The sequence below is a fragment of the Diabrotica undecimpunctata genome, chromosome 9 (genome assembly GCF_040954645.1).
Source record: "Diabrotica undecimpunctata isolate CICGRU chromosome 9, icDiaUnde3, whole genome shotgun sequence".
NCBI lineage: Eukaryota > Metazoa > Arthropoda > Insecta > Coleoptera > Chrysomelidae > Diabrotica > Diabrotica undecimpunctata.
In genome coordinates this window covers 54,368,186-54,652,457 of record NC_092811.1, presented here as the reverse complement: position 1 = coordinate 54,652,457, position 284,272 = coordinate 54,368,186, and the positions used below count along the sequence as shown (strand labels likewise).

At 34.0% G+C, this 284,272-nt stretch overlaps 3 protein-coding genes and 2 long non-coding RNA genes across 9 annotated transcripts; 2 read left to right on the top strand and 3 right to left on the bottom strand.

The window, feature by feature from the left end:
* Window positions 1–43,938: 43,938 nt before the first annotated feature.
* Window positions 43,939–218,495, bottom strand: Sec71 (ADP ribosylation factor guanine nucleotide exchange factor Sec71). Of its 3 annotated transcripts, XM_072543516.1 has the most exons (18): window positions 218,070–218,494; window positions 201,450–201,752; window positions 193,780–194,099; window positions 188,065–188,225; window positions 169,264–169,717; window positions 164,181–164,612; window positions 150,515–150,568; window positions 139,857–140,122; window positions 137,257–137,817; window positions 129,600–129,868; window positions 118,029–118,300; window positions 112,760–113,012; window positions 110,728–111,003; window positions 106,204–106,411; window positions 90,834–91,225; window positions 74,743–75,037; window positions 62,068–62,380; window positions 43,939–54,817 (listed from the first exon to the last, which is right to left on the bottom strand). In XM_072543516.1, the coding sequence occupies exons 1-18, from the start codon at window positions 218,191–218,193 to the stop codon at window positions 54,683–54,685; spliced, it is 5,088 nt and encodes a 1,695-aa protein (XP_072399617.1). In that variant the 5' UTR covers window positions 218,194–218,494; the 3' UTR covers window positions 43,939–54,682. The 3 variants fall into 3 exon arrangements, with proteins under 3 accessions (XP_072399617.1, XP_072399618.1, XP_072399619.1); XM_072543517.1 differs by lacking the exon at window positions 150,515–150,568; XM_072543518.1 differs by lacking the exons at window positions 43,939–54,817; window positions 62,068–62,380 and having other exon boundaries at window positions 74,739–75,037; window positions 218,070–218,495.
* Window positions 218,496–218,932: 437 nt separating this feature from the next.
* Window positions 218,933–223,924, top strand: LOC140450090 (uncharacterized). Of its 3 annotated transcripts, XM_072543514.1 has the most exons (4): window positions 218,933–219,462; window positions 219,793–222,051; window positions 222,107–222,318; window positions 222,597–222,857. In XM_072543514.1, the coding sequence occupies exons 1-2, from the start codon at window positions 219,195–219,197 to the stop codon at window positions 220,125–220,127; spliced, it is 603 nt and encodes a 200-aa protein (XP_072399615.1). In that variant the 5' UTR covers window positions 218,933–219,194; the 3' UTR covers window positions 220,128–222,051; window positions 222,107–222,318; window positions 222,597–222,857. The 3 variants fall into 3 exon arrangements, 2 of the variants coding, with proteins under 2 accessions (XP_072399615.1, XP_072399614.1); XM_072543513.1 differs by having other exon boundaries at window positions 219,793–222,318; XR_011951955.1 differs by adding an exon at window positions 223,788–223,924 and having other exon boundaries at window positions 218,940–222,318; window positions 222,597–222,949.
* On the bottom strand, window positions 222,957–224,977 carry LOC140450091 (uncharacterized). Its single transcript, XR_011951956.1, has 4 exons — window positions 224,719–224,977; window positions 224,377–224,660; window positions 223,945–224,165; window positions 222,957–223,746 (listed from the first exon to the last, which is right to left on the bottom strand). It is a non-coding gene; the product is annotated as an uncharacterized lncRNA (long non-coding RNA).
* Window positions 224,978–259,676: 34,699 nt separating this feature from the next.
* Window positions 259,677–275,759, top strand: LOC140450089 (uncharacterized). The gene is made up of 2 exons (XR_011951954.1): window positions 259,677–259,926; window positions 271,501–275,759. It is a non-coding gene; the product is annotated as an uncharacterized lncRNA (long non-coding RNA).
* A 2,261-nt stretch (window positions 275,760–278,020) lies between these two features.
* Window positions 278,021–279,637, bottom strand: LOC140450789 (zinc finger MYM-type protein 1-like). Its single transcript, XM_072544462.1, has one exon. It carries the CDS (start codon window positions 279,635–279,637, stop codon window positions 278,021–278,023), a length of 1,617 nt encoding a protein of 538 aa, XP_072400563.1.
* Between the last annotated feature and the right edge of the window lie 4,635 nt (window positions 279,638–284,272).

The window sequence follows — 284,272 nt, the reverse complement described above, 5'->3', positions numbered from 1 at the left end:
AGTATCGTGGGCTACGTTTTTGAATGTCTGTAATAAATTAAATTTATCAATTTACGCACCCAAAAAGGACCAGTGTAATGAGTGCACCATGTACAAAAATAAAACCCTTAGTGAAGAAGATTATCAGAAACACAGGAAAAAGACGAGAGATGCCTAATGCGGCTAAGGAAGCTGATAAACTTATAGCTTTAAAAAATGAGGACTTTAAATGTTACACAGTAGATTTACAGGCTGTGTTACTTGCGCCTCGCTTAAATGCTGCATCGTATTACTATAAAACGAAGCTAAAGGTTCACAACCAAGTTTATTACAACCAGACCACAAAAAGTGTTTCTTGTTTTGTGTGGCATGAGGGTGCAGGTGGGCTTGAGAGCGATGTTTTTTCCTCTATTGCTACTTCTTTCTTATTAAACGAAATTGCCCAGACCGTGCCAAAAAAGATTATTATTTGGAGCGATGGTTGTGGCTACCAAAACAGACATACCAAATTATCAAATGCCCTACTGGATATAAGTATGAAAAAGAAAATTGTCATAGAGCAGAAATACTTAGAAGTTGGGCATACACATATGGAGGTGGACTCTGTCCATTCAGCAATAGAAGCCAGACTCAAAAATCGCAAACAACTTTTGGTTCCCGCCGATTATCTTTCAATCATTGAAAGTGCACGGATCAAGGATTCGTACAAAACATTTTACTTGACGTATGAAGATTTTTTTCAGTTCGAATTGAACTATTATAGTAGTATAAGACCGGGAATTAAAATTGGAGATCCATGTGTAAACGACGTTGTGGCTTATCAGTACACTCCAGAAGGTGTAATTAATTTTAAATTAAACATGGAAGATGAGTGGACACCCCTTCCTAAACGACCTAAGCGATCAGAGAAGTTCGAACGCTTAAAATTGTATGGATTGTAAGGAACCATGCCCCAGCAAGTACGAACACCTGCAACAGTTACTACCATTGATCCCAAGTGACTATAGAGACTTTTATACTAAACTTCCATTTAAATAATAACAGTTGGTTTTTTATTTATTTTTTAATAATTCTTACTATTCTTATTAAGCCGTTTTATCTAAAAATACTCTTGTTTAGTTAATTTTTTTATTTCTTATATGCCTACTATTAAAATTTTTTGTGCATTAGTATAGTTTTTTATGCAAAACCAGTAGTTGACAAATTATAACAAATTTCAATTATTAATTTGTTTCATTTGCAGACCAATTTTTTTTTGTGTTTTTAATTTATGGTAACTTGAAAATTAGAAACTTTTCATCTTTACCCTGGTACCTACAACAGGAGTGAGCCCAGGTGCATACTGCATCAATCATAATTAATCTCAGTATCTTACGGATACACTAGTGATATGTGCCAAATCTCAGCTCAAAAGCTTCTAATTTACTTAAATGATATGGTCGATTTCAACGTTAATTCATCAATGCAATTTATTTTGCCAAAATAGGATAACAAAAGGTCGTATATCAACTTTTATGGTAAAATTATGCAAATTAGCTTAAAATTATAATAGCATACGTATTTAAAAGCAAATGTAATTACCATGGTAAATTACTAAACGAAATTGAGCAAATTAGCACAAGAGAGGTTTTTTGTTGCTCCTGAAAAGTTTGCTATTTTTCATATACGACCTCTTGCTTTTACCAAGACAATATTCGAAAACAATATTTTACGGATGCCGACGGCTACGGAACGTGTCGAAACCTGTTGGTACGCATAATGTGAATTATGCCGTCGTTTTCTCCTCGTTGTTTATTTACGTATTTGTTTGATTTTTATACAGAATACCTATTTAAAAAAATAATTTTCGAGGCTATTTTGTCATTTATGCATGCGTTTTTATTCCTTTGTGACAATTAATCACGGAAGTGATAAACAATTAGGACTTCTGCACGGAAGTGATACCTCTTCTTTTTTAAAAATACTCTTTCGTTTGATATTGTTACTAACGATGTATCGAGTGCGAGAGAGAATAACCGGTCACGTAGGCAAATTAGAGGTGGGACTACGCCAGAATATTCTCGAACATAATACTTTTGGTATATATAGGTAACAATGTTAGAAGTAGTATGAGTTGTTAAGATACTACCGAACTGTAAAGTTATAAATAAATATATGTATATAAATTCGAACCGCTCGTTTTATTTAATCTCGCTACAGTTGGTGTCCGGTGTGAGATTTTGAAAATAAATTCAGTAGTGACTTTTGAAAAAGACTTTTGGACTTTTGAAAAGTATTGTTCGTCGGGAACATCCGCGTAGTTCGGCAGTGATCTTTGTACGAAAGAACATTTAAAAAGTACGTGTGTGCCTAATCAAAGATGCTGCTAGTAGAACTTTCAGTAAAACAGTTGCGTGAGCAATTAGAAGAACGCGATAAAGACTGCAGTGGATCCAAGAAGATACTCCAAGAACGACTGAAGACTGTGCTTAGCAAGAATGGAGACGACCCAGAGACATTCCAGTTTCAATCAGCAGAAGAAGCCGTTTTAACTAAAATAATTGATAATAAATTCGAGAATGTTTCCAAAAGATTCGATGAAACGTCGCAAATGATAGAAGAATCTTCTAAAAAAATGATGATAAATTCGAAAATATGTCTAGAAGAGTCGACGAGAAATTTGAAAATGTCTCGCAAAAAATTGAAGAATCTTCTAAAAAAAATGATGATAAATTCGAGAACGTTTCCAAAAGATTCGATGAAACGTCTCAAATTATTAAAGAAGCAGCTAGACAAAATGACGAGAAATTCGTAAATGTCGCTAGAAGATTCGACGAGACTTCTCAAATAATTAAAGAAGTATGTAATCAAAACAACGAGAAATTTGAAGAAGTCTCAAGAACATTCAATAAAGTAGAAGAGATTCACGACACATAATATGAGATTCAAATTGCCACCATTTGATGGAAAGTCTTCTTGGTCCATATACCTTAGACAATTTGAAGCTATTGGACAGAACAAGAAAAAGCTGTTTCCTTGACTGCTGCTTTACGAGGTGATGCTGCGGATATCCTAAGATCGATTCCTAAGGGTCAAGAAAAATGTTACCAGACCTTGTTTACTCGACTAGACAAACGTTACGGAGATGCTCATCTACAACAAGTCTACAAGGCGCAACTAAGAAGTAGAATTCAACGAGCAAGTGAAAATTTGCAAGAGTTTGAAGATGTTGCTCGTATAGTGCGGTTGGCTTATCCGGAGGTACCAGACAACATTTTGGAAAAAATTGCGGTAGATACCTTCGTCAATGGGTTAAAAGAAAGTAAATTAGAGAAAGCTTTACGACTAGCAAGACCGAAAGTTCTAGATGAAGCGCTCGCTATTGCCTTGGAGGAACATGAAACAGCTAGTCAAACTTCACGGAGCCATCGAGTAAGAACCATTGAAGAAGACGACGAACCAAACGATGAACGTCTGGAAGAAATGGTACGAAAAGTAGTTCGTAACACAATGCCGAAGAGACGCGAGCCCAGATGTTGGAATTGTGGTGACGTAGGTCACATTCGCCGTAATTGCAAGAAGATGATACAATAGTCGGAAAACTAGAATGGGTCGACACCAACGGGCAACTGCCGACCTCGAGAAACACAGCCCCCATAGTAACTGTGAACATTACGTCCTCCGGTGGAATTCATAGCTTGTACATCGAGGGTCGTATCAATAATAAATGTAGATCGTTTTTGGTAGATACAGGTGCAACAAGAACTATTGCATGGCCAAAAGTAGTACGAGGCCATCTTAAATTATTGCCTGCAACAGTAAAGCTTAGAACAGCAACTGGTGAGATAATTAATACATATGGCGAGGCTAATATGTCAGTATCCATTGGCCAGACCACAGTGAAACATAGAGTATTAATTGCAGAGATCTCCGATGAGTTTATATTGGGGATGGATTTACTAAGGAAAGTTGGGGCTGTATTGAATGTCAAAGATGGAGTTCTCGAGATCAGTGGTGAAGAGTTGCTGTTTCATGAAGACAAAGAAGATGTTATCAGCTTAATAAATACTTGTGACGTAACAATACCCGGTAATAGTGAGAAAATTTTGATGACCAGACCTGATGGTTACTGCCGAGAGGGAAGTTTAAGGATGGTCGAAGATGTGATTAATGCCAAGTTCCTAACGGCAAAAGCTTTGGTGAGAATTCGAGATGTCGTTCCTGTAAGAGTTATGAATTTAAAGGGAACTGCTATTAAGTTAAGTAAAAGAACTTTGATCGGACAGTGTGTTCCCGTGGCTTCGATTTGTTCCATGAATACTAATGAGAAACCGTCGAAATCCAAGTATCCAAAGGAGCTTGTTGAGTCGATGATTAAAACGTGCCAAGATCTTGATGATGAACGAACTAAAAAAGTGAAATCTATGCTGATAAAATTTCAAGATGTTTTTGCCATTGATAAGAAGTATAATGGCAAAACAAGCATAGTAAAGCATAAAATTAATACCGGAGACGCTCAGCCAATAAGACAACAACCTAGACGATTTCCATTTACGAAAAGAGATGAAGCCGAAGACATCATCAAAGATATGAACAAACAAGGGGTAATTGAACCATCAAACAGTCCATGGACATCAGCAGTAGTGCTAGTAAAGAAGAAAGATGGTTCAACACGTTTTTGTATTGCCTACCGACAGCTCAATGCGGTAACTAAAAAAGATAGTTATCCTTTGCCCAGAATAGACGATACCTTAGATACACTTTCTGGTTCTCGTTGGTTCTCCACACTCGATCTGAAAAGTGGATATTGGCAAGTAGACATGGAGCCAGCTGATCGTAAAAAAACCGCATTCTCAATAGGATTAGGGCTTTGGCAGTTCACAGTTATGTCCTTTGGTTTATGTAATGCCCCAGCCACATTTAAAAGATTAATGGAGGCAGTTTTAAGAGGTCTAACATGGAAAACATGCCTGGTTTATTTGGATGATGTAATTGTAGTTGGAAGATCCTTCGATGAACATGCCAATAATCTGACAGAAGTCTTTCAACGATTGCGGGCAGCGAATTTGAAGTTGAGTCCGAAGAAATGTCACTTGTTTCGGCGAGAAGTGAAGTACTTGGGACATATTGTAGCAAGTAATGATGTAACAGCTGATCCTGAAAAACTTGCAGCAATTAAGGAGTGGCCAGTACCAAAAAATACGCAAAATTAGAAGTTTTCTTGGCCTATGTACATATTACCGACGTTTTGTCAAAGGATTTGCCAACATCTCCAAGCCATTAACAAAGTTGACCGAAGAATGCAAAGAATATAAATGGAGCGAAGAGTATCAAAGAGCTTTCGAATACTTACAAATGGCTCTGATCAGCGCACCGATTTTAAGCTACCCTATACAGGCAGGAAAATTTGTGTTGGACATCGATGCAAGCAACAGTGCAATAGGAGCTGTTCTTTCCCAAATCCAAGATGGGCAGGAGAAAGTCATCGCTTACTTTAGCAAAGTCTTGTCGAAACCAGAAAGAAACTATTGCGTTACCTGGAGAGAATTGCTTGGCGTAGTGAAGGCTTGCGAGCATTTCCATAAATACTTGTATGGCAGAAAGTTTCTTCTTCGCACGGATCACGCTGCTCTAGAGCTGGCACCGTCCATTCAAATGCTGATGCCCTTTCGAGAACGGCCATGCAGTGCAAATTGTAATCACTGTCTTAAATTAGAAGAACGACTTTGCGCCGTGAGACGAACCACCGTCATTAATGATTAATGGCAGCCTCAACAGCTACAAGACGCTCAACCAGATGATCCATGTATAAAAAGAGTATTAGATTGGATGCGTCGAAGTGAAAGACCTTCTTGGCAAGACATTAGTGCATGTAGTCCAGAAGTCAAGTGTTACTGGAGCCAATGAAATTGCCTAGTGCTAAAAGATGATCTTCTGTATAGAACCTTTGAGAACGATGATGGTACAGAAACTAAGCTTCAGTTGATTGTACCTAAAAGTAAAGTGTCAGAAGTATTGCGTCAGTTGCATGACGGTGCATCAGGTGGACACTTTGGTATCATGAAGACTCTGCAAAAGGTTCGAGAACGGTTCTATTGGGTGAACTGTAAAGATGATGTAAGAAGATGGTGCCGGAAATGTGAACTGTGTGCAACCAGTAATGATCCAGTTGGTAAAAAGAGGGCACCCATGAGACAGTACAATGTTGGTAGTCCTATGGAAAGAGTAGCAATCGACATTGCAGGTCCACTTCCAGAGACAAATGATGGAAATAAATATATCCTGGTAGCCATGGATTATTTTACGAAATGGACTGAGGCCTATGCGATACCAAATCAAGAAGCTGCTACCGTGGCAGAGGTACTTGTTAAAGAATTCTTTAGCCGATTTGGTGTTCCTTTGGAGATCCACTCCGACCAAGGGCGAAACTTCGACTCAACCCTTTTCCAAAACGTTTGTAAATTGATTGGTGTCAATAAGACCAGAACGACACCCCTACATCCTTAATCAGATGGAATGGTCGAGAGAATTAACCAAACAATGGGTAAACACCTGTCCACACTCCAACAGGCCACACTCCAACCTGCCTGATGTTAGGTCGTGAAGTTCGTTTACACTGCGACCTAGAGTTTGGCTGCAGACCTTCCGAAGAACATGTTGCAAGCGAAGATTATGTCGACCGCCTGAAGTTAAGAATGAATAACATTCATGAACTTGCCCGACAACACATCCAGATAGCCAGTGACAGAATGAAAGATCAATATGATTCTCGATGCAAGAGTGAAAGCTATGAAGTAGGTGATCTTGTTTGGCTTTATAATCCACAACGTCGTCGAGTATTGTCTCCCAAACTACAAAGACAATGGGAAGGTCCGTATGAAATTAAAAAGAAAATAAATGACGTAATATACCGAATTAAGAAGTTGCCGAAAGGTAAACCAAAAGTAGTTCACATAAATCGTCTTGCACCATATGCTGGCTCAAATGAAACAGAAGAAGCACGAACCCTTCAACATGAGATCAAAGATGACCGGCGACCAAGCTTTAATGAATTTATGACAAATTACGCAGAGAGAAAACGTGCTAGATTCGGCATGACCACAGAAGTTCAGCAGGATCTTTTTAGTGTTCCGCATAACGTCTCTCTAGCCCACTGTGTTGCCCAAGATCTTGAGATGACTAAAGGAATCTCATCCGTATTTTATAAGAAATTCGGTCGTTTGGACGAGTTAAAAAACCAGCAGCCTAAAGTTGGAAGAGTACTGAGATTAGAAGATGGTTCTCGATCTTTGCTGTATATGGTGACCAGGAAGTCGTATACAGACAGGGCAAGCTACGAGGATATATGGCGTACTCTAACTAATTTGAAGAAAATTGTGTGCAATTACGACATCAAGAATTTGGCCTTACCCAAAATAGGCCATGATACTGTGTGTTGCATTAATCCGATGAGATCGTATCCTTAAACGTCAGTAGACTGTTATTTCTTTCTAAAGGGTTCATGCAGAGCTGGAGAGTCCTATAGATTCCGCCATCCTGTGCCTACATATAGAGTTGCTGATCGGGACAGTCAGATTTAAGAGGGGAGCAGTGTTACGAACATGCTTCGGGCATGGCCCAGGTAACGGTTGCATTGCATCTCTAATACTCTTCAAAAAACTTCGCGATGTATCGAGTGCGAGAGAGAATAACCGGTCACGTAGGCGAATTAGAGGTGGGACTACGCCAGAATATTATCGAACATAATACTTTTGGTATATATAGGTAACAATGTTAGAAGTAGGATGAGTTGTTAAGATACTACCGAACTGTAAAGTTATAAATAAATATATGTATATAAATTCGAACCGCTCGTTTTATTTAATCTCGCTACAATATGTATGACTTTGTTAAATGTAGTTTTTTGTTTTTTAACGAAAGGTGTAATTAAATTTAAAATATATTCAAAACTGAATCCTATTCATTCTAAAATATCCATAATATTTTACATCCTCATCAATTAATTCTTTGTATAAAGTCCAGTATTCACCTCCCTTTTTCCTTTCTCTTAGCATTGGATGCACTTCAAACCTTCTTTTTACTACAGTTTTTCTTTTTCATCGTTAAGTAGAAGAGCAATTGCACATAATTTTTGTCGAGAAAAGCGAGATTATATCTTCACCGAACCAAACTGAAACGTTCTATGTATGAAAATGTGAACGCGCAGTCCGATTGCTGGACTGGAAATGCTACGTGCCGGAAACTATACGTGCATGATAATATGCCGCGACCTTAACGCGATATTTCACGCGATTATTCCGCTGTCTGTGCTCGGTGCCACTTCCGGCTTCAGTTCACTTGATTCAAACGATTTCTTCAGGTTGGACCGGGTCCGCGGTTTTAGTTTAATTAATTTGTACATAGTTGTATATTTAAAAATGTTATAGTTCACTTTGTCCATTACATAAAACAGTTAAAATAAAATATTTGCTTTGTTTAGAAAAGCAAATAATTGCAGTCCCACAACAACTTAAATTAATACACAAATAATAAATTTCCATTATCAAACCTAAAAATAAAAAAATATATTTTCTAATCAATTTTTCAAGTTGCTATGTAAAAACATTAAGTCGACTTTACACTACATGATTTTATCATATGACAATATTGTATCATATATATTTTATCATATAACATATCATGTGAGATTTGTTATGATTCCTCGTTTCTATGATGTTTTAAAAAATCGTGTTTACACTGAATGATAAGTTATGACTTATGATATGGGTGACAATGAAGTTTTATTGATTTTTCTTTTTGTTTATGGATTCTAACTCGATGGTTTATGGTCACAGAGATATTAGACACAGTATAGATAACAACCAGAGTATAGTGGTATATACCATCTAGTAACGTAAGTGCCGGAGAAAAAGTGGGGAGAGAGTTTCTATGTTCCCAATTGTATATGGAAAATAAATATAGTCATAAAATAATAAATAAAAACTTATTTTATGCCAAAATATATTCTCTGTCCAAAAATGTAGTATCATCATCAATCAGCCCTAAGTTGTCCATTGTTGAACATAGGCCTCCTCTAGACTTTTCCATCTGCTTCTGTTCTGCGCCTCTGCTATCCAATTGGTCACGATTCTTTTGAGGTCGTCGGTCCATCGAGTTGGGGGTCTTCCTCGGCTTCGCTTGTCAGCCCGTGGTCTCCACTCAAGCAATTTTTTTGTCCAACTGTCGTCTTTCATTCTTGCAACATGTCCTGCCCATCTCCATTTTTGCCTTGTAATATGTTCGATAATGTCTTCCACTCCGGTTCGTCTACGAACTTCCTCGTTTCTTATTCTATTTCTTAAGCTTATTCCAAGCATTGATCTCTCCATCTTTCGTTGTGTCCTTCTCAATTTTTCGGCTGATGTTTTTGTGAGAGTTAAGGTTTCTGCTCCGTATGTGAGGACTGGTAGAACGCACTGGTTAAAAGCTTTTCTTTTTAAATGGATCGGTATATTTGTTTTAAATAGGTCTCTCATTTTTCCGAATGCAGACCCAGACTTATTCTTCTGAGTAGCTCGCATGTTTGGTTATCTCGCTTTAACCTTATTTCGTGACCCAAATACACATATTTTTCCACAAGTTCTATGGGCGACTTTTTGATTTCTATTAGCTCATTGGGGACGAGATTGGTCATCATTTTTGTTTTTCCATAGTTTATTTTTAAACCGACTTTCTGGGTTACTTGCTGTAGTTGTTGTAGCATAACTCTGGCTTCTCCTAAGTTGTCTGTTATGAGAACAATATCATCGGCATATCTGAGATGATTTAATATCTTTCCATCGATGCTAATACCCTTTGATTCCCACTCTAGCCGTTTAAATGCGTACTCCATAACTGTTATAAATAGTTTTGGCGACAAGGTATCTCCCTGCCGCATTCATCTGCCAATTTTTATCTTCTCAGTCATGCAATGGAGGTTAACGGTTGTTGTCGCATTTTCGTATATATTTCGAATAATATTTGCATACCTGTGATCTATTCTGCATTCTGATAGTGCTTTTAAGATAGCAACTGTTTCGACTGTGTCAAATGCTTTGTGGAAGTCGACAAAGATAAGAGCAAGGGGTCTGTTATATTCGATAGACTTTTCAACTAGAGTTTTAAGGCATTGCAAATGGTCGTTTGTTCCGTGTCCCGCTCGAAATCCTGCCTGTTCTTCTGATTGATAGAAATCGAGTTTTGCTTCTAATCTGTTTGTCAGTATTCGAGTAAAGAGCTGGTATAGGTGGTTAAGCAAACTAATTGACCTATAGTTTTCGAGATCTGATTTATCCCCTTTTTTGTGGAGGAGGATTGTAACCGAATTCTTCCATTTACTTGGTAAAATGTAGTATACACTTATACAATTCTATATACCATAAATGTATAACATATCTGATAGAGACATATGTTTTGGTACAGGAAAAGTTTTTATTTATTACTAGCTGACCCGGCAAACGCTGTTTTGCCTTATAAATTATTTCTAGTTTCTAGATAAATTCTAGTGTAGACAAAAAGTTCCTTACTGATTATAAGTGTGTAAGTATGTGGTATATGCGTGAAGTGGGCGAGGAGCGCTATGAACGATAAGGGAATATAAAAATAACAAACGCCAAACAATATAATTTTCAAGTTATTATAGTTTATTACTTAAAATTACATATCACATATTAATTACGATAGTAACCCTAACAAACAAAATCAATCTCTTAATGCTATAGCGTGAACAATATTTTTTGTTAGCCCATCTTTAGCGAGCACAAACAAACTGGATGGTTTACCCACTCCAGAGCACGCTACATACAATTTCCCGTGTGAAAAACATGGTGTACTCAAATCTAAGCCACAAATAGACATCGTTTGGCCTTGGGATTTCTTGATTGTCATTGCACTAAAATAGCCATACAAAATAGGGGTTGATGATAAAAAAGTAAAAGTTAAGGGTTGTATGTATTTTTTAATGTAACATTATAAAAAAAACAAAAATAAAAAATTTCGTCGAAAAATTAAAAAAAAAAAAATAAGGGTGAACAACCCTTATCACTTAGGGGTATGAAAAATAGATAGTAGCCGATTCTCAGACCTATTGAATGCGAATATAAAATTTTGTAAAGATCGGTAAAGCCGTTTCGGAGGAGTACGGTAACTAACATTGTGACAGGGAAATTTTATATATTAGATTTTATGACTATATCTGTTTTCCAATACATTAAACAATCAACATAAAAAACAGATATTCTTAAAAATTTATTTATTTCTGTAATTTATAAGATTTGAGGAATCACAGAGGTATAATAAATTATATAGATCTAAGTCATCACTGCCATTGTGGTGGTCTTCACCTGTATCCACGAAACTAGGCTCCATTCTGAACTTAACCATCTATTCACTGCAACCTGCAAAATGATATATGGAATTACACACAAGCAAGCAACCAAAATAAGTAAGCCCTACCTGCAGAGACTTGCATACCCATATGGACATTCAGGCATACAATTCATTGAGGTGAGAAGGATTGGTCCTAGTAAATTAGGAACCACTCCTTCGAGCCCCAAAAATCGAGTGTGTGGTGTGTGTGTGTGTGTGTGTGTGTGTGTGTGTGTGTGTGTGTGTGTGTGTGTGTGTGTGCGTGGGTGTGTGTGTGCGTGGGTGTATGTGTGTGCGTGGGTGTGTGTGTGTGCGTGGGTGTGTGCGTGGGTGTGTGCGTGTGCGTGTGCGAGTGGGTGTGTGTGTGTGTGTGTGTGTGTGTGTGTGTGTGTGTGTATAAACATATATAAATAAAAAATAAACTATTTTTATGTGTAAAAAGTATTAAAAGTAAGTTTTATGTGTAAAGTAAAATATGTAACTAGATAAAATAAAAGGAAAATATACCATTTTTCAAAGTAAAACACTTGCACGTCACGATGTATACAAAGTGACGTCACTTGTATTTAAAATTTCCAGAACGTCAACCTTAGAGTTCAAATGTTTCTAACACAGCTAATACTACGAAACCCATACGGAACTGCTCGATCTTTCATAGGCATCAACATGGTGTAATAATCAGAAAAATGTAATCATCATTATATTGAAAATTTTAGAATTATATTGATTAAATAACCAAAAACATTTATTATTATTAATAATATAAATTTTATGAAATACCTCTTTAAGTTTAATATTAAACAAAATAATAATTTTAATTAAATAAATTAGATAATTGTACGCAACTGATACCGGAATACTTCAAACTTTATTGACAGTTCAGCGTGTGGCAAAAGTGTATAAAGTATTACCGCTTTTTTAGAGTAAGAATTTTGTTTATGTTTTGATTTCTTACACAATTTGGTCATAATATAATATATATTACTAAATTGTATTTATAAATACATATTAAATTTAGACTAATAGCTTTAAAAGCTAATTATTGTTGTGTATTGTGATTGTGCTATGTCAAAACAAATAAATAGTCTGTAGAAACTGATAAGCTTTCATATAAGATAGATAATTTTGAACAAGAAATAATGCCGGGACATCTTTACTATTACAGCCCTAAAAGAGGTAAGTTTAAAATTTAGAATATATAATTTTGTATTAAAATGTTTTCTTATGTATTTTAGTGTGTTGCAGTAGTCTTAACTAAGTGTATTTACTATTATATAATAGTTTGACAAATAGTTGACATTTTAAAAATTCCTCACATACTAACTATTCTGATGTTTTGGCAACGCTGTGGGGTTCTGACGTCGTAAATCTTGAATGACGTGCAAGCATTTTTATGTGAAAAATGCTATATGTGACTATGTATAATTAAAGTGAAATATGTAACTATGTACTACAATGGGGAGTGAGACAAGGACACACCATTTTTCCCAAACTGTTCAACCTTGTCAAAGGGCGATGGAGCGTGCTATGTTGGGCGTTTCACTACGAGACAAGATCCCAAATCGCCAGCTACGACAAAGACCAGGAGTGGCTGATGCAGTAGAGTAGCAACACTGAAATGGAACTGGACAGGTCACGTGGCTCGAATGACAGATAATAGATGGACAAAGCGGATACTGGAATGGAGACCAAGAGATGATGCCTACCGAAGCAGAGGTCGTCCACCAACACGTTGGACTGACGATCTAAAACGTTGTCATAGGAATTGGATGCAAGAGGCACAAGATCGAAATAGATGGAAAATTATGAGGGAGATCTATGTCCAGCAGTGGATAAGCGAAGATTGAATGATGTTCACCCTTGTTCTAGAAGACATTTTTAAGAAATTACAATGGAACAACAAGGGTATAAGCAGCATTTCTATAAACTTAACAGCACAAGGTAGATACAGATGGAAGCAATTGTGAGAGAGGAGCAGATGGAAAATGTTTGATGGTGAAGATATTGTATATGTAAAACAATCAAAAGAATTTTAAAGATTCCATATGAGTCCAGTAAATAGAAAACACAATTTTATTTGTTTACAACAACATGGAAATATGAGACTGTAAACAGAAATTATTTACAAAAAAAGTAGACACATTTTTTGTAAAAGATGTATACAATATAAAAAGCATAGGATATTATTAATGAAGAAGCTTTTCAAAATAGATTGAATAGAAATATAACATACAAATTGTACAGTTTTATACTGGAAATAATTTAATTACATTTATCGCCTGTACCTACAAAATTGTTTTCTCCTACTTTCATATTTTCTATGAGCAATTAATTTCATAGGATCTATCCTAGTGCATTCTGGTTTACTTTTAAGGAAGTTAATAAATTTCTGGTCTCTGCCATTTACAATTGCATTTACACTTTTACACCACATATACAGAGAAAGTCCTATAAATTTACATATTTCCGTCTTACTACACTATCATAGTACCCCCTTTTATTTTGTTCCATTTTAACGATCGTGGAACAATGTTTAAAACTTTTTTTACAATTCAATATGATTACAATTATATAATTACATTCGATATGAAATACAACAAAGACAAAACAAAATTAAATTTGCAATTGCGTACCAACACCATTATTCTTTCTTCATTTGTGTTCTTCATTAACTTCACTTCAATTCCTTCACGGCACATGCGTCTCCCGCCCGCTATGTCATACCCCCGTATAGAGTGACTGTAGCGCCGCCGCCATTACGTACGAGTGGAATCGTCAAAACAGACTTCCCCGACGTCCTATCTCTCTTGTACTACTATTTTTTTATGTACTATGGTAACAACCACACATACTATGAACTAACTAAAGATAAACCCACGCGCACGCAATGAGTCTATCTCTTTTGCACGTGTGACGTAACTTGAACAAATATCACCAGAAATGTTCTATCTAGTTTATCTAGTACGTTGACAAATAAATGTGAGCACTTTTAGATAAAATATATTTAAGAATATTAAATTAAACTTGTAATTATGGTGTTCTCTGCAGTGGTAGGTTGTTCCAGCAACAAGAATAAAAAAAAGCAAAGTTATTTCTGATTGTCGTTTCTTTAGATTTCCAAAAGAGAAACAAGTTCGCGAACAATGGGTTGTGAAGTGCTCTCAGCAACATAAGTTTAATGTAAACACTGCAAGAATATGTTCGAACCATTTTGTGGAAAGGGATTTCTGTATGAAAGAAAAAATGTTACGTTTGTCTCAGAATAAGTGGAAATTAAAACGTGATGCAATACCTTCCCGTTATTTAATGAAATTACCAAGAGCGCAGACTTCTCCTGAACAAAAACGATATTTACAAGTAGAAAAAGGGCAGAATAGGGAATTCCTGACGTTGATGGGTCCATCACTCGATGTAGAAACACAATCGGAAGTATATATACAATGCGGGCGGTATTGAAATGCCAATCCTTAAGTTCTCTAGATTCATCCTTCTAAGAATTATGACGTATCGGAGATGGGCTATTACGTTACACTGCTTCACTCTTAGATCTGAGCGTCCAGATCAGCAACTGCAGATGTAGGCCCAGGATGGCGGAATCTACAGAGCTCTCCAGCTCTGCATGAACCCCTCATGAAGAAATAACAGCCTACAGACTTTGAAGGACAGTTTCTCGGAAGATCACTTCAAGCATGCTTCTGACAATCTTCTAGTCCATATTATCTAGTGCATGGCCTATCTTGGGTAAGGCCAAATTCTTGATGTCGTAATTGCACACAATTTTCTTCAAATTAGTTAGAGCACGCCATATATCCTCGTAGCTTGCCCTGTCTGTATACGACTTCCTGGTCACCATATACAGCAAAGATCGAGAACCATCTTCTAATCTCAGTACTCTTCCAACTTTAGGCTGCTGGTTTTTTAACTCGTCCAAACGACCGAATTTCTTACAAAAAACGGATGAGATTCCTTTAGTCATCTCAAGATCTTGGGCAACACAGTGGGCTAGAGAGACGTTATGCGGAACACTAAAAAGATCCTGCTGAACTTCTGTGGTCATGCCGAATCTAGCACGCTTTCTCTCTGCGTAATTTGTCATAAATTCATTAAAGCTTGGTCGCCGGTCATCTTTGATCTCATGTTGAAGGGTTCGTGCTTCTTCTGTTTCATTTGAGCCAGCATATGGTGCAAGACGATTTATGTGAACTACTTTTGGTTTACCTTTCGGCAACTTCTTAATTCGGTATATTACGTCATTTATTTTCTTTTTAATTTCATACGGACTTTCCCATTGTCTTTGTAGTTTGGGAGATAATACTCGACGACGTTGTGGATTATAAAGCCAAACAAGATCACCTACTTCATAGCTTTCACTCTTGCATCGAGAATTATATTGATCTTTCATTCTGTCACTGGCTATCTGGATGTGTTGTCGGTCAAGTTCATGAATGTTGTTCATTCTTAACTTCAGGCGGTCGACATAATCTTCGCTTGCAACATGTTCTTCGGAAGGTCTGCAGCCAAACTCTAGGTCGCAGGATAAACGAACTTCACGACCTAACATCAGGCAGGTTGGAGTGTGGCCTGTAGTTTCTTTCACGGCCGAGCGGTAGGCCATTAGGAATAAATGAATGTGCTGGTCCCAATCTCTTTGATGTTCTGATACAACTTTGGACAGGTGTTTACCCATTGTTTGGTTCATTCTCTCGACCATTCCATCTGATTAAGGATACAGGGATGTCGTTCTGGTCTTATTGACACCAATCAATTTACAAACGTTTTGGAAAAGGGTTGAGTCGAAGTTTCGCCCTTGGTCGGAGTGGATCTCCAAAGGAACACCAAATCGGCTAAAGAATTCTTTAACAAGTACCTCTGCCAAGGTAGCAGCTTCTTGATTTGGTATCGCATAGGCCTCAGTCCATTACACATTCAAACAGGTATTTATAATTCTAGGATTCTTCATAAATACTTATCAGTAGTTAATTTTATATGAGTAATAAGTATACTTATTACTCATTAGTGACTACTTACGTCACTAATGTCTTGCCAAGAAGACCTTTCACTTCGACGCATCCAATCCAATACTCTTTTTATACATGGATCATCTGCTTGAGCGTCTTGTAGCTGTTGAGGCTGCCATTGATCATAAATGACGGTGGTTGGTCTCACGGGGCAAAGTCGTTCTTCTAATTTAAGACAGTGATTACAATTTTCACTGCATGGCCATCTCGAAAGCGCATCAGCATTTAAATGAACTCTTCCAGTCCTGTGTTCGATCTCGTAATCATATTCTTGTAATCGTTCTAACCATCTTGCCATCTGGCCCTCTGGATTACGGAATTGTAGGAGCCATTTTAGAGCAGCGTGATCCGTGCGAAGAAGAAACTTTCTGCCATACAAGTATTTATGGAAATGCTCGCAAGCCTTTACTACGCCTAGCAATTCTCTCCTGGTAACGCAATAGTTTCTTTCTGATTTCGACAAGACTTTGCTAAAGTAAGCAATGACTTTCTCCTGCCGATCTTGGATTTGGGAGAGAACAGCTCCTATTGCACTGTTGCTTGCATCGGTGTCCAACACAAATTTTCTTGCATGTCTAGGGTAGCTTAAAATCGGTGCGCTGATCAGAGCCATTTGTAAGTGTTCGAAAGCTCTTTAGACACTCTTCGCTTCATGTATGGAGCGAAGAGTGACAAAACGTCGGTAATATGTACATAGGCCAAGAAAACTTCTAAATTCGTGTTTATCTCTTGGTACTGGCCAATCCTTAATTGCTGCAAGTTTTTCAGGATCAGCTATTACACCATTACTTGCTATAATATGTCCCAAGTACTTCACTTCTCGTCGAATCAAGTGACATTTCTTCGGACTTAACTTCAAATTCGCTGCCCACCATCGTTGAAAGCCTTCTGTCAGATTATTGGCATGTTCATCGAAGGATCTTTCAACTACAATTACATCATCTAAATAAACCAGGCATGTTTTCCATGTTAGACCTCTTAAAACTGCCTCAATTAATCTTTCAAATGTGGCCGAGGCGTTACATAAACCAAAGGGCATTACTGTGAACTGCCAAAGCCCTGATCCTATCGAGAATGCGGTTTTTTCACGATCAGCTGGCTCCATGTCTACTTGCCAATATCCACTTTTCAGATCGAGTGTGGAGAACCAACGAGAACCAGAAAGTTTATCCAAAGTATCATCTATTCTGGGAAAAGGATAACTATCTTTTTTAGTTACCGCAAGCTTTGGGATGTTACAAGCGGCTTGAGGATTGAAAGGATCTTAATTAACGAAACGGTACGTGTGTACCCAAGATGTTCAAGCTTGAACAAGTTGGCGTCCGTTGTATTGCTTTGTGAGGTAGCATTTGAGTAATTTTCGTTAAGACTAGTGATCTCAAAAAGGTTAACCGTGAATTATTGGAAGAGTTTATTCAAGAATACCAAATTTAGCCATGTCTTTAACTGGATCTCTTTAAAAAGATTATCATAACAAAGCAAAGGGGGATGCAGTATACAAAATATTATTAGAAAAATCTAGGTTAATTGACGTTAATGCCGACAAGGATGCAGTTTTTAAAAAAATAAACTCCTTAAGGACTAATTATAGAAGAGAAAAGAAAAAAGTTGCGAACCACTTTGGAATGAGTGCAGATGAACGTTATGAGCCCACACTTTCTAGTGTCTAGGTCTAAGTCCAAGTCTAGTAAGCTAATGTGAGAATAGGTTTCTTTTTCATCAACCATTGTTTACACCGCACCGCAGGCTTTTTTTTTCTTTTTCTTTTTTTCACAAGAACAAAGCATAGCTCACACGAGTAGCTCGCCAAAGCGAGCGTATCATCGTCCGAGCTCGACATATTTTATTAAATTACCTCTATTGTGCATACTTGTACAAAAATATTGAACAAGCACGCTGGACAAGCTTGCAGTTATGTTTGTAACCGCCTTTTAGTTACGCGCGCGAAATCAATGTTCAATAAAATTTGTATCGGCTCAACGGATAAAATTCGATATCTTTTGATTTAAGTGACCTATCGACAAAAATCAAGATGTGTTTTAAAAGTAAAGAGTTCAGCTTTCGTATGTAGTTTTTGTATTTTGCCGCAAATAAACTAATACTTTATACAGGCGTTAAATAAATAAACGTGGCGCGATTTTTGCCATTTTTATGATTCTCACGATATCAATACAATATATCCCTTTCATTGACTGGTCACTATAAAGTTTTGATTACTAGAGCCTAACCTTTGAAATCTACAAGCTCTTCTCTTGAAAGAGAATCTACAAGCTGTGTGAAAGTCAAATTTCCCCCAACCATTTCGGGTTCACAAATGCTGTTGGTACTAGAGAGGATTTGTTCTCAGTACAAGTCTTATTCCAGAGATGCAGAGATGTCAACTGCGACGTATACGCATGTCTGGTTGATTACGAGAAATCGTTTGATCGAGTACGGCACGCCAAGTTGATGCAAATACTAAAAGAAACAGGAATTAACAATCAAGATCTGAAAATAATTAGAAGTCTGTACTGGAATCAGACAGCAAATCTCAGAGTCGAAGGTGACCACACTGACTATGTGAAAATCATGCGTGGCGTGAGGAAAGACTGTATTTTGTCTCCTCTAATCTTCAATCTGTACTATGAAAGAATATCTATCGAAGCTTTGCACGAAACTGAAAAAGGTATTCTACTAAAAGGTTACCGGCTAAACAACATCAGATGTGCAGATGACACCATAGTATTTGCGAACAACTTAGAAGACCTACAAGTTCTTATGAACAATATGGACTCAATATAAATGTTAAGAAGACAAAGCTTATGATAATTAGCAAGAAAAGAATAACAGAAGGTCAACTCTACGTCAACCAATCCCCTGTAGAAAGAGTGACGCACTACAACTACCTCGGCACCATAATAAATGAAGAATGGACCAACAACCAGGAGATTAGAGCACGCATCTAGATCCATCCAAAATCCAAAGATCCAAAAGCTAGATCCACCTTCAATCGGATGGGGGCCTTCTTCAAGAGTCACAACTCTTGATACAAAAGTAAGAATGCTGCGATACTACGTCTTCTCTGTCCTTTTTTATAGTGTTGTGATAAATTGTTGTATAAGATATGTGCAGAAAACTGGAAGCATTTGAGATGTGGCTATATCAGAGAATGCTTAAGATTCCGTGGACTGGCCGAGTCACAAATGAGGAGGTTCTCAGAAGAATGAATAAGAACCGAGAGGTACTGAAACCACTATCAAATCTCGAAAGTTACAGTTCTTCGGACATATTATGCGAAATGAATCCAGATATTCTCTCCTTCAAGCCATCCTGCAAGGAAAAATATTTGGAAAACGAGGTCCAGGAAGAAGAAGAACATCTTGGTTAAAGAACCTCAGAATCTGGTTCAATACAACATCTGTGCAGTTTTTCCGCGCTGCTGCAGTTAAGATAAAGATTGTCATGATGATCGCCAACATTCGTAACGGATGGCACTTCAAGAAGAAGAACCTTTGAAACCTATAGCACGAAATCTTAGTTTTAAGTTTGGACGAGAAATGTGAGGCATTTAAAATATGCTTAAAACCCTGGATTTAAACTTTCACACAACAAACGATCTAAAATATTTAAAACTTTTTTTAATTACACTAGTACGTTTTTTAAAAGAACAAATTCTGCGATAAACTACACAAAAAATGTCTTCTTAAATGCATTTCCCGTGACGGGTGATCGTTTGTAATGTAAAACATTAAATTCTGCGTTTTTTATTCATATTTTAAAGGCCTCACATTTGTTACCACAACTCAGAATTGAAATTTCATGTCATAGGTTTTAAAGATTGATCTCTAAAAATGGAAATTTTACTACAACTGGTCAATAAAAGTAATACATTTTATTATCTCAAGGGAATCGTAAAAATTGCAAAAATCGCGCCATGTTAATTTATTTAACACCTTTATAAAAATTTAGTTTATTCTTGATTTTCTTGAAAAAACTCATCTTGATTTTTGTTGATATGAAATTTGGTTCAAAAGATATCGAATTTTTACCGTCGAGCTGATACAAATTTAATTGAACATTGATTTCGCGCTAGTAACTGACATGCCAAATCGACGGTCGCTTCAAGCGTTGTTTCTAGGAGAACGGTTCATTCTACACAAAAAATGTAGATACATTTTTTATTTGAAATATTTTTTTTACGGTGTACAGATTCTTGGTAACTCAATTTTTTTGTGTTTTTACCCCCTGCGAGGGCGGTTTTAGGGGGAAGCCCAGGGGTAAAAGTGGTAAACGTTTTTGCATCTCTTTTGGGGTCCGAAAATTAATATTCTCCGTAAAATTCAGCTTGTTCGTATCATTTTTAGGGGTCAACTCTATGACGACTGGACTACTAGAATAAGAAGTCATGGTAAAATGGCACAGAATCTTTTCGGAGAGCCTTTTGAACGACTTGTAGTGGATATTCTCGGTCCACTTCCGATGACAGAGAGGAAACAAGTACTTAATGGTCGAAATGAATTATATTTCAAAATGCTTGAAAAATGTGCCCCTTCCTAATCAAGAAGCGACTATAATAGCAGAAGCATTTATAAGACACGACGTATCAAGATATGGAGTCCCTTTAGAGTTACATTCTGATCAAGGACCAAATTTTGAATCAGAATTATGGAAAAAATTAATGAAAATCTTGGGTATTAAGAAAACTCGCACTATGACTCTCGTAGTTTGAAGCTTCAAAGTGATAAAGCTAAGGCCAAGCTCGATATGCATGCTACTGGTACAACTTTCGAAAGAGGTGACCCAGTATGGTTATACAACCCCCTCTCCCCCGTCAGAAAGGACTTTGTCCAAAACTTCAACTCAACTGGGAAGGCCCGTACACCGTCCTGCAGAAAACATACGATCTACTCTACAGCATCCAGTTTTCAGCTAGAAGTAAACCCAAGTAGTTCATATCGAGAGACTAGCTCCATACCATGGAACTGATTCACCTTTTTGGCTTCAATTGGTCCTGATAGTCCAGTTAGCCGCGACGAATATCTATAAATAATGGAGTAGTGTTACGACAGTTCCGTGAGATTTATTTTATATAGAAAAAGTCACTTGACGAAAAGAAGTAATGAAGAAGTCTAGAATTTTCGAGATACCATCGAAAATTCCTGAAATGTCTAGTGAAGTGTGGAACGTAAGAAAACATATAAAAACATATATGTTGTTGACTGTTGACGTAACAGTTGTGTTTTGAAGTTTATAGTTGTTAGTCAGTTAAAGTTGTATTGAGTATTGTAAACAAGTTGGTGTGGAATAAAGCTATTTGAAAGCAGTCTAACAATGCGATTGGCAGATCCTGGGTTTGACCTTTATGTAACCGAGCCAAATAAAGTTTCGTTACGGTGAGGCCACAAGATTTTTATTTCTTGTTTTAACGACTTTTTTCTACAAAACTTATAGCATTTTCATTTTACCCCGTATATGAAAAAATATTATTAATTTATACATATTTAGTCTGATAAACATTTTTAGTCTGTTTATAATAACACAAATAGCTTTTTCTTCTGATATTGATTCCGCCTAGATATTTGCGCGTCAAATAAATATGAATATTTCCACTTAGGTTGGTGAGAAAATGTATGCTGAGAAGAGATTGATTTTGGGAGAATGATGTCACTCTTCGACAGATTGGCTGCCAAAGCAGTCGGTTTCATTGTTTGAGTCCAGATTTTTTTTTTAAACTCGTGGTCGTTATTCGTTTTTGTCATTGGAAATTCGTTGGTAAGCAGTCGGAGAGAACGAATTGGGGTTTGAACGGGAAAGGATCTTTTTTGGTGATAGTTTCAAAAACCGGCAAAGGCTATAGCGGGATAAGATGGTCAAAAGTGCTCCCGCACCTATCAGCACCGCGACTTGTGCTTTCAATAAAGCATATAAAAATATGACTTCATACAAATTTTTAGCTTCCCAGAGGCCATAGAACCTCTTAAATCTAAAAAAGAAGCTTTTTTCGACTTGAAAAGAAAAAACTTCTAGAAAAAATGATGAAAGATTCGATGAAACGTCTCAAATTATTAAAGAAGTAGCTAGACAAAACGACGAGAAACTCGAAAATATTTCTAGAAGATTCAACGAGAAATTTGAAAATGTTTCTCAAATGATGAAAGAACCTTCTAGAAAGAACAATGAGAAATTTGAAGAAGTTTTTTAAAACATTCGATAAGATACAGAAACATGTAAACGATAAGATAGAAGACGTAGAAGAGAAGATCAAACAATTAGAGGCCATGATAAGTATCTTTAGAAACAAATGCATTTAAACCTCCTTCAACAAATCCTGAGTCACTACCAATATTTCTAATAATAAGTCGTTTTCCCTTTCCATATTATGGGGCTTTTAAACCTGTCGACAAACCATCTAGGAAAATTTTTGTCACAGTTGTGCGCCATAAAATGATTTCTTATTTTTCAATAAGGATACTATTCCTCTTTCTCTTTAAATACCAAAGTTCATGTCACGTAAAGTACGTAACAAAACACGTCTCGATATTTTTGGAATATTTTCATTAGATTGAAAAGAAAAAGCAATTTTTTTTATAGTTGGTAATTCGTTTTTGAAATAAAATACATGTACTGCACGACGAATAGCCTGTTTGGTTGTATCATCCAATTTTATCTGTTTTTTTCCTCTTGTCTCAACCTTTAAAGTATTATTATCGTTTGTTTCATCGTCTCTTTTAATTACTCTGTACACACGAGCTTCTGAAACTTTTGTCAAAATACTGCATAATGTAAAAGTACGTTTATTGACGTTTCAATTTCCACTTCGGAAATCGTTCTCAAAATACAAACATTAGTAAATTAAACAAATTTTGTTTTTTTGTTACTTAGTGAAAAATTCTTCTAAAAATATATATATATATTAATATATATATATATATATATATATATATATATATACATATATATATATATATATATATATATATATATATATATATATATATATATATATATATATATACCGGTATTTAGGCGACTCGCCCTTCCGGTAGGGATCTATGGAGGAGTATCACTGAGCCGCAAGCCCTTATCTCTTGCCGTACTGCTCCACCATAGGCCGATCAGACACCAGCATATTCTAGTCTAAGCCGCAGATTCATTTAGAATTTTAAACTGCTGCGTTAGCCTTTTTGTTTTCTGTACACCGAGCTGGGAATCGAACCACTCGCAATGAAGCGAATGAGAACCGGTCCGCCCAGCCCGCTTGGCTATCTGACCGACCTTCTATCTTCTAATAATACATTCTACATAATGTAACTACATCACTTACCTTCATATTTTTTTCTCTGGCTCGAAGTCCTTCAAACACTTTACATTTTTGGTAGAACCCAAATCTTTTCCGAAATATTTGAACAGTTTAAAAATAGACCAGTAGAATTATTGAAATGTATTTAATATAAAATGGGATCTTTTCTATCTGAACGTATATTATTTGGGCAGTCAGAAGAAGAAGGTTTTTGTAAATTTTTAAGAGATTAAACTAGAGATTAAATAAGTAACTAATTTGTTTGTTAAATAATAATTAAATTTTCTCCTTTTGTCGGAACAAAAATTTTTTTTTTAAATAAATGTCCAATTTTACTAGCCTGGAAAAAATAATTAAAACATTAGTCACTTTCTAAAATTGTGATATTTGATTGTAGTGGAAGTGAAGTGTAGTGTACACAGAAAGGAAGTATATGGAGTCATACAAGATAATTAATAAATCTCATTTTATTAAGCTTTTGTCGTTTTAATGAAATTAACACAAACAATATCGTATATTTCTTCAATATATACATATTATATTATATATATACATATATATATATATATATATATATATATATATATATATATATATATATATATATATATATATATATATATATATATATATATTATTTTTACAATGGGTTTAAAATTGAATTTTGTCTACAAAAATTAATAATAATAAATATAAATAACATGGTATCAACTAACTACAGTCAACATAATTTGGATGAACACCTAAATCAATATCGATATTGGCTGTTAAACCAAAACACAAACAATTTCTATTTTCTAAACAAGGAAAGAGGAATATACATATATGCAATAAAAGAACATCGTTAACGTTTAAATAAGACAAAAAATAAATAAGAACAAAAAATATTATTTTATATAGAGAACTTAACTCGGCAAATAAATCCTTTCACTGGGAAGGTAAAGTAGCCGCAAGCTAGGAATAATTAGTGTATTTTTATTTAATGTTCAGAGTTTAGAGTATTAAGTGTATGTGTTCACACCCTTCATAGTTGCTCTAAGAAAGTTATTGTGAGAAAATAAGAATTTGCTTTGGTTCTTCCTATATAACGGACACTATAGACCAGGGAAATAAGCAAAAAAAGTACCCTGTTTGTGACACTCGTCCGGCCAGGCAACCTACAGTTGTTTTGAGTAGTATGGAGCTCTATAACAAGAACCTATATGTGTTTTGCAGACGATTTTTTGGACTTAATTAATTAATAACAAATTAAGATCAAAAAACGGTAAATTTTCGCTTTTTTCGTCTATCAGCACAAAGTAAAGCGTGTGAAACAAATTTGAGAAGAGAAGAAACTTAAGTCATATAAAAACCTTCAAAATGGCGTTTTCTAAACGTTCCTATCCTTATTTGTTGCTTAGACGGTTGCAAAATAAGTCAAAAATTTCGGTATTTCATAAATATTAATAACTTCTGCATCGGTTGGAATAGAATGCAAATGATAAATGCAGAGATGTGTATATTTGCAGACGACATAGTATTAATTGCGGAAACTGCATAAAAACTGAAATACAACTTAGAGAAATGAAACCTAGAAGCAAGCAAATACAACTTGCAAGTAAACAAAGAGAAGACTCAGATAATGAAAATATCAAGGAAAAAAGGGACGGAAGATCAAATAGAAGTAACGATAGACCAACAAAAAATAATACAGACAAATTCATACAAATACTTAGGAACAGTAATCAACAACAAAGGAGACATCGAGGACGATCTTAACAACAGAATGGAAAACACAGGAAAACTATTCCAAGCACTAAATAGACAATTCCTTAATAACAGAGAAATATCAATAAAGACCAAGATGACAATATACAAAACAATATATAGACCTACAGTGACATATGGAGCAGAAAATTGGATATTAAACAAAAGATATCAGAGCAGAATTCAGGCAGCAGAGATGAAATACCTCAAAAGAACGATAGGAGTAATAAGAACTGATAGAATCAGAAATGAAGAAATAAGAGAAAGACTCAAAATCAAACCGATACTTGAGTCAATCAAGGAGAAAAAATTGGCATGGTTCGGACATCTAATCCGGATGGACAATAATAGACAAGTAAAAAGAGTGTGGGACGCCAAACCAATAGGGAAGAACAGAAGAGGAAGACCCATTAAAGAATGGAACAGTGACTTCTCGCAGATATTGCAGAGTAAGGGTAAGACTTGGCAGGAAGCAACACAGATGGCATCCAATAGAAAGGAATGGAGAAAGTTCGTTAAGAGCTAGGACACCTCAGAAGACTGTCAAATATTGTAATTTAATGAATTGTATTTTAAACAGCCCAACACCGAAAGGTACAAATGGGTCTACTGATTAAGTAAGTAAAGTTAATACATCGTTGCGTTTCGGGATAAACATCTAAACTTTAACGTTGTAAACACATTGTTAACCCAAAGTTTACCATGGGAAGTTGTTTATTTATAACAATTTTTCAACAAATAAAAATTTTATTTTTGATTGATCTATTTCTTTTTTTTTATATTAAGCAAGTACCCGTGGTATACTTTGGGTAAACTTTTTACTGTACTATTGAAGGAACCATATTATTCCGATTATAATAAGATTAAGATTGTGGTAAGAAATAAACAATGTGTTTCAAACGTTAAAGTTTGGACGTTCGTCAAGTCTATATATTCAAAAAAGCAACGATATATCAATTTGTGTATGTATATTTTAAACTGACTTTTGCAATGTAACATCAAAATAAAATTGAGCATTTTTAAACGAATTGACTTAAGCTTTCATCTCGTATTTTTTGTTTTTTTTACATTTGATGTCCAACCTATTAAAAAATGGCTTCGAAACACGCTAAAATTGTTTTTTTCGGCTATTTTAGTAGTTTATTTGGCCTTTACGTTTAAAGTAAGTGTTTTACATAAATATCATAAAAATCATTTTCATCTTGAAATAACTCTCAAATTATTAAAAAAAATTGTTATAAATAAATAAGTTGCCATGGAAAATGTTCGGAAAACCGGCGTAGCATAGCATATTGGCATCATAATAATATCGAATAAAACAAGTTTCATCATGTGGATATGAAATCGAACTTTTTCGACAAAAGACACACGCTTAGCATGCTTAGCAAGAAATAAAGCCTAGTTTATCTGGAATTATTTATTTTGCAAGCATTACATACACCAATAATATTTTTAGAAATAATTTAATGGGATAATTTGTTTTTTCATAAAATCTAGTATAAATAAAATATTTATGAAGTTTATTAAAGAAGTCTATATATTAATCGTAAATATTTATTTTTTACATTAAAAATTACCTCAAATATTTCTAAAAAAGAGTAAAAACTGAAAAACAATCGTTTAAAAAAATTAGGTGGTTTATTTAACAACCGAATTATTTAAATAATACATATTCGTAATGTACGCAAAAATTACATACAAATTAAAAAAAGAAACGTCGAAATCTACAAACAAGAAACAGAGATATAGTTAACAGCTCCTTCCCCTCCTGCGCTCTCACTAGTTTCAAAGCCGACCAATTTTGAGGACCATAATTTTGAAGCTTTGTGAAAGATTCCATTAAAATTTAATCTTTTTCGAATTTTTCACGGTAAAACCCTACAGATTGTTCTTTCAGATGACCTAATTAGGTTTCTTAATACAAAGCTGCTATCAATTTACAAAAAAAAGGCACTAACTTCGTCCCAAAGTGTCCTAGGTCAACTTTTTTTCTTTTAAATTTGTAAAAAAATTCAGGCTGTCAAAATATGAAAAAATCAGTTCTTTTGCAGTCAATGATTAAAAAGTTATTCTAATTGTTTATATGCGAAGAATTGACATGTTTTTGCCAAATTATTTTGCAATATTTAAAATTATTTTTCCTCATTTTTTTTTAAATAATATTAATATAATAAATATTCTTCTTTTAGAATCTATCCGTAGATTTAATATACCTATTTAATTTTCTGACTTATATTGTTGCAAAAAAATTTAATTTGGGATAAACAAATTAAATAACTTTTAAACTCTTTGACCGATCGACTTGAAATTTTAATTTTATTTTAAGCAACACAAGACCCAACATTGTGTGTAATATAAAGGTTATAACTTTATTTTAAAAAAAGTTATTAACATTTATAAAATACCGAAATTTTTGACTTATTTTGCAACTTTCTAAGTAACAAACAAGAATAGGAACGTTTAGAAAACGCCATTTTGTAGGTTTTTATATGACTTGAAGTTTCTTGTTTAAAAAATTTACTATTTTTTGATATTAATTTGTTATTAATTAAGTGCAAAAAATCGACTGCAGGAAACATATAGGTTCTTGTTATAGAGGTCCGTACTACCCAAAACAACTGTCGGTTGCCTGTCCGGACGAGTGTCACAAAAAAAAGCTTATTTCCCTGATCTACTATACCTACAAGATTGATTGGTGGTACACATTTCTTTACTTGTACATTTAGATATATTAATAACACCAAAAAAATTTGAATGAAATTGCACTTGTAAAAGAAAAAGTCGATTAATTAAAAATCGTTTTTTAACGTTATTTACGTTACAACTACAAATATTGTCTTATGTTTGGATTTAATAAGAATTTATAGAATTTTATAGATGTCCATCCAAAATAGCTCACAACAAACGCTTCAGACTCTGTTATCTCAGTGTAAATATTTTGCTTGGCATATTTTCCCGTCACATTGTTAAGCATATCTTGGCTGATGTGCACCCAAAGTAAAGGCAATAGATACCATAACTAGTCAAGAGCTTCAGGTTGTGGTTTATATGTATCTAATGCCCTTTGAAGTTAATTCTAAGTGAGCTCAATGCAATTTAGATAAGAGCTTGGGGAATGGCAAAGGTGGAATAGCTGCATTGTCGACCTTAAATTACAGTGAGATTGAAAGTCTTTATCCATAGCTGCGTGAACATTTTTAATAACATTATTGATGACTTCCTTTCTATAAATCACACTGTCATATTGCTACTCCAACCCAATAACTCTCTGTGTCCAATAAAACTATATTAAACTCGTACTCTAACAAAACCCCTTCAAAATGGATAAATTTTCTGGATACGGCGACGATTGGCCTACTAGCCGTCAAAGAAAAATAAGCTGAAACTTCGTGAAAAGATAAATACATTGGAGATTATTCATTTTAAAAAGCATCTAATACTGTTCTGTCATAGCTGCGTCTACTGAAATGTTAAAGACGGATCACATGCTATGATTTTTTATGACGGGTATTCTCAAGTTAAAGTTATTTTAACCTAATCGAATGAACTCTCTTACAATACAATCGTCCCAGGAACGCAACTCAACAATATTGGCAATATCATTTTAAAGTCGCCTACTTTAAAATATGTAATATATATCTGAATTGTCAATATAAATGAGACAGATAAAATTAAATTATTAACAGAATTTTTCACCAAGTAACAAAAACAAAATTTGTTTAATTTATTAATGTTTGTATTTTGAGAACTATTTCTGAGTTCTATCTATGGGAACTAAGAATGGTCCTCAAACAAAATAACAATACTGCTCCTGGTAAAGACAATATATCTTATTCTATGATCTCTAATCTGACAAATGAACATAAAATCCATCTACTTAATGTTCTAAATAATATTTGGCAGAAACAAGCACTAATTCCAGAAAGCTGGAAGGAGTATATTATAATACCTATAAGAAAACCTGGCAAATGTGATGACGATCACAATTCATATCGCCCAATATCTCTAGCTTCTTGTCTTCTTAAAACCCTGGAAAGACTAATTAAAAATATTTATTAAAATCCTTTGTAAAAGGTATATATTTAAAACACCGTCTCAGGACTAGCAACTTCACGTGGAGTCATATGTCGCCATGTTACCTAATCCAACGGTAACTTTAACATCTTAATATTTTATAAGAAATACTGTAAACCAAATGTAACTAATTATTTTTTAACGGGTTTTTACCCATATATTTAGTGACTACATTCATGTACTCCTAGACACTGATGATGGAATATGGATTCCGAAAACGTTTTGTCTAACATAGCCCGTTTGGGTTTTTAAATATATACCTTTTACAAAGGATTTTAATAAATTTTTAATATATGGTATATAGCCAACTACAGGAACGTAGATTCCTTGTGGATTTTAATTAAAAATAGATTAGAACATTGGTTAGAATTTAATGACATTCTTCCAAACTCCCAATTTGGTTTTCGCAAATTTAAATCCACTCAAGATGCCATAACTGCTCTCGTAACAACAGTTCAAGTTAATTTCACGGAAAACTCATCCACTGCAGCTGAATTTCTAGACGTATCATCTGCTTTTGATAATATAAATTTGGATATCCTTGAACAAAAGTTATTGTCAGTCGGGAAAACCTATAGGTATAACATCCTTTTTGAAAACTTTGTACTAAGAGAGATTGATTTACTTAAAAATCAATGAGAAAATTTTTTCTCCTCGGTTGTCCAATATAGGCCAGCCGCAGGGAAGTGTTTTAAGTCCACTTTTATATATGTATTTTATATAATATAGATTTAGAAGTCATTGTTCCTATTAACACAAAACTACTACAATTTGCAGATGATGTGGTACTCTATTCATCAGACAAATCAATTGATGTTTCTAAAAATAATTTAACAACAGCTATTTCATCAATACATGCATATTATGAATCAAATGGATTAACATTATCAGAATCCAAAACAGAAATCTGCTTCTTTTCTAGAAAACGTAGAATTCCAGAAGGATATATAAATTGTGGTCAATTCAAATTTCTAATTAAAAACTGTGTCAGATACCTGGGAACTTATTTAGACAGAAAGCTTTTGTGGAAAGATCATATTCAACATATCATTAAAAAAAAACGAAAAAGCTATGAATATCCTAAGAGCTTTCTGTAAAACAAACTGGGGCGCAGATCCCAACATTAGTTTAATGTTTTATCGATCTATGATACGACCAATTTTCGATTATAGCTGTCACTTGTATGGAAACGCATCGAACACCCATTTAACAAAAATTGAGGCACAGGTATGTGCCTGGAAAGGAATGGAAATTGAAGCTGTTGAACCGCCATTGAATTTACGGAGGCAGTATCTTACCGACAAATATATAGCTCGTACCATTAGCAGAGACCAAGTATTTCTCAAAGATATACACAATCTGGCTGTTTGAGATTTTACTAAAAGGTATTGGTTTAAGAAAAAATCTTCACTCGTGGCGGTAAGCTATAGAAATCTGTCTAAATTCAAAGAGGTACTTTATAAGAGTCATCTTCCACCAGTATATACTGAAAAGCCTCATGTGCTGTTCTCAATAAAAATCAAGACAGAATTTCTCAATGATGTCCAAGGCCCCATGTTTAACGCAGAAATTCAGAAGAGATGGCCTAATTATTATTATATGTTTACTGATGGTTCAAAAAAAGGAAATAACACTGCTTGCGCAGTATACCAACAGTATTCTGGACAACAGCATAAATATAAGTTGCCCGATGAAGTCACTCACCATCTACACATTCGAAATGCTGGGTTTAAAGTTTGCTCTTTCTCACGCTTTGACAAAGGAAATAAAGAACTGTGTAATATTTACAGACAGTAAAAGTGCAGTAGAAAGATTATGTGTAACAAATAAATCCAAGCAATTGACTTATCTTGATATAGAGATTTTAAAATTGTACTACGAGGTTTCAAAGCTCGGAGGAGAAGGTATTATCGCATGGATCAAAGGTTATTCTGGGATAAAGGGTAATATAATAGCAGATGCTTTGGCAAAAGAAGCACTATCAAGTGGAGAAACCATAGACAACAATATTCTACCGGTGTCAGATATAGATGTATGTAGTAAACATCGGCTCAAATTAAAATGGCAAGCCAATTATACGGAATCCGAAAGACAGTTTTTACAGACATTTAGACATTTTAGACAGACATTTTTTAAATAATGGCAACCCACACTTCTTAAAAATAGGTGGTTTGATTCAGAGTCCAACAAAAGTTTTATTAAAACTATTAATATGCTAAGGTCAAATCATGCTCTAACACCTTCAAGAATGTACAAAATGAATCTAGCAGACATTAAAACCGTACTTGTGATAAATATGGAAATTTAACACATATCCCATTAGAATGTGTAAACCAACAAGGAAATATTACATGTTTTTATGAAACCTTCGAAAACTAAATGTCTGTTTCCCATTTCACATAAATGAATTTTCTCTGGAAACGTAGAAATCTTTAATTGTATTTATCAGTTAATAAGAAATTGTAAATATAAACTTTAAACAATATAATGTACTAACCATAAAATTAAGATAAAACCTTTTAATAATAATAATAAACCTTTTAATACGAAAAAATGAAAAAAAAAACAAAAAAAAAATGGGAAAAAAGAGACAAAAAAAAAAGAAATAAAAAAAATGTAAAACAAAATTATTATAAATACAATATCAAAAAGTAATATTAAGAAATAAAAAAAAAATAAAAATAAAAATACAAACAAAAAAAATCACAAACAAACAAAAAAAAAGAACAGTCAAAACAAGTCAATTCTTAAATTTACTTTTAACTTACATTTAGTACTAACTCGAACTCTGATTGTTGTTCTGTGAATACAAATTACAAAATAGTCTGCTCAATTGGCTATGCCAAGGCCATTAAAAAAAACTATTTCCGAAGTAGAAATTGAAATGTCAAAAATAGACTTATTTTAAACTTATATTGCGGCGTATTCCCAACGAAAATAGCAATTGCATTAACATGCCACAAGAAAATAGCTTCAGAACAGTATTAGATGCTTTTTAAAATGAGTAATCTCCAATGTATATCTTTTCACGAAGTTTCAGCTGCTCTTCTTTGACTCCCTAGTTTGATGGCTAGTAGGCTAATCGTCGACGTATCCAGAAAATTTATCCATTTCGAAGGGGTTTTGTTAGAGTACGAGTTGGATATAGTTTTATTGGACATAGAGATTTATTGGGTTGGAATAGCAATATGACAGTGTGATTTATAGAACGGAAGTCATCAATAATGTTATTAAAAATGTTCACGCAGCTATGGATAAAGACTTTCATTCTCACTGTAATTTAAGCTCGACAATGCAGCTATTCCACCTTTGGCATTCCCCAAGCTCTTATCTAAATTGCATTGAGCTAACTTAGAATTAACTTCAAAGGTCATTAGATACGCACTAAAATGTAGAACATCAGCGCACACAAACCATGCGTATTTTTGTTTTAGGCAATATTATTTTGCCTACTTTACGTACCATTTTAGTTAAAGTGTTAATCCCAGAGCGACAAACCAAAGCAATTCAGTAAAGTATTATTGAACATTCACGCTCAGGAAATAAAAACCTTAAAATCTATATCTATATACACTTGCCTAATCTCGGCGTGAATAATTAGATTAATAGCATATGGCTCTCTACAATATTAACTTCCTTCTTAACATCACGCTACTAGAAAAACTTCTTACAGTGAAAATTCTCACTAAATTCTATACAATTCAGACACAGCCAAAACACTTAACAATGTATCTTTCAAATTATTGTCGTAACAAAGTTCCAATAATTTTTGTAAAAAAAAATATTTACAAACTTTATTTACGTCCACTTAAATCGAGACTTTTTTTATGTCATTTTATGCCGTTTTATTTTAACACTAGCATTATCTTTTGAAGAGTAGTTTATATAAAGGGTGCTCCAAACATGTTTCTTTTATTAGGTACTAGAAAAACTTTCGACATACCATTTACATTATTATTACTTTCGAAAACCCGTCATTTAAAAAAAAAAAAAAATATATATATATATATATATATATATATATATATATATATATATATATATATATATATATTCAAAAAATGCCTTAATATATAGTGTTTCGTTTAAAAGAACACAACTTTGGTTCATTCCATTGTTCCGACTCACCCTATATAATCGAAAATAGTTTTAAATTATAGACGCTTTTGATATACATCAGTTTTGTTTCAAACAGTTGTACAATGTTTCAAACAATGTATATACTATTGCTATATGCTTCAAATACAAAGAGAGAAAGCTTTTAAAAAGTACATTTTTATTATATTATTTAATGGATCCTACAATTTTATGATTTATATAAGACACAAATGAATTAATATTTGTTTCTTTTGATATAATTGCAGTTAATTATTAGAAAATTTTTTTTGGCGATTGCCCTTTGATAGGTTAGCGGCTAGATTTGGCAATAGAGTCAGAACCCTCAAACCACCAGTTGTCAGATTGCAACAGATGTCTTTTTAACTTTGTTATTTATACACTAATATTTTATTATTTACTTTTTCTTTTTTGGTAATTCTATTAATTTTTAATACAAGACACCAATATTTCGTTCTGTCAAACTCATTTGAGGCTATCTTCATGAGGACCAAATGTCCCATTTTTTATATACTCCATAATATAGCCGTAATAAAAGAAAGCCAGAGGTTTAGCTCACCCTTTATATATGCCTAATGTATATTAATTGAAGTGCCAAATAAATTATCACTCCTTCACGGGCGAAAAGAAAGAATTTAGCCATTATTGACAGCTCTTAAGTGTAACAATATTTGTTTGTTCCTCACCACTTAGCAGATTTGTCAAACAAGGTGATGTTGGAAAAGTGGTAAAAAACAACAACAAAAGGACTGATAATCGATAATTCACTCAATAACAACGAAAACAATACGTGATATTCATTAAATTTTTAGGTGTAACGTAATTCTTACTTTAAAATTTATAATTTTCTAAAACAGAAAGTAGCAATCGAAGATTTCTAGGTGTTTTAAACTAAAATTCAGAGTTTTGCTTAAATATGTGCCTTCTAAAGTTTAAGTCCCCATTAAGCGATATGGGGAATCTAAAATTGTATTCCACGACATATCGATTCATCTAGACAAGACCCTTTCGTGAACTGGTTTCTTAAACTCAAAATACGAGTAATTAAAGATATAGTCTTTTCTGTTTAAAAAATTTTATTCAAAATCCTTTATAAAAGGTATATAATTAAAACATCCAATCGCGCTACATCACAAAACGTTTTCGGAATCTATATTCCATCATCAGTGTCTCCTAAAAGTATATAACCACTTTAATTAAAGAAAACATGAAATTTAAAATTTTAACCAAGATTAATACAAACTGTGGTTAATACTTACTAGGTGTACATGTTTTGAGCCACTAAATATTTATGTTAAAACCTGTTAAATGTTATTAATTTAAATTTAGGTTACATTATTGGATCTTATCCAGGCCGTAGAAGAATGTCATGGTTACGTAATTTGAGAGAGTGGTTTGGCTGTACCACTAATGAACTCTTTAGGTCAGCTGTAAACAAGGTCAGGATAGCCTTGATGATTTCCAATCTCCGATAGGAGTGGCACAAGAAGAAGAAGCATTGGATCTTATAATATGTTATGATGTTAAAGTTACAAGTGGAATTGATAATATGGCAACGTAATACTCTACAGGAGGTTGCTGGTCCTGAGACAAAGTGTCTACGAGGACTTGTTGATAGCAACTGATTGAAATGACAATATTGACATGTTAGGACGGAAGTCGGAACAAAGCAGTCAGTGTAACTTAAGGTATTTGTCTAAATATGACAGTAGCCAGCAATTCATGAAATTCATAATTCAAACTACAACATTGATGGTTGCTACTGTTATTTTATTATAATTTTAACTTATTCAATTTTTAAATATTGCTGGCTACTGTCATATTTACACAAATACCTTAAGTTACACTGACTGCTTTGTTCCGACTTCCGTCCTAACATGTCAATATTGTCATTTCAATCAGTTGCTATCAACAAGTCTTCGTAGACACTTTGTCTCAGGACCAGCAACCTCATGTAGAGTCTTACGTTACCATTGTTATCAATTCCACTTACAACTTTAACATCATAACATATAAGATCCAATAATGTAACTTAAATTTTTTTTTTACCCAAATATTTAGTGGCTCAAAACATACATATTTAGTACACCTAGTAAGTATTAACCACATTTTGTATTAACCTTGGTCAAAATTTTAAATTTCATGTTTTCTTTAATTAAAGTGGTTATATACTTTTAGGACACACTGATGATGGAATATAGATTCCGAAAACGTTTTGTGATGTAGCCCGATTGAATGTTTTAATTATATACCTTTTATAAAAGATTTTAGACAGCTGTCATCGAGTGCCATAATCTGTGGACTAGTACGCACTTCGATACGTATCGCCTCGCCCCGAATTTTCTTATTGGCTGGTTAACTTGAAAATACCATATAAATAGTTAAACACTTATAAATATCGGTGATTTTCAAGCCAGCCAGTTCAGTCCTTGGGCTCCCCTAGAGCATAGCGCTCTAGGGGCTCTGCTTACTGTTTTCTTAGACTGTGTGGCTGAGTTTCGTTCTACTGTACCTATTGTTTTATTTCAACCCTATTAGTGGTTATAGATACAATACCTTGTCTTTTAAAGACAGGGTAATATTAAACAGAGCGTTTTTCGTGGGTTTTAGGCCCTTATTTATCCCCGAAAAGATAACACAGTCAGCTACAGGAACTTAGTTTCCTTGTGGATCCTTGTGGATCCAAAGAAATAATTATATTACACCAAGCGCCGAGCCGGTTTAACCAGTGGTCTTTTTGGGACTGTAGCACCGGGCGGTTGAAGGTTCTCTGGCGGTACACGCGAAGTGCGTGCTGTTCCGAAATTATATGGTTATGGTAAAATAAAATTTGCATACAAATTCACGATATAATAATAAAATTTTGTTTTATCATTAACTTTGAACCTATTTTGGAGACTTCAGAATCAGTGCCAGATCACTTATAAGTATAGTATCACCTGTTTCAAAAGTATTAGAAGATAATGAAGCAACCACCAGTAACTCGGGTAAGGCATATTTAAATTTTTTGTAACGAGGCTAAAATGAAAAAAGATAACGGTGCCTTTACAAATGGTAATTAAAACAGGTCAATGACAAATAATTTTTTTTATTTCTTTTCAGATCCAAAACAGGATTAACCTAACTTTAAAGATCCAACACTTTGGCATGCTTGCCATAATTATGCAGAAATGATTCTAGAAAAATGGGTCGATCAGAATCTTACAGATATGGACTTTTCAATGCACAAAAAGAAATTTCGGCGAACAAAACGGGTATGCCAGTAAGCAAATATTTTATAAAAAACTGGTTAATGGAAGTGGTTCGCCGCGATTGGGTATTTATTCCGAGACCACTGGCAATATATTTTGTATTTATTGTGTCTTAGTTGAAAAAAAGAACCAATTTAAAACATGATTTTTATGGAATAAAAGTAAGGAAAGATTTGACGAACATGAAAGATCCAATCATCATATAGATAATCCGAAAATTTGTACGACTCGCTTATTAAAGCAAGGAAGAGTTGATGTAGAACTCGAAAAGGAAATTAGCACTGAGAAAGAATATTGGGTTAAAGTACTAGAATTATAGGTGTAATAAAGTTTCTGGCTTCCAAGGAATTGGAATTTAGAGGTACTCATGAAAGAATTGACGAAAAACGGAATAGCAACTACTTAGTTTTACTGGAACTATTGTCAGAATATGATCCATTTTTATAATAAAGAATCCACCCTAGGTATATTCATAGACATTGAGGGAGTGTTTGATAAAACCACATTTCCAACTATCACCCAACAGCTCAACGTCAGGAATGTTCCCCTGGCCATAAGCGAATGGATATTCAGTATGCTCTCTAATAGAGCAATAAGCATAAATGTAGAAGACGTTTCTGTTAGAGGCATGATTACGAGGGGGTGTCCACAGGGAGGGGTGCTATCACCACTACTCTGGAACATAGTTCTAGATACCCTGGTTGATCAACTCAACAGCAACGGTTTTTACACAATAGCCTATGCAGACGATATGGCTGTCCTGCAAAGCGGTAAGTTTGAGAATGTGAGAGATCACAAGTTGCTCTTCGACTAATAGAGACATGGTGCAAGGAACACTCATTATCTATAAACCCTAAGAAAAGAGAGGGCTTAATATTCCCAAGGATTCTAAACTACAGTCTAAATTTTTCTGACGAGGTGAAGTACCTTGGTATTACCCTTGACCGGAAGTTACCATGCAACTCACACTTAGATGGTAGAGCTAAAAGAGCATATATTGCCTATGAGCAGTGTCGACGAACGGTCGGACGCACCTGGGGCCTCACGCCCAGGGTGATCGCCTGGGTCTACACCGCTGTCATTAGGCCAATGCTAACTTACGGATCTATTGCTTGGGAACCAAAAGTGCTACAGGCAACAGCGATTTACAAACTAAACCATATTCAGCGGATGGCTTGCATGAATATAACAGGTGCCATGAAAACAACACCAACTGCTGCAATGGAGTTGATCATTGGCATCACGCCTCTAGATATATATGTCAAAGAGGTGGCTCTAGTGATAATGATGCGACTGCGCTTAGCTGGTGCAAACCTTGATGTAGGAATGGGACAATTGAGAACTCGTTTCTGGCGGGGAGAGCTGGATGCGTTACCAGTACTACAGGCAGGCTGCGACTCAATTGAACCAAAGTTTGTCTTTAACATACCCTACAAAATTGAAACAAGACAGTGTATGGAGACAAACGTGGCAAATACCTATTGCATATACACCGATGGCTCCAAAATGAAAGAAGGCTCAGGATGCGGGATATACTCCAGATCACTGAACCTAAGAATAAAGTGGGGTATGAGCAAAAATGCCAGCGTAGTTCAGACAGAACTGACTGGTATCTCCATAGCCGCAAAAGAGATAACCCAAAAAGGTATAGCAGGGAAAACTATAATGATCTGCACAGATAGCAGACAAGCGCTACTAACCTTGAATAGACCACGTGTCACATCAGGTTTAGTAATGGAGTGTCACGAGTCACTAACTCAAGCTTCGGATGGTAATACCATCATCCTGAGGTGGGTTAAAGGACACAATAGGAATAAAGGCAACCGCATTGCTGGGACCTGGATATCTTTTTGGTTGGTCAACTACAACAATCGCGGAAATTGTCAAATGTCACTCCCATACGCAAACCGTAAAAAGATGGGAAGAAGGGAAAGGATCTAAACTTGCCAGGGTAACACTAAGTAACCTTGAAGAGTCAACATCATAGAAGTAGTTGGGAATGACCAGGAAAAATCTACGTTTGGCAAATGGTTTTTTAACTGGTCATTGTCAACTACGCAAACACCTCCACACACTGGGGCTAGCAGACACACCTCTATGTAGGAAGTGTGAACGAGAAGACGAAACTGTAGAGCATGTCCTATGTAAATGCCCAGAGTTATCGTTAATACGAGAGTACGCGTTCGGCGAGTCCTGGCCCACACCTGCCCACATAAGAGAGATGTCTCCTGGTGACTTGTCCACCTTCCTAGAAATGGCAGGATGGACAATGAGCTAAGGGTGACAGCTCCCTGGGAGGATGCACAATGGGTCATATGTGGCCCAAGTGCTGTGAAACCTAACTCGCCCTCGCCACTCTACAGATACAGATGATCCATTTTTAAAATATATTAATAAACGAGAAAATTACTGAATATTTTATCCATTCGAGTCATTGATGAAATTGATAGGCAAATAAAAGAAACCAAATACTATTCTATACGTGTAGATTCAAGACCTGGCATAACATACTACGACCAACTTAGTGATTTTGAGATATTGTAACAATAAAGGGAATCCCGTGAAAAGATTCGTGGGATTTTATAAAAATACTGGGCATAGTTCACAAAAACTTGAGGAAACAGTTATTGGGATGTTAGAGTCTTTGAAATTAGATATTAAGAATTGTATAAGCCAGTCTTACGACAATGCCAGTAATATGAACGGCAAGTATTCTGGTTTGCAAGCACGTATTAAAGTTTACAATGATTTAGCATTCTTTGTGCCGTGTGCTGCTCACTCTTTAAATTTGGTTGTCCAAAATGCAGCAGATTGTTGTTTGGAAGCAACATCTTTTTTATGTTGGTACAAGCTATCTACAATTTTTTCTCCGTGTCTACATACAGATGGGAGTTATGATCTCATGTAATAAAGGATTCGACTGAGGATTCGGGGCAGACACTGTAAAGAGCATTTGAATTTTTGTTTAAACTAAAAACTACGGAAGATGAAGATATTTTCAGATCAGCAACCAAATTACAAAAATAGACACTCCTTTAGAATTGGTACAGGTTTCATACGAAAATAACTTAATATCTTTGTTTCCAAACGTTAATATTTGCCTGTGTATTTTTTGTCCATAATGGTCGCAAATGCAAGTGGCAGCGCTCCCTTTCGACATTAAAAAGGTTAATGACCTACTTAAGAAATGCAATTTCCCAAGAAAATTTGAACTTCTTAGCAGTTTTATCCATTAACGAAGACCTGCTAAATGAATTAAATATAAATCATATTATCGAATACTTCGCTTCAGTAAAAGCAAGAAAACAAGATTTTAAATAGTAAAGGTATTTGATTACCTACCTGTTTGAATGTTATTAGGTACATTTTTATTTTACTTTTTGAAGTTCGCCCTTAATTTTTTTCTTGTATTTTGTTAGTATTCATTTAAGTTTGAAATCAAAAAAATTGTAGTTGTTTTCCTTATTTTAATAAACTTGTATTCAAAATACCTTTGTTGAATTAAAATAAAGTTAAATATTTTTGAGTCTGGGCGTGGCATCCGTATCAGCACCGGTCGGCAGACTGATTACACCTAATTTTTTTTATTATGAACACTTAATATTGTTTTTAGTGTCCTTAAGTGAATTGTCAGCCCTGAGTTGCTTTTTTTCTCCGTAATAGTAGCGGTTGTCTTTCTTTAACGTTTTTTAGCATTTTTTCCAACCGTCTTATTTTACACACATGCCTAGTGGTAAGAAACATGTTTACACTATTACGAGGACTTTCACTTCACCCACGAAAAGTCATAAATTATCAGGAAATCATTTTTCACTTCCAATTTATATACAATTCGCTTTTTTTGCATATAATCCCAATATTTAGGGTTTTGCTGTTTAACTAATCTACAAAGATTACCTGTGTTTACCATGTTTTATGGTATATCAGCAATCGGTCTGTTGAAAATAAAATTTGTTTTATGTCTCAATATTTCTAATGTTTGTATTTTGAGAACGATTTCCGAAGTGGAAATTGAAACGTCAATAAATGTACTTTAACCTTTAATTGTGGCTTATTCCCATTTAAATAGTAATTTCTTCAGTAGACAACTTAAATTTATTATAATAAATATTGGATATAAACTAAGTGAATATTTCAATACTTACAACTAGAAGAGTGAAAATTTAAACATAATTATAAAAATTTTTACTCTTTTAGTTGTAAGTATTGAAATATTCACTTTTTACATTGTTTACATCCAATGATTATTCTAATAAATTTCCAGTTTTCAGACGAAATATTGAGACATAAAACAAATAGAGTTTTATTTCCTACAGACCGATTGCTGATACTATAAATCAATATTTAACATAGTATGGTGAAATATATATATATATATATATATATATATATATATATATATATATATTAATCTAGCCTTTGGTGATTTTACATGAAATACTTATTATTTCATGTAAAATTTCATGATTATTGTTCATGTATCATCCAACGTATAATTTCCAACAAAATCTTCTAAAGCAATCAGTTTTGTTTTTTTTTTTTTTTAATGGAAAAGTCTTATATCACTTCATTAAGTACATTGGCTTAAAAGAGAAAAGCAAGGAAGAAATAAACCAAACTCGATAGTGTTGTGATCAAAAGAATATGTTTGTTGATAATCATCCAGATATCTCAGAAACCGTTCAAAGTTCTTTTAAATTTATTACTTTTTTGGAAATGGCGTCTATTAGCAGGAGTGACGATAATTTAAACAAAAGATCAGAAATTCAAAATCTAAGCAAAATTAATTTTCCATATACTTGTTATATTTTTTCAGGTATCTGTTAATAATAAATAACTTTTCTTTTTTATTATTAAATGAAAAAGAATATTTAACAAATTTATTTAATAATTTATTAAAAACTGTAAGTTTGCATTCATAACATTGAGGCTTATTTGTAATTGGTCGCTATTCTAATTTATTTATAATTCATCAAAATTTAATTGTTTTTTGTTTAAATAAGTTTTTCAAAATTATATTTTAAAAATGTAAGAGAAACATTTATTAGACAAACTAATTTTTAAAATAATGTTTTTTAAATATGTGTAGCAACATAATTTTATTAACCAAACTAATTTTATTTGGTGTTGCAATTATTAGTTCCACTCTATAAGATATTTTGTATTTTTTTAGCTCTTGAAAAGAATTGTAAACATAATTGAAAGATTAAGATAAAGAATAGTTACCTAATAGCCCCCTTTTTATTGACTGCAACCCATCTAAACATATTTATATATTTTTTCCAAACGAGTCACAAGTACTTCTTTTTTCTTACTCATATATATATATATATATATATATATATATATATATATATATATATATATATATATATATATATATATATATATATATATGAAGAGTAAACGGAAAAAACAAACTATGTCCATTTTATAAGAATTACAGGTAATCAACTTATTATTTTGACAATATCCGGTTCCAAACACGTGCTAAATTGTACGTGAGTAACCCTAACGGTGTCCAAATAACAAAGCATTGGAAAATACCCATACTGGTTAAAACAAACGTTATCCACGCGGTACTGGTAACAACCGACATAGTCCAATTAGTTGCTAGCAACGACCAGTTGCCTAGTTGCCTAGTTTTTTTTGTTTATGGCTTGGACAATTGTCATTCAGCCAGTAGCAATCAACATGAACTTTATTATCGAACTATTTGTTGTCTTCTAAAGATTTTATCCGTAAGTGTCCGATAGTTCTGCAGCAAGTAAGAGAACTTCGAGTGATGAAAGAAAAACGCGGATTGGTTTTTTACTGAATTACTTATAATGGCATTTGGCCAAAAAAAGATCAATAAAATCTGTTGTTCCTAGAAAAATGAAAGATGACGAATTTGAGCTACTAAGTCAAGCATACTATGGACCATTACCAATTTCCCAGGCTGAGTATAACGATATACAAGTGTTTATCGATTTTGTTTTTCATAAAGAATGTTATAAAATATTGTTATACAAATGAAAAATCTCTATGTAAGTTTATGACAGAAATGGACATCGTTGATTTTTAACAAGTTATTTGCAACATTAACGTGTTTTTATTTGGTATCAACTAGAATCTAATAATCTTAAGTTCAAATTCTTTTGTTTAGATATTAACAAAATAGTAATAAACTACTTAGCAATATTGGCATGTAGTTTCATTTATTTCTAAGATCGTAACAAACGGTTTGGTGAAGTTAATTAGCTTTTTTCTGTAACTTTTGTGAGTTTGTTTTCCCGCTTACCATTCATATATATATATATATATATATATATATATATATATATATATATATATATATATATATATATATATATATATATATATATATATATATATATACAAGAAATACTGGATATTATTGACTGTCGATATAAACAAACAACACAGTTTATTAGGGCTGCAGTCAGAAGGTTTGGCCGGGATGTTACTGAAACATTCTTTTGACTTTTGGTCTAGCTTTCGGAATTGTTAAGAAAGAAAGAAGGAATAAAACAATTCCGAAAGCTAGACCAAAAGTCAAATGAATGTTTCAGTAACATCCCGGCCAAACCTTCTGACTGCGTACACAAGACGCAACATACTACGTATTATCAAGGTTCTAGGTTAAAAAAAAAATTATTAATATTTATAAAAATCCGAAATTTCTGACTAATTTTGCAGTTTTCTATGCAACAGGTAAGGATAAAAACCATTTAAAAAACGCCACCTTGAAGTTTTTTATATGACTTATAAGCTTTTTACTATCAAATTTGTTTCAAATCCTTTATTTTTACTGATAGACGAAAAAAAAAAACGAAAGTTTACCGTTTTTTATAGGTTATTGTTAAGTCCATAATCTTAAAACAACTATCATTTGCCTTGAAGCTGGAGGGATCCACGTCGCGAGAAAAATCTTATTTCCGTGGAGTAATGAGATTGTAGTCGAAACTATCAGTTTGAGGAGCTTGGGAAAACTTACTTTTAGGAAAGGAAAATGAGGAAAAAGTTTGTTTATCAAGTGTATTAATCTAAAGGAAGACTAAGTTAAATAAAATAAACAGAAATATAGGTTTTTTACTTAGACTAGATTAATATATATATATATATATATATATATATATATATATACATTCACGTAAATTGAAATATATTACAAATCCGCTGATTGTCGTGAGCTAGCAAAAACTAGCATGAGACAACAAAAATCCGTAATTAGTTAAAAATGACAATTAACATCAATAATGAAGGCACGTAATAATTTTTTTTTCTATAAATATGTATTCATTATCACTTAGAATGGAATGATTTATAAAACAATGGTATGTACATATGAGGCTAGTAGAGGCTCGTATTTTTTAAAGTGAGTTAAAATTGATGTGAAACTGGAAAAATAGACTCTACCAGTTTTATACAAATGTTTTGTGTATCATGTATATCAAACAATGCTCCAGTAACGCGTTCTTATATCTCCTAAAATATGTGATTAGTTTTTTTCTCATAACCCGGTTAGCTTTTAAGCTATGAAGTGCTTAAAAACCTATTTTTTAAACCCTTATTTTTAGAAGGGTTGTGGTTAAAAGGGCTTGAACGAGTCACTAATCACGAGTGAATACAAACATTAGCCATATCTTAACAAATTTTTGTCTTACAGAAAAGCAAAACCTATATTGTTTTACTCTTCAAAATTTTTCACTAATACTTTTTAAGTTATTTTGAAAAAAAAAAGTTATTTTGATGCTAGTACTTTTTCAAAAAAAAAACAAAACAAAAATAAAGCTTTTTTAAACACTTTTGATAAAGCTTTGATGAGTTTTCCCCGAAAGGTGCTTCATTTTTTGGTTATTTCCACGTTGAAAACATCAATAATTTGACAAATAAGAACCTACTTTTCAAAAGCTACAACTCTGCTTCTACTGGGTCTAGGGACTTCATAAGTAGGGAAAGTGCGGGTATTGCCGCCCAGCGGCAAATACCACTCACTCTATGAAATATGTTAAACTTAGAGAAATAGTAACTTTGACAACGTTGAAGTGACCCCACGATACTACTGACAGAACCGAGCAACGAGTTCGCCGACCATAAGCATGTTTAGTGGTCTGACAGAGGTCAACGTGTTTTGTGTGGTGCCACTATAATTTTTACGTGCTCGAAAATAATTTGTGAGTAACTTATTTTTATACTTAATTTATTGACTTTTTATTAATTAGTGACCGGTCCTCTTATAAATGTGGACCTAAACAGTTTCTTTCAATATTTTGACAGTTGACATTTTGTTTCGAGACCTACAGTTTTTGAATTCAATATATTACTTAAGTAGGTGGCAATACCCACACTTCCCCTAAAACATTTTTTTTGTTTGTGATAAGCTACATTTTTGTTAAATTTTTTTTCCAAAAATAAGTACTTTCTGAGTTATTTGCGAAAAACCGTCTGTAACGGTGGTTTTTATTTTGAAAACTGTGGTCGAGTCCAAAAGTGAAGTAGAGGACAGGAGGAACCGAAATCCAAATTTTCAAGCAATCCATCTTGACGGAGAAAATTATACTCCAAAATGTCATTTACAGGAGCATAAGAATACAAAGCTGCTTTGTGTTAAACAGGATATTTAAAAAGTTATACCCAAGTTTCAATGAAAATCGTAACAAGTTCAACGCCCTGGATAATGGAAAGGTACAAAACCAACGACCTGTTTAGCCATGTAGCCATAATTTTAAGTGATTTTGTTAATACTATTTAAATCTAATACAGGGTGTTCAGACTTAATCCAACCTTGCAACAACGCTCCTTCCTCTTTACCCTTGCTGTAACACCGCGCTGTCTAAACTTTGAGTCTGTGAGAGATTGCACACAAACAGCCCTCTCTTACGTTTCAACTGCCGAACGAAGCAGCCACACCGATGAATAGTCCGATCACGTATTAGTTACTGTAAGTTATACTATTTCTTATACAAAAGCACAGAGCAAATAAATGGCAATTTTGTCATCAAAAGAATTATTTAAAAATATACTGTTTATAATTGTAATACAGTTCTACTGAGTAAGAGCATCTTATTTAAATCCATACAACAAAAAGAACCACCGCTTAATGGAAATAGGCCAAAAGTCGAAGGAATAATCTGAAGTTATTCTACCTAATTACTTTTACCCAGCCGAAATATTTATTCAGCTACACTTGGACGGTGTTAGAGAACCCCTCCCGTTCAACAGTGTAAGTCAAAAAACAAATTCAATATTTATTCAGTATTTTTAAATGCATCACGTTATCAATCAAATCAAGTTAACTCTGAAACTATACATTATTTTGCCTTTAACCGTCCACACGGTTTAAATGTGACTCTACCATTCGTTTGAAAGATTTCCTCAGTAGAAGACAAGCTGTTGTGAAGTTCGTACGAAATAATTATTTGTAGATGGTATGCAACTTCCGTAATATTAAAAAAAAATTGTAATCGTTTTTTTTTATGAAAAATGATAAATTTAAAAATATTATCAATAAGTATGAAATAACATAACGTAACGATAGATCATAATCACAAACACGTTCTTTAAATTACCTATGAGACGATTATATACATGGCGCTCACCAGCAGATAAACCGGAATAAGTGGTAAGAAACCAAATCGATTATATAATGATTAAAGAGAGATATCGTAACACCACCAAATCAGTTAAAACATATCCAGGAGCAGATGTCACATCAGACCATAACCCACTAATCGCTAATTTCACACTTAAGCTTAAACGTATTAGAAAACCCCAAAGAACTCCAAAATTAGATGTTAGAAAAATGAAAGGAGCTGATATAAAAAACAAACTCCAACAGAAAAAATATACGAAAACTTTGATAAATTAGATACTATCACCAACGAGATAAACCAACAATGGGAAACATTAAGAAACTGCCTCCTCGTTCCATGCAAAGAGATGTTAAAAGAACCGATAAGAAAGAGACAACTGGATTACCGACGAAATACTCGGCAGGATGGACCAGAGGAGACAAGCCAAGAACAAAGACAGTCACAATTACAAAATCATTAACAATGAAATCAGAAAAATGATAACGAGAGGCAAAACAAACTTACTATGAGGAAAAATATAAAGAGATAGAAGATCTTCAGAACAAACACGACCTATTCAACCTAAATAAAAAGGTTAAAGAAATGGCAGGGCTGCAAAAAAGAAACCACAACAAAACTCTTTTAGATAAAAATGGAAATTATTTGATAACGACTGACGAAAAGCTAAAAAGATGGAAAGAATATATCAGCAGAGCTTTTCGACGACGAAAGAGGAACCCTACAAGACATCTTTCGAGGACAGAGAAACAAGTATAAAAATTACAAAGGAGCAAATATTGTATGCACTAAAGAACACAAGAAACGGAAAAAGCCCGGGACCAGATCAACTGTCTATTGATATCCTTAAAATAATAGAAAACGAGTACATGGATGTCCTCTTAAAGCTCTTTAATGAAATTTATCAGTCGGATGACATACCCAATGAATGGTTGACCTCAACATTTATTTGTCTCCCAAAAAAGAAGAATGCTAGAGAATGCACTGACCACCGCACCATAAGCCTCACACACTTAAAATGATTTTGTAGATGATCCATAAACGCATTTACCAAATACTTGATATGGATATTGAAGAAACCCAATTTGGATTCCGTAGAGGCGTAGGTATCCGTGAAGCTCTCTTTGCATTCAACGTACTAATCCAGAGATGCTTGGATGTGAACCAAGATATGTACGTCTGTTTCATAGATTACATCAAGGCTTTCGATAAAGTCCGCCACAAAGAGCTAATGGACGTCCTCAAAGCAAAACAATACAATGACTTTCGAAGTATAACAAATCTATATTAAGTATAAACAGCAGGCACACATACGCATTAATGAACACATGAACACACATCTGAAGATTTCGAAATTAAAAGACAAGTGCGACAGGGGTGTGTCCTGCCACCACTACTATTCAATGCATACTCTGAAGAAATTACTATTTAAATAGGAATAAGCCACAATTAAAGGTTAAAGTAATTTTATTGACGTTTCAATTTCCACTTCGGAAATAGTTCTCAAAATACAAACATAGTGTATATTTTAATATACATTTATATTAAATATACACTATGTTAATATATCTTTCATAAATATCTTTCATGAATACTATGTTTGTATTTTGAGAACGATTTTCGAAGTGGAAATTGAAAAGTCAATAAAATTACTTTAACCTTTAATTGTGGCTTATTCCCATTTAAATAGTAATTACTTTAAAAGGCACAAGAAAATAGCTTCAGAACGATACTCTAAAGAAATTATGAAAAGAGCTCGTGAGGGAGAAAACAGCAGGAAAAAAGGTCCATGGAACACCAATTAACAACATTAGATATGCGGACGATACTATCATAATACCAGACAACATCCAAGACCTCCAAAAGCTAATGAACAAGAGAGCTGAGTATGGAGCAGAATATGGATTATCAATAAACATCAAGAAAATTAAATTTATGAGGATATTAAAAACCAAAATAATGATGAAAGCCTGACAATTAACGGTAAAACTTTAGAACAAGTTGAAAAATACAATTATCTCGGTACAATAATTAATCACACAAACGATTACTCCAAATAAATCAAAGTTCGAATAGAGAAAGCACGAACAAACTTCGATAAAATGCGAAAGATACTTTGTGCAAGAGAACTGAAATAATTAGACTTAAAAGTTAGACTGGCAAGGTGTTATATTTTCTCGACTCTACTTTACGGAATAGAAGCATGGACACTTAACGCGTCGACTACTAAAAAGTTGGAAGCATTTGAACTGTGGGTGTATAGAAGAATCCTGAAGATATCATGGACCGAGCATATAACAAACAACGAAATCACACGAAAGCTGCAATACCTGGGGCATGTTATGCGTAATGAGAGATACAACCTACTTCAACTGATTATACAAGGGAAAATCCAGGGCAAGAGAAGTGTAGAAAGGAGAAGAATCTCATGGTTGCGTAACTTAAGGGAATGGTACGGATGCACATCAATTGAACTATTTAGAGCAGCAGCATCTAAGATCAGAATAGCCATGATGATTGTCAACCTCCGTCGCGAAGATAGCACGTAAAGAAGAAGAACTTATATTTTGTAATCAATCATAATTAGATTATGCTTTTTAAAATTTACTGGTAATCAGTGACCAAAAAACTAACCCGTGCTTACTGAAATTGGCATAAAAAAATGTTCAATATAATTTTGCATGTAATTTAGCTTCTCTTTATAAATTTATGTTTGTGTTTTATTGTTAAAGAAAAATCTTCAAATGGAAACGATAAGACAAAAAATGCTTATACTGAAATTCACATTCAGATGGCAGTGTTACAGAGATAGGTATGTGCTTTCTATAATTCAAAAATAACTACAATGTTGTCAAAGTTTTTAATCGTACGTTATGGGCCGGCTCCTATAAAATAATTATAATTTGGAAAATATTTATGAATGTAAAATGGAAAAAAACTCACTTTTTTGAAAATTTCTCTTTTTAATTATATATTTTTTCTGTTATTTTAAAAATAGAAAGTTATATTTCGGTAATCTGGTTTTTTGGGTTTTATACCTTCCCTTCAAAATTCCAGACCGGAGAATCCACGACCAAAGTTAGCGCCCCATCTAATACGGAAAAATGATGCAAATGATTTTAACAGATTAGCACAGCGAATAATACAGGTGTCAAATTACTCCATAAACGTTTTAGTAACTTCTCTTCGAATACATTCAGTACAATACATTTTTATTAACTGTATTTAACATTATCTAATGTATACATACGGGTTATATTTTCACTCACCAAATATCCGACATGAAACATTTACAGAACAAGATAATAATTAATAATTAATTTTGAAACAAACTTTATAAATCTGTACCCCAGAGGTAAAGGACACTATGTCCATTTTCTTACTTTTTCAGGAGAACAGTTTTAATATTTTTTAAATTTGTAATCAGTAAATACTCAAATGTTTCTTATATTTAACCAAAATTAATATATTATTATTGTTGTGTGTATAATCGTTTTTGCTTCCATGAAGTGTTATATACCTGAAGTTTACCGTTCATTATATATATTTTTTTAAATGTGTTGTTGGACATAGTGTTGTTTACCTCTAACAACTTTTTTAAATATTGTGGCTTTGCATGTTAATGTCTCTACGAAATAAACAAGACAAACACATTAAACAGCCTATACTATTATTTTATTAGAGACAAATATTATAATGTTATAATAATTAAGTAAAATTATAAAAAAGTCTCAAAATTGTTAAAGAGGCTTCATATCATCTTCATCTTCTTGGGGGTAATCGTTTGTGGCTACATCCCTATGTGTTAAATTTTGATAAAGCGCATGACAAACCGACGGAACAAAAGGCAATAGTGCAATTAAGTCATTGTACTTTTGTTTTGTGATTGATAATGGGATTACTGAGTGAATTGGGCAGGAAATGTTACTTGCTGTCTTCGATACCTCGTGAAGTCCACCTCATACATATTTTAATTTTTGAAATCGGTCTTACAAAAGAGCTTTCTAATGTGTTCTTGTTGGACTTGTATGAAAACACATGTTGACAGTAGAACAGGCTCTTTGTTAACATTCTTTTTTCTACTTACAAAAGGAGGATTAGGTGACAGTTTCTTATCGAACAGCGTTTTGAAGTTTTTGAAGTCTGCAAGTTCCATATTGTGCACTGTGTATTTACCTGATGTTTGCCTAACTAACTATTGCCAGTCCCATGGGGTTAAAATGGCCAAATTGGAGAGTTCCTTTCTTTTTCTCTCGATCAAAGCATGAACACTGTCAGATTCCATATGTGTGTACCCTTTCAGTAAAAACTTTTGAGTGATCATCTTTATTTGAGGGTATGTATGCAGTATACAAAAATAGCAAATTATAATACTCATATTTTTATTTTGTTCATAACAGTTATCGATCCAAAGAGTGATGTCCTCTACTTGACTACCTGAAATTGTATTGTTAGCTCATTTACATGATTGACGAGGCAATTTCATTTGCCGAACGGGCCTCTTTCGATTCGTCCCACATCATACATTATACAAAAGAATCACTGGCATCATATAATGAAAAATTTAATATCCAAAGCTTCCTTTTGTAGAAACTAATACAATTAATTGTTAGTAGCAAAGGCAAACATTTTTGCAAATCACCAGAGAGTACTTTGTGTTTTGGTGACTCTTTGGCCATTAAATTGTTTTAAGTTATACCAAGTTTTAGATTCAATTAGTTGAGCATCATGATCAGTCCGTACAATGGTTAGTTCATCTGCAGTAAGATTATTTTTTAATTGAGCGGTACATGTATCGGAAGTGTCAATTTGGGATGGTTTAAACGACAACTTGAAGTCTTTATTAAAAATATCTGTGTACAACCACTTTTTTGCTCTTAACTTTGAATTCACATGTTTTTCATTGCATTCATCAATGTACAATTGATAAATCTTTTCTATTGTAAGTTCTTTGCCCAGATAATTTCTCTTGCTCTTTTCTCTGGAATAATGACTCTCGTACTTTGAAAACAAATTAATATGTTGATGTATACTATTTATGGTTTTGGTAGGAGTTTTATTGATCTACCTCTTTGATCAGCTTTTATTAAACCTCCTGGATCAATTTTTTTAACATATTCACTACTACTAAATTAGATATAAAAAGTGTGTTTAAAACCATAACCTTGCACACCTTTAATCACTGATTGTTCACTCTAAAATGGTAGTGTAGTGAATTATTTTTAGATTTGGTAGTGTTTGGGTCTCTTTTTCTTGATCCAAAAGTAGGTTGGATGTCGACACACGAGAAGATAAATTGTTTTTTAACTACTGAAAACTAAATAAAATGGTTTCAATTATTTTAGTTTATGACAATTCCACCAGGTACCAGGGTACATAACACTATGTCCGGATGTTAAATAACAGTGCACATATTTAGTAGAGGTCTTCTTCTTGCAGTACCGTCTCCTATCGGAGGTTGGCTACCATCACAGCAATCTTCACTTTGTTGGCTTCAGCTCTGAACAACTGTATTGCTGCACCCATACTGCACCCATACCACTCCCTTAAATTTCGCAACCAGGAAATCCTCCTACGTCCCACATTTCTCTTTCCCGAGATTTTTCCTTGGATTATGAGTCTAAGCACAGAGTACTTTTCTCCTCTCATTATGTGACCCAGGTAAACAACAGTAGAGGTAAACAACACCAAGTCCATATGGTGTTGTTTACCTCTGACTGGAAGTGGATTTGGTGTTTATTAAAAAGTCGGTAACTTGTCGTAAAATTGTCTGTGGACATAGAATGGTTTACCTCTGTGTATAGCCAGAAAAGTTATATTCAAAAAAGCATTAATCCCAATTTTGAAAAAAATGGACATACTGTCCTTTATCTCCGGGGTACAGAAATATATTTAATAATAAGCCATGTTCATTACAATATTTGTTCTTGCCTTTTTTGTAATTTTCCCGAATAATTATTGACGATTTGGGAGAATGATCATGCTCTGTGATTAGTGTTGTTAATTTGATATCACAGTTTCTCACCCTACTCTAAAATTATTTCAAAAGCTTTCGATAATTTTTAATGTGTTCTTAATTGAGCAAAAATACGAGCCTGGACTATTTGATCTTACTAATCGCTGGAAAAATAATAATTTCATATATAATTCGTGTATATTTAAAAATTGTAACCCCTAGAATAGGGCACAGTCCTTACAGTTCTACCTAAAAACTCTCAGACCATGCTATCAACAAATATATTAATAATAGAGCATTTGGAAAAATTTATACATTATACAGTGATGCGGCAGTTAGCTTTTTCGTTTGGCATTTTATTATAAGGGATAATACAGTTAGGCTAATTAAGTTAGATTTTTACTCGGCTCAACTGTACAGACGGGTTTGACAGTTGAAATGTGTAGTATGAGATAGTACAAAAATACTCTCATCCAGGGATTCGTCAATTTTTTATTGGAACTATTTTTAAATAAATAATCAAAACGTCAAACTCATTATTTTGCTCATAACTTAAAAACTTGTCTAGTCAAACAAAATTATTGAAAATTGTTAAAATGGGAGTGTTGTAAACAAAGTTCCGCGTTCCGACTAGAGTAAAAGGAGTGGGGGTAGCCGAATGAAGGACTAGCCGCGCTGTCAAAAAAATCAAACTCGGTTTCAAAATAGAGCACTCTAAAAAATCACATATCTCGGATTCTTCTTCTTCAGCCTTAAGTAATCCAACTTTGGACATAGGCCTCCCCCAAATCAATCCAATGTTTTCTATTTTGCGCCACTTGCTTCCAGTTGTGTCCTCCGATCTTAATGTCATCAGTCCATCTCATTTGTGGTCTTCCTCTCGACTAAATCTGCAAAATTTCATCAATCAGTAAACTCTCGGATTTTACTGACTAAATTTGCTTTCTTTTTTTAAACTGGGGTACAACATTAAAATAATAACATTTATAGCACTGATACCTACGGTACGTACAGACCATTTCTTAAGTCGCTTTTTATTTTTATTTATTTATTTAAAATATTATTAAAGCTGAAACTGACGGTTTCAGCTTACAAGTGAAGCAGTAACATCTCCAGAAAATGCCAACCCCTAGTGTTGGCGAAACATCGAGAACTAATCTCAGAAGACAACGGCCTAACAGCCCAAACAAACAGTTTAACAAGTTAGACGATGGCCGTGATAGCCTAACGCATTTTATCAATAAAAAACTTATTAACAATATTTAAAAACAGCTATTTTGTTGTTTATTAATCGATTTTAATTTAACATATCTCATTTTGTGTACCTTTTTTTTTCTGAAAAGTTGTCTGTTGATGTCAAATCTCTAACTAGACAAGTTTTTAAGTTATGAGCAAAATAATGAAATTGACGTTTTGATTGTTGATTTAAAAATATTTCCACTTAAAAACTGATGAATCCCTACATGAGGGTCTTTTTGTAATATCATATTTTCTAAAATCTTATTTTTTACCAACTTGATTGGTCTATTAAGAACATAGAAGCTGTTAAGTTCTAGGTGTATCGCAGAATATTACGAATTTCATGGATACAGAGAATCGCCAATATCGAGGTGTTAAGGTGTATGAAAAAAAAAAAAAAGAAGTTATAATACCTAATAAAAAGAGAAATCTTTCTTGTACACGCAAAGAATGCATCACATCATCACATAGTAGATAAGTGTGCATTATTAAGAGGAGCTCTGAATTCTAAGCTTATAGACTATTTAAAGGGAACTTTAATCTGATTGATACACTATATGTTTCCAATTTATTACCAAAAAATAAACTACAATTTTTGGACTACCTATTTATCAGAAATTATACTAACTGCCACGTTGCTTAATTTGGTTGTATAAATTTTTCCTTATATTTCTGACTTTATTTGAAAAAAAAAATATGCTGACGGACTCTCAGCATGGCTCAGTCGTTTTGTTCCAATAAAAAAGTATGAGGCGGAGAATAACACTCATTTTTCTAAATTACTTTATCTATAGTATCACTACTGTTAGCCTCAACTGTAAAGCATGTAGGCATATCCGAAAGTTCGTTCTTTTCTTGGTTTCTTCGATCCTCAAGGAAAACAATTTTTCACCGAATTATCATCAAATCCAAAGTAATACCGAGCCACGCATTTCGAGTTACGAACATATCACTTTTGTACTCTTAGGTAAAACATTATTAGTTGGGGATGCGTGAACCGATACTTTCGTAATGGAAACGATAAATAATTTTAATAACGACTAAGGCTATGTTTTCTTCTTCGACTATGTGGCGGTTATGTGAAATACGGGTCCTATCCTAAGGAAGACTCTTCTCAATATCGACCTCAGTTCGGCTTTTAAGTCAAAACAGACTATTTCACAAAGGAGTGGGTAATACCTTGAAATGTGTACAGCAAACTGAAAATAAAAAGTATATAAGATTAGATATTTTACCAATACATTGTCAATAACAACATTTATTTCCCTAATATATTATAAACTAAATTAAAGATTTCTTCTGCTGGGATTGTTAGGAAACCTTTCTGACATGGAGACACTACTGACCTTCATCGTCTACACTCTTATAGTTCTTCATTCGTTCTTCTTCACTTATAGAAAGCTCTCCCCTTTTATAGAGGGAATGAACAATTGCTCTTATTCTATTCTTGTTCATGTCACCTAACACTATCCTAGTGTCATTTTTGGAAGATCTATAGGCTTACTCTACACAGGACCAAATGAGGAAAGTAGAAATGAAGCTGAGCTAAGATTTCACCTCATTGACTCTAAATGCAAGCTCTAATAAAGTTTAGGGCACCTCGTCAGAACCAGGAACCTCAGGCACTCGGCAGCTGAAAGCGGCAACTGAAAGGGAGAAACTCCTGGTCCCACAGCAGAAACACGACCGTCAGATGGTGGTCGACGAACTCTGCAGAAGAGGCACCGAAACGACTAAGGCTGCCCTCTCCTCAACCGAGGAGGCAATGGATGCCTAAAGAGAGCCAGAATGCACAAAAAAGTGGGAACGGCGAAACTATGCCGCCGTCTGGATGTAACAGAGGATACAATAGCATCATTTCAAGAACCTTGGGTAATTAAAACTAAAATAACTGGTTTTAGCAGTCTAAATGGTACGATTTTCAGCTTACCAAGCAACCAACAACCGAGAACAGCCATATATGTTCTCAGAAAAATCAAAGCCTTCCCCATAGAGCCTCCATGTTTTGCACCTCAGACGTAACTGCGGTTAAAGTGAAATGCCCATGGGGACAGGGCAAAAATGAAGAGTTGATACCAGGCATTGGTCTATCAACCGTCAGATGCAGCCACTCTATCACCAACAAAGTAGATGGAAGATTTGGTAGATCATTGTCTCAGTCAGAAGGTATAACTCATTATCGACTGCCATTCGAACTCTCGCCATCTAGGCTGGGGCAGCAGAAATAACAACGCTTGAAGTAGGTCTCTTTATGACTATATATTAGAAAAGATTTGTATATCATTGTATATATTAATTAATTATAGTCAGGACCAAATTATATCGCGTACCCCTCCTTTTGGGGTACAAATCACAAAAAATGTATCACAAAAAATTTGTTAAAATTATTTATAAAAGGTATATAAATTAAAAACCCGGGTTATGTCATGAAGACAAAACGTTTTTTCAATCCATATTCCATCATCAGCGTTCTAAAAAGTATATAACCACTTTAATTAAAAAGAACATGAAGTTTAAATTTTGACCAAGGTTAATACAAAATGTGGTTAATACTTACTACGTGTACATGTTTTGAGCCAGTAAATTTATGGGTAAAAACCGTTAAAAGTTTATTAATTACTAATATTATTTAGCCTTATATATTAGGATGTTAAAGTTACCAGTGGATTTGATAACATGGCAACGTACGACTCCACATGAAGTTGCTGGTCCTGAGACGAAGTGTCTACGAGGACTTGATGATAGCAACTGATTGAAATGACAATATTGACATGTTAGGACGGAAGCCCGAACAAAGCAGTCAGTGTAACTTAATGGCTGTCTAAATATGACAGAAGCCAGCAATATTTAAAAATTGAATAAGTTAAAATTAAAATAATATAACAGTAGCAACAATCAATGTTGCAGCTTTAAATTGTGAATTTGTCCTGAATTTACGTTAAGAACATGGAGAAAAGTGTTTTATTGATTATTGGATGTGGAATCAATTGTGGTGAAGAATTGTGTGGGTACTGATAGGCAACCAACTATACATAGGTCTAATAAATTGGTGTGAAATAAGGATTCTAATAAAAGCCCCTTTATGTTTTGCAACATTTGGTACCTGGAAAATGCAAAATAGACATATATGGGAAGTGGGATTCTTGAAACTTTATTGTTGATGGGTGATAAAGGAAATAATATTTTTTGAAAGTGCTATTAAATGAATACAATAAAATACTTTTGTAATGTAGTGTTCATGTGATATTTAACTTACAACTTAAGCATAGAAGGCCCTGTATGTTAAAAACAACATTTGGTACCTGGTAAATATAAAAAAATTTTAAGTTATAAGTTCATGAACATAAATAACTGATTATATGTTACCGGATAAAGATGGTTAGTTGTTTTTGTATGTTAACAACTATATGAGACAAACGAGAAATTGATGGTTTGAACGTGGTTTTGTAATATGTTGATCACACATTACTCAGCTTATAACTTAAGAAGAAAAGGCCCTATCTGTTATAAAGCAACACTAGGTACATGAGAAATACAAAAAAGGATAAGTTATAAGTTCATGAGCTTAAGGTGGGTAGATGAAGTTAATAAACTATTGTTGCATATTGACAAGAAATGTAAGAACTGCAAAAGTAGAATGTTTGTAGGTGGCTCTGTTAAATTTAAGTAAAAAAGAAAATGTGCAGTTTTAAGAATATGTTAGAAGAGGAAAGACTCAACAGGAGGCTGGGGTTTCCAGAGATCCGAAACAAAATCCTGAGGGAGCTATATGGATAAGTAAAATAAGATGAGGGATGAAAAAGGATAAAAAGGTGAAGATCTTGTTTAAACAGATATGTGAGTGGTTTTGTAATATGTAGATCATACGTTACTCAACTTATAACTTAAGAAGAAAAAGCCCTATCTGTTATAAAGCAACACTAGGTACATGAGAAATATAAAAAGGATAAGTTATAAGTTCATGAGCTTGAGGTGGGTAGAAAAAGTTGATAGACTATTGGTGTATATTGACCAGATATGTAAGAACTGCAAAAGTAGAATGATTAATGTAAATTTTATTGTAGAAGTAAATTAAGGATGTGGGTTATGAGAATAATTGGCGATGGAGTGGGAGGAAGTATCGATAGAATGAGACATGGCGATTAACACAATTTGGACTTTTTTGTTTTTCTTTAATGATTTCAAGGTCGTCATATAGGTCTAGTTTGGGAAAGTTTTTTTGGGGGATATTGTGGATAAGTGATACGTTTTGTGGGATATTGAGGGTGTGTTTATGTTCTTTTAGGTGTTGAGAGAAAGTGGAGGTGTTTTCTCTTTTTGTGTGCTCTAGAGAGCGTGAAGACAATGATCTATCTCTCGGGAATGCAGTCTCCTGCAGGGTTTTAAGGCGTCTTCTATGGATGAATTTATTGATGATGTTGTGATCATATCCATTATTGACTACTATTTGTCTGAGAATGTTAAATTCTTTTTTGTAGTTTGAATGAGAAAGTGGAATGGTTTCTAGGCGATGGATGTAACTATGAAAAGCTGCGTATTTGTGTGACATAGGGTGGTTAGATGAAAAGGGTATTATATGGTCGGTCTGTGTGGGTTTTCTATAGATACTGAAGTCGAAGTGGTCATTTAATCTGGTAATGGTGAGGTCAAGAAAATTGATTGACATGGACGATTCTAGTTCCATGGCGAACTTGATATTGGGGTGGATTTGGTTTATTTTAGAAAGTAATAGTTCAGCTGAATTGGAGTTACCTCCTTAGTGGCTCAAAACATGTACACCTAGTAAGTATTAACCACATTTTGTATTAACCTTGGTCAAAATTTAGACTTCATGTTTTTTTAATTAAAGTGGTTATATACTTTTTAGGACACTGATGATGAAATATGGATTCCGAAAACGTTATGTCTTCATGGCATAGCCCGATTGGGTTATTAATTTATATACCTTTTATAAAGGATTTTAACAAATTTTTTTATAATAATTACATTTATTAAAAATGTCTGATACGGCGTCCAACCAACAACAGAGAACAGCCATATATGTTCTCAGAAAAATCAAAGCTTTCCCCATAGAGCCTCCATGTTTTGCACCTCAGACGTAACTGCGGTTAAAGTGAAATACCCATGGGGACAGGGCAAAAATGAAGAGTTGATACTTTAAAAGAAACGTGGATATTTTCAACCGAACATTTGATGAGATTTCGAATATCTCCAGAAAGACTCTCGGGATGGTAAGGAAGTGAAACGTAATTGGGTTTGGTGGTAAGGTCTCTCGGGAACGCAGTCTCCTGCAGAGTTTTAAGGCGTCTTCTATGGATTAGTTTATTGATGATGTGATCATATCCATTATTGACTGCTATTTGTCTGAGAATGTTAAATTCTTATATACTTTTTAGGACACTGATGATGAAATATGGATTCCGAAAACGTTATGTCTTCATGACATAGCCCGATTGGGTTTTTAATTTATACACCTTTTATAAAGGATTTCAACAAATTTTTTTATAATAACTACATTTATTAAAAATGTCTGATACGGAGTCTGAGAATGAAAATGGGAAACTGTTATCACTAAGTCCTCCTAGGAAACGAGCTAAAAATAATCACATAGGTATAAGAACCAAAGAAATAATGGTTAATACAAATAAATGTGAATTACAGGATAATCCTACTTTAGTATTAACGGACATTCAACAAAGGGTTGCAGATAAAGTTGGAGTTTGTTCGAAAACTGTCTTTAATGTCATTAAAGAATATAAAAGTGAAAATCGTTCAAAATTAATAGATGCTATAGATGATTCTGATAAGTCAGCTATAAGAAGAAAGGTTGATTAATATTTTTTCCGTAATGAAGTTCCTACAATTTACAAAGTCATAAGAGATGTAAATAATAATAATGATTTACCAAATTTTAAGAGAACCACGTTTTACAAACTCTTACGAAAATTAAATTTTAAAATTCAAAAACGCGAAAGAAACAGTTTGCTACTCGACAGAAATGTAATTGTGCTATAGCGAAGAGATTATCTGCAAAAGATAAGACAATATAGAACTGAAAATAGAACAAATTATTACTTGCATGAAACATGGTAAATGCTGGCCATACAAATTCAAAAGTTTGGGTGGACGCTTCTGTGACTTCTGCAAGACGTGCATTTTTGGATGGGCTGTCGACAGGCTTAAAAAATCCCTCAGGTAATTCAAATTAAAATAAACTTTAAATTTTTTTATTATTATATTTAATATCAATTTTAGAAAAAGGTGAAAGATTGATAATCTGTCACATCGGAAGTGAGAATGGTTTTGTTTCGGATGCACTGTAAGCTTTTGAATCGAGCAAAAGTGGAGACTACCATGAGGGGATGGATGGGAAGTCATTTGAAAATTGACTCCAAAAGATTATACCAACACTGGAAAAAATGCCGTAATTGTGATGGACAATGCCCCTTACCATTCCAGGAAATTGGAAAAAATTCCCATTATGACTACAAAAAAGGCAGATATTCAAAATTGGCTTCGCTCAAAAAATATTCCCTTTGAAGAAACGTTGTTAAAACTGCAACTTTTAGAAATCGTTAAACAGCATAAAGGCGAATATAATAAGTACATAGAGATGAACAGGTAAGAAGCACAAATAGAACAGTGTTAAGGTTGCCACCGTACCACTGCGAGCTCAATCCAATAGAGCTTGTATGGGCGCAAGTTAAGAATTATGTTACTGCCAATAACACAACATTTAAATTTGCTGACATTAAAAATTTATTCCATGAAGCTATATCTGCTGTAACCATGTAAAAGACATGCAAAAGAAGAAGTAGAGAAAAAAATGTTAGATTTGGATAATAACTCTCGACATTGTAAATAATTTTTATATTTAAAAAATTGGTGGTAACTGCATATGTCAGTGTCAAAGTTTGTCTGTTTTATATTGTATCTTTAATTTACTAGTCCGGCCCTGAACAAACGAGTGTTTCAAGCGTGCATTTGATTACATCGTCCGTAGCTTGAAGTTGAATTTACTTTAGTTATAAAATGCTGACATTTCTTAAACAAACTGAACTGGATGAAGCGTATGGTGAGGTTTCAAAATTATGTGACTTAGTGATGACAATGCCTGCTACAAGTGCGTCTCTAGAACGAAGTTTTTCTGTACTAAAACGAATTAAAAACTTTGTCAGAAATTCCACAAGTGAGGAGAGGCTAGCTAACTTAGCGATTTTGTCAATTGAAAAAGAACTTATTAAAGAAATGTCTGAAAATCTCAGTTTTCATGGTCTGTCATCAAGTTTGCCAAGAATGACAGAAGAATAGAGCTGCACTACAAGTAAAAAGTTTAGTAAGTCTTTTTATAGTTTCATTTAATTTGCATCCCTTTCTTCAAATGTCATGGCACGCCATTGGCAACAATCATTATTACAACGACTAAACACTACCCTAATGATAGATTTCGTGGGATAAGATACTTATAGTGTAATGCCGGAATAATTCTAAACTCCAACTCTTTTCGATTTTTTTCACACCGACGACCTTTTGACTTAAACCTTTTTTTATTTAATTCGTATAAACTCAATGACTGCATATATGCAAAGACTCACTGGAATAAGTATCTTCTTCTTCAAGTGCCATCTCCGCGGTGGAGGTCGGCAATCATCATAGCTATTCAGACTTTTGAGACGGCTTCTAAAAAGTTCATTTGATGTACACCCGTACCACTACGCCTCCCTATGCTTCTCTTTCCTTGGATCTTTCCCTGCATAATCAGTGGGAGCAAGCTGTATTTCTCTCCACGTGTAATATGTCCGAGATATTTCAATTTTCTTGTTTTAATTGTATTTAAAATTTGTATTTCTTTATTCATTCTTCTCAGAACCTCTTTGTTTGTTATGTGTTCTGTCCACGATATTTTCAGAATTCTTCTATACACCCACAGTTCGAATGATTCCAGTTTTTTCATTGATGTCGCATTGAAGGTTCAAGATTCCATTCCATAAAATAAAGTCGAAAAAACATAGCACCTCGCCAACCTAACTCTTAGTTCCAATTTTAAATCCCTTGTACATAGCACTCTTCTCATTTTGTTTAAATTTGCTCTACTAGCCTTTTCTACTCTGATTTTGATCTCCTGAATGTAATCATTTGTGGAGTTAATCATTAATAATAATAAGTAATAAGTATACTGTAACGAAATAGCCCATCTCCGATGCGTGGTACGTGTCACAATTCTTAGAAGGATAAATCTAGAATATTCAATCGTTGGCGTTCTTAATAGCGCCTGTCTTCGATGCGCTTCCGACGGGAAGAATATAGAGATGGACTACTCCAGATTATTCTAGTACATAACAACTTGTATATATAAGCTGTATTGTTAGTTTAGTTGATAAGATATTATCGTGCTGTAAACTTATAAATTAGAGCCGTTCGTTTTATTGAAACAAGCTACAATACTTACCCTATTATCAGGCATCTTCAATAATCTAGTCATGACTAGCAATAGAAGAGAAGTCCACGCTTCCCTGTGGTTTTCACTCTGCAGCCTCAAAAAGTATTCTAAAGCTTCTTGGCACACTGTTATAAGTTTCGTTTCGATGACAGACCAGTGTTCCTGTCTATCTTCGTCGCAGTACATCTTGAAAAGTATCCTCATTAAACAAGCAAGACTCTGGGTTTCTTGCTTGAGAAGATTGGGTTTCGCAGAGCCTTTGTATCCAGCTTTCCACAGGAGATTTCTTTGATCATGATCGATATTAAATGCTTTGGCAAACCTTAACATACAAAATATATTAATACAAATAATAATCTACAAAAACATTGTAGACAAGATTAATAGTTATTTAATCAACAATTGTATTAATAAGGGCGATTAACAATTGAGATATTTTAACGCGTGAGAGGGGCGAGCGCGTTGATGTTCGAGATTGTTAATCGCCGTTTTAATTCACGAGTTCGTTACAAAACTTTTCCGTAGACCGTACTTTTCAGAAATAAAGATATCTTAGTTTAAATTTTTATTTACTTAACGATAAACAACAATTTTTTCATTTTTTCAGGCAGTAAACTTAGATATTTCATTTGCAGTTTCTGCCACTTCTGGTGGAGATAAATTAAACTCTTCGTCAATATCCATCTTTTGATTTTTCAAATACACAGAATTTTAAACAAAAAAAGTAAATAATGACATATAATATACAATGACAGATAGTACTAACAGCGGATAAATAGGTATATGTTTGGTTGCCTACACCACAGGTCACTGTCAATCACAGAGCGTTTAATTAATTTATGCAAGTAATGTATGTTGTGTTGCCTATAATGAAATCGTTCATTAATAGCAAATCATTCATTAATAGGGGTCATTAATCAATGATTTTGAGGGTGTTAAAATTGATTATAAATGGACGGTCGACGGAAAAAACAGTTAATAGCAGCTAGTCTTCGACTGTGGTTGTGTTCAGTTGTATTGTTTTGTTATCACGGTCGACTTAATCAATTGTATTTGTTTATTATTGTTATTGTTTTGAAGTGTTGTGGATACGACTAAACTGGTTGTAACTTTATACCAGATTTTTTAATCATTCTTTTGCTTTTTGTTTACTATTACCGACCCAGTTAAATATTGCAAATTTAACCCTCGACCATTGTAATGTAAACATAGCAAGGAAATAAAGAAAAAAAAAGGGGTAGTTACCCTAGAAAAGAGTAATAATTATTTAAATAATTATTATATATTCCAAATTGAATAAAGAACAAATAATTCGACATAGTTAATGTATACATTTCACATTAAACAAAGAATGAAAACTCGACCTAGTTTAAGTGTATTACACGAGTCTCAAATATCAGGTCGCCACGGTTGTTTAAAAGAAAAAAAAAATCACGTTTAAAAACATAGACCTTCGCTGGAAAAATAATACCACCGCCTGACCCGGTTTAATCACGGGGACTCAGTCAACAAAAAAATAAAAAACTCGACCTTGGTACTGCGATCGAAAATTGAGAATACGGACTCATAAAAAACGAACGAAGCGGGCCAGGGGAGAGCAGTAAGAACGAGGCACCTGAGAGGGCTCCAAGCCAGAAGCACGGGCGATCGAGGCATACGCAGCCCAGTGAGCGCGCTATTGTAACTCGACGGGGTAGAGTACCGTATAAGTGCCGGTATCTGGAGTTTCGAAAGTTCGTGATAGCGCGCGGTACTTGAACAGACTGATCCTGAATTCCAGTAGGACTGAAGGCGTATTCATTAGCTAGGGCCTAAATACGCGAAAGTAACTAAGATCTATATACTAACCCAAGGAATATATAATAATACGGATTGTCCACCCTTTATTTTCTTGCTTTTGTCTCTTCTCGTCTCCCTTCGCGCCAGATCGAATCATTATTGGTTATAATTGATATCTTGTTATCTTAGTTGTAGTATACAGTCTATTTAATACATTTTAAACTCGAAATTTGGTTTTATTGTTCTTCCCGGCCGTTACAGGTAGAGATTAGAAGAGTACACATTTTTCGCTTATGCAGTTCTCCGGCTTCTAAAGCAAGCCCATAGACTCAACTCTTTACAGGACCTGAGACCTAGAAGTCCTTAATCCCCTTTTTCCCAAATCTCCCTACCCTCCGTAAGCCGCGAGGGTGAAACCAGTCAGCTCAGACTAGTGGGACCAGTAAGCCTTGCCCCGCTCGCAGAGATAAGTATCCCCTAAGAATTGTAGACGCATCCAAGGATTTTGAGAAGGCGTCTTTTACAATGATGACAGCAGCATTTATTAGAATGGTGACAGTAGGGTTCCCGTGAATATTATAATCGGTTCTCCAATTATTTACAGTGGATCCCCTCCCAATTATTACACCATCAGCTACATTTGCGAGGACTGCTTTACAGAATTCCCTGAAACCGACAAATATAATAAATTACGTTGCAGTGGGGATTGTTGCAGAAATTTTTGTATGAAATGCTCTGGGCTTAATAAAACGACCACAAAAGCCCTAATGGACCAAAAATTTTTCCATCTAAGATTTTTTGTACATTATGTGACTTGCCAAGCTTAAAATATTGAAATATCCAAAAAATATCCAATTTATCAAAAAATCGAATAACTTTAGAGAACTTTGAAGCTGAAATTCAAGTGACTAAAAATCATTAAGACATACGATATATTAACCAAAAATGATGACATCTTACAAAAAAAAAATGACGAGATCCATAAAATAAATAACCTGATAAATCCTGACAATGTTTTAAAATCTATAAGGCAGATGGAACCAGATATTTTCGATATATGTCGCCAGTTTTTTCGGCCGTTCTGATTACACTATCAAGGTTCAAATCCAACACCGAAGTTCAATTGAGATTAAGATGGGTTTAGAAAAGATCTCTTTCAACATCAGTGAAATCTCTAATCAAATGAGGAAATCTTACCAACAAATTATCTGCTGTACCAACGAAAAAAGAAGTATTGAAGAAAAATACATTTTATGTCATCTCAGTACCCAAACTGAAGTCCCTCAACATGTCTAATCAAGTGCAGAGAAAAAGCCAAAAATTACAGAAGATAAATGTCATTATGTAGTTATTACCAACTTAACTCCCAATTTACACCCATATACAAGTTGTTCACTTTATTAAACAGAAGGTGGGTATCAAGGAATATATTAGATGTTATGCGCTCCTTCAAGATGCCGATACAGCGAGTAGTTCCTCATTCAAAATAGGCATAAAATCTAAAAACTCCATTGACTTATTATTTAATAAGGAAATTTGGCTACCTGGTCCATTCTTCCATTCTTCGGGGTCTTTCTTTGCTCCATACATTCTGCATTAGTTCGTAAATATTTCTGTATAGTGCCTCCCCAGCGTATTTTATAAGTTCTGCATATATTTCGGCATTATTTCTTTGCTCCATATATTCTATATTTGGTTATAAATCTGTCGTTTGCATATTCTCTCTTTCACTTCTGTATAGGTCAATTCTTCTTCTTCTTCATCTTGTTCTGCGTTGGTTATTGCTTCTCTATCCGTTTCTTGATATATTTCTTCGAAATACTTCTGCCATTTTTCTGCTTCTATTAGCTGTCCGTTTTCAGTTACCTAGTTTTAAGTATTGGTACAATGATTTTGAGTTGTGTCTTTTATTTTCTGTTTTTATATTTAACTCTCGGGAGAGCCTGGAACTCCTAGAGAGCGCGTCCCCGGGTGGCGGATAGGGGAAAGCCCTCACCATCATCAGCTGGCGGGTAGGTGGGAAATAAAATACCATCCGCGGACCAACAGGTAGGGCAGACGATACTCTTAAGCTGCAGTGAAAGCAAACCGTCTAGGAGAAGGAAAGCTCCAAAATCAAACCCTGGTCCTCCAAGTTGGGGGTTGGGGCATCGGGTTAACCACTCGATACTCGTCAAAAATGGTAAAGGTTAAAAACTCCAAAATCCAGCCTCGGAACCGGACTGATATACGACGACGAAAAATGCTACGGAACAGGAAAATGATTTTTGCGACATGGAACGTCCAAGGGATCTCAAAGAAAACTCCAGAAATCTTAGAAGAACTAAACAAAATGAAGATAGACATAGCTATTATTACGGAAACGAAACGGAAAGGACAAGGATCAGAAAACCTAGGTAAATACGATCATTTCTACACCGGAGTCACAAAAGAACGTAGAGCTCAACAAGGAGTCTCCATTATGATACACCGTCGCTTTAGAAAATACATCACATCATGGGAAGGTTTCAACGAAAGAATGATAAAAATGAATATATGTATAAAAGGATACAGACTGACCATTCTGGGCATATATGCAATCAATGACGATGCGATTGTAAATGTGAAAGATAACTTTTTTGAACAACTGAATGAAGAAATCACAAAGGTGGGTAACACAAGAGAAATAATAATCTTGGGAGACCTCAACAGCAGAGTCGGAAAAAAGAACAACGATAAAGTAGTAGGTAGATATGGAGAAGATAATACAAACAATAACGGAGAAAGGTTAATAGATATATGTGATCAGAATGGACTCAGAATCATGAATGGATATTTCCAACATAGAAACATTCATAAATATACGTGGACTCAGGAAACCCGAAACTTAAAATCAGTTATAGACTATGTCATCCTTAAACAAAAAAGTCGACTGAAAACAAAAGACGTAAGAGCATGTAGAGGACCCACTTGCGGCAGTGACCACTACCTCCTACGTTCAGATATTTCATTCCCACATAAAAGAGAACAGAAAACGCCGCAAGATAACCATACAAAGGAGCAAGTACAAGAAGTACGATACAATTTGAATAGTTTACACCAAGAAAGTGTTAGAAAACTATATAAACGTAGACTGGAACAAAAACTAATTGAAACGGAAGATAATACCAGGAATGTTAATCAGTTATACAAAACCATCAAAGAATGTATACACGCCGCTGCCCTAGAAGCACTAGGGCGATATGAAAAGATCGGACAACAAAAACCATATTGGTGGGATCAAGATATTTCGCAGGAAATAACACAGAAAAGAAAATTGTATCAAAAATATCTGAACACAAAAAATGTGGAAGACAGAATCGAATACAAAAGAATGCAAGCGATGGTCAGAAGAAAAATTTGCCAAAAGAAAAATGAATCCTGGGAAAAAAAGTGCACCATGATAAATACATACATTGGTGGAAGCCAAAGTTCAGAAAGCTGGAAACTGTTAAAAAATTTAAGAAACAACAAAAAAAGAGATATTATCCAGTCCATATCACCGCAAACTTGGGAAGAATACTTTAAAGATTTACTAACAGAGACAAGAGAGCCCTTCAAACAGATAGAGAACTATGGTTTACAAGGCGTCAGGCTGATAGGGTCACCAATCAGAATAAATGAGAGAGAAGTCGAAACCGTATGTAGACATCTAAAGAATGGCAAATCACCTGGCCCCGGAAATGTAGCTCCGGAACTCATTAAACATGGACCCAAAATACTAATTCAACGACTACGACAACTTTTCCAGGAATGCATAAATAAACATGAAATACCTGAGGAATGGAAAGAATCGCATATGAGCACCATCCATAAAAGGGAGATAAATCGAAACCTGAAAACTATAGAGGAATTGCAGTTACTAGCAGAATATATGGGAAAATAATAAAAAATCGAATAGAAGAAGAATACCAAGATATGGAAGCCGAAGAACAGGCTGGTTTTCGTGCAGGTCGATCTACAATAGACCATGTCTTCTCTATTACTCAGATAATTGAAAAGAAAGTTGCTCGTGGCCAAGAAGTCCATCTGACGTTCGTAGACCTTAGGAAAGCATATGATAGTATCCCGCTTGATAAATTATGGGAGGCACTGGGGAAAACAAATATAAATATAGAATTGATTGAAGCAGTAAAAACGTTGTACTACCAACAAACAACAAGAATTAAAACAGGAAATCTGATAACACCGGGATTCAAAGTGACTAAAGGACTAAGACAAGGATGCTGTATATCCCCAACATTATTCAAAATATACCTCGAAGCAGCACTCAACAAATGGAAGAAAAAATGTACGAATATGGGCATACCACTAATAGACTTAACTTTGTACACTCTGTGCTTTGCAGATGACCAGGTCATCATCGCACAGGACTCTGAAGACCTTAGTTACATGATGCGAAAACTATTAGAAGAGTTTACAGAGTGGGGTTTGGAAGTGAATATGGAAAAAACTGAGTACATGAGTATCGGAGGAGATCAACATAACCTTCTCGTAGAGGAAAATCAAGAGATCAAACTATGTGATAACTACAAATACCTAGGAGTAAAAATCACTCAAGACGGAAAATTAGATGCAGCCATTAAGGAACGAAATACACAGGGAAGGAAAGGCATAGCCTTACTAAACAGCGTACTGTGGGATAAAAACATTTCTAAAGACAACAAAAGAAGAATATACAACACCATAATAAAAAGTATCACAACATATGGATCTTTGTATTTTTCTCGATCCTCTTATTCGTTTGTGCTTAACCATTTTAATCTTGTTTTATTATTTTCTTCCGTTGCTAATTTACACTTATCGTCAAACTAATTATTTCTTCTTTTATTTTGCATTTTGTCAACCACTTTCTCTGCTGCATTGTTTATTCCTTGTTTGATTTTTTTTTCACTGTTCCTACATTCGCTGTTCTTGGAACTGCATCTCTGTATATACTTCTTGTACAAATCTACTTCTTACTTCCTTTTCTTTCAATTTATTTGCGTACCATTTTCTCTGTGATTTTCTCCTTTCATTCTTTGTTGTTTTTATGTTACATTTTGTAATCACCAGCATATGGTCTAAATGTTGGCCCCTTTGTGAGATCTAACGTCTTTTATCGATTGTTTGTGTCTTTTTAATCAGTACATAGTCTATTTGATTTCACTCCAGGCTTCCTGGTCTCACCCATGTCATTTTGTGTATTTTATGTTTGTTTTATTTTATGTATGTTTACTGCGATGGAAACCGTCTGCAGGAGGTTCGAAATGTGAATGTAAGTTAGAGGTTAGGTTAGAAGACGTCTCAATAAAAGAGGACTAATGGCAAGAAGGCCGACTATTGTTCCCGAATTACAACCCAGACACTGTAGAAATCGATTAATTTTTACTCGACAACACCAACACTGGAATATACAGGATTGGAACCGAATTCTCTTTACTGATGAATCGCCGTTCTGTTTGAAATCCTGCGATGGCCGAGAGAGGGTTTGGAGATGGAGAAATGAAAGATATGCCTAAGATTGTATGCCCCAGAGAAAAAAATTTGGCGGTGCTGGTGTCATGGTTTGGGCTGGATTCTCATTTGAAACTCGAATTGAACTTATTTTCATCAATGGCCTCCTGAATGGCTACTTTTTTTGCCGGACAGTGTATTGTAGATCAATATTTGAGTTCCACAAGGAATCTAAGTTCCTGTAGTTGGCTGTATACCATATATCTCAAAATTTTTTATTAAAAATCCTTTATAAAAGGTATATAATTTAAAAAACCCAATCGGGCTATATCACAAAACGTTTTCAGAATCCATATTCCATCATCAGTGTCTAGGTATACATGTATTGAGCCACTAAATATGTGGGTAAAAACCCGTTAAAAATTGTTTGTTTAAATTTAGTTTACATTATTTGGTATTAAATATTATGATGTTAAAGTTACCAGTGGATTTGGTAACATGGCGATGTATACTCCACATGAAGTTGCTGGTCCTGAGACGATGTGTCTACGAGGACTTGATGAAAGCAACTGTTGCTAAACAAACAATTTTTAACGGGATTTTGCCACATATTTAGTGGCTCAATACATGCATACCTAGACATTGATGATGGAATATGGATTCCGAAAACGTTTTGTGATATAGCCCGATTGGGTTTTTAATATATAATAATAATTTTTGCAATATTTGAGTGTTGATCATTTTTGATATCTTCCAAATTAATTAAGCTTACGAATTTTAATATTTCATCTGTATTTTCGTGAGAATCTAGAACTGGATTTCCGCTTAAACATTCTGCTTCTTGGTTATATTTTCTTGGATTATACTTTACTTTAAAATTATATTGAGATAAGTAGAATGTCAAGTCTTCCAATTCTTCATCAGTTCTAACTTTTATGTTTTAATTTTCTGTACTAAAACTCTTGATACAATCTAGCGCAATTAAAAATCATAATGATCACTATCTACATTAAATACATCCATTTTTTTCTCATTTAGAATTTATTGTATATTTTATAAGCATTGAACTGTACCAATTGATAATATCTAAACATATCCATCCTTCTAAAAATAATCTTAGAATTTCCATTTTATCGGTGTTATGATCGATTGTATATCTAGTACATTTACTTTCAAATGTTTGTTTTTTACTACTGTTTCTTTCTCATTCGAAATAGTTATCCTCTCTAAGATTTGTTCTAAAGCTTCCATTCAAACCCCAGTTGTTGACATTTGAGATTCTTTAGTGTGAGAACTTTACTGTTCCGGTAAAAAATTCTTGAACTGTATATTTCCATCTTCATCCATATAAACTTTCAAAGTATCTTCATCTAAGCTGATCCACACTTTTCTTTTAGTACCCCTTTTTGTTAACGCTCTTTTTACTTTTAGAAAAGCTGCTGTGGCCTGTATATTTTCTTGATTGGAAATATTTTGCATATTAATTGCCATTATAAAGATTTCATTATCCTCGGTCTCGGTTGAGGTTATGGTAAAGCTATCGTTTTATTATCACTCGATAAGGCCTTCACGATACACTCAAATTTTAGTTTTGCCATTTGTACTTAATCCACAAGGAAAATAATTCCTGCAGCTGGCTGTATACCACTTATCACAAAAAGAGGTTAATCTTTGTATATGGGTATATTTTATAAAAACCCTAAAAGGGCTACATTAAAAACACGAACGTTTTCGGAACAACAGTTCCATCATCAGGTTAAAATACCTAAAATAAGTATAGACCATTTAATTAAAGTAAACGTGGTTTAAAATTTTGACTAAGGTTAAAAAAAGCAAAATGGTTATACTTACAGGTTACCATGCCTGAGCCACGAAAATATTTGGGTAAAAATATGTATGTAAAAATATGAAAAAATATTTGGGTATGTTTAATATTTTAATTAAATTTTACTTCATGTAACATACACCCATGCTTTAAGTGAGTTCCAATGACCGGAGAGTAAACTTCTTCAAACGGACTTTAGCTGGTAACTGATTGACAAGATACCCATGAACGGTGTCAAAAACAAAATGTCAGTGTACCATGAAACAATATTAGTTAAACATAGGATTACTACAGCCAAAAGATTTAAAACTTGATGTTAAAATGATAACAGCAATCCAGATGTTGGGATTTAAAAAAATTTTTTTTTAATTATTTAATATTGGATATAAAAGATGTAAAATTACTGATGTTGTTAAAGGTCATGTTTGAGAGAGTGACGTATGCATTAGGCAGCTTATGTTACTCTTTGTCGTATGGAGTGTGGTCTAAAAAGTGTAATTTGTGACAAATTAGCTTAAATATATGGAATTGTCCTTTTATGTTGCTCACATCTAGGACAAGGAAAATCGAATAGAATATATTTGTAGCTAATGTAAGACTTCGTATTTAAATGAAATTGTTGAATACTGCTCGTATGGTAAAAAGGTTTAATATAAGTGAGTCCAAGAGATTGAGAAAAGGGATTAAAAAATCTTCCGGCTGAAGGAATTAAATTTAAAACATATGGAATTAATTTGCAATTGAAAAGGATGAGCTCCTCAGAGACTAGATAAGAATAAAAGTAAAGGAAATGACTAAAGAATAAAGGAGAGGGGGTTAAAGGAAAATAAATGAGTTAATCAACAAATTAGAGATAATAGAGGTCCTTCATGCTTAAAGCATCTAGCCCCTGAACAAAATATATTTTGGCTGTATTAAAATCGGTACATAAAAGCCTGAAATTTTATTTATGAATGTGCTGTACTAAGTTGTTGACTAATAGAGTGGAGCAATGGTTGATTAAGGGTTTTGGTAAAGTGGGAAATAGTGAATTCTGATGAATTGTTGGGTTGTGTTTAAATGGTTACTGAGTTTAGAACTAATGAGTGGATGGTAGATATATGAAATGACAGAGAACTAGCAAAAGAAAAAAGAATGGACAGGAATATGATGTAAGCGTGAAGATTGTAAAAATGATGGAATAGTGAGGTATGATAGATATGGTAGGTTATGAAGTTAACAATAGGGGCGGAAAAATTTGGAGGGAGGGTTGTGACAATAGTGTAAAGAGAATGGTTGTTTAAAAGCAACAATTGTTGAAAAGGATTAAGGTGTTGACGTTTATAGAGGAAGGTCAGATAAAGAAGATAAGGCGAATTTGAGAAGTGTGGGTTATGAGAAGAGTTGTCGGTGTAAGGGTTGAAAGTCACGGTTGAAAGAAACATGGCGATAGCCGCAGTTGGGGATTCTTTGCTTTTCTTTGATTATTTCCAAGTCTTCATATAGATCTAATTTTAGAAAAAAATTTTGAGGTATATTATGTAACAAAGAGACGTCTTCTGGTATGTTGAGGGTATGTTTATGTTGTGCAAGATGTTGTGAGAAGGTGGAAGTGTTCTCTCTTTTAGTGTGTTCTAGGGAACGGGAAGTTAGTGACCTACAGGTTCTACCTATATATGTAGCATCACAATCAGAGAACTGTAATTTGTAAACACCACTACGATCCATGTAGTTGATGCAATCTTTTGAATTGGTTAAACATTGTCCTAGATTGTTCAGGACTTTAAAAGAAATGTGAGTATTCTCAACAGATCTTTTTAGGATATATCTGATATCTCCGGAAAGACGTTCTTGAAGGTATGGTAAGGAAGCATAATGAGGTTTAATGGTCAAGTCTCTGGGGAACGCAGCCTCTCTCAATAGTTTGAGTTGCCTCTTATGAATAAGTTTGTTAATGAGGTTGGGGTCATACCTATTGTTGGATGCTATTTGCTTTAGAATATTGAGTTCTGTGTGGTAGTTGGATTGTGATAGTGGGATTGTTTCTAGGCGGTGAACATAACCATGGAAGGCTGCGTATTTATGTGACATTGGGTGGTTGGAAGATAAAGGTATGATATGGTCGGTTTGTGTAGGTTTCCTATAGATACTGAAATCGAAATGGTCGTTTAATCTGGTAATAGTGAGGTCGAGAAAATTAATAGATTGAGACGACTCTAGTTCCATAGTGAACTTTATGTTTGGGTGGATTTGATTTATTTTAGAGAGTAATAGATCAGCTGAATTCGAGTTACCTGATATGAAGACTAAACAGTCATCAACATATCGAAACCAATGGAGAATTTCAGGATTTTTCATAATGTGTGTAGATTCTAAGTGATCCATAAATATATCAGCTAGGAGAGGGGAAAGGCAACTACCCATGGCTAGGCCATCGACTGTCTGTAAAATTTACTATTGAAAACAAAAAAGTCTTGAGCTAGACAAGTTTGTAATAATTGAATAATTGACTTAGTGGTAGACATAGTGATAGAATTTGCTCGTAGAAGAGAGTGGACCAGATTAATAGTTTCTTGTTTGGGGACTGAAGTAAACAGATTGCTGACATCAAATGAAAGCATTGTGATGGGATGAAGATTTATTTGTTGGAGATTATTGACTAGATGAATTGTATTTTTGACTGTTGTTGAATTGTTGTTTGACTGTCATATTGTTAATGAGAAGAAGTTAATGAGAAGTATTCTCTCAAACATGACCTTTAACAACATCAGTAATTTTACATCTTTTATATCCAATATTAAATAATTAAAAAAAATTTTTTTAAATCCCAACATCTGGATTGCTGTTATCATTTTAACATCAAGTTTTGAATCTTTTGGCTGTAGTAATCCTATGTTTAACTAATATTGTTTCATGGTACACTGACATTTTGTTTTTGACACCATTCATGGGTATCTTGTCAATCAGTTACCAGCTGAAGTCCGTTTGAAGAGGTTTACTCTCCGGACACTGGAACTCACTTAAAGCATGGGTGTATGTTACCTGAAGTAAAATTTAATTAAATATTAAACATCAAATATTAATAATAACATTATGTACAATCTTTGTTAACCTTATATATTTTAAAGGGTTTTTACCCTAATATTTTGGTGGCTCAGGCATGGTAACCTGTAAGTATAACCATTTTGCTTTTTTTAACCTTAGTCAAAATTTTAAACCACGTTTACTTTAATTAAATGGTCTATACTTATTTTAGGTATTTTAACCTGATGATGGAACTGTTGTTCCGAAAACGTTCGTGTTTTTAATGTAGCCCTTTTAGGGTTTTTATAAAATATACCTATATACAAAGATTAACCTCTATTTGTACTTAAATTAAAAGCAAAAATTTTGTAATAATGTTTGATTCTCCAATCATCAAAAATTCATTAATAAAATTCAATTGAGTTTATCTGCAAAAAGAAACAACATTTGAAGCTTTTAACTAATATTAAAATGACATCTCTTATGGCTGCAATAAAAATTAATAATGACAAGAGTCACTATTAACTACAAAAAGAAGACTTTAAGTATTTTTACAGTGGCGTAACAAACTATTAAAACTGAAATTACATACATAAATAAAATAACTTTAGAAATTAGCTTACCTATGAGACTGTAGAAGGCACTCAGTCAACTGCAACAAATGCGGACTGCTCAGCAATTTGTACATTCCTTGCTCGTCCCTCTGACATTCAGTCAAAGATCCCCCTCCTGTCATATCTGCAGCCGCAAATGCCAGCGTTTCGGCGTCTTCCTTCCGTGAAGTTGCCGGAAAGAAAATTATATTATCGATCGTTTGGATTAATTCCAATTGGACAGCGCTCTTAATTGCTAAGCTATTAAATACTTCTGTATTGTCAACATTGATGTCTTGATGGTAACTGGATCTCTTCAAAATACCTGTATACAAAAACACACGTGGTTATAATTAAGTGATAGATGGTTTTATAAAGTATTTGTAAATTATCTTTGTATGTTGTAAATGTATTTGTATGTTCGATATGTAAACTACTTGCACAGTATTTCTTGTCATATCAAATTGTATATTTTTTAAATAATTCAAAACAATAAATTTGAGTAATTATTACTTAAATGGGAATAAGTCACAATTAAAGGTTAAAGTTAGTCTATTGACATTGGCAATACCATTTTAAAGTCGTCTACTTTAAAATGTATAATGTATGTCTGAATTGTCAATATAAATGAGTCAGATAAAATTAAACTATTAGAAGAATTTTCCACCAAGTAACGAAGAAACAAAATTTGTTTAATTTACTAATGTTTGCATTTTGAGAACGTTTCCGAAGTGGAAATTGAAACGTCAATAAACGTATTTTAACCTTTAATTGTGGCTTATTCCCATTTAAATAATAATTACTTTAAAATGCCCCAAGAAAATAGCTTCAGAACAATAATAAATTTGAGATACGCTAAAATCTGGAAAAAAAAACTTTGGGAATAATTTTTAGAGTAGAAGCAAGATCATTATCTGTATGCTCTTGTGATATTCTTAAAACATTTAGAATATATTATAATGTAGAAGGGATTAATTTAAGCATGGCACAATTTAATGATAGGTCAAAAGATATCCATAGGGTTTGTGGTAGATAAAGGACTCAAATAAGGATGTTGTCTGTCCTCGGCTTGGTTTAAGATCTACTTGGAGCAGGTGCTAAAGAAGTGGAAAAATCTGGAATCATTCTAAACATCACATTGTACACATTATGCTATGCAGACCGTATTAAAACAAGGTGATCCTGAATTAATATCAAATTTTCGACCATTGTCTGTTCCATCTGCGGTATCTAACATTATTGAATATGCAATTTTGTTTTTTGTTACTTAGTGAAAAATTCTTCTAATAATTTAATTTTATCTGACTCATCTATATTGACAATTCAGACATACATTATACATTTTAAAGTAGACGACTTTAAAATAATATTGCCAATATTGTTGAGTTACAATGAACAAGAAAGGACAAAGAATTGCATTTATAAAATACCTTGTGAATGCGATCAGTTTTATTTAGGTGAAACATCAAGGCCATTAAATGTTAGAATAAGTGAACATCAATCCTATAATAAAAATAGAGAATTTGATAGATCTCAAATATGTAAACACGCATGGGATAATGAACATAGGGTTCAATGGAATGATTCAAATATAGTCCTAAAAGAAACGGATGGTAAAAAGAGAAAAATCAAAGAAGCTGCTCTAATTATGCTAAATGAGACCAATTGTGTCGCAAATTCCTTGGCAGAATGTAGTAGGATCTGGTTACCCATATTGAAAGAGGAAGTTATTAAGAAGAAAATACCAGTATTGGTAAGTCAGTAACATATAGAGGATACATTATTTATGTTTTTTAAATAACAAAAATATAAAATCAGAATTTGGTGTTTATTGAAGGTAAATTAAATGCACGACCAAATACTTACCATGTCGGGATAGTATTATGAGGTTTTTTTCCTGGTTTTTTCCTCATAATTTACTATGGAATCACTAACAGGAGAATTTTACTGTCATCATGGCATGTGTTTTTAAAGACGAATTACATGCTATGATCTTTTCTAACGGATATTCTCAAGTTAAAGTTGATTTCATGTAATCGAATGAACTATCTTATAAGTAAAGTCGTCCCAGGAACGCAACTCAACAATATTAGCAATATTATTTTAAACTCGTCTACTTTAAAATGTATAATGTATATCTGAATTGTCAATATAGATGAGTCAAATAAAATTAAATTATTAGAAGAATTTTTCATTAAGTAACAAAAAAACAAAATTTGTTTAATTTACTAATGTTTGTATTTTGAGAACGATTTCCGAAGTGGAAATTGAAACGTCAATAAACGTACTTTAACCTTTAATTGTGGCTTATTCACATTTAAATAGTAATTACTTGAATATGCAATGCTAAAACAACTTTTATCATTTTTAGATATCAACCAAATTATCACAAAGCATCAACATGAATTTCGAAATAATTTTCTACTTCCACAGCCATTAACAGTTTCTATGGGGAAGTTTTAATCTCAATTGAAAACAGTGAAAATCCAACTACCATTTTTTGTGACCTTAGTCGTATTTTTGATTGTGTGCAACACGATGTACTCCTCGATAAGTGTCTGATGAGACAGGGATATGCTGAAATGATTCATAACACTTTATTGATACCGATTCAAGCAAAGGAAGTTTAATGAATTTGTCCTCCTATGCCATATATTTGGCCATTTAATTCAACAAAGCGATAGCAGCTTTGTTGAATCTGAAGCTTAATCTTTTATACATTTCCTATAGCCCAGAGGACAGAAAACGATATTATTAAATTGTTTTCGTTTATAGTTGCTAAAGCAGGTGGCGTCTCCGTACGCTAACCACTGCGGTGGTCAAGCGTTAGGAGACATTCGTTGGACTTCCCGAGTTTGAATTTGTATTAGTGCAAGTGTCTGATGAGGCAGGGATATGCTGAAATGATTCATAACATTTTATTGATACCGATTTAGAGCTGGGAAGACAAACAGAAAATACTGCAAGAAAAAGGGTAAACTCAGATACACAAGACCGGTTAGAGAAATATATATAAATGCAGCGCTAACGTCCAGCAAAGATACAAAAAGAAATCAGATACATAGCAAAACAAGGAAGAAGAAAAGGAGCACAAGTAAAAACCAGATTCCAGAAATTAGAAATAGATGGCAAGGTGCTGAAATGGAATGAAAAAAAAAAAATAATCATACAGAAATTGAAAATCCTCCAAAAAGAATAATTGATGGATGAAAAGGAAACAGACAATGCAAACAAAGAGGAAAATGAGTCAAGGTTATTTAGAATAATGAGAAAAATATAAAAAAAGGAAGAGAATTAAGAGAAGGATAAACACAATTGGAACATGGAACGTGAGGACGCTGTTGGAAACAGGAAATTAACTATGGAAGAACTAGCGACATAGTAAAAACAATACAAGATATATATTACAGGAATTCGAGCGAGAAAAACGGCGGGAGAACACGGAATATATGCAGAACTTATAAAATACGGTAGGGAGGCACTATACAGAAAGATTTGCGAACTAATGCAGAATGTAGGGAGTAAAGAAAGGGCCCGAAGAATGGAAGAAGGGAATTATAGTGACAATCCCAAAACAAGAAGACCATAGAGCAATTAATTTACTGAAAGTAACATAAAGTAATGACTGGTATAATTAGAGACGGACTAATAATATATACAGAACAAAGCATGGGATATTAACAGTACGGTTTCAGAAAAGGAAGAATTCCTTTTCTAAAACCGTACCACGACAGAAGCTACACATACGCTAAAAAAAGTGATAGAAAAAATTAAAAGTGAAACTGGAACAAACCATGAAGTGGAAATATCCAGGAGTGGCTAGTATACCTGTTGAATACAAAGCACGTGGTGTTCGTGTGTATTAAGGTATAAAAAATTGCTTATTACAAGCTTAAATTTTTATTTTAAGAAGATCTTTTCGGAATTAAATCATTCCATCATCAGTTAACTAAAAGAGAGAGTAAAAATACCAATATTAAAAAACACAAGTTAAAATTTAAATATATAGAAATAACACGTTGGTTTTTTACTACTTACATAAAAAGTTGTTAAAAAACATTGTATGGCCACTTAAAAAAAAAAAACTTTCGAAGGACATCCGTATTAAAATATAATCCTCATGGTTTTATCAAGGTAAATGCAATAGACTTAACTTATTGATTATTAAAACTGAAGATGGGGGCATCTTACATGACCCCCTGTAGCTGGTGAAGTTTTTTCGACTTACATTACCTCTGATCTGTTCTGGAGTCTTGGGCTAACTGATATAAAGATGGTATGAAAAATCAGTTAGTACCCATCAATGTCAAGTGGAATGATGTAGTAGGAGCAAAAGTCATTGTGCTTAAGTTTGTGAATAGGCAGTTTTTAGTGAAGTATTGTGTTTTGTGTGTAGTAAAATCAATAGCAATTTTTGGTATTTTAAAAAAGGTGGTAGAATGTAAAACAATGAGTGACTGTGATGTAAAATAAATTTGGTATACCAGGGTAAGGCAAAATTTAAGTTAGGTAGTTGAAATTAATAAATCATTTGGAAGCGGTAAAGAGAATGTTATTACCTAATTGTTTCCTTGTATGAAGTAGATATAAATAAAAGTTGGTTTGAAATTTGTGGAAGATGAATCGAGGAAAAAGAAATAAAAGAAAGAGAAAGAAAATGAAGTAGGAGATGAATGTAAAGATGTAAGCTGGGGATACTGAAACTGATTGTGATAAGAGATTGATAGATGTGGTGTGAGTATTTATAAGAAAATCTGTGTGATTAGTCAGATGGTAGTTATTGGAGAGGATGGGAACTGGGATATTGGAAAAGTGATGTTAGTGTATTAATGGTGACAAGAATAGAGTTAAGTATGGCGGATTAAATAAGGTGATATTAAGATATGGGAAATTAGAAGGAAATGTAGAAGTAAGTAAAACTGGATGGGTAGTTAACAGAAAGAAAGTTAGATCAGGAAAATAATTGTCGATGAAGTGGAACAAAGTCTCTGTTGATGCTGGTGTGACGATTAACACAATTGGGACTGTTTTTCTTTTCCTTGACTATTTCCAAATCCTCAAAAAGGTCAAGTTTCAGATAATCTCTACCTGGGATGTTATGAAGAAGAGAAATATCATCTGGTACCTTGATTGTGTGATTGTGATATTTGAGATGATGGGAGAAAGAAGAAGTGTTATCTAACTTAGAATGTTCAATGGCCCTGGTTACTAGAGATCTACAAGTTCTACCAATATAAGTGGCATCACAGTCAGAACATTGAAGTTTATAAACCCCACTGCGTTTGCTGAAGTCAATAGAGTCCTTACTATTGCATAATGATCTACTCAATTTATTGTTAACTTTAAAGGAAATCTTAATATTTTCAACAGAATTCAGGATAGTGTTTTTGATTGATTCGGAAAGTGTTGGACAGTGAAATGGTAATGAGAAGTAAGATGGGGAATCTGAAGTAATGTTATGGTAAGCTGATTGTTGAAGCAATTTACGTTTCTTTTTATAAATGAGTTTATGGATGATATCTGGGTTGTAGCCATTATTGAAAGCAATCTGTTTGATTATGTTTAGTTCTTGGATGTAGTTAGTGTTGGATAATGGAATGGTTTCTAAACGATGAATGAAGCTGTTGAATGCAGATAATTTGTGTGAAATGGGATGGTTAGAATTGAAATGTATGACATGATCTGTTTGTGTGGGTTTTCTGTAGATGCTATAATCAAAGACATTATTAATTCTATTGATGGAAAGGTCTAAAAAATTGATGGAGAAGTTAGATTCTAATTCCATAGTGAATTTGATTTTGGGGTGAATATTATTGATAGTGTTTAATAAGGAAAAAGCTGTATTTGAGTTACCTCTAATGAAAACTAAGCAATCATCAACGTAACGGAACCAGTGTAGAATTGTATTGTTAGTCATGATTTGAGTGGATTCTAGATGATTCATGAAGAGGTCAGCTAAAAAGGGGGAAAGACAACTTCCCATGGCCAAGCCATCAGGTTGTTTATAAAAAATATTATTGAAAGAAAAATAATCTTGTGATAAACAAAAGGAAAGTATTTCTATTATTGGTGTGATGACTGAGGGATTAGTTGATTTAGATGTGAGAAGGTCCTGGACTAACTGAATAGTTTCAAGTTTAGGTACAGAAGTAAAGAGATTGCTAACGTCAAATGAAAGCATAGTCATATCTGGTAGGAGTTTTATGTGATTGAGTTTGGATATAAGTTGGGATGAGTTTTTGATAGAAAAAGTGGGCGAAAAACCTGTTATGTCCTTGATTACCCTGAGTATGAATTTAGAGATTATGGAGACCGGGGTGTTGATGAAACTGACTACTGGACGGATTGGAATGCCCTCTTTGTGGATTTTTGGAAGACCATACAGTCTAGGAATTAATGGGTTACTAGGGATTTTGTAATATGGTGCATGAAAATCAGTGAAAAAAGTAGAATATTTCTTTAAAAATGCTTTTTGTTTATTAATGAATCTGTTAAGTGGGTCATGTGGAAGTACTATGAAGCCATTATTATTCAAAAAAGTGGAAACTTTGTTGATGTATTCAGTGTGGTCTAGAATTACTAAGCAATTTCCTTTATCTGATTTGGATATTATTAGATTATGGTTTTTTATTTTCTTTTTTATTGAATTTAAAGTTTTTAAACTATTATGATGTGGATGATGAAAATGTGAATTGGAAGTTAAGTTTTTGTAAGCAGCATGAAGTTTTTTGAAACAATTATTTCTAATGACATTTTTTTGTTGTAAAGAAATTGAAAGTTTTTCTATGATTATGTCTATTTCTATGGAAAGTTCTTGTAGGTCTATTTCAGAGATGTCTGTGGGAATAGAAAATTGGAGGCCATGATTCAAGAGTTCTAATTCATCTTGTGAGAAATTTATATTAGATAGATTTTTGATTCTAGGGTGAAATTTGAAGTTAGAAAATTTGGATCTATTATTAGAAGAATTGGTGGACACTAAATGTGACTTCTGTTGAATGAGATTGTGAAGTTTATTATTAAGTTTGAAAAATTTAACTGAAGCACAATGGTTAACTTTGTCCTGTACATCATGCAAAAAAGAGGTTAAGTCTAGATTATCAAAATGTTGTAAAAGTCTATTGTACATTACCTTCATATTACAATTGATGTTATCTAACTTGGAATAATGTTTGCCTATTTCTTTCCTGAGGAGTTTGGTTTGTAGTTGATTAACATAGCTAAAGTTAAAATCGCTAGAGTTAAAACATCCAAAAATGTACCCAGTACATATGTTAATCAACTACAAACCAAACTCCTCAGGAAAGAAATAGGCAAACATTATTCCAAGTTAGATAACATCAATTGTAATATGAAGGTAATGTACAATAGACTTTTACAACATTTTGATAATCTAGACTTAACCTCTTTTTTGCATGATGTACAGGACAAAGTTAACCATTGTGCTTCAGTTAAATTTTTCAAACTTAATAATAAACTTCACAATCTCATTCAACAGAAGTCACATTTAGTGTCCACCAATTCTTCTAAAAATAGATCCAAATTTTCTAACTTCAAATTTCACCCTAGAATCAAAAATCTATCTAATATAAATTTCTCACAAGATGAATTAGAACTCTTGAATCATGGCCTCCAATTTTCTATTCCCACAGACATCTCTGAAATAGACCTACAAGAACTTTCCATAGAAATAGACATAATCATAGAAAAACTTTCAATTTCTTTACAACAAAAAAATGTCATTAGAAATAATTGTTTCAAAAAACTTCATGCTGCTTACAAAAACTTAACTTCCAATTCACATTTTCATCATCCACATCATAATAGTTTAAAAACTTTAAATTCAATAAAAAAGAAAATAAAAAACCATAATCTAATAATATCCAAATCAGATAAAGGAAATTGCTTAGTAATTCTAGACCACACTGAATACATCAACAAAGTTTCCACTTTTTTGAATAATAATGGCTTCATAGTACTTCCACATGACCCACTTAACAGATTCATTAATAAACAAAAAGCATTTTTAAAGAAATATTCTACTTTTTTCACTGATTTTCATGCACCATATTACAAAATCCCTAGTAACCCATTAATTCCTAGACTGTATGGTCTTCCAAAAATCCACAAAGAGGGCATTCCAATCCGTCCAGTAGTCAGTTTCATCAACACCCCGGTCTCCATAATCTCTAAATTCATACTCAGGGTAATCAAGGACATAACAGGTTTTTCGCCCACTTTTTCTATCAAAAACTCATCCCAACTTATATCCAAACTCAATCACATAAAACTCCTACCAGATATGACTATGCTTTCATTTGACGTTAGCAATCTCTTTACTTCTGTACCTAAACTTGAAACTATTCAGTTAGTCCAGGACCTTCTCACATCTAAATCAACTAATCCCTCAGTCATCACACCAATAATAGAAATACTTTCCTTTTGTTTATCACAAGATTATTTTTCTTTCAATAATATTTTTTATAAACAACCTGATGGCTTGGCCATGGGAAGTTGTCTTTCCCCCTTTTTAGCTGACCTCTTCATGAATCATCTAGAATCCACTCAAATCATGACTAACAATACAATTCTACACTGGTTCCGTTACGTTGATGATTGCTTAGTTTTCATTAGAGGTAACTCAAATACAGCTTTTTCCTTATTAAACACTATCAATAATATTCACCCCAAAATCAAATTCACTATGGAATTAGAATCTAACTTCTCCATCAATTTTTTAGACCTTTCCATCAATAGAATTAATAATGTCTTTGATTATAGCATCTACAGAAAACCCACACAAACAGATCATGTCATACATTTCAATTCTAACCATCCCATTTCACACAAATTATCTGCATTCAACAGCTTCATTCATCGTTTAGAAACCATTCCATTATCCAACACTAACTACATCCAAGAACTAAACATAATCAAACAGATTGCTTTCAATAATGGCTACAACCCAGATATCATCCATAAACTCATTTATAAAAAGAAACGTAAATTGCTTCAACAATCAGCTTACCATAACATTATTTCAGATTCCCCATCTTACTTCTCATTACCATTTCACTGTCCAACACTTTCCGAATCAATCAAAAACACTATCCTGAATTCTGTTGAAAATATTAAGATTTCCTTTAAAGTTAACAATAAATTGAGTAGATCATTATGCAATAGTAAGGACTCTATTGACTTCAGCAAACGCAGTGGGGTTTATAAACTTCAATGTTCTGACTGTGATGCCACTTATATTGGTAGAACTTGTAGATCTCTAGTAACCAGGGCCATTGAACATTCTAAGTTAGATAACACTTCTTCTTTCTCCCATCATCTCAAATATCACAATCACACAATCAAGGTACCAGATGATATTTCTCTTCTTCATAACATCCCAGGTAGAGATTATCTGAAACTTGACCTTTTTGAGGATTTGGAAATAGTCAAGGAAAAGAAAAACAGTCCCAATTGTGTTAATCGTCACACCAGCATCAACAGAGACTTTGTTCCACTTCATCGACAATTATTTTCCTGATCTAACTTTCTTTCTGTTAACTACCCATCCAGTTTTACTTACTTCTACATTTCCTTCTAATTTCCCATATCTTAATATCACCTTATTTAATCCGCCATACTTAACTCTATTCTTGTCACCATTAATACACTAACATCACTTTTCCAATATCCCAGTTCCCATCCTCTCCAATAACTACCATCTGACTAATCACACAGATTTTCTTATAAATACTCACACCACATCTATCAATCTCTTATCACAATCAGTTTCAGTATCCCCAGCTTACATCTTTACATTCATCTCCTACTTCATTTTCTTTCTCTTTCTTTTATTTCTTTTTCCTCGATTCATCTTCCACAAATTTCAAACCAACTTTTATTTATATCTACTTCATACAAGGAAACAATTAGGTAATAACATTCTCTTTACCGCTTCCAAATGATTTATTAATTTCAACTACCTAACTTAAATTTTGCCTTACCCTGGTATACCAAATTTATTTTACATCACAGTCACTCATTGTTTTACATTCTACCACCTTTTTTAAAATACCAAAAATTGCTATTGATTTTACTACACACAAAACACAATACTTCACTAAAAACTGCCTATTCACAAACTTAAGCACAATGACTTTTGCTCCTACTACATCATTCCACTTGACATTGATGGGTACTAACTGATTTTTCATACCATCTTTATATCAGTTAGCCCAAGACTCCAGAACAGATCAGAGGTAATGTAAGTCGAAAAAACTTCACCAGCTACAGGGGGTCATGTAAGATGCCCCCATCTTCAGTTTTAATAATCAATAAGTTAAGTCTATTGCATTTACCTTGATAAAACCATGAGGATTATATTTTAATACGGATGTCCTTCGAAAGTTTTTTTTTTTAAGTGGCCATACAATGTTTTTTAACAACTTTTTATGTAAGTAGTAAAAAACCAACGTGTTATTTCTATATATTTAAATTTTAACTTGTGTTTTTTAATATTGGTATTTTTACTCTCTCTTTTAGTTAACTGATGATGGAATGATTTAATTCCGAAAAGATCTTCTTAAAATAAAAATTTAAGCTTGTAATAAGCATTTTTTTATACCTTAATACACACGAACACCACGTGCTTTGATAGAAAAAACATACAAGTACGACGGAGAAACAAATATACTTTAAACAGGTGTTTGACAGACTAAATAGAAGAAAAATGATCCAAGACTTACAAGAGAGTAATATACCAAATAAAATTATAAGAATAATAGAAACAATGATGACAATGCGAGATTCCCAAGCAACAATAGACACCCGAAGAGAAAGAACAGAAATAATAAAAATAAAAATCGTGTCGATTAAGACAAGGAGATGCGGTACTATTTATTCTATCATTAGACAAGATAATAAAAAAGCTGACAAACGCAGAAACTATAAACGATAATGCAGTACAAATAATAGGATATGCGGACGGTATAACCATAGTAGCAACAGATAAAAGAGCATTAAAGAAAACCTTCCAAGAAATAGGAAACGAAGCCAAACTGAGAGGACCGGAAATAAATGAAAATAAAATAAAATACATGACTGCAAGCAAGAAAAAGAAAACACAAATGACAGAACTGAAAATAGATGCACACAGTTTCGAAGAGGTTGAAACATTCAAATATTTGGGAGTACTAGTCAATAAAAGAAATGAAAGTGTAGATATGAAAAAAAGAATTCAAGCGGGATATACAGCGTTTTATAGAAATAATAACATAAAGACGACATAAAGATAAAAAGAGGTGTGCGACAGGGATGTATATTGTCCCCATTATTGTTCAATACATATTCAGAGCACATTATGAACCTAGCGCTAACGGACATGGACGGGGGAATACTTATAAACGGAGAACGATTGAACAACATAAGATACGCTGATGATACTGTCATTTTTGCAGACAGTCTTAAAGGTCTGCAGACACTTGTCTCCATGGTGGCAGAAGTAAGTAGCAGGTTTGGGCTTGATTTTAACATCAAAAAACCAAATACATGGTTATAAGCAAAAATAGGATACCACCTGGTCAATTACTAGTACAGTCAACAACAACCTATAACACAAATCACCAACTTTTGTTATCTGGGTGCAAACTTAAATGAACAGTGGGACCAATCGACGGAAATTAAGATAAGGATCTAGAAGGCAAGATCAGCTTTCGTCAAAATGAAAAAAAATCTTTAACAGCCACGATATAAAATTGGAAATAAAAGTTCGTTTACTAAAATGCTACGTATTCTCCGTTCTTTTATATGACGTGGAGTCATGGACCTTAACTAAAGCATCACTGAAGAGATTCGAAGCATTTGAGATGTGGTGCTATAGACGCATGTTGAGGATTTCTTGGATAGACAGAGTTACCAACGAAGAACTACTACGTAGAATGGGTAAAGAACTACTACGTAGAATGGGTAAAGAGCGCGAACTAGTCATAACCATAAAACGTCGCAAACTAGAATACCTGGGCCATATAATGCGCAATAAACAACGATACAACCTACTTCGGACCATACTTCAAGGTAAAGTGCATGGGAAAAGAGGTCCAGGACGAAGAAGAATATCCTGGCTGCATAACCTGCGAAAATGGTTTAACTTAACCGCTACCGGACTTTTCAGGGCAGCAGTCAACAAAGTCAGAATAGCCATGTTAGTGTCCAACATCCGTAACGGATAGACACCATAAGAAGAAGAAGAAGATAGAAATAAAAAATGTTTAGAGATAAGAAGATAAGCCGAAACACAAAAATAAAAATCTACAAAATGACCATAAAAACCAATAGTAGTATATGTTGCAGGAACATTTACATTAACAGCAAGCGAAAGTTTTTGAAAATATCAGAAAAATACTGGTACAAAAACGGGGAAAACGAAGGTGAAACAAACACGTCAAGAACTACCAAGAAACAAGAAGTGTTACAATTGTGGATTGGTAGACTACCTTCAACGTGATTGCAAACAAAGTACAAGCTTAGAGGACACAAAATCGACGGGCAGGCAATTCCTAAAACAGCAAAGCAGTTTGGAAATCTAGAAGAACCCAACTTGAAGGGCGCACGTTGGCTGCTCTACCTCAAGCCTCCTAGATTCTCAATATCCACAATAAGGCGAAGTAGCTACCATTTACTTGCTGATGGTCTTCTCAATGGCCACAGATGCAATTTTATCATCAATACTGAAGCAATAAGGTCAGTAATGACGAAACGTTACCTGGACTAGTCATTTATAAGAATAATCTCGAAACCTATATATTGGATATAGCGACAGCGACCGACTGGGACACGTTGAGATAGAAGTAGTGGTCCTTAATAGACAAAATCGTTCATCCTGGGCGTTGACATTATGTCCGAACATGGGTTGATTCAGTTTATTGTAGATGTCAGAAACATGACCTTAGTTGTTGTAGGCAATAAAGAAATTTTATTTTCCACCTCCAGAAATCATATACTAAAGATGTTAGCGGCAGAGGGCACTAAGATCTTTCCTAACAGCGGAAACCCTCTTGATCGCACAAATTCATGGATCTGTTAGCTTGAGAGCCACGTTATTAGAAACAGAGCAGGGTTATGAAGGTGTCACTGTGACTAGATGTTTGGTAGATGGGGAGAAGTTTCAGTAAGAGCGGCCAAGTCAAATGACAACAAAATCACCTTAAAAAGGGCCAAGTACTTGAAATATGCGAGCCAGTTATAAGAGTGATCAGAATAGAAGAAAACGTACCAACAACTTATACACTAACTCTAAACCACTGAACTGTTAGAAAATCTAAAGTCATTTGACCATCTGTCTTTAGATGAATACTGAAAAGCAGAAGAATTCATCAAAAACGGAAGTGACATATATTTCAGAAGAAAAATAACTGGACGCACTAACATCGAATAAATACTGACAACTCCAACTGCAACTCCATAAGGCAAGCACCAAGACGTCTCCCATTTGCAAAACCAAAAGAAGTTTTTACCATTCTTGAAGAAGAACACATGTATGTATGTACAGCGTTAACAGGCCGTTTAGGCCCATTGCTGGATGGATAATTTCCGTCGTTTTCTATTCTTAGCTAACAGCTTCCAATCTCTGATTCCCATCTCTCTGACATTTTCCATTACTGCATCTCTCCATTTCTTTCTTGGTCTTCCTCTCTTTTTTTTGCCCTCAGGTACTCTCCAAGCAATATGCTTGACTAGTCTATTACCTTGCATTCTTTCTAGATGACCGAGTCATTCTAGTCTACGTTTTTTCACCACTTTTTTATTGTAGGGTTAGCATACAACTGATACACTTCTGCATTAGTTCGTCTTCTCCATTCTCCCTCTACTACTTTTCCACCAAATATTCTGCGAAGTATCTTTCTTTCCCATGCTCCAATGGAAAAGAACTGTCAAATATAACAAAAAGACTGATTCGGGAAAGCTCTAAAATGGGACTGAAAGTTAATATTAATAAATCGAAGTACATGGAGATCTCGAGCAAAAAAGGAATAAGCACCAGGGGATCCTTTAAATTGGAGGTGGAGAATGGATCAGTTGTAGAATTCGAGAAGGTGGATGAATATATGTACTTAGGTACTCTTATTGATCAGACATGTAAAGAAGAAACTGAAATCAAACTGAGACTGACCAAGAGCAACAGGTGTGCTGGAGCCATGAGCAAAATAATTAAGGCCAAAGATATATCTCGTAATACAAAAATAAGAGTATACAAAACTATAATTAGACCCACAATGCTATACGCTGCCGAGACATGGACTATGAACAAAACCGTACATTGGAAGAACACATATTTGACAGAAAAAGACTTATGGCAAAGTCACGGTAAGCAGTTCAGTGGATGTTCTACAATATATTCTTCTGAGCAGTAAAAGCAATGTTTCTGAAGATATTTTTTTATAACTTTTTCGAAACTATTACAGCTTAGCTGTTTAATACTTTGTAATAGTTATAATTAAGGCAATTTTTATCTGAAAGGCGTAATCTACAGCGATTTGTTCGTAAGTAGTGACAGTTTCGCGTATTGTGAATATGAATATCAAACTGCTTTATTAAATGGGCCTTTCAGTCAGAACTAACCTCTTCTAAAATCCTGATAGCTTTATTTGCATTCTAAAAATTTGAATTGTCCCATATGATTAATCCACAGTTTAGGTGAGAGTGGAATAAAGAAAAATATATAATTTTTAATGTTTCAAAGTTGATAACCCTTGCTAGTTGGCGAATAACAAATAATGAACTTAATAGCTTTTACTTTAGTTGTGAGATATGACCCAACCAGTTCAGTCGATTATTTATGGTTATTCCCAATAGTTTAACGTCTCTTTGTTATCTGGATTATTGTGTAAATTACTTGCAGATATAACCAAATTTTGCGTTTTATTAGAATTTAGTTTGTTTGCAGCAAACCATGTGCTAAATTTAGTAGAAAATTTCTCATAAGACATTTTTAAATCATCATAATTTTTTCCTGATATAACGTATGTCGTATCATCTGCGAATTGTACGGATTTGTACGGAGATATGAATTTAGGCAAATCGTTAACATAAATAATAAACAAAAGAGGTCCTAAGACCGAACCTTGTGGGACTCCATGTTTTACCGATAGAATATCGGAGAGATGAACTTTAGACATTACCGCCTGATGTCTGACACATAGATAAGAAGTTGTAAGCTCAAGAGAGATACCTCTGATTCCATAGTAATTTAATTTGTGAAGCAAAATGCCGTGTGAAGCGCAGTCAAAAGCCTTCGACTTTTTTGAAAAAGCAAAAGCTTTTCGAATTTGCGAAAAGTCGCAAAGAGAAATTGCTAAGCGCTTGCCGCGTTCAAGCCCCTCAATCACCTCGCTCACAACATTAAATCCCGTACGTGGTAAAACGAGCATTTCTGAATCCATATTGTGAGTTGCTAAAATAATTATTTGACTCAAAATAGGAATAAAATAAATTGTTGTTTAATAACATATTCAAATCAACTTCCCAAAAGTAGAAACAATGCTTATGGGTCTGTAATTGTCAGTTTTTGAGGAATCACCTTTTTTTTTGTAGATGGGTAGTACTTTTGAGTATTTTAATACTTCTGGAAATACTCTAGTTGATAGAATTAAATTAATAAGATGAGTGAAAGGTGTTAAAACTATTTGGTAAGTTTCTTTTAATAAGCACTAGACAGCGCCGAAATTGGTATAAAAATAAACGTAAATATATTAAAAATATCAGGTATGCAGACGATACCGTTCTGATAGCAGAAAAAATTGAAAACTTAGAAAATATACTAGACAGGGTTAATAATGCAAGTGAAGCAATGGTAATAACAATAAATCTTCAATAAACTAAAGTAAGAATGATTAGCAAAACCAATGAAAATTGTCGCATTGACCTAAAAAACACTCGATTAGAAGAAGTTCATACAAATTCAGATACTTAGGAATAGTACTAAACGATAAATGGGATCCAGATATAGAAATAATACCACGAATAGAACAGGCTACGAATATGTACAATAAATGGAATTTTAAAATAAAAAAGGTTCAAGGCCTGTTGTGCGTTAAAATAAATAAATAAATAAAATTGATGTTGCATACCTTTATTAGGTCCAATATCGCCATTTTGTTCAATCACAGCCGTAGTCTTCATCGATTCAGGTTTCCACGTCAGCAGAGCAGATGGCACCGTCGAATTAAATATATCTAACATACACTGACAAGTCTTTTCCCAAGTCCCTTCTGTAAATTTATTACCGTTCGAATTAACTAAGTTCTCTAAACAATTGGTTCCGGACCTAGCAAGCTGTTCGTTGTCTTGTTGGACGCACCAATGAAGTTGTGAGTACAGTTCTTCTAGAAGTAGAGGACCTAGTACATCATAATACTGTGTAAAAACGTCAACTATAGCATAGAGGGCGTGATTGCAAGTCGTTGTCATCCATTCATCTTTTTCGGGCTGTTTTTCGGGAAGTTTCATGTTATCGAATATCCTAAAATAAAGTTTTTAAGTTCACTGTTTACTATTTATATGTAAAACCAAAAGATATAGAGGCATAGAAGAATAGTTCAAATGGGTGATTATACTTCGGTTATTATACTTCGAAACAATCCTTAACACATTAAATGCGCATGACCCCGATGTGGGCCACGTCGGTTAACTTCCAAGTGCGCGTGGCCCGTTCACGGTACCTCGTATCGTAGTATTAAAGAAGCTGCACAAATTCAGCAAGGCAGTAAATCACACCATCCCTTTGTGAGAAGTGAAAGTGTTAAGAGGGCGACTGCATAAACTGAAACCGTGGCCGTCAGCTTAAAACCATCATGAAAGATATAGTTAGGTGAAACGGAGCTATTTATTTAACTTACGCATTCATGCTTAATCAAATTTCGACGCCATCGATTTGCAAACTGTCTTTTTTGTTATTTACACAATGAAATCTTTATTTTTAATATATTAAATTGTTAAGTTTTAATTTTAAAACTTAAAAAGGTATGAAATTTACAATATTCAAAGTATTTATTCTTTTTATTAAGTCGACTTTACACTACATGATTTTTTATCATGTGATTTGTCAAATGATTTGGTCATGTCAAGTGAAATTTACATGTTTACAATCTGTGATTTGTCATTTTTTTTATGGCATAATCTTTAGCAATCAAAACACAAATAAAGTTCTATAAGCTAATTTGCTGGCTGCGGAGCAAGGGGCTCCTGTTGGCGTGGTGAGGTCTTCTCCAGTGGCAAAACCACTTTCACCGGTTTTCAGGTCAGCTGGCCAGTACCTCTTGAGTCTCCTATTGGCTTGGTGTTCTAGCAGAGGTTGGAGTAAGAGGTTACTATGCGATTCCAGTGGTTCATAGTGCTTCGTGCTGTATTTAGTGATTACATCATGTACGAAGGGGATTCTTAGGTCTTCATGAAGTGTTAGGATTGACACATACCAAGGTGCATCAGCTATCCTTCGGAGTATTTTTGATAGGCATCTTTGAATTATGGCTGTGTTTGACTTGCTCGCACATCCCCAGAGTTGGATTCCATACGTCCAGATAGGTTTTATGACGGTTTTGTATACAAGGATTTTGTTTTCAAGGCTCAGTTTCGATTTCCTGCCTACTAACCAGTTTAGATCTTTCATTCTTAGGTTAATTTGTTTCCGCTTCTTAAGAATATGTTCTTTGCAGGCGAGTTTTGAGTCAAGATGTATTCCTAGGTATTTAGTGCTAGAGGATTGGGGAAGTTGGATATTGTTAAGTGAAACTGGGGGACACGGGTCTCTTCTCAAGGTAAAAGTCACTTGGACTGATTTTGACTCATTCATTTTAATTCTCCACTTGTAAGACCATGTCTCGATTTCATTCAGTTGTACCTGTAGAATGTTATATGCTGTAATTGGATTTTCGTCGGCTGCAAGGATGACAGCATCATCTGCAAACGTGCCAGTGATGGTTTCATTAGTGGAGAGTAGATCTGCTGTGTATAGCACATATAGTATTGGTCCAAGAACGCTGCCCTGTAGAACACCAGATTTTATAGGAAAATTATTGGAATTACTTCCATTCACTCTTGTTCGGAATTCTCTCCCACTCAGATAGGATTTTAAACAGTTTCAGGTACGTGATGGGTAAATATTTCTTGATTTTGAAAATCAGGCCTGTGTGCCAAACCTTATCAAAGGCTTGACTAACATCTAGAAAGCTGTACAGTAGTGTTTGCTTTCCATTGCAGAATTTATGGTGTGTACTATTCTATGGAACCTGCTGTATTGTCGAGTGTTTTTTTTTTCGAAAGCCAAATTGGTGGTTGGGTATCTATTCCTCCGTATTGCGGTCTGAGTTAATTTTTTGTAACAGTAACCTTTCAAGTATTTTGGATACGACTGGTAGTAGGCTTATTGGCTATATGATGAAACCTCGTTTGGATTTTTTCCTGCTTTTGGGATTAATATTATTTCAGCGGTTTTAAAGAGCTTTGACCAGTAGTTTAATCGTAGAATAGCATTGAAGATGAGAGTAATCAGTTTGATTCCTTTATCTGGTAGTTCCTTCATCATCTTGGGTGTTATTTTGTCCAGCCCAGGAGCTTTTCTAATGTTTAAATATTGGATTTCTTGTTGAACTTAATTTTTGGTTAGTGGTCTGATTACTGGTATGTTCTCTGGAATGTTATTTATGTCCCTTTCAATTTCATTATCTGGAGCGTCGTTGTTGGGAGTAAAAACTTGAGCTAGGTGCTCGGCAAATAGCGTTATTTTTTCTTCATCACTTCTGGCCCACTGTAGTGTTGGTCACTGTTCGTTTCTAATTGGAGGTACCTGAGTCTTGGGTTGGAGTGTTTGATCAGTTTCCATATTGAGTTATCGTACCGGTTTAGATTTGTTACGTAGTTTGTAAATGACAGTTCTTGTACCTCTTTAAGTTTGGATTTTAGCTGATTGCTTAGCCTGTTTAATTTGGTCTTGTCTGCTGGGGCATGGGTTTGGTGCCATTTGGTCCTAGCTTTTCTTTTTTGAGCTACCAACTTTTTAATTTCAGCTGGGATATATTGGGCTTTGCTACCTGTATTGTTCGCAGGTTAATGTTCGTTAATGTTTCGTCTATCTCTCTTGTTGTTTTGAGGCTTACTTATAGACTAATATCTTCTTCTAATTTTCTGCGGTATGTTTCCCAGTTAGTTCTCCCAGTGTGTAGCCTTGGTGTGGCCGTTTTGTAGACTATAAAGCTGCTGATAGTTGTTATAATTGGGGAGTGGTCAGATGAGAGATCATAGTTCGGCATGACCTCCATGTAACTAGAAGATATGTCCTGAGTGATAAATAGATCCAGCAGATCAGGTGTTTTGTTTGGATCCGTTAGCCAGTATGTAGGAGAGATTGTTGACAAAGTGTGGTAGTTGTTTTCATGTATTAAGCTTACTAGTTCTCTGCCTTTAGTTGTTGTGAGACGAGATCCACATAATATATGTTTTCTGTTGAAGTCTCCCCCTGCAATAAATTTATGTCCTAGAGTTTTGAAGAAGTTTTTAAAGTGTTCTTTCTTTAAGTTGTATCGGGGTGGACAGTAGACTGCTGCGACTGTTAGTTCGTAAGACCTCATACTGACTGTGTAGCTTGCAAGCAATTTTCAGCATACTTTGGTAGTTCTGCATGTTTAAAAGTATTTTTTATCAGAATAGCTGACACAGCGTGGGCTGTATTGTCTGGGTGGTTTGAGGAATAGGTTGTGAAGTGAGATATTTTAAAGTAAGTTTGACTTGTGAAATGGCTTTCACTTATTAACAGAATGTCAATTTCGTTGTGTAGTAGAAATAACTCAACCTCTTTTTGTGCTTTGGAAGTCCATTGGCATTCCACTCTGCTATTTTAATGAAGCTATTGAATTTTAGATATAAGCGTTGTCAGCATGTTTAGTACCATGCTGTTTTGTTGTAGTAATTGTTGGAACATGTTTTGAATTCCTCTAAGAATTTGTTCATCATGTCATTAATGTTTGATTGTTGTTCAGTACCATTTCTTACTGCATTGACATAGCTGCCTTGCGATTGTTTTGGGTAATGAGTTAGAGGCACTGATGTTGCTGTACGCATTGTAGGTCTAGTTGTTGTATTGTTAGCGTTTTGTTGAATATTCATACGATTGTTGGCATTGTTTGGATTGAGTTAGTTATAATAGAATTGGCATCCTTTGTAGTTGGCTGGATGGGCACCATCACATAAAGCACACCTAGCAGGGGTATCTTTACTTCTTTGCAGGCTGACGTATTGTGTTCTCCACCACATTTGACGCACACAAATGGTCTGTTGCAGTATGATCTTGAGTGGCCATATTGCTGAAATCTCATGCATTGGGTGATCCTTTTTGTTATTTTTGGAGGTTCCACTTGTATAGCTCTATTTTGAAAATTTGTCAGTTTGTAAATGTCTTTGTATGAAATTCATCGCGTTTCGAACCTTATGTCCTTTCTTCTTCTTAACATGCCATACACCAAAGTGCGTAGGCGACTATCTCATTACTAGAATTCTGTTCTTGGCGGCGTGATACAGCTCGCCTGTATTGTGTATTCCTGTCCATTCTTTAATATTCCTTAACCAGGATAATTGTTTGCGGCCGGCTCCTCTCCTACCTTCGATCTTCCCTTGTAGGATTAACTGTGGTATTTCATATTTTGCTCCTCTCAATATGTGCCCAAGGTAACCAATCTAGCGTTTTTTAATTAATTCAAAGAGTTCTCTTTCCACGCCGGCTCTCTTAAGGACGTCATCGTTTCGAACTCTATCCACCCAAGGTATGCGCATCATTCTTCTCAATGACCACATTTCAAATGCTTCAAGTTTGTTAATAGATGTTTTTTTCAAAGTCCACGTTTCCATGCCATAACCTAACCTTATGTCCATTTTTTGCAAATTCAGTTTTTATTTCATCGATGTCCGTTGTATGGTGAAGGTGTTTGATGACTATTCTATAGGCACGCTCTTCTTTAGGTTGATAAGTATGGTGTACTACATTTTTGTCCCTCATGTATTTTATTATTTTCCTATATGTGTCTGGTGTATCGCAACTTATCTTTACTGTGTTGTCTGCTAAAGATTTTGTGATGTATTGTGTGTTTTCTGCTATTAAATATATTTGTTTTATCATTTCATTGTATTTAATTACTTCGTAGACGTAAATTGGAGGTGGTTTTGATGTTTTATTTCCGTTTTCGTTAGTTTTAGTGGATTCTTCTTCCTCTTAGTCTGGGAGTGTTAGAGAACTGTATTTGTTATTTGTTACTGTCTCTGATGGTTTATTGGTAACATCTACTTTTCTTCTTTTCAAGGTTTTTTTGACTACTTGCCAAGGATTTTCTTTATTTTGCTCGCTCTCGTCATATCCTAAGAATTCTTCATCGCTAGTTGATGATCTTCTATGGTGGTGTTGGCTATTATTTATTGCATACTGTGTGGGAACTGTGTGTGAGCTTCAATATTCTGAGGTTGCTTGTGTTGTGGTGTGTATGTGTTGTAAGGTGGGACATCCTGTATAGTAAGTCCATTATTTGTGGACAACATTTGTTGGTTGTAATTAATTCCTGGCCCATTAAAAGCAGGTAATGTATTAATTTTTTATCTACTAGTCAATTAGTTGACCACTTTTATCAATACACTGATAAGCTAATTTTTTGTAATTTTTTTATAATGTTTTGTTTTTGTTGATTTACACTTGCCATAGTACTATTGATAATGGGAGCAATCGACTGTATACAAAGCTAAGCGGGTCCTATATTTGTCATATGATTTTGTCATAAGCATTGTCATATGACTGCGGAAAATATGAGGGAACTTATGAAGACTACATTTCCCGAAGTAAAGGTAGAATCCCTAAAATCAAAGCATCCTGATATTTACAGTTCATTTAAAGTTACAATTTTTAATAACAATTTTAAAGAAGCTATGTCTCCTAAAATATGGCCATGTGGAGCTCACGTACAACGTTTTTTTCACGTAACACCCAGAAAGCCGCAAGAGATGTAGATAAAAGTGTACGAATAGAATCAGCGGTAGTGCAAAAGAATATAGGAAACACCTGTTTTTGTGAAAGTGATATGATAAGTTCTGATAAACAAAAGTTGGTAGTAAATCCTGACCAAACCAGTTTGGTAAGCATTTTTCATATAAATACACAAAGTTTATTAAATAAAATTGATCAACTTAACATTTTTTTAAAAGATAAAACTTACAATATTTTGTGCTTTTCTGAACATTGGCTTAGAGAATCTGAATTAACAACAGTGATAATTGACAGATACTTTTTATCAACTTGTTACTGTAGAAAAAGTAGAGAACATGGGGGTGTTGCTATTTTCTGCGATGGCAAAATATCTACACGTCCAGTTTCTTTAAATGATCTATCTTGTGAATATGAAGGTGAATTTTGTGCTTTGGAAATTATAGATATAAAAACTATTCTAGTATCAGTATATAGAACAGGTAACGCAGATTTCCAAATTTTCTTAGGCCTATTTGAAAAATTATTAATATTCTGTTCTAATAATTATGTTCAAACAATTATAATTGGGGATTTCAATATTGATTTCAAAGGCACTTCAAATGAATTAAAATATTTTTCCGATCTAATTTCTTCTTTTGGTTTAACTATGAGGATTGATGAATTTACAAGAATCACTGCTACATCAGCAAGTTGTTTAGATAATATTTTAACAAATATAGATAATGAAATAGTTGGGTGTGGTGTTGTAGACCCATGCCTTGCTGATCATTGTGCTCAATTCCTGAATTTAAAAATAAAATCTGATCAAATTGACAATGATAGGATATTCAGAAGACACATAACATGTAAAGGCACCCAAATGTTAAAACAATCACTAAAATCTGTGGATTGGTCGTTAATAAACAATTCAATAACAGCAACGGAATTAGCTGAGTTCATAATTGACACATATGTAAAATTAACTGAAGTTTGCTTTCCAGTAAAAAAGTCAAGAATTCATTTTGAGGCACCTGTTTCTTGGTTTGACGATGAACTAAGGAAAATGCGAGTAAACCTTTCGAAGATAAAAATTACTGCTAACCTTACTAGTGATTACACTCTGTATAATCAATTCAAAAAACACTATCAATTAACAATATCAATAAAGAAAAAACTGGCATATGAGCAGTTTTTCTTAAAATCTGATAATATATCTCGAGATTCTTGGAAAGTCATCAATTATCATAGGAATAAAACTCAAAATAAAAAAGTAACTTCATGTAATATTTCATCAAACGAGTTTAATAATTACTTTACTTCGGTAGCGGGAAATATATTGAACTCGTTAGATGAGACAGATGAAAATGATGCCATGAATTTTTTGGAGGGAATATACTCCCCTTGCCACTCGTTGTTTTTAACACCTGTTAGTGATACTGAAGTTAGGAATACATTATACAGCTTGAAAAACTCAAAATGCACTGATTTTTACTTCTTAAACAAACAATTAGTGATAGAAACTCTGGATATTATTATTGATAAACTGGTCATACTTTATAATCTTTGCCTTATCGAAGGAATCTTTCCCGATGTATTAAAAGTAACAAAAGTGTTACCGCTACTCAAAAAAGGATCTCCAGAAGAAATTGAAAATTATCGCCCTATTTCTATTATTCCCATTCTTGGTAAAATTTTTGAAAGTATTTTGAATAACCGCTTAATAGAGTACATAGAAAAGTACAAAATACTTCATTGTAATCAATATGGTTTCAGAAAAAAATGCAGCACTACTCAAGCAATTCAGGAAATTGTAAGGGAAGTAGTTGATGGCCTAGAGAGAGGTCACTTCGTGTCTTTAACATTGTGTGACTTATCTAAGGCTTTTGATTGTGTCTCACACACTTTACTTTTAGACAAAATGCACAAATATGGCATAAGGGGAAATGCTCTTAATTTATTTCGATCGTATTTAATAAACAGAAAACAGGCCGTTTTTTTAAATAATAACTACTCCAATTTTCACAATGTTGAACATGGAGTTCCCCAAGGGTCTATATTAGGACCTACATTTTTTCTTCTATATCTCAACGATATATTTCATTATACCCACCCCTTAAGGTGTATATGTTTTGCAGATGATACAACCGTTATTAGTACCGACCAGAATCAATATAATTTAAATAACAAAATAGGAAACGATGTGCTTAAAATTAAAAACTGGTTTACACATAATAAACTAAAACTAAACGAGGATAAAAATCAAAATATAGTTTTCAGTTCAGATCGAAGACACATTTTTGGATATAGCATCAAATTGTTAGGGATTTTTATGGATGACAACTTAGATTGGGGCATCCATATAGACAACTTAAGTTCTAAACTCGCCAGTACAATATTTGTAATGCGTAACCTGGTTTATTTGGTACCTAAAAGTACCCTTAAAATGTGTTACTTTTCATTGTTTCATAGTCATATACAATATGGAATAGCTGTTTGGGGCAACTCTGGTCATGCCGACAGAATATTTAAATTACAAAAGAAGGTGGTGAGGATACTTGCTGGAGCGGATTTAAGGGATCATTGTAAACCATTATTTTTGAACATGGGTATTATGCCTCTACCTTCGCTTTATATGTATGCAACACTGTTGGAAATTCACGATAATAAAAATAAGTTTACTATAAACTCCCAATTACATGATCATCTAACAAGATCGAGGGATTTAATTAGGTCACAACGATTCAGACTATCAAAGAGCACAAAGAATTCAATTGATATTCACTTGTATAACTATCTGCCTAACGAAATAAAAATTCTGTCTCCACCACTGTTTAAAAATAGGATCAGAAAGCATTTTTTAACATATTGTTTTTACTCAAAGACAGAATACCTCAATACACCTTTATAACGTGTACCTACCCAGTTTGGTCAGAATACTGTCGATTTACTATCTACATATCACATTGTATTATTGCTATTAAAATGTACTAAGTTTTATGTATTAGTTTATTTAGTCATCGATTCGGGAATATTCTTAATTATTTGCACATTTTTGTTACTTCCATATTTCAAAGATTTTTTATGTGACAGTTTAGGTTTGTTTTTTTTTTGGTTAGAGATTTTTTTTATCTTAAATTTTTAATTTTAATTCTTCTGCTAATACTTACATATGTATATTACTTTAGCCAATATGGTTAAGTTAATTTTAAGTTTACATTATTATATCTTTTATTGTATTTTTTATACGGACTTCAAACTTTATGTAAAGTGGTCAATAAACGTTCTATCTATCTATCTATCTATTGCTCGTCATAGCTCATCACAGGAGAATAAGACGGTACCTATTCCGCCTGATAAAATCATATATGATTTTCGGTAATACCAACATATTTAAATATCGGGACCTTATTCTTATATCGATTCGGTGAAATTCCCTTCCAGAGAGACAACATCCTTTATTTATTTATTTTTTGATGTTGCTTTTCTTTATTAATTATTTTTAATTCAGTATTATATAATATAAACACTAAATTTGATATACTCCGTCCACTATCTCTTCGTAAGAGCAACCTGCGAGCCCAAAGGCGTTTGATCTTTTTCTTCTTACAATTAGCTGTACGCAATTGTTGCCGGCGTATTATTATTAAAAGTCAGGAAGCCAATGCAAGCAAGGACTCATTTTCTATTAGAATAGTTTATCAATCTAACATTTGTTACCTATACTGTGTCTAATACCTATATGACCATATACAAAATATATAAATAAAAATATATATATATGACCATATACAAAAAGAAAATAAACATAACCTCATTGTCAATCATATCATAAGTCACAACTTATCATACAGTGTAAACATGATTTTTTAAAACATCATAGAAACGAGGAGTCATAACCAATCTCATACGATTTTGTCATATATTAAATCATGTAGTGTAAAGTCGACTTTACATGTAAATAAAATTTTATAACTTTGGATTAAAAATAGGTTTGTTCCAACAGTACGAAAAACCGCCACGTAACTTTTTATTATACTGTTTTTCTGTCCAAAAATTTACGAAACATTTTAAAAAATTTTCAAAATATATTCAACCAAAAATTTCATTTTCTCAAAACTTTTCATTAAACTTATTAGATTATTTTCGAAATTATTTCATTGAACAATTGTACTGTTCAAAAAAGTATTCAATGAAACTTTACTAAATTTTGAAATTTTCCATTTCGCCGAAACTTCCAAACTTCCATTTCATCCATAATCTTTTAATAATAACAAAAAGCTTTTCTGAATTATTTTTGAAATATTTAACTGTAACTTTTTCTCGGGGGCTCTTCGAGAGAGATCGAGCTCTTTCTCGGGGACGCGAGTGAGGACCATGGGGCGATTGGGCATATTATTTAGATCAATTATATTTAAGTTTGCTCCCTCTTTCTTAGCAACTCTGTTACGAGGAGGGTGATGGTATTCCTTTGAAGTATCTTTTTATCCTCGGGTGTTGCTGATTTGATTTTCTTGGGATTTGCTGTGGTCTATATCTCAAAAACCAATTTTGCCTTTTTTCTCATCTTACTTTGTTGAGTTCTAGTGAGGCGTTATTTGAGAGTTACTTATTTATTTTTTTAATTTAAAGATCCGAAATTATAGTTCACAATTTCGAATTTTCAAATTGTAAAAAATAATTCTTTGGTATATGTGCTAAAAAGCAATTCTAGCGTACTAACAAGATCAGAAATTGTTTTTTGATCGAAACACCTTACAATTTATTAAAAAAATTTATTAAAAATCCTTTGTAAAAGGTATATATTTTTAAAAACCCAAACGGGCTGTTATAGACAAAACGTTTTCGGAATCCATTATTCCATCATCAGTGTCTAGGTGTACATGAATGTAGCCACTAAATACATGGGTAAAAACCCGTTAACAAAAATTTAGTTACATTTGTTTTACATTATATTATATAAATTGCTAGGATGCTAAAGTTACCGTTGGATTAGGTAACATGGCGACATATGACTCCACGTTGAAGTTGCAAGTCCTGAGACGGTGTGTCTACGAGGACTTAATGGAAGCAACAAATGTAACTAAATTTTTGTTAACGGGTTTTTACCCATGTATTTAGTGGCTATATTCATGTACACCTAGACACTGATGATGGAATAATGGATTCCGAAAACGTTTTGTCTATAACAGCCCGTTTGGGTTTTTAAAAATATATACCTTTTACAACGGATTTTTAATAAATTTTTTTAATATATGGTATACAGCCAAATACAGGAACGTAGATTCCTTGTGGACCTTACAATTTGTTAAGCTTTCTCTCCCGGTGATTGACTTTTAATTAATTTTATTTATAGTTTATAAGAAGAGAGTTTTAATTATATTATTTGTAGATTTTTACATATTTAAATTAAAAATTTGAATCATAATATTTTTTCTAAAAAGATTCATTTATTAAAAGTTAATTCTTCAACGCTTATTGGTTTCCTCCAGTTTGTATGCATTTTCTCTACGTAAGGAGTTATATCTCTCTGAATATAGTCGAATGTTTCTAAAGACATCCGAAAATATTGTCGAAATTTATCAGGATGCGTAATTAGTTTAGCAAATAAATAATGAAACTATTCAAATGTCGCACCTTCTATATTAATTTTATGAACCCATTAACGTTGTCTATTTAAACACTTTTTGAAAATATTGTACTTTAACAATGAATTTTTCGTTAATATATATTTCAGTTTTCTTTCCATCGTCACGTCCGACACAAAAAAGGATACGGTGGCGATAGGTCACAAGCATATTGTATTGAAACACCCACAGATAATGTCTTCTTTCGACGATGGTTAAATCAGAAGCAAACAAAAAGACGATTTTTTGACACAAGTGTCACGATCCACTGTGTACGAACTTATAAAAGACGGTCCAGTATTGCGAAAAAAAGAAAGGATTCTGGAGCCCATCGAATATTACGAATTTTCATTTATCAGCTATATCTTAACATAAAGAAAACCAAATTTATGACAATTAGTAAAAAACCAATACTAAACGCTCAACTTACAATCAACCAACAGAATATCGAAAGAGTCGAGCAATATACATATCTAGGCACCAATTTAAATAGCCAATGGGACCACTCAACAGAAATTAAACAGCGAATAATAAAAGCAAAAGCAGCATTCGTTAGAATGAGAACTATTTTCAACAGTCGAGACATATCATTAAAAACAAAATGCCGTCTATTGAACTGCTACATATTCACAGTTCTGCTCTACGGAATGGAAGCATGGACACTGACTGTTGCATCTATGAATCGGCTCGAAGCTTTCGAAATGTGGTGTTATAGGCGCATCTTACGTATATCCTGGGTTGACAGAGTTACTAATGTGGAGGTCCTGCGTAGAATGGGGAAAGAATGTGAAATTCTCATGACCGTCAAAACTAAAAAGTTGGAATCAAAAGAAATCAAGAACGTTACGGCCTTCTCCAGCTGATTCTCCAAGGGAAAGTAAATGGTAAGAGAGGACCGGGAAGAAGACGCATTTCCTGGCTTCAAAATTTGCGAAAGTGGTATAACACGACTACCACTGAACTTTTCCGCGCTGCAATAAGCAAAGTGAAGATAGCCGTGATGATCGCCAACGTCCGGAACGGATAGGCACTTTAAGAAGAAAGCTATATGGGAAACAATATATCATAATATAGGTATGTATTTAGTGAATAACTTACCAACTTTAAATAAACTTTTGAGTGAATTAAAGAAACAAAGAAATAATCCCCGAGTGTCATAAAACTACTTTTTGGAGGTTTTTAAAATCTAATGGTTTTATGTTTAAAACAGTGAATAAACGGCAGGCAATTATGGAATCCAGCCGTTTAATAAAGCGGATGTTCGATTATTTGAAGAGTCTAAGGTCTTTTAGGAGTGAAGGGAAGAACTTGTATTATTTTGGATGAAACTTGGTTCGACACCCACGATATACTTAAAAAATGTTGGACCGATGGTAGTAAAAATTGCGTCACCAATTTTCCTCCCTCCAGAGGGAAGAGAAATTGTATTTTACATTATGGGAGAGAATCAGGATCGGTAGAAGATGCTTTATTACTCTCTGTTAAGAGTGTAAGTGATTGTCGCTTAAATTATCATCAAGATATGGCCAGTACTTTGTTTGAAAAGTGGTTTGAGTAGCAATTACTACCTAAATTAAAAAGAAATAGCGTTATTATTTTGGATAATGCGTATCATTATAGACTGAAGAGTATAATTCAAAACACTGATTCAAACAAAGCTGAAATTCAAGAATTTTTATCAAAACATGAAATATATTTTATGGATTCTTACACAAAAAAAAACAACTTGTAAAACTATTAAAATTAGTTAAATGTAAAAAAAAGAATCCAATAGAATTGTTGTGGTCTCAATTAAAAAGAAATGTGGGGAAAAATTCTAATTCTCCTAAATCATTTTCGACTGTTGTAGATTTAATTAAGACCTAATGTAATAATATTACAGCAGATAATTGGAAAAAATGTAAAGAGCATGCCAAAAAACTAGAAGAAAAATACTTACAGTTCCAAAACATTATAAATAGAGTAGTAATAGATTTAAACGATAGCGATGGTAGTGATACCGATTTAAATGTAGACGATAGTTAAGTTTAAAATATTTTTTTTTTGTATTTTTTCACTATGTTAAATATATATTTTAATATAAAAGTATTACTATATGTATTTTTCTCTTACTTTGTGGGATTGCTTAAAATTTTGATAAAATGTATCAGTATATAAGTCCGACCCTGTATACAACTATACCTAGAAGATTAAATACGAAATATCTTGCAACGAACTATATACTATAAGTAACATCGACTGCTTTGTTCATACATCCGTTCAAAAACTTCAGCAGCAACCCCTAGTGGGAGTTTTACGTTGACATGTAGGTTCTCTGAGAAATATTCAAATATGACAACATAACTTTAAATAAAATGTAAGACATATTAAATTGTGTACCATCTAAATGGTTTTTACCCATTTATTTAGTGTGTTAACTCATGTGCACCGAGTAAGTATTTAACCAAATTGCTTTTTCAACCTTAGGCAAAATTTTACCTTTATGTGAGCTTTAAATTAAGTGGAAATACTTATTCCATGTAACAAAACACTGATGATAGGCTTTTTAGTCCGCAAACGTTCTGTGATGAAAGGGATTTTAAATTATATACCTTTTATAAATGATTTTAAATAAACTTTTTATTTATCATATGTACAGTCATATGGTTGACTGTTTCATCTCGTCTGATAAAGAACCTGCAGCCTCACGTCTCAATAAAACAGTCCTACTGTATGTAAGTGTCACTTGACCAGGAAGCCTATTATGATTTTAAACTGATTCATGCTTATATTCTTCGTCATACATTCATCCAATTTTCGCTTCCCTGGAGGAAGAGAAAATGAAGTCCAGTAGAGTCCCACAGTTGCTATTGGGATATTTTTTGTGTGCAGTTGAAATTTAAAAAAGAAGGAAATATGAAATAAGGTTCTTTTTATGGTCTGCAGAAATCTCATTGGGCTTATGGGAGAGTTTATTGAAAAAACTAATTTCTGCTTCTCCTTTCGAGAGTAACCTCCTGAAAACATCGTCGACGATGGATGAACCTCATATAAAACCAACCAACTAAGACTGCAGCTGTCTTTAAAACCACTCAAATGGCAAACACCTAGGTAAGACGTGCACACATAATCTGGAGGCAACAACATCATATACATAAGCAAGCAACCCATCGATGCCATAAGTATCATTTCATTTTATTGTAAAGCTATAGACAGGGTTTGCTTGTGCAAACTAAGTATCATTATTTTGCTTTATGCTAAATAAATATGATTAGTTAATTCATTGTTTTATTTGTTACCAACTGAATATTCATTGTTTAATTCATAGTTTAAGACAAGACGGATTCACACTTGAGAGACTGAGCTAGGCGAAGCATAGACGATAAGCTCCCATAGTTGATTGAGGTGTTATTTTATAATAGTATTTCAATTCTCTTTGGTAGTCTTAACGTTACACATTGGCACCCAACGCCTGTTTACAGGTTGAAGGATGCCAAATCGTTACAAAAAGCTGCGGACTAACTTACCTCATGCTAACATCAGCAAATTTTTAGCAGCACGTAAAGACGCCCCAATTAACAAATAACATGCGGGTGTTTTTGCAACAATATCAAAGTGCAATTGTGTTTTCGAAGGCGTTGTTAGATATTGGAAGTGGAAAAGTTGCTATTGACACCTCGACTGGATTCATTTCATTAGCCAAAGATTTCTGTTACTTAATTAGCTCGAAAGAAGAGCTTGTTGAACTTTGACATATTATTTAATTCTAAGGCGATACGAATTTTGCCGTAGTAATAAAATATTAAAACGTAAATATTTTGACATGTTTCTTCTATCCCGCGGACTCATCAAATAATGTGATTTACCGCAATAATCACTAATAACATAACCCAATCTTACCTAAACAAAACTTTAAAAAGGTCTTTCCACCAATGAGGACTAAACGTATCTCCATACGTTTTGATTACTTCAAAAAGTACTGTGAGGGCTCGAGTTCTCACGTCTAATTTACACCTATTAACGACACAGGAGAGGGAAAATAGAAGTGGAAACCAGCCACGTACCCAAACTCTATCATCCTCCGATACGGTTATGTCAGTTTCAAGACCTAAAAAGAAAAATAAAGAAATTAATGCTACATGCGGCTGCGGTAACCGAAGAACGCTGAATGGAATTAAGCTGTATGAAATGTAAGTATGTACAAAATATAAGTAGATAGCGAATTCATAGGCATAAAAATCTTAGGGAAGCTATTTTCTTGGGGAACTTTAATACATTTACTACATTTACTGGAAACAAGCCACAATTTTACTTTAAAATAAATTTTATTTTTATTTCCATCGTATCAAAAGATTTTTTTTTCCAGTTTTTTTCCTCATAATTTACTATGGGATCACTAACAGGAGAATTTTACTGTCATCATTGCATGTGCTTGTCTTTTTATATAAAGTCATCTACTCTAAAATGTGTAATATAGTAGAATAGAAGATTTTTTTACCAAGTATCAAAAAAAATTGTTTAATTAATTAATGTTTTGTGAGAACGATTTCCGAAGTAGAAATTGAAACGTCAAAATAAACTTATTTTTAACAAATAAGCCATTTAATTATGCAAAAAAAATACGGCTCAAGTCTTTGTAAAGTTTTTCTTTGGATACTTCTTGAGTGGAATTGTTTTTGGAGTCCATAGTATAGTATACCCAATTTGTAAGGTTTATTCGTCTTTTAATTTCTTCACTTGTTTTATTAATAACATTAACCGTTAACGGGGTTAATACCTCTGTATTTGTCATACTGAAGCTGACCGCCTTTTTTGTGTAACGGACATATCACGCCTTGAGACCATTCACCGGGCATGGTCTCATTTTGCCAGACAATAAGTAAAAGTTTATGCAGTGCTTGTGGGAGTGCGTCGCCACCATTCTTGTAGAGCTCACTACAAATTTGATCAGTTCCTGGTACTTTATTATTTTTAAGCTTTTTAACGGCTTTGGGCAATCTCTTCAGTGGCAGGTGGTCTTTCGTTTGGATTGAATATATTCCAATCATTTCGATCTGCTACGGTGTTATTTGCTTTTTCGATATAATGGCCGTTAAATTTTGCGTAGAAAAATTCAACCCATCGGTTCAAGATTGGGGCAGTATCATTTAGGATATTTCTTTCTCCATCCTTACAGCTACATAACTCTTTACTCATTTTGGCTTATTCCCTTTAAAATAGTAATTGCTTTAAGATGCCACAAGAAAATAGCTTCACAACAATAATAAAAAAAGGAAAAGACAGTTAAGATTTGATTTCACGTACAGGGCGCTTGCGCATCCGCTTATACGTATTTCGGCCCAATAGGCCTCATCAGAACGGCTTTCGCAAACGCTCTGAACGTGAAATAAATCTTTTCTGTCTTAGGAAGCAACTCTAACATGGCTTCGTATAGACGCAATGTAGCGACATCTGATAATAAAATCGTAGACTAATTTTCGAAACCAAATTCAAGAATTCCGCTTTAATCTGTGCCTTCTAAGAATTGCAAGGCAAAACAGACGTTGATAAAGATGTTAAGAGAGACATGGGGAATCTAAAAATTGCATTCCACAACATATCTCCTCAACTAAGAAAAATTCTTAGCGAATTGGTTTCTAGTACTCGTACAGAGTATATCGAAATAAAAAGTAAAAGACAGTTAAGATTTGATTTCACGTACAGGGCGCTTGCGCATCCGCTTATACGTATTTTGGCCTAATAGGCATCATCAGAATGGCTTTCGCAAACGCTCTGAACGTAAAATAAATCTTTTCTGTCTTAGGAAGCAACTTTAACATAGCTTCGTATAGACGCAATGTAGCCACATCTGATAATAAAATCGTAGACTAATTTTCGAAACCAAATTCAAGAATTCCGCTTTAATCTGTGCCTTCTAAGAATTGCAAGGCAAAACAGACGTTGATAAAGATATTAAGAGAGACATGGGGAATCTAAAAATTGCATTCCACAACATATCTCCTCAACTAAGCAAAATTCTTATGCAAAATATTCAAAAACTATAAAAATCGACATATAATTATTAAAAAAACGAATTACGTGATTATTTAAAATTTCGAAAAAGAAAAGGTAGACCTCAATTTTTTGGTTGTACCGAAAAGCTTTTGGTTCATATCGTTTTAGTTGTTCATCTTCAAAATGAACCAACAAAAAGAATAATTGACGAAAAAAAGCAACTAGACAGAAAATGGCTGACTACAAACAACGATAAAGTTTATAAAGAATATATAGAAAAAGATAGAAGTGAAAAAACAAATAACACAGCAAAAGAATGAAGAATGGGAAAGAACCTGCTTAAATATTGAAGCATACATGGGAGGTACAAGAACTTTGGGGTCATGGAAAGTACTGAGAGAATTGAAACAAAACTCAAAAGAAAAAATTAAATCGGGAAATATACAGGACAAAGAATGGAAGCACTATTATAAAGAACTATTAACAGAACAAAGACCACAATTCATTGGAAAAGAAAACAGGCGAAGACGAGGGACCTGGAGACATCTCATCTGAGCTTATAAAGTACGGCTCAAAAGAATTACACCTGATGATAAAATGGATATTTCAGAAAGCCATAAATGGAGAACAGCTCCCAAAGGAACGAAGCGATGCATATATGACATCTATATTTAAAAAAGGAGAAAAAGACAGAGGAATAAGCGTAATATCATCAATAGGAAGATTATATGGAAAGATACTGCGAGAAAAGATAGAGCAAGCGATAAAAGGCAAAATCGGCAAGGATCAGGCAGGCTTCACGGCGGGAAGATCATGCATATACCACATATACACACTGGAACAACTGTTGGAAAAAAAGTAAGAAATAGAGATATACATTTCGCATTTGTGGACCTGAGAAAGGCGTATGACCCTGTACCAAGGTCAGAAATATGGGAGCCAATGTACAAATTAGAAATATAGACAGAACTCATAGAAGCTACAAAAGCTCTGTATAAAGAAAATATAGTGCCCATTAAAATACAAACAAGAATCATAGGAGACTTCACCACAACAAAAGGACTTCTGCAGGGTTGGTCGACATCTCCAACCCTATTCAAAATATACTTAGAGAAAGCCTTGACTACATGGAAAAGAAAATGCGAAGGCATGGGAGTACCGGTACGAAACGAATACCTATATACGTTAACCTTTGCAAACGATCAAGTAGTGATTGCACAAGATCAAAAAGACCTCAGTTACATGATGAAGAAACTACAAGAAGAATATACCAAGGCTGACTAGATATTAACCTCAGAGTAAAACAGAGTACCTATCTACAAGGAAAGGATAAATTCAAATACTTGGGGTTTATAATCACGAAAAAGGCAACAACAGAGGAAGAAATTACACAAAGATTAGGACAAACAAGAACAGCAATCCGACAACTTAACTCAGTATGGTGGGATAGACACCTAAATATGAAGACAAAAACACATATTTATAAAACGTTATTGCGAAGTATTATGACATATGGGGCTGAAAATTGGATTATAAATAAGAAAAACAGCAGTAAGATATATGGAATGCCTGCGAAGATGCTGCAGAGTAACAAGAATGGATATGAGAAGTAATGACGAAATAAAGCAAAGAACATCAATAGAAACAGACATGCTAACATATATAGAACAAAAAAGACTAAAGTGGTATAGACATGTTAGAATAACTAGCGACAGCAGATAGATGAAGAGAATAACCGAATGGGGCCCCATAGGAAGGAGGAAAAGAGGACGACCCCGAAGATCCTAGATGAACGAAGTAGACGACAACAGAGAGAGATGGAAATGGTTGAACGAGGGAAGGCAGTGAATACTGTAGGATCCCGGAATATGTATAATGTGAATATTGGACCCTACGATAAGCAGAAACAAGAAAGATAGACGCCACTCACCACTATATATCGGACAATAATAATTCAACTCTAAATGAGGTAAAAGTTAGCAAACGGCTATCCAGCAAAATCCACCTCCATTAATTAAAATACTTTGGACATGTTATGAGAGCAGACACAGAAAGCAAAGAAAGATTTATTATTAAAGGAAGGTAGAAGGCCGAAGATCACGAGGAAGATCTCCAACAAGATGGATTGATCAAATTACAGGCATATGCAAAAGACCAAAACAAATGACCAGAGAGAGAGATCTTTGGGGGAGGACAATACACGACAACACAATGACCACTACGTTCCCTCCGGGGGTCATAATTGAATAGAGACATCATCAATTCAATTATATACGAAAAAAACTATCTATAACGTTAAAATATCTATTTTACCAATTAATTTTCGAAATGCCCGGTCAATGATCTAATGCGTTCATTGAACTATTTGACATCTCTTTTATCAGGCATTTGACATTAAGTTCGGATATAGGTCAGTAAAGATATACTTACCTCCATGTTCTGCAAACAAGTGTGGAGCACCGTTAACACTGCAGGCACAAGCTCTTACAAGCCTAATAGCCTCCATGCTGGTATCTGGAAACCTCGCATTGCACGCGAACTCCGACAGGCATTTGACAGCGTCTTGGAACGAATCGATCATCGTAGGAAACTGCTTTTCATACAGCTCCATAATGATTTTACCTGTTGTTTGAAACGCCAGTTCGACTATTCCCTCTTCCTGATCACCCGCCGCTAGATGAAAGACGGAGAAAATATTTTTCCAACCTGGTTCAAAATAAATTTAAATAGTATTGATGAATTGAACATTATAAAGTTATATCATTGCATTAAATGCCGTTAAATGATAGTGCAATAAAAAGTTCTAAATGATCGAAAACCTAGAACACTACCATCAAAAATTAAATTTTTTTTGGACATATACGCGGTTTGTCAAAAAGTATGAATTTTATGTAAGAGTAAGGTCCAGCGCTCACGGCGCAACTCTTTTAAAACTACGTTCTGAAACCGATTGCGCTTCCAACTTTTTTGTGATCTCGGCGACGTAACAGCACAGAGACTCGCCCACGAGGCGCTCCGACTCGTGGGCATGTAACTAGTTTTCAATTAGTCTAAGACCGATTTTGTTTGACCTTCCTTCTGTGATCGCAGTTGCGTTTAAATGTTTTGTAGCACGTTTATAATACATATTTGGTATATTTCGTTAATAATTTTAGGGAATAAATACTTCAAGATTAGACATTACTGGTCAAAAAATGTTGTTTACATTATTTTCAATAGGATAAAGAATTAATTACTATTTAAATGGGAATAAGCCACAATTAAAGGTTAAAATACGTTTATTGACGTTTCAATTTCCACTTCGGAAATCGTTCTCAAAATACAAACATTAGTAAATTAGAATATAAATAGAAATAATATTAAAGGAAAACAAAACAATAGTTTTTCTTTACATCTCCCCCCCTTGGAGAAGAAATTTTAAAACAAATATTGAATGTTCACTAAATATTTGTTTTCAATACTGGAGTAAGCTTAGTTAATTTATATAGTTAATTTACTAATGTTTGTATTTTGAGAACGATTTCCGAAGTGGAAATTGAAAAGTCAATAAACCTACTTTAACCTTTAATTGTGGCTTATTCCCATTTAAATAGTAATTAATCTACTTTTCATCTTTTCAAGGTTTTTTTGACTACTTGCCAAGGATTTTCTTTATTTTTCTCGCTCTTGTCAAATCCTAAGAATTCTTCATCGCTGGTTGATGATCTTCTATGGTGGTGTTGGCTATTATTTATTGCATACTGTGTGGGAACTGTGTGTGAGCTTCAATATTCTGAGGTTGCTGGTGTTGTGGTGTGTATGTGTTGTAAGGTGGGACATCCTGTATAGTAAGTCCATTATTTGTGGACAACATTTGTTGGTTGTAATTAATTCCTGGCCCATTAAAAGCAGGTAATGTATTCAGTTTTTATCTACTAGTCAATTAGTTGACCACTTTTATTAATACACTGATACGCTAATTTGTTTTGTTTTTGTTGATTTACACTTTCCGTAGCACTATTGATAACAGGAGCAATAGAATGTATACTATGAAAGCTAAGCGAGTACTGGAACTCACCTTGAACATTTACTTAATTGAGATTTTTAACAAATTTGTAGTTCAACAAAAACCTCATTCCATTTAAGCCAAAGTTTCACAATTATTGCTTCACCCTGTATAATTATTACTTATACCATTGGATAGCATTTTTTATAGTCTTTTCAATGATGTATCACAAGTAGGGGTTTGCAATTTAAATTTTTTTGGTTGTGGTGGGTGGGGTCAAGAGTGTTGATGCGGGTGAGTTATCTTTCATGTTATTTTAGTTTCTTCTTACTATCCTAGAAACGATTTTTTTGCGTATCCTAGAAATGCTCCAAGCATTTTTCGATATCAGCTTTTGTTCGTGAGATATAGCCCATTGTAAGTTTAAAAAATGACACACTGTATTATAAATATTATGTACCTTATTTACGGACTCACCTGATCTTATATTTTTCGCCTGAGAATTCACCATTTGCGCCACACATCTCACCACCATATCCCTAACAGTGGGAGATACGTTGTTTTTCATAATATACTCGAATGGACGCAGAAAATCTTTCTGAAAACGAAAATTAGAAAATTCTCCCTTCTCTATAAACTTCATCGATAGCTGCCTTAAACTGTCGACGGCAAAAAAACAAATTTCTTCATTGTTACTACAGCCAACAGTGTTGAAGTGCTCGCCAAGAACCTAAATGAAAAGAAAATTTTATAGTTAATTGATTGATTCATTTAATTATTTCTTATAATTTATTTAGATAATGCAATATATATATATATATATATATATATATATATATATATATATATATATATATATATATATATTATTTATAAGTTAAAGTTGATTTTAAAGAATCTAATGAACTATCTCCCAATAAAGTCGCGCCTCAAAAATGTTGACGTTTAATGTTTTACTTTCAAATTTGTCTGAATTGTCAATATAACTGAGATACATAAAACTAAATTATTAGAAGACTTATTTTGTATTACCAAGTAATAAGACAAAATAATTTGAGATTTGTCTAAAAAAGAAGGGAACTGGCTCTGAAAATCTAGGAAAATATGATCATTTCTATATTGGAGTACCAAAAGAATGTAGAGCTCAACAGGGAATTTATTTAATGATTCACAGAAGACTAAGAAAGTTCATAACAACCTGGGAAGCCATAAGTGAAAGATTAATTAAAGTAAATATGTGTCTTCACGGATATAAACTAACAATTATGGGCGTATACGCAATAAATAACGAGGCACTAGCCAACGTAAAAGACGCATTTTTTGAACAGCTTCACGAAGAAATATCGAAAATAAGTCAATCGCGGGAAATAATATTAATGGGGGATATTAACAGTAGAGTAGGAAGAAAATATGCGGATGAAATAGTAGGAAAATACGGAGAAGACACCACGAACAACAATGGTGAAAGATTCATAGATTTATGCAACCAGAATCAACTCAGAATCTTAAATGAATACTTTCCACATAAACTGATACACAGCTATACATGGATTCAGGAAACACGAAACATAAAATCAATGATTATATTGTAACAAAACAAAAAACCCGACTGAGAGTACAAGATGTAAGTACAAGATCCGAATACCTGTGCATTGGACTAGAACAAAAATATCTCATATTAGACGATAACACCACGATAAAGCACTGCTGTGACTACAAATATCTAAACTCGGATTCACCAGTAAATTTCAGCGTTGGCTTTTACGGACAATGTTAATCAAATAAAAGAAAACGCTGCAGCGTTGCTAGTTCATCGCCGTGCTTACACACGGAGCACTTGCAATTTTGCACTACCATTCACTGATTTGCCCTAATGTCCAGAAAATATTCGGACATCGTCGTAATATAGTGCTCAACAATTGATAAGGATCATAATTATGATTTCAAATATTTTAAAAGTTTGTTGAGATCCTAGTATGATGACTTGAATAGAATAAATAAAAATAGACGGCTTTAATATTCAACTTTTTGCTGACCCTAGTAAAAAATGGCCATAATGTCGGCGGCCATATAATGATAATAAAGTCGGCGTAATAATATTACTTTAATTATATTAAATTTTTGCAAACTTCGGCAATTTCTGGAGTAAAATATTACTTCGATCCTTATCAATTGTTGAGCACTGTTGTATTTGACGAATAGAAAATGTCTTACATCTCTTGTTGTCATATTTACGGAAATGGATGTTTGGAGACCATTTGAATAGAATTGAAATGAATAGAAAGAAAATGCCACGATTAGTAGATAAGTCAAAAATATATCGAGGATACATACAGGGTGTTTCATTAACAGTAATCCATATAGTAACTGGAGATACCTTAGCACAAAATACAAAGATTTAACCTAAAACACTAATCACATGCTATGATTTTTGTGACTGATATTTTTAAGTTAAAGTTGATTTCATATAATTGAATGAACTATCTTTCAATAAAACCGTTGCAACTCATAAATATTGGCAATATCATTTTGATGTTTTCTACTTTAAAATGTTTAATATGTTTGATTTGCCGATATGAATGAGTCAGATTAAATTTAATTATTAGAAGAATTTTTTTACTAACAACAAAATTTTTGTAATTGATTAATATTTTGTATTTCGATAATGACCTCCGAAGTAAAAGTCGTAGAATTCGTAGAATAGCGTACTGACTAATGGGCGTTTGTAGAAATGGTTTAACCATGTAGAAATTTCGGTATTGTTGTAATTAAATACCCTTTAGAATTTTCCTGATAATAGTATCTACTAATTGTTATACGAGTGCGTATATCTATAGCAGTTTTGCAGTTTGTAGAAACGGTTTAACTGTTTTGTGTGTACATTCGAGAAGGTACGTTAACTTATTAAAAAATAAGTGCAATTTATTTTTAAACTTTTTTTATGTACTGTGTCAAAAACGTGGAGCATTTAGAGGTGAAAAGTTTCAAACAAGGACAAATCTTAGATTTATATGCACGACAAATTATTTTGAATATGTTGATATATACAACAAAAACAAATTCCGATCTGACTCCAACACAAATTGTTTCTACAACAAGTACAGCGCTGGGTGTTAGCGACAGGACAGTCTGGAAAATTCGTCAGGAAGGATTGGATCCTAATGGAGACTTACCCAAAATTCTGAAAAACCCACATAAACGAACCAAGAAGGAAACCAATCGGGAGTTTACCTACGATGAGAATATCAGGAGCCGATTGAGAAGACTTGTTCACATGGAATTTTTCTTAAAGAACATACCTCCCACAATCAAAGCTATCCTTGATGCCGTTAATTTACACGAACATATGCCTAAATTTTCCAAAAGTACTCTATATCGACTATTGCGAGAGAAGGGGTTTGTTTATGAAAAAAGAGTAAAGAAAGCAGTAATGATGGAACGTCCTGACATAATAAATTGGAGGCTAAATTTCTTAGAAAAATTCAGAATTATCGAAATCAAGGATACATTTTCTATTTGGATGAAAGTTGGGTAAATATCCGACATACAGTAAATAAGGTATGGATGGATTCAACCATAACCAGTTATAAGGATGCATTTTTAAAAGGCTTGACTACTGGTCTAAATGATCCAAAACAAAGAGGTCCGAGATTTGTCTAGTTATATGTTAGATCTGATAGAGGTTTTCTACCAAATTCAGAATGTGTATTTTTAGCAAAAAAAGATTCTGGCGACTACCAAGACGAAATGAACGGCGAGTTTTTCGAAGACTGGTTTGAAAATAAACTAATCGCAAACCTCCCAAAAGGAGAAAAAAATGTGGTTGTAATGGATAATGCTCCATATCATTCATGCAAACAAAATTTCCCAAGAAGCTCCTGAAACAAACAACAAATTCAAGAATGGTTACGAGAGAAGGATATATTTTATGAAGAAGATTATTTAAAGTCAGAACTATTGGATGTAGCAAACAGTTATGCAGATATATACGACAAGTATAACATCGAAACTTTGGTCGAGAAATACGTAGAAGTATTACGATTGCCTTCCTATCACTGTGAGCTTAATCCAATAGAGATGGTTTGGAGCCAAGTTAAACATTACGTTGCAGCCCGAAACACTGACTTTAAAAAAGATCGTGTGCAACAACTCATCCATGAAGCGTTTGCCAATGTCTCTGCTGAACAGTGGCAAAATTATATACAGGATGTCATCAGAATTGAAAAAGAAATGTGGATAGCTGACAACCTATAAGAAGATATCCTACCGGTGATTATCACAGCCAACACCGGCAGTTCCAGTGAGGACGATTTTTCCAAAATGGAGTAGAGACCAGACACTGTTATTGTAAGTCTTATCTTTATTCATTAGGTAGCGTTTAGGCTACATAAATTTTTATTCTTTTATTAGCGTAATTTTATTCTTTGGTGTATACACACTTTTCTTTGTAATAATTGTTGAGATTGTTAATAGTAATAATTGATTCAAGTTGGTATATATCCTGTCGGTATATAAATTAACAATTTAAATTTGTAGCCGCTACGGAGCTACGAATTTATTTTGTAGCAGTTTCCCTAGTAGACTCCGTTCTGTTGTTACACCCTGTATAATTTAATAAAAAAGATTTCAAAGGAAATAGTTTTATTAAATTTTGTGTAATTTGCAAAATATTGAAGTTGTAAATAATGTTACATTTACTTCTAATAGGATTGCATGATTTAATGTTATCGTACAGGAGGGCCAACGCGGTCCTGTATCACACCTGCAGACTATGAACGTGCCTAGCGGCCTAAGCGGCAACGTCGCTTCTCATAAACACTGTACTGAAATCCTCTCGTGAATTTGTCTATAGGTATCACTATTTCACAAGATGGAACATAAGACAAAGCCATAAGAGAGATAAATACGTAAGGGAGAAAAGCCGGCACAATGTTAAACAGCATTTTATGGGACCAATCCATCAGCAAAGAAAATAAAAAGAGGATATATGAGACTATAGTAAAAAGTATCACTTTATACAGCTGTGAGGTATGGCCACTGAAAGAAAGAACACTGGCAACGCTGAAAGCGACGGAAATGAATTTTTGGACAAGAGCCGCAGGGAGATCTAGAAGAGAAAGGATTACCAATGAACGCTTTAGAGAATTAATGGGAATCAAACGAACAATCACAGATGACCTAACAACAAAACAACTTATCTGATTCGGACACATACAAAGAATGGATGAAAAACGAATACCAAAAGAAATATTAAAATGGCAAACAGAAGGGAAAGAGAACACTAGGTAGACCGAGAAAAAGTTGGAGCGAAGGAATAAATAAAGAACTGAGAGAGAGGGCATAGAAGAAGACCTATGGAACAACCGGACTGAGTGGCGATTGGAAGTCGGAAAACGGCGGAGAACGTTAGAAACCGATAAGTAGTAGTATTTTGAAAACTATTTCCGAACTGAAAATCTAAGCGTTCAACGGAAATTATGGTTAATTCCGATTTTAGAACACATCAAAAAAGATTTAAGAACGTTTGATTTACATATTAAAACTTGAATCAAATTAAAAAGTAGTAACATAGTGTCGATGATTGAAGAACTATCTAAAAGGAAACATTTTGATCTATCAGTCAAAAATGGTGACACTAAATATATGCGACCAATAAAAGAGGCAGAAGCCAACTGGTACCTTAATCTTAACCAAACGAGGAAATTAAAATATCTGAAAATATCAAGATGTCAATATTTTTAGTTACCTGCCAAATTCTTGACCACTGTAACCTAATCCTCTCCATGTTATAATAAGAAATCTCAACAATCTTTTGCAAGGAAAACATTCTGGGATGCCCCGCATGGGCTAACTCCTCCAATGAAACTTTACATAAAGCCTTAACGAACTCAACGATAGCGTCTCCATCCAGCCTTGTCGATCCAGTAAATATCCTATCTACTGCGACCACTACGCTTTGGGAACTTGTTTGTCCTATGTGTTCTCTTGAGCTGGGGTCCGACGGTTTGTGCCCAGGGCCTAAATAAAACAAAATAAAATTTATAAATAAACAGTTCTACAATGATTTTTAATTGATACAATATAAAATATCATTATCACAAAGGTTAAAATCCTAAATTATTAAAGAGCAACGTTTCTCGATTTTGTACAAGCATTAATTAAATCTGGTATACAGGACTGTAAAATTATTTTATTGAGAAAACTGTCAAAAATTTCAACTTCAGATAAAAAGAGTTTTTTTGTTAGTCTATGCCAACTATTAAAAACATGTTAGCTAATAAGAGAAACAGTGCAGTTAGTAAGTGTAAGAAATTAAAGTGTTTTAACCGTTTTAGATCATTTGTAATGTGGAAGTTTAAATTCAATGTTTTTAGGCATATTTCAAATGTCTCACACTTGTTGCTAAAATAATGTAAACAATGAAAATTCTATAGTAACCAGTCAATGGAAGTGATAAATTTTATTGATCTCATGAGAATCGTAAAAAATGGTAAAAATTGTTATAGGTACGTTTATTTAATAGAAACTGACTTTATTTGCGGCAATATGCAAACGTTACATATGAAAGCTGCTTTCTTCACCTTTAAAACGCATTTTGATTTTTGTCGATAGGACAGTTTGATCAAAAGATATAAAATTTTTACAGTCGAGTTTATACAACTTTTATTTAAAATTTATCTCGTGCGCGTACCTGACATTGAAAAACACCGTTAGCTTCAAGCTTTGTTTCTTAGAGGACGGTTCATTCTACAGAAAAAGTGCTAATTAACATTTTTATTTAAAATTACCTCAGCTACATTTTTTGTTTGAAACATGTTTTTTAGGGCGTACAAATTCTTGGTAAATATTTTTTTTTCATTCCCCCCACCCTTATGAACGAGGTTTTAGGGGGAAGCCTGGGGGTAAAAATGGTAAAATTTTTGCATCTTTTTGGGGTCCACAAATTGATATCCTCAGCAAAATTAAGCTTGTTAGTAGGATTTTTGTGGAGTATTATGCAGTTACTAATTATTGGTTTCCGATACAATCGGACGTCCCAATCTAGATAATCACACTGCAAGGGGCAGAACAGAAGGGAATGTTGCTTCCGATGTGGCAAAGAGGGTCACATAGCGCTAGAATGCAAGGAAGAAACAACCAGATGCCTAAACTGCAACGTGACTGGGCATGTTGTGAATTAAAGAATATGCCCAAAGTTCAACCGACTGGTTGAAAATAGGAATCACTGAGGACTAGTCCCAAGAAGAGTACGCGAGTGGAAACAGTACAAAAGAGAGCGCGAAAGACTTAGAAATGGCAAATAAAGAAAACAGTACTCGAGAGCTGAGGTTGAGGCAGTATAAAAGAACATCGAAGTGCTGGTGACGGCGGAACCAAATCCAACAGCGGTGAAGAGAAGAGGATGGTTTGTAGATACGACCGGGAGGGCTGCTGTACGAATCTACAATAGAAAGCTGCGAGTGTATGAAATTAAGGCGAAAGAAGGATATGTGATTGTTCGGATGGAGAAGGTGCGGGGCTAGTCTGCTGTTATAATTCTCCAAACGTAACGGTGGGCGAATACGAGATGAAGATTGACGACATCATGCAGGAAGTGGGTAACACAGTAGGAGAATACGTAGTACTGGAAGATTTTACCGCAATAGCAGCGGAGTGGGGATCTCCCATCACCGACATTCGCGGCAGGATACTGACTGACTGGGTGGGTACTCTACACTTAGTGGTTCTGAACACAGATCTTGAACCTACGTTTTGTTAGGAGAGGTACAGGTACGTATATCGACGTGACCATGGCGACACAAGGAATAGCGGCGAAAGCAGGAGGCTGGAAGGTTTTGCCAGACTACACCCGAACTGAACATCGGTACATTGAGTTCTCGATAACCGGAACGGGGACCACTAACGGGCTGCGTGCGTCCGGGACGTCAGGGGTAGATGCGGCAATGGGAATGACTGGAAAGAATACGAGGAGCTGGTTAAATTTAGAATAAGGATAATGCAGGGTCAATCATCGACGGTGGAAAGGCTGGAGAGAGTCATTAAAGAAGAGATGAAAGGAAGCAAGATAGGTCGCCAACATGTCAACAGGATGCCATACTGGTGGAATGAGGATATCGAGGCACTAAGAAATGAATATATAGCAATGAGAAGAAGGTTAACGAGAGCAAGGAGCAGAGCAGGAATCAACCCTGAGGTCATCGAGGAGATCGAGGAAGAGTACCGCGCAAGGAAGAGGGAACTTTACAGGAAAGAGTCACTAGAAAGAGTTGTGTGAAGAGCTGGATGAGGACATCTGGGGTCAGAGATACAAGATCGTCATGAAGAAGTTCGATGCGTATCCTCTTACGAAATGCATATGGACAAGAAGCTTGAGGTAACACGAGAGCTCTTTTCAGACGACAGATGGCATGGTGTATGGAGGGATGAAGGAGCTAAGCGAGTCGTACCCTTTACCGTGGATGAACTTGTCGAGGCATTGGGTTCAGTGAAGACGCGTAGGTCCACCGGACTGGATCAGATACCACCTGAGTCGGTGAAGGGTCTAGGGGGGCGGAGCCTCCGTGGCTTTTGGAACACATGCACAATGCACTGCTGGAAGCACAAACTTTTCCTGAGCCTTGAAGTTCATCGAGGTTAATACTGCTCCCCAAGGCTAGAGAAAAGTATCGCCCCATCTGTCTTCTTCCATACATCGGTAGGCTGTATGAAAGAATGCTGCAAGTCAAGCAAGGTCAGGTGGTTTATCTCGGAGGCAATTTGGTTTTTGTAAAGTAAAAAGCACGATTGATGCAATCGTGAGTATACTCGAAGCATTGCGCAACAGAGGGGATGGACATCGCTGGGCGGCCCTTCTGTTGTTTGTTGTTAAGGATGCATTCAATACGCTGCAGTGGAGCGAGGTAATGAAGGCATTGGAGGAGAGAGAATATCCTGGTTACCTGATGAATGTGGTGGCGGAGTATCTGTCTGAGAAAAGGATTATGGTGGAAAAGGGTACGATCGTGGACGTGACGGCCGGGGTCCCACAGATATCTGTCTTTGGCCCGACGCTATGAAACCTGGCATATGACGGACTGTGAATACGGAGAGGATACAACCCCCTTCGCATTCGAGGATGACCTCGCTGTACTGGTAGTGGCCCGTGATGAGAAAAAGGAAAGGTCAATTGAACGATGGCAAGAAGAATAAAACAACACGGAGGATGTGACACAGTGGACGAAAATGTTGATCCCGAACATAAGAGACTGGGTGGACTGTGACCACAGGCGACTGGATTATTTCCTGACGCAGATGATCACAGGACACGGGTGCTTTCGGGCCTACCTCTCTAGATTCGGAAAGGCTGACACAGATGAATTCCTATACTGTGGACACTCGGATACTGTGACACATACGATGTTAGATTGCAACAGATGGATAGTAGAAAGGAACAGAATGGAAAGAGAGACAGGTGTAAATTTTGTTACAGTGAGAGAAATGATTGAGAGAATGATTGAAAATAAAGCAGGTTGGACTAGCATACACAACTATATCCGTGTAGAGATCAAGAAAAAAGAAGAGGAAGAAAGACAGCTGGACCAACGACAAAGGTAAGAGGGAAAGATGCTGGAATTTAAAGCTAGAAAAGTGGGTCAGAATGTATGAGTTAGAATGCGTGAGTCAGACTGTGGGGAAGGAGGAAATGCCCGTTTGGGAGTGATGCCGTACTAGGAGCGATGAGAGTCTTCTACGCGCTACCTGGAACGAGACAGGGAGCCTCGTGCCTTGCAGATATGTGGATAAATGGAGAATGAATGAATGAAGATAGTGGTTCGGAAGTGATGCCGGCCTTACAGCGGCCATTCCGCTTCCGGATCGCTGGATGAAAGAGGATTGTATCGTTTAGCAGATAGGCGTTGAGAGAGCATTTTTAAGTACTTCGGAAACTATCGCCGGGAGAACGAATCCTGCACTAAGGTCAGTCGAGCAGCGTCCTGGACTAAGATGTCTTTTGGAGATTCCAGACCCTCCCTTTATAAAGATGAAAAAAAAAGATAATCACACATATAGGCTAAAATATTAACACGCTGAATAATATCAAAGCGGGAGTTACCGTTAACGGAAAATTAATTAACAACTTACGATATGCAGATGACACTGTGATCATAGCAACGAGTATAGAAGATCTACAACATCTTATCGAAAGCTTAAGTATGAATAGTGCTGAGATGGGAATTACTATAAACGCTAAAAAAACGAAGTACATGCTAATTACAAAAAGACCACAAATATACATCACCTGTTGACAATCAATGGTAACGTGATAGAACAAGTAGAAAAATATCAGTACTTGGGAACTTTGATCAATGAAACCAATGATCACACTGCAGAAATAAACAGGCGAATAGAGATTGCCAGATCAGCATTTATACGAATGAAGCCACTCCTAACGTGCAAAAATCTAAATTTGGAGATCAGACTACGTACCATTCGCTGTTATATATTTTCAATATTATTATATGGAGCTGAGACTTGGACATTAAAACATACAATTTAAAAAGAATCGACGCTTTCGAACTCTGGTTATACCGCAGAGTATTAAAAATATCATGGACTGATAAAATTACAAATAATGAAGTACTGGAGAGGGTTGATAAAGAAACAGAACTAATCACCACTATACAAACCAGAAAACTTGAGTACCTAGGCCACGTGATGAGGGGACCAAAATATGAAATTTTGAGACTCATGATACAGGGAAAGATTCAAGGAAGAAGATCTGTTGGCCAAAGACAGAACTCACGGTTGAAGAATCTACGTGATTGGTATCAATGCAGATCGATTGATTTGTTTAGAGCAGCAAGTTCAAAAATAAAAATAGCCATTATGATTGCCAACCTCCGTAGGGAGACGGCACTCTAAGAAGAAGCTGTTGGATTGTCTACCAAACAGGTGAAAAGAAACAAAACTATTTAAGTAAATAAATGATTAAGATAAGACCATAAGACATGCGTACCATTCAATCTGGGCTATAGCCGTATGTCCGTCTTTGCAGTACTATTTAATTTTTTGCCAAGATGTCCTGGCCAGTGTACTTATTTGTTCTGTGAAGCTGTTCTCTTCACATGATCTTTGGCATGTTGTCCTTTTTTGCCTACTGCTTTCGTTTACATGTTCTTCATATTCTCTTTCCTGTTTCCATTCTCTACTGCTTTCCTCGCCATCAATAAAAGTTTACTATATTTTAAAAAAGCCTGTTGTCCTTTGTTTCTTGCTTCTTTTAATTAGGAATTTTCCTTCTTTCTATTATTTTTTTGTATTTCTTAAATTTTCTCTACAAAAATTTACTCTTATAGGTCTGTTTCTTTCGTATGCAGGTACACCAATTTTGTTATTACATAAACTTGATACTAATTACAACTTAACAATAGGAAACTCACAAACAGCTGGAAAAGTTTTTTTGTGTCATATGACAGGTGTGCCAACTGATTATTCGTATGTAAGATTACATAGATATCTTATATAACTTGAATATTATCATCCCAGATTTTTTTATAACCGCATCATCCACTGAAGGAATTGACGAAAAAATAAATTACAGTTTCAGTTGTGTTCATGTTAATTAAAAAATTAAAGTTATATAAAATTTAGATTTACTAAACAACATAAAACTAATTTATGATTTGTTTCCTCTTGATGCCACTGAAGTACGCATATTATTGCAGCTGGACCTATTAGTTGTTTCATTATTTTTTTTGCATAATCTACTACTTATCGCGTATTTGCTAAAGCGCTGAAGACAATTTGTACAAAAAGGGGTGTACATATGTGAAACTATTAATATAATTTCAGTGTATGACTGTATTACATAGGGCTGGTTCAAATAAATTCGGATGAGTAGTAAAGTTAATTTCTAGCAGAACTAGAAACGAAGAAGTTCTTCGAAGAATGGGACATCAACGAACTCTATTAAATATTATTAAGAGGCGTAAACTAGAATATCTTGGACATATAATCAGAGGACCAAGATATGAGTTCCTTTGGCTAATTCTCAACGGTAAAATCGAAGGAAAGAAATGGATAGGACGGAAGAAACTCTCTTGGTTGAGGAATTTGCGGCAGTGGACAGGTTTGACAGCGGACCAATTGCTACACGTAGCGCAAGACCGAGATCAGTATAAAAATATTATAAGCATGGTAGTCGCCGACGTTCCGTAGGGATATGGCACTCTAAGAAGAAGAAGTAAAGGGTTATACAGATAATAGCAAAACAAGTTTATAAAAAGTCTTACAAATACTGCTGCTACACACACAGTCGCGGTATTTGCAGGCTTTCACTTGCGGTTGTTCTTCGTACAGGGAAGATGTCTTTACCGGTTTCTCAACACGTGCTTTGCAGTACTAACACTGAGATCACGAGATATAGCACATTTGAGTCTGTATACGATTCAAAAGAGGATTCGCGGTATTTTTTGCGTAACTATAAGTGGGAGAGAGAGAGAATGTCTGTTGCTAGCGGCAGCCAACAGTAGAGAGAATAAGTCTGTTGCTAGTGGTAGTCAACAGGCAAGAGCGAGTCAAGCAAGGAGTGGGACTAGAAAGTATTACCAAGGGTTAGACTAGGGTGATAAGTTTATAATTGAGGTAGAGAATGATAGTAATTATTACAGCGAAAAATGAAATGGTTTTTCGTATGTAAAAAATTGAACACACTTGCTTGTTTTTTTGGGGGAAATTGTGTAGAAGGTTTTATTAGGGTTTGTCCGTAATTGCGATACATGTGGTCTTTTAAAGAGACTCTGAATATTAGGTTCCATTTATGATTTTAACACGAGACATGTGTTCAAAAATAATACGAATCTGACTAGTAATCAAACAGGTAATATAACTGGTATAATGTTTCTTGAGTCGTATCTTATTGATAATTGTTAAATTACAGATCAACCAAAAACTGGTTTATCACGTTATATTGTTCAAAACTAATATATGTTCACTTACTGGTATATCATATAATTGTCACTTAACTATTTAATAAACTGTTAATAGTTACTTGTTGAGACCAAAATAAACACGCCTCTCGGTAGCTCATTCAGGGCCGAACTCTCGATTGAAATATATTGTGAATATCTATAGTGTATAGATTAAACAACAAGGGGCTACAGACAGAGCCTTGTGGTAAATCTTGAAGCACTACTTTTGGGCCAATCAACCTATCATTGCATCGAATGAATACTTCTCTCTTAAGGAATAAGTTAACTAACACATATGCACATCAAGGCTCATGTGCTTTAGCTTTTCGAACAATAGATTTAAGTTGACGTTATCATAAGCCCCTGAAATATCTGGAAATATGACACTATAGATAATTATTAATTGATGGATTGGACCGTTACTTGATGGAAATTCATTTTATGTAACAATAAAACACTGAAAATTTTGTTTTCAAAATTTCCACAAAATTTATTTTAAACTCTTATCACTACAGCTGTTTCAGCTGATTGCCTTTCTCAAGTGATCTATTTTTAGTATGCGTTTACACTTTATAGTGAAATAGGTTAAGGAGGGGAGAACTGTTTGTCTCAAGCTGGTCATTCAGAATTATATCTGTGTTTTTTAATTTGTTGATTTCCATAGACTCTAACAAAGATAGCTTAATGCCTTTATTTTGAATGTGCAGAATTTTAAATTCGTCATTAAAAGAATGATTATGATCTAGAAGGTGAAGTGCGTATATATACAACATTCTTTCAATGACGAATTTAAAATTCTTCACATTCAAAATAAAAGCCTTAAGCTATCTTTGTTAGTATGTTATACACTATGTATACAGCTACAACTATGTATACAGCTATTATATATAATAACACCAAAGCATTTTCTACAGGAAATCACCGAGAAAAAATTCACTGTAGAATTACTGTGGAACGACTCTACAAGAGAAATGTACCAAAGGAGGCTAGCACAGAAGATACAGCTGAAACCAATAGACGACATCAAAGATATAAACACAAGCTGGGAGAAAATTAAAAACCACATTAAAGAAGAAGCAACGGAAGCTCTAGGAAAACGCAAAGTCATACTGAACAAAAGAAACAACAATAATACACCATGGTTCAGAAAAGAAATAAAAGAGAAACGAGAGGCCTACATGAAGTACAAAACATCCATTTGTTAATACTCCAGAATCCCGAGATACCTTGTAACGTTATAAACGTCACATCTCTATTAATTTATAATTAAATAATTTTTTTTAATTCTTAATTAATTTATTAATTCCTTTAACTTTGGTTTCTCTTTTTACTATTTTTTATTTAAAAAGTAGTTGGCACCCTCTCTACCTCCCTCTGTCTTTCTTTTCTTTCTTTTTCTGTCCCGTAAATATTCCATAATTTTCCATAAATATTCGCCCTCTTTATTTCTTTCCTGTAGACTAGATATTCTGTTCCATGTTGACAAAAGCTATTTCTATCATAGGCTTACGTCCTATGTCTTCTGTGCTAACTTCATTTCAATCTTCCACTTAGTTTCTGTCAGTCAACTTTTCTAATGTAGTGGGAATATAATTATTTGCCTCTTTTTGAAATTTAAAAACAAGGCAAACATTATTATAAGATTCATTTTATGGTCTACAAAATTCTCTTGGGGTAAGTACTTTCATCGTAATCTTTATTCTATAATTCTGACAGCATTTACGATATTCATAACCTTACTTCTTTCAAAACCACGCTTCTTGAATTGATTATGATTTTTTCTTAATTTTGTGCAGTAGAAATCTTAACAAAATTTAGCTAAAGTTCAATAATAATTCTATTTCATTTTATCCTTGCCATCTGCTATTTGTTTCATTGTAATTTTGTAAAATGCAAGGAAGTTAAACCCCTTTGGATGTGTCTTTAATACCAGTTATTGTTGTATTTTTAGTTTATTGACAACATTCCAATTTTATTGACCACGTTCGAGTTTATTGACTGAATTAATCAAATCATGAAAATTTATTAACCAGTGGAGGACCTAACCTAAATTCTTAACAAATTATGAAAATTTATTGACCATTGGAGGACCTAACATCTACAACACACAAGCAGCCCATCGAAGTCATAAGTATCAATACTTATTGCTAAGCTTTGGCAGGGTGGATTATTGTTTTTTTATTCTTTTTAATAAATCTGTTTAGTTCAAATTTGTCTTATTTGCTATCAGCTAAGAGTTCAGGTTCAATCCCTAGTTTAAGACAAGACGAACTCACACTTGAGATACTGAGCTAAGCAAGGCATAGGATAAGCTCCCATGGTTGATTGAGGTATTATTTTTATAATAGTACTTCAATTCTCTTTGGTATTCTTATCGTTACAACCTATAGAAGAATACGAAATAAAACAAAGCAGTTGTTACGAAGAACAAAAAATGAACACTGAAAACAGTTTACAAACAGGATGGAAAGCGACTTCTATGGTACACAAAAACAAATATGGAGATTTATAAGAAACCAAAGGAAAGAAATGGCAGAATTGAAGGAATACAATAACATAAGAACGAAATAATACCAGCAAACGAATGAGACACGAAATAGAAATCAGTTTTCAGGAAGTAGAGATAGCCATAAATTCACTCAAACATAGAAAATCACCAGGACCAGACGGAATAACTAACGAGCTTCTAAAACACGGAGGAGAAAATATAATCCTAGAGATGACAAAACTTATACAAAAACTAATATTGCACTGCAAGATACCAGACGCATGGAGAAACAGCATAATGATACCAATGTTCAAGAAAGAAGATAAAGAACATCCCAACAATTATAGAGGTATAAATCTACTAAACACAACACTTAAGCTTACCACAAAAGTCCTAACCAACAAAATCAATAAACTAACAACTTTATCAGATGAACAACAAGGATTCACATCCAGAAGATCCTGCGTAGACGCCGTATTTGTACCAAGACAAATCACAGAAAAGGCCATCGAGTACAATAAACCAGCATATCTATGTTTTATAGACCTGACCATGGCTTTCGATCGCATCCAAGTCGAAGACGTCTTACACCTACTGTATAAAAGAAATATACCAATAAATATTATAATACAAACCATCGAAAACATCTACTTCCATAATCGAATACAGGCAAAGATAAATGGAAAACTAACACAGTGTATACCAGTACAAAGCGGAGTCAGAGAGGGTGACTCGTTAAGCTCAATTCTCTTTAATATAGTAATGGACGAAATAATACAAGCAGTACGTAAAGGACATGATTACAGAATGGGGAACAAAGAAATCCAAATATTATGTTATGCAGACGACGCCGCATTAATCGCCGAGATAGAAGACGACCTACAAAGATTAACACACATCTTCAATACAACAGCCAAGAAATACAATATGGTAATATCAGCAGAAAAAATCAAATGTATGACATCTTAATAACCACTACGATGTAAAATCGAAATTGATGGGAAAATAATAAAGCAGGAAGCAAATTTTAGATATCTGGGAATAGATATGACTAGTTACGGAGATGTTGAAGAAGAAATATGACATCAAAGCTTAAAAGCAAGTAAAGCGGCGAGATCTCTTAATGACACAATCTGAAAGAACAAACACCTAAGACAAGACTCAAAAATAAGAATCTATAAAGCAGCAATTAGACCAATATTAACATACACGGTGGAGACAAGACCTGACACATCTAAAACGAGACGACTACTAGAAACAACAGAGATGAAAATACTTCCGCGAATATCAGGAAAGAGTCTGCTTGATATGGAGAGAAGCGAAAACATAAGAAGAGCATGCAATAGAGCAGACATAAATGGATGGGTGACAAAACGGAAACTGAAGTAGAACGAACACATCAGTGGAATGGCAGAGGATAGGATAATACGAATAGCACGAGATAAGTCACCAAATGGACGAAGAAGTATTGGCAGACTAAGAAAAAGATGATGCGATAATTTAAACAATTTAGGAGGCTAATATTGAAGAAGAAACAGGTTTTGAAGCCTACATACAAGAAGGAAGAAGAAGAAGAAGACAATTATTATTTGAATAGGATAACTGAATATCATTCATTAATTATGAAACAGAATCCATATTTCTTTTATTCCTACGAAAGCCATACTGAGATACTGTAAATATAAATTAATGTTATAGATTGACACAGATAATGTATGGATTTTACTAATACATCATTCCAACCTTAATAGTCTTAATTGTCTGTCATATGATAAAACATTTTTGTTTTATATCCTAATACTTAAAGAAAATATGAGATACATTAAAAAAAATGTAGAGCAGTGTAATCAATTAATATTGAACCAATTTTTTAATTTACCTGATAAAAACTCCGGCCTGACTCCAGTCCCAATGAGTTGAGCCAATTCCAACTGTGATATACACTTCAAGATATCCAACCAACTAGATCCTAAATAGTTTCCATCCGTATGTGCTACCATGATTAATGTTTTAATAGTGTCTATATTTTTTGCTTTCATATCCATTATTGGGGAGTTTGCAGTCAAAAGAGTAAACCTCGCCAAAGCTTGTACATAGGCGTCCCGTTCTAATGTCATGTGGAATATACATACTATTCTTATGGCACATCTGCAATAAAAATATTCATTTAAGAGATTCAGTTGTTTTTCGATTAAGAGTTTTTAAACGGGGAAAATAAAGCAGCTTAAAATCTTTATAACCATTCAGTAGTGTTTTTAAGTTAAAAAAGTATTTCGATTAGATAATTTGTAAACTTATAACAATATTTATAACAATACGAAGAATTGCTGATCTGCGGGTTCCTGGAAGTAGTAGGAGAAGAAGACCAAAAAAGACCTGAGGGAGACTCTTAGGCAGGACATGTCGGTAAAGGGTATTAATATTGATAAGACCCAAGACAGACACTTATTGAGAAATGTAATTAGAGAAGCCGACCCCGCATAGGGAGGATAAAAGCCAAGAGAATGATGATGAATTTGTAAACTTATTAGCTACCAGAAATTGACCATTGGCAAAAGCATTGAAGAATATAAAGAAATCTTCAAAACATGATCAAAGCAAAATACGTAATAGAACAAAAATAAAAAAGAGATATGGCATTACTACTAATAAACAAAAAATAAAAGAAGATACCAATGACACATAAAAGCAGAAGACGAGACACAGATTGACAAACCAGTTAACATTTGTGGTTATAAAACTTCCTCTCTGAAAGACCTTTTTCGGTCAAACTGGAAAATGACTGCAGTGCTCCACGTGTCAGTAGTGTGCTTCAGGAATCAATATTAGGGCCTATTCTGTTTTAGCTGTACGGATCTAATTTAACGTGTAGATGGCAGTCAAAATCGGTTTTATTTGCCGACGATTTAAAGTTATATTACTGTCCCGATATCTTTAATACTCTTCAGAGTGACCTTAACCAGCTATCAGAATGGGGCATAAAATGGGCTAGTCCAATAAATATGCGTAAGTGTTGTGTCGTTCAATGTTGATATAATAATCCACATATAAAATATTTTTTAAACGGAGTTCCTCTGAAATCGGTACAGGAAGTTTCTTATGATCTGATCTTATGATGAAGGTGTTACGGTCAACCAAACATTCAGCTGGTCTACTCAAACGGCAAAAGAAGTTAGTAAAGCCTTCTTACAAACTACCCCTTATGCTAATAACAGTACAAAAGCACTCAATATTTAATTTTTTTATACTAATTGTAAGATATAAAAATTATGGTAAATTATGTAAAAAATACATACTACAAAAATATCAGGAACCATTACAATCACTGATAATGGATAATGTAGTATCTCAGGTCTGTTTTGATCGCAGTTGTAACGCGAGAACGACAGACAAGCTAAGGAGTGGTCAGATAGGAGTTGAGCGAGAATGGAACCCGAAGATGGGTGCAGGATTATTGATTTTACTGCCGAACAATCACCTCAAAACTGTTTTATACTTGGTCATTGTAGCTGATTCTGTGAGGTAAGCGCGACTGAGTAGAAGCTAAGGACGACTGTAACAGGAAGAAGGGTGAGAAAGACGTTTTCTCTGTGTATACCGTATCGGTAAGTATGGCTTGAGGAGGTGTCTACCGATGTGGGGGTTTGCTTTAATTGGCTGTCATGGGAGCCACAGAAGAAATTCTCTTCAAACCAGTGGTGGAACACCATAGATCGAGGGCTTGGCGGAGAAACTGCGAATTCCGTATATCAGCAGCCACCCAGATTTTCTTGGTCTTCTCCTGCTGCTAGCGTGACCATAATCTCCTGGCTTCCCGTGGAACAAAAATGCGCCAAGAAGAAAGCAACCAGGTGGATAACCCTGATAAGGGGTCTTGCAGACGACTTTCCACTGTTGCCTAGCTATAAAGTTAGGAGTTCCTGGAATAGACCTCAGCTCTGCCAGCAAATCCTATCCTCACGTCTTCCAAGGTATTTTGCTCATCGCTCATAAAAAACTAACTTTACAAAAGACTGTTAGCAGCAAACCTTGGATGCAGGACGGATCTAATAAAAAGCAAGAAAAAGGCTTATGAAATCAAGAAAGCGGAACATTCATTGCAAACACCTGGTGTTACGTCCCTCCACACATATTCTTAGTTTTTATTAATAATTTTTATTATTTTATTTTTATATTTAATTCTTTAATTAACGTGTGTGTATGTCTTATAATCGTGAATTAATACGGACCTGTACAGTCCGCCCCCTAACAGTCTGAAGGGAGCGAAGCTACAACGCTACAAGACGACACGCTACGCACCTCAATCTTAGTCTTGTATAAATCAGCGCGCTAAACACTTCAGTATTTTTTTGTGTAAACCTGACGACGCGGCTTTAAGAAGATTCTGTCCCATCTGAGTCAACCCCAGTGCACCGTGGAAGAAGAAGAAGTGTTACATCAACATCACAGGTACCGTAATTTGATTGCATACACACACAGTATTTATATTAATTGATAAATTTACATATAACTTATTTTCGCATAAAAATAATACCAGCACCTAAATAAACATTTATGAGCGAGTGTTTCTCTTATAGAATTTACAGCTTGTTCACCTGGTATAAACTACCCAAGCGACGACTATACACTTGGAAAGCCCCATTTGATGATGACAACAACCCTGAGTCTTCAAGAAATCAAATAGACTATATACTTGTAAATGAGCGTTTCCGAAATGCCGGCAAAAAAGTCACTACATTTCCTGGGGCAGATATTGGATCTGATCATCAACCACTTGTAGCAGATATTAAACTAAGGTTAAAACGAATTCAGCGACAAAAACCAAAGTACTTAACTTTGACGATATAAACATAAAACATATTATTAAAAAAGAATTTAACATTAGAATAAATACATCGGAAAATGACTAGAAGGTCCAGAAAAACTATGGAGTGAATTTAAAAACCAAGTTAACGAAATCTCCACAAACAATGATTATAGAAAAAACTTAATCAAGAAAAATAAATGGATGACAGACGACATCTTGAAATTAATGGTACAACGTCTACTGATAAAAATCTAATGAAACAGAATATAGACACCTGCAGAGAAGAATGAAAAAGGAGATTAAATTAGAACCAAAGAAAATGGATGAGAGAACGGTGCGACAAAATGGAGGATGTAATATCTAAACACGACTTATTTAATGTGCACAAAGAACTAAACGAAATGAGTAACATATTTAACAAGCGAGTTCCCTCTGTACTCATAGGCAATAATGACAAAATTATTGTAAATGAGCACGAAATAAGAAAAGAATGGCAGCTGTATATATCAGAGTTGTTTGAAGATGACAGGAATCATATTGCCGAATTCTACCAAAATTGTACTGACGGCCCAGAAATTATGAAATGCGAGGTAGAGCACGCTATAAATAATGCTAACATTAGAAACGCTTGTGGTCCAGATGATACACCAACTGAGTTGCTGAAACTAATAGAGAATGATAACATAAAAGTAGTAGTAAGACTTTTTAATTTAATATATAACACCTGAGTGATTCCCACAGATTGGCTCAAATCCATGTTTGTCGCAATACCTAAAAAACACAATGCGAGAAAATGCTCAGAATATCGATTAATTAGCCTAATGAGGCACACTCTTAAAATTTTCCTAAGAATACTTCACAACAGAATTAGACGCAAATGCGAAGAAGATCTTGAAGATACCCAATTTGGTTTTAGAAATGCTATGGGAACCAGGGAGGCACTTTTTGCGCTTAACATCCTATTACAAAAATGCCGTGACCAACGAAAATATGTATTTGCATGTCTCGTCAACGGCATTCGATAAAGTACAGCATGTAAAATTAATGCAAATACTGAAAAATATCGGAATAGATGACAAGGATATTCGTGTCATTAAAAATTTGTACTGGAATCAAACAGCTATTGTAAAAATTGGAGATAACTACATCGATGAAATCTCTATGTAACGAGGAGTCAGACAAGGTTGCATTTTGTCGCCAACATTCTTCAATGTTTACTCGGATCAATTATTTAAAAAGGCACTTGAGAGACAACCATATGGAATAAAAATCAACGGGGAACTACTTAATGTGATTAGATATGCTGACGATACAGTAATTCTATCAGATAATAGTCTTCAAATTCTGCTTGATCGTATTCACGAGGTAGGAGAGGAAATGGGCATTAAAATAAACTCGAACAAAACCAAATTTTTAGTGTTTAGTCTGTGATAACGGACCAACTAGATCCAGACATAGAAATAAAACGTAGAATAGCAATGACTAAAACTATTTTATATCTGATAATAAATGGTGAGACGATCAACAATATAAGGTATGCTGACGATACGGTTCTCCTAACGGGAACGCTAGTAGAACTACAACATCTCGTTCAAAGTCTCAATATATACTGTAACAGTTACGGCTTGAAAATTAATTTGAAAAAAACTAAATTTATGGTAATCACGAAATCAAAGAACATCAGAGCTAATCTTGTAATAGACAATACAACGATTGAGCGTGTGTCCTGTTATAAATATCTAGGTGCTTGGATCACAGACGATACTGATCAAACAAAAGAGATTAGATGTAGAATAGAAATCGCTAGATCAGTCTTTAATAGAATGCGCAAACTCTTTTGCAATCGTGATATCAATATAAAGTTACGAATACGAATGCTGCGGTGTTATGTCTTTTCTACCCTGTTGTATGGAGTAGAGGCTTGGACACTAAAACAGTTGACCACAAAAAACATCGAAGCTTTCGAGATGTGGTGCTATAGGCGCATTCTCAGAATATCATGGATGGACCGCGTCACTAACACGCAAGTACTCCAAACTTTAGACAAAAGATGCGAAATTCTAAATGAGATAAAAACTAGAAAGATGGAATACTTGGGGCACATTGTGAGAGGTGAAAAGTACGAACTTTTAAGAAATATCATGCAGAGCAAAATTAAGGGCAAAAGAAGTGTGGGAAGAAGAAAAATATCGTGGCTTCGTAATCTACGTGAATGGTTCGGGTGTAGTTCGATTGAACTTTTTAGGCGCGCTGCTAACAAAGTCGCAGTGGCCATGATGATTTCCAATCTCCGCTAGGAGTGGCACGAGAAGAAGAAGAAAACTATTTTAGAGATTAGAACTAAGACAAAGAATGATGTGCTATGCTATGTTTGGTCCGTACTTATGTATAGTGCAGAAGTGTGGACGCTAAAAGTATTGATCATGAACAAAGTTGAAGCATTGGAAATGTGGGTTCATAGACGAATGCTGAAGATAGCTTGGACAGTAAGGAAAACTAATGAAGAAGTACTAAGGAGCGTCACAAAGATAGAGAACTGCTAAAGACTGTTAAACATCGAAAAATGTCTTATCTGGGACATATAGTAAGGGGAAGTCGATATAAAATATTCTTAAAGGCAAAATAAAGGGCCGTAGAGGTGTAGGAAGAAATTAAGTTTCTTGGTTGAGTTGATGAGGTCATAAGATCGAGAAGCCTTCGCAATGGTGACGGCCAACGTCGGATAATTCTTATATGGCACGCGAAGAAGAAGAAGGAACATTCAGGGAATATCGACACAAACAAAAGAAGTTGTAAAGAAAATCGAACGATATAAGATGGATATAGTCTTAACCTTGGCAGAAACTAAAAAACAGGCTAAGGTGTAGACTTTAGGTTCCTACACTCACATATGGTCCGGTGTAGAAAAATCGTAGAGATGGAGCGCAAATGTATCAATGCTCGTAAAAAGCCAATACTATAAACATCTTGTTGATATTCAGTATTTATAATATCATAGATATTATACATAACAGAAACGGTAATCTTTTCTATATGTGAGTCAGTCAATAGAAGACGGTTTTGTCAGAGAAAAATATGAATTCTATCTCTGCTATTAGAGCAAGAATTGGACTCAATAAAAAGTAAACAAAACTTATTGTCGCAGGTGACTAAATGGAAAAGTGTAAATTTGGGATAATGATAAAGTAGTTAGATGATATGGGGATCCAAGTATCAACAATAATGGGGAAAGATGTGAGTAGTGAGAAATAGACGCTCAAAGATACAAAGATTGGTTTTTAAACAATTTACCAAACGTAATTATTTAATATTATAATTGTATAAATATAATAAATATCTTCTTCCTCTTTTTTCTCTTTATAAGCAATTCTGCTGGTTCAATAGCGGATTAATACCTCTATGAAAGGTTGTCACTCCATATTTTGCGCGGTCATCCGATACTTCTTCTGCCGATTGGTGATTTATCTCTTGCTATTTTGACGACACGGGTCTCCTCCATTCTGCTTATGTGGTTATTCTATTCTTTTTTTCTATTTTGTGTCCATTTATTTATACACTGTACGTTACATTTTCTTCTAATGTCTTCACTTCTCTTTCGATCTGTCAGTGTATTTCCTGTAATTCTTTTCAGTACTGTCATCTCTGCCGTTTCCAGTAGCCTTTACGTTGTGGATGTGTCGGGACTTGTTTCTGAGGCATATGTCATTTTTGATATTACACTGGCTTTATAAATTCTTGACTTCATATCAGTGTTAATGTGTCTGTTTCGCCATATAGTGTTATTAAGGCATCCTGCCAGTCTACTTTCTTTTCTACTTTCTGTATAATTTCTCAATTATACAGAAGATGGATTATATCTTTGAGTCTTACTCTGTCAACGCTTTCTTTGGGTCAATTAGACACAGAAATGCTGGTTTATTATACTCTAGTGATTTCTCAGTAATTTGATTTATAACGAATATTGCATCTGTACACGATCTTTCACTACGAAAACCCTGTTGTTCATCTGCTAAACTTATCCTTTGGTTTATTAGCACTTGGAAAATTTTAGTTGTTTAGCGTAGTATTTAATAAGTTTATACCTCTATAGTTTTCTGGTTGTTTTTATCTCCTTTTTGAATAGTAGAATTAGTCGCTCGTTCTCCATTTTTCCTGTATTTTATTGTTTTATAATTTTATTAATTAATGTTGTTAATTGTTCTGTCATGGCTGCTCCACAATATTTCAGTAATTCGTTTGGTATCCCAGCTTTACCTGCTGCTTTTCTGTTCTTAAGGTTTTCAAGTATTTTCCGAACTTCCTGTTCATTTAAGTATATTAAGTTGTTCATTTGTTTTAATTTCTGGCGATTCCGGTTTTAGCGTTGTTTGTTCTTCCTCTGCATATAGCTTTTTAGGTAGTCAATCCACGTATCCTTTTCTATGTGTTTTGGTTCTATTGGTTCGTATACCTCCATTCTTTGACCTCTTATGCAGCGCCATATTTCCTTTTGCAGACTGTAAAAATTATGTTCCATTTCTTTCGAAAAGCGATATAATAAATATAAATAATAATAATAATGCAGCACTGTAAGGGAAATGTTAAAAATGGATACAAGAGAAATAATAGCTATATAAATGTTTAGTATCATATTACAAATTATTTAACAAACAATAGCGAATAACTGCAGCAAGCTAGAACTAGATGAGGCAATGAAAAGAGACGACTTAAAACTTATTGTATTAATTACCTTATTCCATCCAGGCACAAAGCGGCAACTTCAGGGTCATCACAATCTTGTAATCCAACACTAAAAGCAGCCAAAAACGAGGTCCAAGCCATCTTAAACATGGGTCTCACGTGTTCAAGATGTTTGGCTAGAGTAAATGGTGCTTGGACATGTGAAACAGATTCCATAAGATTCTTAGCGGCAGTGGAAATCGCCTCCATCTCCATATTAAAAAGAATTTTTCTTCTCTTTTCACTGTTGATCTGTTGCTTGCCGGGTTTGTTAACCGGATTTTTCATTTTGATCTCATGTCCCGATATTTCATCGTATATTTGAGAGAGGTATTCTTCGGGTACGTCTTTACTCTCGGTATTTCCTCTGTTCAGTTTGATATATTGCTCTTTGGTCATTTTGTTTTTGACTTGAGGCGAGTGTAGATCAGTCGTGAGCATAATTATAGAAAAACCAAGGACGTAAGCTGTATCTGCAGTTGCAAATAGACCATTGTTGGGGTTGCATTCACAGTATCTACTGGCGAATTTCTCCATCAGCCTATCGATCTTTTGCGCTTCACCTGGCAACCTGAAACAAAAGTTATTGAATGACATCGGTTAATTTTGGAACTAAAATCTGTTTATGATCAGACAGTAAGTGATCAAAAGAATAAGTAATCAAAAAGTGACTTGGGGTTTATGCAACATGTGTTTATTCATCATTATTTGTCATAATATGTAGGATATACTTTCAGAATGTTTTAAATCGCTGGGTAGGTAAATCAGCGTTATAAGTCGTACATCACATACTTGGAAGGCTAACGTAAAGAAAAAAAGGGAAGAACTAAATATAAGGTAAAAAAAAATATATTGGCTAGTTGGAAGAAACTCCACATTGTCGATGCACAATAAGTTATTACTTTACAAAATATTGACACCTGTATGGACTTATGGACGCCCAAAGATGGGGGTGTACTAGATCAAGTAATATAACAATAATACAAAGATTCCAGAATAAAATACTGAGAAATATTGTAGATGCTCCTTGGTATGTGCCAAACAGTGACCTCCATAAGGACCTAGGAATGGAAACTGTGGACATAATCATCCAGAAGATGGCAGGAAGTCACAAGCAATGATTTCATAGGCACGAGAATATTGAGGCAATCCAGCTCCTCGATACTAGTGGGCAAACTAGAAGATTGAAGAGGACAAAGCCTTTTGAACTAGTTTGAGTGATAGTAAAAAGCAGAGCATAGTGCTTGTGCGCGTGTGCATGTCGGAGTAGTGCACTATCTTGTTGTTTAAGATAAGAGACACTATAGGGTAAGCTCTTAATTTTAAGGAACAGTAGTAATTTAGGTTAAATTAAAATTGCTCATTGGTCACTTATGACCAGATTGTAATTGTAATAATCATTATCGTAGTGATGATTATGGAATAAATAAAAAAAAATCTAGTGTATTACATCGCAAATGGGTTCTAATAAAACTAAATGGGCGAGACAGTGAAGCAGTAAAAAACCCAAAACCTAACAATTTTTCATCTCAATGAAACTTATTCCATTCGATTCGTAAGAGCATTCGGAAATTTTGTGAAGTAAAGGGGTTCCAAAGTGCATTTCAAAGTGATGAAAAATAATAAATTTGTAATGGGGAAATAATTGACAGAAATAAGTTCAATATCACTACTCGGTTGTTTTGGGGTTGCTGAATACGAATATCATGACGGCGATAGTCTCCGAGGCAAAAGGATGGGCATCGTCTCGAAATTTATGAAAATTCGATACAAAATCAGTGGAAACTGGTTAATCGGGGGTTTTTGGTGTCGCTGATCACAAATATCATGACTATTATAGTCTCCGATGCACTTGATTCACAGGACGGGCCTCATATCCTAGAGTTTTGTGGAAATTCTATACAAAACCGGTGCAAAGTCATTACTCGGGAGGGTTTAGAGGTCGTTGAACACGAATATCATGACGACGATGGTCTTCGATGCACCTGATGTACAGAACGAACTGATTTTATAGCAGATTTCCATAAAACTGCACGAGACAAGTCCCTTCTTAAGCCACAGGGGCCACAGAAACTATCGTCGACATGATATTCATGTTCGATCCCATTAACCTCCGAGTCACGAGTTTGCACTGATTTTTTATCGAATTTCCACAAAACTTCCCGAGACGAGGCCCATCTTGGGCAACCGGTGTCTCGGAGACCATCGCTGTCATGATATACGTGATCAGCGACTAAAAAAAAAAACTGAATAACGACTTTGCACTGATTTTGTATCAAATCTGGGCACCAGGTACCTCGAACACTATCGCCATCATGATATTCGTATTCAGCATTCCAAAAAACACCCCTAGTTAACCCCGATATTGAAGCCATTTCCTTAAATTAATTCCGAATTACAAATTTATTATGTTTCATCACTTCGAAATGTACTTTGGAAAATGTATTTTCCTGGTTCCATAATGCAATTTTCATTTCGACATCATCACTTTAGTTCGCAAAATTTCCTAACGTTCTGATGAATCGAATGCAAAAAGATCCATCCAACTGCAAAAACTGTGTAGTTTATTGCTTCATTGTCTCACATAAAACGCAATATCAAAACTCTTACCTGAATCCATCTAAGAAATGTCTAAGAGCAGCAACAAAGTCCATGTTGGTAAAATTCATTTGATCCACGTAAGTATACATGCACTGTTTGCTAAATTCGTCGTTGTCGCCTAAAAACTCCCCGATAAACGTCTTGTCTAGACGTTCGTCGTTATGCAGAAACTTGGCCACGTCTTCTTGACTAGGGCCCAGTAAACCTTGTTCTTGAAGGTAGGAAATACCTTTTCGCGGCTTTCGGTTAAACACGTCAATACCAGTCTCCCAAACCTAAAAGAGAAGAAAATATTGTTGCCAGCGGCGAGAGGTAAGCGGCTATGTACTTGACACGCATACAGTATGATATAAGTTGCAAATGAGGGTGACAGTGAATATGTGGAATTCATATTTTCGTGATTATAAACATTTATTCGTTGAATGTGAACTGTGGGAAACTGCTGTATAACATATTAACGTTAAAATAATCTTATATTCAGCTTTACCACAAAACTTACTTTACTTATAGCATGACAACTATCTTTATTCGATATGTATGATAGGCATTCAGGCTTTCTATAATGCATAATATGCCGTCATATATACAGGGTGGGTAACTTCAAGGGGTAATTGTACAAGAAAAAATAATTACAGTTTGCTATATAAAGTATGTCCGCAAATCTTCGTTTCCGAGATACGGTGTGTTGAAGTTTTTCTTATAAACTAAAGATTTATTTATTGAAAAGGTAGAAGAAATAATAAATTAGACTTACTCACAATCAATTTAATTTAACTAATCAGACGACCGGTTTCGCTTTCTACAATATGCAAAGCATCTTCAGGTCACGATACAAAGTTAAATAAATGCTGAAAATAATAAACCCATATTAGGGTGTTGTCTAATAAAGATAAAATAAAGATAGATAATAAGATGTTTAAGCAGACAAGGTAAGACCCACAAATTGGTAAAATAGTCTATTAAACTGTAATGAATTAATAAATAAACAAATAAATAAACATTACTTACATGCCGGTACTCTATTAATTGTTGGTTGAAAGAACATGGTTCAAACTATCTTGTATTGTTGATTGGAAAACTCAAGTCAACTATTGTAATTGTTTAACAGTAAACAGGGAAGTTCTTGAGGAGACAGATTGAATCCAATGAAGTAGAGATAGGTGAAATGTAATTGTTTGTTTGATGAAAGTAATGTTCCATACCATTAAGTTCTTAAAAAGTTATTTATTTTTATTCTGGAGATATATTTATGAAATGTGTGTTATTTATTGAGATTTTTATTTTTGTTTTGGAAGGTGACAGTTGTAAGACAATGAATAAGAATAGATGTACAAATTGTGTGGGTGTGCAATTAGATTAGCTTGTAATTATCAAATTTCTTTGATAGAGTTATCTTGTAATATGTGGCAAATGGATGTAAAGTTCAATACTTGTAATATATCTTCTATGATAACTAACTCAGCTTAGTCAAAGTTGCAGTACAAACTTAAGTGATTATTTGGTAATTAAATTAAATATAAATATAAATATGTACATTTGTAATCAAAATGTATAACAAAATTACAAACTTTCTTTGAAATAATTGTTGGTGTAAGTTATCTGTCATAGTGTGTATAAATATTTTCAAATATTTATTCCAGTTCTGATATGTTAATATGGAATTTAAATAATAAGCAAATAAACTATTGATGATAAAATAATTGATAAATTAAAGAAATTGACTGAATTATTAAGCATTCAATAGTTAGTTGGTAATTTTAATATCTGACAGTTGGGACCGGAAATTGGTTATACCAACAGGTAAAAGGTTCTCTATTTATTTTGGGTACGTGGTTTGATTGTTCCCAAAATAACATTGTAAAGTCGTTCAGACTAGCAGTATTAATTAAATAGATCTTTGTTATTCCTAATAATATACAAATCTACATTTTCAAATAGAAATATTATATTTTCACTATAAATCGCTATAAATTTGAAATTGTTAAAGTGTTACAGAAATTATTATACAAACTCACCATTGTTCATGTCGGTGTGAGGATATTTCTGCTCATGGTACAGAAAATTGAAATAAGAATAATTTTGCTTTACACCGGTTTAAATAGAGAACCTTTTACCTGTTGGTATAACCAATTTCCGGTCCCAACTGTCAGATATTAAAATTACCAACTAACTATTGAATGCTTAATAATTCAGTCAATTTCTTTAATTTATCAATTATTTTATCATCAATAGTTTATTTGCTTATTATTTAAATTCCATATTAACATATCAGAACTGGAATAAATATTTGAAAATATTTATACACACTATGACAGATAACTTACACCAACAATTATTTCAAAGAAAGTTTGTAATTTTGTTATACATTTTGATTACAAATGTACATATTTATATTTATATTTAATTTAATTACCAAATAATCACTTAAGTTTGTACTGTAACTTTGACTAAGCTGAGTTAGTTATCATAGAAGATATATTACAATTATTGAACTTTACATCCATTTGCCACATATTACAAGATAACTCTATCAAAGAAATTTGATAATTACAAGCTAATCTAATTGCACACCCACACAATTTGTACATCTATTCTTATTCATTGTCTTACAACTGTCACCTTCCAAAACAAAAATAAAAATCTCAATAAATAACACACATTTCATAAATATATCTCCAGAATAAAAATAAATAACTTTTTAAGAACTTAATGGTATGGAACATTACTTTCATCAAACAAACAATTACATTTCACCTATCTCTACTTCATTGGATTCAATCTGTCTCCTCAAGAACTTCCCTGTTTACTGTTAAACAATTACAATAGTTGACTTGAGTTCTCCAATCAACAATACAAGATAGTTTGAACCATGTTCTTTCAACCAACAATTAATAGAGTACCGGCATGTAAGTAATGTTTATTTATTTGTTTATTTATTAATTCATTACAGTTTAATAGACTATTTTACTAATTTGTGGGTCTTACCTGTAACGATGCTCTGATCGTTTAACAGTTCGAACCGTGGGAGTGTCAATATTTGCGCATCCACTTCTACAACGTGACGGCGAAGTGGTAATCAGAACGGCTATTTAAGGCGTGTGAATAGCGGAATTGGACAGTCTTGTAGCTAGCGCTCTAGGCTCCCTGACTCGCCGGTGTAGTGAACCTGCGAGCCATTCTGGACAGAGAGAGTTCCGTATTGAGGATCATACTCTGTCCCTAACCAAGCGGAACCCATCGGTATTGCGTATTGAGCATTACCGTGGATCTGCACAGAATCAACCGGGACAGAGAGATTTCCGTATTGAGGATTATACTCTGTCCTTAGCCAAGCGGAACCCGTCGGCATTGTGTATTGAACATTGCCATGGGTCTGCACAGCTAAATATTTTGTTTGCGAGCATATTCGGAGCTTTCGCTGAATTGAAGCGAAAGCGAGTATAAATCTGCGCGCGATCGATTTCCCCCATTTCGTTTCTTATTAGTAGTACTAATTAATTTCTTTTCTTTTATAGACGTTCGCCGAGGACTACGTTCATCACGGGATCCAGACGGGGACGTAGAATTCATTTTAGTTTTATTCATTGTATAAGTATACAACGTAGAATTCCTTTTTATTTTTATTTATTGTAGATATACTAAATTAATAGATTTATTTTTACTTCAAACCTGTGTTTTACTGAGTCTGTCGCCCCGAAAGAGCTACCCATCACATACCTTGTCTGCTTAAACATCTTATTCATTTTGGAAAACCACAGACATGTAATATTGGCATAATTACTGTAATTTATATTATCTATCTTTATTTTATCTTTATTAGACAACACCCTAATATGGGTTTATTATTTTCAGCATTTATTTAACTTTGTATCGTGACCTGAAGATGCTTTGCATATTGTAGAAAGCGAAACCGGTCGTCTGATTAGTTAAATTAAATTGATTGTGAGTAAGTCTAATTTATTATTTCTTCTACCTTTTGAAATGGACTCACACAAGCAACACATTCATGATTTATTTATTGCTTTGTTATTGCGCATTTTTTGACATACAATTAAGAATTTTACATTTACCATTGCACACATACGTGTAATGATTTGATTTTTTTTTTTAAAGAAAAAATGGTACGCAAACTGAAATATTTCTAATTAATTGGATGATTTTTTAATTTCTTGTTCAATTTGTGAAATTTTTTTTTCACTAGCAATATGTAGTTTAGTGTGATAGTGGAGGGTTATCGGTAAAATGTTGGAGGACAAAAGAAAGTGTATTTGCTACTCCATCCTTCATACTATAGAGATATAAGACAAAATGATGGAGATGTAAGACAAAAATATGAAAAGCACATACAATTGAAGTAGCAAAAACACGAATGAGAGACAGAAGTAGAAACGGAATGTGGTTCAACAAGGAATGTAGAGATCTAGCAAAAACAAAATCTAAAGCCAGACAAACAAATATTATCCATGATAAAGCCAACAAACTAGGCTATAGATGCAGAGTACTGAAAAGACAGTACAATGAAAGAAAAATACAATATATTGCAGAAAAGTTCCGAAAACAGAAATTAAATCTCTCTACTAGGAAGTGAATAAGACAAAAAAGGATTACCAGAGCAAGAGTATGTATAAGAGATCAAACGAAGGAATACTGTACGTGAGGTCCTTCCTAGAAATGTCAGGCTGGACACTGAGCTAAGGATGACAGCTCCCTGGGAGGATGCACAATGGGTCAACTGTGACCTGAGTGCTATGAGACTTAACTCGCCCTCCCTACTCTACAGATACAGTACGTGAGGTTGACCATACAATGGCAGAGTTGAAAAAATATAATGGCATTTGAAATGTAAAAGAGAAAGAACCCGAACAAACGATGTTAGAATGAGAAAGGAGTCATGACAGAGCAACCGAAAGAAAAATAGTGGACATAATTCAATAACAGTAAGAGCCCGAGAGCAGATTGGATAAGTGCAGAAATGATGAAATCTATTAGGAAAGAAAGTAGCTAAATTAATTGGGTACATTTGGGAAAACGAGAAGATACCAGTAGAATAATGTGATATGTGTTTTCTAAATGTATAAAAAGGATATTCGATTCTTTGCGGGAATATAGGGGCATCGCTCGGCTGAGCACTTATTATAAAGTACTTGGCAGAATTCTGAAGAGATTAAATAAATACGAGAAAACTTTATTGAGAGAATATTAAGATGGCTTATACATCAACATTTTTTTCTTCGTACTTGGCGTATTATACATCTCATTTTCTTGTAACCTTCTGGCTCAGGTTTTGTTTTTAGTGTTAACAACTAGTTACGTAACTGGAACCGACGGTTTTACTTGCTCTCTGAAGCACGGTGGCCGCTCAATTAAATTCTTTTTCTTTGTTTGTGTGCTATCCGTTTCGGATGTTGGCAACTATCACGGCAATCTGTATTTTGCAAACTGCGGCTCTGAAAAGATTTGTGGTTGTTGTGTTAAACCACGTACGTAGATTTTTCAGCCAGGAAATTCTTCGCCTTCCTGGTCTTCGTTTTCCTTGTACTTTTCCTTGAAGAATTAATTCCAGCAACCCATATGTCTCACTGTTCCTCATGGTGTGACCGAGGTAGTCAATTTTGGCTATTTTTATTGTGGTTAACAACTCTTTTCCTTTTTGCATTTTTAATAATAATTAAATTAGAAATTGAAAATTTTCTGATGTCCGCCGGGATCGTATACGTTTTTCTTCTTTTGAGTGCGGAAATTTTCTTAAAAACCGTACCAGGTTGACTCATACTTAGAGATGGCTGGAGTATGTTGGATTGGTGGTAGAGGAGTACAACCAAGCCCATTTCCTCCAAAAAGGAGGAAATGCAAACGGATGTCTTTCTGTTATTCTATCTAAAACCACCCTCTCCTGCTTGTGAGCAGTTCGACTGTTGCACGTACCGTACTCCGAAAATGGGGTGGCCGTTGCAAGACTGACGACGACTCTTTCGAAGTAGTTTCTGTAGTTGGTCCGACTGCTGCTTCTCTTCTTCTTTCTTCTTAATGACTGCATGGATGTAATTGTTTACACTATTCCATCTCTCCTTACTTACCGTCATCTTCGCGATCATCTCTTTCACAGTCACACCGTTCATACCTATTTTTCTATGCAGTCTGTTTCTCTCCACTGTCCATATTTCCAGTATTGTGTGGGTAACAGTGTAGGAGTATTCGCAGTATAGGCATTTGTCTGTATCTGTCTTTCCTATGAAGATAGGATGTAAAACACAATTGTTAAGTCAGGATGTAATCCAGCCGCCTATAACCACAGTCCATCCAGTCCCTTAGGCTAGGATCAGCATCTCAGTCCACTGGGCAACATCTTTCGAGCTGTTCCTCTCTTCCTGTCATCTTAACATTGATCTTTTGGTTTCTTCTTTTCTTAAAGCTGTAGTCAAATGTTCTCTTCTCTCATAGATATGTGCCCTTTCTAATGTTAACACATACAGAGGAACACAATCTCGTTCTTTCCTCCCATATCATGAGCTGGTGCGTCAAGGACGACAGACTGCACTACACCATGTAGGGCCTCCTCCTTTGTGATTTGGGTCCCCCAATGTTGGGCATTACCCTAGCCAGCGCAGCCTTATATTCGGGAGAGGCACACGTGGAACGTCCTTCACGATGTTGCGCGTATGCCGTATTCGCAGTTCATGACCCCGTCAATATGCCAGGTTCCATAGCGTCGGACCCTGTAGAACTCCAGCCGTTAAGCCTGCCCTTCTCAACCTGACAAGATGATATGAGCTTATCCCGGACATTAAAGATATTCTGCCACCAAGTCCATCAGGTAGCTAGGACCTTCCTCTTCTCCAATGCCTAGATCATGTCTTTCCACTGCAGAGTGTTAAATACATTTCTTACATACAAGAGCAGTAGATCCGCCCAGCGCTATTCGTACCCAATGTTGTGCAATACCTCGAGTACACTCAAAAGTGAGTCAATTATGTTTTTTCCCTTGCAGAATCCAAACTGTCTCGGGGATAGGTTATATATCATAATAGGTTATATATTATAATAGGCCTCCTTATCTCTCAATCGTGTCGTCTATCCGTCCTCGCAGCATCATCTCGTACACCTTCCGGATGCAAGGGAGAAGGCATATGGAGAGATACTTCTCCCCAGTTTTCATGTCCTCCAAGTCTCAGGAAATGTCTGTGCTTCAAGCAATGCATTCATGTGCTTTTGAGATGAGCTCTTGTGTATGTGCTCTAGGGAGTCGTGCGTTGCCATGCAGTAAATTTGTTTAAAACGTTAACATCATATAAATTTATCAGCAAATATGTAATAAAAATCAAATTTAATATCATTTAAAGAGTTTTTACCCACATATTTAGTGGCTTCATTTATGTATACTTGTTTACAGCACTAATGATAAACTTGTTAGTATGAAATTTAACATGGGGAATTGAATATGAATTAATATGGGGAATTGCCAAAAACTATTATACCCGACATACTGGTAGAGATGGCTATAAAGAATGTGATGCTTTAAACATGTGGAAAGAAGTTTCACAAACTGTTATTCCTCAGATATGGCAAAATTCTATTATTTACCCCGAAAATGTAATTAAAAAGTGCTACGACCGAGAGCACATACTAGATAGACAGGAAATTCTACATATTATAATTAACCAGTAAATTTGACCGCCACATGCAACGGGGATCCAATCAATTGTCATCTACAGTCAGTCATTAAACTTTTAAAATAATAAACTTTTTGCATATAATCCAAGTAAATATAAAGTATGATCTAGTGCACTATATGTATATATATATATATATATATATATATATATATATATATATATATATATATATATATGTATATATATATATAGTCACCTTCTTTGTCTTTTATTTCTCCACTTTGACCGAAAAACCCACCACTCTTCGAGTGTACCTTAGTTTATTTTGGATTGACGGTCGTACTCCTTTTCTCTCTCTCTCTCTCTCTCTCTCTCTCTATATATATATATATATATATATATATATATATATATATATATATATACATATACAGGGTGGTCCTTAAGTAATTGTACAAACAGAAACCGTAGATTTTGTACTTTAAAATATTACGATTTAAGCCAACTTGCTTTAATATAATGTTGATATTAAGAAAGATATAGGGTGTTAAAGTGGAAATTTAAAATTTTATTTTTCGCTATAACTTTTACGTTTGTAAATATTTTTGGACAAAAATTTACACTTGGATTTTTTTTACTTGGATAAATTATAATCTTATACATACTTTAATGTAACTGATAACTGAGGACGCCACATATGCCATACGTGTGGCATAAATTTGCGCTTAACTTTTTTGCTCTTTAAGTTAGCTCTATTTATGTTAAAAAATATTAAAGATACATTATTTTTACAAAGAAAAAATATACTAGTTAGTAACCTCAAAATTCAACCGTTTTCGAGATTTCATTTTATAAGTCAGCTGCATAATAATTCTTAGTTGTGACATCACAAAATTCTTTGTTATGGCTGCTAAATGTCTTATTGGAGAAAATATTCTTCATCTTCTTCTTCAGGTGCCGTGTCCGTATTTACACGTTGGTCGTCATCATGTTTACAATTTCCCTTTTTATCGCTTCTTAAGTTTCTATACTGACGTTGTATCACTTTTTCTCTATTATAAAATGCTGAAAACCCAAAATATGTGGTTTATGCAAGATGGTACACCACCACATTCTAGAGAGAAGGCAGTGACAACATACTTAAATACAACTTTTCTGAACGTTGGATTGGTCGTGGTAGTCATATTCTTTGGCAATGTGGTGAGATATTGATATATTTATTTAATTCATCAAAAGTCTCAAAAAAAATACTTATTATTCATTACGTAAATTGTTTACCAATTTTTATTAGGACAATTAGAAACTAGAGCATAGGTATTGAATAACACATAATATCGGTCTTATTTCTTAATACTTTTGCTGCAAATCTAACCTTAAAGGCCTTATGCAAAAATATCATCGTTGGCTTAATAACCGATATTTTTATAAATATAGTAAACACACAGGTAATTTAGTTCAGTATAATATTAATTCGTTAGTAAATCATAATAGTCCATTTGTTCAAAATGTAATTATAGTTACTCGTAAGCTGTAACGTAATCATATAAATAAGTAATGTCATCGACAAGTTATTCCGTGTGTAAATAAGTAACCAATGAACGTGATACATCACAGTTTAATACATTATTTAACCTCTGCGACAAATAAGATGTAGTTCCATAATATACCATAAGATTTGGATATGTATCCAAAAGAATATATTCATCCATTATACATTATAGCCACCACGTAGCCCAGAATTCAATCCGCTTGATTTTGGTGTATGGGGCGAATTAAAAAAACGTGTCTATAAGAATCCCATAAACATTCGCAACCAAATGTGGGAAGAAATAAATACTGCAGCAGTTTCTTTAGAATCAATAATGCTATTTAATATGAGACGATCTTTTATGGACTATATTTACAAATGGATTAAAGAAAATGGGGGACATATCGAACACCTACTTTGACAAAAAGTTATGTTATTTAGTTTAACTATTTCCTAATTTGGTTTGTAAACAAAATGTTTTGAATATGACTTTAATTTAACATAAAACGTAAAATGTTTTATGTAAACTCCTATTATTCTGTCATTTTGTCAAATCCTAATATTAATTATCCTGCTGATATATTTATTTTATTTAATATTTCGTTAACTATTAACTTTATTCAAGGTATTTCATATTAAAATTCAGAAGTATTAATGTTTTTGTCCATTTTTCTTTCATTGCCTGGAGTAATTGCCTTACATCAGAATTATGCAGTTGATTTGTAAAATGCGATTATCTCGAAAACTGTTGAGTTTTGCAGTTATTAACAGGTATGCCTTTTTTTGTTAAAATAATGTATCTTTAATATTTTTTGTCACAAATACCGATAACTTCAAGAGCAAAAGGTAGGTGCAAATTTATGCCACATATGTTTCATATGTAGCGCCCTCTATCAGCTACATCAAAGTGTGCATCAAATTATAGCATCAAATAACATCAGAAACTTGAAAGTTATTTCCAGCGATTTCTCTTGGCCACTTTTACTAAGGAATTTTTTCTCCTAAAGTTATAACATGAATAGTTTCTGATATATAGCCGAGAGATCGACTTATTGGACCACCCGGTACATTATAATTTGGATGATACACGATAGGTTTACTTTTAGGAAATTTTACTGATTCTATTTGATTTGCTCATATTAATAATTTTATTAAGTTCAATATTATTCGTATCTGTATCACTTTTTATAGGTGCGTATATTTTGAAGGTGCTGATCACCGGTGGATCTTTTAATAATTGTATTGATTTGATTATTATTCGTATATTTATAGCTAATTGCATTTTGTGTACCTTTATTAACAAGGTTTATTCATTTCACTATCAAATTGTACTATTAGTTAATTGTATAATATTAATTACATATTGCTTGCATTATAGTTTTATACCAAAATAAAAAACCTAAGCCTTTTGCTAGGTCATGGTATGGATAAAGTTTCTCAACACTAAGAACCTTGTATAATCACTTCGAAATATGCATTCCACACTACGAAAAATCTGAGATGATTCTAATCAAAATTTTTCTTACCGTCCCGAAATAATTAGCTAAGCATGCTGTATGGGTTTTCGTTAGTTTCAGATGCTGAAAATTGAAAATAGCTAAGCTGGAACAAGGCTACTAACTAGAAGATCTAGCAATACTCGACAAGTTTAGTTATACTTACTACTTACTACTAATAGTGCAAAAAAAAAGTAATAAAAATAAAGAAAAAAAGTATGATATTAAAGCTTGCAAGTTATATTTATAATATATACAAGAATGTAAGGGTATTTTAAGGGTATATTACGATCAATCCGTTAAAATACGTATTTGTTCACGTAAACGATTCATTACTATTTAACTGGGAATAAGCCACAATTAAAGGTTAAAATACGTTTATTGACGTTTCAATTTCCACTTCGGAAATCGTTCTCAAAATACAAACATTAGTAAATTAAACAAATTTTGTTTTTGTTACTTAGTGAAAAATTCTTCTAATAATTTAATTTTATCTGACTCATCTATATTGACAATTCAGACATACAGTATACATTTTAAAGTAGACGACTTTAAAATGATATTGCCAATATTGTTGAGTTGCGTTCCTGGGACGACTTTACTTATAAGATAGTTCATTCGATTACATGAAATCAACTTTAACTTGAGAATATCCGTCAGAAAAGATCATAACATGTAATTCGTCTTTAAAAAGACAAATACATGCCATGATGACAGTAAAATTCTCCTGTTAGTGATTCCATAGTAAATTATGAGGGAAAAACCAGGAAAAAAAACCTCATAATACTATCCCGACATGGTAAGTATCTGATCTTGCATTTAGTTTACCTTCAATAAATACCAAATTCCGATTTTATATGTTTGTTATTTAAAAAACATATAAATGATGTATTCTCTATATGTTATTGACTTACCAATACTGGTATTTTCTTTTTAATAACTTCCTCTTTCAATATGGGTAACCAGATCCTACTACATTCTGCCGAGGAATTCGCGACACAATTGGTCTCATTTAGCATAATTAGAGCCGCTTCTTTGATTTTTCTCTTTTTACCATCCGTTTCTTTTAGGACTATATTTGAATCATTCCATTGAACCCTATGTTCATTATCCCATGCATGTTTACATATTTGAGATCTATCAAATTCTCTATTTTTAATATAGGATTGATGTTCACTTATTCTAACATTTAATGGCCTTGATGTTTCACCTAAATAAAACTGATCGCATTCACAAGGTATTTTATAAATGCAATTCTTTGTCCTTTCTTGTTCATTGTTAGGTTTGGTTTTGGACAAAATAGATCTCAACGTGTTTGTTGTTTTGAATGTTGTTGAAATGTTGAATTTATTTCCTATCCTTTTAAGCTTTTCCGATAATCCTTTTATATATGGTATTGTTATTTTCCTCGTATTATCCCTTGTATATGCTGTAGGATCTCGTTCTAAGTTGTTTTGTTCTATTCGATCGATTGTTGAAAATTCCTTATTTATAAACGATAAAGGATAATCATTTTTTAATAAAACAGATGTTAACAAATGTTTCTCCTTCAAGAACGAATTTTCGTTAGAACAAGTAATTTTGGCTCTATCGTATAAGGATTTAATGATTCCCTTTTTTAATATTAATATTGTGATTTGATTTGAAATTTAAATATCTGTTGTTGTGTGTTGGTTTTCTATACACCTGAGTTTCGTATCCAGTATCGTTCTTAGAGATTAAAACATCCAGAAAAGGTAATGTGTTATTATATTCCTTTTCCATGGTAAATGTTATTGTCTCTTCTTTATCGTTTATATCATTTAGGAATGTGTCCAACAACTCTGATCCATGAGGCCATATTGAGAACACATCATCTACATATCTCCACCATACTGAGGGTTTTAAATTTTGTTTAGAAATAATATTTGTTTCAAAATCTTCCATAAATATATCGGCTAATAATGGAGATAAACTAGAGCCCATTGCTAGTCCAAAACTTTGTTTGTAGAAAGAGGAAGTTATTAAAAAGAAAATACCAGTATTGGTAAGTCAATAACATATAGAGAATACATCATTTATATGTTTTTTAAATAACAAACATATAAAATCGGAATTTGGTATTTATTGAAGGTAAACTAAATGCAAGATCAGATACTTACCATGTCGGGATAGTATTATGAGGTTTTTTTCCTGGTTTTTCCCTCATAATTTACTATGGAATCACTAACAGGAGAATTTTACTGTCATCATGGCATGTATTTGTCTTTTTAAAGACGAATTACATGTTATGATCTTTTCTGACGGATATTCTCAAGTTAAAGTTGATTTCATGTAATCGAATGAACTATCTTATAAGTAAAGTCGTCCCAGGAACGCAACTCAACAATATTGGCAATATCATTTTAAAGTCGTCTACTTTAAAATGTATACTGTATGTCTGAATTGTCAATATAGATGAGTCAGATAAAATTAAATTATTAGAAGAATTTTTCACTAAGTAACAAAAACAAAATTTGTTTAATTTACTAATGTTTGTATTTTGAGAACGATTTCCGAAGTGGAAATTGAAACGTCAATAAACGTATTTTAACCTTTAATTGTGGCTTATTCCCAGTTAAATAGTAATTAATTTAAAATGCCACAAGAAAATAGCTTCAGAACAATATAAACGATTCAATTACATCTACCTTTATAAAACCGTCTAATTTTGTAAATAAATATAATTTTATGTCATCATAACGATCAACGAGTTTCAAAAAGTCGATTAAATCCTAGGAAACATGATGCTACTCCTAAGAAGCCTAAAGTCAAGAGTCGCGAATAATACAGACTTAAAGCACATTTCAGGTTCAAGTCAAGTCACAAAGTCAAGTTCTTAAAGCATTTTAACTCTGCGGTAGTATTATTTTCAGTGTTAAGGAGCGCTCCCAGGTATACACATTCGTTCACTGCTTCGATGACGTCGTTTTATATAACAACTGGTCGTAGGATTTGTGGTTGCGTGCTTATTTTCATATACTTCATTTTGTTGGTGTTTATTATTAAACCCATTTTTGTAGCTGATTCTTTTAAGGCTACATGCGCCTCTCGTACAGCTTTTTCCGTTCTCTCAACAATATTGATATCATCAGCATAGGCCAGAATTTGCATTGATTATTATATATTGAACCAGTGGTTGTGATTTGTGACTAACGTATTACTTTTTCCAGAGCCAGATTGAACAGTATACAGGAGAGAGGGTCTCCCTGGCGCAGCCCATTATTTGTTTTAAAAGGTTCAGACAGTTCCCCTTGAATTCGTACTCTACATTTAATTTTTTCAATAGTTTATGTTAAATTTACCAACTGATTTGGTATTTCTAGCTCTTTCATTGCTTTAAAATTTCTGGCTGCTTTTTAGTCTATAAATATTTGATGAATATCAATGGCATATTCCAGTGTTTGTTCCAAAATTTGTTTCAGAGTTGAAATCTGATGAATTGTCGATTTAACACATCTGAAACCAGGCTGATATTTTCCTACTACCCGTTCTGCATATTGTGCCATACGGTGACATATTTCTGTGGAAAATATTTTATACGCTTCATTTAGAAGCGTAATTCCTCGGTGGTTAGAGCATTAAAAGATATCTTCTTTTTTGTGTATGGTGCAAAGTATTCCAATATTTCAATCATTGGGGAGGGATTTCTGTGTCCATATTTCTTTTATAAGCTTCTGTAATGTCATTATGCTATCATATCCACCTTCTTTATATAGTTCAGCTGGGAGATTATCTATTCCGGGTGATTTGTTTCTGGCTAGTTTTTTAACTGCATCTTTAAATTCAAGAATGTTTGGTGGTTCCTCTTCCCTCTCATCTGTTCCCCTTACCTCATACCTTTCGTCTTCCAGGTTTTCTTCTTCCTCTATATTAAGTGCCTGGTTAAAGTATTCCACCCATCTATTCAATACATTTTTCCTTGTTGTTAATAGGTCGCCATTCTGGCTTCTGCATTGTCTTGTGGTTGCCTTGAATTCTTTTAATAAACGTAATTTAACCTTTAAGTGTGGCTTATTCCCAGTTAAATAGTAATTATTTTCTGTTGATGTTAACTTTCTGATAGAATGCTCTGAATTCCTTCTCTCTGTTGAGGTTTTCTATATATTTAAGTTCCTCATTTAGGTGGTTTCGTTTTTTTCCTTTGTGTATCCTCTTTTCTTCTCTTCTCTTTGTTTGGTAATTCTCTACAGTTGTTCTAGTTCATCGCGTAAACATCTTTCTGTAGGCTTAATTATTTGTTTCGCTGCATTCTTGCATTCATCGTCAAACCAATGATTTTTTCAAATACGGGCACATATTTCTGTTCCTATTTCCTCTTTCGCTGCTGCTTCAATGTCTTCCTTTATTCTGGTTGTGGTATACGGGTACAGTTCCCATATTGTTTCGAAAAATATCAGGATGCGTCCATAATCTATCAATATTATTTAATACACGTTTAAAAAATATATAACAAATCTGTGCAAATCCTAGCATATGCTGATGATATCAATATTGTTGGGAGAACGGAAAACGCAGCACGAGAGGCGTACGTAGCACTAAAGAAAGCGGCTACAAAAATGGGTTTAATAATAAACACCAATAAAACGAAATACATGAAAATAGGTACGCAACCACAAATACTACGGCCACTTGTTATAGAAAACGACGTCATCGAAGCAGTTAACGAATTTGTATACCTGGAAACGCTCGTCAATACTGAAAATGACACTACCGCAGAGATAAACCGCAGAATTTGCACGGCTAACAGATGCTATTTTGGGCTTAATCTCCTTTTTAAATCTACAGTTATATCAAGAAATACAAAAGTAAAACTCTACAAAACAATAATACGCCCAGTCCTAACATATGGTTCAGAAACCTGGACTTTAACAAAAAGCAATGAAAACATGTTAGGATGTTTCGAAAGAAAAATACTAAAGCGAATCTATGGAGCGGTAAATGAAAATGTTGTCTGGAGAAAACGATACAACTTCGAACTCTATAGAATATACCAGGAACCAAATATCGTAAACACATTAAGATAGGACGTGTGAGGTGGGTAGGTCATGTAATACGGATGGAGCAAACCGAACCAGCTAGAAAAACGCTCCTTGATAGACCTATTGGTCAAAGAAGAAGAGGAAGACCCAGAACAAGATTCCTAGATAACATAGATCAAGATATGAGAAATATGGAAATACGTGCTTGGCGGAGAAAGACGATGGATAGGGACGACTGGAAAAAAATTCTTGGGGAGGCTAGGACCTACACAGGGTTGTAAAGCCAAAATGCTGATGATGACACGTTTAAAATAAAAATGTATTCCTAACAATAACATCACAGTATCTCATACAAAAATGTACAGGTGAACTACAATTTTTCGAGCAGAAAAACGATCTAGCTAAACTAGTGTATGAAGCCAATTTTAACACTGCATTTACTACCTTCCAGACCTAAGACAATTTCAATATTTAGTAGTTGATATAATGGTTTCAGTTAAGAAGTTAATAAGTTCGTGTGTTTTTGAATGCAAGCGATGCATTAATATTTTAAAAGTTATATAACGGAAGAAAATTAAACACTATAAGCATTTATGTTAGTAAAATTCCAAATTGAAAAATATGACTCCCCAAAAATTGAAAATGCAACACTCAGTAAACATAGACATCATCTGCTCTGTGATGCATGCTTCGAATGGAGTGATCGATATCTTAATTTGCTATAGAGGCAAGAATTCCGAAGGTCTGCAAATCAATAGGCGAAGCAGTCAAGGGGTCGTTCAAGTATTACGTATCGCAATTGGGGGGTGGGGGGAGGGGGTCTTGTAAAACGTTCCGGTGAGTTACAGGGTTGGGAGGGTGGTGGTTTAAACAATGTGTTACGTAAAATTGTTCCTTTTGTTTGTTTTACGCGGAATCCTTCAACTGTATTTGTACGTTTTTTTATTTTTATTTCGTTGTTAGTAATACAACACGTTGCTGTAGTCAGTATGGTTAAATTGAATTCATACTATAATGTCATCAAAAGTTGAAAAGAAAAACCTGAAAATTGTCAACTACTGTGTTTCGGAGGAATATAGAAAGCCTAAAGATGGATTGCAGGATCCAGCAGAACCCAATCTGGCATGGTATAACACCCACGTTCGTGAATCGCAATATTTCTTTCAAGTGATTAAATCCTTCAAATTACAAGCAAGCTCGTAGTACCTAATCAGTTAGATAAAGGATTATGCAAGCTTTCACCACTTCTTATGAGGTTGTCGGTTGATCACTCGTCTCCACTGAAGGAATTTAAGCAGATGCCTTATGATTTCTTGTGTTGATCAATACAATGCGACCTCGAGAACAGAATATGTGCAACCAGTAGGATCTAATTCACATCCCACTATAGTGCACCCTATAGCGACTTGCTGTCAAAAGCTCAAATTAGCTTCTTTGTATTGTGCGCTAAATAATGTGATGCCTATCACATTATCTAGTTACGAAAAGCTCGAAACTGAAGTGAAGGATCAAATGAATAGAGCAAACAGAACCGCAGACTGCCTAAACGAAACAATATGGAGAAATAAAAATATCGAGAAAGAAACGAAAGGCAGAATTTACAAAACAGTCATCAGACCAATAATGACATAGGCGGCAAAAACAAGACCTGACACAGAGACAAAAAGGATGTTAGAAACAGCAGAGATGAAAACACTTAAAAAATTGATGGTACGAGACTATGGGGCAGAGCTAGAAGTACAGATATACGACGTAGATGCAAGGTGGAGAACAGCAAGAGCTGGGTGACATAGAAGGGTAGAATTGAACGATCATATAAGCCAAATGACAACAAATATAGTAGTAAAGACGGTAAGAGACGTAGACGGTTCCCCAATAGGAAAACGATCAGTAGGAAGACCACGAAGACGATGGAACGACAACTTACTGGAGGCACATTAAAAACCAGACAGACGCGTTTATATAAAAAGAAGAAGAAGAGCATTGTGCGCTACAATGAAACATCGTCTGAGAATGCTGATTGGACCGACGAAGACAAAGTTGATGTAAGTGATTTAATAATTCCGGAAACCTCTTTCAGTATTGAAAGAATCTAAGTAGCTAAAAAATCTATGGAGAGAGGAATAGTAACTCCAATTGAATTGCTTTTTACTTACTCCTTCTTCCATAGTTATCAACAAAAAAATTAGGAATACCATAAGTCGAGCTTCGACATACCCTAGGAGCAGATATTGGATCTGATCACAATTACTTAGTCGCCATTGCAAAAGTCACGCTAAAAGAAATAGAGAAAAAAACAACGGCAAAAAATTTACTATTTCAGATGTCACAAAAATAAAATAGAAAAAGATGTAAACAATTACATGAAAAAAATGAGAACAACCAAAAATGTTGAGAAAACATCGCAATTATTTCGTTAACAATGATTACGATAATATCAGAACCTATTGTAACTAATAGATTTAATAGATGAAGGAAGAAATACTAGGCAGGAAAAGTTATCATTGATGAAAGAAAAATATTTGAAACATGGAGTAACTATATAATACTTGGAGAAACTTTTCCACGACCTTAGAACAATACAAGAACCCACCATTGAAGAAAATTCAGGTTCCGAAATCCTACCAGAAGAAATAACGGCAGCCGTAAGACAAATGAAGGATGGAAAGGCACCGGGACTTGATGAAATTCCTGCAGAAGTCGAGTGACTCAAATCGGAGTTCGTACCATTGCCCAAAAAACCAGGAGCAAAAGTTTGTGAAGACTATAGGACCATAAGCCTAATGAGCCATCTGCTGGTGCTGTTTTTAAAAGTCATCCCTAAAAGAATTTACCGGAAATGCAAGGAACAAATTGCGCACAATCAGTTTGGATTTGTGAACGCCGTTTGTACGAAGGAAGCTTTATTTAGCGTGCGGGTATTGTTTCAGAAATGTAGAGATGTCAGCTGTGATGTTTTTGCATGCCTGATTGACTACAAGAAGGCTTTCGATAGTCAGGCATGAACAAATTATGGAAGTGCTGAAGAGGACAGGGATTGACGGAAGAGACCTAAAAATAATAACTAACCTGTATTGGAATCAATCAGCGGTGCTCCGAATAGATGGAGAAAATTCCGTTGCTATACGGAATAGCTGTGTTGAGGTATTTCTAAACCATGCTCTCAGATTAGCAAGCCAGGATATTCTTCTTCGTCCTGGGGCCCTTTTTCCTTCAATTTTACCTTGCAAAATGCACTGGAGTAGCACATATCTGCCTTGATTTCTCATCGGTATGATCAAAGACAAAAAAACCTTATTATTTGCAGCCTCTGATATCCCTATTATTCGTTACCCTTTAACATCACTTAATTAGTACAATTACTGCGCCAACGTACACAAATAATTGAAAAATAACGTTTTGAAGGCAGTATTAAGAATAAAACTAACACTATTTGGGAAAGTATTCAGGGCTTACTTAAATACCTTATTTTTATTATTTCATTAATGTGACCTTATTTAGTTATATATCTTTTAATTACTTATTTAGTTTACTTTTACCTTTAACCACTTAAAATAAAAGCTTTTAAAATGTCAAATTCTTTGAGGAAATATACACGCACTTTTGTGCAGAAAGTTTGAGATGACAGTTTACAGATTACGGATTACATCTCACAGGGGTGCATTCTGAATTAATAATAATTTATGAATACTTCATACTTTAACAAACTTAAAAGTCAAAGGAAGACTGGAAGGAAGGTGTACCCAGACAAACGGAAGCTACCTGGTACAATAATGGGTCAAAAACATCGGAGGGTGTAATAAATGGCCTAACCCATACGTGAAATTAGATATGCAGATGATACAATACTAATAGCAGATAATATTACAGATCTACAAAGAATTTTAGATAAGGTTGTTGCAGCGAGTGAAGAATTTGGTCTGTCACTAAACATAAAGAAAACAAAATTCATGGTTATATCAAAGAAAAATATTAGATACATCAAACAAACGATTATACCAAAGAAATTAGAGTTAGAATAGAAAAGGCTAGAAGTGCATTCAATAATATGAAACAAATATTATGTTGTAGATATCTCAGCCTAAATTTTAGAAAACGAATACTAAAGTGTTACGTATTTCTGTTCTTTTGTATGGTGTGGAGACATGGACTTTAAATAAACAAAGTCTCAACAATTTGTAAGCATTTGAAATGTGGACATATCGAAGAATGCTGAGAATCTCCTGGACAGACAGAATAACTAATGAAGAAGTACTAAGAGGAATAGAGAACAGCAGGAAGATACTGGATTCCATCAAAATAAGAAAACTACAATATCTGGGTCATATAACACGTGGTGACAGATATGAATTGAACAAACTAATAATGCAGGGAAAAATTCAAAGAAAGCGCAGCATAGGTAGAAGAAGAATGTCCTGGCCGAGAAACCTCAGAGAATGGTTTGGATGCAGCTCAGCTGAACTCTTTCGGGCTGTAGTGTCAAAAGTTAGAATAGCTGTGATGATTGCCAACCTTCGTCGTGGAGATGGCACGTAAAGAAGAAGGTGTAGGAACCGGGACAAAGTAAGGGATACATTTTCTGGTAAGTCTATCTAAGAATGTCACAATTTTCCAGGTGGAAATAACGCAATCCATCGTGGAAGAAATAGAAAAGTAGAAAAGAATGTACCGTCAATTGCCATTTTCACAGATAGCGAGGCAGCACTTAAGCCACTCAGTTTTGTATAGGTCAATTCTAAACCAATATAGGATTGTGTAAGTGCCCTAAATAAACTAGGAGACAGTGATGGATTCGACCGTTACTTGACGGAAATTCCGATTTTTTTATAATAGAATGAATCTGATCCTTCCATAAAAGTTTACGATGCAAATATGTGGCTAGATACTTTATACAATTTTTGATTGGAAATTCTATTTTTCCTAATTTGAAGTTACCTTGAGGATTTTGGCGTTTTTTTGAAAAAAAAAACAAATTTCAATCTTTGTAGTTGATATTGATAAGCCTAGAGAATGGTAATAATTTTTTATACAATCTAGTGTAGATTCGAGTTGACGCCTACAAATGTCTAGGGCAGTATGGGAGGTATACAACACAACATCATCTGCAAACTGTAATATATTAGAGTGTGGAGGCACTATCTGTTCTAGATCTATATTGTACAATGAAAAGAGAAGTGGACTTAAAATACTACCCTGTGGTATACCTATATTCGTTAGCCTTGGCGCTAAAAGTTTCTCATTTATTTTTAGTAAGTCCATCTATTCTTGTACAAGGATATAATGAAATCTGAAATTTTAACTGACATTCCAAGATATAACAATTTTTTATGTAGAATATATAAATTTATGTTATCAAATGCAGAGGTTACATCTATAAATGCTGCAAATGTTGATTCTTGATTTGTGAAATTGACCTAAGCAAAGGAAACTAGTGAAGTGAGAGCATCTTGTGTAGACCTGGATTTCCGGAAGCCATATTGAGATTTGGGAAGGATATCTTCGGATTCAAGCCAGTATTCAAGCCGATTTTTGATTAATCTCTCTAGAGTTTTTAGTATAAAAGAACTTAAAGATATAGGTCTGTAAGACTCAACGTTGTTATCTGGCTTTCCTGGCTTCTTTATAGGCAATACAATATAGTCCTTCCATGTTTTGGGAATTAAATTTTCATTTTGCCATATATTGTTAAAAATTTGTAATAATAATGATTTGTATTCTGTGGGTAAAAAATAAAACATGTGTAAACAGAGTATGATATACAGTGCATCCCTGGAGACGAACTATTATTTTGTTTGAGTCCATAATTTAATTCCCACAATTCAAATGGTTTTTCTAGATTGGAGTATTCTCTGGAAACGGTGACTGTAGCTTCGTTTATTTGATTTGGTACCCAAGGAGGTGAAATTTTAAAGTGGAAATCTTCTATCCATGCAGCTTCGTAGTTTATCGTAAGTTTATTGGACTGCTTTCGGTTTTTGCAGCGATGTACTTTCTGCCAGACGTCGCTGATTTGACTGTGGGAGTTAAGGCTTTCGCTGTAGTTTATGCAACTTTGTTTTTTTCTAATTTTAAACATTTTATTTGCTAATGCATTCAATTTTTTATATTCAATTAAATTATGAATATTGGGATTAGTTTTATAACGTATATATGCTGTTTTATGGTTATTTGCAGCTGTTTCGCAGTTATTATCCCACCATGGTTTCGGAATCTTTTCTGTAGGATATTTTTTATTTTTTGATACTTTTGGAATAGCAATGGATGCGCATCTGTTTATTTCATTAACTAATTCCTCATAAGTTTGAGGAAGTATTTCTGAAGAAAAGTTGGATGAATACAGATTCCAATTTGCTTTATTTAGATTCCATCTTTTTTGTGTATTGTTACCAGGTGGTGTTGCTTGTTTGGAATTTTCTAAGGAGATGGTCAAGGGTAGATGGTCAGAACCATGTGGATCTTGAATAACAGACCAAGTTAATTTAGATATAATGTCCTGGGTGCAAATTGTTATGTCGATTGCTGATTGACTGGAACTCAGTGCAAGAGTTGGAGAAACATCATTTAAGTATATTAGATTACATTGTTCTATCGCCTCTAATAAAACTTTACCGTGAGTATCATTAGTTTCGCATCCCCATGCCATATTGTGAGCGTTGAAGTCCCCTCCAATGATGAATGGCGGAGGAATGTGTTGAAAAAAATGGATCCATTCTTCAACTGTTACTCTAATACGTGGTTCTTTGTATATGGATATTATATGTATAGGTTTATTGATACAAGAAAGTTTAACAGCCATGCATGTGTAAGTAAAATTATAGTTATCTAATAAATTTATTTCTTCTGCAATTATTTTATCATTAATTAAAATTGCTGTACCTCCATAGCCATCTGGGCGATCAGATCTAAAGCAATTATAACCAGCGAAGTTATAGAATTTTCCTGGTTTAAACCATGATTCTGATAACATGGCCACATACACATTTTTTTGAATAAGTAAGGCTTCTAAATTTTGTTTATTAGAAACTGCTGAGCGGCAGTTCCATTGTAAAAAATTTATAGGGCTAGTTATGTCTGAGAAGATGACGTTTGTCCAAGTAAGTCTTCTTGCGAGATCGATGGCTACTTAAAATTTTAAATTAAAAATTACATAAGAAAGACCTGAAGTAAATATTTCCATCACCAAAGAAAAACCCAGTAACTTCTGCTCGATTACATATACGGGCAAGATATCAACAAAAATCGCCAAACACATAAACAAAAAAGGAATAACACCAGCTTTTAGAACAAACGATAACTTAGGTAAGTATGTTAAGAGCAACAAGAGCCAAAAGAAAAAGCAATTACACAGTGGTGTATACAAACTTAAATGTGGCGACTGTCCAAAAACTTACATCGATCAAACTGGTAGAACTTTTAACAAACGTATAGCAGAACATAAAAAAGCTTTCAATAATAGAAAAACATATTCTACATACGCACTTCACGTTCTAGACCATAATCATTCTTTTAACGACGAATTTAAAATTCTTCACATTCAAAATAAAGGCCTTAAGCTATCTTTATTAGAATCTATGAAAATCAACAAATTAAAAAATACGGACATAATTCTGAATGACCACCTTGAGACAAACAGTTCGCTCCTCCTCAACTTATTCAGTTAAATACAATAAACTGTAAATACATACGAAAAATAAATCACTTGAGAAAGGCACTCTGGCCGAAACAGCTGTAGTGATAATAATTTAAAATAAATTTTGTGAAAGTGTTGAAGTCAAAAGTTTTCAGTGTTTTATGGCTAGAAACTAGGAGACCGTAGCAAGTTTAGGTAGCGTGAGTACTAGTGTAAGTCTGCTAAGTAAGGGCGCTGTAAGCTGAATAGGCAGTTAAAGCTAATAGAGTAGGCAGATAATGACGTATGCATATTTTGTCATCTAGAAGAAGAAGCAGCAGAGCACATTTTATGTCAGTGTGACAGCCTGGCAAATGCGCGGTTCTTTACATTAAGCGAAGAAAAGCCACCGGCAAAGGGCTACATGGAAGGTTCAGTCTTGAAGTTATTACACCTTTGACAAGGGTCGGAATAGATAATGTAATTTAATGCTAGATGACCACAATAGATCTGAAAAGGTCGCAGTGGAATAGGCCAAAAGCCACTTCATTGAATCTATCTATCTATCTAAAGGTCAAACTTTCAAGCAGTAGTATTAATAAACAGTGATTTTTTTAATAAAAAGATTACTTTTGAGATTGTTATGAAATTTTAATCGTTTAATGCATAAGTTCATTACCAAAAAATATTAAGATATTTTCATATTTACTGGCTGTAGCATTTTCAATGTGGGGCAGTTTATCGAGTATTTAATTATCACACGATATTTCAAAATATTATTAGGCCACATTATAAGCTAAAATAACACCACGCAAACATAAATGAAGAAATAGAACTATGTGGACTAATAGACAAAAAACACCAACATCTCGGACGGGCTTATAAAATGGATGGATTTTTAATTTTTTTCTTTGGAATCATACCAAATTTACTTTTAATCATTCATCCTTTAAAAAGTTAATTTGTTAAGATTGATCGTATATACATATATCCATATATATATATATATATATATATATATATATATATATATATATATATATATATATATATATATATATATATATAATAAAGACAATTTACTCACCTCCTTCTGCTGTTTCAGCACCTCTAACTGCTCAGGCGAATCTAGATTCTCCTTGTTACTCCCACTCTCACTCGAATGTAAGCTATTCGAAGATCCACCGTGGGATTTAATAGATACGTTATCGTTTTCTCTAGTTTCCCGTGGTCCTACGGTAGATTGCAAATTGGGATTCACATACAAGTCCTTGCTCCACTCCACCATGCACTTTAATATGGATACTAAACATTCCAATCCACGTAGTTTCATTGCTCGTTCTTGATTTGGAGACGCACCTAGTTCTAAGGAATGGCGGCCTTGAGCTACTTTGAACAAGTCGTTCACAAGCCGTTCAAAGAGATTGGCGGCCGATAGATCACAGTCGTAGTTTACGTAGATGTCGACGACGCTTTGGGCGTCGCCGCAGATGCGGGTCAGAGCTTGGATCACCATCCACTGTACAGAAAATAAAAACTTTAGTGTTTAGATTTTATTGTTTATTGTATTAGGTTAAGTGCCCGTCGGCAAAAAAGTTTATGATAGGTTTGTTCGCTGAGCGGTTGGAAACCGTTGGCAACCATCGGACGCATGTGTAAATAAAATATTGTATTCGTAGTGAAGTTTCGGAAGGTTTGCAGTCGATGATTTAGTGTTCATAGTAACAGAATTTGCACTGCGCTGACGGTTGTCAACGGTCCGAAAAGTTCCGTACTGTTTCATGAATTCATAGTTTGAGATAGGCGCAGATCCAAAATGTCATAAATGGGAATAAACGATAACAACAGAATATAACATACATAACCTTATTTTTGATTTATTTATTTGGTATATATCACAATTATCAGTAATTATAATTGTAAAAAACATTAAATCTCAGATTCCAGTGAGTTAAGCGAAATAAATCATGAAGAACGTGAAATGTTTACTTCAATCAATGTTGAAGAATTGCAACTTTGGTTTCATAGAAATAAAAGAACTAAAAACGAAAATTATTTGGAAGACACTGTTCCGCTATATAGTGAGGAATTATTTATAGAACATTATCGTGTGAGACGACACGTTGCTTCTGAAATTGGTATTCGTTCCAGAAGTTCGCCGTATTACTTCAGACAAGATGGAGAGTTTGGAAAATTAGATTCTTCAGAATATGTCCTCATATTTTTGTGGTTTTGTGGACAGAAGCGACTTCTTATAGAGATGTAGCAGACAGATTTAATGTAAGCCTAAGCAGACTACATAAAATTGTTAAATGAATGACATATTTTTGACGTGACAACGTCTTAAATTAGGTTGTGGCTCGGAGTCATTCATGAAAAAGTGTAACGCCCGCTCACGTCTGTTACAGTGAGTCACCGAACGAGAGAGAGGCCCGCCGGACCGGCGAATGCCTTGCGTCTCTCTCCCACTCAAACATGATCGGTCCGCTGGGCGCGCAGCACTAGAGAATTAGGCGCGTTGAATCGGTGCGTGCTTCCGTGCTTGTGTCTCTGTCTGTCTCGAGCGTTCTTGGCGTTCAAGACACATTACAGCAGAAACACTTCCTTTCATTTCATATTTCTCCTATCATCGTCCTATCCTCAACAAAATCACTCAAATAGAAATTAGTTAAGTGTAAGTTTACATGTACAATGTTTTAGTAAACAAAATATATTTTTATAGTTAAAATTTGTGCAATTCTTATTTTCATTCAATTCCTTGTTCCTATTGTGCAATTTAATAATATTCATATCAATAAATATTCTACCGAGAAAAAGACGTTGTCACGTAAAATCTTCGCCCGTAAAACCGACTTTACAGGCAACCGATTTTTTTTTAAGTAATTTATCTATTGAGATTATAAAATAGCCAAATGATAAAGAAAAAGTTACAATTGAAAGTTTCTTTACAGAAAATCAAATTAGCTGTCAATTAAGTTTCACAGAACGAAATATTACATTGGCAGTGTTGCCATGTCCTTATAATGTATATGTTGTAAGCTTCAAATACAAAGAGATAAAGCTTTTAAAATGTACATTTTTATTATATTATTTTACGGATTCTGCAATTTTATACCTTATATAAAACATTAATGAATTAATAGTTGTTTCGTTTGGCAATTGTCCTTTGATAGGTTAGCGGAAAGATTTGGCAATAGAGTCAGAACCCTCATCTTCAACTTTCGAATTTCCAAGATGGCGTCCGATAGTCAAGTCGCGGTTTAAACAGCGGAACTAAATAAGCTAAAAAAGCAGGAATTACTTGACATATTAGTGAATTTAAAGTTACCACTGTCCGGTTCTAATCCTCAGTTATCAGATTACGTTAATAAATTAACACAAACAGTGCAAAAAGGTATTAAAGCATTCAATGTCGAACATAACCTAGACGTTATTGTGTGTGAACAGTGTATAAAGACCAACAAGGAACTTACTAATATAAAAAGTGAACTTGCAGCAGTAAGTAAACTATTATTCCATCTAGAAAAACGTAAAGAAGAGTAACAAGATTTAATTTCTTTATTAAAAGATAAATATAATAAAAATTCAGCCATGCCCATTCCAACTTCATCTAGCGAAAAAACTGTAAATAAAGCAGGCCCGACCAACTCAGGTTCTACCAGTCAAGAACTCATTAAAATGTCATTAAACAAAAACACAAGTCTACTTCATTAATACATGAGTGATAAACGAAAAGAAAATAAAACAATCTAAAAACAGGACACTCATTTTGGAATACCCAACCGAAAAAAGAAAACAAATACAAACCGATAATTGGAAGCAACGAATCGTCTACTGTAAACACTGTTAATTTGTTAATAACTAATAAGTCCAAAAAATCGACTGCAGGTAACATATAGGTTTTTTACAGAGGTCCATACTATTCAAAAGAACTATCGTTTGCCTGGCCGGTTTAGTGTCACAAACAGGGTACTTTTTTGCTTATTTCCCTGGCCTATAAAGGGAAAAGTTGGTAAACCGCTGTAAAACTAACGGCGAATGAGGTATCCGTAAAGATACAAATTACGAATGCAAAACCAGTCAGGATGTTTTATGTTATTTTATATTTCTTGATTTGTTTTATACTAGTTTCAAATAAATAAATGTTCCTTTTTAGTTTGTACAATTCATTTATTTTTAGTATATTGCACAAAACTGATTTTTATCAGTATTATTTACAAAACGCACCAAAGTGCCATACGGCGTATGTATACAAATACTCGAGCTGAACGCCACTGACGCTCTGGTGCGTTCACCACTAATCCTCGTATACAGATCACGATATTGTTTTGTTGACCATACAACACAATGGCAATCGCTGTGAGATGTTACGTCACGTTTCCACCTCTATATTCATTTCACAGTAGGTACGAATTGTCGTAATTGTCACATTAACATTAAAAATTTCAAACGAAGTTCTGAAAGAATAAACAAATAATTAATAAAATGCCTATTACGTTGTATACCATCCAAAAAAAAGTGCAACTTGTAACATGGTATTTTCAGGGTCATTCGATACGCGAAGTAATTGATTTATTCATTTATTGGCCTTCGAAAGTAGACCCCACCAAGTGTTACAACAGTTAAAAATACCATCAAGCATTTTCAAACTTCGGGATGTGTAAACAGTTGTAAAAAGTGTCATGAAGGTAATGAACCACGTGTTAGACCTGTCGATGAGGAGCGTCAAAACAGGAATATTGATATTTGTGCTTTTGTGAAAGCTAGTGAACCCTGCAATAGTGTACAAATTGCTAGGGAAGTTAACGTGAATGCTTGAACGGTCCAGCGAGTTCTCAAAAGGAATGGGTATCACTGTTTTAAGACACAACCAACACAAGAACTGTTTCCGGAAGAGAACTTTAGGCGGATGGAGTTTTGTGAATTTATGTTAGATAAACAGAATGAAAATGAAACTTTTTAAACCATATTTTATTTTCTGACGAATCTTCATTTGCATTACATAAAAAACACAATCCATTCGTTGCAAGGTATTATTCTCGAAAAAATAAGCACCTCAGTGTTGAAGTGCGAACGCAGCATCCGCAAAAGTTAAATGTTTGGACTGGGATGTTAGGCGACGATATTGTCGGTCCATTTTTTATCAATGGAAACCTAAACGGGCCCAAATATTTACAACTTTTACAGAATGAGATCATTCCGGCAGTTCGACACCTTCCCGTTAATTTTCAGGAGGTTTATTTCCAACAGGATGGGCATTCGGCTCACAACTCTAGAGCAACTACTGACTTCCTCAATCAAACGTTTCCTGATCGAATGATAAGTACACGTGGTACAATTAAATGGCCCGCTAGATCTTGTGACTTAGCGCCTAACGATTTCTTTTTTTGGGTTTTTTTCCAAAGAAAACATTTATAGGCATCAGTTTGAAAGGGCCACAAACCTAGTCGAATTAAGGACAAAAATACTTCATTTCACTGCAAGCATTACACTAGCCCTACTCCAAAATATAAGGGGAAATCTATATGACAGATTTGGTTACTGGTTAATACAAGGAGATGGAATATTTGAGCCCTCAATTCATTAATCTGCTTTCCTAATTTTTATTTTTTGTTAAGTACATTTTACGAAGTTTGTAGGTTCTTAATTAGGTAGTATTGTTTATGTTTAAGTTTGGAAGAATTTTATTGTTTTTTTTTATTTAAAAGTACTAACGATTCTTATTTTGATTTTTTCTTCTTTCTTGTCTTATTGTTATAAGCTTGGTCCATAAAAGTTGTACAATTTTCAGTGACAATAAAGCATATTACTTATTTACTTACTTATTTATTTGTATTACTATTAAGGCTAAAAAATAACCAAAAAATTAGTTTTAAAGCATTATAATAAATATACTTTAGAGATGGGATTGCAATAAATCTTAATTCCTATGGTCAACAAAGCAATGTCGTTATCTCTATATGTGCAATTAGTTTAAAAATCCTTACTTTATTACTTACAGAATAGATCGGTAGTTAACGTGTTAATACTATTTTACTATGTTGCATTAATTTATATCATTTATCGTTGCATTTAGTTATCATTTATTTATTGTAAAATCATTAGTCCAGTGTCAATAACATCTATGAACAAACATACATTTACTAAAATATATATTAAAATAATCTTACCTTGTGCTCAAAGGAAGAATTTGAAGTCTCCAAGATATTTAAGAATATTTCCTTAAAGAATACCTCGATCTGCATCTTGAGATGAAGTTTAAAATTCGATAAGAGCGCCAAGAAAATGGCGAGCGAAAGTTCGAATACCTTTGGTATGGAACTGACTCCGTTTTTGGATAAAGCTACACACAAATACTGCTTAATCGCTGTGATGAACATATCATTAGATCTAAATACTGGACCGGCGTTCTGAAGAATTGACAGTAGTAGTTGCAGGGATAAAATTTTAGACCGAAGTTCATGAGATTTTGGATCCGGCGTTCCTTCAGGTAGAGGTTTCATGGACAATTTACACAAAGCCCTGAATACAAGGAAGGCGTCCTTTTGAAGGATGTGAGTGAATTTTGCTGTTACTGCGGAATCGTTTTCACTTTGAGTATCCATACTTTCTTGGGAGGGTATCCTAAAAGCACCCGAAAAAAATTTAATATTATAATTGTTTTACAAATTCCTCATTTTATTTTTGTGAAAAAAAATTACCAGGTACAAAAATCTTCATCGCGGACTCTAAATTTTAACGCCATCTTGTGGTTTACAAAAATCATAAAAAAATAAAAATATCTCATTAAAAATATTATTTTCACGAAAAAAGCTTTTATAAAGCAGAAAAACAATATCCCCTCGGTTAATGCACCTCCACCATTACAAGGAAGTATCATTAATTTCTAACATCAAAAAACGTTAAAAAATGACATTTTTCCCTCAATCATAAAATCAAACAGTTGTTTACAAAAACGTTTTCGCTCACCACGAGTCTAGAATTAACTTTGAAAAATTAGATATGGCGGATTCAATATGCCAGACGAAATTTTCACAATACTTCAGTCGTCAGAGACGAAAATGCCACTGAACTTTGCCGAGAATATTAATTTTGGGACGCCAAAAAAGATGCAAAAAAGTTTACCACTTTTACCCCTGGGCTTCCCCCAATTTTTTTGTAGAATGAACCGTTCTCACAAACAACTCTTGAAGCGACCGTCGATTTTGAATGTCAGTTACGCACGCAAAATCAATGTTCAATAAAATTTGTATCAGCTCGGAGGTAAAAATCTTTTGATTCAAGTGTCCTATTCGCCCAGTCTGGTTATGCAAAAATCATCGATCTCACGGCAAAATTTTTCGAAGATATCTGAAGCTTTTAAGACATAGGTGGGGGTTACTAGATGACGAATAGATGAAAAGGTACTCGTATTTTTAACTTGCTTTTTTTTAAACAATAATTTATGGTCACAATTTTATTTTTTGTCCATAAGATTTTTCCCTTATATTTTAAATAAACAATATTAATATCATTTTTTTATATCAAGAATATCTTTATTTTCCCGTTTTTTCAATTAAAATTTATAAATAATTTACGGAGATATTTGCAAAAAAGCAGTTTTTTGCACTAATTTATAAATTTTATTAAATTTTTTATTAACAAAATAAAATGTTTTAATAATAATAATAATAATAATAATAATAATAATAATAATAATAAAAACGACTGCTGGGGAAGATTGAATTACTGCGTAGGGACATTGGACAAATAACAGAATACATAAGAGGAGTAAGAAGTAGAAAAATCATCAAAAGAGCTGAAGAAATATTGTTTAACACTCTAAGACACTCACGACATGATCCAGAAAACAACACACCTCAACAATGCCTGGACACATTAAAACAAAAACTATCTGTTTACTCAGGCCGCCTGAGGAGGTACAAGGTTAGTAACCACCGGAAATGCGACAACATACTTTTTGAGCAAGCAGAGAAGGCTTTCTATAGGAAACTTAATTCCACTGTAGAAAATGCAAATAATAAATCCTACCCAAGCCAAGAAGAAATTCATGAGTTTTGGGGAAACCAACTTTCGACGCCAGCTACTCATAATAACAATGCTGAATGGATTGAACAAACGACGAACAACTGTCAACACTACAGTAATATTCCTTATGAACCTTTCACCACTGAAGAAGTCTCGAACATTATCAAAGAGCTTCATAACTGGAAATCTCCTGGACCAGACGCAGTTCAAAACTTCTGGCTAAAGAAGTTTTGGAGTGTTCATGAGCTTTTAACAGTATTTATTAATAATATTATTTCTAATTCACAGGAAATACCATCATTTCTTACTCAGGGAACCACTTATCTAATACCGAAGGATCAAAGTAATACCCAAGATCCAGCAAAGTACCGCCCAATTACTTGTCTTCCAACTTTGTACAAATTGGTCACATCCTGTGTGGCCCGGCGTATCTACCAACATTGTGCTCTGAACAATATCATAGAGCCTCAACAGAAAGGATGCGCTAAGGGCTCCATGGGCTGCAAAGAACAACTTATTATCGACTCAGTCATTTCTAACCAGGCATACACCAAAAAAAGAAACCTGTTTACTGCCTTCATTGACTACAAGAAGGCTTTTGATTCAGTGCCGCATGAATGGCTGGTAGATATATTAAGAATATATAAAGTCGATGATAATCTCGTGACCTTTTTGAAGAATATAATGGCAGAGTGGAAGACTAAAATTCACCTTCAAATACCGGGTGAAATTAATATCGAAACTGAAAATATTCCTATTAACCGGGGGCTTTTCCAGGGGGACTCGTTGAGTCCACTTTGGTTCTGCCTAGCAATGAACCCACTATCTCAGCTGCTGAACTCTACTGACTCAGGTTTTAGCATCAAAAATAACAACACTGTTGTAGCGAAGCTTAATCATCTGTTGTATATGGATGATTTAAAATTAATGGCTTCCACTCGAAACCACCTAGATGAGATGCTAAAAACTGTAGAAAATTTCTCAAATGATATCAGTATGAATTTTGGACTAGACAAGTGCCGTATACTAAATATAGTCAGAGGAAAGATTCAGCCCGGAGGTTTCGATATGCAAGATGGCCAAAACATCGAGGCAATGGGTGAAAATGATATGTACAAATATCTCGGAGTAAAACAAGCGCGGAAAATTGACCATAAACAAATGAAAACTGAACTAACTTCGGAGTTCGTACGAAGAGTAAGACAACTAAATCGGTCATATCTTAATAGTAAAAATTTGTTTAAGGCATTAAATACGTACGCCTGTTCCGCGCTGAGCTACTCATTTGGTATTATAAAGTGGTCAAAAACAGATATAGAGGATCTTCAGCGGAAAGTAAGAACACTTCTCACAAAGGCGCAAAAACATCACCCACGCAGTGCAGTAGAGAGAACAACATTACCGCGGTATCAAGGGGGAAGAGGACTTATGGATATAGGTGAGCAATTGGATAAACAAATTGCTAATTTAAGAACTTATTTTCAGGTACAGGCTGAGACATCTACTTTACATCGAGCAATTTGCGCAGTAGATGATACGACGCCGCTTAAACTGAGGGAACAAGAAATGCGCATAAACCACCTGACTAAACAAGACAAAATGCGCACCTGGATGAGTAAACCTCTGCATGGGCGACATCTCAATGAGATCAGCCAAGAATATGTCGACAATACAGCGTCGAACTATTGGTTGACATCAGGAAAGATGTTTCCCGAGACTGAGGGTTTCCTACTTGCCATTCAGGATCAGGTTATTCCAACTAAAAATTACCTGAAATATATTGTTAAAGATCCCCAAGTCCAAAATGACAAATGCCGATATGGATGCCAAGCCCAAGAAACCATCCAACATCTTACCGGTGGCTGCCAGGCATTTGTCGGTACTGATTATAAAGAACGCCATGACTCAGTAGGAAAGATTATCCACCAAGAACTAGCTGACAAACTGGGACTTCTCCAAACCGACCATCTTCCTTATTATCAATACGTCCCTGATAGAATGCTTGAAAATGACAACTACAAGCTATACTGGGACCGCACTGTGCTTACAGACCAACCAGTGGCCCATAATAGACCCGATCTCATACTAGTTAATAAAATTACTAGGAAAACGTAATAAAATTTACGTGTTAAATACAACGAAAAGATCGCCAAGTACAGAGATCTAGAAATACAAATCAGGAGACAATGGAGAATGGAAAGTACCCAGACGATACCCATTATTCTTTCTACCACTGGAGTCATCCCGAAGAGCCTCCTAGAAAACATAAAAAAGCTGGGTCTAAACGAACATCTATATAAGATTATGCAGAAAGCTGTGTTACTTTTGACGTCCAGATGCGTACGAAAATTTTTGGGAGATACACCGACATACCAAGTCACCTAGGACTCGATAACATGGAAAGAGTCCCACCAGAGCTCAATCCTTTTGATACCGTAGGTATCTGGGATGAGTGAATTTTCCCCTTAGAGGGAGTGTGAGCCGTATGGCTAAATCTGGATAATAATAATAATAACCTGTGGGAGTTTTTGTCAGTTCTTCTATCAGGCGCGGCCCCCTGCGAATGGGGGATGCTCTCTGGGTATTCTTAGAACCGATACTCAGAGGGTAGCAGGGATACCTGCCGTGGAACAAAAACTGACACCTGGCAGTAGGTATAAAATGCACACCCATGAAAATGGAGATTAATGATTTATGTTTAGGGTCGCTGCCTGGGGATCGCCAGGGCACGTCTGGAGCCGGCGCTGGACGTGACAGCATGCGGGACGTCGGTGGCAGGGTGTTGAGGAGGCGGGCCCCTGTCATACAATCAGCTACAGCCCAACAACAAGAAGAACCACAAATGAGCCAAACAACAACAAGAGCTCCACCCGCTGAAGGTGCTGCGCTGGAACATCAGCCGGCGCTCACTCAAGCGGGACGACCGAGGCAGCGCATGAAATGGACTGTGTCCATAAACGAAAATATTTTGAGCTTTTATTATAAGGTGACAAACCTCGGTCAAGAAACGATCGGCTATCGACAACAACTGTATGCCGAATTTTGCAGGGAATACCCAGAAATTCAAGTATCTGAACAAAGAGTAGCAGACCAATACCGGGTAATTTTAAGAAACAATCTTATCCCAGAGACTAGACGCGATATTATCAGAAGCGAAATTGAACAGGAGATCCATAACCAAGAGCAAGTTGCAGACCAAGTCCCTAATGAAGTCCCCAACGAGCAGATTCCTGAGCTTCTCGTACAAGAAACTCAACCTAATAATACACAGCAGGACAATAACGAGTTGCACGATAGTCTTGTAAACGAGATGGCACGCGCTGTACAAGAGTTTAGTGGAACAAACCCACTTAGCAGACCACCGCTACCAAAAATAAACTCTTCTAAGAAACTAGGAGCGCTGTTACAAATTGTGAATATTGAAGTCCTACCCAATTATATCACAGAAGCCCACACATTAGAATATTTGCATATGCTGATTTACTGTGCAGCAACAGCAATTGCTAATGTTATGGGCATTAAGATCAGAACACGACGGGGTACCAACATCGGAAGGACTGGTAACAGAATAGCACCCTGGGAAAAACGACTGCTGGGGAAGATTGAATTACTGCGTAGGGACATTGGACAAATAACAGAATACATAAGAGGAGTAAGAAGTAGAAAAATCATCAAAAGAGCTGAAGAAATATTGTTTAACACTCTAAGACACTCACGACATGATCCAGAAAACAACACACCTCAACAATGCCTGGACACATTAAAACAAAAACTATCTGTTTACTCAGGCCGCCTGAGGAGGTACAAGGTTAGTAACCACCGGAAATGCGACAACATACTTTTTGAGCAAGCAGAGAAGGCTTTCTATAGGAAACTTAATTCCACTGTAGAAAATGCAAATAATAAATCCTACCCAAGCCAAGAAGAAATTCATGAGTTTTGGGGAAACCAACTTTCGACGCCAGCTACTCATAATAACAATGCTGGATGGATTGAACAAACGACGAACAACTGTCAACACTACAGTAATATTCCTTATGAACCTTTCACCACTGAAGAAGTCTCGAACATTATCAAAGAGCTTCATAACTGGAAATCTCCTGGACCAGACGGAGTTCAAAACTTCTGGCTAAAGAAGTTTTGGAGTGTTCATGAGCTTTTAACAGTATTTATTAATAATATTATTTCTAATTCACAGGAAATACCATCATTTCTTACTCAGGGAACCACTTATCTAATACCGAAGGATCAAAGTAATACCCAAGATCCAGCAAAGTACCGCCCAATTACTTGTCTTCCAACTTTGTACAAATTGGTCACATCCTGTGTGGCCCGGCGTATCTACCAACATTGTGCTCTGAACAATATCATAGAGCCTCAACAGAAAGATGCGCTAAGGGCTCCATGGGCTGCAAAGAACAACTTATTATCGACTCAGTCATTTCTAACCAGGCATACACCAAAAAAAGAAACCTTTTTACTGCCTTCATTGACTACAAGAAGGCTTTTGATTCAGTGCCGCATGAATGGCTTATAGATATATTGAAAATATATAAAGTCGATGATAATCTCGTGACCTTTTTGAAGAATATAATGGCAGAGTGGAAGACTAAAATTCACCTTCAAATACCGGGTGAAATTAATATCGAAACTGAAAATATCCCTATTAACCGGGGGCTTTTCCAGGGGGACTCGTTGAGTCCACTTTGGTTCTGCCTAGCAATGAACCCACTATCTCAGCTGCTGAACTCTACTGACTCAGGTTTTAGCATCAAAAATAACAACACTGTTGTAGCGAAGCTTAATCATCTGTTGTATATGGATGATTTAAAATTAATGGCTTCCACTCGAAACCACCTAGATGAGATGCTAAAAACTGTAGAAAATTTCTCAAATGATATCAGTATGAATTTTGGACTAGACAAGTGCCGTATACTAAATATAGTCAGAGGAAAGATTCAGCCCGGAGGTTTCGATATGCAAGATGGCCAAAACATCGAGGCAATGGGTGAAAATGATATGTACAAATATCTCGGAGTAAAACAAGCGCGGAAAATTGACCATAAACAAATGAAAACTGAACTAACTTCGGAGTTCGTACGAAGAGTAAGACAACTAAATCGGTCATATCTTAATAGTAAAAATTTGTTTAAGGCATTAAATACGTACGCCTGTTCCGCGCTGAGCTACTCATTTGGTATTATAAAGTGGTCAAAAACAGATATAGAGGGTCTTCAGCGGAAAGTAAGAACACTTCTCACAAAGGCGCAAAAACATCACCCACGCAGTGCAGTAGAGAGAACAACATTACCGCGGTATCAAGGGGGAAGAGGACTTATGGATATAGGTGAGCAATTGGATAAACAAATTGCTAATTTAAGAACTTATTTTCAGGTACAGGCTGAGACATCTACTTTACACCGAGCAATTTGCGCAGTAGATGATACGACGCCGCTTAAACTGAGGGAACAAGAAAGGCGCATAAACCACCTGACTAAACAAGACAAAATGCGCACCTGGATGAGTAAACCTCTGCATGGGCGACATCTCAATGAGATCAGCCAAGAATATGTCGACAATACAGCGTCGAACTATTGGTTGACATCAGGAAAGATGTTTCCCGAGACTGAGGGTTTCCTACTTGCCATTCAGGATCAGGTTATTCCAACTAAAAATTACCTGAAATATATTGTTAAAGATCCTCAAGTCCAAAATGACAAATGCCGATATGGATGCCAAGCCCAAGAAACCATCCAACATCTTACCGGTGGCTGCCAGGCATTTGTCGGTACTGATTATAAAGAACGCCATGACTCAGTAGGAAAGATTATCCACCAAGAACTAGCTGACAAACTGGGACTTCTCCAAACCGACCATCTTCCTTATTATCAATACGTCCCTGATAGAATGCTTGAAAATGACAACTACAAGCTATACTGGGACCGCACTGTGCTTACAGACCAACCAGTGGCCCATAATAGACCCGATCTCATACTAGTTAATAAAATTACTAGGCAAACAACACTTATTGATGTGGCGATACCCAACACCAATAATTTACGTGTTAAATACAACGAAAAGATCGCCAAGTACAGAGATCTAGAAATACAAATCAGGAGACAATGGAGAATGGAAAGTACCCAGACGATACCCATTATTCTTTCTACCACTGGAGTCATCCCGAAGAGCCTCCTAGAAAACATAAAAAAGCTGGGTCTAAACGAACATCTATATAAGATTATGCAGAAAGCTGTGTTACTTTCGACGTCCAGATGCGTACGAAAATTTTTGGGAGATACACCGACATACCAAGTCACCTAGGACTCGATAACATGGAAAGAGTCCCACCAGAGCTCAATCCTTTTGATACCATAGGTATCTGGGATGAGTGAATTTTCCCCTTAGAGGGAGTGTGAGCCGTATGGCTAAATCTGGAATAATAATAATAATAATAAAATTTTATTCATCCTTGCAGATTATTTACATAATATGGGACATGTCAAAGTAAAAAGAAACGTTAAAGACTATACAATATGAACATACACATAAATATAGAGACAATATACAACATATCTAAGACATAAATTCCGAGACACTATAAAAACATGACTCGATGAGATAAGTCTTCAATTTATTCTTAAATGCCCTATCATCATCTGCTTCACTTTTTAATTTGGATGGGAGCTGATTAAAAAACCTTACGCCGCTATAATCAGGGTTTTTTTCAAACATAGAAGTGTAATGTTTAGGAGTCCTAAAGAAATCTTTTTTTCCGGTACGATAATTGTGTACATCTGAATTTGATTTCAATCTATTAATATTAGCTTTTGTATACAGAATACTTCTGTATATAAAAATTGAGGGAACAGTGAGTATTTGATATTTTCTAAAATGCTCTCTACACGTATGTCTATATGGTAAATTAAAAATCAAGCGAATTATGCGCTTTTGGGCTATAAAAACTTTCGAGACATTTGTTGCACTGCCCCATAGAACAATATTATATGACAATATATTACAGCGTAATAAACATTAAGTATCTGTTCCGTTGTAAATACGTATTTGAGTTGCAAAAGAGCATAGTATCCAGAATTCATTTTTGAACATACATGGTTAATATGTACCTCCCAGCTCATATTACTGTTTAGATGTAGTCCTAAAAACTTTGTAATGTCAGATAAAGTGATAAAATCATTGTCGACTTTGACAGAGAAATTTTCCTTTATTGGAGTTTTTATATAAAATTGCATACATACTGTTTTACTCGAATTTACTATTAAGGAGTTTTTTTCGCACCAAGACGTAAACTCATGGGCTAAGGTATTGAGTTTTAACCTCAATTCCTCAGCATTTTCTGCAGATGCCACCAAAGTCGTGTCATCAGCATACAAAAAAATATTTTCCGTTCTCATATATTTAGGCATATCATTGATATAACAAAGAAATAACAAAGGACCCAGTATTGATCCTTGTGGAACGCCAAGATCAACGTCATACAAATCTGATTGATAATGACCGACTTTGACATACATCTACAATATATTTGAACATCGAGGAATTACCGTCTTTTAAATTTGTGCGAAATTTCAAATCCCGATCGGTCAAATAGTTTAAAATTTATTTAATTTATTTATCCCTGAGGCTAATTATTTAAACTATTGAACTTGCCCTATGAATGATGCTAGACACATTTAGCAAATTTCATAGGATTCTTTAAGACTTAAACTATCTCAGAAGTTAAATGCATATTACGTTTTCATCGAAAGTATTTACAAAATAAATGTTTGAAAAAGGGGTATGTTTTTTACTTATAAACAATTGTAATAACTTCTATATTTTTCAAGCTACAGACTTGTACGTATAACTATTGGATAGCTGGTAAAAAACTGCTAATTTTTGCAAATATCTCCGTAAATTATTTCTCAATTTTAATTGAAAAAACAGGAAAATAAAGATATTCTTGATATAAAAAAATGATATAAATATTGTTTATTTAAAATATAAGGGAAAAAACTTATGGACAAAAAATCAAATTGTGACCATAAATTATTGTTTAAAAAAACGCAAGTTAAAAATACGAGTACCTTTTCATCCATTCGTCATCTAGTAACCCCCACCTATGTCTTAAAAGCTTCAGATATCTGCGAAACATTTTTGGACATTTTTTTTTTAACCAGAAACAAAGTATTTAGTGGCTCAAAACGTGTACATCCAGTAAGTATTAACCACATTTTTGTATTAACCTTGGTCAAAATTTTAAAATTCATGTTTGCTTTAATTAAAGTGGTTAAACTTTTAGGATAACACTGATGATGTAATATTCATTCTGGAAACGTTCTGTGATGTAGCCCGATAAGGTGTTTTAATATGTACCTTTTATAAAGGATTTTTAAATAAATTTTTTGTGATACATGGTATACAGCCAGCTACAGGAATTTAGTTTCCTTGTGAAAAGTTTAAAAGTTTTGAGGCAAAATACAAACAACATAGGGAACAAAAATATTTACAAAATATGAAACAAAGATGGAAACATTAGTACGGATACAACCGAAATCCTCGAGGTTTTCGAATCCTTTTATCGCGAAATCTATGAGAGCACCGATGAAAGGCAAGATCAGCCCTTACCCAAAATCACAAACCGGGGATCAGAATTATTACCAGAAATAACACCTTACGAAGTCAAAACGGCACAAGAAATGAAAAATAACAAATTTTCTGGCGATGACGGAGTACTGATCAAGGCGATCAAACTAGGTGTAACTAAAATTATCCAGACTTTGGCCAAGCTTTGTTCCGAATGCATCTACTATGGAAAAACCACTTCTCAATGGAACAATGCAATCATTGTTTTATTACACAAGCAAGGAAACCTCTTTTTCTTCTAGTGCCGATTGCACTAATGAAAGTTGGCTATAACCATTGCAAATTCGTCTCTATCTTCTGCTTTTCTTAAGAGCGTCTGTGTGTTTAACCCGATCCAGTCGCGAATGTTTTTCAGCCAGGATATTTATCGTCTCCCAGGACCCATTTTTCCTTCGATTTTACCCTTTATAATCAGCTGCAACCACCCGTATTTCTCATTTTTAAGTATGTGCCCCAAAGATGCTGTCTTTCTTCTTTTAACGGCGGTCAAAAGTTCTGTGTCCCTTCCCATTATGAGCAACACTATTTCGTTCGTAATATGATCGGTCCATGGTAGTTTCAAAATTCTTATAAAAACACACATCTCAAAAGCTTTCATCAAGACAACATTAACAGTCGAAGCTTCGGCGACATAAAGAAGAATAGAGTGAATATAACATTTTACCATAAAATATCTGATTTGCAGATTGAGACTTTGGTTACTTTTAAATATTCTTGATCGAATTGATGATTTTGGATGTAGATCTTCAGTAATTCAGACTCCCAAGTTCTTCATTTTGTCCACTTGTTGAATATCTTCATTTTTTATCTCGATCCTTGTTATAACTTTACCCCTCTCACTGATAACCATGGCTTTTTGTTTTCTTTACGTTTATTGTTAAACCAAACTGTTCCCTAGTATTACAAATTATGTTTAGTAGCGTCTGCAGGTCTTTTTTACTTTCAGCGATAATAACTGTATCGTCAACATAACGAATGTTATTTATATTTTCACCATTTATCTTGATCTGTTCTGTAACTTCATCTGCAACTTATCTGTCGCGCATCCATGCTATTTCCATGTACTGTTACCACAGCCTGTTGGTTCCAATAGACATTCCATGAGAATGCTATGTTTAATTTTGTCGAAAGCTTTCCCACAGTCTATAAATGCGACGAAAAGATCTTTTTGTTTTCTCGACATTTTTTAAGCAAGAGTTATGAAACTATACAGAGCTTCTACTGTTCCGAAGCCATTACGAAAGCCAAACTGTCTATTACTCGTATCCGCTTCGCACTTTCTGAATATTCTTGTATATATATAACCATTCCATTTGACCCTAGGTTGATGGAAGACCGAACAAATTGGAAAAAAGTTGTACAGTCAGCCAAGACCCACCCAGGGTTGTAGCGCTACGTGATGATGATGATGATATATAACCATTAAAAATGTTTGGAATAGTTGTGATATTAAGCTGATTAATCTATAGTCATTACAGTGTTTGGGGTTCTTGGTTTTTGGTAGCAGAACAAAGGTCGATAGCAGCCATTCTGTAAGTATCTCACCAGATCTCAAAAGATCTTCAGTATATATTTAATCCATACTTGTTTTATTTCAATTGGGTTATTAATAGGTTTATTGTTTTTGTCAATTAATCGGTTAGGTGTATTTGTTCGTGATTTTCCAGATAATTCTTTCACTTTTTTATGTAAATTATAATGATCATGCTTTTTCTGCTATTTTTCCACTTCGATGCATGTTTCCCTCATCCACTTTTCCTTAGCCTCTTTTATTTTGTTGTTATTAATTTAATTTTAATTTTAATTAATTTTTTTTCTCAGTATTTATCTGGGTTTTTGTTTCTATATTTTCTTCTTTGTTCCATGATTTACAGTATTTCTTGAGTCATCCAAGGTTTTCGGCTTTTTTCCTTTTTGTGGAGAGTTTCAAGGAGACATAACAAATACAAAAAACTACCGTCCTATCATGTTACTCTCACACATACAGTAGACTCCCAGTATAACGAGAACTGAAATGACAGACTAATTACCTCGTTATAAGGCGATCTCGTTATATCAGACAACAATAATACTGTGCATAAATATGAATATGTAGTTTTCTAAAACATTAAATTCCTATAGTGAAGCCATTCGGAGCAATATAAGATGCTAATCAATGTTTGAATGGCGTTTTTGAAAAAAAAATTGTTTATTTTATTGTCAATGATATACGTTAAAACAAAAGATCTGTACTTACATTTTTTTCTAATTACATAATGTATAAAGCGTATTTTCAAGGATAACATAAACTATTTCTTCATTTTTGAATGCTTTAAATTGTTCAGTATCATTATATCTATCTTATTTTCTAAAGACGCGAAACAGTTGTTCTTCATTTGCGTTTTGTTCTTTGGATAGTTTCTTACAACGTTTAAAGCACTTTCCACATTCTTGTCTATTCACCGCGATTGTCTTCTCTATCTTTATCACTGACGATAACACGCTCCGCCGGCGGATTTATTACTTCCGCGATAATTTCACTATCCGTCGGAAGATCACAAACAATGACGTCATCATCAATAGCAATGCATTCAGTAAACTCGTCATCATTGTTCAGTTGGGTTAATTTTTGACCTTGCTGTTGTAACCTCAATCACTCTGCTACAGGAAATTCAACTACTCCGTTTTCTACTTCAGTCTCTGGCCACCCCGCATGACCGAAACGTTTTCTGTTGGTTTTTTATTTACGAGTGTCCATGCTTTGTGGATGAAATTTATGGTATCTAATAAAGTAACAGGGGATTCACTACGGTTGTCCAATTATTTGCGGAGTTAAACGGATCCGCTTAACTAAAAGTTTTCTGTAGTGAATTTAAAGGGACCTTATGATACCCTGATCCATCGGTTGCAGAACAGATGTGCAATTTGGGGGTAAAAAAAGAATTTGACTATTTTTTAAACCGTTAACTTTCGGATGGGCTGTACAATTGTCAGCAATTAAAAATCTTTCGGTGCCCCAAATCTCTGTCCCACTTCAAAAGTTCTCCTCAGAAAATCTCGGCTGTCATCCACGATTTTTTATTAAATTTATATGTGACAGGAAGATGATTCACGCCTCTGAAACAACGTGGTTTTTGAGATTTCCCATTGACGACTAACTTCCTTTTTTCGGAACCGGACATGTTAGCACACGCGAGTACAGTTACGCTTTCTTTTGATAACTTACCTATACAACGTTCATTTTTTAATTTGAGGGTCTTATCTGAAGTAAGTTTTAAAAAAAAGTCACAGCTCGTAGACATTGAAAACATTATCGTCCACTGTAATTTTGTCTTATTGTAGGCCATTACTTCAACCAGTTGTCGTTCTTTGGAAACACTCTTCGCTTCAGAGCAAATTTTTCCACACGTGATTTCGTGCCTGGCCTTAAAACGGCTTATCCACCCACTCGATGCTTTAAAATTCTCATCACCATCTAGCGCCTGCGAAAGCTGTGTTGCTTTTTCTTGAAGCAGTGGTCCACTTATTGGAACATTCGCAGCCCTGTTTCCGGTAAACCATTTGACCATTGCAGTATCGAGTTCTTTATTAGTTGCGGCACGTAGTTTTTTTGATTTATCAGAAAAAGACCAACCTGCTTCGAAAATCTTGTGTTTATTTGAGCATGGTAGATAGAGTAGAACTTGAAATTCTGCTTTCACGACAAACTTCTGCTTTCTTCTTACCGTTCTCAACATTTTTAAGGATGTTAATTTTTTCTTCTAAAGTAAATGCTTTTCTTTTAGGAGTCGTAGTGTGTAATCTATGTCTAATAATAATGTCTAATCTACAACACAACTTTCAACACGCGAAGGCACAATCAGGAAACAAACGATAAACATCTACGACAAAAACAACTGTGAAATGAAATTCTGATGAAATTTGTTTCATTTGTCATGTTTTTAAGCCTCTTTACGTAGTTTATTAGGTGCGAATGCCCAAACCCCTACACTGACACTTGTGAATCATAAATTGTAAATTTTCGACAACACAATATCGCTAGGTAGATTAAACAGAAGAAGTTTATTGCGGAAGGCAATTAAAAAGGATATTAATTTATAGCCACGGCCGGACAAAAACGTAAAAAAAAACATGTTCCTTCGTGTTCAATCACAAATTAACCCCTTAATTTGTAATCTCACATTATTCTTAACTTCTTAATCTATTATAGTTTCACCGTGTATAAGTGACATTGTAAAACCATATCGTATAATATTTTAATAATTAGTTCATTTACCTACAACTAAATAAATTGCCGAATAATATATTTTCTAATTGAACTTCCTAAGTGTCGCAATTAAGGCGTAGATTAAATTGTATGTAAGCAAAGTTTGTTGATATGGTATGATAGGAAGCAATAACCTCTGTGCTAAGGTATGAATTATTTGTGAGATTATAAATTGGGGATTTGAGCTCATGTGAGCGCAGTCTACTACAGTCAATCATAAGTAGTTGCCTAACGAACATCATATTGTGTAATTACCAGTAGCTGTCAATAAATCAACACTTTTACTCCACAACTTCAACTTTTACTATACCTATCATCGTCGATCGACAAGAAGCGGACAAAGGGGCATTTACAAACCGATTCGAACCTCAAACCCAAGTTCGAAACTTTCCATTGGTCCTTCGACAAAACTTCATCAAAAGGGCGTTAATTTATTTGGAGCTTCGAAGGAGACGACCCTTAGCCACCTAAATAGCTGTTTCCCAGTTCCTTACAAGATCGATGATCGAATTCGAAGTGTGGAGAAAAGAAAAAAGAAATTAAAAAGACCAGAAAGCACCGAAATTAAGGGTAAGAGCCTTACGAGTGCCTTTGATTACAAGAGAACCTGAATAGCAGACCTTAAGTCTACTGTTCCATCAGTTTAGAGATCCAGTTTCCAGCAGAAAAATCTAGTAGCATCCAGAGATCCAGCTCACCAGTTCCAGTTGCAGTTCTAAGAAGGAAGAAGGGACATACAAGTGAACGTCGGGATAAAACTGTAAGTTTTTGAATATTTATTATCATTTAGAGCAGTGCATTTTTTTTATAAATTAAAAAGATTATTAAAGAAACTTAAGATTCAAATTTAATAATACTTAATTGAAATATTTTTATTCTGCATACCTTTTTACTTAAAAAAGTAATAGTTTGTCTACAGCTAATTCAAATCTAATACATAGCTTAATTATTTTAATTTTAATTATACTCCATAATTTGACTCTTACAATTTAAAATTCTTAAAACATTTGATGTTCATAATATAGGGAAATATCGTGACAAATCGTTATTTTTATACACATTGTACAATAAGCCGTGTCAGCAAGGTTAGGCAAGTTCATTCGTTATTGTCTAAGGTAATCTTGCTGAGACTTTAAAAATTGAATTTAGGTCAAACTTACATGCGTACGTAATCTAAATGCAAAGCCTATATGCATAGACAAGAAAAACTAGGTCAAGAATCAATAAAGTTTTTAAATAATTTACGAAAATTAAGGAAAGGAAAAGCAACGGTTCGGTAGATGCCTACTACACAAAAGGGAAATACCATGTTATTCCTCTTATAGATGTGCAGAATTTGGTGGACAGCACTATTCATTACTACACATGTCAGAAGGTCAGTATGACAACAGAAGGAATTCTGAAAACAGAAGGCCACAAAATAGACCAAATTCTAGTGGGTCAGGTCAGTATGATAACAGAAGGAATTCTGAGAACAGAAGGCCACCAAATAGACAAAATTCTAGTGGGTGCCAGTATGATAACAGAAAGATTTCTGAAAACAGAAGGTCACAAAATAGAATAAATTTTAGTGGGTGCCAGTATGATAACAGAAGGATTTCTAAAAACAGAAGGCCACAAAATAGACAAAATTCTAGTGGATGCCAGTATGACAACAGAAGGATTTCTGAAAACAGAAGGCCAGAAAATAGAATAAATTTTAGTGGTACTCCACAACTTCAACTTTTATTATAACTATCATCGTCGATCGATAAGAAGCGGACACAGGAGTATTTACAAACCGATTCGAACCTCAAATCCAAGTTCGAAACTTTCCACTTCGATCTTATTTTCTCTCGTTATAACCAAATTTGCCTCGCTTTAGAGGGTTATAGTTCAATAGAAATTTCACGGGACATCTAAAGTACTACGTTATAAGCAAAACCTCGTAATAACCTTGTTCGTTATAGAGGGAGTATACTGTATATAAAGTTTTTACAAAAAAATATCAAAAAAGACTGAATGCTAAGTTAGACTTCTATCAGTCTAGAGAACAAGCTAGATTTGGATCGGGATACAGCACTAACGACCACTTACTAGTGATAAAGGACCTAATAGAGAAGTCTGCAGAATACAACAAACCATTGGCACTAATATTTGTCGACTACGAGAAAGCATTCGATACCATAAGCCAGCAGAAAATGTTAATAGAATTGACAGAATGCCTAATAGACCACCGCTGCAATAACATAATCAAATATATATCAAAATTCCACAGCTATTGTAAGACTACCTTAATAAGAAACGAATAAATTACAAAGAAACGAAGGGAAGAGAGAACAGAAAATATCTAAAAGGCAAACATCAACCGAGTTTTATTTAAACGCTGAACATAATCGAATATAAGTATGCAAAAATATGTTTTTAAATACACTCTGTATTGGAAAAATTGCCATAAAAAGTGGGCCAGAGAAACAGTTACAGATAATAAGCAAGTTGAAAAGCAGCCGAAAAGCTGAGAGGCAATAAAAGAACTTAACAAATTTTTTCGACAAATTACCCAAACTTGAGCCCCATTACTGCAGGGCAAATAGTTCAAAGTTATACTTGGAAACAGTATGGCAATCAAAAGCACAATTATATAGACATTACTGCAAAGCCTTTTGTAGGGAAAATAATATAATACCCATGTCGAAAATTCACAATTAATGTACCTGCTGACTATGCAATAATATGCAAAATAGCATGTTTAAAAAATCCCTACAGAGTAGAGTACTTATCGCATGATCTTTTTAAAAACATTGAAGGTAATATAAATTTTATCTCATCAATACGACCTGGAAAAAAAGTCGGGGATCCCCAGGTAGTTGACCTAAAGGCAATTAAATATACAAATAAAAATATATTTTACAAAATTAGACATTCTGAATTGGAATGGAAAACTTCCTGTCAGATTACCTGCAAATCCAAAATTTTTAGATTTTGACTCTTTGCCTGCATTATACAGAGGTAGAATTCCCATTAAGAAAGAAAAATATGAGCATTTTGCAACAACTGAAGAAAAGTATACAACAGGCTACCATTTATTTTATGACCAGTTACCTCATAATTAGCCTTGTGCTTATTTCATTTTATATTTTCTGATTTTAAATTTTTTTAAGCATTCATTTTTCTGTTACAATTACCGATGTGTAATCCTTATGTTACTGGTTTATTTGCATTAAAAAAAAACTTTTTTCAGAAAAATACGTATTTCCTTTTTGCTTTCAAAATATTATTTCGCAAAAGACGAATCCCCAATTTTATTTAAAACAAAAACAACACTTCATCTAAAAACAAAAAATAGAACATTCAAATTCTATCTGAGTTGACTAGTAGTCGTAAAAACTAATTTCTTGCCAACCGGTAACAAGTTTAATCAATTAAATTAGTTTTTTCGCTCTCTTGTAAAATTTTATATGGAGTTACGCAATATGCGAATTACACTGACGTTATGCCTGACCAATAGTGAAAGGAAAGATCAAAGAAAACAGGACTAAGAAGGAAAAGACTAATCGTGGTTAAAAACATCTGACAATGGACAGGACTAAATTTTGAACAGCTCAATACAGAGAAGAGTTTGCAATTATAGTAGTGGCCAACCTCCATTGTGGATGGGGCATTTTAGGAAATGAAAACCGTATATACAGGGTTTTCTGGCGATTCCTGATCACCAATCTGTAGATAGAAAAATCAATCAATGCCAAATTTTATATACAGGGGTTTTCAGGACCCTGATCACGATTCCAAAATTGATTTCAGTCTGCCTTAGAAGGATATAAGCAATGGCTTCGACAATCTAAAGAGCAAGAGCTAGATTTTCTCCCTGGTAAATAATGCCTTTTGGCATTTCAGCGAAGGAAACAGAGGCAGAAGAAGAGGAGGGGCTTTTAGTCGACATTGTAATATACGAGTCTAACATACCGGACAGTAGAATACATCTAGGTCTGATAATACGTAAATGTATTTTCTATCTCTATAAAAAAAAACACACATACACAAACACACACTGTATAATAATTAAACATTCCAGTACCTAGTCATGGATGAAGTAACACTTTGAGTCTCATTTTCGTGAGAATTTGAATTATCCATTTGTTTATTTTCCGATACTTCTGATATTACATTTTCTATTATATTTTGCATAATTTCTGCGGCTACCATCTCCCCTGTCAATTGCATTATTTCCACTTTACCCTAAAATAATGAAAAAACTTAATACGCACTACCTTAGAGATTGAATTTAGTTAAACTTATAGTGTATCGAATCTTAAATGCAATGAAATAAAGCAAATAATTTACAACAAACTGAACCAATTTATTACAGAAGAAATAAGTTAATTAGTAAAATTAGTGTAAAAAAGCACACAAAAATGTTTCATATTTATCTGCCAAAGAGTGACAAGTTTGTGAAAGTGTTGACTTCATGTAAACCAATTATCTATCTATCTATCTAAATCCCCGTTTTATATCCAAATGCTGTATGCGTCCACTACTCCGTATTGCTTCTTGTCTTCACTCGAAAATACGTTTTATCTATTGGTTGTCTGATAATCTGGCGACCTGTCCTGCCCAATTCCATTTTAGCGACGCGATTTTATCAATAGCGTCCGTTGTTTTTGTTCTACGACGTATTTTTTCGTTTGGATTGGATTTGGTCTCTCAGAGAAACACCCAACATCTGGCGCTCCATAGCCCTCTAAATCACGCGAATCTTTACTACCTTTTTTTTAAGTGTTAATGTTTCTGCTCCATAAGTAAGTACAGGTAACATACATTGGTCAAAGATTTTCCTTTTGAGGCATATGGGTAGATCCGATTTAAACACAGTTTAATTTACCAAACGCTGCCCAGGCTAATCCTATGTGACGTGGGAGCTCACATGTCTGGTTATTTCTGCCCAACCGAATTTCCCGTCCTAAGTACTTATACGATGTAGTCTGCACAATATCCCTTCCATCAACAATATTTCGATTTAGCACCAGATTAGTCATTATTTTCGCCTTGTTCATATTAATCTTTAGTCCGACCTCAAAGGAAGCGTGATATAATTTTTCAAACATAATTATTGCATCATCCATACGATGGCTATAAGGACGATGTCATCTGCAAATCTCAAATGCCTGAGCTTCTCTCCATTTATGTTAATACTATGCTCGTTCAGATGTGCCTTCTTACAAGTATGTTCTAAAAGCATCGTGAATAGCTTTGCAGAGACGGTGTCTCCTTGCCATACTTCTCGCTGTGGCATTTTGGTAAATATATTTGATGATGTTAGTGTAGCGATGGTCTATTCGGCATTCTGTCAATGCTTTTAACATTTTCTGATGGCTTATGGTATCGAATGCTTTCTCGTAGTCCACAAATATCTGTGATAATGGTTTGTTGTATTCTGGAGACTTCTATATCAGGTTCTTTATCACTAGTAAGTGGTCGTTAGTGCTGTATCCCGATCTAGCGATTTAGCGTCCAGTCTTTTTTGATAATTTTTGTGAAAACTTTATATATGTGTGAGAGCAAACTGATAGGACGGTAGTTTTTTAAATCTGTAACGTTCCCTTGCTTGGGTAATAAAATAATGACTGCATTGTTCCATTGAGAAGAAGTTTTTCCTTGGTAGATGCATTCGGTGAAAAGGTGGCCAAGGCCTGGATAATTTTATTTCCACCTAGTTTGATCATCATCGCCAGGGGATTTGTTGTTTTTCATTTCTAACAGGGCCGTTTTGATTTGGTATGGAGTTCTGGCATTAATTCTGATCCCCGGCTTGTGGTTTTGGACAGGTTCTGATCTTGCCTTTCGTCGGTGCTCTCATACATTTAGCGATAAAAGAATTCGATAACCTCAAGGATTCTAGTTTTATCAAGAAGGAATGTTTCCATCTTTGTTTTTTATTTTGTACATATTTTTGTTGCCTATGTTGTTCGTATTTCGTCTCAAAACTTTTAGACTTTTGTTTTCTTGAATTATTTTAGTTATTTCTCTTGTATTGTTTTTTCTTACTTTTTTTTCGGATTGACCAGTTAAGATCTTTATTTAATTTCTTCATTGTTGTGTAGTTGGATCCGTACTTTTCCGTTAGCTGTATTCTTTTAACTATTAGCTCTTTGGTATTTTGGCTTAGCTTTTCTTTATGGGTCAGAACGGTCAGACAGCACTCCCTTTCCGTTTCTTTTATAGCCTTCGTTATACCATCATTTGCTTCATCTACATCTTGCAAGTCTTCTATATGTCTGGTTAGTGTATCTTTATACAGGTCGTTGTTTTCAGGTGGAATCCATTTCTTTTTTCTTGTTTTTAGGATCATCTTTGTCCTTTCCAATTTGACATTTAATAGTATCTTAACTCGGATTAATCTGTGGTCGCTTCCAACTGAAAATTTGTTGAGTACTTCAATGTCTTTGATTATTATTTTTCTGTTTGTTTTGATATAATCTATTTCATTTTTGACACTGCTATCTGGGCTGATCCATGTCCATTTACTTTGAGGCTTTTTATCGAAAAAAGAGCTCACCATGGATAAATTTGCCTGGTGTAAGAAGTTCAGCAATCTTTGCCCTCGTCATATCCATACTTACCCATTGCTATTTTTGCATCATCTTGTTTAAACCCCATTTTCGCATTAAAGTCGCACATAAAATTCTTCAATTTCTTTATCAGAGTGGGTAGTCGTTGGACCATATGTCTGGATTGCTTAAGGTTATATCTTGCATTTAGTTTGAAGATGAGATATACAATCCTGGGCTTATGCTGATAATTTCAACTATACAGGGTGTTTGGTAGGTCGATGGAAATTTTTTAAGGGATAATAGGGGACGCCATTTGCAAAATTTTTTGCTAATAATGTATCGCTTAAACTTTTAAGGTTTCCGAAATAAAGTTAAATTTGTCAATATTCGAAAATAAGGCTGTTCGTCTATTTTATTTTTAAAAATAATTATCTAAGCGAGATACTTCCCTGACATACAAAATGTTGAATCTTAATGTATTGTTAAAATAACCTTCATTAATGAAACTGGTAAGAAAGGTAAAACACAACAACGATATATCATGCTTTTTGCAACATTTATTATGCCTTGTTAAGTATGTACATAAACTTCAAAAAACAGTCATTGTTGTTCAAAATGAGAAACACCATTCCTAATGCACGCTTTTGCCCTGCATCGTATTCTGATGTGGTTACTTTTAACCTCAGTTCTGCCCTTATAATGTCAGCTGCTTCGATAATCCTTTCCATTATATCAGCTCTAGTTCGGATTGGAACTTGATAAACAAGTTCTTTGAATCTGCCCCAGATGTGGTAGTCACACGGTGGTAAATCTGGCGATCTAGCAGGCTACAAAATCGGTCCACCTATTGGTATAGTGATTGTTGGACCAATCCTTAACAGCACGTGCACAATGTGCAGGGCATCCATCATATTGGTACACCATTCTTCGTCTGAGGACGAGGGGTAAATCTTCTAAGACTTGTGGTAATTCATTCTCTAGAAAGTCTAAGTACACTTGACTATTTAACCTGCCTGGCAAGAATGGTGTACCAACATTATGGATGCCCTGCACATTGTGCACGTGCTGTTACGGCTTGGTTCAACAATCACTATCCTAATAGGTGGATCGGACGAACTGGACCGATTTTGTGGCTTGCTAGATCGCCCGATTTAACGCCGTGTGACTACCACATCTGGGGCAGATTCAAAGAACTTGTTTATCAAGTTCCAATCCGAACTAGAGCTCATCTAATGGAAAGGATTATCGAAGCAGCTGACATTATAAGGGCAGAACTGAGGTTAAAAGTAACATCATAAATACGATGCAGGGCAAGAGCGTGCATTAGGAATGGTGGTTCTCATTTTGAACAACAATGACTGTTTTTTTAAATTTATGTATATACTTAATAAGGGATAATAAATGTTGCAAAAAGCATAATGTATCGTTGTTGTGTTTTACCTTTCTTACCAGTTTCATTAATGAAGGTTATTTTAACAATGCATTAAGATTCAACGAAGGGTTTTTGCAATCTGAGCAAGTAATACGTAAGACATTTTTTGTATGCCAGGGAAGTATCTCGCTTAGATAATTATTTTTAAAAGTAAAATAGACGAGCAGCCTTATTTTCGAATATTGACAAATTTAACTTTATTTCGGAAACCTTAACAGTTTGATCGATACATTATTAGCAAAAAATTTTGCAAATGGCGTCCCCTATTATCCCTTAAAAAAATTCCATCGACCTACCAAACACCCTGTATATTGTGTGTGTTTTCTATGTATAATGAATCGTATTCTACCAATTTGGGCTTCTCTTCTTCGTCTTATTTCGCTAAGGCCGATGATTTTCCATTTTATTTTTTTCAGCTCTTCCTCCAGTTACTTCATCTTCTGGTCTGATTGTTCTGAAGGCTGAAGAGTTCTAACATTATATGAAGTGATATGCATTTGGCTAGTGCGTGTTGGCGAGTTGGTTTGGAAGTGAATCGAGGAAAGGATGGAGATGGGAATACTTTGGGTTTGGACATGATTTCCTCGGGGATGGCAGGCTGGGGAAATTCATGAGCTCGCGTGGGCAGGTGTGCTATTCCTGAAGTAGATCTATCCCCTGCCGGGATCACAGAGAAGTATCCACCCGCTACCCATCTTGTTTTCTCAGTCATGTATCTTTAAATCTGCCCGCCTCATCTATGTCCTTCCTTTGGATCGTTTTGATTCCCAGGGTCTCCAGTGCAGCACTAGTTGGTTCGATCCATCATTCTTCTTCTTGATGTTATGGCTTGCGAAATTACACTTTATGTCAGTTGCTTTTTCTTCGACATCTTTCACCTTCTAACATTTCGTAACCGCTCCTATTCCCAACATTTGCTCTTAATTTTGTTGTCAACATGGTATGAATTTTTGTTATGAGTTTATAAGTCGTGTTTTTTAAGTCGCTTTTGTCGCATTTTTTATACAATAACGGAGTTACTATTTCAGTCTTCTGGGATCTTCTTTTCTTGTAATATTCTATTTAACAGTGGATGGAGTGTATTGATAAGGGTCTTTACTCCATTCTATAACATTTCTGTAGCGACATAATCTTTTTCTGGCAAGTTAAAACCTTTTTTCGTCACAACGACGGAAATTTGACAGTTGAAATGTGTAGTATGGGATAATACAAAAAGACTCTCATCTAGGGATTTCACAGGATCAAAAAGTTTAGGTAGAGGTTTCTTCTTGTATTTGTAGGATTCCATACTTAGTATTGTCTTCATTAACTCTGTGGTAAACTGTATTCACTGACTTTAATTGTATTCAATTTACGCCTTTCCTTCTTGTCTCTGCCAGTCCAATAATGTCCTATTTATTATGATTATTCATTTTTTCTTCTAGTTCATAGATTTTTTTCGTCTTCTTTTTCGTTGTACGAATGTTGTGTGTGTTTTATCATTTATGCGAACCTTTGCCTCTCCCAGATTCCACGAGGCTGACCTTTTGCAAGGTGTGAGATTTCCCCTTATATATACCCACTTAATGACTACTCTGTGATTTTTAAAATTAACCATGATATTGAAGAGGTAGGGGTTGATTGAATTCTCGTCATGTCACGATACTTTCTCTGGGGTTTTGTAGCATTTTTCAGGTTTTTGTAGCATTAATTAAACGAATTAAAGTTTTTGAAATCATAAATATATAAGAGAATATCAAAACGACACGTATTTATTAGTATCATGATGGTAAGATGATAATTCATAATAAAACTTTTTAATTCTACTTACCTCATCTTCAACTTTTAAAGATTTCATAGATTTAATATCGTTTTCAATTAGGACCTTCTCGTTTTGACTTGTATTAATAGCATTATTCTGTATTTCAGCAGTCACTTCTGCCTCTAAAGCTTGGTTCTCCATCCTTGTGAAAATCACATTTAACATTTGCGTCAAGGTGGCTCTAGCTGTTGTTTGATTGACCAGGTTTTTGCTGGCAAGGAAAATGTTATAACATGTGCGAACTGCCATGAGAACAGTGCCTTCGTGGACTTCAACATACTGACTGGTGACCACTGTTAGAAGAGCTTTAATTATTTGAAGTTGAACTCCTAGAAAGAAAAATTTAAAGATCTATTACAGAGTTGAATTAAAATTGTACAAAAGATTAGTGAGGTAGTTCTCAAAAAGAAGTTGATGTAAGAAAGTCCTCGACTTTTTCAAGTTTTCTACACTATTTTGTTCAATTTTTCAATATCCTTTATTACGCAATCCATTCCCTTAAAGATGCTTACCAGATGAGTTTCATATACTGTTACAATAGTTAATGTGGTTTTACATATTACCAGATTAGTGCAATGTAACTAAATATAACTTTCGAAATTATATATATATATATATATATATATATATATATATATATATATATCAATAATACCTAACTACTTTATATATATATATATATATATATATATATATATATATATATATATATTTATATATATATTATATAAATGGTTTATAGGTTTACCTAATTCGTTACTTATTCGTAATACCGTAAATCCCGAAACAGCGAATGCTATTGTTGCGTTGCTTCAAGACGGAGAAGTGAGCGATATGTTGGTCAAAAGTATCAAATATCCAATAGTACTGTGAACCGTAATTTTACACTTTTCTTGTCAATCCGAGCTTACACTAGTCGACCAGGAGCGGGTCCCCCCAACGAAGAACTAGTGCACGTGATGATAGCTTCATCCTCTTAAAAAGTCTACCAGATCGAAATCTACGAATAAGTAAAAGGTGGCGACGGATGATAAAGCGCCATCCGAACTGGTAGTATTAAAAGCGATTTAAATAGTTCTAATGTGATTAAAAAATGTACTGTTAAAACAGGAAATGCTGCTATTAAATAGATTAATTGAAGAGATGAATGACAAAAATCTTATCTTAAAGGAAAATAACCGACTATTAGTTGATAGAATATCATCCTTAAATGTAACCTCAAATAAGATCAATTTCAATAACCAATCTAATAATCGAGGAACAGTGCCTACTTCAGTGAATAATCGAATAATTAAACCAGTTTGTGATGAAGTGATAAATACACAGCACCCACCCGAAGTGAACACAGTGGTGCCAAAAATACAAATGTCCTTTTCTGAAGCTATCAAACGATATAGTAGTTCAAATCACACAGAGAATGACAACCTTGGTAGTTCCAACGCTATATCCAGTCAATATCCGTGCTGAATAAACAAAAACAAAACAATGATGGATTTACGCTAGTTCCAAGAAAACAAAGCCATAAGAATTTTGTTACTAGAGGTTCTTCAGAAATACCCAGTGGACAAGAATTTGTAGCCGATAATAATAAAAAGAGGTGGTATTATATTGGAAAGGTATCCAAAACTGTAAAGGTAAATATTATAAGCAAATATATAACTGATAAACTATCATTAAAAGAATGTAATGATAATGCCTTTATCATAGAACAACTTAGAATAATTCCATCTCGCTAAAATTCCGCACAATTTATTGTATCATTGTACTTAAAGTCAACCCCAATTTTGAACGAATTAGTTCTTCCTATAGCTTTAAGTTGTAAGACGATTTAACATAAAAAGAAAGGCAACTCAAAGAAATAACAATGATGTTATTCTTGATCCGCCTTCTTCTGATGTTGGGAACAAATCTACGAATATTCCACAAAATTTTCCCCAATAAGACGACCATCTTGGAGGTACATGTGCATCAAATGGCTATTACAGTGTCTATTATCAAAAGAGGACTACGGACAAAACTAAATAATCTGTCTGAATCAGTAACAGCGAATAATTATGATATACTGATACTGGCATTTACTGAAACCTGAAGATTTATTGCTTTTAAATTGAGAATACCTGTAAATGAAATTGAATACATTGTTTTGCAATCTTTACTTAAATTGTCTACTCTTGAAGAAAGGCGAATATTGCTAGATGCAGCATTTATATGTAAATTAATACGAGGAGGCATTGATGCTAGTGCTTTTTTGGAAAAGGTTTACTTCCGTACTCCCTGTAGAGACACCAGATCCCAAGACTTATTTTATTTAGAATTTCATAATCGAACTTATACTGTAAATAAACGCTTACAGAGAATGTGTAGAAATGCAAACAAATTTAAGGGTAATGATTTTTTTCATTTATTACTAAGCACTATTAAGAATAAGATCGAAAATACCTTTATATGTAATCACATTGTGCTTTAATAGTTTAAGCTAAATTTAAGTTGATTTGTAAAAAAAAATGGCAAGTCCGTAAATAAACATTACATTACATTACATCGTCGTGCATTTGTACGGCTGTACAAATCCGAAATCATCTTTAGTACTTTCGGAATACTAACGTAAGTAAAAGAACAATTAGATGAAGGCTTGGAAAAGAATGTTTGTGTAGTCGCAGACCTGCAAGAGACCTACAACGTCTCAGGCGCCATCGAGTTGCGCGGCTTCAGTTTACCAGAAACCATGCTCATTTTACAGTAAATAATTGGAGTAGTAGGGTAGGCTATCAAGGGGGCTCAATTATGGTGTAGGCTGGAATTTCTAGAGGCACGTACAGAATTGTAAGTCGTTACAAGAGACTCCATAACAGCTGCCAGGTAAATTGATGGAATTCTTCAAGATTTTGTTGTGCCTTATGCTGGTTTTGGTGGAAATGACTTTGTTCTGATGCATGATAATGCCAAGTCTCACAGTGCGGGAATCACTCTACAGTTTTTAAATGAAGTAAACATTCCTGTAATAGATTGACCAGCATTGAGTCCAGACGCAAGCCCTTTTCGAGGAATGGAAACTTATTCCTCGACAGGACATTTCTCATTTGACTTAAGGCATGCCAAGGAGAATTCAGGTAATAATTCGAGCTCGTGGAGGAAACAGTCATTATTAAAATCAGTTTGTTCAGACATATGATTTAAGTTTTCATTCTTCAGATTAAGAGATTGGACCGATATCAAGCATAAAATGACTGTACTCCCTTAATGCTGTAACGAATAGTCACCCTTAGCCTTTCTTTACATTACGTTCAATTTTAAATTCTATCCAAAGTTTAAAGGTACTCTACTAAATGATACAAAGTAGGTGTAGCCAGGTACGTATTTCAATTTTGAGTTGTTAACGATTGGTAAATAAAATTTTAAGCATAATTTTGTGTACCTATTTATAAGAGCCAAAGCCAGTGTTTATAAGAGATTAGAAAATTTCTTGGAATTTTATTCAGATAAAAGGATAATGTTTACTTAATATCAAATTATCACTAAATGGGCTTCTATAAGAAGAAAGTTTATTTAAAAAGAACTTCATTTTTCTTTTGTCGTTCATTTAGAAGTCAGTGTAATAACTATAAATATGAGTGATATAGAAATTATTAGTGACAATGTCCTGTACATTTCTGCCACTATTTCAGGAGATGAAGACGAGTCTGAACCTGAAAAACGTTCTGGTTATATCCATCTCACACATGATGCAAAACAAATCGTGCTTAACGTTTACAACAGTAAGTACCCGTTAAAAATACTCTTTAGTTACACTTCCTAATACCGGGTGAATTTTAAAACGACCAGTAAAGGGTGGGGCGAGTTTTCGCCCCAGTAGTTTGGTTCACTTTTAAGCGCAAGGAGGCTATGTATCTCATTAATCTTCCCATTTTCTTAACTATTTATTGTCTGTATACTTTGTTTAATACCAATTCAACAAATTAAAAATCAAAGACAGAAGACAGTACCATCCAGAAACTCACCAAATAAACAGGTAATTTTAGCAGTTATCAGATATCAGACTTACTTAGGGCTAATTGCACCCTACAAATTCTTAGAGAGACAATCCCAACTAGAAAGTGATGCTTCGAAGAATCTAGACAAAAATATGCTAATAGGGGAATTATAAAAGTTCCCACTGTGTAATAGCAAGAATGAAATTTCAAAGATAAAGGAAACACATTATAATCAACTGCTAGCTATCAAGATATGGACAGTACTTTGTTTGAAAAGTGGTTTGAGCAGTTAGTTACTACTTAAATTAAAAAGGAATAGCGATATTATTTTGGATAATGCTCCGTATCATTGTAGACTAAAGAGCAAAATTCCAAACACTAATTCGAACAAAGCTGAAATTCAAGAATTTTTATCAAAACATGAAATATATTTTATCGATTCTTACACAAAAAACAACTTGTAGAACTATAAAAATTAGTTAAATGTGAAAAAAATTATGTTAAATAGTTATCTACTGAAACAGTTCTTTGTTCAAAACTTAAATTTTTATTAGAAATTACTTAAAACAGTTTGTTTCGTTTGTGTTTACGTTATTATAATAATAAGAGTTTAAAAAGAATTAATATTTTAAGTTTTTATTTTAAAAGTGCTTCGTTTTTCGTAGCGGTGAGTGTATTACATAGACCTGCGATCAAAAAATTGTTTAAAAATTTAATAAGTTATTTTCATACTGTTTTTAACGCTGATTTCGGGAAAAATAGTGAAAAAATGTCATTGCGTACAGTTATTTCACAATATGATATAATAAAGAGTAATTAGGAAAACCAGCAGTATTTTCAGGTCAGCACTTGTTCTTGCAGTACCCCCTCCCCATCTACTTGCTGACTCACTGCGCCTTCTTTCATGCCAGTGCCTATCTGTCTCTGTATCTGTCAGCTTTAAACTCGGTGCAGTTCACGTGCTGTTGTTACTAGTTCTTTAAAGAAGTGACTGTTTTCTTGTGTTGTGAAGTTATTGTGTTGTATAGACATTGGAAAATGGCTACCAGAGGATGTATACCGTTAAAAACCAACAAAGAAACGTTTCCGATTTCGATGGAAAAGTATATCTGGCTTATTTTGGTATAAAGTTAGGGGATCAGGATAAGCCTTGGGCCCCACATATAGTTTGTTCAGTGTGTGTTGAAGAAATGAGGTAATGGTTTTAAGATAAAAAGCAGTCCCTACGTTTTGGAATACCAATTGGAGGCAGCCCAAATATCATAGTGATGACTGCTAGTTTTGTTCTTACCACGTACGAGGTTTCAATTTGAGAAACAAAAAGGATATTTCTTACCCTAACATCCAATTAGCCATTAGCCCTGTCATTCATGAACCTGAAGTGATGATATACGCGATGATCACAAGCCATTGGATCAACAAGGTTATAGTGTAGAAAATAGTGATTAATACGATCCTGGCAAAACCAATTCCATTCTATTCTCACAATTTGAACCAAACGATTTAGTAAGAGACCTAGGCCTTTCTAAAGAATCGACAGAAATTTTAGGATCTAGATTGAAAAATAAATGTTCCGGATACATCATTTTCTTGGTATCGATGTAGGGAAAAGGAATTTGTATCCTTCTTCTCCCAAGAAGATGACCTGGTGTTTTGCAGTGATGTTCCTGGACTTATGGCACATTTCAAACTAGAATATGCTGCTAATGAGTCGAGACTTTTTATTGATTCTTCAAAAATAAGCCTTAAAGCAGTACTTCTACACAAGGCAATAAGTATGCTTCTATACCAGTTGGACACTCGGTTCACTTAAAAGAATATTACGAAAACCTTGAACTGGTTTTAAGCAAACTCTGCTGTTCAGACCATAAATGGACACTACGTGGAGAGTGATTTCAATGCTGCTTGGTCAAGAAAGTGGCTATACAAAGTTCCTTCTGTGAATGGGACAGTAGACAGAAAGCAACACTACATAAAAAAAGCTTGGCCATTGAGAGAAAGCTTACAAGTAGAGATTAAAAATGTTGTTGATCTCAAAAAGGTGTTACTTCCACCACTTCACATTAAGTTGGGGCTGGTGAAACAATTTGTCAAGCCATTGACTAAAGAAGAAGAGTGTTTTAGATATCTTTGTGGACATTAGAAAACTAATGACAGATCCCAACTTTGTGGAGAAAATGGAAACAAATGAAAATGCAGAATTTTTTAAATTAGTTGTAACCGCTTTCTTCTTCTTTTTTATGATGCCCTATCCAATTAGTGCATGTTGGAGACAATTCTGGCATACTCCTCTCGGTCTTGTGTGACTCTAAAGAGTGCATGGGCATCGAGGTTTGTCCAATCCCTTATGTCTTGCAGCCATAAGTATTTCTTTCTTCCGATGCCTCATTTTTTTTCTATCTTCCCTTCGATAATAAGCTTTAAGGACTGATACTTGGAATTTCGAAATATATGACCCAGATAAACAGTTTCTTCTTTTTATTATTGGCGGCAATTCTCGTTCTCTACCAATTCGATTTAATACTTCGACATTTGTTGTGTGATCTGTCCAGGGAATTTTAAGTAGTCTTCTAAATACCCACATTTCAAAGGCCTCCAATCGGTTCATCACATTGACCTTTATGGTCCAGGTATCTACACCATATAGCAGTATGGAGTAAATGTAGCATTTTACAAAGCAATATCGAAGCGTTAAGTTAGGGTTGCTGTTGCTTAGCAAGGTTCTCGAATTAGTAAATGCTGTTCTGGTTTGCTCAATCCTGCTACGTATCTCTATGTCTGGATCTAGATCTTCAGTTATCCAACTACCTAGATATCTGAACTTGGGGACCTTTTGGATGTTCTTATTGTTTACTCTTATATTTAATTGCATATTTCGTGTTCTGCTAACCACCATTACCTTCATCTTGTTTATCTTCAAGCCCAGTCGTTCTCCTTCAGTGTTTATTCTATCTATTAGTCGTTCTAGCGCTTCTTGGCTATCAGCTATTATGACTGTATCATCAGCATAGCGAAGATTACTAATAGTCTGTCCGTTGATTTTGATTCCATCTTCAGTGTCACTTAAGGCACCGGTTTCTTAGGTAACAAAAGATATCCAAACCACAAGACAATCGTCGCAGACATGATCGGCAACTTTAAGAAACTTCACTTTCTACACTCACATCTTGACTACTTCCCGGCAAACCTTGGTAATGTCAGTGAAGAGCAGGGCGAAAGATTTCACCAAGACATCAAAAAAATGGAAAAAAGATAGCAAGGAAGATGGAACCTGAGCATGATAGCAGACTACTACTGGATGATGAAAAGAGATGATCCTCAACGAGCCCACAGCCGGAAAAACAGTAAAAGAAGTTTCGACAAAAAGCGATAGCGTTATTATAAGGACTTATGAGCTTAAAAAGAAATGCAAGTGTACTGAAAATGTAGTTTAAAACAAGATTAATAAATAAACGAAATTTTATAACGTTGGAAAAAGGTGAAAAATTGCTTACATTTTGTTATTATACAAAAACATACTCCTTACTTTGTGAGAAAACCTGACATGATAGACGAAAATGGTTTGCATTTTTTAAAGCAGCACTGAAAAGTACAGTTTAGTTTATCAAATTTCAAAAACACATTTAAAAAATATTTTTTGCAGGCCTGTGTAATTATATAATATGCAAAAGATCTATAAGTAATCATTGATTATGTATATATACATACCTTCATCAGTCTGTGGTCCTGTAAAACAATTACAAATGGTCTCGACTATTCTATCTATCAGCAACTTCCCAGGAGTGGTAGAATCTGGGATGTTGGCAGTTAAATGTCCATAAGCTATTAACTTTTGCAGGCAATCTAAAGCAGTGACAACTATTCGGGCTGATTTACTTTGGCAGGCCAGTTCAAAGGGTAGAAAATACTTTTCTGTCGTGATTATGTTGGCATCTCCACTCTTTGGTTGCGGAAGGGCATCGGAGATGTTTTCTCCATTTGGAGCCTCGGCCGTTTCCTTTTTAAGTTGTTCTAAAATTTAACAATTAAACATTAAATTACATTACATTATAAAGCTAGTTGAACGACTCGATTCGATTGACTCGACTACATATACAGGCAAGATATCAACAAAAATAGCCAAACACATAAAAGACAAAAAAGGTAAAATAATTACAGATTTAAATGAAAAACTGGCAAGATGGACAGAATACATTGAAGAACTTTTTGCAGACGAAAGACCAGAAATAGCCGAATCATAAAAAGCGAGGTAGAATATGCTATAAGGAACACAAAAGGGGGTAAAGCCGCAGGACCAGATGAAATTCCTGTAGAATTGTTGAAACTAATAGACGACGACGCACTTGAAATAATGGTGAACCTCTTTAACACAATTTATAGAACAGGCATCATACCAAAGAAATGGCTCTCCTCTACTTTTGTCACAATCCCGAAGACGAATAACGCCAGAGAGTGTTCAGACCACACACTAAAAGTATTTTTAGAAATAATTCACAAAAGAATGTTTAATAAATTAGAAAAGGACATAAGTGCCACACAGTTTGGATTCAGAGGTGAACTGGGAACACGGGAAGCTTTGTTTGGTCTGAGTGTGTTAATGCAAAGATGTTTGGATGTAAACCAAGACCTCTACGTAGGTTTCATAGATTTTGAGAAGGCCTTCGATAAAGTCAGACACCAAAAGCTGTATGAAATCCTAAGAAGCAAAAACATCGACAGTCGCGACATTAACATCATATCCAGGTTGTACTGGGGACAAACAGCAAAAATCAAAGTTGATAATGAGTTAACCGAAGAAATTGAGATTCGTCGAGGTGTGCGTCAGGGTTGTGTGCTTTCTCCACTATTATTTAATATATATAGCGAAACAATATGCCAGGAAGCGCTCCTAGAGCAAAACATTGGTATGAACATTAACGGAGAGTTAATTAACAATATATGATACGCTGATGACACGCTAATAGTAACAGATAATCTAGCAAATTTACAGTTTTTGATGGAAAACATAAACACCCATACCAAAAAGTATGGTCTAAAACAAAACATCAAAAAGACTAAATTCATGATTGTAACAAAGAAGCTATACACCAATGTGAATTTAACCATAAATAATCAGCCAGTTGAAAGAGTTACGTTCTACAAATATTTAGGGGTTTGCTTCACTGATACTAATGACCAGACAAGAGAAATCAAGAGGCGAATAGAGATAGCGAGACAATCGTTTGTCAAAATGAAAAAGTTCCTATGCAGCCGGGATATAAATATAAACTTAAGAACGAGAATGTTAATGTGCTATGTTTTCTCCGTTCTGCTGTACGGCATGGAAGCCTTGACACTGAAAAAGATAAACACCAAAAACATTGAGGCATTCGAGATGTGGTGTTACAGGAGAATGTGGAAAATACCATGGACAGAAAGAGTAACAAATCAAGATGTTCTGCTGAAGATGGGGAAGGAATGCGAAATTTAAGGGAGTGGCATGGGTGCAGTTCAATACATTTGTTCAGAGCTGCAGCCAATAAAGTAAAGATTGCTGTGATGGTAGCCAACCTCCGATAGGAGACGATACTGCAAGAAGAAGAATAAAAGAGAAAGGAATAACACCAGCTTTCAGAACAAATAACAACCTAGGCAAATATATTAAAAACAACAAGAGCCAAATAAAAAACACTTCCACAGTGGCGTGTACAAACTTAAATGTGGCGAGTGCCCAAAAACTAACATCGGTCAAACTGGTTAATAAACGAATAGCAGAACATAAAAGGGTTAAAGCGATAATAGAAAAACAGATTCTACATACGCACTTCACGTTCTAGATCATAATCATTCTTTTAATGACGAAATTTCAAATTCTTCTCATCCAAAATGAAAGCCCTTAAGCTATCTTTATTAGAATCTATGGAAATCAACAAATTAAACAATACAGACATAATTTTGAATGACCAACTTGAGACAAACAGTTCTCCACTCCTCAACCTATTCAGTTAAAGACTATAAAGTGTAAACACATACCAAAAATAGATCACTTGAGAAAGACATGCTGCCGAACCAGCTGTAGTGATAAGAATTCCTCGAATCCATCACTTATTGAGAGTACAATTTACTAATTTTTGGAATGTAAGAAATCCAAACTCCTCTGACGTGATAATAACAACTAGAAGTGGTTTCATTTTAAAAAGCAATCAAGATAAGAATCACATTAAAACGCAGCTGAAATCATTAGCCCAGTCAAAAGTGCTCAAATCAAAGTCATATCATTGGTAGAGTTGGATATTGAAGATACAAATATAAAAGAGCACCTTACAAATAACGGAATAAACTACACATACTTCAAAAAAATGACATAAAATAAAACTTACACTTCCTATTAGAATAATTACGGGAGATTACTCAAAATTTCTAAAAACAATTAGGTAAAGGAGTGTTCCTTTAAAAACTACCACTATCCTGTGTACCCCAGCCATCCTCTTGAACCCTCTCCTATCCCATCTTCCAAATGTTTATTATACAGGGTGCGGCAGATACACGCCCAATTAGAAATATCTCGAGAACTAAAGGTAACTGAATCATGAAAATTGGAATGAAGGGGTTTTGAAGAGTGACCTATTTAATGAAAATATTTTCATCTATTTGCTACTTCTGGTTATACCGGAAGTTGCTTATAACTTCGTTTTTTAATAGGACACCCTCTATATTGTTTAATTTTAGAAATATTCACGTTATTCTGAATATTTTCTGTTAATACTTCCCTATACTTTCAAAACCTCTGTATTTCAATTTTCATGATTCAGTTACCTTTAGTTCTCGAGATATTTCTAATTGGCCATTTATCTACCGCAGCCTGTATACCCACACTACAGATAACTACATCGCGTTAATAAGCCGTAGCAAATGGCAAGAAAAACATGCAACACAAACGTGCAGCTCTACCCTTCTGGAGAAAGGTTTTTCACGCAATGCGGAAGACCACCAAACATGGTCACCTAAACGTCCTAAAATACCAACTAAACCTGCACCCATTAAGTCAATGAACAAAAAATCCTATGCATCAGAAATTACTGGTATAGTTTAGTTCAAGATATAAGAAATTCGGCCTGAGGCTGGTGGGATGACCCAGTCAACCGCAGTATTATAATAATGAACAACACCTATTGATGTTGCTAATCCTTCAATTGTCTTTGCGACAGGTAGCAACAGTTTTGGAACAGCTTACTAGGACCGGACTTTATATTATTTACAGAACTGACTCGTTACCTACCTCTATATTTCATGTTCAACGGGCTCATTACTTGAATTTTATGGATTAAAAAAAATTGACTTTCGATAATGAACTTTATCTTTAAATAAAAGAAAATTAAAAAATCATTAGCAAGTAATTAGTTAAAGATAAAGCATACCTCTTATTATTATTCTATAGCTTTACAAATTATAATTCTCGTGCTAATAGGTATTTAGGTATAATCAGGTATCATTTATTTATCTAGAAAACATAATTTATGAAACATTATGACAGGGGGCAAACATATTTAAGTTTGACATTTGCACATTCAGGCAGTTATTTTCTTGCATTTAGATCGGTGGTTAGGTCACGACTGTTCAAGTTAAATATCAGGAATGGGTGAAGCTAGTGCTAAGTGTAAAACACGTTTACATTTATCTGATGATGCCAAAGAAATTATTAGGAATGTTTATCAAACAGTAAAAGAAGATAATCCAAATCCAGAAGACGGTAAATTTCTCATCAAGGCAACATCTCGATTGACAAGGATGCCATATACAACACTGTGGAAAATTGTTACAGATAGAATTCAACCTCGTAAATAGCGAAGTGATTTTCTACATATAAAGCAGCAAATGAAAAAGACGATGAGGTAATTAGAAGAACAGTTTATAATTTCTATTCAAAGAACCTAGTTCCAATGCTTAGTATGATCTACGATCAACTTGTTACAGACTATTCTATTACGTATTCTCGAAAAAAATTATATTTTTTTCGAGCGATCATCAATAATGGATTCCAATCGACTTATTAACTGGAGAAACGAATACTTGGATGCTATATCTAAATTTAGAGATGAAGGAAAACCGATATTTTATCTGGATGAAACATGGCTCGATACCCACGATACTGCTCAAAAAGGTTAGACAGATGACTCTATTAAGTGTGCAGCCAATTATCCAATTAATAGAAGTCAGCGAATAATTATTCTGAACATTGGATCCAACAATGGCTGGCTTGGAGGAGAAAGTTTTTTACTATCGGCAAAAAACATTAATGATTCAAAGCTGGATTAACATGAAAATATGACGAGTAACTTGTTTAAGGAACGGCTTGAAAAGAAAGTGTTGCCGAATTTGCCTCCAAAAAGTGTCATTGTAATGGATAACGCGACGTATCACAGCGAACAAATTAGAAAAATCCCCAGTGTAGGCTCGATGAAAAAACAAATATCGGATTTTTTGTATGAAAATGATTTGTACTTATACAAGAAGGAAGAAACATATACAAAAAAAGAAACGTTGGAAGTTCTTCACACAAAAGTATTTGAAAAACAGTTTGTTATAGACGAATTAGCCAAACGTGATGGTCATATTATATTGCGATTACCTCCTTATTACTATGTATTCAACCCTATTGAATTAATCTGGAGCCATCTTACGGGAAGTTTATGGCGAAAAAACTCCTGTCCCAAATTTAGCAGCCAATAGGTATCACATGTTGTAGAAGAAATACAAAAGATTTCCCCAACACTGTGGCAAAATTGTGTTTCACATGTTATAAAAACGGAAGATCACTACAGAACATTAACTTCACATATTAAACCAATAATTATAACAATAGATGATGACGATTCTACTGAAGATGACAGCGATAGTGACATAGAGTTGTAATTTGTAATTAATTTTTTACATCTAAACTTCAAATTTTATTTTTTTATGTTATTGTTTTTAATTTTATTATGTTATCTTTTTTAATTCTGATTTTTGCTACCACTCTTTTAATCTATTACTGTTATTAACATTATTTTTCTTAATTTCTTTAATTTGTTCTTTTCTCTTATTTCATTGTACATAATAACATACCTATAACTACATAGATATAAATACGTATTAAATATATGATATGATATTTAATTTTATATTTATTATTCGAACCCTATTAAAATATTATATGTACTTGAACTTTTTTGTTAATTTCAGCGAATCCGCTCCTGGAGGGTCTGTTATTTGTTATTATAATGGTAGGGTGATCCCACCAGCGTCAGGCAAAATTTCTTATATCTTGACCGAAACTATACAAGCAGAATACATTCATCAATGATCAATGACATATATCATGATTATATTATAGAAACATTGTAGCATGTAGAATTTCTTGAATTTATAACTTAGTATAAGCCTGTATTTTCAGTTAACTGTGTGTAGTGTGAAGTGTTTGTACATAAGTCTCCCTCTTTCTAATAACTTATGTTTGGGGTTAAAAAATTCATACATTCTCATAGAATATGTTGTCTTTTAAACCACTTCATTTTTATTGTTACATTGCATGTTTACAATTTACTCTATACACAGAGTAATAAGTCTGTATTATAAGTACTATTGCGGTAGGTCTTCTGGCCATACCCTCTTTAGTTGAATCAATGAGCAGACGACGCCGCTTTAATCGCCGAGACAGAAGACGAGCTCCAAAGATTAACACACATCTTCAATACAACAGCCAAGAAATACAATATGGTAATATCAGCAGAAATAACCAAATGTATGACAACATCTAAACAACGATGTAAAATCGAAATTGATGGGAAAATAATAAAGCAGGAAGCAAGGTTTAGATATCTGGGAATAGATATAACTAGTTACGGAGATGTTGAAGAAGCAGTACGACAACAGAGCTTAAAAGCAAGTTAAGCGGCGGGATCTCTTAATGACACAATCTGGAAGAACAAACATCTAAGACAAGACACAAAAACAAAAATCTATAAAGCAGCAATTAGACCGATATTAACATACACGGCGGAGACAACACCTGACACATCTAAAATGAGACGACTACTAGAAACAACAGAGATGAAAATACTTCGACGAATATCAGGGAAAAGTCTGTTGAAAAGGGAGAGAAGCGAAAACAATATAGAAGACATAAATGGATGGGTGACAAATGATAATTTAAACAATTTAGTAGGCTAATATTGAAGAAGAAACAGGCTTTAAAGTCTACATATAAGAAGGAAGATCTTTTTTTATGTTGAAAGATATTAAAGTTTAAATTAAAGTAATTTGCGTTTTGAGTTTATTTAAATTATTTAAAGACTGCAATCTGTTTTAAGTATAAGATTATTGATGACAATATGTGCCACTATCTGTTTTTTATTAATATGTATTTATTAATAAAAATTTTGAGTATTAATAAACAATCTTTTTTGTTTATTTTTTTTTCACAATTCATGTTTGTTTATCAAATTTGAAAATTTAATAAACATAATTTTTTATTGTGACGTATTATTTGATTTTAGTAGATACAATATAAATTATTTGAATTTTTATTGTATACAATAATATCAATCTTTTTTAGAAGTATATTATTGAATATGTAACCTTTTTTTACAGCTGTCGATTTTCATGATTTTAGTGAGAATTCCCTGAACGTTTTCTGGCGTGTGTTTTTCTTTGAGTCTTTAAAAGAAATGAAACAACTGCCACTCATCAAGTTCACAACTATTCACTCCGTGCGTGACTGACGCGACACCTACCGCCTTTATCTAACAGTTTTGGACCTCCCAATTTGAGATTAAACATATGACATATGTTTGACATTGTTAAATACATATGAAATTGACAATTATTAATCATTAGTTTTTTAATTATATTTTTTCATTTTATGTACAAAATAAATGTGGTATTAAAAACTGGGTTTCTCAAAATTCATCACAATTTATCTTTTCAACCCCAAACGAAAAAGAAAGGGAAAAATCTAGTACTGACAAATTAAGTTTTTCATGTTGAAGAGCATATAATTAGAAACAATATTAGTAAAAGTTATGATATAAAAGCTAAAGTCATCAGGCAGGCTCGTTAGCTTGAAGCCTTATGAAATATCATTTAAGGTAGTTATTTAAATTTTTCCTATTTCAATTGCATAAAATTGGATTTATTTGATATTTACTTTTTCATATTAATAGCACGAATCCATCTTTTTCTTTTCTCTAATTTATATGTAATCTTTGGGAACCTATAAAAACTAGACTCACTATTTTTGCTATTATTAGCACAATTAAATAAGAAGCATCTATTTGCACCCATTTTTGATAAAATTTATGCGTGAAAAGATAGGTCCAATTTTGTCATATTTACGAGCGAATAACGCAAGGAATAGATTCCACCTTAGAACTACAGCAATTAACACAAATGCAGGACAACGAAAAATTGTGGTAGAGGGAATAAAGCACTACAACCTTATCTTGGACATAGTGAAGGCAGTGAACATCAATACCTTCAAACGAAAATGAAAAAATCTAATTTATGAGAACCATTTTATAACTCCCTCACACTGACATTTGCTACATTTGTTTTTTTTTTTGTTTTCTTTTTGTATAAATAACAATTTGAGTTTTCTTTCTATTAAATAAATATCAATAATGATAATATCGTCGCCTTAATTGGAAAACCACATATATCCAATTTTGGACCAAAATTATATTTTTATTTCTATGGATGGAAAACCTCCTTCACCTGGAAGTGAAGTTTTTATTACTGCTCTTGTCTTCCACTATTTTTTTGAAGAAAAACAATAAAAGACAGGTAAGTTCAATATTTTATATACCTTTTAATTATATTTAATGACAAAACACCTTCGTTTGTAGGTGGCTATGTTTACGAAAACCTCTTAATAAAGTTATGTTTACTATAGTTATTTTGAAAACCTCGTACATTGATTGTTAGACCTACTATTTTAGTTTTTTTAGTTTAAAATAATAAATTCGAACAATAACTGATCATTTCATAGACCATAATTTCACATTTTCACAAGTTATTAGATTATGTTAACAGAGACCTATTATTTTATACAGACATGAGTTCTTGAAGCAAACTTGGCTCTCAAGGAGAAGCAAAACAGTTTGGAAATTAACGACTGCCATCAACCATCAACTCTACTTGTGACAACCCCTTCTTTGAAAATGGTCCCATGCAGTAGACCAGTAGTTCTTTCTCAAGGTGAGTTCATAGTATATTATAACGTCATTATATACTTTCATGACTAATGTTGATCAGAATATAGCAGTACCAATTTTCCGTTATGTTTATACTACCGTTCACATGATTATCCAAACACTTTGCAGAAAATGGAAGAGTACGAACTTGTTCTTTGTAACGAATAAAACGTATTCATTTTAAAACCGGTTTCGGAACCTACAGAAGATATTTTCAGTCACAGTTCGGAACAACCAACAATCCTTGAAGACATAAATTTGAATGATATAGACATTCTACAAGGAGAAACTCTTTTGGAAGAAATAGCTGCCAACAGAAACTCAACTCATGAGACAAATGAAAGTAATAAGATGATATATTATTTTGAAAATTCAGAAATCCGTAGCACTAATGAAACTTTTGTTGAAATGAATAAAGATCCTGAACAAAGATGCCTACAAGAAATCACTGAAAATTACATGACTGACGCACAGCCTGGGCAGGATCTTGATAAAAATGGATGTGAGATGATGAACAGCAAAGTAGTTTTAGGCAAACAAAAAAGGAATAAAAAGCCTTATAAACCAATGTGGAGGATAGAAAAGAGTAAAGAATAAAGAATGAAGGGTGAAGAGTATTATGGAAGGTGAAAAAAAGAAGCTGGAAAAATTGTATATGACGTTAAAAGGTCTGAAACAGAGATGAAACCTCGTTGCTGATGTAAATCTAAAATTAGGAAAACGATTTTCATAAATTATTGGCTCTTAAATTGGAACGAGTGCCACATTTTCGGTAAGCAATTAGTTGACAACAGAAATGTATAATGTAGAAAAGTAGTCAGAAAATATAAGGCGAAAGGGTTGTTTATACTATCATTTAAAATTTGGTGAGTCAAGAAAGAATTTGTGTATGCAAAAAGATGTTTCTTCAGAAAATATACGTAGAAAGGGTTGTTTATACTATCATTTAAAATTTCGTCAGTCAAGAAAGAATTCGTGTATGCAAAAAGATGTTTCTAAACAACTTATGTATGGGAAAATGGGCGGTTTAAACTGGGTAACAACTCAATCTGGCAAGATGAGTTGTTACCCAGAGTTGTCCACACAGAGGAAAAGGCAAATGGAGATGATGGAGAGGATAATGTACATTTAAGGATCACATGTAAGCAGAGAGAAACAAAAAGATGCTGATACCTCACATAAAACTATTCTCAAAGAGTTCTTTAATAACTTGCTAAGTTAGAGTCGCACTATTGTAGAAACCTACTAAGAAACTGTACTTGGAGCAGAATTGGCAATCTAAAGCACTGCTTTACAGAGAATATAAGTCTTATTGTAAATCAGTAGGAATAAGTAACTACATCGATTCTGATTGTTTATTTTATACAGTGTTTGACGAATTAAATGTTACTTTATTCTCCCCAAAGAAAAAAGACCAGTGTGATTTGTGCTGTTCTTTTATTAAGAGTAAATCTCAAGAAAAATACTCTATTCGCTTAGAAAAAAAAAACTAAAGCAAGGTAAGAAAAACAAAGAGAAAACAGACAACAGAACCACAACAATGTTTACTATGGATGTACAGGCTGTGCTTTAATATCCATCATTGAAGGCATCTGCTTTGTACCAGAGAACAACCGAACACTGTGTGTTCGGTTATTCTATGTTTGTACTATCGAATGAAATTGACAGTACATCATTTCACAATTTATAACCTCAAAACTAACAATGCATCTTGTTATCCCTGGGACGAATCCGAGGAAGGAGTAACTGCTGACAAGTTTACATCTGCTATTACACATTCCATAAACACTAAAATTGACAATGTGATTTTGTACAGTGACAGATGCACATACCAGAATAGAAACTGCATTCTATCCAATGCACTAAACCTTATTTCACAAAAAACTGGACTGGCTATAACTCAAAAATACTTAGAAAAGCAGCACATACAAATGAAGTACAGTTTGATTCATAGTGTTATTGGAACAAAATTAAGAAATAGAGAAATATACTCTCCTTTTGAATATGTAGAAGTATGCCATACAATAAGACTCAACCCCAGTCCTTATAAAGTTCACTACCTGGATCACCAGTTTTTTAAAATGTACAGTGAATTGAATTTTATACCCACGATCTAACTGAGAAATAAAAAAGGAGATCCTGTGGTAACTCAATTGAGATGCATTCAATATAAGCCTGAAGTATAAGGCGGGGTGAAGTATAAATTAAACTTTTCAGATGATTTTTCAAATCTTCCATGCAGGATTAAAAAGTCAGCAGCTGATGTTACATTAAAATTTCTGAATAAAACAAATATTCCTATTCAGTCAAGGAAGTTCACTGATCTACAAGAGATTAAATCTGTCTTGCCAGAATATGTACATATTTTTTATGATAGACTTCCTCACTACATGAAACACTCCAGCACTAGTTGTAGTGGAAGTGTGTGCTCATGTATTTTGAAATAATGTATCTTAATATGAATAAATGTTTGCGTTTCTATATTGTCTATTTCTATTTTCCTAAATATTTCTTTCAATTTGGGTAGACATTTATTGTTTTCATTTTGATACTTCTAATACACATTCACTATTAAATGAATAACTGATCCAATAATAATCAATACTTAATTATTAATTATTTCTAACAATCTATTTAGCAACAATCATTAATTTTCTTCTATGATGACTTTAACCCTCCGGCAGCCACGTCTCTTAAAGTTACATGAGTGGACACACTGCGGCACTTAATGCCGCACATAGAAAAAATGGTATTAAAAGTTAAAAATTATAAAAACTTTGTTAGAAAAATTTGTAAACGACGCAAAAAAAGAAAAGCGTTATTTTTAGCAATTTATTGTATGACTTTAACATAATATAACGACTCCGGCGCAAAATATAAAAACAAAGAAAACGTTTACAATAAAAAATATTCTCTCACAAAAGATCAAAAAAGAAAAGAATCTAAATACAAAATAATTAAATTAGTCTTCCTCCATTGAAGGATACAAACACATATTACACTTAATTTTTTTCTCACTGTGATTTTTGCAAATTGTTAGCATGAGTCACAGGAAACGGTTGTTTTATTGTTTTTATGCGCACTGCATATATGGCACCGTCCACTTCGACTTTGGTTTACCGTGCCGGTGGGTTCTTTGGCACTTTGAAAAGGCAGCAACCATATCGACGCCACTTTTTGTTTTATTGTATTGTATCCATCATTACTGGTTTTCCTGTATCTTCGTCTATTTCGTCTGTATCAATCATGGTAGAGAGCAATACTACAGCTTTATCTCTTTAAGGAACATATGAAACTAGGGACATATTATCTTGGAACCCGAATATTGAAGATCCAATAGCTCGCAGTTTATTAGGAAGAAATTGGGGAGGAAGTTCTTTTTTGTTTTTCTTCAAGGTGCCAATAACGGTCAGGCCATTTTGCATGAGATAATCATCTAAATGATAACTAGTATAATAATTATCCATTGTTATATTTCTTTTGGAGTTTTTTATGGGAGAAACTAAACGATGTACTATATCGAATGGTTTATTTGAACATTTGTACGGTCCGTCTCTTTGTATTCCACAATATATCTCGAAATTCCATGTATATTAAGACCTGCTATCGCAAAGTGCATACAGTTTTATACCATATTTGGCTGGTTTTTGTGGCATATATTGTACAAAGCCACATCATCCTCTAAAAGGGTGAAGCATTTCGTCTATAGTGACGTATTTCCCCAAACAGTAATTACTCATACAATTATTCAGAAAGTCTGTGTATATACTTCTAATAGCAGCTAATTTATCATTTTGTTCACGATCTTTTTGTGTCCCAACATCATCGAAACAAAGAGCACGAAGGAGAAAGAGGAATCTTTTGTAACCAAATGCAGCTCTGGCCCGTATCATATTGGTTCCGTCCTTTGCCCATATTTCTTGAACGTTTACATGATTTCCTTTTTTTACTGCAAGAATAAATAAGATCCCAAACAAAGCTTTGATTTCATTACGAGAGGTTAATTTGCAATTTCTGTCTCTCTGGCAAGATAGATTATTTGCTCTTCTGTTGTTGATATATATATATATATATATATATATATATATATATATATATATATATATATATATATATATATATATATATATATATATATATATATATTGTTATGATGTGTTGTTTGTTTGAATGATGAGCAATGAGTATTTTTTTAATAATATAGGGTTTTTATCGCGGTTCTCAAAGAATTAGTTTGTAAGTACTTTTTTAAATTATCTTTATTATAACTATTATGAAACACACACATATATCTAACCTAGCCAATGTAAATTTAAAATAAACTATCTTTAAATTGATATTCTTATAAAACTAATTAAATTCTATAGACAATGTAAAATTTAAACAAACTATCTTCAAAATTGAAATTGTTATGACATTAACTAAATTATATTAACAATATTTTGTACCTTTCTTTCACTGAATGCCTAAATGAACTGTTTTCCACTATATAGATTCTAATCATCACTGAATGTCTTCGTACTTCGGTTATCCTTGTTTTTGTGAAATTACTTTTTCCAATTATCAGCTTCTACCAATTTAAGATATAGTTTTCTTCACCAGCATTTCTACACCACCAAGCAAACCAGCAAACACCATTTATATTTATTCTTCTTTTCAATATACCAATATCCAATTATTATAAGTTGATTTATACTAATCTCCAATCATAATATAATTTTAATTCCTTCCAATGTCCATCCAATCTTCTTCTAATATACTTTTATAATCTTCAATAATTATTTGTGTATAATTATAAATGTGCATTAAATATATGCATAATTTTTAATCTTCATTTAACTCACTATATTAAACAATTGGACTATTTGTAAGTGATTCACTGACTCCAACTAACTTTCATATTTCTTACTAAATTTTTCTGACTGACTTCTTGAAAATTCTGAACAATTTACTTCACTAACTAAATGTGTCTACTAACTTTCATAATAAACTGGCCTGACTTCTGATTAAAAACTCCCTCTTGAATCCAAATCACGGGTATTTATATCTTTTTGGATATTCTAGAACCATCTGGTAAGAGATCATGTTCCAATTTGTTCTATTTCTTCGATATGGATGTTCTCGAAAAAATATCTGTTCCATCCACCGACATAATCATTATTCCAGAATATTCGACCGTAAACAATGGTCACACTCTGCACTCTGGAGAATTCGTTAATGTTCCATTGATAATTTTGTTGACATTTAGGCTTTTCAGATCAGAATAAACATTTAAATCATTAAATATATATAAATTAAACATTTTAAACTAACATTATTATTATAACCCCACTTTATATTCGTAATAATTCTAAAATGTCACTTGGAGAGTATAGTTGGTTGCCTAGGCACATGGCTCACTTAAATATATTTACAACATTAAAATACAACTTTTTACAATTATTATATGCTAATTTCTTAAAAATTGCCCTCACATAAATATATTTTTATAAAATTCTCTAGTATATAACTTATTTAAAATAATCAAATACTTTTTTATATCTAATATTATGTAGTATATAACTTATAAATTAATTTTTTAAAAACCCCAATCGTCACAATATATATATATATATATATATATATATATATATATATATATATATATATATATATATATATATATATATATATATATATATTAGTGCAAGTAACAATACTGTCAATCATAGCTGGAGTTATAAATAAAAGAAACGAATTTAATGGATTCAATATGTTTTTGCATTACCTTTTGGTCCAGGAACTTCTTTTATAATATTTTTTGCTCTGGTTTTATTGCCATAAGCTATTGGGGTACTTTTCCAAATTGTTTCTTTATCCTTGCCTATATAAAATTGATAATCACCATCGTCTAGCTCTTATAACGGGCATATATCATCATTATCATCGCTACCAGATAGTTCCGATTTGCTGTCATAATTATCATTTTCAATAATTTCTTGTTCTCCACCTGAATCACTAAAATCAACAATATCTTCGTCAAAATCAGACAAATTTTCTGCAATCTCTTGCAACTCAATCTCTGTCAAATACTTAATTGGCCTTTTTGCATTCCTAAAATGACAAAAAGTACATCAATTAATTTAAGTGCTAAAAAACTGTATGAACAAATTTTACTTACATGACAAGCTACGCTGCGGTACGGAATGCCGCAATAGAACAACTTCCACTTCAATGGTCAATATTAAACTAATACAACACTTTAGGAAATGCAACATCAGCAGGTAATATTTTAAATTTAGTCACGTTCACATATCTAAATAGACAGTAGCGTATACGAAAGAATATTGGTAAAAATTATTAAAATATTAAAATTGCGGCACGGAGTGCCGCTGCGTGGCCACCGGAGGGTTAAAGAAAACCTTGCATATGAAATAACAAGGGTAAGGAAACCACATAATATATTCTGCAAGGGCAGGAAAACCATGTAAATATAAATGGACTAAAATGGATTACCTTGTATTTCACTGGTAATGACAATTTACACATAAAATTGTAGTATTTTTATTGTAAATGTTTCAAGAAATTTTATTAAGCTATTTCAGTTTTTACTCTGTCCTGTAAAGTTTGGCTTTTGTGATACGAGGTTTTCTATTTAAGGCAACAGTATATGCAGCAAAATTTTTAATGTGTCAAAATAATTATATTAGTGTTTGTATTATATATTTTTTTTCTACATTCCACGTCATAGAAAACGAGCCACCCCAAATATTTAAAATATTTTCAAAATGATTGTTTATTGCTACAAAATTAAGTTTTTATTTTTTTGTTTATTGAATTAATATTATTTTCTTTTTAATGTGTCTTGGGTTATTTAAGTTAAATGGGTTGTTGCGAATGCAAACCGACACTATCTGGATTGAGGATATTCATAGAACCTATAAAACAAAACAATTTTGAGAAAAAGTTGTTTACAATGTTGGTTCTAATGAGTTTTAAACGCATCTCAGTATTACATTAGCAAACTTAGTGTGAAGTAGTCTTGAGTTATTAACGATAGAGAATTTTCAAAAATCGATTGAAATTATAATGTTACTGGGAAGTGGAATAAGTCAAAGACAAGTTGCAAGACAATTGAAAGTTAGTTGTTCAACTTTACAAAGGACCCAGCAACGATTTATTGTGACACCAACGAGGACCTGGTACGGGTCCAAAAAGGAAAACAACCACTAGGGAAGACAGCGTCGTCATTCTTGCTGCATTACAGAATCGGACCCAAACCGCTAGAATAGTTCAAGGCCATTTACAGTAAGCTCAAGGACCAGCAATCAGCTTTTCTACTATTCGGTGAAGATTAAGGGAGCAAGGTTTGACAGCTTGCAGTCCAGAAACGGGGCCCTTACTTTCCCCAGCTCACAAAAGACAAAGACTCAATTTTGCCCGTGAGCACATCAATGGGACAGCAGACGATTGAAAAAAAAAGTATTGTTTACGGATGAGTGTAGTGATATGGCTAGTTTTGGGAACTACTACATATTTGCTTTGTTTTTATAAAGTTCAAATGTAAGTTTAAGTTTGTCAGTTTCATCTGTAATGATTATATTCTGCATGAAGAAGTAACAAATATACCACAGAAAAATGGTCCATAATTAAAAAATTGGCCATGTAAGAGAAGTTCTTAAAAAATAGGTTCAGCCAATATTCAGCTATCAAATTCATATTTCTTGTTTTTGATTTTAAAAAATATTAACTGATGTACATAAGACCTAAGATTATAATATTCAATAAATAATTAGTTTTATTCTGTTATAGGTTCATTTAGGTTTTTTGGATTGTTTGGATTTAAACAAATTTTAATTGAGACAACTAATAAGTATATAAATTTTAAATTATGGACATGTTACAAATATTTCTTCATGATTCTGTAATTTATTAAAAATAAAATTTCTCTGGTCGCATAATGAATTATTTGCTGTTGAAACAAATAATTTCATCATACACTAAAACTAGGATGGGGGAAAGAAAGCAAATGTCCAGTACTTAGATTATTAACAGCTGATAAAGTATATTAAATTATTAATAGTATATAAATAGAACTATATAAGTTTCATGTAAATTTAGTTTAAAATAAAAGTCTTACCTAGAGCACCTTCACAGGCTCTTTTCAGTTGGGAATGGTAGGATCTTTTGATTTCTTTATCATTCAAGATTTTTTCTAGCGCTCGCAAAATAAACATCTCCTTCGTTTTTAAATTAGATTGCATTTTTATAGACCGTTATTTACCTTAATCTTGAAGAACCCACAAACTATCCAAGGGGTTCATTGTGGTAATGACGTGTAGAAATATGAAAAATATGTTTTGATTTGCAAAATTCTAAGAAAATATTTACATAGGTGTTAACATTTAACCGAGGCAAAAAAGGGATCATGTATCACACGTAAGCACACACTATTATAATTAATTATTAATATAATTGTATATTTTAATTTTTGATAAAAGTTCTGTCAACATTGAACATTTTCACATTTACGTTTTGACATTTGTTATATTGACAGTTGTATTGACGGACCACCGACACGTGACGAAATAGGTGTGTTCAGAAAGTAGGAGCTTTGGCAAAAAGTACATACTTTCTTATTCATCAGCCTTAATTATTTTTAATTTGTTATTTGTTTGATTTATTATTTTTATCAGTTTTACGTAGAACGTAATTTAACTTGTACGTAAATTTTTGAACATTCTGGTTGTTGTTTGTATGGGTTTACATAATTGTGGGCACTAAGGGCCAGTATTTTATGTCCTGATTAAACACCGGTTACAACAATTTTGTTAAGGCCAGTTGTTGAATCAATAGTTAACTCATGGATTAAGTAAACCATGATTAAATTGAATTCAAAGATTATTTTCTAATTTGTTCAATGCTGGTTAACTTTTACTGAAGTGGTAGCAATGTTTCTAGTTGTTAATGATCGCTTTGGAACAAGTTTTTGTCATGATAATTATACTGAAAAATATGTTATGTGTATAAACTAGAGATGTGCTAATCTGCGATTTCTTTGGAGCAGTTAACGAATGTGATTTCTACGCACACATTCCGCTGCGATTTTGCAACCAACTATAAAATTAGAACAGAGAAATCTGGTGGATCAATTAAAATTAAAGGAGTGTGTCCCTCCAGGCTGATTTACAAACTGAGAGATCAAGTACAAGTTTCAGTCAGTTATTGGAAAACACATGCTGGACATAAAGAGGAATTAAGAACCATGCATCTGGCAAAAGCAGAAGAAAAAATGATTGTAGAGAAGTTAATATCTGGGGTGCCATCCAGCAGAATTTTAGAAGATTCAAGAAAATTGGAAACACCAAAACTAGAAAGACTTGCCCTATTAACAAGTAAAGATCTCTCAAATTGGTCCAGGAAGTATAATACATATAAGAAACGAGATCAAAATGATATGGTAGCAACGGCTTTAAAGGTTCAGGAATGGAATGCTAACAACAAGAATTATGCTTTCTTATTCAAGAAGGAAGGTAAAGACCTATCATTTTTTTATGCCTACTACAATTTATGTTGTTTACACAAGGTATTCCTCACCACATATTCGACACACTCACATTGGTAGCGATGAATACAAATTTTACATACTCTACAATACAATGTCTTACATTCATTTTCACATACTTGCGTTATATTTACATTATATAATTTATTAGGATCTCTAAATGACTTTACCTGAAATTGACCATATACCTTCTCATTTCTCTTAACCTCCACTTTATTTTTCATCGTTTCTGCCATTTTGTGTGCAGAGTCTAGCACTGAAGTGTTAAAAGAGTGCAAGGGAACTAACTCTATTTTAGATGATGCTGCAAGGTGTTTGGCAGAAACTTCAATTATCAAATCAAGGCATCAGGAGGAAATTAATGAGTTTGTCAGAGGGAAGGTAGAACAGACAAATGTGATCCAGGAAAACACCAGACGATATCTTCAAAATGAAAACTTCAAAAATGTCATAGACAGCTTACATGACTTAGATGATGAAACTTATACACAATTACATGACACATTTATGAGAGATGTTCAAGAAGCAAGGCGTAAGGTAAAGAAAGAATTTCAGGAAACCCCTAAGGATATTACAAAGAAGCAAAAAATGGAAAAGCAGGAATATTTTCCTTCCAATAAAAAAAGAAACTGATTAAAAATTAAATTTGAACCATTCTTGTAGCTCACATGTATTTTGTGTTTTTGTATCTGTATTGAATTTTTATTATAGTTTTATAGGCTTATTTACAAGAAAGTTAGTTAATTTAACATTATTATATGTTTACTTGATTATGTCACCAATAGCAGGATTCAGGCTTTATGATTGGTCAAATCGCAACCTTAATTGCAGCCAATTGTATTGCCCGAAACTGCTGCTCAATTGCGGATTTACCATTGGTCAAATGGCAACATAATTGCAGCCAATGGTAATATCCAAAAATTGAGCATTGGCTATCGTGCAGGTCCAATGGCAGAGCGCCAGAAACCGTTGACCTAATTTAATTTGTATAAATATAGGTGCACGATGGCCAACAATCCGTTCTGGTCAGGACAGGGCTCCGCAGAACCAGCCTTCTTGGCGTATAAGAGACCTTCTGGTTGATTCAGTTCCTAGAAACTCTTGACTTTTACTTACCTTAACCTATACTGTTTTATTGCAGGATTTTTCTAAGTCTCTTAGTAGAATTTTTGTAGAAACTGTTTTTCTCTTTCAGATTTACTAAGTCCCTGAGCGGGACTTAGCCGAATTTTTGTATCCATTTATTTTTTCTCTTAGGTTATTAATTTAACTTAGAAAAATTATAATAATTTTATATTTATTTTATCTTTTGGGACTGAAATATTTTCAGCCCGAAAATAACTTATTTGTTAGCATTTATTGTAATAATGTTAGCAAAATGACGTATTTTGCTAACATTATTTTCTCTTTTAGGGACTTTGAAAATATTTCGAATATTTTATTTCTTTTTCAGGTTAAAAATAACTTAGATTATTTTTCTGATTTTATATACTGTTTTGGGACTTTGAAAATATTTCAAATATTTTATTTCTTTTTCAGGTTAAAAATAACTTAGATTATTTTTCTGATATTTATACACTGTTTTGGGACTTTGAAACATTTTTACTATAAAAATAACTTATTAGGATTATTTTTACTTTTCAGGTCTTTTTCGACTTAGGAAATTGTTAATGCGAAATTTGTGAATAACTTTTTATTTGTTTATATTTTGTTGCATGTCTTTCAGCCGTATTCACCGAACATTCCTAAACCATCACCTAACTAGGTATTGCTTAACGTTAGGCAATACCTAGTACATATATTGATATTCACCAACAAAAGCATCGCTTAACTAGGAAACACTTTGTTAGGAAGTAGTAAATCTGGCAACAATATATATTTCGTGCGTAATGCCAACAAAATCGAGAAGAATAACAAAAAACCTAACTTAATGATGGTAAAAAGTGGTCAAATACCTTATTCCTTGGAGGAAAAGAAGAAATTGTTTGTAGTTTTTAACAGCAAATAAAAAAATTCAAAAATTGTTCGTTAGGTATTTCTCTGGTTGATCCTCTAATACAATAGTAGATTGTTGTTGTTTTATATAATTATTAAAATTTTAGGATAGTCATTATCATAGTAGTTGTAGATTATTATATGATATTATTAGATTATTATTATTATTATTATAGATTATCACAGTAATTGTAGGAATTGAATCTAGTTATAAATTAGTTTAGTGTAGTAGCAGTAGATTGTTGTTTTATATTATTAAAATTTAATTATAATTTTAGGATAGTCATTATCACAGTAGTTGTAGATTATTATAGATTCACAGTAGTTGTAGGAATTAAATCTAGTTATAAATTAGTTTAGTGTAATAATATAATTATCATGGAAGATAAAAAAAGGGACAGAAGTACCAATTTTACCAAAGAAGAGAAGATGAAATTGGTTGAATTGGTAAAGAAATTTAATATAATAATGTCAAAAAAACTGATGGTGCAAGTAATAAAATTAAAGACAATGCGTGGCAAAAAGTAACTTGTACCTTTAATGCTACTGGTACAAATAACTGGTAAGTACTTTGACTTGTATTTGTAATGTTAAATATTTAAACAAAAAAATTCTAGGAATGTGGACAGCTTAAAAAAAGTATTTGCCAAATTAAAAACTGAGGCTAAAGTTTATAGAAGTAAGCAGAAATCAGTGTCAGCTACAGGTGGAGGTCCACCAGATATAAAGGAAGATCCCATTCTGGAGGAGCTAATTAACATGATGGGTAGGGGTGCCACAGGCATTCTAAATGTTAGGGATTGTGACCAACAAGTGGATACTAATATTAGTAAGTTTATCAATAAAACTGTTGTATATAGCAATTGTTCAATTTTAAACACATTTTATGCAAACTAGTCCTGAATAGTGCCACTTGGATAGAGAACCAAAAACCAGTAGTACTAATTAAACATTCATACAGTAAACATCATGTTATTTCTATCACCATTATTTAATCATTTCTTCAAGTAAATTTCATTGAAATACAAAAAAATTGTCATTGAACTTAATATATAATTCAATGCTTCAGTAAATCCAAACAGCAATAAATATTTTTAATAATTACAGAAATTAATGAAGATGAGGATGAGGCACCTGTAGATATGGAGTGGATGGTGGAGGACAATGAACAAAAGATTGAAGGTGTCCCAGAAGTTGTAGTGTTAGCAAAAAGGCCATCAACATCAGAAGAGGTGACTACTATCGTGGATACACCATACACAATGAGAAGACCTAAAGGGGGAACTGCATCATTAAATGACTTAAAAATAATAACAGAAGAAAAAAAAGGGAACTTTGTGAAGAAAATATAAGAAAAACTAAAGAAGATGATAGGAGGGCAGAGGAAATTCATGTTCTGAAAAAAAAGGACATGGAAGAAAATTTGCAAATAAAACAAATACTTATCTCAAAATTAAAAAGTAAGCTCTGCTATGTTTATTGTAGTTATACAAATTTTAGTGAATAAAACATGTAAACAAAAAATTTAACTAAATAACAATAGTTTTATAGTTTTGTTTCTCCTAATATACTACAATATGATTAAAACAATAACTAAAACTTCTTATACCACACCTTATAATGAAACAAAACAAGAACTTATTTAAAAGAAAAAAATAAGCTCTAATTTTATTGTAGTTATACAAATTACAATAATTGAATCTTAATATGCTACAAATAGATTAACATAATTATTAACTAAAACTTCTCAAACAAACAAACAATGACTTATTTTAAAATTAAAAAGTGAGCTCTACTATATTTATACTATATTTAACTGTTATACAAATTACTAACAAAAACACTATAAATAGCTTAACTACTACACTCTAATTTTATATTTAACTTTATTTGTAATGATACATTTAATAAATCAATCAAAATAAGTATTCACTAAAACGTCTCTCACAACTCCATATACATTTTGATTGTTTACTTCAGGTATCTGCCCATTATCTATGTATTCATCAACATTAGGTAAATCCTGAGGTGGTTGCTCTTATTTCTCAATGATACAAATATTATGTAACACAGCACAGGCTAATATTACCTCAATGGCAGTTTCCAATTTAAGCCTTATTCCTAATGCTAGAACTGGAAATCTTTGTTTTAGAACACCATTTTGTCTTTCAACAGTATTCCTGGTTCTAATATGTGCTGTATTATATCTTATTTGACCATTTGTTCTTGGATTTAAAAATGGTGTCATCAAATAATCCTGAAAAAATAATTTCTTATAAATATTTATTCTTTTTACAGGTGGTGATGAACTTAGTGCAGAGTGGAAGGAAATTTTGAAAAAAATAAACTTTAATTCCAATTAAATATTTTGTTTAATTTCTTACTGTTAAGAGTGGAGGTCAATTTTGGAAAAAATAAACTTAAGTCAAATTAAATATTTTGTTTAATTTCTTACCGTTAAATGGTATCCACTATCTCTTAACAAAAGACAGTTTGGTTATCTTCCCATTTTAAAATTCAATGATATCTGACTATTCTGAAATATAGCAGAATCATGTGTGGATCCGGGCCAATGTGCAACAACATTCATTATTTTTAGATCAGGGCCTGCTACAGTTTGCACATTAATTGAAAAATATCCTTTTCTATTACAGAATAATTCAGCATCATTTCCTCCTAAAAAATGAAACAAAATGTTCCATTCAAACTATAAAGGTATATTATATTGTTTGATTTTTCTTTGCAATGTTACATTTAATATTTTTGTGTATATATAGGATGCAACAGATTAATTTTATTGAGTGTTTCTACAACTATGGTACTTTTTAGCAATTGGTACATACATCCTACATTAACTATTTAACAAATGTATAAATTAAAAATTTACCTGGAGATTGTATTTTTACATGAGTACAATCAATTGTGCCCACAACATTGGGAAATCCACCTATTTCATAAAATTGTTTGATATTATCTCTTTCTTCATTTCTTTCTGGAAATTTGATATAATGTGGAGACAAATCTATTATTGCACTTAGTACTCGTTTCAATATTCTTTAAACTGTGCTTTGACTCACTCCAAGATAGTCACCCATTTCAATTTGATGACTACCTGTAGCCAAGAAACGTAGGGTCAACAACAACTGGTTCATGGGTGATACTGAAGCATTTCTAAAAAAATATATATATAATTATTACTCGAACGCAAAAATATGTGAAATATATTTACCTGTCATCATGAAATTCCAGCTGATTTTCAATTTGTTGTAAAATCAACAATGCTGTAGGCTTTTTAATCCTAAAACGTCGAAAAAAATCGAGATTATCGTATTCTTCGAATAAATTTTTTCGGCGTTTTAGAATTCGCGGACGTCTTTCATCCTCAGAATTATCATCTAAATTGTCCAACATTTCTAACAATTCAATTGCTTCCATAATAAAATAAACAAGATTATACCACAGTATAGATAACAACAGTTGTTGTCTATACTGTGATTATACACTACACCATGGTACAATGAATACACATTTATGCGTTTTTATTCATATCTCGGGTTCGACAAAAGCTATCAACATGCGGTTTGCGCCATTTTGTTACGAATTTAATCCAGTTCCATTATAATTTACAATAAATAGGTGTTTCCATTAAACATTTTGAAGAAAAACAAATTTTACTTTTTTCTATTCGAAAGCACCCTCTAGGCCTCTACCCATGACAATTACATTATTTTATAGTAGATTTAGTCCTTTATTTGAAAAAATAAAAAAAAGTATATGAACAACTTTGTGCGGAATTTAGGCCTCTTTCTAGTTTACTTATTTAACACTTGGTATAATTGGGCATATTTCACAAAAAACTGGTTTTCAGATTTTTCTTCACAGGTTACGCCCCCTAGCGGTTAACGTAGAAACTTGAAAGTTATTTCCAGCGATTTCTCTTGGCCACTTTTATTAAGGAATTTTTTCTCCTAAAGTTATAACATGAATAGTTTCTGATATATAGCCGAGAGATCGGCTTATTGGACCATCCGGTACAATTTTATATTGATTAAAACTTCATATCATACTATAGATTTTGCATTATTTCAATTTAATCAACATAAATGGAGAAGTATCTCAGACCCGAGAGGTTCGACGGGGATCCAGTTGTGAAATCAATAGCAAAGGAATGGGACCATTGAAAAAAACTTTCATTAACTTTTTTGTTGCCCAGCTTGTCACTTCCGCTGTTTCTGCTGATGGTGCTGCTGTACCACCCCTAGACACTAATAATATTGAGCTACAACTGTTGTTAAAGAATACTTCACCAAGAGTGTCTTCCTATATGGGCGATTGTGAATCATACAATTAATCCATTCAAACTCTTGATACAATATACATCAAGCCAAATACTATTCATGCCCGTCACATGCTAATCACCTGACGACAACAGACATATGAGACTATCAATGCTTACATGCAATCTTTAAAAAAGTTAACAAAAGACTGCAATTTTACTGCTGTAGATGCTGAAACTAACAAAAATGATACGATCCGTGGAGCTTTTATCGCCGGAATGACGTCCACAAAGATACGATTAAGATTGTTAGAGAGTTTAACATTAACACGTTCCGTGTGGATGGCATACATGTGAGCTACATGGTGCCTTCACCAATGTGCGGATGGCGCGCGCGTATGCTAGTGATTATACACATTTTTAAGATGTATTTTTTGTCAGTAGTGCACCGAATGATTTAAATTTACTATCAGGTTGTTGGATAAGGTATTCTTCACTTATAATTACATTGGTTCGCGAATATATAAACAAATGAATATCATACAAATAAATAAAAATAATGATTGTGTTGGATAATATTTTAAGAAATATATTTTTGAAGTATATTTGTATATAATTATCTAATAGATATAAACTCTAAATGATATATGCCAGACAAGAGTCCACTTATGATTAAAAAAGGCTGAAACCACTTATGATCTTCGAGTCCATGTTAGGGTGTGCAAGGGACCTGAAACTAGTTCAGTAAATATTTTTAAAATCGTTATTAAAAAACGTTGAAAGACACGCAGTTTCTTGTAAATTGCAATTATTATAAAATATTATAAAAACAAATGAGTGAACATTTGGAAGCAGGTCCGTCGCGGCCTATATATATATATATATATATATATATATATATATATATATATAATAAAGTTTTATTTTGAGTACAACTACAAAAAGTACGTGTGTGCCTGACCAAAGATGCTGCTAGTACAACTTTCAGTAAAACAGTTGCGTGAGCAACTGGAAAAACGCGATAAAGACTGCAGCGGGTCCAAGAAGATACTCCAAGAACGACTGAAGACTGTTCTCAACAAGAATGGAGAAGACCCAGAGACATTCCAGTTCCAGTCCCAGAAGAGAAGATCAAACAGTTAGAGACCATGATAACTAACACAAAAGTTCTACTACCAGTTAATACAGTAGCTTTAGATATGGTAGTGAAAGAAGAATCGCCTAGAGACGAAATGACACATCATATGAGATTCAAATTGTCACCATCTGATGGAAAGTCCTCTTGGTCCATATACCTTAGACAATTTGAAGCTATTGCGACATACAATCATTGGACAAAACAAGAAAAAGCTGTTTCCTGGACTGCTGCTTTACGAGGTGATGCTGCAGATATCCTAAGATCGATTCCTAAGGATCAAGAACAATGTTACCAGACCTTGTTTACCCGACTAGACAAACGTTACGAAGATGCCCATCTACAACAAGTCTTCAAGGTATAACTAAGAAATAGAATTCAACGAGCAAGTGAAAATTTGCAAGAGTTTGAAGCAGATGTTGCTCGTATAGTGCAGTTGGCTTATCCGGAAGTACCAGACAACATTTTGGAAGAAATTGCTCTAGATACCTTCGTCAATGGGTTAAAAGAAAGTGAATTACAGAAAGCTTTACGACTAGCAAGACCGAAAGTTCTAGATGAAGCGCTTGCTATTGCCTTGGAACATGAAACAGCTAGTCAAACTTCTCGAAGCCATCGAGTAAAAACCATCGAAGAAGGCGACGAACCAAACGATGAACGTCTGGAAGAAATGGTACGAAAAGTAGTTCGTAACACGATGCCGAAGAGACGCGAGCCCAGATCTTGGAATTGTGGTGACGTAGGTCACATTCGCCGTAATTGCAAGAAAATTATACAACAGTCGAAAAATTAGAACGGGTCGACACCAAGGGGCAACTGCCGACCTCGAGAAACACAGCCCTCATAGTAACTGTTAACATTACGTCCTCCGGTGGAATTCATAGCTTGTACATCGAGAGTCGTATCAATAATATATGTAGATCGTTTTTGGTAGATACAGGTGCAACAAGAACTATTGCACGTCCAAAAGTTGTACGAGGCCATCTTAAATTATCGCCTGCAACAGTAAAGCTTAGAATAGCAACTGGTGAGATAATTAATACATATGGCGAGGCTAATATGTCAGTATTCATTGGCCAGAACACAGTGAAACATAGAGTATTAATTGCAGAGATCTCCGACGAGTTCATATTGGGGATGGATTTACTAAGGAAAGTTGGGGCTGTATTGAATGTCAAAGATGGAGTTCTCGAGATCAATGGTGAAGAGTTGCCGTTTCATGAAGACAAAGAAGATGTTATCAGCTTAATAAATACTTGTGACGTAACAATACCCGGTAATAGTGAGAAAATTTTGATGACCAGACCTGATGGTTACTGCCGAGAGGGAAGTTTAAGGATGGTAGAAGATGTGAATAATTCCGAGTTCCTAACGGCAAAAGCTTTGGTTAGAATTCGAGATGTCGTTCCTGTAAGAGTTATGAATTTAAAGGGAACTGCTATTAAGTTAAGCAAAAAAACTTTGATCGGACAGTGTGTTCCCGTGGCTTCGATTTGTTGCATGAATACTAATGAGAAAAGGAGCTTATTGAGACGATGATTAAAACGTGCCAAGATCTTGATGATGAACGAACTAAAAAAGTGAAGTCTATGCTGATAGAATTTTAAGATGTTTTTGCCATTTATAAGAAGGATAATGGTAAAACAAGCATAGTAAAGTATAAAATTAATACCGGCTTTGCTCAGCCAATTAGACAAAAATCTAGACGACTTTCATTTGCGAAAAGAGATGAAGCCGAAGACATCATCTAAGATATGAACAAACAATGGGTAATTGAATCATCAAACAGTCCATGGACATCACCAGTAGTGCTAGTAAAGAAGAAAGATGGTTCAACAACAAGATGGTAAAAAAGATAGTTATCCTTTGCCTAGAATAGACGATACTTTGGATACACTTTCTGGTTCTCGTTGGTTCTCCACACTCGATCTGAAAAGTGGATATTGGCAAGTAGACATGGAGCCAGCTGATCGTGAAAAATCCGCATTCTCGATAGCATCAGGACTTTGGCAGTTCACAGTTATGCCCTTTGGTTTATGTAATGTCCCGGCCACATTTGAAAGATTAATGGAGACAGTTTTAAGAGGTCTAACATGGAACCAGAAAGCAGTAGTAAAGGTGAACGATATAGAAACAAATAATATACCGATTGCGAGAGGAGTTAGGCAAGAATGCGTCTTGTCTCCGACGCTTTTCAACGTGTACTCACAGGTCATATTCAGAAAAGCCTTATGGGAAAGAAAAGAAAGAATAAGAATTGGTGTAGAAATCATAAACACCATGAGATTTGCAGATGACACGGTAATTATGGGTGAGAGTATAGAAGAACTACAAACTTTACTAGGTGCAATAAATAGTGAATGCATTCAAATGGGACTTGACATCAACACAGATAAGACCAAATTTATGATAGTATCAAGGAGTCCAATAAATAATGAACAACTAACTCTTGATGGACAGCAAATAGAGAGAGTGACAAAATATAAATATCTGGGAGCTTACATCAACACAGAATTAGATCCAGACAAAGAGATCCGGGTACGAATAGAAATGGCAAGGGCAGCGTTCTTAAAATTCAAGCAATTGTTCTGTGACAAAAATCTGAATACTGCGCTGAGACTGAGGTTTGTTGAATGTTACGTATGGTCGCAACTATTGTACGGGGTAGAAACATGGACACTAAAAGCGCAAATAGTTAAGAAGATTGAAGCCTTTGAACTTTGGATATACCGGAGAATGTTGAGAATTCCATGGACTGCCAGGGTCACCAATGAGGAAGTGCTGAGAAGGATGGGTAGAGACAAAAAATTGTTGAGAACGATAAAAGTACGCAAGACTGCATACCTTGGACAAATGCTGAGAAATAATAAATATAGTCTTCTGCAGGTCATCATGCAGGGTAGAGTCGATGGCAAAAAGGGAATGGGTAGAAAGAGGAAGTCATGGCTGCGAAATATTCGAGACTGGACAAACATGACTAGACGAATTATTCCACGTTACAAAAGACAGAGAAGCTTTTAAAAATGTGGTCTCCAACCTCCGTTAATGGGGACGGCATATGAAGAAGAAGAACATGGAAAACATGCCTGGTCTATTTGGATGATGTAATTGTATTTGGAAGATCCTTCAATGAACATGCCAATAATCTGACAAAAGTCTTTCAACGATTGCGGGCAGCGAATTTGAAGTTAAGTCCAAAGAAATGTCACTTGTTTCGACGAGAAATGAAGTACTTGGGACATATTGTAGCAAGTAATGATGTAATAGCTGATCCTGAAAAACTTGCAGCAATTAAGGATTGGCCAGTACCAAGAGATAAACACAAAATTAGAAGTTTTCTTGGCCTATGGACATATTACCGACGTTTTATCAAAGAATTTGCCAACATCTCCAAGTCATTAACAAAGTTGACAGAAGAAGGCAAAGAATATACATGGAGCGAAGAGTGTCAAAGAGCTTTCGAACACTTACAAATGGCTCTGATCAGCGCACCGATTTTAAGCTACCCTAGACAGGCAGGAAAAGTTGTGTTGGACACCGATGCAAGCAACAGTGCAATAGGAACTGATCTTTCCCAAATCCAAGATGGGTAGGAGAAAGTCATCGCTTACTTTAGCAAAGTCTTGTCGAAACCAGAAAGAAACTATTGCGTTACCAGGAGAGAATTGCTAGGAGTGGTGAAGGCTTGCGAGCATTTCCATAAATACTTGTATGGCAGAAAGTTTCTTCTTCGCACAGATCACGCTGCTCTAAAATGGCTCCTACAATTTCGTAATCCGGAGGGCCAGATGGCAATATGGTTAGAACGATTACAAGAATATGATTTTGAGATCGAACACAGGGCTGGCAGAGTTCATTCAAATGCTGATGCCCTTTCGAGATGGCCATGCAGTGCAAATTGTAATCGCTTGTTGAGACTAATAAATTAGAAGAACGACTTTGCCCCGTGAGACGAACCACCGTCATTAATGATCAATGGCAACCTCAACAGCTACAAGACGCTCAAGCAGATGATCCATGTATAAAAAGAGTATTGGATTGGATGCGTCGAAGTGAAAGACCTTCTTGGCAAGACATTAGTGTATGTAATCCCGAAGTCAAGTGTTATTGGAGCCAATGAAATTGCCTAGTGCTAAAAGATGATCTTCTGTATAGAACCTTTGAGAACGATATGATACAGAATCTAGGCTTCAGTTGATTGTACCTAAAAGTGAAGTGTCAGAAGTACTGCGTCAATTGCATGACGGTGCATTAAGAGGACACTTTGGTATCACGAAGACTCTGCAAAAGGTTCGAGAACGGTTGGTTCTATTGGGTGAACTGTAAAGATGATGTAAGAAGATGGTGCCGGAAATGTGAACTGTGTGCAACCAGTAATGGTCCAGTTGGTAAAAAGAGGACACCCATGAGATAATGTTGGTAGTTCTATGGAAAGAGTAGCAATCGACATTGCATGTCCACTTCCAGAGACAAATGATGGAGATAAATATATCCTAGTAGCCATAGATTATTTTACGAAATGGACTGAGGCCTATGCGATACCAAATCAAGAAGCTGCTACCGTTGCAGAGGTACTTGTTAAAGAATTCTTTAGCTGATTTGGTGTTCCCTTGGAGATCCACTCCGACCAAGGGCGAAACTTCGAGTCAACCCTTTTCCAAAACGTTTGTAAATTGATTGGTGTCAATAAAACAGAACGACAATCCTGCATCCCCAATCAGATGGAATGGTCGAGAGAATGAACCGAACAATGGGTAAACACCTGTCCAAAGTTGTATCAGACCATCAAAGAGATTGGGACCAGCACATTCATTTATTCCTAATGGCCTACCGCTCGGCCGTGAATGAAACCACAGGCCAGACTCCAGCCTGCCTGATGTTAGGTCGTGAAGTTCGTTTGCCCTGCGACCTAGAGTTTGGCTGCAGACCTTCCGAAGAACATGTTGCAAGCGAAGATTAGGTCGACGGCCTGAAGTTAAGAATGAACAACATTCATGAACTTGCCCGACAACACATCCAGTTAGCCAGTGACAGAATGAAAGATCAATACGATTCTCGATGCAAGAATGAAAGCTATGAAGTAGGTGATCTTGTTTGGCTTTATAACCCACAACGTCGTCGAGGCTTGTCTCCCAAACTGCAAAGACAATGGGAAGGTCGGTACGAAATTAAAAAGAGAATAAATTACGTAATATACCGAATTAAGAAGTTGCCGAAAGGTAAACCAAAAGTAGTTCATATAAATCGTATTGCACCATATACTGGCTCAAATGAAACAGAAGAAGCACGAACCCTTCAACATGAGATCAAAGATGACCGGCGACTAAGCTTTAATGAATTTATGTCAAATTACGCAGACAGAAAGAGTGCTAGATTCGGCGTGACGACAGAAGTTCAGCAGGATCTTTTTAGTGTTCCGCATAACGTCTCTCTAGCCCACTGTATTAACCAGTTTTTTTTTTTTTTTGGCATAGACTTTTAGTCATTCAGCCAGACTCAACATGGTAGAAAAGGTTGTCTGAGTTTATATTAAAATAAATATACAAAACAGTTAACAGGTAAACAGGGTCACTCTCTTCTCGCCTAGGGGCCCATCAAGGCATTTTTTTTAACATACAACACTAGGCCACGGTAAGAAAGGAATTTAAACAATTGGGTTAGAGACAAAGGTTACATTATTAACTAATGTATAATTATTTACATGGTTATTTTACTATCTTTTAAAAACATAACTAATAAAACATACACTGCTCTCGAGTCTAATGATAATAGGTACTGAAGGTTCCAAGGGGCTAATATATTGTGTTTATGTAAATTATTTATTAATCTGGATGAAATTATAGTATTTCTGGGGCAACTGAAAAATATATGATCTAGGTTTCCTTCTTCTGTACAAAATTCACATTGATCATTATCTAAAACCTTAAGTTTAAATAAATGTTTGGTGTAACAAGCATGCCCAAATCTCAGTCTTATGATCGTGGTAACATATTTTGTAATGTAAACAGCAAGGAAATAAAGAAGAAAAAATTAAGGGACAATTAGCCTAGTAAAGAGTAATAATTATTTAAGAAATTATTATATATTCCAAATTAATAAAGAATAAATTCGACACAGTTTAACGTATACATTTCAAATTAAAAACAAAATAATTGACCCAGTCTAACACAAGCCTGAATGTTTAAAAATTACGACACTTAGACCTTGTTGGAAATTAATACAAGGTAAGAATTGTTAAACAAGTGAGAAGAATTGTGCTGAGTAAAAAGTTTTTACATAGCGTGATCCAGTTTAACACATGGAATACGTGACAAAAAGAATCTAAAGTAGAAGTTGGCGATACATAAAAACAAGCAGAAGTTGGTAGGCGAACAAGGGGGCCAGCGGCGTTAGTGGGAAGTTTTCACGCAGCAGCTCCACGCCGTGGTGTGGAGATCGGAAGGTACACAGACCGTGGACGCGTTAATTAACTCGACGGGGTAGTGTGACGTATATAGTGTCGGCAACTGGAGATTCGAAGGTACGAAATCTCAAATCCCGGTAGACTGGAGGCGTATTCCCTAGCTAGAGCCTAGATACGCAGAGGTAACTAAGATCTCTATATACTAACCCCAGGTATATCTAATAATACGGAAATTGTCTGATCTTTAATTCCTTGCTGATTTCTTCTCGTCTCCCTTCGCGCCTGAGCGAACATTTTTGTCATAACTGATATTTGTAATGTACAGTCTAGTTAATACATTGTAAATTCGAGATTTGTTTTGTTATTCCTAGCCGTTACAGGTCGAGACTAGAAGAGATACGCATTTCGCTATGCAGTGCTCCGGCTTCTAACGTAAGCCCATAGCCTCTCACTCTTTACAGGACCTGAGACCGAGAAGTCCTTGATCCCCTTCCTTCCCAACCGATTTTTCTACCCTCTTGTAAATCCGCGAGGGCGAAACCAGTCAGTTCAGACTAGTGGAGCCAGTAAGCCTTGCCCCGCTCGCAGGGATAAGTATCCCCTAAGGATTGTAGAGGCATTGCTAAGGAGATTGAACGGACGTCTTCTACAATGGTGACAGCATATTATCAGAGTGGAGACAATTCCTTAGAGGGGTATATTAGATTATAATTACAGTTTCCAATAATAAATTATTATATATTATTAGAATAGTGACAGCGGTATTAGTCTTATTACAGTAACAATCCTATATATTATTAGAATTTTCTAGGTACATTAAAAAACTTATACCAAGGAGTTTTAGGAATATCTGTTTGAAGAGAAGTGTATCTATTTGGGCTAACAATGGAATATTCCTTCCATATATTATCCCACCTTTGGTATAATCTTAATTTTAAGGAAGCCAGAAAGTCGCAAGCCGTGATTTTATACGAAGTTTCTCTACCAGACATAATACTTTCTCTTGCTAATTGGTCTACATGTTCGTTATTTCCCAAACCTATATGTGCTTTAATCCAAACAAAAAGTACATTTTTGCCCCTTGTTACTAACTTTTGTTTGATATCCTTAATTTTGTAAATATAAGGGCAACTGTACGTATTTGGCAATCCCGGTTTCCCAATAGAGGTCAAAACTGATAAAGAATCTGATATCACTATATGGTCCGAGTTACTTTCTGTTGCATAAAGTAAGGCCTCATATATTGCAAGAGCTTCTGCTGTAAAAATAGAGATCTAGAAGTTCAACTTAAATGTGCGTTCTATTCGTTCCAATGGGATAAAAAAAGCGCATCCAGTGCCGTTTGATGATTTGGAGGCATCGGTATATATAACGACGGAGTTTTCGAATTCTGATAATATTGAGTGAATAATCTTTCTATTTATGTGTATATTGTCACTATATTTTGATACCATGATATCTGCATTTGAACCATGATAAGTTGCATATGAGATGTTTTGAAGTGTATACGTAGCTTTATCTATCTCTTTTAATACTTCCATATTATGTTGCAGAGCTTCGCAGACTAAAGGCGATTTCTTTTTTCCCAGTATTTAGTAGACAAATCATAGCAATTCAGAGTGATGAGCTTTGTGTATAACGATTGATTTTTTATATATGTCTTTACCAGAATTTTTTCGGTCAGGAAGTTTCGTCTGATATTTAAAGGTGGTTCCAAGGCTTCCAAATACAAGGGTTGAATTGGTGTAGACTTCATAGCACCTAAACATGTACGTAGAACTGAATTGTGTATTACGTTAATTTTATTTAGCAATACATTACTGGCTGATCCATAAAATATGCTTCCGTAATCCAAAATAGAGCGAATATACGCTCTGTAAAATAATAAATTTACGTCTACATCAGCACCCCACCACGTTTTATTAATCGATTTAAGGAAATTTATTCCCTTGTTGCATTTGTTTAACATATCCTCAATGTGATCCTTCCAAGTCAAATGTTTGTCAAGTGTCATCCCTAAATATTTGACCTTATTTTTTAGTGGATATTGATGCTCTCCTAATTTAATTATTTGATCGTTAGGTTTATAATGTCTGGTAAAAATGCAAACCTGAGATTTATTACAAGATAATTCAAAATTGTTTTTATAAAGCCGTTTTTGAAGTAGTTGATAGATACTATCCAAGTTTTTGATTGCTTGTTTATATTCTTTGTGTTCTGTGTAAATGCAGAAATCATCTGTGTATTGTATGAGGTTGAATGGTATAGTCATTGTTTAAATAGAACTAGTTAGCCAACGCAATGTATAAATTTGTTTGATTCTAATTGAGACAGTCACTAGATGTCACCACTCTTTCTGTCTCAATAGATTTTAATATACCATTGTTTGTTTGATATACGTTATACTAGATGGTGCTATGTGAAAAAGTTAAAGATTAAACTAAACGTCCATTTTTGATCCCCTGAATTAAATTCACCAGCGTTGCAATATTTCACTGACATAGTAGCAACAGGTTTGCTTACAAATAAAAATTTTACAAAAAACAGACCATGAATCAGTTAAGATTTTGTTTTAAATAGAGTTATTACTATCAACTAGTAAATATCGTGTCAACTAAAATTGTACATAAACGTACTGTGGCTTCTAAATCTTCCTTTATCTAAATAAGTTTAAAGAATTTAAATATTTTATTTTATTTGGAAGTGTATTACAAAAATTTGGTCGGAGGTAAGTAAAACATTTTAATTCTATGTGTTTAAAACAAAAAACATTTGTATGAGAAATGAACAAATTAGGTATTTAGAAATAAATTTTAGCGGATAATACATACATTCGATAATATTTGAAAAAAGTGATTTTAAATTAAAATAATGTTACTTCCATAATAAACAAATGGTTTTTTACAGATGGCTGGAAATATTTGTTGTTATTACAATGTGGTTTATCACCATACAAAATTCATGGTTTAAGAATGTTCAGATTTCCGACAAAAAATCTTTCGGCTTGTCAAACATGGATATTACACTCTGGTAAGTAAATAGAAACTTTTTTATATTCTTTTATTTTACACCGTTTCCGTTGGTATTATAATTATGATATAATAAACTTCGGAAAAACAAATTAGTGAATAAACATAAACAAAGTATTAGATATTTAAATATGTATTTCTTTAACTACCTATTTTTAGTTATTGTATTGAAAAGTAGAAATAAGTTCATCTTTATCGGAGAACTAATTTATACACCAGTCTATCTGTAAAAAAATCATTGATTACACGTAAAAATCTTATAAAGATATTTGAAGGTTCTAAAAGATATACGAGGGTTAGTTAATAATAAATCTGTGAAGACATACAGGTATTTTGGTTTGTTTTTGTTTAAACAATTTTAAAAAGTGAGAGGTCATTATTTTGCTTATAAAACGTTTTTTATCCAGTTTAGAGAAAAATAGTTAAAATAAAAATTGTAGATCTCAAAAAGTTCTTCCTTTTGTGAGTTTCTAAATTAAAATATATAAAGAATTCACCAAAATAGTTGCAAAAAACCCTTGATTTTGCAGAAATTTATAAATTTTAATAACTTTGTTTTTGCATAATGGTACGTAATGTAACTAATAAAAATAGTGACGATTTGTTTATCATGGAAAGCGATTATTTAAACAACTTTTTGTTGAGCTACCCCAGTTAAAAAAAAAATTATGTTTTACATGCCACAGAAGCCAAGATATTGCAAATTTTACAAGCGTGATTTATTTTAAAAAAGTTCAAATCTAAAAAAAAACGGAGCTCAGATGGTTCTCCATTCTACTTTTCCGAAGAGGTATTTTACGAATACCATCATTTTAACGGGTTATAAATTTTTACTTCTTTACCGCATATGCCATCTGTAAGCTGGATCGCACAATTCAGATATTCATTTAGAGTCATTTAGACAATGGAAGTATGATTTTAAGAATAAAATGCTTTGGTTTTAAATATAAAATGCTCTCTTGGCTCGTAATGGTCATAGAAGATTCTTTTTTTTTTAGAAAGTGTGTTTTTCATCAGTTTTTCGTTAGCCTCTATATGTATAAGTTTGTGCCATAAACGATATCAAAGATATAAATGTTTATAAACAGATTAAATAACCTATAAACTATTTGCTCTGATTGATATTTAGCGCACTGTAATAACTTATTAATTTCCATAATTTCAAGGAGCTATGTTATATGTTTTTGCACAAAAAAAAAATAACCTTAAAATATCCAATCCCTTTTTTAATCAAAAGGTTATACTTGATAAAATAAAAGTTTTGGAACAAATCTGGACCTAACCATATATACTCTTTTCTTCCTTCACCCTTTCCTTATTCATCCTTAGTTTCACAAGATACCAATTATCCGAACTCTTCTATAAACTATTTCGGACTAAAAGCTGCACTCAAATCCTATAAAAACACAAAAATTAGGATTTTCTATAATTATCTTAAAAAATTTCTCAAAAATTCCTTAGGCACCAACGACCCTCTAAATGAAGCCAGTAAATTTATCACTGACATACCGCTGACAATCGTTAATGAAAGATCTTGCCCTAATCTATACTAATATAAAAAAAAATCATTACAAAAAAAAATTTTTGTTAAAATCCATTATAAAAGGTATATAAATTAAAAAACCCAAATGGGCTATGTCATGAAGAATAAAGGTTTTCGGAATCTATATTCCATCATCAGTGTCTAGGTGAACATGTTTTAAGCCGCTAAATATCTGGGTAAAAACCCGTTAAAAGTTATACGTTACAATTTAGTTTACATTATTTAGTCTTATATATTAGGATGTTAAAGCTACCAGTGGATATAATAACATGGCAAATGTTATCATATCCACTGGTAACTCAACCCTGGTGAGGTCCCAACCTCATATAAACTTATACAAAGTGTAGTAAATCTACTTCAAGATAGATCTAACGAACTAGGATTATCACTTACTGAGAACAAAACCAAATTAGTAAAATTTTCCAGAAGAATTTTCACTCCCTTAACCAAAATTTTATTTAACAATTCTCTACTTTCTGTTGTTTCTTCTTCTTTTTAGAGTGCCATATCCCTACGGAACGTCGGCGACTACCATGCTTACAATATTTTTATACTGATCTCGGTCTTGCGCTACGTGTAGCAATTGGTCCGCTGTCAAACCTGTCCACTGCCGCAAATTCCTCAACCAAGAGAGTTTCTTCCGTCCTATCCATTTCTTTCCTTCGATTTTACCGTTGAGAATTAGCCGAAGGAACTCATATCTTGGTCCTCTGATTATATGTACAAGATATTCTAGTTTACGCCTCTTAATAATATTTAATAGAGTTCGTTGATGTCCCATTCTTCGAAGAACTTCTTCGTTTCTGGTTCTGCTAGTCCATGGAATTTTTAGTATCCTTCGATACAACCACATCTCAAACGCCTCGATTTTATTCATGATATCGGCGTTTAAAGTCCAAGTTTCACATCCATACAAAAGTACAGACCACACGTAGCATCTTGTAAACTTTTCACGGATTTCCAAATTTAATGAGTTATTGGATAATAGAGGCTTGAATTTTTGAAATGAGTTTCTTGCCTGTTCAATTCTACATCGAATTTCGAAGGATAGATCTAGATTTTGGGTAATCCAACATCCAAGGTATTTGAATCTCTGAACTCTCTGCAGCGGTTGTTGGTTTAATATCAGTTGGGTTGCGCCGATATTCACTTTACTGGTCACCATGTATTTAGTTTTATCAATATTTATCGACAGTCCCCAATTTGTGCATTCCATGTCAACTCAATTGATTAGCTCCTGCAGTTCTGTTGTTAATTAATGTAAAATTCTCGGTTTTATGTTTGACTCCAGATTAAATTGAAAGAATCCAGTCTCTGAACTTAAAATCAATTGTTTTAAAAGGTTAAACATTTTTAAAACCCTCAGTCATCTTTAATGGGGTGCCGATAAAACTACTTCTAGGTCTGAGCGCTTTTCGCTTTAGTCCTATTGAGAGTGTATACCGTGAATCTAATGAACTTTCTCCTACCCTAAGACGATAATCACTTCTACTTTCGTATGCTGCATCAACATCCGCAAATCCATTTAATCCCGTTCATTCCCTAATTGCCACAATGGCGTTTTCTTCCATTAACAATAACCAACACCTTATCATAAAACCTATACCTCAATTAATTTGTCCACTACTTAAAAATATTGACCTTTTTCAGACTAGTTCATTTCCTCTAACTTTACTTCCCCTCTGGGCTAAAGATCTCCTCTCAATATATACCTCACTCACCATTTTTAACAAACTTGAATCTTCTAACCTTCTTATAAAGAAAGCATTTTTAGAATTTAATTCTCTATACAGATGCTTCTAAAACTACCACTGGTATTGGTTGCGCAGTAACCACTAAACATGAACTTGTAAGATCATCTCGGTTACCCGTAATATGCAACGTTTGCACAGGTGAACTATATAGTATTCTGTTGGCTTTTAAATGCATCTCCCATCAAAACAGACATATTGCCCATTTGTTCAGATTAACTTTCATATATCCGTTTAGTCAATACAATTTTCACTGACCACCTATTAGTTCAAAACATTCATAACATATACCAAAATCTCTTTGCTTACGATATAAGTCTCTCTCATATGGCTGCCTTCTCACACCGGAACTACTGGTAATAAAACAGCAGATAATTTTGCCAAAGAAGCTACCAACCATGGGGTGACTGAAGTCACCCCAATTCAACTAGCTAATGAATCTCGAAATTCTTTTTTAAAAAGTCAGTAGAGGATACTTGACAAAACTTATAGCAAAAGAGCAAAACAACTTTTCATAAACTTCAATCTTTTATTGGTCATCTCTCCCTAGACTTCATAACTAGAAGAGAAGCATCGACTATTAGAAGACTACGAATCAACCATACCAAACTTACCGACTGCAAACAATTCACCAACCTGTATAAAGCACTGGACTTGAAACCTTCTCTAAGGAACTAGAGAATCATCTACCTCTTCCTCAACTGTAAATTGTATATGTTGATTATGATTGTTGAAAATGTTGACTATTTCATTAATTTTGTGTTTAGGAAGTGCCAAAACTAAATCATCTACATATCTTTTAATAAAAGGAATGAAAAAAGTGTAATTGTTGATACAATCACTGATAACATCATCCATGACTAGATTCTATAGGACTATCAAAAATTTGTTTTTGGTAGTGATATGGGATCTTTTTTTTTCCTAATATTGTTCTGAAGCTATTTTCTTGTTTCATTTTAAATTAATTACTATTTAAATGGGAATAAGCCACAATTAAAGGTTAAAATACGTTTATTGACGTTTCAATTTCCACTTCGGAAATCGTTCTAAAAAACAAACATGTTTGAGAACGATTTCCGAAGTGGAAATTAAAACGTCAATAAACGTATTTTAACCTTTAATTGTGGCTTATTCCCATTTAAATAGTAATTAATTTCTTTTTTTTCCTATCTAAAAATTTTTTTCTTACTCTTATATAATATATCTATATATATATATATATATATATATATATATATATATATATGTATATAATTTAATTATAATTAATATATATATATATATATATATATATATATATATATATATATATATATATATAATTTAATTTAATGTATTGTGCAGAAAGTTGCTTTTTTTCAGTTGTGTTAATAATAATATTGTTGTAGGTAATGCTGCATTGGAAAGTCTGGAGCTACCCGATTTAAAAATAATCTATGTAGTAAGCATTTTGACGCAATGCAAAATATTTACCCAGTACTGCTATACCAAAAAAATATAGTGAGGTAGAAGAGGAAGGTTCGTTAACGACACCACGCGTTTTTCATACGTATTCATTAGAAAAACAACCATCAACCAGTGCCAATACTGTTTCGCACAGTGATAATTCTGAACTTGACGATTTTGTTGATGAGCTTTTTAGATATGCCGTTATCACCATTGGTCAAGACAAAAAGATTTCATAATTATCACACACTTTAAACAATGTAAATGTTTTAATGTAAACAATTTTGTTTTGTTTTTTTACCTTGAATTATTATTTTGTTAATATTGTCTATGGTGTAGATATCAGAATTTTGATAAGTGTTATCTAACTATTAAAATAACGCGAATTAAATTTTTGCATAAACAGTCAGATCGTGCGAGTTGATTGAAAAAAACATTTTCATTTATGTAAACAGAAATACAAACATGGTGTGTATATTATAAAATACATAAATAAATAAAATAAAGGGTACTATTTATTAAAGTTTTGTTAATTATTATTCCTTTTATCCCAACACATAGATTAATTTGTCCCTAAATATGTGGTGCCTCTTGTTGTGGCATATCGATCTGTTTATTTGTTTCAAAACCATTATCAAAAAACCATACCCATAAATTTACCATATTTTCAAACGTCATTTTAAATATTAAAAGATTGAAAATTTAATTTTCTCAAAACATACATAAAACCATTGTTTAAAAAGAATTTTTTTTAAACAATGATAAAACTCAAGTCTTGACTAAAAAATAAACCTCCGCATGAGTGTTCTAAGACGATAGCAGTCGAGTCTATTTCAATTAAATATTTAATCCTTTTTTAAAAAATCATATAACCAAATTAAATATCTGGTAAACTAATAAAACTTAAAAAAAAAGGCAGCATTTAACTGCTTCATTTAAATAGATTACTAACCGGTTTATATTTATCAAGTCTCAAAGTAGAAAAACAATTTGAAATATTCGCTCGAAATAGTGAAGTTATCTTTCACAAGACGCATACAACGATAATAACAATAAGCATTTTATTAAAGTCTTATATTTTCTTCACAATCTGGCACCCGTGTACGGGTTTGCATTAGTTACCAGACTGGTAGAAATATACTCGTATAGAATCCTGCTGAGAATTAAGTTTCTGTTAATAGTTTTTTAAATTTATTACTAGAGGCCGCCATATGACGGCAGAAGAAAAGTCAAACGTTTGTTCCATAAGGATTGTCTAACTAGTCCTATTTAAACAATGGTATAGTTCATCCCAAACCCTTCTTTCAGTGCGTCATAGTTCATCGAATTCTCTCTAACACATTAAGCTAGAAGTGACAGAAAAAAACGTGTGTCTGTGATTATTATACATAGAACTTAGAAAATTATTTATCGTAAAGCTAATTCTACTTACTGGTGTATAATTGGTTGGAGTTTAGAATACGCTAAATAGATATCCAATCGATGATGCGCATAAATATAAGTTGACGCAGAAGGTCTCGATCTTGACAGTATTTTCACAACGTCAACTGATAAAATAATTGTCATTCCAGGTTAGTATTATCAGACATTTTACAGTGAAAATTTAATTTTGTATTTATTGTCATAAAAATATTTTAAATATGCCGAGATATACCGAGAAAGAACAAAGACTAATATTAAAATTAATAAATTATTTTCAATTAGAAAAAGAGGGATTACGATCCTGCAACTGTCAAATTTAACTAAAATGACATGCAATAATTCTCGACATTCTTAAAATCCTATATTATGTCAAAATTAGTGACGCACTGAAAGAAGGGTTTGGCACAGACTGTATGTTATTTATTTTAATATTTTACAAATCCGCTACGTACAAATTAAACAGGATAGGACTCAATACAGAACCCTGAGGTAATTCTTTGTTTACGATTCTGTGACCTATGAGCATTTGTTCTTTTCTTAAATAAACTAATCTGTTTGAATAAAGATTATTAACAATACTATCGGCAAATTGAGCTGGAATTTGAAATATTATTGTCATTTTTTCTTTGAGTGCTGTTAGACACACGGAGTCATAAGCACCTTCTATATCAAGAAATAATGCCGGTAAGTAATTGTTCCGGGAATAATTGTTTTGAATGTCTACAACTAGGGAAGCCAATGCATCCAAAGTACCAAAACCTTTCCTGAATCCGTATTGTTCTTTGGGTAGAAGGTTCTGCTCTAGTAACCACCATTCTAGCCTAGCCTTAATTATTCTCTCTAGAGTTTTTTGTACACAAGATAATAAAGATATGGGCCTGTAAGCTTCAACTAATTTTAGATTTTTCCCAGGTTTGGGAATAGGAACGACAATAATATGTTTGAAGGCCGAAATGTTAGAACCTTCTCTAATTATCTGATTAAAAACATTTAGAAGTAACTCTTTTGCATTATTTGGTAAATTCAATAGCATAATATATTTGATTTCATCATAACCAGGAGAAGTGTTAGGATGGTCACTAAGGGCACAGTTCAATTCTAGCATAGTAAACGGTTTTAAGAGAAAATGACTATGATTCGGATTGAATAACATTAAATCTTCGTGATTGTTCACATATGGTGGTGCAATTTTGTAGAAGAACTCTGCTATCCAGGAATCTTCTAGTGGTAATGGAGCATTGACCCTTTTCCTGTTCATCCTTGTCGCTTGATTCCAAATCGAAGTAGGCGACGTTTGTTTATTTAATTTTGAGCACCAATCAACCCAGCTTTGTTTGGCTTTCGATTTCAATAATTTTTTAGCGTGTGCACTAGCTTGTTTACATTTAATAAAATTTTCAACTGCTGGATCTTGCTTGTATTTTATTAATGCATTTTTTCTTTCTGCAACAATTAGATCGCGTTCTGCATCCCACCATGGTGAAGGAGTCCGTTTCTTAGACTTAAAGGATTTATATTGGCTAATAGATTGTGTGGAAGCTTTATTGATACAGTCTAATAAAAGATTATATTTTTCTTCAGCATTTGGGGATATAGGTCCACTTTCATTTAAAGTATTCTCGATTATTTTAGCGTACATATCCCAATTAGCTTTCTTAGTATTCCATTTACTTTTGGGATATATGGTCTCATTAACAGCTCTTGGGTATTCGAATTCTATTTTTACAACATAGTGATTTGATCCAAGTGTATCAGAATCTACAGTCCAAAATGTCTTAGCAAAAATTGAAGGGTAACAAACCGTAATATCAATCATAGAATCTGAATGTCCTGGATTTACTTGACAAGTAGGTTGACCGTTATTCATCACAATGAAATCAAGATCATGTAGGGTCTCTACAATTTGATCGCCAATATTATCATTTTTTGATGATCCCCAGAGCGCATTGTGGGCATTCATACCACCCCCAATAATGCAAGGGTGCTTCACTTGGGAAAATAAGTTTGTCCAATCTTCTATTCTGGTTTTGGTTTTTGGACATCTATATACAGAGAGAAAACTCAAGTGAGTATTATCGTAATTAACTTTAATACCACAGGCAAGCAGCTCTTTATTGAAGTTTTTATTTAATTTTAATATTTCAAAACGGATACCCGTTTTTACCAAAACAGCGACACCAGCAAAACCGTCTGCACGATCTTGACGAACAATATTATAACCTTTAAAATTATATACAACATTATTTTTGAACCAGGTTTCACTTAAAAGAACAATATCCACATCTTCTTTAATAAGGAAATTGAGTAGGCTGTTTTTATTTGCAACAGCTAATCTAGCGTTCCATTGCATAATTTTAAGTTTAGTGTTTAAAGCCATAAATTTAAGTACCTTTAAAAATATCGTCGAGAACAGTATGCAAACCCTTAGCTAACAAATTATTATCCAGTGTTTCCGCATCCTCAAATGATTTTACATTTTTTATAAATTCAGAAAAAAATTTGACTAACGAAATGACCATCTTGTTTTTTTCACCATCTATTGAACTATTAGGTTTATTGGGATTAGGTGGTAGAGGCTGTAACGGGCCAAATCTAAAAGGAAAGGTGGAGGAATCTGTAGGGGATTGTAAAACAGGAGTAGAAACTTTCCTTTCCATAAAGTGCATTATGTTCAGTATTAATCCTACTAGGTCCAGGATGAGTAAAGTTTGTTGATTTTTTCATATACGATCTTGGAATGGTAGGATGAGATGACATAATGTCATCAGATACGTTGATATGTTAGGTAGTTTTGGAAAATTTTCTTCAAGATTTGACAATATCGAAAATTTATTGTTACTAACAAATTCGGAAAAAGATGATTCTTTAAATCTTTTTGCTTCTAGAAAGGAGATTTTTTGATGTAACATAATGTTTTTAATTTTTTTTTGTTCCTCATAAACGGGACAACTTTTGGAGATCGAAATATGATCTTCACTTTTACAATGTATACAAAAAGTTTTTTTAGTGTCGCATATGTGACTATCCTTTTTAATTTCTGCACATCGTATACAAAATTCTTGTGTACCCTTGCATTGCTTAGAAATGTGACCAAATTTCAAACACTTGTAACACTGTATTACCCTGCCTACAAATCTTTCTACCGGCAAATATACAAAATTAACTACGACATGAGTTGGCAAAACATTTCCTTCAAATGTAACTATAATATTTCGTCTGGGGACGTATTCTGTTTTACCGTCTTTATCTACCTTTCTATGCATTCTTTTAATGTCGGTAATTTTACCGGAAGAGTCTATATGTTTTTTTAAATAATCAGTATCATACCTCGTATCTACATCGTGAATTATTCCCTTGATTTCCAAGAGATGGTTAGGGATATAGGCTTTTAAATTTTCATCTTTTAACTTATTATGTGTTATTAGATGATTTGCATCCAAAATAGATTTTAAAATGACTTTAACTCTATTTTTTCCTATAGATTTAATTTCCTTTAGGTTTTTGATTTTAAGTTTTTGATACAAAATTTCCCTCACCACCATTGGATGTAAACGAGAGATGTTCTGATTATTCAAATTCTTGATATAAACGCAACAGCTATGGAAATCATAATTATTAGAGGAAATATTATACAGTTTAACTTCCCTTGTTTTGCCAGAATTCGCACCAATTTCCATATCCTGGTCTGGGGAACTTGTCGCAACACTTACATCGCACATTTGCGTCTTATTGTTATTTTCACTAAATCACTTATTTACACTAAAATTCCAAGTATTAAACCGATATATTTACACAAACTTTAAATTTAAATATAAATATTGATTTTTAATCACCGCAAAAACTTATCTCCGCTTAATGTGATTTTATCGTCTGTTCGAACTGAAAGACAAATTCAAACTGTCCAAGATCTTGAGATGACTAAAGGAATCTCATCTGTATTCTATAGGAAGTTCGGTCGTTTGGACGAGTTAAAAAACCAGCAGCCCAAAGTTAGAAGGGTACTGAGATTAGAAGATGGTCCTCGATCTTTGCTGTATATGGTGACCAGGAAGTCGTATACAGACAGGGCAAGCTACGAGGATATATGGCGTGCTCTAACTAATTTGAGGAATATCGTGTGCAATTATGACATCAAGAATTTGGCGTTACCCAAGATAGGCCATGCACTAGAAAATCTGGACTGGAAGATTGTCAGAAGCATACTTGAAGTGATCTTCCGAGAAACCGGCGTACGAATTACTGTGTGTTGTATTAACCCGAAGAGATCGTGTCCTTTAAAGTCTGCAGGCTGTTATTTCTTCATGAGGGGTTCATGCAGAGCTGGAGAGCTCTGTAGATTCCGCCATCCTGGGCCTACATCTAGAGTTGCTGATCGGGACGCTCAGATCTAAGAGTGGAGCAGTGTAACGAAATAGCCCATCTCCGATACGTCATAATTCTTAGAAGGAAAGATTTAGAGAACTTAAGAATTGGCATTTCAATGCGGCCCGTCTTTCGATGCGGTTTCGATGAGACGAATTAGAGGTGGGACTACCCCAGAATATTCTCGAACATAATACTTTTGGTATATATATGTACAACGACCTCAGGATCATATCAAATTTATACTATAAACAGCGAGCAAAAGTACGTGTTAACGAACAGCTGTCAGAAGAAATTGAAATTAGATGTGGAGTAAGACAGGGATACGTATTGTCGCCAATTCTTTTCAACGCCTACTCCGAAGAGGTCCTGAAAAAAGCTCTTGAGGGTGAAACAGCTGGAATAAAGGCAAATGGAGTTCCCATTAACAACATTAGATATGCGGACGACACTGTGATTTTAGCCGAAAACATTGAAGATCTTCAGAGACTGGTGACCAGAATAGCAGAGTATGGAAAAGAGTATGGTCTAACAATGAATGTCAAGAAGACGAAATTTATGAGAATATCGAAAACTCAAAGAAATAACGAGAATCTTCTAATAAACGAAGCCAACGTCGAACAAGTGGACAAATATGCATACCTGGGAACAATGATTAACTCCACAAATGATTACAATCAGGAGATAAAAATAAGAATAGAAAAGGCTAGAGCAAATTTCAACAAAATGAGAAGAGTTCTATGTACCAGGGATTTAAAACTGGAACTAAGAGTTAGGTTGGCGAAGTGCTATGTTTTTTCGACCTTATTTTATGGAATGGAATCTTGGACTTTGAATGCTACATCAATGAAAAAACTGGAATCATTTGAGCTGTGGGTGTACAGAAGAATTCTGAAAATATCATGGACAGAATACGTCACAAACAAAGAGGTTCTGAGAAGGATGAACAAAGAAATGGAGATTTTAAATTCAATAAAAACAAAAAAATTGGAATATCTCGGACATATTACACGTGGAGAGAAATACACCTTGCTCCAACTGATCATGCAGGGAAAGATCCAAGGAAAGAGAAGCATAGGGAGGCGTAGAATGTCATGGCTGCGCAACCTGAGAGAGTGGTACGGATGTACATCAAATGAACTTTTCAGAGCAGCCGTCTCAAAAGTTCGAATAGCTATGATGATTGCCGACCTCCGCCGCGGAGATGGCACTTGAAGAAGAAGATATATATGTAACGATGTTAGGAGTAGAGTTAGTTGATAAGAGAGTACCGAACTGTAAACTTATAAATAAATATATTTATATAAATTCGAACCGCTCGTATTATTTAATCTCGCTACAATATGTATAATATATATATATATATATATATATATATATATATATATATATATATAGTAAACTCTTAAATATTGGGGAAATCTGCAAGAAATACTCTAATGTGTATCAATTGTTTCGCCGAACGTTTTCGCCAAAGAGAATTAATTTGGCTTCTTCAGGGCTGAAAGAGAATAAATTATAATTAGCTACCATATATTATCTATTAAAACATTATTGATCTTACCGTAACTTAGAATTGTAGAGTTAGAATATTAAAAAACTTTGCTAGTAACATAGTGGTGTTTTTTGTTACTATGTGCAAAAAAAGTTTTTTATAAGGATTGAAATGTATGGTAGCTTCGAACTTGACACGTAAAGGCTTACCCAAGGTTAATCGAAAAACCCAATGCAACTACATTTAAAAGGAGGTAATTCTTTGAAATGTCGGCAATAACTAAATTTTTTGATTTTTAGATAGTTAAAAGTGAGAATAGTGATTCACCACTCACTCCAAATTGTCCAATCTCGTTAGATCCGTAAAAGACCAAATCCCCAATGAAGACCATGGTGTCTACGAGATACCTTGTTCCAGTTGCCCACGTACATACGTAGGACAGACAAACCGACGAATCCATAACCGTATTTACGAACATTCTCTATCAGTCAAACATTCCGATACCACTTCAGCCCTAGCCCAACATCATATTCAGACAGGCCACAAAATAGATTTTGAAAAAGCAAAAACCATCGCTCCCATCCGCTCATTAAAAGCGAGAATCATTCGTGAAGCTATCGAAATCGAAAAACGGCCTCACAGCTTGAACACGCGCGATGACGCGAAACGATTGCCGGCAACATGGCGACCCCTTCTTCAGCGACCTCCCGCCCACACCGCTCAGGCCACGTCAGTTCAGACCACGTCAGCGCATACCGTTCCCGCGCATACAACGAGTATAAAAGCAGCCACACAGGGTAAGACCGGTTGTCACTCGACACTGGGGAGTAGGCAGATTGAGACCTCAGTGCCGAGAGACAGTTCTTGCAATATAGAACACGATACTGGTACGTCTCGAGTGAGGGGAGTAGGCAGATTGAGACCCCGAACTCGAACCGAACCGTATCCCTCTTGATAATGGCTCCAAAATGGGTGCCGAAACGTCGAGTTTTAAATTCTCAACGCGGTTCTTCCCGAGAACTCAGTAATTTTCATTTATCTGACCGCGGAAACTTATCCGAACATATATATATATATATATATATATATATATATATATATATATATATATATATATATATATATATATATATATATATATATATATAGCGCCAAGCAATTAATGAGCTAATTAATTAATTAATTAAACTTATTTAAATGATGCAATTATCGGAATTATTACCAGAATAATAAAAACATATATGATACAACATTATATATTGAAATAAAATTCACACTCAAATATCTTCAACAAAAAATATCTCATATAATGATTATCAAAATTTTGTTCTACGCACGTGAACCTTCAAAAATTAATGATATATACAATATAAATTAAAATTTCAAATCAAAATTGTTGTTCTAAATCTCCTGATCAAAATATTTCTATCTTTTCTAAAGCAATTAAAAAAAAAAACTTTAATAAAGAAAAACTGACGAATGGTAAAAAACTATCTCTCTGATGATGAGTTGTCCAAATCCTTGTTCCTTATCTATCTATTCTTAGCAGTTCCCTAGGTAATCAGCAATCTTACAACAAATTATTGCGAGCCTCTCGTCTTTAATGATCTCCTTCAAATGCACGTATCGTTCAAAAGATGCTAGCCTCTTCTCCTCTCGATAAACTGAATCTCTCGTTCCGGCCTGAACAGTGACTCTTGGAATATATAAGTAAAAAAGTATAACTTACAATATTTTACTGGATCAGCTTCCGTCAGATACACTTACTCCAAAAAAAACTCACAAATATTCACTTCTAATGCTTACTATCACTTGGGAACCACCAGAGAACAACGACTGTTCGCCTTGCACCCTTGGAAAACAACTCATTATCTTTTTTCCTTCAAAAATCTAGCTAAACTCTCATTCTTACATACCTATTCCACTTTTTTCAATCTCCTCCAATCAGAGCTCGTCATACGTATCCCCATCTCTTCATTTAGATAACAAATAACAATTTTACCTACAATTATAAATTTTCTAAAAACTATTAACATGCTAATCGGTTTCTATAAATTCTTAAGAACTAACGGAGAAATATAATTTCTAAATATTCTATTCTACTGTCTTATTCACTGTACAAGTCCATTTGGAAAACCCACTCGCATTGTTCATGACTTCACTTAACCTCACTCACGTCACTCGAATATATTTTACAAAGAAAATAATTTATGCATATCTTAAATTTTGTTTACTACAGGTCATCCAGGATAATGGATTTTCATTTCTTCAAAATATCTTTTATAGTTTATTAGTTGAATTACTTGCATTAATATATTTTGTATTTTGAAATATATTATATGAAATATATTAATTTCAATTTTACATAGCATAACAGTATATATATATATATATATATATATATATATATATATATATATATATATATATATATATATATATATATTGTCATACTTTTTCTTTTCCAATCCTTCTTCTCTATCCCGATAAAAGACAACTAGAAAATCTTTTGAATCCATCGAACACAGGTAATATAAGGATTATTTTACCTTTGATAACAAATAAGTTATAATTCCTTTTTATTGGCTCAATAAACTAAGTTTGAACTCAAAATAAACAATCATAACAAATGGCCCCCAACGTGTAAGGCGTAGAAAGTATTTCTAGTTAAAATTTAAACGGATAGAGAAAGAAAGCAGATTGATTGAAAATTTATTTGCCGATGGTTAAAGTTTATAATATTTGCTTTTATGACATTACATTTCAAATTTCTCTAGGTAAAATTTTTACATGATATAATTTATGATATTTGATTGATTTTTACAACTGACAAAAGTTTTAAAATTTTATTGCATTTATTTGAATTTATTGCATTTGGGATAAGAGGAAAAGTTTTCGTCTTTGCAACATTACTCGAATTTCATATTTGGCGGGGATATTATTGCACAAATTTCAAAGCTTCATATTTGGCGGGGATAAATATTCTAACGAACATGTCGACCACAAGGAGTCAAAGCAAAACGCAAGAAAGGAAAGAGGATAAGATAGAAGAGGAAACAATTATTGATGAAGGATCGGATAATGAAGGAAATGCTACAATAATGGAGGAAAGAAAAGAAACAGGGATGTTAGAAAAATTATTAGCAATGATGCAAATACAGACACAAACAAAGAAAATGGATAGAAATCAACAAGAAACATCACTAAAAATGGATGAAACAAAACAGATAATGGAAGAAAACCAACGGGAAACAAAACAAACAATGAGCAATATAGAGCAGCGTCTGGAAAACTATGAACAGGAAATTAAAGGATGTGTTGAGGGGATAAAGAAAGAACTGATACAGCAAATAGAAGAGATTAATGAAATTAAAAATGATATGAAAGAACAAGAAATGAGAATTAAAGATAATTTGGAGGAATTAGAAAGCAAATTTGAAAATATAATGAAAGAAGACAAGAAAGAAATAGAAAAACAAATTGAGGATATCAGAAAACAACGAGAGACGGGAGACAGGAGAGAGGTACTCATCCAAAGTCCGGTTGACATAAAAACACAATTTGGCGGGGACGTAAAAAAATTACACCCGGTAATTTTCATCAACAATTTAAAAAAGAAATTACGACATATCGGTAATTTCGAAACAGCAAAGGAAACGATAAGGAACCATCTTAAAGATGAGGCAAGTTTATGGTTTGATAGCAAAGAAGAAGAATTACAAAATTGGCAAACATTTGAACAAAAATTTCTGAATTATTTCTGGGGGAAAATACAACAGATAGAGATAAACAAGGAATTACAAAATGGGAGATACCAGGATAGTATGGGTATATCAGAAAAAACATATGCCCTACAACTATACAACAATGCAAGACACTTACATTACAACTATTCGTCCGAACAGCTAGTGGAACTAATAGCCAGACATTTTGAAGATACCTTAAAAGATCACATAACTCTACAAAACTACAAAGATATTGACAGTTTATGTCAATTCTTACAAATACGAGAAGCAAAATTAAGAGAAAGAAAAATGAGGAGAACGCAAGAAAATTATAGACAACGAGAAAATCAAGACTATAGAGATAGAGGACAAAACTTTAGGAGAGAGTACACGAGAAGAGAATTTGTCCCGAGGAGGGAAAACGAAAGTAGAGACAACGGAAGAGTAAACTATGAACAAAGAAATCGGCAATGGAACGAAAACAGATATCGAGAGAACCAGAATAGAAACAACACTCGCACATATCAGGAAAACCGCAATAATAATAGAACGAATGAACCGGAAAATCTCGGAAACCGATACGGGTCCGAGAGACCAAGAGAAAATAGAAGAGCGGTCAACAACACACACATAGAGGAATATGAGGATGAGAGACAAAGCGACAGAAGTAGAAGCGAACAAGAACAGCAAGCGTCTTTTCACGAAGGCGCTCACTAAAGACAAAGAAACAAACAGGAATTTTTTGTCACCCGAAGGAATTTATTAAATTGGCAGAAAATAAGGAAAAAATAAGTGGAACAAATCTGAAATTTGTAGATGGTTTTATCAACGAGACACCGATTAAAATTATGATTGATACTGGATCGGAAATTACACTGATCAACAGAAAACTAATAGAGGAAGTTAATTTAACGAATTTGATTTACAAAATTCCCAAGGTAAATTTAGTGGGCGCAAATAAACGGACTTTGGCAACGAGAAATGAAGGAATACGAATAAAAGTACGATTGGATAAGAAATTTTATGCACTACAATGTGTTGTGATGCCAAACATGTCGCATGATATGATCGTAGGAGTGGATGAATTGGCAGAAAAACATGTGGTGATAGATTTCAAAAATAACACGATGAAAATCACAGAGGAAAAAGAAGAAGAACAGGACAGTAAGGAAATGGAAAAGGAAAATGAGAAACGGAAAAATGATTTAGACAAAGAACAAACGGTGGAAATGAATTTGGCAATGAAGCAAGGACAGAGAAGAAAGAGGAGATTGGCAAAAGAAAGTGAAAAGTGGGTTTCCTCAAAAGAAGAGATGAGCCCAAAAGAAGAAAAAGAAGAAAGATTAACAAAAGAAGACGAAAAAGGTACAATTGAAACAGTGGTATTTGAAGAAGTATGCGAAATGGAGGAGGCAGAATACAAAATAAATGTGTGTAAAGAAATTGAGGAAACAGAAAGAAAATTGATATGTGGAGAAGAAAAGGAAAAGGAATTGCGTGTAATATTGAGAAAGTATGAAAATTTAATAAATGAAGAAAACAGAGTAGCCAAAAAGTATGAACATTCATTTGAGGTGAAAGATTTGAGGAAATTTTCGATCGAAAACTTATCCGATCCCATATAAATACCGACAGGAGGTGAAAGGAGAAATTAACAAAATGTTAGAAGATCAAATCATAGAGAGATGTGACTCGTCGTACATCAACCCAATCGTGATTGTAAAAAAAAGCAGTGGAGAATTGAGGCTCTGTTTGGATGCCCGGAATATAAATCAACACACGGTATCTCAATATGAATCACCTCTCAACATCGAAGCTATTTTTGGGAGAATTACGGGAACACACATGTTTTCTAAAATTGATTTGAAACATAGTTTTTGGTTAATACCGTTAGCAGAAAGATGTAGAAATTACACCGCTTTTTCAATCTATGGTATTGTATACCGATTTAAAGTAGTACCTTTTGGATTACAAAGTGCGTGTGCAGCATTGGTAAGAGCTCTCCATACAATATTAAATAAATATGAAGATTTCATAGTGCACTACATCGACGACTTACTCATTTTTCCATCAAGTCATTTGGAACACATAAAGATTATTTTGGGAGAATTGGACAAGGCCGGATTAAAACTGAATATTGAAAAATGTCAATTTTTTCAAAAAGAAGTGATATATTTGGGATTTAAATTGGACACACAAACAATTAGTTTAGCCGAGGACCGGGTAAAACTCATAGATGAATACCCAAGACCAACGAATTTAAAAACATTGAGAGGTTTTCTCGGGACGATCAACTATTTTAAAAAACTAATTCCTGATTTAAGCCAGAAGGAAATTCCTCTGATCAAATTATTGAAGAAGGGTGTTAAATGGAATTGGAAAGAAGAACAAGAGAAAGCTTTTCAAATTTTAAAAGAGGAATTCTCGAAAGGAACGAAAATATATCACCCCATGTACAATTTGCCTTTCATACTACGAACTGATGCATCCATACAAAAATTTGCGGGAGTTTTGTCGCAAATACAAAATAATCAAGAAGTGCCGATTTGTTTTATTTCCCGGGTGACAAAAACACACGAAAGAAAATACAGTGTGACTGAACTAGAGTTTGCTAGTGTACTTTTCTGTGTAAATAAGTTAAGATTTTATCTGTTGGGAGCAAAATTCACAATCGAAACTGATCATGCAGCTTTGGTACATATAATGAAAAATCGTCTGGTTAACAATCGTATACATAGAGGCATTTTGTTACTACAGGAGTATGACTTTGAGTTTCGATATATAAAAGGAAAAGACAACATTATAGCCGACGCTCTCACAAGGGATGAAGACTCGAGGAAAAAGGAAGCAATTGCTTTTCATGTAGGATTGAATATTTTGACACAAGAGGAAGGGATATTTTCGTTAAACGAAATTAGAACAAATCAAGAAGACCTGGAAGAAAGAGAAAAAAGAAGAGCGGAGAGGGAAAACGGTATATTTTTCAAACGAATTGATGGAAAGGAACTATACGTGATAACACAGACATTGGCAGAAAGGATCATACAGAAATTACACGAAGACAATGGACATATCGGTAGCAGAAAAGTCTGGCTGGTTTTTCGAGAAAATTATATTTGCCGACAAGATTACCGCATCGCAAAAGAAATTACACAAAAGTGCCAGATCTGTCAAAAATATAAAATTAGAAATTTCAAAAATGAAAACGTTACAAAAAATATTATATCCCGGAACAAATTAGATATTGTAGCAATAGATATGTTAAGCGATCTAATTATGACGACGAAGAGGAATAAACATGTTTTAGTCATGGTAGATGTGTTTTCCAAATATGTAAAATTATACAGTTGCCGTACCACAAAAGGAAGAAATAATGAGAAAAATCGACAATTTTATAGCCACCGTAGGAACACCAAGAAGGATTCTTCTAGACAATGCAACATATTTTAGAAATGATCGTTTCAAGGGACAACTTCGAGAACGGGGAATAGAGACAAATTTTGTTAGCATCAGACATCCACAGAGTAATCCTTCGGAACGTTTTATACAGGAAGTGACGAAGTTTCTACGGATTACAACAGAGGGTCAACATCGACGATGGGATAGGAAAGTCGCCGAAGTAGAAACATATCTAAATACCATCCCGAGCACTGTAACGAAAGAGACCCCAGAATATATAATGAAGGGTATAATGCCACTAAGACCATGGGAAGATAGAGAACAAAAGGAATACACACAGATAATGGAAAATGTGCAGAGGAGATTGCGGAGAGCAAACGAAAAATATATCCAGAGGCAAGACCAAAATAGAAAAAGAAGACCAGTTACTTTCAAAAAAGGTGAGAAGGTTATGGTGAGAGCATTGCGCGTGTCCAACATACCTAGCAACGTGTGCGGAAAGTTAATGCCTGTTTTTGAGGGTCCGTACATAGTAAACAATGAGAATGGGATAAATAGTTATGAGTTGAAGCACATAGAATCAGACAAGATTAGGGGAATTTATAATATCAACGATGTTTACAAATATTATGAATAAAATGCTGGTATTGTTTTTGCATAGAGAAAAATCCCTGCATAATTCAGTAATTTTTATCATATGCAAAGGCGGACATTTGTCATACTTTTTCTTTTCTTTGCCACAAATTGGTTGCATTGCTCCTGTAGTGATCCTTTCCCAAAGTTAATATGCTCCTTTTCTAACTTGGCTGCACCGTACTGAAGACGACCAATAGTCAGAAATACGTATATACGGTTGCCTTCCATCGATATACCATTTTTGGTTTTCTGTTTTGCGAGACATGCCATTACTTTTTACTTTTATTATTCACTCGCATTATCCTTTTCCATTTGTTTTAAACGTTTCAACGTTTGGCATTCCTTTCCCCAGGTAGCTGTAGCTTCCTCCGTGGTAGGTGTTAGTTGTTGCCCTGGAAACCATCAGGGTCTTCTAACTCTAATGCCACAAATTGGTTGCATTGCTCCTGTAGTGATCCTTTCCCAAGTTAATATGCTCCTTTTCTAACTTGGCTGCACCGTACTGAAGACGACCAATAGTCAGAAATACGTATATACGGTTGCCTTCCATCGATATACCATGTTACGAGCAAAGCCCGAAATTGGACAATCCTAACATTGTACACAAATTATTGTCCACTTCTAGCATTGTACCCCCAAACTGTACAATGTCCGAAATAATCAAAATAATTGTCGACACGTTCATCTGTTCGAATCGATTATTATTGACAAGCGACACACCAAATCAAAAATTGAAAAATCGAATCGAAGAAGAAATTGTTCTACAATAGGGATATTGTTCGTGAAACATTTCAAAGCTTCAAGAGATAGATACATCACTATAATATAGGGAAGATGTTTGTAAAACATCTTAGATTTTCAAGAGATATGTATGATAATTTAAAATAATTTAATTCTACGAATCCAAAAGTCAAAAACGCTGGTTAATTATGGATTTATAACCTCAATTGATGTTTGTTTGTCGTTAATAACAAATGGGGAATAATTGTAAAAATCGATATGAATCAATATCTGATATATTATCTTAAACTTTGACGCATGGCTACTTATTGAAATTCGAACATTGTACAGCAATTCTTTTATACAAAGTCCGACGATTATATATATTTCGGAGATTGTACAGTAAAAGGGTGCAATGCTAGAAGTGGACAAGATTTTCTGTACAATGCTAGGATTGTCCAATTTCGGACATTGCTCGTATTGTCCAATTTCGGACATTGCTCGTAACATATATATATATATATATATATATATATATATATATATATATATAATATATATATATATATATATATATATATATATATATATATATATATATATATATATATATATATATATATATATTGTGTGTAAAAAGCACATTCCACGGTTTGCAATTTGTGGCATTCGGCCTTGGCTCGCTCCATCAAACTTCACTCTCATGGAAAAAGTGTTATTTTCTACAATAGACTAGTTTAAATACTTAAGCTTAAATTCACGTAGTAAATAAAACATCTACTAAATTATATTAGAATTGCAACAGTTCGTTTCATCCGCAAGCACGGATACATTTTGAAAATTTAGCACACGGTGACGTCATGCGCGAGATGTACGAGTTTAGTGCGTGGCGTGGCGTGGCGACTAGGCGAGGCCATGGTACAATGAATACACAAGGTATGATATTGCGCATGACATTTGACAGCTGGCCCAGGAGTGTGACGTAGTTAAGATCGCCTGAACCACCCCGAACCTATTATTACAGCTTAACGTACACATTAATTTTGAAATTATGGATAAAAAGTGATCTAATTTTTTTTTAAATGTTTTGTTTTGGTTATAATTGAATAAAAAATATATTTTCAGTAGCGTAAAACCTTTACTTCTCTTAGAGATTCAGGCAAAATATTTATTTTTGTTTTCATACATACAGTAATAATATAAGTACTCTTTTTGTATGCAAATCCCTTGAAATTTAAAAATTTTCTGCAGAGGAAATACTGTGAATAGGTAAATAGTAGTAGATTTGCTTATTCTGATTCACTGTCACTCACCGATTATTATATGCAAAATTTACTTATCAAACAATATAATAATATGAAAATAAGACACAAATTAGTTCAAACGCAAAACACAATAAATATCGACTTTACACCGGCAAGACAGAAAGCTTGTATAAAAACAAAAGTTCAACAATAATATCGGTTATCAATGGTGACTATTGCAAGTTATGAGATAATAAATATATTTTAAAGTATCTTAATACTGACTGAGTCATCTATTTTATAATAGAAAAATAATTTTGATATATGCTTATATATGTGTCTTTATACAAATGGTGTTTAGTTACTATTTATTTATAGTGTATAGTATATAGTATATAGTAGTTATTTGCCATTGTATATCTGGTTTTGTACCTTTTTCAAAGTACGCTGTGCAATTGCTTGTTGCAATAGTGACAATGAAGATAAAATCTTTAGGTTTCATACATTTCCTAAAGATAGCGTGACCAGAAAACTGTGGATTATATCTTGTTGTAGATAGGATAATTTTAATTGTAATACTGCAAGAATTTGTTATACACATTTTAAAACTGAAGATTACCAAAGAAATCTACAACAGGAACTTTTAAATTACGTTTCTAAAAAGGGTCTAAAACTCAAACCTGAGGTAGTACCTAGTCTTTATTTGCCTAAATCAACATCGGCTACCCTTTTAACCAACCAAAAGAAACGCGTACAAGGAGGCGAACACAGAGAGTCCAAAAAGTATGTTGAGCAGCTTGTTACTACTTCTAGGTTAACGACGTAAGTCTAAATCTTTATTTTTATTAATTATTAGTCATGAAACCTTAATGGTTTTTTCATATCGATTTGTTAAGTAAGAAATTAGCCTCAGCCTGCTATGCAATTTGCAATAAGAATTGTTTCGGAGGAAATCAATTTAGCATCTTCCAAAATAACATATTTTTCTTTGTTAAATCATGTTATCATTATTAAAATATACAATGTTATCATTATTATAAACAATACCAAGATAATTTTATGTGTGAATATTACAAAAATGTCATTTTAAATGTTGTGCAATATTGTGTGCCCTCACTACACTCATATTCGATGGCCAGCTAGCGCATTCGATATAAATAAAGTTGACTTTGTCATTATTTATTTTGATTTTGTGTTTAGTTCAGTAGGTATATATACGTACAAATTTTGTGTACCTCCATTACCACTTTTCTGTATCTTTTTAAACATCTGAAATATCGAACTCTGGAGTATAAGTTAATTAACCTGTACCTACGTGTAATAAAAGATAATTAAAACTTGTCTTATAAAGGATATATATGTTTTATAAAGGATAAATATTATAATAACATAATTTTATCATCTCTTTATAATTACTATAATTAAATTAGCCAAATTATATAAAAAAACTTAAAATTAAAAGTCTTTCCTATACAACTACATTCAAATGTTGCGGGAATAAGCGATCTTGACTACGTCATGCGCGAAAGCGAACCGATTTTGGAACATTATGTATCATACCTTGTGTATTCATTGTACCATGAGGCGAGGCAATTATCATATCTTGGGGGGGAGCTGGCGTCTTCCTCTGTTCCGCCAACGTGGAACGTGCCAACAAGTAAGTGTTGTATGTATAATGTGTAATGGCGTAATGAGCGTTGTTACTGTTGTGGTGATGTGAGGTAATGCTGTTTTAAAGTGAATATGTTACATCTGCAGATATATTCTCTGTAAAAGATGAGTCTATAATCGAACGCTTAGATTTATATTTGACCTTAACCACATAAAATGTATCGTCGACAACTAAGGAATGTAAGTACTATAATTAATTTTTGTTTATAACTTGTTTTAACTATATATATTTAAACAATCATAGCGGGCACTCGTAGGTGCTCGTAGTAATAAATCCAGACTGAATACATTTCTAAATATTATAATGATCAAATTATAATCGATCTGCAGGTTGCCACACTTGTTTGTTGAGTTAAAAATGCATAGCTCTTGGAGGCCATACTATTTTATTTGTTAAATCGAGATAACTAAATTGCATTTGTAAGTAATACATACTTCTGTTGGAATTGTTTTACATTCCTTTAGGAATAGTTAAAATTTACTAAACAATATAATTATACAGTATTTAAAACTTCCTTTTTCGTTTTAGTTTACAATCCTAACTCTATTCTTTCAGTAACTTTTATTACTTAAATAAGGTAAAAATTACCCAATTTTCATTAACTACAACCAATTTCTCTTCCATATAAAATATATTGGAGAAACTTAATCATTTTGTTATAACAGTATTTGCAAACTTCAAAAATGACATCTTGTTAATTATTTCATACCAAATTTTGTATTGTCATGAAGAATTTTTATTTAGTTTATTTCTTACATATTCTGTTTTCTTATACTGTCGGCCTAATTGTAAAATCACCTAACTCACTTATTTCTAATTTTACAGGAGACACAAAAAACTTGCTCTTTAAAAACTTATAGAAAGTTTTTTTGTGGATTTTTTTTTAATTGTTTTGTAATGTTACAGAATGTCTTTAAATAAGATTTAACAGACATTAATATGTACAAGAGGGATTATTTGGAGTAGTGTGTTTTTTTTACATTTCTTTTATTATTTTTATTATTGGTATACAAAGTGTTTTTCCTACAAAAAACGGAACAAAATAAAAAATACTTAAGCAAAACTAACCTTGATTTTAAAAATGAGCTACATGATTTTAAAAATTTAAAAATAGTTAGTACCCCAGAAGATAATTGCGGCAAGAGAAGTCGATACGAAATTTGGGAAATCCATCCTTATAACTGTTCTCGCTTACACTTCAGTTGATAGGTTATCATAAAATGGATGGAAATCATTGGGTACACTTAGCTTTAGTTCTTGAAGGTGGTTAAATTTTTCTCCTGGTATCTTTTGTCTGGCTTTATATAATTGGGAAGTTAAAGTTAGTAACATTATTACCTTCGTCAGAATCAGATTTTAATTTACTTGAATTTTTAGTTGATTTCTTTTGAGCCTTATTTTTTTCTGTATCAGGAATAATAAGCTCTTTGTAGTTATCTTGGTAATTTAATTTGAAATAAATCTTGCCTTCAGTAAAATATTTAAGGCATCTGACGTCAGTTACCTTGGCAACTTTATTCCCAGGTCTTATAGATTTGTACTTTATGCCCTTGCTGAAATCTTAAAAAAAGAATAGTCTAAATATTTCACTTCATAAGGTTTAGGATGTTTTCTAGCATTTTTACATATAGTGATATAATCTGCTGGAACATTGATATCTTTATTTTTAATATGCCTTTCAATAACGGAATGCATATAATCACATTCCATGTATGTATGGTCCTTTTCAAGAGTTTTTTGTTCAATTGTCACCTTATATTTTATTGCAAGATTTAACAATGCATTTGAAAATGTAGCACATCTGTTTTGATATCTACAACTGTCACTGTAAATTATAAATTTCTTAGGAATATCAGAAGTATTATCATAGAGAACTTTGTTTTCAAGGAAATAGAAAAGTATGCTTGAAAATTTGTTTGATGTTAGTTTACCTTCACTCTCGTTCTATTAAAAACAATAACCTTTACTTCGCAAAATAAAAATACAAAAGTTGTGAACTGAAACTTTCTATTTATAATAGAGTGTGGATGCATTTGACTTTGAAAATAGTAAAGGTTGAAGGTATATAGTAAAAACATATTCTTCTTTTGCTTTATCTTTTTTTTTCTCTCTGAGCCTCATCTTTTTTCTTTATGTGACATTGACAGTCTTCTTCACTTATATGTTTCATTGAATAAGCCCTACACAAATTGCACAGTTCCTTTATGGGTTGAAATATAGGTAGATTTAAATCTTCAAAAGACTTGTGAAATAAGCATTGAGACAAAGGTTTGATATTCTTTCATTTGCATCACTTTGTACTGTAGTGCTCATAAATCCCACTTTTTGAGGCCCAAATAGGTTCTAGATAAAGTTTAGTTAATGCTTTACGACAATAGTGTGATTATATTATTGGTAATGACAAAATAAACTGTTTTGAGCTGTTCTGTTTAGCAATAAGTTGTTCTTTGGATGATCTATTCTTTTTCTGCTTCTTACCTGAGTTGCTTAATATAATATCATCCATTCCCTCCCATTTTCTTTCACTTAATTTAAATTATATTCATTTTCATAATTTTTTCGTTGAGCCAACAGTTAACTGTTCAACCTTTTGTATCAGGTGTATCAATAAAAGTCTGTCTACAAACCCTCATTTTCTTTTTATCAAAGTCTAGGTAAAACTTGTAAGAAAACTTTCTTCTTAATACATTTTCTACCTTTCTATCTTGTGGTCTTGCTGGTAAATCTATTTCTGTTAGTCCTGCTGCATAGATTTTTTTTTGTTCCAGGTTCCAAAACTTTGTAAACCACTGTTTCTTGTCATCTTCTGACAAATGACTACAACTAAAAGTTGGTAACTTATATTTACATTTAATGGGCTTCGCTTGTTTGGGAGGTTTATCTACCACAAATTTTGATTTACCATAAGTCTTTGAACTCCCATTTCGGGCCTAACTAATCTCAACTGTAATATGATAACAATACTCTTAACTCCAGTAATTGTTAATTTAATATTATTTATTGCCTACGTTAATGCGACCTACGTTAAACTTTACTAAAAATAAACTGTATTACTTTCTTCGAAAGTAGAATCCTACGGTGCAGCCAAGATAGAAAAGGAGCATGTTAACTTGGAAAAGGATCACTACAGGAGCAGTGCGACCAATTTGTGACAGAGCTAGAAGACCCTGATGATTTCCGGAGCGACAACTAACAATAGCCACGGAGGAAGCTACAGCTACCTGGGGAAAGGAATGCCAAATGTTGAAACATTTCAACATTTGGCATTCCTTTCCCTAGGTAGCCGTGGCTTTCTCCATGGTTATTGTTAGTTGTTGCCCCGGAAATCATCAGGGTCTTCTAACTGTAATGTCACAAATTGGTCGCATTGCTCCTGTAGTGATCCTTTTCCAAGTTAACATGCTCCTTTTCTAACTTAGCTGCACCATACTGAAGACGACCAATAGTCAGAAATACGTGTATACAGTTGCCTTCCATCAATATAACTTGTTTGGTTTTTTGTTTTGCGAGATATGCCATTACATTTTACTTTTATTATTCACTCGCCTTATCCTTTTCTAATTATTTTAAACGTTTCAACATTTGGCATTCTTTTCCCCAGGTAGCTGTAGGTTCCTCCGTGGTTATTGTTAGTTGTCTTATCATATATCTCTTCTTTGTCTGGCTATGTCCGGATATCATCTGCAAATGCTGGCTTGCAGCCTTGATTTTTTTAATTACATTTTTTAATATCCATGCCTCAGCTCTAATAATCATCATTACGGCTCAACAAGCTTGTTTAGGTTTTGGCCTGTTTCAGATTTCTTCTCCATTCTGAACTGTTTTAAGGTTTTTTTTCTCCAATTTTTTATATCTAAGGTTGTTATATCATTTTCTATCTCTACTCCGTATGGGTAGAAGGGAATTATGTATATGATTTCTTATTATTTTTCCTATTGGCACACATTGGCTTATTTTTTCTTCCATTCTTCTTTCCACATGCCCTATTCCAATGCAGCTTTCCCATTTAAATAAATGTTATAATATCTGCATCTGGTATATTTTCTATAGTTCAGTTATATCTTCTTTTCCAAACTCCATTTTCTTTGGTGCCTTTGTATGTGTTGCAAGATTTTTCTTTCAAATGTAGCTAATAATCTTTCCACACTTTTAGAAAGTGTACAGATTTCTGAACCATATGTGAACCAGTTTTAATAGGGTTTTGTATATTTGGAATTTTGTTTTTCTTATGACAATATCTGATCCGAGTTGCATAATTGAGCTATAAATGTTACCATAAAATATGGTAACATTTTTTGGCAATAAATATTCTCCTCTTCACTTCCCCCTACAACATTGTTATCAGATGTAACTAAGGATGCTAAGTATTAAAGTTTTTTACCCCTCAATATTGTATTCTTATATTGTTAGATTCTGTAGCTGCCTTATTGCTGCCTTTTTACTTACATGTACATATATATTTTGTTTTGGACTAATTGATTTTAATGCCACTATTTTGTGCAGTTAGTTCTATTTGATTGAATGCCTCTATTATTTCTCTTATTGTCCTTATGTTTAACATGCTAGTATTTGCACACTTTTATTAATTATTGTTCCTCAAGGAACGATATTTCTCATAACCATATTTCTTCCCATATTTCTCATAACTTAATTGCTGTTATCAAGGAATCTTGTTCTGGGTCTTCCTCTTCTTCTCTGGCCATTGGGTCTATCACAAAGTGTTTTTGTCAGTTGTATGAAGAATTCTGTTTATATTGTCATATGTACTGTTGAAGTCATGATGTGTAGATGTTAAATTCACTTGTTTTTTTGTTCTATATTGTTTTCTGTCTGCAGAAGCCATATTAGTATTTGCCAGCTATGTTTTCAGCGTTTCTAAGCCTTTCATCAATAAAATTGGACATTTGTATACTGCTTTCAATTGCATGATTTCACTCTGCTGGCAACTGCTCATTCAACCACACCGTTGTTAATTTTACTACTGCTGTTCTAGTCTCAGCTATCGTTGGTGGACTATTTTCCCTGTTGTCTGCTTGATCTAATAGTACATCGTTTGCTTCTACCCTATCCGTCTCAAGGTTTTCCTTAAAATGTTCTGTCCATTTTCTGTGTATTTTTTGTTGTTCTGTTAATATATTATGCTCCTTATCTCTACACATCCTTGTTCTCATTTTGAATTATTTTCTGTCGACTTCTTATTCTTGTAGTTCTTGCACTTCCTTATTCATGTTTTCTCTATTCTTTCTTCAGTCAATTTTTTTCTTTACATAGTTGTTTATATTCCTGCTCTGCTTGTCAGTTTCACTGCTCCTGTTGCGTCAGTAAATAGTCGTGTTTTTCTTTCTGTTTGATGTTTTATTTTATTTACATTCTCTTTTTTTCTTCGTATCTAATAATATTGAAAATATATAGCCTCAAATTGTGTTCACTCTTTTCAAATTAAGATGCACATTAGGAGTGGCTTCAATACTCAATATTGTTTATTCATGTTAAAAATAAAGTCTTACACACCTCAAATATGTACAAAACATTAAAATTAAAATTATTTTATAAATATTCGTGAATTGAAATAAAAGGAATTTTTTATCAATATTTTTTTAATATTATTTTCAAATTCCTTTTCAGACAAGTTTCTGATATTTTCAGGCAGAACATTTTATTGCCCAATACTCTAGTCCATTTTGACACCTTTTCAAATACCGATATGCGGGTATCACATTCTATTTGTGTCTAGTATTGTAACCATGCTGATCCTTGTGACCTCTATAAGGATTGGTACTCCTCTTCATGAATTTTCTAAGTGCTGATACAGTAAGAATTCCCAATCTTTCATAAGCCTAACAGCAGCCTTACCTAAATCCCAAACCAGCCAGGACCCTCACTGCCTTTCTTTTTGCAGACCAAATACCCTGTGAGTTTCAGCTACATGACCACAGACAAGGAGAGAGTATGAAGGATGTGAGTGGAATATGGAATGATATGTAGTACATTGAGTTTTCAGTGAGACGCATTTTGAAAGATTTCTCAAAATAAAGAGGCTTATTTCTTATTACTTTTGCATAAGTTAATAATATGTGGCTCCCAAAAGAACTCCTAAAATCCAATCTCGCTGACTCCAGCATTCATATCACCCACATCTCCCATTGTGAAAAATCAGTTGTTTAATTTTATTGTTATTCAGAACCAACCTATTTGTAGTAAACCATTGCTCAGTCATCTGCCATGCCACCATAGAACCCTCCAGCACATCTTCAATATTATCAGCTACAAAGACCACCACAGACCGTCATCTGCAGTTTATATTTAGCCTTATATTCCATGTTTGGAAGATTGTGTATATAAATCAAAAATAAAATAGGGCACAATATTGAATCCTATTGTACTCCATTATTTAACATACTCTCTGACGATAACACTCCACCAATCCTCACAACCTGTACCCTATCTTTAAGATATGATTTTATAAGCTCAATACTCTCGGAACAAAAGTTATATTTTTCTGATCACTGCAGTAGGATTTCATGAATGACCAAGTCAAAAAGTTAAATTGAAGCTTATGAAATGACTCTGTAATATATAATATAAGGTTCAAAATATTGAAAACATACCATTGTCCTCAAAGAAATCTTCTGTTTGTAGTGCCATGCACTTTTCCACAATTTTCGAAATAATTGGCAGTAGTGAGACTGGCCGATAATTTTCTGGCAGGTTTGAGTCCCCTTTTTTGAAGATTGGACAAATTATTGCTTTTTTAAAGACATGAAAAACATGTTCTTTGATGCAGATACTGTATACGTCTCATAAGAAGATCCAACCTCACGCATGTGGCGTGTACCGATTGTGTTTGAAGAGGAGGACAGTGGCGTGATTATGCTTTTTATATAATTACGGCACCGAACGGTTAACGCTGCGCTACTGACTAGAGTGGATAATTATGTAAACAAGGCAGTCGGATTGTCATTGTTAAACCAAGTAATTTTATTAATTTGATTGCCCCTTACCGTATACCTCTTCTCTAGGAAAGATTCCAAATAAGCTTCTTCCAGAACATTCATAAATCTGTTAAACTTCTCAGTCACATTAATTTCTCTCACATTCACTAAGTCCAAATTTATACCAAATAATTTAGTCCAAATACCCTTTCTGTGTAAATGGCTGAAAGTAATTTTTTCTTCCAACCTGTTGTCCTTTGTGGTCAGAGAAATAAAGTTCACATACTCCGGCCATCTCGCACTGTATCTCATAATCCAGGGAAATGTTATCAAGAAAGTTTTCTCTTCGAGTCGGCTCAAAAATGGCTTGATTTAAATTGTAACCTCTAGCCTCATACCCTAGTTGTATTGACCTCATTTGTACAAAATTTTACATTAAAGTCACCTGCCAAGACCAATACTTTCCAAAAGTCCATCTAAACATGTTAAAAAGGTGTCAAAAGGGCAAGATAGGCTTTGATATAAACAAATAATACTTTTATTTATCTTCTTTAATACAATCATACAGTATTCAATACAGTTTTCTAAATTAAAATTCACATTACAATTAAACACATTAAGATTCAAATTCTCCCTAACAAAAATACATGTTCCTCCTCCAACTGAATCCAATGTGGCTAAAAAAGCTGCCAGTTTAATTCCCTGTAAGTGGACTGCTTGAATCTCCTCTTCCTTCAGCCAATGTTCTGTTATATAAAGAATATCAATTTTCTTATCTGCCGTAAAAACCTTCAGTTCATATACTTTATTCATTATGATTGCACATTTCAAGCATTTTATTTCGACAGCATATAAATTTGTATTGGAAATAATCAGTCCATAAAATTCGTCATTGGCATTGAAATAGTAAATGGTATTTCTCGATATTGTCTTAGTTCTGAAGACCATACAATGCCAGCTATTTCCGTTTCATTTTGATTTTGTTCTCCATAGGGTAGTTGAATAAAACTTTGTATTTGCATCAAATTATCATCGTTTGCGGTAGTATCGATATTATCTTGCCAATCAGAGTCACTTTAAATCTACATCGTCCTTGTCAGATGTTTATAACAATGATTGTATGGTCTAGATCAGTGGTGCTCAGACTTATACTGCATGGGATCTACCACAAACTATAAGTGTCCGGAGATCGACTCCTATACGCTGTTTTTAAACCAGGAGGAGCAATTCAAATTTACCGGGCCGCAATGTTTGTTCGTAATTGGTCCAACCTCAGACAAGTTTACTCCACTGTTATGAAATTTTGACACTAAGGGCATTTTATAGGTTAATTAAGTTATATCAGCGATTTTTTGTGTTTTCTGCGTTGTTTTTAGAACTCTTTAGCGACGTATTAGTATAATATAATATTTTTGGATTACCGACGAAGGCCGATATGATCAACCTGGTTTAAAAACAAAGCATAGTAAAAAAAAAATTTTGAAAATAAAAAACTTTATTGCACATTTCTAGTTAATAAAACGTTGTAACTACAGAGAGTTGTAATTCAAGTCATGTTTTTCATATTAATTTTATTTGGATGTTGATGCATGGCACTGCATATCATCCACAAGTATTTCATATGATGGTACGTAATTATCGAGGGCCAAACGCAAGCATGAAGAGAGATGTTCGTCAGTTAGCCGATTACGATATTTTGATTTCACTATCTTCATTTGGGAAAATGCAGACTCAGACAAGTATGTTGATCCAAATAATGCTGTGAGCTGCAGAGCTACTTGTCTCAAAATTTCGTATCGGTCGCTCTGGATTTAAGGTGTATATCCAAATTATTGTCAGTACCTCATTTTGAACGGAAATAATCTCCATATTGAACGTAACGGATATTTCGGTGGCTATTTTTTCCACGTCTTGAAAAGAAAATGGATTAAACATGAATGTTAACAGCTGTCAGTTTTTTAAAATCAGCGAAGCGTCTTTCAAACTCGCTATGAAGTGCTTGCAGCTCCGTATCGAAATAAACATAATTCAAATGAGCGGCTACCCTTTTTTTCAACAATGGAAAGTTATTTAAATCCTTTCTGCTAATTTGTTTAATTAATAATTTCAATTTGTTGACAAAATAATGTATTGCGCTCATCATATCGATAACTGTTTTATTTTTACCTTGTAGTTCAAAATTAAGGAGGTTCAAATGATTTGTTAAATCTGTTAGGAAAGCCAGATCCCTGAGCCATTTTTCGTTTTGAAGTAGATGAGTGTCGTCCCCTCGTTCTTCTAAGAAAGAAATTATTTCGGGAAGTAGCTTCTAGAACCTATCTAAAAATTTTCCATGGCTCAACCACCTCACATCTGTATGCAGAAGTAAATCAGTGTGTTCAGCAGAGTCGCTAGCTTCCAATTGCGCTTTAAAAAGACTTCGTTGCAAGCTTCGCGCTCTGATTGAATTCACAATTTTTGTTGTCATTTTCATGATGTTGTCCATATTTAAAATTTTGGAACACAAAACGTGCTAGTAAATGATGCAATGAAATGAAAAAAAAAACGATGGAAATTCATCGTTAGCTCGACATAATTCAACAAATCCATTGTGAACGCCAGTCATGGATGGTGCACCATCTGTTGTAATACACACCAGTTTGTAAATCGGTAGCTTTTATTGTTTCACAAAATTTATAAAAACGTTGTATATATCTTCTCCGCGAGTTTTTTCTTTCAGAGGCAGCATTGTTAACAATTCTTCTTTAGCCAACATGTCAGAAAATACCATCCGAATGAAAATACACAACTGGGCGGTATCAGTCATATCGGTTGACTCGTCAAATTGCAAAGAAAAGTACATAGCATCATAATTATTTCGATCATGCACGTGTGGTGAGTCAGTCCCCGTATTTTCTCCGTGAATCGCGATCGACCTTTTGAGCACCGCTGGTCTAGATATCTAGCCTTTTTAGATGTCTGGCAAATCTGGACACGGTATCATTTCCGAATTACTTCTTTTTTGGACCAAATAACAAAACCCACATTAAATCCAAGTTTACCTAGGCATAAATTATGTATTATTTTATGTGCTAGTTCATTTTTGTTCTGTTTTCTGGGGTGTTGGTACCAAATAAAGCATATAAAAGGGTAAAACGCTAGGCGCCTTGCCGGAGATGAACGTGTTAATGCAAAAAATTTTTTCTGAACGATAGATTTCTGCATTTGCACCTCCATAAAAATCAATTCGTTTTAAAGTACAAATCATGCATCTTGCCAATCGTAGAATGGTACAAAACTCTTCTTAAACTTGGACCATTTCACCATTTGTTTGATATAATTTCAATTCTTGAAACTGTTGCCCTCGATATAACCATATAGTCAGCCCAAATTTTAGACCATACTCGAATTTGAGATGTGAAAAAAGACGAATTTTTCAAAATTATTTGTTAACATTTTACTAATTTAATTAATTTATTTAATCTTTCATTTATTATTTAATTATATTAATTTAATTAATTTAAATTAATTATTATAACAACAAAATGGATAATGTCTCGACGTTGCGACCTAGTAATTTATCTATACAAGTGTGCACAATTTGAGGAGTCAAGTAGTTTTTGAGATAAAGTGAACACTGAATTAAACAAAATTATTTCGAGAAAAACGCGTTAAAAAAGCATTTTTTATACTCACACGTAATTGTCTATTTCTGGCTCAAATAGCGACGTGCTTAATGCTAAAATATCTAGAGCATCTTTTTGCTCCTGCCTTCGACGAACTTTTCCGTTTTTGTGGCACCTGCAGCCTTTTTTTTGTTGTAGTAACCCGTTGTAGTAATTCGATTGTTATCTACCGTGCGGGCATAATTACTAGAATTTAACTCTGTACTTATTCCAACTTCTATGTGAGTGCTCACTCATCTTACTCACTCAATAATCTCACTCACCCATTCACACACGAATCTCACTCACCCATTCACTCACGAATCTCACTCACCCATTCACTCACGTATCTCACTCACCCATTCACTCACTAACTTCGATCACCAATCTCACTCACCAATCTCACTGAATAATCTCACTCATCTCATTAATCTCACTCAATAATCTCACTCATCTCACTCACTGACTCATTGACTCATTCTCTCACTCACTCATTCACTCACTCACTCAGTCACTCATTCTCTTACTCACTCACTCACTCACTCACTCATTCTCTTACTCACTCACTCACTCACTCACTCTCACGCACTCACTCGCTCACCTCACTACCTCACTCAGCTCACTACCTCACTCAGCTCACTCACTCACCTCAATCACTTTAATCACTCACTTTACTTATTCACGTCACTCAATCACGTCATTCATTTACGTCACTCAATCACGTCATTCATTTACGTCACTCAATCACGTCATTCATTTACGTCACTCATTCACGTCACTCATTCAGGTCACTCATTCACATCACTTATTCACGTCACTCATTCAGATCACTGATTCACGTCATTCATTCACCTCACTAACTGCTAAATGCCTATAGCCCTGTCAATTTTGCCCCGATCACTTTGAAATTTTAATTGGAGTTCTACTGTCAAATAAAAAAATTCAAAGAAACCCTCTAACCCCTCTTAAAGTGAAACTACTGCTTAAAATTGGCTCGAGATGGACAATGATGTTGAAAATTATTCATGTTACTCTTAAACTACACATTCGTTGCACAACTCTGCTGATTAATCAACGTTAAAAGTTCAGCCAGGTCAGTTTGTACTGACCTTCGTTTTTGTTAATATTATTTGAAACAATAGATGTTGATTTACTCTAATTCTATTTTTTTTTTCAGGTTAACAGTAGAAGCCATGATGAGTGTCTGAATGCATATAAATGGATTTTTGGTTATTAAGGAATGCATACATCAGTGTGGTCCAACCTTTTAGACGTTGCGGGCCGTATTAAATTTGAAATTATTATAAAGTTCCAGAGAACTCGACTCATTGAAAAAAATTTATTTAAAAAAATAATATACAAACGAACGAAATATTATTTACAAGTATTTTATTATGGCTTACATGTTATGTTTAAAATTTAACATAAAATAAAAAATCAATGGGATATTTGAGGCAAGGGGTGAGCTTCTACTAACTTTTGCACATCTATATCTATACCAGTCGTAGTGAGTCTAATACACGCTTCCAGAGAATCGTTTTCCATGCGATTACGTGTTTTAGATTTAATATGCTTCAAAGCTGAAAATTTACTTTCACATATATACGCACTACCAAACATTGAATATAGTTTCAACGCAAAGTTACGAAGTTTAGGAAAACGATCCTTGGAGGCCCTATTCTTCGCACAGCTCTAATTGGTATTCTGCTGATTGGTTCTGGATGGTGACTCCCATTATTGGATTGTTAAAAAGCTCAAAATCGGGTTTTAGTGCATCAAATTCCGAAAACCTTTCTCTTTTTATTTCTGTAGGAACTTTTGCAAACCTCGAGAAATCGACCATGGTTTTTTCTTGATTTATTTTGAACCACGCAGGAAAATGTATGAGGTCGTTTATTTTCATGCAGTTTTCGAAAAGATCAAGTTTTTTGCAAAATGTCTCAAATTGACCAACCAACTGTGATACTGTCTTATTTTTCTCCTGGAGTGGTAGGTTTAATGTGTTCAAGTGAGAGGTAATGTCTGTTAGAAATGCCAGTTCATGAAGAAATGTTTTGTTCTTAAGCTTTGTTATAAATACGTCCGTGTTAATTACAGTTTAAATTTAAAAAAAACAGTAAGATCTCTTTTCTTAAAGAAAAAAACCTAAGGCATTTACCTGCACTCAACCAGTGTATCTCTAAATGTAGGGGGACCTCCTTATATTCAGTATTTAATTCCTCCAAGAAAGAGATGAATTTTCGGTGTCACTGAGCTCTGTTTCCTCCTCTTAAGCTGTTTACTATCTGCACTATAGTTTTCATAGTATCTTTCATCTTTCATAGTTATCTTCCGCAGAGAGCTTCTTGATGGATAATGCAATTAAACATAACACAGTTAACACCACTTTCCCGCAAAAGTCCAGCCAATCCCGTTATGCGTCCCGTCATTGCTTTTGAACAGACGCAAGAGCACTTGAAAACCGTCTATACTTTTCACAGCGTCACTAATTGCTTCAAATATATTTATACCTTTGGTCCCGTCTTCCATGTGGTGCAGTTTTAGAAGTTCCTCCAGATTCGTCCAGGGCTAAGGAGTAGTACAAACAATCACGAACTGCGTCGACCATTTTTTAAAATACATATCTTAATACATATCTTATATCTTATAGATACAGTTTGATGGGAAACTGAAACACATTCAAAATTTTTGGCCATCTTTTCATCTCCAAAGGATCGCGCCATTTTAACGGCACACCGCTTGATCATTTCTATATATATACAAGGATTTCCACAGTTTTCACTGTATTCCTTCACTCAACCGTTTTCTCAAATTTTTCCTGTTTAGCCAGTCCCCTTCCTGTAGGTTTCTTCTACTCATTGCTTCGTCCACTTCATCTCTGAAAGATGTTCGGGGTCTGCCTCTCTTTCTTCTTCCTATCGGGCTCCACTCTGTTATTCTTCTCTTGATCATTTCTCCTCCTCTAAATGCTTTTTTACTTTTGACAAGCTCTAAACATACTTCATATAATGCTGCTAAGCTTGATGATTGAACAGCTGTCGGTTTTGTAAATAGAGATTTTTGTTTATTCAATTTAGCTTTAAATTCTTTTACAAGAGTATTGTGAGCTTCACCTTGATATTTGTTGTATTTTGTTTTGTGCTGGGTTTTATAATGCCTACTAATATTATCTTCTTTTGATACCGAGAGTACTTTACAACAAATAATGCACTGAGCCTTTTAATTCGATGAGGAAATATTGATTTTCCCATTTTCCTTGGAACGTACGATTCTCTTCAAAAATTTTGAGTTTTTTGGCACTACTCATTCTGAATTTAACATTCAATTTATTCGCCACTGATATTCAACACGACACGTGCAGCTGACTGAAGCTAACTGCCCGCTCATCGGGAGTGGGTGTTCAAGGTTAACTACTTTCTTAAGATTACGGAAAGAAAAAGGGTTGGAACAGGTAAAAGTTATCAATGGCAATATTTTTGAAATGTGTTTGCGGGGGCCGCAGTTTAACGAGCCTCGGGCCGCATGCGGCTCGCGTGCCTGAGGTTGGATCACACTGACATACATCATGGAGTTATGTTTACAGGTTACCACAAAAGCTTTTTACAAAAAAGAGACAACGGCAAATAGCATTCCAAATCTTGGTCTAACATAGATATAGTATTGTACTTGTTAATAATAAATGTTTTGTTGTGGTGTTTTTTTATAGCCAGTTTTCCTATTGATCTAAATTGTATTATTTTTCAGAAGTATTAATATTTTACGTACTTTATCAACACAAATTGTGAACCAGACACACAAATGTATGTATATAATACAGATGTGGTGGGGCACTTCGACAGTCCACAGTAAAGTAGCTTTCGAATTAAGTAGAGAGCTGCAGAAGAGTTTGTTGTGGAACTCTTAGGACCTCATCGTCTTGTTTATATATAAATACTTTTGACTAAATGAGACTGGTTCAAGAACAATCTGCAAGTAAAACTATTTATGTATAATAATATATTTATTATGCTCGTGGTGTAACGTAGTGATGATACTCGACAAAGTTGACTAATTGGTCGTAATTGGTAGTAAGTCATTACTACCAGAAAAAAAGTAGTAAATATCTTTTTAGTTTATTCGTAGTAATCATTACGTTAGTGTCTGCTCTATATTTAAAAAAATCTGTATAATTATACAATGAGCAATAACTGAAATCCATACAAAATATTGACTGCATTTCTATGACGTGAAAAGTGGTAGATCAACATCAAGGATTTCCAACGCTAAGGACGGCTTACTAAATGTATAATATATTTGTTTATAATAATCATTAGCTCAGCATTGACTTTAAATTTTAAAAGTCGATTTATGATTATTATAAACCAAGAAATTGGAATTATATCTAGAAGCAAATCTAACGCACTTTATCCTCTAAATCAGAGGTGAAAAGAACAAATTGAGGCAGTCTACGTGAGAAGGGCACGTAGGACAAAAGTGGATTTTGAGAAAAACCACTTTGAAATTTTAACTTGTTGCTATAGATACTAATTTGTTGTTTAAAAATTGAGAAACCTACTACGCATTAAAAATATTTATCTAGAAAGCCATATTCTAAGTTTGATGTCGATAAAAATAAAGCTTACGGTTAAAAATAAGGAAATACAAAAAGCTGTTATGTGCCCTTTTTAGATAGATCAGGGGATTTTTGATTGAAATTAATTTGCATATAAAGAAAAAGAAGCATTATAAAATTATATACTTTTTCTAATACATTACATATTACATTTTTAATACATTATTAAACTATCCAAACATTTCATATTTAATGAAGTTTACATCTTCATTTAGGAATCTGAAAAGGCTTGTAACATCTTCAACTTTCTTCTGGTTCACCTCTGGTCTTTTGACATTTAGTTGTATTGACAGTGTGAAACTGTTGTACTCCTTGTTTCCAAAATCTGTACAATTCAAAATTTTCTGTATAACTTCGGGAAGTTGAAGCCACCGCTACGATCATATTTTATAATAACGTACTTCATAATTTTGAAGGGAACTTTGTTTCTGGGCACAGGTTTAGACAAGAAAAAAGGTTTAAAGAAAGAGTCCCAATCTTGAAGAAGGTCACTGTTCATTTTTACTTCAAATGGCGCAGGATTTTTCCTGCATGTCACCATATCAGTAAGGTATGGCTTAGGACTTCCTATTACTTCAGCTTTGTTAATAATCTTGTTGATCAAACCAAAATTTCTGTCACATTGGGAAAAGCTGTGGCCTCTAACCGGAAAAAGTTGTATGGCAGTTACTTGGAATACTCTTGCAAACCACGATGACAATTTTGTAACAGTTAAATTTCTGTTTTGTCCTCCTGTGGCATCAGATAACAACACAATAGTTTTAATGGTAGAAAATTTACTTGTCTATATTTTAATACAATCGAATAAAAAAGATACCACAGAATTAGGATTCTTCTTTCGAGCACACTCAGTAAATGTATAGCAATAACTAGAGTCGTCGTTAAAAACATGAATGTTAAAACAGTACAACCAAAACATTCTTTTGTAAAATTGGGTATTGACATTTAGCTTTGGTATTGGGAAATTTTGAGAATAGTCGAAGTCCAAAACCAGATGCGAGGAATTTTCTTCTTTGGATTTAGCAATATACATATCACGCAGTTCTTTTCTTTTATTTGCTTTCCTTTTGTGGATTTCAAAAAAAGGCATACATGGGTCTTATTCATTGACATTTAGCTTGATCTTATATTCTTGGCAATAATCGCATACATCTGTTTTAGGTTTGCGAACAGAATAGGAAAACTTAGTTTTAAAGTACTGATAATATGTTTTATAAGACATCTTGAGAGTTTCCTTTTTTCTTTCTTTGAAAAAGACCTGGAACGACCCATACAATGATTTTATATTTAACGAAGTGTTGTTAATATATTGCAAATTACTCTTGTTTCTACAGTAATGACTTTCATCATGGGGTATACTAGCCAAGTGATCCCCCATTAACACAACAACGTCATCTTAAATGTCTCTGGGCCTATTAAAATATTTTCATGAATCTCCCAACAAGATCTTTTTTTGAATTATCCGTATGCGTTTTATTGAAATTTGAAACAAGTTCAAAATAAACTTGCGACACACTAAACCAGTGTTTCCTCTTATAGACATACGATAGGCCCAGGTGTGATCTCTTGGTTTTTTTTGGATTAAGAGATTTCTTTTTACTTTTGGAATCTTTGGCCAGGTCCATATAGCTAGATAACTGGCTATCTTGGAGACTTTTGTTCTGGCAGTTGTAAAAGCAATCAAAAAGCTCTACTTGAAAATCAAGAGGCAGATTTTTGTGGCATTTGTTCTGGTAGCAGTCAGTAACTAAATTGAATGACTTGGAACTATTCTTTACCTTGAACACGTCTTAATTTATTGGTTTCTTGTTTCTTATTTTTCTGTTTATGGATCACTTTCCTTTTCCTCTTCCAATCAGAACTATTAACTTCTTGAACATCTTCGTAACCACTATATTCTTCATTACGTATCATAGTTATTATCAGAATAAAACTCGATGTAATGCAGAGTTTCCCAAACTTATCTAAACTGCGACCCCTTTTTGCTAAAAAATTTGTTCGCGACCCCACAATTTCCCCCCACTTATTTATTCAATATTATTTGACAGAAATAGCGTGCCTAATTTACAATTATCTGATGGTTTCTCAAATTTAATTTTACTTTACCGTTTAAGTTTAAATCAAAAACAATTATTTTATTTTAATACAATTATTTTAATGATTGCGATCTGTCCCACTAGTAATTAGTAGTAGGTACTTCTGCCATAATAGCATTTACAATAAAAATAAATAATAAGAAGTCGACTGCACATTGTACACCGCAACATATTAGCTTGTGTCTACATCGCAAAACTATTCCATGATAATCGCGAAAGCGCTCGCTACTAGATGGCACTCTGGAACGTTCTCGTCAGGGCCGGATTAACACTTTTGCCGCCCATGGGCCAGAGGTCTGCCTGCCGCCCTAGCGGGGGTGCAACACCGGGGGGGGGGGGGGCTCCCCCCCCGAAAAAAATTGAAATTTAGAGGCAAAATAACGCATTTTGGGACATTTTCCAGCGCTCAACTGTCTCTTGATATTGTAATGGTTTTAGTACCTCTCATGATGAAAACAAGAAACTATGTCCTAAAATTGCGTTTTATTAATTAAAATAAAGTATTTGACAAAACTCCGTTAATTACGAAACCATTTTCTACAACCGTGATATTCCATTACTTAAGATTACAATAATAGTAAATAAAATCGTTGTTGATATTATTTTGTGAAACATCATGCAGCTCGTAATTCCCAAACTCAACAATTCTTTTATAGTTTTATGACTATTTTGGCTGAGAATGATTGATTTGGAGTGAAGTGAAAATTCGGCTTCGTTACTCGGCGACGGCTCACCTGTGAATGTGCCCGCAGGCTTTGAGCCATAATCGGTCATTGCTGTCGATTTATGGGCAAAAACAGTACAGTTAGGAAGGGGCTAAAATTAGTAAAAGGTGTACAGAGTAAGACTGCAAAATAAATGATAATTTCTGTATTGAATATAGGATAATAACAAATATATACAACATCGAAATATAACTGTTCATAGCATACAAATCACATATCCAAACAAATAACTTACTAAATTAGCTTTGTTAAAGTAAATATAACTTAAAACTTCTTCTTTCTTGCACGTGCATTGGAAAAATCATCAACAACTGCACTGAAATCGAGTTTTGTTGTCAGTTCATGTTCTATGGCTAAAACAGCCAGGCTGACGAGTCGTTCTTGAGTCACTGTTGAACGCAGATAGTTTTTGACTCTTTTCAAGGTCGAAAACGATCTCTCAGCAGAACAGTTTGTAGCAGGAGTTGTCAAAAACATTTTCAAACCAATAGCCACGTTGGGAAACAAGTCCTGTAGATTTTTTTCTATCAAAAATCTGTACAAGTTTGATAGTGAAAAGTCTTTTTCGGCTTCTTTGTAGTTTCCTCGGATCAGAAGTCCTTTCAGATGGATGCACTCGCATATAAACTCTGACTCTTCAATGTCTTCAATAAAGATTTTCTGCAAAGACGTCGCGTTAGCAGTAATTTCTTCGGTAGTTAGAGTCTTTAATTTTGTTAGAAATGAAAACTTTGCAACGAAGTCTGTGTACACAGAGATCCTTTTCTCTAACTGAAACTGAAGTGTTTCCACGATGATGTCATAACTTTGTTGAAGACAATTTCCCCTAATGTCATCATCCTCATCATAAGTTCTTTCTTCATCTTCTGAAGATTCATCAAAGAACCTCTTTCTTTTCGCCTTTCTTTTTGGGCGATCAAAATCTTGCTGCACCTGCGGCTGCGTCTCTTGTGGAAGTTCTGGCTCATCGTTCTGTCTCATTTCACCTTGCGCAATTTGCAGTTTTTTTTCGCCCTCTTTCTTATAGTGGGTAAACATGTCTTTCATGTTCATCACATACTCTGTGAGTGAGTTGTACAGGATTACAACGCTGTCCACGGTCATATTTTCAGCCTGGATCTTTTCACTGACTGAATTAAATTTTTGAAGTACATCTCCCCAAAGGGCTGCCATGAAACATGTTTCTAGAGACATTAGTTTTCGCAACAACCCTTTGGCTTTGGATTGTGTCTGTTTGTTTTCATGATTGCTTGAAGTCATGTCTATCAGCGTCTTGACCATGGGTTTGTAGTCTTTATTAAGGCTTTTGCAAGCTTCTTCCCTTGCAGACCATCTTGTAACACTGAGAGACTTCAACGACGTGTTCTTGTCCTTTCCTGTGGCCGTGAAATTTGACAGAAGAAGATTCCACCTGTGCGTAGAAGACGAGAAAAAATTGTACAATCCTTGCAAGAGATCAAAGAAATGTTTTGCAAGAGAACAGCATTCTGCTGCGCTTGATCCCACTAAATTTAGTGAATGCGCTGAACAAGGCACATAAAATATCAAGGGATTCTTTTCTTTAAGTCTTGCCTGCAACCCCGAGTACATTCCTGACATATTTGACGCGTTGTCATAGGACTGTCCCCTACAGTTTTGTATGTCCAATCCTTTCGACTGTAGGAAAGAAAGCACTGAGTTCACTAGTTCTTCACCTGTATGACCTTGATTTTTCATAAATTCAACAAAATGTTCTTCAGGGATTCCCAATTCATTCACATACCTTAATATGAAAGACAATTGATCAATGTGTGTTACATCAGGGGTAGAATCTACTATTATAGAATAGTACTTGCTTTTCTTAGCATCATTCAAAATTGTATCAATAACGGTTTTTGCCATTATTTCGATGAGTTCTTCACAAATGGTTGATGATAGGTATGACTGATTGCCTTTACCCGCTTTCCCATATTTTTCAATGTGTCTTTCAAAAATGGATCAAATTCGGCAATCAGCTCCAAGCACATCATATAGTTGCCATTTGAAAAAGAACCAAATTTTTCGTCAGTCCCCCTAAAGGCAAGACCACGCGAGGCAAGTTTACTTCTTGTAAAAAATGTATCAAGCTTCGCAGTTTTATTTACAACTTCTGTCAATTTTTTTTTCTTCTCTTCGGCTACTTTTTTGTATTGCCACCCACTGAGCCGTTTGCGTCCATCCATTTGTACAGCTGCTTGTTATAGCATCAATGACATCGGAAGTAAAGGTCTGACTGTAAAAAAAAGAATATCTGTAGAATTCAAAACTGTAGTACGATACGACAGGAAAAATGAAGCGAAAAAATGAGGGAAGCGAATTTCCTTCCATTACTTATTCAACTCATTGTGAAACCTATACGTATGGCAACATGCCGAATTACATTTTTCCTTATAGAGAACGGAATTAGCTAGAAAATCGAAATTTGCCTTAACATTTTCAGAAAAATATGCTCTACACGAATTTAAAACATAAAGAAGAATTTTTCCCATACGGGCCCCAAAAACCAAAATTTTGGGGTAAAACCCCCCCAAAAAGGGGGTAAATGTTATGGGATTCTTTTGGCTAAATAACTTAGCCGAGATATTGCAAAAAGGAAAGTGTGTGCCGAATTTGAAGAAAATCGGTCAAAAATTGCGACCGCTAGAGCGCGGACACATAAAAATATATATGTAAATATAGAATTAAATATAATTTCACTAACTAAAATCATATATAAATATAGATATATATATATATATATATATATATATATATATATATATATATATATATATATATATATAAAGTCTGAAAAAATACTCAAAACGTGTTCTGGGGACCAGGATCGGTGGACATTTCAAGGTCCCGGGTCTGGGTGCCGCCATGATGGTCAGCTCAATAGCTCATTTTTCCTATGGAAATTCGCTAATAATGAACGATTTCCAACTTTTGTTGGATAGATAATACAACTCGTTTACATTTTGTTATTCATCGCACAGCTACGTTATTGTATACTAACAGACGACACACTCACGGACACGAAAACAGACACGCAGCGAGACAGTGTCAGTGACTGACGGTAGCTGGAATGCGACTGACGACTAGCGACAGTAATCAGGAACCCTTAAAGATCGTGAAAAACGAAAACGAACACATACTCAAAACGTTTAAGGGACCGGATTGTTAAAGCAAATAAACGAAACAAATATGAATGATTATAATAATTAAAACATTACATTGATTTAAAATGGCAATTGATACTTAACAATATTTAGCCTATTCAGAGAAAGCAAAAAATATAGTTTTTTTGCACAAAGTGCTTCTCTTACTACCACAAAGTAAAATGGCGAAATATGCAAAATTAAATAGCCACAAAATTTGACAACTTACGGCCTTACGGCCTACACAGCACAGCTCTCACCGTCTCACTACTCCTTACACCAGTGCTAACTGCTGCTGCATAAACTTATCTGAACCTTTAGATGTAAGATCTATATTAACTTACATTACCATTACTATAAACAAATAAATATTTCTTACCTCACAAGTTACAATTTCAAAATGTTACTCCGCTCAAAACAAATTACAAAAACGTTAAACCTAAACAGTTAGACAGACTGCAGTACGTGGAGTTGAGACCAGACAACCGAATGACAATGGCGCGTGGCGGTGATGGAGTTGGTGGGGGGAGGGAGGCGGCAAGGCGACAAGACGCCTGCCATCAGCCAATGCTAGCAACTACTACGATCCCACAACTAAATTTCCCGTGCGTAGCGTACGATACAGACTGCCGCCTCGCCCCTTCGACTCACTTGGATAGAGTGGCGTAGCGTAGTGTACTGCGACACATTACACCGCGCAGAGTGTCGCGTTATAAATAAATAAACAATAAAATAGTTTTTTAATATTTAATGCTCAGGTTCACTGGTCTTGATAATCGATAATAAAGCTTTATAATCAATCAAAAATAATTACACTTTTTTTTTCTCAAATCCGCCGCCCCAAAATTTTGCCGCCCTGGGCCGCGGCCCAGTTGGCCCGTGCCTTAATCCGGCCCTGGTTCTCGTAGCCTCGTTTTGGCTTTATATAAGCGGCGATGCGCAACGAAACCTCAGTTCGAATCCAAATAGCCTATGGTGGCGAACGCGGTGTTGAGTAATGAGTAAATATTTTATGACTTACGTATTTACGTCTACGATAAATTATAAATTATGGATAAGTTTTTAAAAAGAAGTGCAGAACCATCTACGTCTGAAAGTGGCAGTAGCAGCAATAAAAAGAAAAACAGATTCTACATTGATGAATATCTTAAATATGGTTTTACCGTTATTTCCAATAAACCACAATGTGTTATTTGTGGACAAGTCTTGTCAAAAGAAAGCATGAAGCCATCAAAGTTACTTCGACATTTAAATAGCAAACATCCAGATAAAAAAGACAAACCCGTAGAATTCTTTGAAAGAAAGCTGAACGTCCTTCACAAACAGCAAGACAGTTTTCCCTTGGCAACCACTACTAATGAAAAAGCATTATTAGCAAGTTATAAAGTTGCTTATCGTGTTGCCAAAACTAGTAATCCGCACACAATTGCTGAAAATCTGATTTTTTTAACAGCTGTTGAAATGGTACATATAATGTGTGGGGAAAGAGAGGCTGCAAAATTAAATACAATACCTCTGTCAAATAATACTATCCAAAGAAGAATTTATTGATATGGCAGAAGATATTCAAGCGCAAGTTGTGGAAAATCTTAATAAATGCACGTACTTCTCTCTTCAAATGGACGAATCCACAGATATATCTAACTGTGCCCAATTCATTACGTTTGTAAGATATGATACAAATAATGGCATTCAAGAAGGTATTTTATTTTGTTCCCCATTGGAGACGAATACCACTGGAAAATGTTTACTCGACACTTTTGTGAAACGTACAAGTAAATATGATATTGACTGGGGTAAATGTATTGCTTTATGCACAGATGGCGCTAAAGCTATGACAGGACATAAATCTGGTCTTGTCGTCAAATTACAAGAAATAATGCCAAATGGAGACATTGTTTTTTACATCGAGAAGCTCTTGCGCCCAAAGCTTTACCTCCTGAAATGGACTGTGTTATGAAAACCATCATTAAAGTTGTAAATTCCATTAAAGGAAAAGCTTTGCAGACCCGTATTTTTAGAAAAATTTGTGAAGACATGGGTGCTTTATTTGAAAATCTTCTCTATCACACCGAAGTAAGTTGGCTTTCAAGGGGCAACTTAAGGGGCGCTTAAAAAGAGTATTTCACTTAACCTCCTGAGACCCAGAGTATTTTTTTAAATATTTTTTTATTTTTTACAATTGATCTTTCTGCATCTATTTTGTTTATCAGCATAGTCCACTAAATGTTCAGCCTTATGAAGACGTTTAACTTCGGCAGATATGGGTTGAATTTCGACTATTCTTTTTTTATGTTTTGGCTCCAGGTCTTCGTAGTCGCTACATGTTTCAGAATCGGAGGACTGAGTGTTGTCCAAAATCATCTGCTCTCCCATATCTAATTTGAATTATCTCAGTTGAGGAATGGTTTTGGTTGGTACATGTTTTTCCTTTTGTACTGCTCTGTATTGACACCAAGAGTTGCAAACTGCTAAATCTAGCATGTGGCTGATGAAACGAATTGTCCACTTTCTTGTACGTGCTCGTGCCGGACAGACTGCCATCATTCTGTCAACAAGGTCAACTCCGCCCATGAACCGGTTATAGTTTTTGATCACCTCAGGTCTATTAACCATTTCGTATTCCTTTTTACGTTTTGACCATCTTCTGCATTGATCTGGATTGTTAGCAGCATGGTATGTAGACACAATCGTAACAGGTGTGTTGTCTAACCAGCGAGCTATGGCAATACTTCCATCACCTCGAACCTTCGTTTCTGAAGTGCCTCTTGGATTTTTCGTGAACTGTTTTTCTGGTGAAAAGATACAATTCCGAGGGACTCTACTGTTTACAATCGTGCCTGTTGCGTGGAAACCTCTTTCTAGTAATATATCAGCAAGTTTTATTGTCGTAAAATAACGATCAAAGTAAAGGTGATGACCAGGAACCAGACTTTCACACAAACTCAGAATTGCTAATTCACCCAAGCCATATTTCTGTGCTGTAAGCTCTGGGAATGTTGAATCACCCTGATATACTATCATATCGCATACTAACCCATTGGGATTGGCAAGTACAAAAACCTTAATACCAACAGGGTTTGGTTTTCCTGGGCAGTATTGACGAATTCCGCAATGACCGGTGAAAGGTATTATCATTTCATCTATACTTATATTATCAGATCTTATTTGAGCATGACAACCATTTAATATACTGTTGAACATAGGTAAGACTTTCCAAATTTTGTTTATTCTTTGTTGATCATTGATTTCATCATCATAAACAACCTTTAGAGATGTTCTGATTGTAAAAAATCGGGTTCGCGTCATAGCATTTTTGATGATTGAAACACCATACTTTCTCGACCAATACATTCTA

Bases quoted from the DNA above. Each gene is read 5' to 3' on its own strand.
- LOC140450090 (XM_072543514.1), top strand. From the start codon at position 219,195: ATGCATCTGGCAAAAGCAGAAGAAAAAATGATTGTAGAGAAGTTAATA. The intron at 219,463-219,792 runs GTAAAGACCTAT...ACTCTATTTTAG, and splicing joins TTTCTTATTCAAGAAGGAAG to ATGATGCTGCAAGGTGTTTG.
- Sec71 (XM_072543516.1), bottom strand. From the start codon at position 218,193: ATGCAATCTAATTTAAAAACGAAGGAGATGTTTATTTTGCGAGCGCTA. The intron at 201,753-218,069 runs GTAAGACTTTTA...GTTAAATTTTAG, and splicing joins AGCCTGTGAAGGTGCTCTAG to AACAACTTAAAAAGGAAACG. The intron at 118,301-129,599 runs GTAAATTAAAAA...TGTTTTATTTAG, and splicing joins CAGGCCGGAGTTTTTATCAG to GCCCTGGGCACAAACCGTCG.
- LOC140450789 (XM_072544462.1), bottom strand. From the start codon at position 279,637: ATGGCAAAAACCGTTATTGATACAATTTTGAATGATGCTAAGAAAAGC.